Source organism: Megascapheus bottae, chromosome 1, assembly GCF_031878675.1.
Source record: "Megascapheus bottae isolate mThoBot1 chromosome 1, mThoBot2.hap1, whole genome shotgun sequence".
Taxonomy (NCBI): Eukaryota; Metazoa; Chordata; class Mammalia; order Rodentia; family Geomyidae; genus Megascapheus; species Megascapheus bottae.
Genome location: NC_143509.1, coordinates 42,592,505 through 42,807,866, shown reverse-complemented (window position 1 = coordinate 42,807,866; position 215,362 = coordinate 42,592,505). Strand labels below are relative to the sequence as shown.

The 215,362-nt window shown below is 40.9% G+C and overlaps 3 protein-coding genes, 1 non-coding gene and 2 pseudogenes across 11 annotated transcripts in view; 3 read left to right on the top strand and 3 right to left on the bottom strand.

Moving 5' to 3' along the window:
• Nucleotides 1-12,922: 12,922 nt before the first annotated feature.
• Klhl24 (kelch like family member 24) lies at nucleotides 12,923-57,697 on the bottom strand. Of its 4 annotated transcripts, none has more exons than XM_090342840.1 (8): nucleotides 57,608-57,697; nucleotides 47,615-47,674; nucleotides 41,587-42,567; nucleotides 30,599-30,783; nucleotides 28,475-28,593; nucleotides 22,690-22,878; nucleotides 18,254-18,442; nucleotides 12,923-15,540 (listed from the first exon to the last, which is right to left on the bottom strand). In XM_090342840.1, the coding sequence occupies exons 3-8, from the start codon at nucleotides 42,504-42,506 to the stop codon at nucleotides 15,340-15,342; spliced, it is 1,803 nt and encodes a 600-aa protein (XP_090198966.1). In that variant the 5' UTR covers nucleotides 42,507-42,567; nucleotides 47,615-47,674; nucleotides 57,608-57,697; the 3' UTR covers nucleotides 12,923-15,339. The 4 variants fall into 4 exon arrangements, with proteins under 4 accessions (XP_090198966.1, XP_090198945.1, XP_090198975.1 ...); XM_090342819.1 differs by having other exon boundaries at nucleotides 57,572-57,672; XM_090342849.1 differs by lacking the exon at nucleotides 57,608-57,697 and adding an exon at nucleotides 56,646-56,737.
• On the top strand, nucleotides 57,685-170,155 carry Klhl6 (kelch like family member 6). Of its 3 annotated transcripts, none has more exons than XM_090342798.1 (7): nucleotides 57,685-57,774; nucleotides 140,042-140,207; nucleotides 158,290-158,739; nucleotides 161,948-162,185; nucleotides 166,449-166,651; nucleotides 167,983-168,196; nucleotides 169,848-170,155. In XM_090342798.1, the coding sequence occupies exons 1-7, from the start codon at nucleotides 57,755-57,757 to the stop codon at nucleotides 170,147-170,149; spliced, it is 1,593 nt and encodes a 530-aa protein (XP_090198924.1). In that variant the 5' UTR covers nucleotides 57,685-57,754; the 3' UTR covers nucleotides 170,150-170,155. The 3 variants fall into 3 exon arrangements, with proteins under 3 accessions (XP_090198924.1, XP_090198933.1, XP_090198914.1); XM_090342807.1 differs by lacking the exon at nucleotides 57,685-57,774 and adding an exon at nucleotides 86,723-86,812; XM_090342788.1 differs by lacking the exon at nucleotides 57,685-57,774 and adding an exon at nucleotides 122,563-122,855.
• LOC150069006 (programmed cell death protein 6 pseudogene) lies at nucleotides 85,814-86,631 on the bottom strand (annotated as a pseudogene).
• On the top strand, nucleotides 131,139-131,555 carry LOC150069005 (single-stranded DNA-binding protein, mitochondrial pseudogene; annotated as a pseudogene).
• A 25,954-nt stretch (nucleotides 170,156-196,109) lies between the features above and the next one.
• On the bottom strand, nucleotides 196,110-196,282 carry LOC150069003 (small nucleolar RNA SNORA81). Its single transcript, XR_016538568.1, has one exon. It is a non-coding gene; the product is annotated as a small nucleolar RNA SNORA81 (small nucleolar RNA).
• A 10,690-nt stretch (nucleotides 196,283-206,972) lies between these two features.
• Mcf2l2 (MCF.2 cell line derived transforming sequence-like 2) overlaps nucleotides 206,973-215,362 on the top strand; it is a 213,837-nt gene continuing 205,447 nt past the window's right edge. For all 3 annotated transcript variants that reach the window (XM_090342731.1, XM_090342741.1, XM_090342725.1), the window contains exon 1: nucleotides 206,973-207,082. In XM_090342731.1, coding sequence (XP_090198857.1) covers nucleotides 207,007-207,082 — 76 coding nt within the window. In that variant the 5' untranslated portion in view covers nucleotides 206,973-207,006. The remainder of the gene's footprint in view (nucleotides 207,083-215,362) is intronic.

Here is a 215,362-nt window from a genome sequence, read left to right as displayed (position 1 = left end):
ACACAAGAAATATAGGCGATTTCATCAAGGCAATTTACTTTTGTGCAAAAGCGTACTATAACATTACTCTATCTAGAGCTAGGCAGGCAAGGAGTTAGGTTTTTTTTCTAGTCCTTGTCAAAGAGTTAAGCTTATGTTCTAAGTATAATTCATTGTCAAGATTAGAAGGGGAGCTATTCTTTCTTTTTTTTTTTTTTTTTTTTTGCCAGTCCTGGGCTTAAGCTCAGGGGCTGAGCACTGTCCTTGGACTTTTTCAAGGCGAGAGCCCTACCACTTGAGCCTCAGCACCACTTCTGGCTTTTTTCTATGTATGTGGTACCGAGGAATCGAACCCGGGTCTTCATGCATGCTAGGTAAGCACTTTAACCACTAGGCCAAACTCCCAGCCCCTATGATTTATTCTTTTAATTCCTTCAGCCCAAGATTCACATTCCTCACAGTACAGATAATAATAGGTACAACTGAAGTCAAAAAAGCAAATAATTGGCCAGGAGTTTGGCCCAGTGGTAGAATGCTTGCCTAGCATGCACAAAGACTTAGGTTCGATTCCTTGGTACCACATACAAAGGAAAAGCTGGAAGTGGTGCTGTGGCTCGAGTGGAGGCACTCTGGACTTGAGAGAGCCCAAGGACAGTGCTCAGGCCCTGAGTTCAAGCCCCAGGACCGGTAGAAAAAAAAATCTTAAATTCTTATGGTTGACTAAATGTATGCTCTGAGGACACCAGATTTGCCTTCATCAGGAGATGAAATTGCGGAAAAATAAAGAATGTTTGGTTAAAAAAAGCAAATAATTCCAGGAAATAGCAATACCAAAAAATATCCATATGTAAGGCAGAGACTTCAGTTTGACAGATAAAAAACTGCTTTTTCTCCTGAGTTCAAGTCCTAGGACTGGCACAGAAAAAAATAAATTTTAAGGCTGGAATGTAGCTTAATCGCAAAGCACTGGCCAAAGCAAGTGCAATGCCCTGGGTCCAATCCCAAAACAAAATAACTAACTAAATAAATACAAAAAGACTAGAATGGAATAGGAAATAGGAGCACATTATAAATAGTGAGGATTACTATCATTTGGTTAAAATAATTTTCTTTTGTTGTACTGGTGTTTGAACTTGGGACCTAGTATTTGCTTGGGCTGCCTATAGCCTGCTTTTTGCTGGATCTTTTGGAGATGGAATCTGGTGGAAATTTCTGTCTGGGCTGGCTTTGAACTGAGAGCTTCTTTTTTATTTTGCATTTATTTATTTTTTTAATTAAAGAATTTATTAACATTGATTTTTTACATCATATTTCAAATGTCATGTTTAACAAACAAGTATTCAAAAAGGGAATCTCTATATAATCACTGGCACTTAGATTTTAGAACATAATTAAAATTAAGCTGAGGGTTTGTATATCATAGGCACATATTAATGTATGTAATAAAACATTATGTCTATAGAGTATATAGCCCATCATAGATTTTTATGTCTATGTAGTTATATTTATATCTCCAAGACCATTGGGTACCCAAATACTGAGTCATCACTCTTATTATTTTTTTATTGTCCGGGTAATGTATAGAAGGGTTACTATTACATTCACTAGGTAGTATGTCCGTTACTTCTTACACATTGATACCCCTTCCCATGGTTTTTGTCCCCATTCCCCTCCCAACCCCTCCCAATCATCTTGTTTTCCCCCCTTCTCTTTCCTATTTCAAATAAACAAATGTATATACAAAAAAATCTGCTTTTTCTCATAAGGGGGCATTTTATATTCAAACGGTAGCATCATCTAAATGTCTTACTAGTGGGTAGTTTCAGAGGTGAAGATACCAGATCTTGGTGTCGCCAACAAATAATTGAACGAAGACATACACAATAAAGTGGCAAAGCAAAGTTTGACAGAGTCCAGCACTGGTGGCTCAGGGCTGTAATCCTAGCTACAGAGGAGGCTGAGATCTGATAATCCAGATTCAAAGCCAGTCCAGGCAGATAAATATGAGTCTTATCTTCAGTTAACCAACAAAAAAACCCTAGTGGAAGTATGGCTGTAGTGGTGGAAAGCCAGCCTTGAGTGAAAAAGCAAGTGAGAGCAGAAAGGCCTGGAGTTCAGTCCCTACGACAGGCAACAACCCTCCCACATTCCCCCCTACCTCCCAAAACCAGCTTGATAATTAAAGAGAGAAAGGAACAAGTACACTGTTAAGGGAAACGGAAGGCTTGAACTAGGGTGGTTCAAGAGCTAATACAGTTAAATTTTCAGTTTCCAGGGTTTGATGAGTGTTGGAGTTTGGTGAGTGTTGGAGAATATGGCAATGATAAGGTAAAGTCATGGTAATGTTAGCTAATGTTATGCAAATGAGGGATCGTGACTGGACAACTTTTTGAAAGAGATCTGCACGTGTGCAAGGCTGCCACTCCATGGTTTTAAGTATATAAATGAGTCCATATTCATGAAGCCTTAGGAATAAGTTTGTTGCACAAAGATTTGGCTAAGGACTCAAGTCCTTGCAGGTACCTTAGTTTGGAACTGGTTTGAACTGGCTGGGAGTTGGAACTAAACTTGCTAAAACTGGCTGGGAGTTTTTCTACCCCTAGGGAGAACTATTAATTACCCCCAGAGAAGAGTGACAATGGGAGATACTAGGGAAGAGATAGGTTTCTCCTAAGCCCTGACTAGGAGTGTCAGTTTCAGTACTCTTTCCTTATTGGGAGCCTGCCTGAACTAGGCTGTGATAGCCTACAAGATTTGGTGCCAGATGCTTTCATTTATGAAAAAGAAAATGGATACTTACCCCTAAATGATATTTTGTATAACCAAAAATGGTTATTTTCTCTGTGCCTATTTTATACATAAACAAAGCCTTCAGATGTAGAGAAATTGTAATAGTCGTTCATTCTTGGTGGAAAAGGAATGTAAAAGCTGTTTTGGCAGACAGCTTGGCAAGTTCTCAAAATGTTGACCATCAAACCCAGGATTTGATTCCTAGGTAAACATCCCAGAAAAATGAAAGCATATATCCACCCAAAATTTGTACAGAAATGTTCATAGCAAATATCTGTGCCTCTCTGAATAGGAAGTTATGGTAGGGAAACATACAAAAAAACGATTCTATGATTCTACTCTGTGTGTGTGTGTGTTTTCCTAGGATTGTACCTGGACCTTTTACACACTAAAGAAACACTCTCAGAACCTGGGCCAAGTTTGTAAAGATTTTTTTTTCCAGTCCTGAGTCTTTGAACTCAGGGCCTGGGCACTATCCTTGGACTTTCTCAAGGCTATCGCTCTACTACTTGAGCCACAGCACCAACCACTTCCTGCTTTTTCTGTGTATGTGGTGCCGAGGAATTGAACTGGGCTTCATGCATGCTAGGCAAATACTCTATCACTTGGGCCATACTCCTGGCCCAAGACTTTTTTTTTTGCTGGTCCTGGAGCTTGCACTCAGGGCCTGAACATTATTCTTGGGCTTTCTCAAGGCTAGAGCTCCATCACTTAAGCCACAGCACCATGCTAGGCATGCCAAACTCCTGGCCCCCTCTATTTTGATAACTTTTATTTCCTTATCCTAGCATCTCTAAAAATCTTGCTTTGTTTTGAACATTGTGTGTCCTTTGATTATGAAGTACTTTTTTCATAAGTCCAGAGTAACTCATTCAGACTCAATACTTCCAGTTGAGCATCATATGATGTCACAACAGTTATAAATGTGTTCAGAGAAAAATATTTTCATAGCAAAAAGAACAAAACTTGGGAAACTGCTAGGGGATGGTTCCTGCTCTGTGTGTGTGTGTGTGTGTGTGTGTGTGTGTGTGTGCGCGTGTTTGCCAGTCTTGGGCCTTGAGCTCAGGGCCTGGGCACTGTCCTTGGGCTTTCTTAAGGCTCAAACTCTACCACTTGAGCCACAGCACCACTGCTGGCTTTTTTCTATGTATGTGGTACCAAGGAATCAAACTCAGGTCTTCATGCATGCTAGGCAGGCACTCTACCACCAGGCCCAATTCCCAACCCCTGCTTTTTGCTTTTTTTTTCAATAGAGGACTTGAATGGTCGAAATTTATATAAAGATGTGTTTGGGCCCAGGCAGGTATCTTAGGCTTACATTTCTAGTACTAGCTATGAGAAGTCTGAGAGATGAGGATTAAGGCTGGGAACCAGTTGGGAAGGAAAGTCTGTGAGATTGTTTATCCCTAATTAACCACTAAGAAAAGAAAAGCCAGAAGTGGAGCTGTGGCTCATATAGTCCAGTGAGAGCATTGAGTCAAAAAGCTCGGGGACACTGAGCAGGAGTTCAAGCCCTGAGACTGGCAGAAAGAAAAGAAAGAAAAAGGAAAAAAAAATGTGTTTGGGTCTTTTTTTGTTTTTGTCTTAGGGCTTTAACTTGGCGCCTGGCACTGTCCCTGAGTCTTTTTTGCTCAAAGTTAGCATTCTACCACTTGAGCCACAGCACCACTCCTGGCTTTTTCTGTGAATGTGGTACTGAGGAATGAAACCCAGGGCTTCATGCATGCTAGGCAAGCACTCTACCACTAAACCACATGCCCAGCCTGGTCTTTTTCAAATTTTATTTTATTTACTTATTTATTTATTTGTCTAGTCAGTTGTGGGGCTTGAACTCTGGGCCTGGATGCTGCCCCCAAGCTCTTCAGCTCAGGGATAACATTTTACCACTTTGAGCCATATCACCACTTCTGGATTTCTGGTGGTTAATTGGTAAATAAGCGTCTCATGGGCTTTCTTGCCAGGGCTGGCTTTGAACCATGATCCTCAGATCTCAGCCTCCTGAGTAGCTAGGATTACATGTGTGATCCACTGGCACCCAGCTTTTTAGTTGTTTTTTGTTTTTTTTTGCCAGTCCTGGGGCTTGAACTCAGGGCATCTGCCCCTGAGCTTCCTTTGTTCAAGGCTAGCACTCTGTCTCTTGAGCCACAGCACCACTTCCAGTTTTTTTCCATGTATGTGGTACTGAGGAATGAAACTCTTCACTTCATGAATGCTAGGCAAACCCTCTACCACTGAGCCACATTTCCAGCCCCTTGTTTGGGTCTTGACAGCTACAAATAGAGGTAGTCTATTTTAAAGGAAAAGTCATAATATTGATTTTAAGTGTTGTGATTTGAATGTGGATCCATTACTCCACTACCCCTGAAAGCTTAGAACTTTATCTTCAAATTCATGTATTAATAATGATGAAGCAGGCAGCTAAAACAAGATTTTGTGGTTATCAACATCATTTCTAGAACCCCTGGAAACCTTTCCTATTCCTTGCCTAATGGACTATCAAAAATACTGCGAAGTCAGGTGCTGGTGGCTAATGCAATACAATACTGACACACACCGTGCACACGGGCACACACCCACACCCACACCCCCATGCACACTTCTAATTATCTCCCAGGTCAATCACCAGGACTCTTGCTTAACAAAGTAGAATTCTCCTTAAGGGCACATGTGCTGTGGTGTTCTGGACTGGCTTAAGTGAACTTTCTGAAGAAACTCCTAATTCAGGCTTCATGTTTATGTACTGCGTATTATTAAGGCCATTATAACAGAATGCCTTATAGGAATGGCCATGCACAGCTAAAGTGAAACACCAGCCTTGCACAGAAAAGCCAAGTAAGAATATGAGGCCCTAAGTCCAAGACCCAGCACAGCAACAAAAATAAATGAGTAAATATAAATAAAACTATTATATAGCCACCACTGGCCACTTAAAACTGTCCAACATGTAGGACCCTCCTTCTGACTCTCCCCTCAGCCCAAATCAGCTTTCCGCAGAGCCATGGAGCTCTCCTGCACCACATGCTCCCGTGCTGTGGAGCTATTCCCACGTTACTCTCCCTTCAGTTTCAGGTCAATAACTCTCATCGTTCATCCTTCTGCTCAATGCTTGGTTCAAGAGACCAAGAATCTGAGGCCTAACTGAAACCACATCTGGTAACAGAGGCATTTGAAGATGAGGCTTTTGGGACCTTGTGTAGATGAGCTTGCATGGATCTTCAGGATAACTTTTTAGGTTTTTTTTGGCCAGTCCTGGGGCTTGAACTCAGGGTCTGGGCACTGTCCTTGGGCTTTCTGAAAGCTAGCACTTTACTACTTGAGCCACAGCACCACTTCTGACTTTTTCTGTTTATGTGGCACTGAGGAATCAAACCCAGGGCTGCTTCATACATGCTTGGCAAGCACTCTACCACTAAAGCCACATTCCCAGCCCAACTTCTTAGTTTTATCAGAAGAGGAAGAAAGTCCCATGCCAGTGGCATATGCCTGTAATCCTAGCTACGAAAGAGGCCAAAAATCTGAGGATCCCAGTTTGAAGCCTGCCGAGGCAGTAAAGTCTGTGAGGCTCATTTCCAATTAAAACTTCCAAACTGGAACTGTGGCTCTAATTGGTAAAGTGCTGGCCTTGAGCACAAAAGCACAGGGACAGTGCCCAAACCTGAGTTGATGCCGAAGAAGAGGGAGGAGGAAGAGGAGGAGGAAGAACAGAGGAGGTGGTGGAGGAGGAAGAAGACAAGGAAGGAAGGAAGGAGAAGAAGAAGAAGAGGAGGAGGAGGGGGAATAGGAAGAGGAAGAGGAGGAAGAAGAAGAAGAAGAAGAAGAAGAAGAAGAAGAAGAAGAAGAAGAAGAAGAATCAAGATAACAGTTGTTTTGTCATGCTATGTGATGTGTTCTGCCATCTTATAAAGCAGCAAAAGACACTCATTTCATGTTCTGGGACTTCCCAGCTTCCAGAACTGTAAGAAATAAGCATTTTATAAATTACCATGTTCACGGTATTATATTGAAGCAGTTTATATTATAAACTCTAGGAGCTGGTGGCTCAAGCCTGTAATACTAGCTACTCAGAAGGCTGAAATCTGATGATTCAGGTTGAAAGCCAGCCCATGAGAAAGTCCATGAGATCCTTGCCTCCAATTAACCACCAAAAAAGTTGAAGGTAGAGCTGAAGATCAAGTGGTAGAGTGTTATCTTTGAGCAAAAAAGCTCAGGGACAGTGCCCAGGCCCTGAGTTCAGCCTGGCACACACAAACACTATCTTCCTCCTCCTTCTTCCCTCCCTCCCCCATGGATTTCTCTCTCTATAGAAAACACATGTATGTATACATATATGAATATGTATATATATATATAGAGAGAGAGTAGGAGAGAGAAATGTTTTATACAAAATAGTTATACACAACAGAGGGTTAAGAAGATTTGCTTCTTCCTTTTCCTACTTTTTAAAACTTTCTTTTTATTAAATTGTTTAATTTAAAATTTAAACACTTTTATTAATTTATTTGGGTAGTACTAGGTTTGAACTCAAGGCCTTGGGTCTGCTAGGCAGGAACATTACTCTTGAGCCACACCTCCAGTACCAGTTTTTTGCTGGTAAATTGGGAATGACTCTCACAGTCTTTTCTGCCCAGCTTGATTTTCAATCACAATCCTCAGATCTCAGGCTCTAGTAAATAGGATTATAGGTGTGAGCTACCAAGCCAGTTCAGTGCTAACTTTATGACAATTATCATTTCCAACTATGATTTTTTTTGTTTATAGGTTGCCACACGAAAATCCTATACTAACTAGCAAGAATTAAATCAGTAAGGATTTTAGTAAAAGACACGGAGATGCTTTATGCAGGGGGAAAGAAAGCCAGAGAAGGTTGGAAAAGCCATTATATCCTCAAAGTAAATGAAGAAAGAGAAACTTGAACAAAAATATTCTACATTGCCAGGTAGTCTAATGAAGTTTGGGGAAAAGCAGAAAGGGAGCTGTGGTACTAAAAGAGGCCCGCATCCCTTATGAACAGGTGTGCCTGCCTTATATCCCTGTCACAGCTCAGTGGATGGTGGGAGATATAGCTTTAGTGCAAACACAGGTAGATTCCGAAACCAGCAGCTGGAGACCTGGGGCCTCATGTGCTCAAGAGGCATTTTTTTGCTCAATGATGGTGCTTTTTTCTTGGGCAACCCCTTCATCTCTGACATTTTACTGTTAATTGAAGAGTGTTGAAGACTGAAGTCTCCAACTAACTACCAGAAAACTGGAAGTGGCACTGTGGTTCAAGTGGTAGAGCAGCAGTTATGAGCTGAAGAGCTCAGGGACAATGCCCAGGCCCAGAGTTCAAGTCCCACAACTGACCAAAAAAAAGAAAAAAAGCAACATAATTAGAAGGAAACAATTAATTCTGAGTACATCTTCATTACCACTTAATAAACAGCAGAGAAGCAGAAGATATGCCCTTCTTTCTTCCCTTCTTCATTCTATTAAGATTGCATGTGATACATTCTACTATTAGGCCACACTCCTGGCTTGTATGTGATTTTTTTTTTAAGAACAGGAAATCTAATGTACAAAAAACTGTATTTACCTATTGTTATGGGTTTCTAACCATAAGGTAATGATTATTTTGAATTTCTTCAATTCCCTCCCTACTCTGCATTTTTTACAGTATTTTTTTTAATTTTTATTTTTATTGTAATTAGTAAAAGGGTTACATGATATTTGCCAGATAGAAGGTGCATTAATTCACATACATTGATACCCTTTCACATGTCTTGGTACCCATTTCCCTCCCCCCCCCTGCATGTTTTTTTAACCAGCTGCATGGAGAAGGAACTAGCAATTGCTGGTTGCTTTACTGTGTCAGAGCTGTTTGTAAATGGACACATGATGCATTATCTCACATCTCTGGCAAGGAGCTGGCAAGAAAATCATTCTTGGTTTGCCATTTTATTTCGATGGTACAATTCTAAAGCATAAAAAGCTAACCAATATATATGCCTGTATATATTTTCTGTTTTCCACAATGTTTACTTTTTCTAATTCAAATTCAGACCTTCATCCTCCAGGAAATAAACCTACAACCTTCTCTTTGACATTTGATACTATCTTGCCATTAAATATTTGGCTTTTTCTTTCACATTAAAAGTCAACTCAAGTCCTCACCTCACTTGGTTTATCTGCTTACAGATAGTGCTTGACCACTTGAGCAATGTTCAAGTTAAGTAACTGGAAAGGCATTTCTCAGATTTGTCTACCATGGCTAGCTCTGAACCACAATCCTCAGATCTCAGCCTTGAGTAGTGGGGTTTATAGGCATGACCCACTTTCAACTAGCTCGTCTTTTTTTTTTTTTGCCAGTCCTGGGCTTGAGCTCAGGGCCTGAGCACTGTCCTTGAACTTTCTCAAGGTTAGAGCTCTACTACTTGAGCCTCAGCACCATTTCTGGCTTTTTCCTATATGTGGTACCAAGGAATCAAACCCGGGTCTTCATGCATGCTAGGCAAGCACTCTACCACTAGGCCTAACTCCCGGCCCCAACTAGCTCGTCTTTTAACTCTAGTTTACTAGAGGTACTTTCAAGAACCGAAGCAAGCTGGGCGTGGTAGTGCATCCCTATAATCCCAGCACTTGAGAATAGCTCTTGGAGGCCAGGCTGGGCTACATAATGAGACCTAGACTCCAAAAAACAAACCCAACTTTTGCTTTGTCTGTTTTATGACAATTTAACATCTTTAAGAGCTTTGCTGGGCTGGCCAAGAAGAGATCACTCTTCCCAGGGTTAGCTAGTTCTAAGAGATAACCACAATCAACTTGTTAGTAAGCTTGTGTTTACATATAGACGGCAGATTTCAAGTTCATACCTCTAACCACTTCATTTATTACACACCACAAGCCCCAGTCTTTGATCTACAACTAAAATGACAATGTACACTTAATTTTTCTTTGTGCAAGTATCTTTATATATTATGTAGGAGTGTGTCTGTTCAGCTTGGCCTGGGTGACATTGTGTAAGAGTGCATGTGAGGGGCTGGGAATGTGGCTTAGTGGTAGAGTGCTTGCCTAGCATTCATGAAGCTCTGGGTTCAATTCCTCAGTATCACATAAGCAGAAAAAACTAGAAGTGTTGCTGTGGCTCAAGTGGCAGAGTCCTAACCTTGATCAAAAGAAGCTCAGGAATAGTGCCCAGGCCCTGAGTTCAAGCTCCAGGACTGGGGAAAAAAAGTTGTGTATGTCCATGGGAGAGGAGCTGAAACCACTAAACAAGTCCAGTGAAAGCAGCCCTCATTGTGAGGCCGGTGTTAATCCCCTCCAAGGGCAGGGCTCATGACTTATCTGCCTTTCAGTAGGTTCCATCTCTTGAAAGTTCTACCCTCACACCTCCACTCTACTGAAGACCAAATTGGAAACCAAAATCACGGCATAGTACCGAGACAGGTACCTTTGCCGTACCTGTCCTTCAAATACCATTTCTTTCCTTATGACACTGATTTTAGTTTTGTACCTCCAGTTATTGGAAAATCATACTAGTGAACAGCCACAGTTATAAATATGTATTTCCCTTTGTTCCCTTTTTTTTTGCACAACTACTTGGAGAAAAGTATAAATTTACAACAGACTACCACATTATTTTTGATAAACAAAATTTAATACAACCAACCATACAGTCAAGTAGTAATGATGGTTAAAAGACATTTTATTTGATACAACTTTAAAAATTTTAACTATGCAAGAAATATATATAAACAAAACATATAAGTCTTAATGTGCTACAAGTAAATTGATTACAACATTGTGAAAATGCTTTGATTGAAAGCAAATGACATCTGGCTACCACAGGTCTGTACTAGTTTTACAGTATAGCAGGTTATACTTTGTTCAGCTTTAAAAAGTATGTTGTCTTAGCTCTGGAAACTCAACAGAAATTTACTACAGAAAGGGGAATTGAGGAAGGGAAGAGAAGGTGCTTTTTCAAGAAATTAAAGAGAAAGCATATAAGGATGGAACAAAAACAAGATGTAGATATTGCAAATGCTGTTTATGAGAGCTTAATCAATATGACAGATGTTTACCTGGATGTCTTAAAAAGCACCTATATATCAAAAAGTAAAATGAAAAATATAATTCTAAGCATCCAATCTCCCTTACCATTCTCATTTTTCTATTTATTTATTTATTTATTTTTGCCAGTCCTAGGGCTTGAACTCAGGTACTGGGCACTGTCCTTGAGCTTTCTCAAGGCTAACACTCTACCACTTGAGCCACAGCACCACTTCTGGCTTTTTCTGTATATGTGGTACCGAGGAATTGAATCCAGGACTTCCTGCATGCTACACAAGCATTCTACAACTAGGCCACACTCCTTGTTCCTTAACATTCTCATTCTGCTAAACCACACATTGGGTGCTCATTAAAACATTTGAGGAGAAATATATTCCATAGGAAACATGAAATTTGCCTAAGGCAAGATTTAGATTGAAAAAAAAAATTGAAGCTGTACTAAGAGCTAAGCTATATCAATTCAGATGCGGTTATTCTTAAAACATTAAAACAAACTCTTTGGAATAACAGTAAAATAAGTTATGACTTGTTTCTTAAAAATTATTTATGATGATCATGTTTAGCACTATATAAATTTAATGTCTAATGCAATCACATAAACGTAAAACTTCCATAACATTTAAAAATGTCAAAAGTATGTTGAAAATATCTCTGGAATTATTAGTTCACATCTTGGCTCAAGTGGTTTCTGGTGCCTAGCATTAGATACGACAGATACAGCTAGCTAATCAAACCAATTTTGCCTTATAGATCAACCAAACTGCCCCATTCTGGTTACTTGATATAATGACTGTTTACTTACAAATAGTAATGGGGTGAGGTGAGGTGATGGCGACCTGGGCTTTTAACATAATCCACAATCAATTCTAATAAGGCCAACATTCTTTTGAGGTTAACTAGTGTCTTGAGTTTACTGAACTGAAGGCAGTCCATAGGAAGCCTTGAGACATTATTTTATGCCTTGTATCACACAAACAGAAATCTCCTCTCCTTTTTGAATAAACAGTCTAGAGTAGATGCCTTTTTCACATATAAATCTCAAGACATAAAAGGCACACACAAACAATTCAGCCCTGATCTTTCATGTATGGGTTCTCACAGTAATTTAAAAAAAAAACTGTTGTCAGATCCAGATAACAGGAAAAAGAAGCACACACCTGGTTTGTACATTGACAAAAGTAGTATAACTGAACCTTTGTCTTTCCTGAGTTTCAAAAAGGGTATTTGACAGTAGAGATTCATATACAATTCATATTCACTAAGAGAAAATGTATCAGTTCACAGAGCACTTGCATCTTTCTAAGTATATCAGAATGAATGTCCAACCACGGTCATGTGTGAATTTCCTTTACAAAGTAAATTTACTCTAAATCATCAAATCAAAGTTGTTTATAGTTATGGCACTTTAAACACTCCAAATAATCAAAAGTGATAAGGTAATACCCTCCCCTGAGTATTTACACCATCTTTCAAAAAACCTGGTTTAAAATGAAGTAGAAATATCTATTTGGATTGTTTAGGGAAAAAAAATGTTATTGAAGATCTCATTTTTTTTTTTTTTTTGCCAGTCCTGGGGCTTGAACTCAGGGTACTGTCCTTGGACACATTTTGCTCAAGGCTAGTGCCCTGCCACTTGAGCCACAATACCACTTCCAGCTTTTTCTGTGTATGTAGTACTGAGGAATTGAACCCAGGACTCGGTGCATGCTAAGCAAGACCATGCCCCCAGTCCCAAGATCTTATTTTTTTTTTTTATCTGCGCAGTGAAGTCAGTGGGAATTTTTACAGCCCAAAAGGAGGAAGTTAGGTCACGTTTGCAATATATATAAAGAAAAACATGGGAAAGGATTACAGTCCATGAAAACACACACTCAAAAACATATTTTGCTTTTCTGTTCATCCATAAAACACACATTAAAATTCTCTTTCCAACTGAGGTATTACAGTTGGGTTATGCAAACTCATCTCTATGACTATTTTGTTTTCTGACATAAGCAAGTCATCATTACTATAGATTCTGGCATGTCATAAAGATTGACAGTATACAAGTCATCATTACTAATATTCATCTTGTACCTCACAAGGAAAAGAACTCTAGAAATGCCTAAATAAAATCTCTGGAAATTGAAAAATGATCAACTAATTTTTACTTTATGTGCATTGTTCTGATGATCACACATGGCAAAACTTCTCAGTGTTTGTATATATAAGTATACACAACCATACTGTCTTATCTACATATATACATGTACATACAAACTCAGAGGCTCCTACAAGTATCACCTATGGGATAACAGAATAAATATAATATGGCACAACTTGGCTGATATGTCCCTTTTGATATACCCTAAAATTATACCTTAAATTTTTACTTTATCAAGGGTAATGTAATTTTTAATAAAAAACTACATAGTAAAGAAAGATAAAGTTAAAATATCAATTGGGCAACTTGAAAAATAGTCACTTCAATTTTTCTAGGTTTCAAGTGAATTCTTGTTGATCTTCAACATAAATACTAACTACTCAATTTTATGTAGTTTAAATTATACAAAGGAAAAAAAACAGTATTGGTGTGAGGTCTGTGTTTAAACATTTTGAATTTTGGGGTTTCATTTCAAATTTGCTACATAAACACATGGGCATTAAAAATACACATGAAATACAAGAGTTAATGTTTTTAAAACAGACAGAATCCAAAGTTATCTTGACAAGGCTTTTTATGTGATGTTTCCATTTATAGACTGATATGATCATACAAACAGACATGAAAGCAACAATTGTCACTTATAGAATCCTAAGCATTCACAAAACGTTTCATACACTTCTATACAGAATCTACAGTATGCAACATTTGCTATAAAAGCGTCATGCAGATGTTTACTATTAAGGAACAGTCCAAGTTTCTCAATTGTACATATAACTGTCTTACAACCAAAAATGGTAACTTTTCTGAATTGCTTTGAGAATTATCAGAAAGTTATTTATCATATAAATTATGACTTGTAAAGTAGAAATTCTCTAAGAGAATTTTCCCTTAGAATTTAGGTTCAGACTAAGCATTAAAGTTTCTCTATCTGAAATGTCTGTAACATTCATGTTACATTTTTGATGAGTACCTTGTTTTTAACTGAAATCTGGTGACACTGTAATTATAGAGTATTGGTATCATCCTTACTATGACAAGTATACCATTATAATGTGAATAATGATGGTGACTGGGAAATCAAAATACAGCAGGCTACCTGGTACATGCCCCAAATGTTGTCAATTGTATCTGTCCACCCAGGAATTATAATCATTACTTCTGTTGCAGTTCCTGCCATTTCCATTCATTTGCCTAAGAAAAATGTTTACATTGCTGTCTGGAAACTGGCAAGTTTTTTCAAATGGAGTTGAAAAGTTCAGACAAAAGAAGTTTATTTTATAGAACTCTGAGCAATATTTTGCAAAATAGGCATACCAAATGAACTATTTTTCTTAGGAAACTAGAACTATTGCTGTTAGTTTTTCTCAGCTAAATTTACAAGAAATGTGGACCCACTGAGGTAAGTGGTCCCTGCTTTTTAGCCTGCTAAAGGCAGAGATTTCACATAAGGCAGCATAACCAGGGAAGAGATCCTAAGTCAAAGCATTAAACTAACAAGGTCAAATCCTACTACCTTGGGGAGCAAGCCTGTTCTTGTCTACCACAAAACAATATTGTAAAATTGATTTTAACCTCTTGGTCAGGTTTAAGAAGATGCTTTCTTACGAGGATTTAGAGATGACACATAAATATTTTAAGAGTTACAGCGGGTTACATTTTTTCCTCCAATAATTATTTAGTTTTTCTTAGGAATCAAGTCTGTAATTCTGATCCCTCTTTTATGCACACCTATTTTTGTATCTCTGCATAACCTCACAAAACATGTTTATTATAAAGATAGCTCTTCTAAGAATGAAGTTATAATAAATCAATATTTTGTGATACCTGAATTCTCAATTGATATTTTTATCAGTTACAGAATAAAAAAACTGTAATAAAAATTGCCAGTTCAGATATGCAATATGTGACAAAGATTTTTTAATTGATTTTCCTCTCAGAATGCTTTCTAAAGCATTTTTTAGCATTAGTTGATTAACCCAAATGAAGCCTCAGTCATGTAGTTTTCTCAGCATATGAAAGAACAATAACAAAAAAAGAATATGCATTTTTACAAAGATAAACATATATAACTGAAGAAACCATTGACAAATTTCTAAAAAAGATGCAGACATTAATTCTTAGTCCACACAGGCTTCTTAAAATATAAACGTACACTCCCAAGGCCAAGCAACAGCCACCATTATCCTTAATAACAACAATGTTCTTTCAGTTACTGGAAAGGCTTTATTATAGACTGAAGAGTTGATATTTTTGAGAGAAAGGCACAGGATTTTTTTTTTTTACACATGGTACAAAGGATATAAGTCAAATTCCCAACCGTGAGTTTTTAAATGCTCTTGTGTGGGATTACTGTGGCTTCTTGGTGAGGTATTCTGGCTTTAGAGCTTAAAGCACTTCTCGTTGTATCTATGAATGGTCACGCAGCCATGGTAGGACACTGGCCTGGGCATTGCGGCTACCCCTGTGATGATACTGGTTGCAGGATCATAACATAGGATAGTGTCTGTGGCTTCTCCATTTTCCCGTCTTCCACCCAGGATATATATTTTACCATTGCACACAGACATACCACAATTTTCCTGTTTAACCAAATACACAAAGAAAAAATTAGCTATTGTAGATAAAGAAGTTGGTAACAAATTTAACATAGACAGGATTTTTTAAAAGGGAGACATAATACATAAACATATATATAAAACAATAAGTTGGGCCCAAGCTCCTTCATGTCCAACTCTCGTTCAATGTGTGAGTGTTGGATAAGTTTGCACGGATGAGTATTTAGATAGATATGTTAGTAACTGTGGAAGTATGATGGGTACAGTGGGCTAGTAAGAATGATTTAACTTAATGGTAATACCCCTCTTATACCCCCCAGTACTGAGGATTGAATCCAGGGCTTCTAGTTCACCAGGCAAAGCACTACCACTTGAGCTACACTTCCAGCTCACTTAAAGGAAATTAAACGAAAACATCTTTGAAGAGTTTGACTAGCTTCTCCTACTCTAATAGTTATTACATGGCCAAGGAGCAGGAGCATTATTCACACTAGAAAATGAATCTCAAAGCCAGGAGTGAGGCCTAGTGGTAGAATACTTGCTCAGCATGCATGAAGCCTTGGGTTCGATTTCTCTGGAGGTAGTGTTATGGCTGAAGTGATAGAGAGCTAGCTTTGAGCACTAAGAGGTTCAGGAACAGCACCCAGGTCCTGAGTTCAAGCCCCAAGATCAAGCCCCAGGACTGGCAACAAAAAAAAAAAGAAGGAAAGAAAATGAATCTCAAGTTGAATGAATGAATGAATGAATGAGAGGAATATGCAATGAAATGAACAAAATACTATTGTTAGAGTCCTTGGGCGGGACACAGAAATTTTCCAAGTAACATTTAACAATTAATATCTTACACAATGGAGTTTGAAGCTAAATTTTAGTATTGGGGTCAATAACTATATATATAACTATATAACTATATAACTATATATATCTTTCACTCTGGTAGAAGAAATTAACCCTTAGTGGATTTATATAATAGATGGATACTATCTTATGATCTGAAAGAATGAGCGGGGCACTGGTGGCTCATGTATGTAATCTAATTACTTTGGAGGCTGAGATCTGAAGAAAAGGTTTGAAGTCAGTCTGGGCAGGAAAGTCTGAAACTTTTTTTTTCCAGTCCTGGGGCTTGAACTCAGGGTACTGTCCTTGGGCTAGCATCTACCACTTGAGCCACAGCTCCACTTCTGTTTTTTTTCTGAATATGTGGTACTGAGGAATGGAACCCAAGGCTTCGTGCATGCTAGGCAAACACTCTACCACTAGGCCATGTTGCTGGACAAGTCTAAGACTCTTATCTCCAATTAATCATCAAAAAGCCAGTAGTGGAGATATGGCTCAAATGGAGATATATGCTCAAGCTTAGTGCAAAATAAAATTAAGGAAATGAACAAGGCACTAAGTTCAAGCTCAGTACCAGCACAGAAAAAACAAAAATCTGAAAGAATTCATGGGTATGTAAAAATCCTACATTAAGTGTTTATATACTACCCAGAAGAACATGGTTCATTATTTTAAGTGAATGACATTTTTATGCAGACTATGACCCATAAACTGTATCAATTATGGGCTAAACTGTAAATTTTCATCTAATATTCAATGATCTACAATTCTCAAAAGTTCTAACTACAATGTAAAAATCAACATGACAACTTTAATATTTATGTATAAACTCCTTCCTATTACAGAATTAAAAGTGCAGGCAGCTTGGCATTGGTGGCTCACACCTGTAATCCTAGCTCCTCAGAAGACTGAAATATGATGATTGAGGTTTGAAGTCACTCTGAGCAGGAAAGCATGAGATTCTTACATCTAATTAACCATCAAAAAGGCACACGTGGAAATGTGGCTCAAGTGGTAGAGTGCTAGCCTTAAACAAGAAAAAAAAAAAATCTCAGTAACAGTTACCAGGCCCTGATTTCAAGTCCCAGGACTGCCCTGCCCATCGCCCACCCCCCAAAAACCCAAAACAAAACTATAGGCAATCTTTTATAAATGATTCCAATACTAGCTATCAATAATGATTACACAGAAAAGCTTGGTAGTATTGGTAGTGAGAAAGGAGAGAAGCTAATCCCCCAGATCCTAGCAAATCAGTATCTTAAGGGCCCAGCATTGTCCCTTAGCTTCTTTTGCTCAAGGCTAGCACTCTACCATTGAGCCACAGCGACACTTTTGGCCGTCTTCTTCTTCTTTTTTTTTTTTTTGTGGTACAGAGGAATCAAACCCAAGGTTTCATGCATGCTAAGCAAGCACTCTACCACTAAGCCACATTCCAAGCCTAAAATTAATTATTATTATTTTGTTGTTGTTGCTGGTTGTGGGGCTTGAACTCAGGGCCTAGTTGCTGTCCTTGATTTTCTTTTGCTCAACCATTTGAGTTACAGATCTACTTCTGGCTTTTTTGGTAGTTTAGTGGAGATTTTCACAGACTTCTCTGTCTGATGGTCTTCATAACCATGTTGTTCAGATATCATCCTCTTCACTAACAAGTATTACAGGAATGAAATGCCAGCAGAGGCTTTTAAGTCTAAAATCTTCAACACCCATATTAAACAGTGAGGAGTTTGGGGCATAGGAGAAAGGCTCTAATGGAGACACATTTCAAGGAGCTACACTGTAAGTCCTCAACAATATGTGACAGTTGAAAACATTCAGTAATAGATTGAGTGAAATTCCAGTGTCCTAATAATTACCATGTACTTGGCCACTCATAGATTAATTAGTCTTTTGGACTCTTTACCTGTCGGCTGAATGTATTCTGTACATGCATCCAGTAATCTTCAACTGGATCATAGCAGTATATTGCTTTGGTCAGTCCACCAGCAACGTAGATCAGGTTGTTTAAGGAGACAGCAGTTATACATCTCTTGGCAATTGGAATAGCTGCACGAAGTAGCCAAGAATTGGTTTCTGGGTCATAAGATTGAACCTAATAATAGAAATGCAAACTTACTTAGTAAAAAGTCTACCAAGACACAGAAACAGGATTAAAAACCAAATCTCATCCCACAAAAGAATAAAATATTTAGGAATTAACTTAACCAAAGATGTAAAGGAATTATTTAATGAAAACTATAAAAGCCTAACAAAAGAAATTAAAGGGGACACTAGGAAATGGAAAGACATTCCATGCTCATGGATAGGGAGAACCAACATAGTGAAAATGGCTATACTGCCAAAATTGATATACAAATCAAGGCAATCCCCATCAAAATCTCAAAGACACTCGTTACTGAAATAGAAGATACAATCCAAAGGTTCATATGGAACAAGAAAAGACCTAGAATAGCCAAAACAATTCTAGGCAAAAAGAGCAGTGCAGATGGTATTATAATACCAGACTTCAAACTCTACTATAGAGCCATAATAACAAAAACAGCAAGGTATTGGCACAAAAATAGACCAGAAGATCAATGGAACAGAACAGAAGATCCAGAAATAGAACCAAATACCTATAGTCAACTTGTATTTGACAAAGGAGCCAAAGATATACAGGGAACAAACACAGCCTATTCAATTATTGGTGCTGGCAAAACTGGGCAGCCACATGCAGAAAACTAAAAATTGACCCTAGCCTTTCGCCATGCACAAGCATGAACTCAAAGTGGATCAAAGACCTCAGTGTCAGACTGGAAACCGTGAAACTGCTACATGATAGAGTAGGAGAGACACTGGAACTCATAGGCATAGGCAAAAGATTCCTGAACAGAATCCCAGGGTCACAACAGATTGGAGAAAGACTCGATAAATGGGACTACCTAAAAATAAAAACTTTCTGCACAGATCAAAGCATAGCCACAAAAGTAGAGAGACAGCCAACCAACTGGGAAAAGATATTTATCAATAATACATCAGACAAATGCTTAATATCTAGTATCTACAGGGAACTCAAGGAACTAATTCCCCCCAAACCCAGCAAACCATTTACTAAATGGGCAAGGGAACTAAAGAGAAACTTATCAAAAGAAGAGGTTAAAATGGCAGAAAAGCATATGAGAAAATGCTCATCATCCATGGTCATAAAGGAAATGCAAATTAAAAAAACCTTAAGAAACCACCTTACCCCAACAAGAAATGGCCAAGATTTTGAACTCAGACAATGACAGATGCTGGCGGGGTTGTGGAGAAGAAGGAACCCTACCCACTGCTGGAGGACTGTAAACTAGTTCAGCCACTCTGGAAAGCAGTGTGGAGGTTTCTTAAAGAACTGAAAATTGAGCTTCCCTATGATCCCGCCATACCACTTCTGGGCATCTACCCTGAACATCATAACCCAGGATATGATAAGGACACCTGCTCAGTTATGTTTATCTCTGCAATATTCACAATAGCCAGGCGATGGAAACAATCCAGGTGCCCTACTGCAGATGAATTGGTACAGAAAATGTAGTATATATATGTACAATGGAATTCTACATAGCCAACAGAAAAGATGAAATAATAGCATTCACAGGAAGTGGATGAATCTAGAGCGAATCATGTTGAGTGAGACAAGTCAAGACCAAAGGAACAAATGGTGCATGGTATCCTTAATATGTGGCTATTAGATCCAAACAGAGCAAGAGCGAGGACTCAATATTTGCATACCCAATGCTATGGACATAGTACTGGAAATATAAACACAACTACATAGACATAAAAACTTATGACTCGGGGCCGGGAGTTTGGCCTAGTGGTTAAAGTGCTTGCCTAGCATGCATGAAGACCCGGGTTCGATTCCTCGGTACCACATACATAGAAAAAAAGCCAGAAGTGGTGCTGAGGCTCAAGTGGTAGAGCTCTAGCCTTGAGAAAGTCCAAGGACAGTGCTCAGGCCCTGAGCTCAAGCCCAGGACTGGCAAAAAAACAAAAACAAAAAAAACTTATGACTCTATAGATATAATGTTTATATATATATTACATAGATTAATATGTATTTATCATATATAAACCCTTAGCCTAATTTTGATTATGTTCTAAAAATTAAGTGCCTGTGATTATATATAGATTCCCTTCTTGAATAATTGTTAAACATGTCATTTGAAATATGATGTAAAAATCAATGTTAATAAATTCTTTAATAAAAAAACAAAATCTCATTAACTTTGAGAATTAAAGGAAGGTAAACCCCATAGTAAAATGAATAATTTATGAGAAATCTCAAAAAAATGCAAATTTATTGCTAGCAAGCAGGGGAGAGTAAAAAACAATGCATACAAATGATTTCCAAGATAAATGGCCATCAGGTTTGCTGTACGCATTTCCAATAAAAGTAACAGTCTAAATATTTTAGAAGTTGTTTTCTGTGGGATAACTTTCAATCTGAATATAATTTTTTTCACACTTTTAGGAGATCTTTTCTTCAGAAGATTAGTAAATCCTAATTGAGTCTAATTTGAATTATTACAAATTCTGTACTAAAGAATTGTAAATGAGTAACATTTGATGACACTGCATTAAAGTATAACTTAGAAAAGGAATTAATTAACAAAATTCAGTTGACACTAGTACATCATTCAGGCATTGGACACTTTTCTCCAGGAAAAACCTTTCCTGACATTTCAGGAAATTAACAGACTAATCTACTTTGAGCTATCCTCTATTTACACAAGAGTTTTCTTTGCTTCTTTGTTCTAAAACTACTTTGAAAGTATGCAGAGTAGTAGTGATTCCTCCTGGCCACATTCCCTCCAGCATCTGTTGTTACTAGTTTTCCTGATCCTGGCCATTCTAACTGGAGTGAGGTGGAATCTTAAGAGTTGTTTTGATTTGCATTTCTTTTATGACCAGAGATGCTGAGCATTTCTTCATGTGTCTATAGGCCATTTTTGTTTCTTCTTCAGAGAAGTCTCTCTTTAAGTCTTTGGCCCATTTTTTAATGGGATGGTTGTTACTTTGGAGATTAGTTTTGGAGTGATTCAATTTTTTGAGCTGTTGATATATTTTAGATATGAGGCCTTTGTCTGTTGTATGGTTGGTGAAGATCTTCTCCTACTCTGTAGGCTTCCTAATTAATTTACTAGCTATGTCCTTTGCCATACAAAAGCTCTGCAGTCTAATGCAGCCTTTCTCTGATTTGTTGTGATTCTTGGTCCTTATTAAGAAAGTTTCGACCTGTGCCCAGGAGGCCTAGTGTATCTCCTATTCCTTCTTGTAAAGTTTTCAGTGTGTCAGCTTTGTTGGTGGGAGCGCAAACTCATTCAACCACTATGGAAAGCAGTATGGCAGTGCCTCAAAAGGCTAAACATAGAGCTCCCCTATGACCCAGAAATTCCACTACTTGGCATTTACACAACCATCCAGAAACTAGGGCATACTAAATCCACTAGCACAACAATGTTCATTGCAGCATTATTCACCATAGCAAAGATATGGAATCAACTTAGATGTCCCTCAGTTGATGAGTGGATCAACAAGATGTGGTATTTGTACACAATGGAATTCTACGCTGCTGTCAGAAAAAACGACATTGACCCATTTGTTAGAAAATGGAAAGACTTATAATTGAAAGGACCTCCAGGATATTGAAACAAAAGCCATATAATGAATGACTGTTGTCCTTAATGTACTATGTTATCTCTCATCTCTTTTGCTGTCCCTTGGTTATATCATATTGTTACAGTATCTCATTTTGTTATCTGATATATTTGTATTTGGTTATTTGAAATTGGATAGGGAAGGGGGGAAAACCAAGATGGGAGGGTGGGGAGAGGGTAATGGGGACCAAGACATGTGAAAGGGTATCAATGTATGTGAATTAATGCACCTTCTACCTGGCAAATATCATGTAACCCTTTCATTAATTACAATAAAAAATATTAAAAAAAAGAAACCTTAAAAAAAAAGAAAGTATGCAGAATGTGGTCTAGTTGGAAGCAGCAAAATTGAATACTGTGCTTTTTTCTTTGTTAATTTACTTGCCAACAGTTTGGAGTGTGACTAACTTTTAGATTCTATAGATAACAGCAATAAAAATTTGAAACTGAAACTCATTTCAGAAAGGCTAAGTCACACTTATTACAGGAAAATTATTAAAAACTACATTAGGGTCTGAGTTTATCAACTGAAAATTCATTGGGATAGGGCACCAGATAATATTTAAATGATATCTCATACTGAGTGATTTAGCCACCTACTTGATAACTGTCTTTCCCTTTCTGCACATACCATAGGTAATTTCAAGAGAATGTGACTTACCTTATCAGAACAAGTATTATCATCAGGTCCTCCACCAATCACAAACAATTTGCCTATACAGCTTGTCACTGCAGGAGAGCTCACTGCTTCTTTAAGGGGAGCAACTTCAGTCCATCGATTAGAAAAGGAGTCGTAGCACTCTACACTGCTAAGTCTGTTTTGCCCATCATAGCCTCCAACAACATATACCTATATATAAGATATATGAAACAAAAACCCCTCAATGATCTAAAGTCTTAACTTTGACCTAACTGATTAAATAATTAAGATCTATTTTTAAAAGCCCTTGACAATTATAAGCTATATATAAAACAAATGAAAATCTTAATTACCAGAAGTCTAAATTTTGACCTAATTGAAAAATTAAGGGATCTTCCTCCCTTTAAAAGCCCATACAATATATTTAGCTCAGAATTTCTGGGCTTTATAGGTGTCAAATCCCTGCCAGGCACCAATGGCTCATGCCTGTAATCCAGTTCAAAGCCAGCCTGGGCATGAAAGAGACTCTTATCTTTCTCCAACTAATCACCAGAAAAATGGAAATGGTGCTGTGGCTCAAAATGGTAGAGCAGTAGCCTTCAGCTGAAGAGGTCAGGGAGAGCACGCAGGCCCAGAGTTCAAGCCCCACAATTGGAGGTGGGTGGGGAGTCCCCTATACTATTGTCATAGGCTTTTCAGTTATTTTACCAAATAGCCTCCTTTCAATAAAATTATAATACTACAAATGTATTGTATACTTGTTTACCTTATTATATATATCTGTGTTTTATACACGAAAGACTAATTTTTTTCATCCCTAAGAACAAATCTGTGTTGAGAACTGCATGGTTGAAGGATGATAAATTATTATTAAACTGTTATTGAATATATTATTATTATTTGTGTGTGGGGGTCATAGGGCTTGAACTTGACCTGGGCGCTGTCCCTGAGCTCTTCAGCTCATTGCTGCCCTACCCTTGAGCCAAGCCCCACTTCCCATTTTCTAGAGGTTAATTGGAGATGAGTCTCAGCCCTTTCGTGCCCAGTCTGGCTTTGAACCTCGATCCTCAGATCTCAACCTCCTGAGTAGCTAGGATTACAGGCATGAGTTACCGAGCCCATCTTAAATATTATTAAATTGTGAGATTTTTTTTTTTGCTTTTCAAATTTACTTATTTAAAAAAAAAATCCAGAATGGATTCAAAAGAACAGTCATCAAGGATGTAGGTGCTAGACACAGGCCAAGAGAATAGCTAGAAAAGTATGCCTCGGGAACTTTCACGACTTCATCACTATCTCCTAACATAAATTAGCTTAGTTTTTCATGGACCTAGCTTATGCACTTACAAACCTGGCAGAGCTAGGTGGCCTGCCTTTCAAGGCCTCAGTTGCAGGATCACACACACAGGCCATTCATTACAGTAGCACTTTTGGACAAGTAAAAGGACCTTAAACTCCATATGGTCTCATGCTAGACAGACTACCTTCATTCTGTGTGAAATGTTTTCACCCCTCGAAAATATGCCCACTTTAGTACAAACTGATCATTATAGTGATCAGTAAATTGTATCCCTACCCCTCACAATGCTTAAAAATGACAGGCTAGGGACAGAACAATGTGAACTTTCTACTGTTGGATTATCACTCATTAATGATCGGTTAGCTAATTAACACTAAATTTACATTAAGGAAATTATATATAGAATACTGCAAAACACAGTAAAAAGACTGAAGTTTGCCCATTTCTGCTCAGAAGTCTCTTTACTTCCAAGCTTCATAGTATGCTGTCTTCTCCACTCCAAATGTACTGTAACTATTACTGTTTCTCCTCCTTTTGATCTTCCTTTTGTTCCCCACTGCCAGAACTTCCAGAGCCTTCTCGTTCAGATACCATCTTTTTGTATGCCATTTCAAAGAGCTTCAGTGATGCTTGCTGAAGAGAAGATGCTGCTTGCCTAATGTTTTCTCCAGTTTCACTGTCTTTACGAGCCAAGAGCTCCCTCATTTTAGATATTTCTTCTTTTAGCTTGTTGCACTCATCAGCAGGAAGCTGATCTTTGAATTCCTCCATCTTACTTTCTGTGTCATGAATAATTCCTTCAGCCATATTAACTGCTTCATGAGATTTTTTTTTTTTTTGGTGGGTTGTGGGGCTTGAACTCTGGGCCTGGGCTCTGTCCCTGAGCTCCTCAGCTCAAGGCTACTGCCCTACCTCTGGAGCCACAGCCCCACTTCCGGTTTTTTAGTGGTTCATTGGAGATAAGATTTTCACAGACTTTAGTGCCTGAACTGGCTTTGAATGGTGATCCTCAGATTTCAGCCTCCTGGGTAGCTCGGATTACAGGTGTGAGCCACTGCACCTGGCTTAAATTGTGAGATCTTTAAAGACAGGATCTATCTTTTACAGTCTCCCATATAACTAGAAAAGTACCTAACAAATTTTATAATATATATCTCAAAGAGCTTTCACAAGATTTTTAACAAAAAAAATAGTATCAGCTGGGCACAGTGGCTCAAACCTGCAATCCTAGCTACTCAGGATGTTGAGATCTGAGGATCTGGGTTCAAAATCAGCAGGGGCACTAAAGTCTGTGAGACTCTTATTTCCAATTAACCACCAAAAAACCAGAAGTGGTGCTATAGCTCAAGAGGTAGGGCAGTAGCCTTGAGCTGAAGAGCTCAGGAACAATGTCCAGGCCCAGAGTTCACGTCTTAAGACTAACTAAAAATGAAAACAAGCCAAAGAGCCTTGGCTGGTTCTAAACCTTGATTCCCAGATTTCAGCCTCTTGAATAGCCAGGATTACAGGTGTGAGCCATCTGCATCGAGTTCTTTATTATTTTTATTAGCATACATTATTTGACAACAGGATTTCATTATATTTCCACGTATGCATACAATGTTTCTCTGTCAAATTCACCACCTTTCTCTTTCTCTCCCTTCTTCCTTTCTTAAGTTTTAATGCCTTTCACTACTCTATTTTCATATATGCATATATAAAGTACTTCAACCATATTACCCTTATTTACCCTGTCCATTTACTTTCCTCTATCTGCTGACACCTACTGTTCAGCAGAACCTATTTTACTCTGTCATTCTTTTTCTTAGTGTATATTAACTATATCAAAAGGTTTTGTCACACTATTTCACATATACATATATTATATTTTAATCAGATTAACTCACTCTACTTCTATTTTTCCTAAATTTATCCCCTATTACTCAACAGCTTTTAGTACGTTTCCTTATGCCACCTTCATGCTTTGTGTTACCATTCACTTTCCATCATTCTTTTCCTCTTCTGTCTTCCATCCAGATAGTACCAGTTCCAATCATGTTCTGTGTGTGCATGTGTGTATATATATATTATATATATATATGTATGACTATGTAGGTATAAGTCTATGAATACGTATACTGTTTTAGATCTGATCTTCTACAGCATCTCATTTTTGTTTCCTTTTGCCATGCCACCACCCTACCTCAGGGTGCACATCACTACATGTCTTCCTCTTGAATAACCTTCACTTGTGCTCTCTAAACCAGAAATGAATCTTTCTAACAATCAATGCCTAAGGGTCAAGTCAAGCTTCACCTTGTTCACATATGTGTACAATTTACCTTTCGATGCTCCTCTAAGTTTCCACAGTAGACAACGCCACTTCTATGAAACATTTCTCACACACTAATTACAAATTACCTAATTGGTGAATATGTGCCCCCAATGCCATGGAATTTAATTTACCAAAACAAAGCAGGGGGGAGGGCGCATAAAGCAGGTATTGCTGGGTCATGCCTATAATCCTAGCAACTTACAAGACTGAGATAGGATTAAGGTCTGAAGCCAGTCTGGGCAGGAAAGTCTGTGAGACTGTTTTCGCTAATTAACTGACAAAAAGCTAGAAGTGTAGTTGTGGCTCAAGTGGTAGAACATCAACAAAAACTAAGGGATACCATCCTTAGTTTAAGGCCCACTTCAGGCACAAACACACACTAGATTGCAAAACTTACAAAGAAAGTTTTTCCAAGTGTCACTAGTGGGTGTCCAGTTGAATCTGTCAATTTTGAATCTTAAATACCAAAACGATATAAAATAGGTAGAGATATACCATTAGTTTTAGAAAGTATTTTATTTTCAGTGTATTTATCTCAAGATCATTGTTTCTCTAGTCTTGTCAATAGCTACAGCAAACTACATCATGAACTCTAGGAATTCAATCACTTTTAAACTATTTGGAGGAGCTTGAATAATTCCTAATATAAAAGATTTAAGAAACCTGGCCGGGAGTTTGGCCTAGTGGTAGAGTGCTTGCCTAGCATGCTCGAAGACCCAGGTTCGATTCCTCGGTATCACAGACATAGAAAAAAGCTGGAAGTGGTGCTGAGGTAGAGCTCTAGCCTTGAGAAAGTCCAAGGACAGTGTTCAGGCCCTGAGCTCAAGCCCAGGACTGGCAAAAAAAAAAAAAAAAAAAAAGATTTAAGAAACGTTTGTGGGGAGATAGGTGGAGTTAAGACTGATCAGGGACTGAATAAGAAGGATTCCAGGCAACCATTTCGGATTCAACTAGAGAGGTTCTGGGATTATACTGGTGGTTCTGGGTCTCATAGTAGGGCTTAAGAGGCAGCAATATTCTTACAAAGGGGTGTGTGTGTGTGTGTGTGTGTGTATGGTAGTACACTGCTTTCACTTAAACCTGTCATTAATTTGAAGTAGCTTGGAGGATGTAACAGAGGCGATGGCAGGAAGAGGCCAACAAAACAGAGACACTGCTTGGTACAACTGAAGTATAATTATGTCTAATATATTGGGTTTAATATTAAATTTTTTTTGCCAGTCCTAGGCTTGAGCTCAGGGCTCAGGGCTTTCTCAAGGCTAGAACCGTACCATTTGAGCCCCAGCACCACTTTCAGCTTTTTCCATGTATGTAGTACCAAGGAATTGAACCTGGGTCTTCATGCATTCTAGGTAAGCACTCTACCACTAGGCCAAACTCCTGGCCCCCAGATTTAACTTTTAAAAAGAAGACACAGGGGCCGGGAGTTTGGCCTAGTGGTTAAAGTGCTTGCCTAGCATGCACGAAGACCCGGGTTCGATTCCTCGATACCACATACATAGAAAAAAGCCGGAAGTGGTGCTGAGGCTCAAGTGGTAGAGCTCTAGCCTTGAGAAAGTCCAAGGACAGTGCTCAGGCCCTGAGCTCAAGCCCAGGACTGGCAAAAAAAAAAAAAAAAAAAAAAAAAAAAAGACACAGTACTTTGGAAAACTTTGGGAACTACTAGTTCATAGATGATTCTTAGACTAATAAGGACAGCAGATGGGTTGAAAAGCCAAATTTTATGCATTTTAATAGGATTCATTACCTGAGGTCAATCATATATTTTCTTCAAAATATTTTGGCAGGTTTATCTGAATATTATTTTAAATTGGTTTTGTCCCTGCTTGCACAAATAAAAAAAGAAGATAATTAAAATATATATCTGCCTCACTGCCAGAATCAGTAAAAGGAAAAAGTTGGTTGCATTGGACAGTGGCCTTTTCTCACATTTGATATGGCTTGTTTTCCAATTCCATTTAGGCATCTGACTCTAACGATGCATGACTAGAAAAATGTGATACACTGCCATGAATTTCAAACTGTGAGAATAAAATATCCATTGAAAAATACAGTGTGATACTGTGGTTAGAAATGGAGGCAAATACAATATGAATCCAAAATACCCAAAAGGAAAGTGAAATACAGAACTTAACCGTGGTATTTATTTTGGAATTATACCAGCAATAGTAATAAAAAGTGGTTTCTCTTACTTTACCAAGGAGAACAGCCATTTTGTGACGCCATCTGCCTTTATTTAGTGAGGCAACTCTGATCCAAATATTTAACTGTGAGTTATAAATCCACACGTCACGGCTATTAATTCTTCCACCTTTAAATGGAGAACAAAGCATATGCAATAATATGTCACTATGTATTTACCACCAAGGAAATATATGCCACTTAGGCATAGATATAAAACATGGAATTTACTTAGTCAATTCAAGAATTTGAGAATTCAGTGCAATAAATTAAAGGAGAATACTTTTACAGCTTAATAGAATTATTTACACAGCGGATTTTAACTTACCTATCTTGAGAAGTAATTACTAAACTGGGGGATAAGACTGTCCAAAAAAAGAAATGTATCATTATCTGACTTATGAAATGGTATCTCCTCGGTATAATACCTTAATAATAACAAGTTATTTTAAAAAATGAAGTAATGACTATAAGGCTCCAAATAATAAAATAAGAGTTTATAAATGAATAAGCCTGTTAGTTTAGGAGCTGGTATCAGAAGATCATCAACAGGTGGTTCTATTCAAAAGATGCTCAACAAACCAAATAAAGTACAAAATGAGGTATGCCTTGGTATGTAATTCAATGGTTAGTATTATACTAATCTGCAAACTAGTAAACCAATTTCGTCAATTAACAGATTTCCAAGCATACCTAGATATGGTAGAATTTTATAGAAAATATGATTTATGATTAAATTAAGAATCTTACAGAAGATCTTATTTTATAAACTGGGGAATTTTTCAGAAAACATGGGCAAATTAGAGATGAATATTTCTTTTTTTTTTTTTGGTCAGTCGGGGGGCTTGAACTCTGGGCCTGCATATTGTCCCTGAACTCTTCAGAGCTCAAGGCTACTGCCCTACCTCTTGAGCTACAATACCACTTCGGGTTTTCAGTGGTTAATTGGAGTTAAGAGTCTCACAGACTTTAGTGCCCGGTCTGACTTTGAACTGAGATCCTCAGATCTCAGCTTCCTGAGTAGCTAGGATTATAGGCGTGGGCCCCTGTGCCCGGCTTCAAAATTTATCTAAGAGTTACTATAAAACATGCAGACTTGGAAATATTCATCTCTTGCCGGGTGTGGTGGTTCATGCTTGTAATCCTAGCTATTCAGGAGGCTGAGATCTGAGGATCAAGGCTCAAAGCCAGCCACATTACTAAAGACTATGAGAATCTTAACTCCAATTAATCACTAGAAAAGGGGAAGTGGGACTGAGAGTTTGGCTTAATGGTAGAGTGCCTGCCTTGCAAGCACGAAGACCCAGGTTCGACTGAGCTCTAGCCTTGAGAAAGCCTAAGGACAGTGCTTAGGCCTAGGACTGGCAAAAAAAAAAAAAAAAAAGGGCAGGAGTGGGGCTGTGGCTTAAGGGGTAGGGTGGTAGCCTTGAGCTGAAGAGCTCAGGGACAGTGCCCAGGCCCAGAGTTCAAGCCCATGGAACCCCACCCCCCCCAGCCAAAAAAAAAAGAGATAAATTCTAGGCTGGGAGTTTGGCCTACCGATAGAGTGCCTGCCTAGCATGGCCTACTGATAGAGTGCTTGCCTAGCATGCACAATGACCAGGGTTCAATTCCTCAGTACCATATACATAGAAAAAAAGCCAGAAGTGGTGCGGTGGCTCAATTGGTAGAGCTCTAGCCTTGAGAAAGTCCAAGGACAGTGCTCAGGCCCTGAGCACAAGCCCATGACTGGCAAAAAAAAAAAAGGATAAAATTTGAAAATCATGTCTATTAAAATGATATGATTAAAAATTTTTCAAACAGATCCCTTGTCAATCATTCTAAACCATGTTGTATCTATTTTGAAGGGCAAATACATTCTTAACATCTATCTGTTTTCAAGGGCAAACACATTCTCAACTTTACTTATATAAATTGTGTTGCCCAAAATGATCAAATATACCTTTTATTTATTCTTCTTTTCTCTCTTTCGGTGGTAGTGAGAATAGAGGCCAGGACCTTACACATGCTAAGAAAGTACTCTATCACTCGAGCTATGCACTCAGCCCTCATTTTCTTTTAAGACACTATTGTTTAAAACAACCAGGTTGCATCAAAATCAGAAATAGTAACTGGTATAATAATTCTTTCTTTACCTGAAACAAGAATGTCATTCCTTAGTGCACAAACAGCATACTCTGATTTGGTAAATTCTGGAAGCTTAGCCAAAGACTTCCATTCTCCTGTGACAGGATCATAGCACTCAGTATATGGGAGATTAAATCCTCCAACTCGTTCACAGCCACCAACAACAACTATCACCTCCGAATAGCCAGTGGACCTGAAATAATTATTGTGAGAATATACGAATAATAAATTACAATACACTCAAGACTGCTCAAAATCCTAAAAACAAACCACACAGTTAAATTCATTCTCTGAACATGTTTGTGCTCCAGTCAGAAAGTATAGGCTGGCAATTACGCTTTTTTTTTTTTTTTTGGCTAGTCCTGGGGCTTAAAGCAGGGCATGGGCACTATTCTTGGGCTTTCTCAAGGCTAGCACTCTACCACTTGAGCCACAATACCACTTCTGACATTTTCTATTATGTGGTGTTGAGGAACTGAACCCAGAGCTTCGTGCATTCTAAGGCAATCAATCTACCACTAGGCCACACTCAGGGACTGGCAATTACTTTTGAGAACATTTACAGGGGAGTTTTTTTTTTACAGGGAGTTTTTTGAGACACTGTCTCCATTATAGTCAGTCTGGCCTCAACTGTGAGTTGCCTCAGCTGGAATTATAGGCATGTACCTACATACACAATGAAGCTATGGATTTTGATTTTAAAGTTGTAAAAAAAAATGTCCAAATATACAGTCTAATGTAAGTGAAACCTTGGTACTATCAAGGATGCCCTTCAAATACAATTTTACAATGATTCCAATCTATCTATCTATCTATCTATCCATCTATCTAATCTGTTTGCCTGTTGATCTAAATATATTTGAATATAGTTAAATATGTACCTATCTAAAACCACATAAGTTTAAAGTATGATAATGTCTTTACCATCTCTACTCTTTTCTTTTTTTCTTTTTTGCTAGTTCTGAGATTGAGCTCAGGGCCTGAGCACTGTCCTTGGACTTTCTCAAGGCTAGAGCTCTACCACTTGAATCTCAGCACCACTTCTGGCTTTTTTCTATGTATGTGGCACTGAGGAATCGAATCTGGGTCTTCATGCATGCTAGGCAAGCACTCTACCACTAGGCCAAACTCCCGGCCTCCATTCTTTTCTTTCTTAGGCAGAGTCTTGTTAGATAGCCCAGGCTTAACCAGGATTCTGAATCTTTCTGCTATCGTTTCCTGAGTGTTGGGAGGTCTGTGCCTCCATGGTTGGCAAAGAATTAACATTGTCGTTTTTTCTTCAGTGTTGGGGATATAACCCAGGGCTTCAAACCTGTAGTAAAGGGCTTTATAACTTAGCTATATCCTCTGCAAACTGAGGCAGTCAAGGACAACTTTCTAAGAGGTGTTGAGACCAAACCCAGGCCCTGTGCATACTAAGCAAGAAGTCTGCCATTGGACACAGCTCCCAGTCTCCTTTCCTAACTATAGGAAAACACTGCTATTTTCATCAGATTGCCGGTTTTCAAAAAAGAATTCATGCAGTATAATCTAAGTACCCTTTAAAAGAATATATGAACTTTTTCACATGAAAAAAGTGGAGAGACTAAGAAGCCCAGCACCAGTAGCTTATGCCTGTAACTTTAGCTTCTTGGAAGGTTGAGATCTGAGGATTGTGATCAGAAGCCAAACTGAACAGGAAAATCCATCCAATTAACCATCAAAAAGCCAGCAGTGGAAGTGTGGCCCAAGTGGTAGAATACTAGCCTTGAACAAAAAAGCCCAGAACAGTGCCTCAGCTCCTGAGTTCAAGCCCTGGATGGTACTATCTTCTCAACCCCTGCAGAATTGTAAGAGACAAGAAAACCCAAATGTTTCTCCAAGGTATTTTGTTCATAAAGTCAAAGGACTTTCTTACTATTAAAAAAAATTTTTTTTTTGGGGGGGGGAGGGAATTTGGCCTAGTGGTAGAGTGGCAAACAGCCTAGCATGCACGAAGGCCGGGGTTTGATTCCTCGGTACCTCATACATAGAAAAAAATGCTGGAAGTGGTTCTGTGGCTCAAGTGGCAGAGCCCTGGCCTTGCAGAAAAAGTCCAACGACAGTACTCAGGCTCAGTCCAAACCCAGGACTGGAGGAAAAAAAAACATAAGAAAGTTAATAACATAACCTATTCATCAGCCTACTCTAAAGTAGCTAAAAGCCAAATAATTAAATAAAAGATGGATTGAAACAGTGGGATGAGACTTCAAGCTTTAAAGGGACAAAATGTATTAAAGGATATTTCCAAGTTCAATATATTAATTTATCTAAGGAAAACGATTAGATATCAGGAGAGAGGGCTAGTCTTAGATACAATAAGTGAACATGCAAATGAATCTAAGTATAAATACTAGGCACACAGGCAAGGATTTGCTATATCCATTCAACTTACTGTCTAAGGGAGAGATCATCGTAGCTAAGCAGATTTGAAAATTATTAGTTTTTGGACAAAAATAATTTTTGTTCCTCAGCTAAGGGGAGTTCAGTTCTAAAGATCCACAATTTCCCTTTGTTTGGATTCCAAGTCTGTCAAATAACTTTTGAATGCTTTTGTTTCCCATACAGTGCCTTGATTATAGTAAGAGAACATGCTGGCAGATTGCCACAAAATATTTAGTTGACAGTGACATTTCTTACTGCAAATAGAGTTATATAGACTAGGAGGTAAATGAGCTAATTATCGTCTCATAGTTCTTGTTAAATATGCCCCCAACAGTTTATTTTTAAAATATTGAGACACAAAGATGTTTGTCTTAATTCAAAAAAATCCAAAATAGCTTAAATGTGCATGAAAGTGGTGGTAATGACATGTAATCATGTACCAGGCTTCATGCTATACAAACCTGTTTATTGCATATTGATAGAAAGTGCTTATAATCATACAAGTGAAACAATAAATTCAAAGGAGGAAATAAAAGAGAACAAGGCTAGGGAACTCAGTAGTAGAACACCAACCTTAGCATGGACTGTGTTCTATGAAGTCCTGACAATATATGAAAAGAAAAAAGAAAAAAAAACTTGGGAGCAACAATACTTCTTCATGGCTGTTATCCCAGTTGTTCAAGAAGTTGAGATCAGGCAGATCAAAGTTCCAGGCCAGCATAGGCAAAGATATTCATGAGATTGCAATCTCAATAAAAATAGCTAGGCTTGGTAGCATACACTGTGCTATAGTGAGAATAATAAAATAGGAGAAGTGTAGTCCCGGTCAGCCTAGAAAAATCTAAGGTTCTATCTCAGAAATAGTCAAAGCAAACTGGACAGTGGTTGCTCATATCTATAATCCTACAAAGCTACTCAGGAGGCTAGAATCTGAGAATTGTTTGAATTCAGCTCTGGTAGACAAATCTGAAAGATTCTTCTAACAACTAAACAAAAAGCTAGAAGTGGAGGCAAGACTGAAACAGTAGAGCAGCAGCCGTGAGTAGAAAAAAACCCAGGGAGACCTTGTGGTCCTGGTTGAAGCTCCAGTATTGGTGTGCATGTGTGTGTGTGCACACACCCACCCACACACATACAAGACTGTTAAGTCTTGGAGATGTATTGGTAATATGGACAGTATACTTGGATAACCTTCTATCCAAATTTTATTCATTTTTAGGGGGGGATCCAAGACCAAGAATGCATAATTGAACTCAGCACCTGATGCTTTTGCTTACTGTGTAGCACTCTGGAAACTGAGCTACATTCATCCCCTAAGTATGGTTCAATTAATAAACTATTTTGTTCCTACTCTCCCCACTTGAAGAACAAAGAGGAAAAAAACACACTTTCAAGATACATTATACACATAAATGGCTATGTTAAAATGAACCCACTTGTACAAATACTATAAAACAATCACAATTTAATGGTCATTACTGGGTGTCTGCTCAATCTAGCCTGAAATAGGGTTTTTATTTTTTTATTTTACTTTTATTTTTTGTCAGTCCTGAGGCTTGAGCTTGCTCAAGGCTTGTGCTCTACTACTTGGGCTACAGCACCAGTTCTGGCTTTTTCTGTCTATGTGGTACCATAGAATTGAGCCCAGGGTTTCATGCATGCTAGGCAAGCACTATACCACTAGGCCATACTCCTGACCTCTGAGGTAGGGTTTTTAGATTCTCAATTTCTATTCTGTGATTCTGCTCCTATAGCTATAGGCAAATGTGCAAAGGTTGTTAGTTGAATGTGAGATTGTATCTTCCCAGAGATTCAGTCTGAATGACTGAACCTGAGAAATATAAATGCAAAGCTATGATTGGCCACAGTCAGCCAGACAAATGAGAGCAAATGATACAGACAAGCAGAAAAAGGTGAAGGAAAGATGTAGAGAGCAAGCACAGCTTGGTTTCAAGGCTTTTCAGCAGCCTGTTTTCTTTCAGGTCCTGTTGAATTCTTTGCCTTGAGGTTACAAACTACTGACTCCTATTATCCTTTTTTTTAAAAAAAGCAACTTTTTAATTAATTTTTGCCAATCCTGGGGCTTGAACCCAGGGCCTGGGCACTGTCCTTGGACACTTTTTGCTCAAGGCTAGCACTCTGCTACTTGAGCCATACCACCACCTCCAGCTTTTTCTGTTTATGGGGTACAAAGGAATCGAACCCATGGCTTTGTGCTTGCTAGGTGAGCATGCTACCACTAGGTCACACTCCCAGCCCTCCTATTATCCTTTGAACACATTTTTTCTTTTTTTATTGTTGGGATAATGTATAGAGGGGTTACAGTTACATTTGTCAGGTTGTAGGTGTATTACTTCTCACACATTGATACCCCTTCTCATGTTTTTGTCCCTATTTTCCTCCCCTACCCCTCCCAATCATCTTGTTTCCCCCTTCCCTTTCCTTTAAAAAAAAACAAATAAATGTATATACAATATACCAGGTAACAAAGTCAGATACAGTAACAATACGAGATTAACCAAAAGGCAAAAAAGAAGAGAAATAACACAGTACATTAAGAACAATCACACAAGATAAAGAAAGCTCTTGTTTCCATATCCTAGAGATCCTTTCATTTAGTCTCATCCTATATGACCTTATGTACCTAGGTTTCAAGTTATTGTAATCCTTTGCTATGAGAGTCCTAGATGTATGCTAATTATTACAAATGAGGGAAACTATTGCGCCTATGCTTTTATGCTTGAAGTGATAAGCTGGTTTGTGTTATTTGTAATCAGAATTTTGAATGGACTCAAAGGATTGCAGAAAAGGAAACCTACAATGGCTTCTGAATTCAGTGTAAAGATTCTCAATCTTCCATTTTAAGAAAGAAAACAATAATTGTAAGGTACCATTTGTCTTCTTCCAGAGCAACAAAAATTTATAAACTGAGTTGACAGAGAAATAGATACTTTCATATTCCGGGCTGAAGTATAAAACTGGAAAGCAACCTTAACAGAATTTACAAAACTAATATGTACATCTTATGACTGACCAATTCTACTTCTGATAATTTAGGCTATCAATGAGTACTGTATATACTCAGATACATGCTCACTGAGCATTATTTGTAATGGCAAAAAAAAAGATAACCTAGATACAATCTAAATATCCATCAACTAGAGATAGGTTAAGGCCGAGAAATCACTCTTCTTCAGGTGAAATGGTTATTTTGGAAGCCTAGCTGTTGACATGGCCCCCAGCAACCTAAATAATTATTAGACAAAACTTAAGCTCAGTTTAAGCTGGTTACTATACGATTCTCTATTGAGTTCAAAACTATGCCTGAGTCTAATATGTATATGCACATTAAAAATACCTTTAAGTAGGGCCGGGAGTTTGGCCTAGTGGTTAAAGTGCTTGGCTAGCATGCATGAAGACCCGGGTTCGATTCCTTGGTACCACATAGAAAAAAGCCGGTGCTGAGGCTCAAGTGGTAGAGCTCTAGCCTTGAGAAAATCCAAGGACAGTGCTCAGGCCCTGAACTCAAGCCCAGGACTGGCAAAAAAAAAAAAAAAAAAAAAAAAAAAAAAAAAAAAAAAAACACCAAAAAAAACCCAAACCTTTAAGTAGCTATACAAAGGAGTTGCCATCTAACAAACAAGTTTATGAATGCAATGCTTTTTCATCAATGTGAACCTTTTAAAATACAGAACCACCTTCCCCTCAAAATATAAAATCCTACCAGGCACTCATAGCTCATGTCTGTAATTCTAGCTACTCAGGACGTTGATATCTTAAGGTCAAAGTTCAAAGCCAGCCCAAGTTGGCTTTATGAGACTTTTTCGGTGGGTCATGGGGCTTGAGCGCTGTCCCTACGCTCTTCAGCTCAAGGCTACCACCCTACCCTTCAGCCAAGTCCCACTTCCCATTTTCTAGAGGTTATTTAGCGATAAAAGAGTCTCAGGTCCTTTTGTGCCCGGACTGGCTTGGAACTGTGATCCTCAGATCTCAGCCTCCTGAGTAGCTAGGGTTACAAATGTGGGCCACTGCGACTAGTTGTTGTGAGACTCTTATCTCCAATTAACAACCTCCAAAAAGAAAAGGCCAGAAATGGAGTCCTGGCTCAGTGGTAGAACATGAGTCCTGAGCACAAAAGCTCAACTCCTTGCCCCAACATTTTCCATGTTAAACTTTCAGTCTGGAAACAAATTTCTACTGTGTATTAGGGACTTAGGAATAAGGCAAAGGAAGAGAGCAAGAAAACAGGTAAGTAAGAATGCTAAGAGAATAGAATGAAAGTTTTTTTTTTTTTGTTTTTTTTTTTGCCAGTCCTGGGCTTGAGCTCAGGGCCTGAGCACTGTCCTTGGACTTTCTCAAGGCTAGAGCTCTACCACCTGAGCCTCAGCACCACTGCTGGCTTTTTTTTTTCTATGTATGTGGTACCGAGGAATCGAACCTGGGTCTTCATGAATGCTAGGCAAGCACTTTTTACCACTAGGCCAAACTCCCGGCCGAATGAAAGTATTTTAAAAGTCACAAAGTATACTACCATTTTTCCCAGAATTTATGATAGAATATTAATAAGATAAAAAAAGGCAGTATCAGTATGTGTACTAGTTAGGAGCATCAACTCTGGAGCAAGAATACACTTTGAATCCTCAGTCTGCTACTTATGATGTGATCTTGAACAAACTTTTTCTAAGCTTCAATTTGTGTATCTATAAAGTAGGTAAAACAAAAGTATTAACTCTCAGGTCTAATTTTGTGCATTAAATGAGTTAATACATGGAATAGTATGCAGAATATTTGTGGACACCTAAGTGTTTTCTACTATTGTGATTATTGTGTAGTACTGGAGACTGACCCAGGGTCCTGCATATTCTAAACAACCTCTCTATACCATGTGTTCACCTTTATACCTCTAAAGATGGGACAACTGGATATAGGGTGGATTCTAGTCACAAATATATAACTAATTTCAATGAAACTGAAGCTTGGAAATAATTTTTTTTGTTAGTACTGAAGTATAAAGTAACCTCATGCATGCTAAGTAAATATTCTATCACCTGAGTCATAGCCCTATCTCATTTTGCTATTTTTCAGAATCTTACATATTTTTTTCTTTTGGCTGATCCTCCTACCATAGCCTCTTGTGCAGCTGAGATTACAGAAATATACCCCCGTACCCAGGTTGTTCTTTGAGATAAGCTTTTGTTAACACTTTACCAGGCTGGACTTGAATTGTAATCCATTTATCTCTGTCTACCCAGTACCTAGGATTCGTGGAGTGAACTATATTTCTAGCCACAAGTTTCAATTTCTAGGAGGCATATAGTTAGAGGATACCAGAGGAAGCAGCAAGACTAACTCAGAATGTACAATATTTTTTAGACATTCTTTCCATCAAGTCCAAATCGTAAAAAAGAACCATTTTGGAATAAATGAAACTTGTTGGAAATAATCAGATGCAATGAGTGTTCATGAATTAGATATAAGTTTATTAAAAGACAGTTTGGAAGACTTTTTTTTTTTTTTGCCAGTCCTGGTGCTTGAACTCAGGGCCTCAACACTGTCCTTGGGTGTTCTCAAAGCTAGAGCTCTACCACTTGAGCCACAGCACCACTTCTAGCTTTTTCTATGTATGTGGTACCGAGGAATTGAACCCAGGTCTTCATGCATGCTAAGCAAGTACTTTACCACTAGGCCAAACTCCCAGCCTAGAAGATATTTTAATAAAGGATTAGGTATTAGGATATGAATTATTGATCTTAATGTAAAATCTTATTTTATCTATGCTATTTTTAAAAGACACATAATCAAGTAATATATATATATATATATGTAAAAACATGAATGGACAAATGAAAAAGTCTGGGCTGAAGACACAGGTTGGTAGTTAAGAGCATAGAGTCATTAAAAACATGAATCTAGATGAGACTGCCTTGAGCAAATCAAAGAGATGCAAATCAATCAGATAGCGCTCCAAAGATTAGAACTATCAAAATTGGAAAAGAGGATCTAGACAAATAGGATCGTGAGGAGAATGGTAATCCAGATGCCAATAGAAGAGAAAGTTACAAGATGGGTAAGTCAAATTCTGAAGAGAGATCAAGGTGGATCAGGACTGAAAAGAGACTAGCAAATAAAAACAGGTCAGTGATAACTTGCTTAAGAGGAATTTCAGTAGTGACTGGAGCAGAAGTCAGAGAAAGGAACTGTGGTTGAAGAAGTGAAGTCATCACAACCTGTTCAAAGAAGTTTGAAAGATGACAACCTGCACAAATAATACACGGAGTTCAGATAATGAAACGTCTAATGATTAAGGCTAATATGCAGTAACAGATATGTGTAAGGTAGAGTGTTACCAACAGAGGTGATGCTCTGAAAATGCAACTTAATAATATAAATATAATTTTTCTTACTTGTCTTCTAAATTAAAGCGATACTGCGATCTTAGATGTGTGTGTGTGTGTGTGTGTGTGCTTTTCTATGTGAAATGTATTCGTTCTCTTAAAATTGGGTGTTAAGGAGGGCATGGAGGATCATGATTAATATCTAGCCACTCAAGAGGCTGAGGTCTGAGGATCACATTGAAAGCCAGTTCAGACAGAAAGGACTATGAGATTCTATTTCTAAAGTAACCACTAAAAGCTAGACTGGAAGCATGGCTTAAGTGGCAGAGTTCCAGATGACAAGCTAAAGGCCCCGAGTTCAAACCTCAGTACTGTCAAAAAGGAGATATAAAATACTGAGGATCAAGATTCAAAGCCAGCCCGGGCACAAATTGACCTGAGACTCTTATCTCCAATTAATTTCTAGAAAATGGGAAGTGGGTCTTGGCTCAAGGGTAGGGTGGTAGCCTTGAGCTGAAGAGTTCACCGACAACGCCCAGGCCGAGTTCAAGCCCCATGACGAGAGAGAGGAGAGAGAGGAGAGAGAGGAGAGAGGAGAGAGGAGAAAGAGGAGAGAGGAGAGAGAGGGGAGAGAGAGGGGAGAGAGAGGGGAGAGAGAGGGGAGAGAGAGGGGAGAGAGAGGGGAGAGAGAGGGGAGAGAGAGGGGAGAGGGAGAGAGGGAGAGAGGGAGAGAGGGAGAGAGGGAGAGAGGGAGAGGGAGGGAGGGGGAGGGGGAGGGGGAGGGGGAGGGGGAGGGGGAGGGGGAGGGGGAGGGGGAGGGGGAGAGAGAGAGAGAGAGAGAGAGAGAGAGAGAGAGAGAGAGAGAGAGAGAGAGAGTCCTTAGATCTCAGCCTCCTGAGTAGCTAGGATTACAGGTGTGAGCCACTGGCGGCTGGCTCAATTACTTTATTTTTGGTGCTGGTCCTGGGGCGTTAAATAAGGGCTTAGGCACTGTCCCTGAGCATTCTGCTGAAGGCTAATGCTCTATCATTTGAGCCACAGCTCCACGTCCAGCCTTTTGGTGATTAATTGGAGATAAGAGTCTCACAGAGTTTCTTGCCTGGTCTGAGGTTTTGAACTATAATCCTCAGATCTCGGGATTTACAGTCATAAGCCACTGGCACTTGGTTTCAATTTCTTTTAACTAAAAGCATCTAATTTTGAAGAAAAAACATGTACTCTTGCCTTAACATAAAGGATCTGAGGACTGTGGTTTGAAGCCAGTCCAGGCTAGAAAAGTATGAGACTCTTATTTTCAATTAATCACAGAGAAAGCTGGAAAATGACACTGTGGCTCAAAATGGTAGAGTACTAGCCTTGAGCAAAGAGGAGATCAGGGATAGTGCCCAGGTCCAGAGTTCAAGCCCCAGGACCAGAAAAAAAAATGATATCTAATTTATTAAAAAATTCAAATCTTACAGTACTGAAGTTATTTTCTTAAAGTAGATCAGACTTATACTACACTATATGTAATAGTAAATAAAAATTAGGCATTTATGCTTTACCATTAAGATATCTCTTTGCCCTCTCCCATTTTCTTTACATTTTATTTGAGACAAGGTGTTGTTCCATGTTGCCAAGTCTAGCTTTCCACTTGTTATCTATCCACCTGCCTCAGCCTCCCAACTATCTGGAACTATAGACAAACCGCCATGACTAGCTAAGAACTTTTGAGATATACATACATACACACACACACACACACACACACACACACACACACACACACACACACACACACATATACATATCTTGAGGAATATTGTATTTAAGTTCCAATGGCAAATTCGATGACATACACTATTATGAGGAAATGAATTAAATTCCAGAACAATGACACCCCAAATCAAGAGCTAAAAATGTGGTTTTCTGAATTATGCTATAGTAAATTTATAGAAAAAAATGTGAGTGTTATGGGAAAATATTGGTTTCAAATTGAAATTATGCTGAACTGTACAAGTAAACATAAAAAGATGGTACATTTTTGTTAGGCGCTTTCTGCCACAATACAAAACCCCAACAGCACCGCTAGCTCTGTCAGAAAAACATTAAAATCATTCTCACAACAGAAATTTCTAGTTTACTTACAATAAAATTAAAAAAAACAGTATTTCTCCCCTTGTTACAGCCATGAAATTATCTTTTTTATAGTTTATGAATTAACATCTATAGGTGTGTTGTAACTATATGTTAATTATATGTGTTAAAGGTCTTCTCACCTGCGTGGCCTAGTCCTTGGGGACATCATTTCATTACCAAGTATGTGGTACCGCCTTGCTTCATGTAACAACTGGTAACACTCAGGAGAATTCTGGATCAATTGGTCCACCTCAACCGTTTGAACAAAGTAGTTGGGATGCAACAGAGGGAGTCTCACATGTGTCAGCAGCTCATGTAACAATGGCCTTCTCAGATCAACGGCACGGTAGACCCAACGCATAACAGCTTCAAAAACCATCTCTTCTTTACCAATCACAAGTTCATCGCTACAAATATAATCAATGAGTTCATCTTTGTCAAGCTCAAGAAATTCTTCATGTTGGGACACATCCTCAAACGTCTGTAACGCGAAGGTTTTGCATTTTGTGAAGAGTGTTTTGAGTGAATGGGTGTCAGCGAAGCGCTGGATTCCTAAGCAATTACAAGGATCAAGTTGTTCTTCTAAGAACTTGGCACAAGCATCTCGGAGCACACTAATCTGAAAGAGGCTTGACGTCTCAAAGAGATACTGGACATTCTCTGTAGTGATCTTCACCTTTCCAGTATAGACATACTGCAGAAAGCATTCCATAGCTTCAGCTAAAATGCCATTGATTTCAACCAACATTTCTCGGCTTTCCCTGTGGTCATTACAAAACATAGCTCTGAAGTAGCTACTACAGGCTGAGAGGACAGCTCTATGGCAAGGAAACTCCTTTCCTTCCACACAAATAATTACATCAGTGAATAAGCGGCTGTCTCGGAATTCATTAAATATCTGGAGTATGTTTTCAGCATGGGATGATCCTGAAGAGAAGTCAAAAAACTCATGACCTGTCAGAGATTTGGGGTCCATTTCAAAAACTTTACGCTTCGTTGCTGGGGAATCACGCACCCCAAGATCCTCTCTGTTTAGTCTGCGTCCCAATATTAGTACCATTGTTACATCAGTTGACTATATAGTTGTTGAGAAATGACTGGTAGAGATCTTCTTTAAATGGCTAAAAGGAAGATAAATGAAAACATTTCAATCTGTAAAAAAAACCTCAGAAGTCACATGACAATTATATTTCCCATGGGCATTTCAAGAAAAATTGATAAAAATCTTTCATTTTCACAATCAGAGCATTAGGAGTCATTTGAAATAGTTTTCTCAAAACTCTTAGCTAAAAGGACATTATGTACTTTTCAGATTACTAAAACTTTCCATCTCCCTCTTCACACAGCTGGGTTTTATTCTACTTAACTCAACTGACTGTTGAGATAAATCAGAATGGTGTAAGACACAAGTTCAGTATGGTCACAATCCTAACGAAGTTACTATCTTAATATAACATTGTTAGAGAGAAAGTTAGGTATATATCAATCAACAAACTTTAAGAACATATATGTTGTTTGGCCAGTGTCTCTTCTTTTTCTTTTTTGTTTCTTTTTTTGGTCAGTCCTGGGGCCTGAACTCAGGGTCTAGGCACTGTCTCTAAGCTTCTTTGCTCAAGGCTAGCACAATACCACTTGAGCTACTTCTACCCTTTTCTGTTTATGTGGTGTTGAGGAATTGAACCCTGGGCTTTATGCATGCTAGGCAAGCACTCTACCATTAAGCCACCTTCCCAGCTCTTTTTTTTTTTAAGCAATTTTCTTAAGGAAATCATCAAGTATATGTGAAAAGATTTATTTATGTAAGATGTTTAATGCTGCATTAACAGAAGGTAGTTAAAACCTAAAAGGCATCCATTAAAAAGTATGCAGAGCTGAGCATTAGTGGCTTATGTTTGTAATCCTATCTATTCAGGTGGCTGAAATCTAAGGATCATGGTTTAAAGCCAGCCCTTCCAATTAATCGCCAAAAAGGCAGAAGTGGAGTTGTAGCTTAAATGGCAGAATGCCAACCCAGCACAGCACCCAGGCTCTGCGTTCAAGCCCTGGTATCAACCCTCCTGCCAAAAGGTATACAGACTAATGACATAGAAAGTATTAGTCAGATAGCAAGTGGAAAAGAATATTTTAAGTACATTCTAACCAAAAAATTATACATTAATGTGTATGGGGATAAAAACCAGGAAAACACAACCAAAACTTAAGTGGTTGATTTATCTTCTGTTTGTTTTTATCCTATTTCCTAATATTTCCATTACTTGGTTTAAAAAAAAAAAAAGTTCAGGCCCTGCTTCCTTTCACTAAGTAAACCCATTCCCTCCCCTTCCATGGCTGTGACTAAGTAACCAGTGGACATAGGCACTTGGCTATGGAGATCATCTCTCTTTGGTACTAAGTTAAAGGGAGTTCTTGGGCCTGGAGTTTGGCTTAGTGGCAGAGTGCTTGCCTAGCATGCACAAAGACCTGGGTTCGATTCCTTGGTACCCCACATACATAGAAAAAAGCCGGAAGTGGTGGTGAGGCTCAAGTGGTAGAGCTCTAGCCTTGAGAAAGTCCAAGGACAGGGCTCAAGCCCTGAGCTCAAGCCCAGGACTGGCAAAAAAAAAAAAAAAAAAAAAAAAAAAAAAGAAGGTAGAAAAAGGACATCATGGATAATTCAAAATATGAGATGCATCCTACATAATAAGATTGAGCCTTGAGAGTTAACAATCTTAATTTTGTACTATAATTTCTCAACTCTGTCACATATTAAATAATTCTCCATTTAAAAAGATTTTAAGTGACACAAAGCAAAATATATAATAAAATCAAGAAACAACTCACTTTATTACAGATTCTCCTATCACTCTAATGCTTGGGATCTTCTAGTGTCAAGATTCACTAGATGTTTCCTACTTTAGCAATCCCTACTCAGTTTACTGATTTTTGTTGCTTCCATTAGCAGGAGCAGTGTACTATTGTTAAAGGACTCTTCTAGGCCTAGAGTTTAGAGAATAAGATAATGCTGCGGCAGTTCTTATTATACTTACAACAAAGCACAATACCACAACAATAACAATTTAAGGTAACAGAGCCAAGATAACTTATATGTAGCCTATGTCATAGACAACCCCATGTCCCATCTTCCATCCTTGCCAAATGCTCTGCCATTACAATCTTTTTTTGGTGCCAGGCCTGGGCACTGTTCCTAAGTTGTTTTTGCTCAAGGCTAGTAATAGTGCTCTACCACTGGAGCTATACCTCCACTTTTAGTCTTTTGGTTGACTGAAATAAGAGTTTCACGTAAAAGCTGGGAGCAGTGGCTCATGTCTGTAATCCAGCCTGGGCAAGAAAGTCTGTGAGACTCTTATCTCCAATTAACCAGTCAGAAAAGTGGAAGTGGCACTGTAGCTCAAGTAGCAGAGGAAGCCTTGAGCTGACAAGCTCAGGAATACCTCCCAGGCCCAGAGTTCAAGCCCCAAAACTGAAGAGGAAAAAAAAAATTTCATGCATTATCCTTCCTTGGGCTGGCTTTGAATCAAGATCCACAGATCTCAGCTTCCTGAATTGCTAGAATTACAGGTTAGAGCTGCTGGTACCTGGATTATATGATTAGTTTTAAATTTTACGATCACTAATTATATAGAGTACATATTTGTTTCATTGTAGGTCATCTAATTTCCTAGATTATGGCTGTCCATGCATGTGTGCCCATACATCCTCACATACATGAGTACATACAAATAAAAATTTAAAATTAATTTATATTTCACGAATTACTTTAAAACTCATGTTTCCATATGGAAGCAGTAGCACATATATTGAACATATCTTAAATTTGAAGCTATCTCAGTAACACTTCTATACAGAGAGATCTATTCCCCATAAGCAAGAAAACAGCATCTGAATGTTAATTTCTTGTTGTTTAAAATGTTAGTATAAGCTGGGCACTGTGGCTCACAGTAATCCTAGCTACTCAGATCTGAGGGTCATGGTTCAAAGCCAGCCCAGGCACTAAAAGTCCATGAGACTTAACTCCAATTAACCACTAGAAAACTAGATGTGGCACTGAGGCTCAAGGGGTAGGGCAGTAGCCTTGAGCTGAATTGCTCAAGAACAGCACCCAGGCCCAGTTCAAGTCCCAAAATGGACAAAAAAATCCGTATATAATATCATAAGTGATAAAAAAGAGAATACTATAATTATGGTAAACATAGACTGGTGACATGTAATATAATTCCAAATCAGGAATTTATTCCTTAGATCAGCTTCTCTTAATTCTTACTGTATTTCAGGTTCAAAGAATTCACAAGCTATTGTAGACTTTGGGTAATGATAGCAATGGTGTTAAATAATAAAAATCTTGGGCTGAGCCAGACACTGGTGGCTCATGCCTGTAATTCTAGCTACTCAGGAGGCTGAGATCTGAGGATCACAGTTCCAAGCCAGCATAGGCAGGGAAGTTAGTGAAGTGAGACTCTTATCGCTAATTAACCACCAGAAGACCGGGAGTGGTGCTGTGGCTCAAAGTGGTAGAGCGTTAACCTTGAGCTGAAGAGCCCCAGGCCCAGAGTTTGAGCCCCACAACTGACAAAAATAAGTAAATAAAAAATTCTGCCTCCATACACTGTCCTCATAATGTTAAAATGAAATACAAACAAAGTAGTATGTTAGAATAACTAAAAGTTTCCTTTAATTAAAATTAACCAGTAGGGAAACATACACAAAAGGATACTTTGCCTTTTATATCTAATGATAAAGTATTAGTAGGAGTTAATGGTTTTTTTTTCAGTTATTTTTGCCCCTTTCCTTAGTTTGTTAACAGACAAGAGAACATATTCTCCAATGATTTTACCCAATAGGAAACTGAAAAATTTGGATTAGAACATATAAAACCACATGGTATGATAGAAAATCCAAGAGCAACAAGAAACTTTCTAAGAACTCTCCATTAACTAGTCCCTACAACAGAGTCACAGAAGCATCTTAGAAATGTGATGTGAATTTGGAGTATGACTTTTGGACACCCAGATGTAGTAATTTATTGGACTTTGTCTTTCTGGCTTTTTTTTTTTTTGCCAGTCCCGGGGCCTGAGCATTGTCCTGGGGCTTTCACAAACCTAGCACTCTACCACTTGAGCCACTGCACCAATTCTGGCCTTTTCTATGTATGTGGCACTGAGGAATCAAACCCCAGTCTTTGTGCATGCTAGGCAAGCACTCTACTACTAGGCCAAACTCTTGGCCTAAAGCCTTTCTGTTTTATATAAATAAAATATTTTGATCAGCAACAGTTAAAAATGTAAGCAAAAGCTTACTCATATCTCGAAGTAACTTACAATGATAGAGCAAACAGGAAAGGCTACAGATTGAATTCTAGAATTTTTGCAAACTTAAAAGCATAACTATTACTCTTAGGTAAAACATTAAGCAAAGAAGTAATTCTCTGTACAAAACATTTAGGAATATGCTTATTCCAAAAACAAAAAAGAATTGAGAATGTGATCAGACTGTCATGTCACAACTAATTTTTTTTTTTTTTGCCAGTCCATGGGCTTGAACTCAGGGCATGGACACTCTCCCTAAGCTTCTTTTACTCAAGGCCAGCTCTCTATCAGTTGAGCCACAGCATCACTTCCAGTTTTTTCTGTGTATGTGGTACAGAGGAAAAGAACACAGGGCTTCATGCATCCTAGGCAAACCCTACAATTAAGGCACATTCTCCCAGCCCTAAGAACTGATTTATCTAGGAAAAGTAGCCTATGTGTTTTCTTTTTCTCTTTCATTTCTACAGTTACTTCATTTTTGGAGCTATTTCCTTACTTGAAGCGATGGTCCTACAAAAACTTCTTCTGGTTAATGATATTCTTGGGTTTATTTCCTACAACAGAATCAGAAGTGTTGTAGACTCACTTTCTCATTTTTAAATTACATATCTTTGGCTTAGGTTCCAGAATAATATGTGGAGATAATCTATTTTTATGTACTTAAGACTGGAGAACAATGCAGAAAAGGGATTGAGGCTCTCAGAAAGAAATAAAAAAATAGCGGGTAATTGTTTAGTAACAAATGATTGTGACACTTATTTGAAGGACACAAGGGTTCTTTGTTATTCTGACTGGTGACTAAGTGGTTAGAAAAGGAAAAATGGCTTAAATAACAATGCTTAGTTTATGAAAAATACAAATATACCTTGCCAGCATTTGCTTGGTCAAAACTTCATTCAAAATATTTGTGTTTTAATTTCCACACCTGAAATAGAAAACAGCAACATATAAATCAGATCCTCATCAGTTCATGTACAGTTGGCAGTATTAATTCCTCAAATTTTCTTAGTAAATTTCAATTTCTAACTGAAAGTTCATTTTTGCATATTAAATTTATTAAGGGTAACACTTTCTTGATGCAAAATATTAATTTTATGTTCTTCTACATATCAATCTTATGAATCAGTTTCTTCACTTGAAATCTGTCTGTAAGATTTAAGTGAAAGGGCCAGGAGTTTGGCCTAGTGGTAAAGTGCTTGCCTAACATGCACAGTGCTCTGGGTTCAATTCCTTGGTACCACATATACTGCAAAAAGCCAGAAGTGGTGCTGTGGTTCAAGTGGTAGAGCACTGGCCTTGAGGAAAGCCCAAGGACAGTGCTCAGGTCCTGAGGTCAAGCCTCCCCACCCAAAAAAAAAAGATTTAAGTGAAAGATGACAAAACATATTAATAACAACAAAATGTGGCACAGATCTGAAAAATAAATGAACTCTGATCATTCCACTTTGGCTATTTAATCATCTTTTTATTGGGGGGGGGGATCACTGTGGGGCTTGAACTCAAGGCCTAGGGCTCTGTCCTTGAGTTTTTTTTTTTTTTTTTGCCAGTCCTGGGCTTGAGCTCAGGGCCTGAGCACTGTCCTTGGACTTTCTCGAGGCTAGAGCTCTACCACTTGAGCCTCAGCACCACTTCCGGCTTTTTTCTATGTATGTGGTACTGAGGAATCGAACCCAGGTCTTCATGCATGTTAGGCAAGCACTTTAACCACTAGGCCAAACTCCCAGCCCCTCCTGAGTTGTTTTTTTTTTTTTTTTTAATAGTATTTTACCTCTTTGATCCACTTCTGTTTTTCTGGTGGTTAATTGAAGAATCTCATGGATGTTCCTGCCCATGCTAAAATTCTCAAATCTTAGCCTTCTGAGTAGCTAGGATACAGGAATGAGCTACCAGTGTCTGGTAGCTTGAAAATTGTGTTTCATGGGCCAGGAGTTTAGACTAGTGGTAGAGTGCGTGCCTAGCATGCACAAAGACCCGGGTTTGATTCCTCGGTACCACATACATAGAAAAAAAAAAGGCTCAAATGGTAGAGCTCTAGCCTTGAGAAAGTCCAAGGATAGTGCTCAGGACCTGAGCTCAAGCAAAAAAAAGAAAGAAAGAAAGAAAGAAAGAAAGAAAGAAAGAAAGAAAGAAAGAAAGAGAGAGAGAGAAAAGAAAAGAAAAGAAAGAAAAGAAAATTATGTTCCATTCAAATCTGTCGCCACTAAATAATTCTAATAATTCTATCTATAATAGTTCTATCAATTCTAATAATTCTATTAATCTCACCCAAAGTATAATGTGTAGTTACTATGAAGTACAGAGTAATGTTAAAACTCCAGAAAAACTCCCCGTTTTAAAATTCTAAGTTTATTATACATTTATATTTTCTTTTAATATATAAATGTGTATTTCTTCTGCTTTGTTGAACTTCATTGACTTAATTTCTATACAAATGAAACATTTCAGAATAATTCCTTCCTTCTTTTCTTTTTTTTCTTTAATTTGTAAGTAGAACTTGTAAATTCTTAGCAAGTTTAGGCAAATTCAAAAGTTGAGATTCTTATCTCCAATTAAACACTAGAAAACTGGAAGTGGTGCCATGGCTCTAGGGGTAGGGTGGTAGCCTTGAGTTGAAGAGCTCAGGGACAGCAATCAGGCCCAGAGTTCAAGCCCCATGATGGACAAACGACAAAAAAACAAACAACAACAACAAAAAAACATAGTCTGTGTTTGGCATCCGGATAGCAAATATTGGATTAAGATCCAATTTGAGGCTCTTTAGGTCTGAGACTAGAACCAACTCCAAGATTGATCCTAAAACATATTTCAATTCTTGCCTGGTGTGGGGCTCACACCTGTGATCCTAGCTACTTAGGAAGCTCAGATCTGACCCCGGCACTCAAGTCCATGAGACGCTTATCTCCAGTTAACCACTAGAAACCAGGAAGTGGTTGGTGCTGCTCAAGGAGTAGGGTGGTAGCCGTGAGCTGAAGAGCTCATGGACAGCACCCAGGCCCAGAGTCCAAGTCCCACGACGGATTGACTAACAAACAAAACAAAACATATTTCAATTCTTAGCATTCTTCTTGAGGAAAACACAATTACAAATCGAAAGAGAGCTTCTCATGATTCAGCAAGTCTAGAATCATACCTACAGAATAGAAAGGATAAGTCCATTCAATTGGGCATTTTCTTCAGGACTTTAGGTACATTTACCAAGCAAACAGAGCAACAGACAGGATGTTAAGGTACAAAGTCTGTAGAGGATGTATTATGTTAAAAGTGATCTATAAATAAGCTCTATAGAAGCAGGTTTCTTTGCCCTTTTTAGAATAAAGGAATCCTGGGGCTGGGAGTTTGGCCTAGTGGTAGAGTGCTGAGCATGCACGAAGACTGGGGTTCAATTCCTTGGTACCCATATATAGAAAAAGCCAGAAGTGGTGCTGTGGCTCAAGTGGTAGCCTTGAGAAAGCTCAAGGTCAGTGCCCTGAGTTCATACCCCAGGCCAAAAGAAAAAAAAAGTATAAAGGAATCCTATACAAAGCAACTAGGATCCGCCTCAAGGATGATGTGGGTTACTCAGGGCCTTTTGAAGACTGTTACAAAACACAGGTAACAAACAAGATATCCTGACTTACCATGGCCTTTACAACTTGTGATATAGTGCATTTCCACATGCTATCATGCTCTATATTACTCATTTTCCTCAAATTTAACCATGGATTAAGAACAACAAGAAGGGCTAAGGAAGAAGAGGTTTATCTTTAAAGATACATTGTAATTGGAGCTGAGTATCACAGGGTGGCTCAGCCTGTAAGCCTAGCTACAGAAGAGTTGAGATCTGAGGACTGTATCAAAGCCGGCTTGATCAGGAAACTCTATTAGATGATCTCCAATTAATGAGCAAAAATTGGGAAGTGGAGCTGAATTCAGTTGGTAGAGTACCAGGCTAGAGGAGAGAAAGCTAAGGGACAGTGACAACAGTTACACAGTAACTGAAAAGTAAAACTATGAAATAATTGCAACATGGTAGATCATTTATTTATTTTGCCTTCCTGGGTGCTGTCCCTGAGCCTCTTTGTGCTCTACCATTTGAGCCACAGCACCACTTCCAGTTTTCTGGTTGTTAACTAGAGATAAGTGTCTCATAGACTCTCCTGCCTGGGCCAGTTTCAAACGATGATCCTCAGACCTTAGCCTCCGGAGTATCTAGGCTTACAGGTGTGAGGCACCAGCAGCTGGCTACCCTTTATTTTTTAAATAACCAGAAATTTGTTTTGTGGCCATGGGGCTTAAACTCAGGGCCTGGAAACCGTCGCTGAGCACTTATGCTCAAGGCTAGCAGTCTACCACTTTGAGCCACAGATCCACTTTCATTTTCCAGTGGTTAATTGGAGCTAGGTGTCTCATGGACTTTCCTGCCTAGGCTTTGAATTGTGATCCTCAGATTGCAGCCTCCTGAGTAGCTAGGAATTATAGGCGTGAGCCACAAGTACCCAGCCCAACTGATTTCAGGTATTTTCACTTGATTCTATCAAAACTCATTAAAAAATCTTTGATGGTCACTTTTCCTTTTCTTTTGGTGTTAGGGATTGAACCCTGGATGTCCTACAGATTAATAAGCACTGAGCTATATCCTCAACCCTGGAAGACCACTTTCAAAAATGATAAATTTAACCAGGTGCCAGTGACTCCACCTGTAATCCTAGCTACTCAGGAGGCTGAGATATGAGGATGAAAGTTTGAAGACAGCTGGGCAGGAAAGTTTTTGAGATTCTTACTTCTAATGAACTTATTAGTAGGTAGTGGAACTGTGGCCCAAATGGTAGAGTGAACAAAAAAGCTCAGGGTCAGCACTCCTGCCCTGAGTTCAATCCTCAGGACTGGCACATACAGAAACTAATGATTACAAATTTAGCTGGGAGCCAGTGGCCCACACCTATATGCCTGCTCAGGAGGATGAGAGATGAGGATTGTGGTTTGAAGCCAATCCAGGCAGGAAAGTCTGTGAGACTCTTATCTCCCACTAACCACAAGAAAACCAGATGTGGTACAGTGGCTCAAAGTGGTAAAGTACTAGCTTTGAGTGAAACAGCTCAGGGATCCCACCCAGGTCCTGACCTCAAGCTTCATTACTGACAAAAATCACTACCTCCACACCAACAATAACAACAAAACAAGTTTATAAAGGTTGGTAATGTGGTTTAATTTGTAGATTACCTGCCTGCAAACTTCAGTAAAATTAACTACAAATATATTTAAACTCTGGTTTCCAAGCTATTTTTACATTTCAGTTTTCTTTTCTTTTTGTTCATACTGGTGGTACTTGAACTCAGAGCCTCATGCTTTCTGTGGCTTTTTTGTTGTTGTTGTTCAAGACTATCACTCAATAGCTACACCCCAATTTACATGGTTTTTTTTTGGGTTAATTGAAGGTAAAGAGTCTTCAGGCCTGGGCTTGAATTCAGGGCCTGGACACTATCCTTGAGCTTTCTTTTGCTCAAGGGTAGCACTAGCACTCTTATCACTGGAGCCACAGTGCCACTTTTGTTTATGTGCTACTGTGGAATCTGACCCTGATCTTCATGAATGCTAGGCAAGCACTCTACCACTAAGCCACATTCCCAGCCCAAAATAAGAGCCTTAGATTTATCTGCCCAGGACTGGTGTCAAACCACAGGTTTCTTTTAATGCACTGTAATTAAAAGATCTACAGAAACACAATAAAGTTCTGTTTGTTTGTTTTTTGGCAGGATTTTATTTTTGTTTTTGTCAGTTGCGGGGCTTGATCTCAGGGTCTGGGTGCTATCCCAGAGCTTTTTTGCTCAAGGCTAGCACTTTAAGCCACAACTCCACTTCAAGTTATTAGGTGTTTAACAGGAGACAAGTGTCTCATAGCCTTTCCTTCCCAGGCTGGTTTTAAACAGTGATCCTCAGATCTTGGCCTCCAGTGTGTAGCTAGGATTACAGGCGGGAAGCCATGAGTGTTCCATCTGTTTTTGGTTTCTTTTGTTTCAATGAATTAAACCTGTAAGTATGCTTCCAGGTACTATTGTCATTTGACCTAATTTGAGAAGTATTATTTTAAATGTATAAAAATACTTGAAGTCAGTGATTTTTACTTACCTTTGTAAATTCAGAATCTACAGAAATAACTTTTTAGGAATCTCAGGAAAGATAGGGTTAGAGGAATAGCTCAGGTGTTAAGAGTGCCAGCCAATGAGGGAAAGTATCAAATAGCGAGTCCCTGTCTCAGACAAAAAGCAAAAGAAAAAACAATCTTAGTAAACAGTAATGCTTAATCACTTTTTTGAAAAAAAATTCATTCTTGGTTTGTCTGTGACAAGGTCCTGACAAATAGACTAGCCAAGATCCTCTTTAGGACTGAAATTACAAGTGTATGACACCACGCTTAGTTTACCTAAGCATTGATTTTTAGTTTCCTTTAATAAGTGCCAAATACTGGCGAGGTGTGATGTTCCACCCATGATCCCACCTACTCTGGAGATAGAGATCAGGAGTTTTCTGTCAAGGTCAACCCAGACAAAAATTTAGCTAAAACTATCTGACTAAAAAGCTAAACAATCTCCGCTACCAGGGAGATACAAGTAGAAGGCTCACACTCTGAGGCCAGTCCAGGGGAAAACTTGAGCTCCTATTCCAAATAACTACAGTAAAATAAGAGCTGTGACTCAAGAGCTGAAGTCCTGAGGGCCCCTGAGTTTAAATACCACACCCCCCCCACACACACATCTGAAATGTTGTGGACAATGAATTTAGACAAAGACAAATCCTCAATTACAGTTAAGTTTATCTCCTTATCCAACCTCTTTATTGAAGACCTGAACTCAAATGGATGCTCTACTGCCTCAGGCACACCTCCAAATTCTCTTAAACATAGCCTGGCCACAAATGGTTTTCTGCCTGGTTTTGGGAGTAGTTGGGGCTACAGGTAGAAGCCATTGTGCTGAGCTTAGGTTACAAGCAGAAAACTGAGTGTTTACTAAAGTAACACGTGCTTTTCATACATGTATGAGATGTCCCAAAAGCAAACTATACAAGAATAAATGCAGCTGCTTACTTGATACTTTACCCTATTTATTTTAAAAAGCCATGACCTTTGGCTTTCAATAAAATGGCTGAAAAACAAGGAAGTAAAAAAAAAAAGTATCCTGCAAAAGCATTAAGGTTTTAAATTTGGACAAAAGCCAGGAAAGTTTAAGATAAAAGTTGATAGCCAACTCCCAGAATAGTATTTCTTCTTCCTGTTTGGAGATTAAGTCACATGCTTTGTTAGATTTTTATCAAATGGTGTGTGTGTGTGTGTGTGTGTGTGTGTGTGTGTGTGTACGCACGCACTCGCCCATGCACGCTCTTCCTAGGGCTTGAACTCAGGGCCTGGGTGCTGTCCCTGAACCTTTAGGATTTTTGCTCAAGGCTAGTGCTCTACCACTTGAACCACTTCCTGCTTTTTCCAAGTAGTTTATTGGAGTTAAGAGTCTCATGGATTTTCCTGCCCATGCCAGTTTCCAACTGCAATCCTCAGATCTCAGCTTCCTGAGTGGCTAGATTTATTTAAAAAAATATTAAAAAAAATATTGCACTGCTGGTGGGACTATAAACTAGTTCAGCCACTCTGAAAAGCAGTGTGGAGGTTTCTTAAAGAACTGAAAATTGACCTTCCCCATGATCCCGCCATACCACTTCTGGGCATCTACCCTGAACATCATAACCCAAGATATGATAAGGATACCTGCTCAGTTATGTTTATTTCTGCAATATTCACAATAGCCAGGCGATGTAAACAATCCACATGCCCTACTGCAGATGAATGGATACAAAAAATGTGGTATATATATATATATATATATATATATATATACAATGGAATTCTACATAGCCAACAGACAAAATAAAATAATGGCATTCACAGGGAAGTGGATGAATCTAGAGCGAATCATGTTGAGTGAGACAAGTCAAGACCAAAGGAACAAAAGGCGCATGGTATCCTTAATATGTGGCTATTAGATCCAAACAGTGCAAGAGCGAGGACTCAATATTTGCATACCCAATGCTATGGACATGGTACAGGAAATATAAACACAACTACATAGACATAAAAATTTATGACTCTATAGACATGTTTTATTACATTTATCTATGATAAACCCTCAGTCTAATTTTGATTATGTTCTAAAAATTAAGTGCCTGTGATTGTATATAGATTTCCTTCTTGAATACTTGTTTGTTAAACACGTGTTTTGAACTATGATATAAAATCAATGTTATGGGCCGGGAGTTTGGCCTAGTGGTAGAGTGCTTGCCTAGCATGCACAAAGACCCAGGTTCAATTCCTCGGTACCACATATGTAGCAAAAAGCCAGAAGTGGTGCTCTCGCTCAAATGGTAGAGCCCTAGCCTTGAGAAAAAAATCCAGGGACAGTGCTCAAGCGCTAAGCCCACGACTGGCCCCCCCCCAAAAAAAAATCCTCCACTTTAAAATCAATGTTAATAAATTACTTAATAAAAATATTAAACAATAGCATTTGTGTGTACTCTCAATGCATTAGTGATGAGGTCCTTCTGATTTTATCAGCTATTCATTTTAGTGTAGCTGTCTCTGAATTCCAAATATCTATTAAGCTGTACAACCAGGCTGAGTGCTGGTGGTGCACCCTGTTATCTTAACTACTCAGGAAGCTAAGATCTGAGGACAGGGGTTAGGAGCCAGTCCAGGCAGGAAAAGTCCTTGAGACTTTTATTTTGTGGGTCATGGGACTTGAACTTGGCCTGGGCATTGTCCCTGAGCTCTTCAGCTCAAGGCTACCACCCTACCCTGGAGCCAAGTCCCACTTTACATTTTCTAGAGGTTACTTGGAGGTAAGAGTCTAAGGTCCTTTAGTGCCATGGCTGGCTTTGAACCTTGATCCTCAGATCTCAGCCTCCTGAGTGGCTAGGATTATAGGTGGGAGCCACCTCACTGGGCCCTGGAGACTCTTATCTCCAGTTAACTACCACAAAACCAAAAGTGAAGCTATGGCTCAAAATGGTAGAGTGCTAACCTTGAGCGAAAGAGCTCAGGGACAGCAGGCAGGCCTTGAGTTCAAGTCCCACAACTAAAGGGGATGAGGGGGTGTGGAGGGGAAAGACTGCACAACCAATCATTCAGCTCCTGACTCTGCCAGGAGAGCGCCTAAGAATTGCATTATCTTGGGTGAATTTCTACAGATTTACAGGAAAAGAAATCAGAGAAAACCCCACGTGTTCCATTAGCGCAAAAGATTGGAAAAGCTACCGTCAATACACTAGCTAAAAATGACCTTCCAGATCTCACTATTGTTATTTGACCCTTTCAAAGAACCCATCAGCAATTCACTTCTTTAAACATTTTAATTACCTTGACGATTACTATATTAAAATGTGATCTAGGATTGCCCAAACAAGGAGAACAATTCATTGAAGCTAGGGCAGATAAGAACTTCAGCAACTGCTGTGTGTGTATGAGTGTGTGTGTGTGGGGGGGGGGGGTTGCCCGTGCGCGCCAGTCCAGAGGCTTTAACTCCAAATCAACAGTTAATAGACTTGAGGCCCTTCAAAAACGCAGTGTTTTTGGTTTACATTTCGCTATCGAAGCCTGTTTACAAATTCATAGGAATTCAACTTCCTTCGCACGCGGCAAATATCGCGACAGCAGTTACAGGGCGCTAAAGTTCCCGTTCTCCAGGGCGGGCCGCGGCTGTGGTCCTGGCATGCCCAGAACTCGCTGGGGCCCAGCCGCCGCAGCCTCGGAAGCCGGGGAGGGGGGGGGGGAACGGGACGCAAGGGAGGAGGGGAAGGAGGTACACTCTCTCCCCCCACCACTTGGCACCGCGGGCCAGTCGCGGCCCGAGCGCGCTCCCGCTCGTCCTCCAGATCACCTTCACGGGGGCGGGACCAACTCCGAAGGCGCCCAATCCTCACTGGTTAACCAGTCCTCGCCGCGGAGTCTGGACCCAAAGGGCGGGGACACTAGGAACTAAGTTAAGCCTCGAAGGCCCCGGAGTGGTGGGAAAGTGGAGAGGTTGGGCGGGGACAGCGCCTGCGGCACGCCCACCGCGCCGGCGGAACGCCCGCTCCCCCTCCCGCCGGCTCCCGGGGGACGGACGCGGAGGCTGGGCTGCCGAAGCAGGCCCGGTCGTCGTCGTCGCGGTAAACAAAGGCTGGAGGGCGGCGGGGGCGGGGGTAACGGTCAGGTGACAGTGCTAAGCACATTTCGCAATCGCTTTAACGGGGCTTCTCTAGTCCGCAGCACTAGAGACCCCCCATGTTGGACCAGGAGTCGCCCCCCAACAACAAGGCTGGACTTAAGGCCGTGGCATCTTCTCGGCACTTCTGGGGATTTAAAAAAAAAAAAAAAAGAAGAGAAGCAGTGCCATTCGAAGCCCATGTTAAAATGTAGACCCGTCCCCTCGCTCGCGCCGACCTCGACCCGCGTGTCCCCGCCTGACCCCGAGGCGGCCGGCGTCACAGCACCTGCTGGGGCGACCCGCGGCCTCCCCACTGCCCCCCTTAAGGGCCCCACGGCCTGCGCTGCAGTTCCGGGACCGTACTGCCGGTGGCGGGGATACCCCCTCCCCCCAACACACACCGACTGTCGCTACTGACACCGTTCGGAGGACCCCAGCAAGGCTGATAGCCCTGCGCCTCGGAAAAAGAGCCCTTTAGGCCGAAGCCCTTCCCGAGATCCCGCCGTTGGCTCCGGGAGGCTGGCGGCCGCCGCTGGCTCCCCTCCCACAGTCACCGGGCAGTTAGGACCTCGGCTTCCCCTCCGCCCCCGAGGTCCCAGGCTCAGCCAGTTCCTCGCCTTTGGGCCGGCTCTGCAGCTGTCATCCCCGGGTACCTCTCGGCGCGGCTGGAAGCAGGCAGCAGCGGCCAGGTCAGCAGCGCAGTGCACTCTCCAGCGCCGGCGTCTCCTCCAGCCGCCAGTCACCGCAGCAGCTCACAACAAAGGAAACATGTGACCGTCCCGGCCAAAACACTGAGCGTCATGGGCTCCTGGCCAATCAGGTGGGCGTCCTCTTCCCGGGAACCCTGGGAGATGTAGTTCCCCCACCAGGAGCCCCGAGCGGCCACCTGCATTACCCGCTAGAGGGTGAGGTGTGGAGGGTGACAGGACACAATTCCTAGGGTACTGCCTGGAAATTCTTTTATGTGGAGCTGGGTTAAGGAAATTGGTCTTGTGCAAGGATCCTAGCGAGAAGCAAGCATATAGTGTTTACTGCCCTCAAAAACCCTTCCATGTCCCAGGGCAAAAAGCACACAGCCAGGGATTCTTAGAACCATTGATCTTGGAATGAGATTTAAGAGATTTTTCCTTTCTTTCCCTCCTCCTCCTCCTCCTCCTCCTTTTTTTTTTTTTTGCCAGTCCCACGGCTTGAACTCAAGGCCTGGGCACTGTCCCTGAGCTTCTTTTGCTCAAGGATAGCACTCTACCACTTGAACCACAGCGCCACTTCCAGCCTTTTCTGTTATGTGGTATTGAGGAATGGAACCCAGGGCTTTGTGCATGCTAGGCAAGCACTCTACCAGTAAGCCACATGCACAGCCAGAAAGCTTTCAGTGTCATCATTGGAAATACAGCTGGTAGATTAAAACACACACACACACACAGACACACACACACACAACTGTTATTATAAAGGTGATATACACAGCCATTACAGTTTGTAAGTATTTTTTCTTTTCTCTTTTTTTTTTTGTGGGTCATGGGGCTTGAACTCTGCCTGGGCGCTGTCCCTGAGCTCTTCAGCTCAAGGCTACCACTCTACCCTTCCCACTTTCTAGAGGTTAACTGGAGATAAGACTCTCAGGTCCTTTTGTGCCAGGGCTGGCTTTGAGCCTTGATTCTCAGATCTAAGCCTCCTGAGTAGCTAGTGAGCCACCACACCTGGATGTAAGTCATTTCTTTTTGGACAACGTCACCTCTTCCATCTTGCTCTCCCAATTTGTCCTTCCCATCTCCACTCACACGTTGTATACTCCCTCCATTTCTGTGTCCCCCATCCTCCCAGAAAGATAAATGAACAAACAAGACTAAACAGAAGCAGGAACAAAGAAAAAAAAAACCTCTAGCTTCCATTTCCTGGAGCTTATTTCCATAGATATTTCATTGGGATACCTTGCAGGCAGGAGGGGTGAAATGAGCTAGAACCCTGGTCACCTGAAGGAGCAAAGGAAATTGCATTTCTCTGTTAATCTGTTAATGTCACTGGCACCAAAAATCCCAGATTATGCCTTTCCCCTAGAAAAACATGTCTTTTTTTTTAACCCAATGATGAATATACCACTTGCTTTTGTACCAGCTTTCTTATATCAAAATTATAACGCCTCTCATACACTTTATGGTCATGCCTCTGTGGAATAAGAGGATGTGTTTCAATGACCAGAAATAGGAATAATATAGAAGATGTGTATCTTGACTTGGTAATTTGCTTTTGGGGCCTGTTTTCAGCGTCATTAAACTTAATTAAAAGTGAAAATGCTTGCAATAACTCCATTCATATGGACATAAAACAATATATAGAATGAAAAATACCCCAAAGATAAGGCAACAAAGGACCTCTTCTTTATTTGTCCTATCATTTTTAGATGGTTCTGGATGTCTCTATCTCATACATGGTGCAGACGTGCACATCTGAAGGAAGGGGGGAAGAAGGCACAGAATCAGTGGAAAGTGGGTGAAAAAGTGCAACAATGGGCCCATCAGTTGCATTAGACATCAATGAAAGTGAACTAATAAGCAACTCTAGGACAGCGAGGGGAGGGAAGGAATGGGAGAGAAAGAGGGAACAGCAGAAACTAAGTAACTGGAAAGAAATGTACATGTCACCTGATCAGGAAGAAATAATTTTCTCATTGATGTTTGAAGAGTTAACTTTTTTCCTATGTAAAACTTGAGGTTTTCATATTTTTTGTTAATCATAAGATTTATAAATTAGAATGATGACGGGTATATGTGTGATTATAAACATGATTATGTATGTAATTATTCAATCTCAATAAATAAACAAAAAGGAAGAGTTTTGCTATTTATTCAGGTAGGGGAAAGGTTTCCTGTACTCCTCAAGGATACCTGACTGCTGCTTACCGCTCTGGCCTGGCTGGTTCCCTGAGCTGAGATATGAGAGGATCGAGCAGGGTGTTCCCAGCTAATGGAATTGCCAATCCACAAAGCCCCCACATTGGGTGCCAGGAGGTTTGGAAGCAGAGGATACTTTTTCTTATCGGACAGATAGTTCTATAACAAAAGATAGCTTAATAAAAGAGAAGCATAACAAGTTTGCACCATTAGTTCAGTGAAAATACTATTAGATGCTCTGGGGTCACTCCAGACACACTCTTTTTGTCAGACTCTTGCTGGGCACAATGGCTCACACCTGTAATCCTAGTTATTCAGGAGGCTGAGATCTGAGGATCAAGGTTCAAAGCCAGCCTGCGCACCAAAGGACTGGAGACTCTTACCTCCAATTAACCTTTAGCTCAAGGGTGGTAGCCTTGAGCTGAAGAGCTCAGGGACAGCTCCCAGGCCGAGTTCAAGCCCCATGACCCATCAAAAACAACAAATCAAAACAAAAAAACCAAGTTCAGTGAAAATGGTATTAGAGGCCCTGGAATCACTCCAGTCACCCTCTTCTTGCCAGACTCTTGTAGGAGATGGGTTCAGGATGATTAGCTACTGATAACTCAGAGAAAGAGAGGGAGAGGATTCCACAAGCAGGTATCCTGGCATACAGACAGAGGCCTCTGTGGGTAAGGGGTCTATCTGGTCATGTGAAGGAGGCGACGAACTGGAATGAGGGCAGCTGGAGGGTTTTTAGGCATACTATCCTTTCAGAGATACAGTATGTTGTGCCATACCCTCTCTTAGCCTCTCTTCTTGAAAATCCCATAGTAGGCTTTGCTTTTCTGTGGTACTGAGGAATCCAACCCGGGTCTTCATGCATGCTAGGCAAGCACTCTACCACTAGGCCAAACTCCCAGCTCCCCCCTTTTGTTTTAGTGTACTGTTTGCAGTTATTTCTTTTTTTCTTTGGTTTTCCCCCTCCTTTGGTTTATTCCGTGTTTTTGATTTTGGTATCCTGTCTTTTATATAAGTTTATCTGATTTGGGCAAGGGAGGGAGAATCACAGAAATGGTGGGCAAAGGATGAACCACTAGTGATACTCAATAGACACTGTTGGAAATGAACTTTACAACTTGGAGAAGGGAAGGTAGTGGGGAAGAAGCAGGAGAAAATGAGATTCCAAACTTTGAGCTATTTTTTCACAAGACATCCCAACAGTAAAGCATTGGTGAGATTTTACTGTTTAACTAAGAGAACGATAGGACTTACCACACTACAAAATTTTGTACCAATCTGCTCTCTCATGTCAGTACCTCCTCTTATCTTCTGGAACCTTTCCCTGGACAAGCCTTTGGATCTTTTCTTTTCTATGATCTCTACCACTTTGTCCTGTCATTCTTTCCACTCTCAGAAGAAAGAGAATATCATAAAGGTTTTACTCTGCCTATCCCACCCAATTTTGTTTTCTTTTAGAGTTTTATTTAATGTCCCAACAGATTTGTTACATAATACCCCCTGAGAGTGTTAACTGAAGAAAGAGTAAATACAACACATTATTTACTCATTCGTGGCTCTTGAGCCTCTCCAGTCTTGAGAGCTACCCTTTCTCCTTCTCTGGTGATTTTAAACATGAGTAGCATTTGCAGCTACCCAGAGGCAAAGGTCTGGCTATCCTTGTCTCTGGTTCTGGGGATGGAAGTGGGAGCTTTGGATATGCTAAGCAAGCTCTGACATTGACTTACACCCCCGATAGATTACATTGCTTCTTGGGCCTATACATACTTTAGGTTAGCCAGTCATAGACTATTACAGGCAATGTTTCAGATCTAGTAGCATTGAATTTTATCAGGGAAAGGTCTAGCTGGAAATATTTCCATTTTAAGATTTGGGGGAAGAGATTGACCCAGTCTGTCACTGATCTTTCTTTCTTTCCCCTCCCCCCTTCCCCACCTAAGTTATGCCACCTGTCAAAAGGTGTTCTTCCTTACAGCTGAAGCAAGACATACTCTCTGCATTCCCTGGGGTGGGTGGGTGGGTGGGTGAGATGGCCAACTTATTTTTTTTCCAGTCCTGGGGCTTGAACTCAGGACGTGGGCACTGTCCTTGGACACATTTTGCTCAAGGTTAGCGCTTGACACTTCCAGCTTTTTCTGTGCATTTGGTACTGAGGAATCGAACCCAGGGCTTGGTGCATGGTAGGCAAGCACTCCACCACTAGGTTATGCTCCCAGCCCCAGACTTATTCTTGAAATTGCCCTTCACAGGTTGACATAGATGAAGTACTGGGGCATTTGATGACCTCAGGATTTGGTTTGCAACCTAATTTGCCACACTAAATGTAAATAATGGTGATTGGTCACCAGCGTGTGCCCTGGGTTCTGAATTTAGGAGGGCTGAGGCACGCTTGTGTCCTTCCTCACTGTGGCACATGCTCCAGCTTCAAGGGCAGCTTGGTTCACTTTTATCATATTCCCACTAGTAAGCCTTCAGGCAGCTCCTCTGGAACTCCAGAAAAATCTAGAAGAAGCTGGATTTTGAGGGGGAAAAAAAATGACTCCTTCCTTGACTTTTCCAGGTAGGCCAGATTTCCCCTGGTGATAGCTCCCAGCACCTTTCACATGACTTGCTGAAGCACCCTTGGAAGTGTGAACACCTCCGCTTGTAGCCTTGGGGCACAAGCTTAGCCAGTCCTAGAAATAACCACAATCCCACTCTGGGCTCTGCTTAGCATATTCTGTGGATGCCGCAGTCTATATGGAGTCCTATTGCTGGTCCCAGCAGCTTTGCCTTCACCTTTAAGGCTGGCCTGCCCCATGACATTTAAGAGGCATGTACTGACTCCAGCGTTATCTGCTGTGCACAGCAGTGTTCCCCTTCCAAATAACTGCCTCTCCTGAGAGTCTGCCCTGTCCACCCATGATTCCCCTGGGGAGCTCACCAAATAGTCCTCCCAGATATCCTACAGGAACTGTCCCTAGGGACAGATCTGTCCGAGGGCTGTGTGTGACGGACCTCCTCTCCTGTTCTGGAAAGTGGCCATCTGATTTCCTAAGAAATGATGTCAGTTAAGGCCTTGAGATCATTGCTTCAATTCTCCATTTAGTTTCTTATCAGATACAGTGTTCTTTTCTGGTTTTCTATTACAAAACATGCCACCTTGTAAAGTTCATGAAAGCCCAAGGACCACTCCCATTTTTTTCTTACATCATTTTTATTTCTTTGTATCAGCTCAACACTGTATATTCTTTGGCTTCCTACAAAGACTTCAGATTGCAGTGCTTCCAGAGTTAAAGAGTCTAAGTAAAAATTTAGCTTCCAGTGACTCTGTAACTGGCCTAGAAAAGAACATCGCCTCCCCAGGTCACCAGTGCAAAGGGCCAGAGCCTCTTGACCCTAACTTGTGACAGCATCGCAAGCACATACCTGGCATATTTTGGAAAGCCTGTCTGGTTCTATTACTGGTATATGGAAGTTTTGCCCCAGCAGCAAATATCTAAATTTAGATGCTTTTCAGGATGAACTCTGAGTGATCTTTGTCCTGAAAACTAGTAAGGAATTAGAGGGCATCTTGCTTTAAAAATTTATTAGTATGAAAGACAATGTTAATACTTCATAATGGAAAACTTTCAGTGATTACTATGTTAATGGAAAGGAAAACAAAGTGTCTAAGATTTTTTTTTTCCTTCAGGGTTCTCAGTAAAAATTAACATGGAGTTTAACTCAAGTGAAAGGAAAACAAATCCAGTGTGATCTTTTTTTTGGTAATGAACTTCACAAGACCCTGAAAAGTTAAAGATGATATACACCTGTAATTACAGCATTTGAGAGGAAGAGGCTGGAGGATTATGAGCTCAAGGCCAACCTGGAGTACATGGAGAGAGTTTAAAGAAACAAAAACCTACTCCAACAAAAATCAAGAACATTGGGACAGGAGTTTGGCCTCGTGGTAGAATGCTCGCCTGGCGTGCATGAAGACCCAGGTTCAATTTCTCAGTACTAGATAGAAAAAGCTGAAAGTGGTAGAGCTCCAGCCTTGAGAAAGCCCAAGAGCAGTGCTCAGGCCCTGACTTCAAATCCCAGAAGAGGCAAAAAAAAAAAAAAAGGGCGAATCTTTAAGGAATTCAGATCAATGAAGAGCCAACTCCTTTCAAGGCTAGCCCGACCAACAAATTTTAGGGTGAGTCAGGAATGGACTCAGATTGATTTTTCAAATCCGTTTTGTGTTACCACTATCTGGGTGAACTTTTGATCTATGATCTTGTGACTCCAAAATAGTATCTGTTAACATATATTTCCATGTCTTTATTTTATATCTATATTATAGGATCTCTAGCTCTACTTGTACGTGGTTTTCCATATTTAAGTTAATATAGTACATACAAAACAAACTCACGAGTATTTAATAATATGTGTAAATGTCCTCTCCTATCTTTTTCTTTTCTTTTCTTTTTTTTGGTGGCACTGGAATTTGAACTCAGGGTCTTGTGCTTGCTTAGCTGTCACTCTACCACTCAAGTAGACTCCTAGTCCTATTTGATCTATTTGGATTTGCTCTCTCTAGCCAGACTTGATATGGATCTGGAAACTGGCTTCCTCTCAACATCATAATCTTGCCCATAACTTCCTTTTGTTTACTCAGGCTCCTAAGCCTGGGGCTTCCCCTTATGCCTTTGCATGGCAACATGTGCCATAACCTCTGGGGAGCTTTGAATAACAGGCTTTTCAGTGGAAGTCATCTTCTCATCTGTTGGTTTCATCATGTTTGAATAATACAAAACTCTACATTTAAAAAGTGTAATGAGGGGCTGGGAAGGTGGCTTAGTGGTAGAGTGCTTGCCTAGCATGCATGAAGCCCTGGGTTCTATTCCTCAGTAGCACATAAACAGAAAAAGTCAGAAGTGGTACTGCGGCTCAAGTGGTAGAGTATTATCCTTGAGCAAAAGAAGCTCAAGGACAGTGCTAGGCCCTGAGTTCAAGCTCCAAGACTGGTGGGGAAAAAAATGTAATATGTTCTCAATGCCACCTGCAATGTGTGGAGGTATTAACGTTGGCAAGGACTAAGATGGTGGTGGGTGAAACACTGTGACAATGTAAAGGAACAGTAGGGCTGTAAGCTCTAAGTGACAGTAATAGTGGCATTAACTAATAGTATAATGATTCTTAGCACAGTAGAGAAGATCGTAATTATAATTTATAGCAATACTGTTCTTAAAAGCATAGTTTTTTAAAAAAAATTCACCGAGCACTTTTACACATTTCCTAATTTGTTTCTTAAATACATAGCTTTCATTATTATTTTTGTCTGATTACAAAATGAGTTAGTCTTTCTGGTGAGCTCACAGACCCAGAAATAAAATTGGAACTCCTTAGCTCCAATGTCCTCATTATACAATTGAGGAAATGAGTCCCCAGCAGAGGAAGGGAGTCTGACTTTGATCCCACCACTCCTGATTGTATTCACAAATTGTTTTCTGCTCACTGTACCCAAGGCTGCAGCTGGTGGGCTTCAAATCAGCCACTCAGCCTTCCTTTCCCCAAGGTCTGGCTGTCAGCCTTCAGTTTCCCCTAGTCCTTGCCCTCCCTGCCTTGAGCAAGGGCTGAGCCAAGACCCAGGATTGCATTCTTTTACCTCCACTCACATAGCTTTACAACAATTTCTCACAGCCCCCATGTTAGTGACAGAGGAAGCAGTGGCAGGATAACTACCTTTATATTCTGCAGTGTCTGGCTGACCTGGCATTGGGAACCCAGGGTGGGACCAAGGTTACCTGGAGTTTCGAGTCAGAGGTTTGATTACAGATTAGTCCCTTTCTATTATATGATTTAGAGTAGTAATGGTCACAAAACTAGGGATGCAGAAACCCGAAGTATTGATCTAGCTACTTCAAATTGCTTAGGAATGAAATTTGCTGTAGAACATAAGGTTAGTCTCAACTTTTAGCTTAGAGGTTGGAGGTAAAGTTTAAAGCCTTGCAATGGGGTGGGAGGAGGTTGATGGTGCTACTGGAAACATTTCCCACTGGTTAGTCAAAACTCTGTTTAGAACAAAGCTAGGGCACTTAAGGTATACTTGATAGATGTGGCTCAGTGCTGAATCGGAGTTTTCATTTGAGACAAAATTTAATAGTAGCAGCAAAGCTTGGCATAAGAGGAGGAAACAAGCCTAGTCAGAAACAGCAAAAAATAGAAAGCACTGGAACTGTTTGAGCTAGTGTTGGACTATTAACAGCAGACAAGATCAATTCAAACTGCTGCTGATGCTACCACCAGAAATAAAAGCTGACTATCTCTGCTGTATTGCTACCTTCCAACAAAAGTTATGCTGTGTGTATGCTGAGAGCAGGACTGACAGCTGGGGCAAACTGCTGGCCAGCAAGACCTCAGTCTAAGGATGAGTGCTCAAGGCCAGTATCAGGCAGGGACTAAGGGTGGATGGTGGAAGCCAAGGGCTGTGCCATTAATGGGCACAGACAGAAGCTAGGTGAGTTGTGAGTGTAAAGATATATTAGCTCACTAAGCACAGATAGAAGTCTGATTGGTTTAACAAACAGATCCTCAACTGGAGAGGTGGATAAGGCAGGCATCTGAGATAATACTAGAAAAGCTCCAAATTTCCAGAGAAGAAATCAAGATCTCTGGGCCAGGACAACAGACCTAGTTTTGAATAATTCATTTTGAAGTAGTTGTACCTTTTAGGCTTCTCAGGGAATCTCATCTCTCTTCTCTTTTCTCTCATCCCAAGAGGCTTCTTGCCAGATAGCACTTCTGTCCTTGCAGGAGTGATTCATTTGAGCCTCAAGGGAACATTTGAATTTTTAAGATTTCCCTTCTTTCTTAAAAAATTTTATTTGAAAATGCTAAAAATAGAGGGCTTACAGTTACATAAATCAGGCAAAGAGTATATTTGCTTTAAGATAATTTCACCCCATCTCTTTCTCTCCCAGTTTTTCCCTCCCATTCCACCCACAAGTTGTATAGTGCATTTTTAAGTATCCAGTGAGTACTGTTGCTGCATTTCTTTAGCCTTTGTCTCTCTATTTCTGTGCCTCCCCTTTCAACTCCAAAGACGTATAGACAAGGCAAAAAGAAAAGAAAATAAAGCCAGCAACAAAGAAAAAAACCTCTTGTTTCCATTTCCTGGAGTTCATTTCCATAAGTATTAGTCTGTATAATTAGATGCACACAGGCATTGTGCCCTTTTGTTCCCCTCCTAAGAATGTCCTCCTTTGGTCTCATTGAATGTGAGTGCCTAGAGACTTGTATATTTCATTATGCCCCAGTGTATTTTAGATCTAGCTTCTGCTTATGAGAGAAAACATGCACTGTTTATCTCACTGAGCTTGGCTTACCTCACTTAGCATGATTTGTTCTAGGTCCATCCATTTCCCTGCAAATGACATAATATTATTCTAATGGCTGTGTAAAATTCCATTGTATGTAGATGACCCATTTTCTGGATCTGCTCATCTACTGTAGGGCATCTAGGCTGTTTCTACAACTTGGGTATTGTGACTAGTACAGCAATGAACATGTATGTGCAAGTAAATGTCTTCTTGGTATCCTGGCTCATGATATTCTGGGTAGATACCTAGGAGTGGTATGGCTGGGTTATAAGGAAGATTTGGGGCTAGTTTTTTGAGGAACCTCCAGATTGCTGTCCAGAATGTCTGTATGCATTTACATTCCCATCAACCTTACAATAGGTTTCCCCCGCCCCGCCCCCCCCCCATCCCTGACATTTGTTGTTTGAATTCAGGATGTTGGCCAATCTAACTGGGGTGAGATGGAATCTCAGAGTTGTTTTAATTTGCATATCCTTAGTGCCAGAGATAATGAGCATGTCCTCATGTGCTTCTTTTCTATTCTTACCTCTTTTACTGGGAAGTCCCTCCTTAGCTCTGTGCATTTGATGATTGGTGAATTTCTCTCTTAATTATAAGGGAATGTAGACATTCACACACAGTGAGACCAAAGGAGGATACCCTTAGGAGAGGAATACAAAGGTGCAATGGACAAAATAATATTTACTAAAATGAACTCCAGGAAATGGAAATGAGGTTTTTTCTTTGTTGTTTTTATTTTTGTCTTATTTATTTGTCTTTAGGAGGGTAAGAGGGAGCACAGAAATGGAGGAACAAAGGGTGAACAAATACAGCAGTGGATACTATGCTAAAAGCAAACTATATAAGCCAGAGGCGGGTGGCTCATGCCTGTAATCCTAGCTACTCAGAAAGCTGAGATCTGAGGATCGCAGTTCAAAGTCAGCTCAGGCACAAAAGTCCATGAGACTCTTACGTCCAATTAATCACCAGAAAACCAGAAGTGGTGCCATGGCTCAAAACAGTAGAATGTCAGCCTTAAGCTAAAGAATTCAGGGATAGTGCCCAAGCCCGGAATTCAAGCCCCATGACTGACAGAAAACAAAAAACAAACAACAAAAAACCCTACTCACAGATAGTGCCCAAAGAGAAAAAGAAGAAGGAGGAGGAGAAGGAGGAGAAGGAGGAGGAGGAGGAGGAGCAGGAGGAGGAGGAGGAGGAGGAGGAGGAGGAGGAGAAGAAGAAGAAGAAGAAGAAGAAGAAGAAGAAGAAGAAGAAGAAGAAGAAAGAAGAAGAAGAAAGAAGAAGAGAAGGAAGGAAGAAGAAGAGAAGGAAGGAAGGAAGGAGAAGGAGGAGAAGGAGGAGGAGGAGGAAAAGGAGAGGAGGAGGGAGAGGAAGAAGAGGAAGAGGAGGAGGAGGAGGAGGAGGAGGAGGAGTTGTTAAAAGCCATCACATTATTCATAAAGGAGAGAAAAAGAATTACTGTCTTCCAGTAATAAATGTATGAAGCATTCTTCCCCATGAACAGCTCCTTAGAGTATTGGCTTCTTCCTCCACTGGATAATCACTACCTTGCTAGAGTGAAACTCACCACTCACCAAAGGGAAAAGAATTCACCCAAATTCGAATTGTCATTATCATGTATATCAGGCATTATTTGTGGATTTTTTTGTTTTTACATTTGTACAATTCATATTGCATAAATGACACTTTTAAAAGCAATAGATTCAGTTCAAAGATTCCTTGGATAGCTCTACCATACAGATTTTTAGTACTGAAAGATAAAAATACTTAAAATTTTCATCACCATGTAACATGAATCTGACCATTTAGATATAACTAAAATACAAGCAGTCATTTAATTCATTACTGCTGTTTCTGGTTCTCCAGCATATCACATAGCAACATTACAATATAACAAGGTCCTTGTACTTTGGGAATATAAAAATATCAGCTTTAAAATCTAAACTATCTAGTATTTACATTATTTGTAGCATGAAATTAGGAATATACTAGCTATATAAAATACTGTAGTTAGGTCAGTGATTACCTGCATTTCTCATAGCAAGACAAACTTAATCTCTATCTATCTATCAATCATCTATCTGTCTTTAGTCAATAGACACCATTCTAAGAGAAATCATACCTTTTATATATTTACCTGACACTGTAAACGACAGTTGAATTCTCATTTCCAGAACAACTTTTTTTTTGGTTGGTTATGGGACTTGAACTCTAGGCCTGGGCATTATCCCTTGAGCTCTTCAGCTCAAGGCTATCACCCTAACCCTTGAGCCACAGTGCCACTTCCAACAATTTTTTTTTTTTTGTGAGTCATGGGGCTTGAACTCTGAGCCTAAGCGCTGTCCCTGAGCTCTTCAGCTCAAGGCTACCACCCTACCCCTTGAGCCGTAGCCCCACTTCCCAATTTTCTAGTGATTAATTGAAGATAAGAGTTTCAGGTCCTTTTGTTCCCAGGCTGGCTTTGAACATTGATCCTCAGATGGCTGCGTCCTGAGTAGCTACTGTGCCCAGCTCCAACAATTTTTTTTTGCCAGTCCTGGGCTTTAGGCTTAAGGCCTGAGCACTGTCTTGTTTTTTTTTTTTTTCTCAATGCTAGAGCTCTACCACTTAAGCCACAGCACCGTTTTTGGGTTTTTTCTGTATATGTGGTACCGAGGAATCAAACCCAGGTCTTCGTTGCATACTAAGTAAGCACTCTACCATTAGGCCAAACTCCCGGCCCTCCAACAATTTTTTTAAAGCAACTTTTCTATAGAAGAGGGAAAAACAAACAATCACAGGATATTTTCCTATGTTCCTAGAATGGTCTTGAGCTTCTGAACCCAAGTGATTCTTTTGCTTCAGCCTCCTAGACAAGCTGGGACTACATTGAAGGTGGTCCAATGTTTATGTTGTCATAGTTTCCATTGTCAATGATATCATCTGAAAACTTGACCTGCTGTGGTCTGGAATGAGACTTGGATCTTCTGACTGCTGGCAGATGTACTAGTTTCTCTTTAAGCATTTTTTTCTTCTTCAAAACACAGTTTGAACTTGTCTCTTCAGGGACTCTTCATTCTGGTATAGCATAGAAGAGTTCAAAGTTCCCAGGTTGCTTATTTTCTCACTGTCGTCTGCCTCTATTTCCTCAGGGTTTTCAGGGAGTATAATAATGCCATCAGCTTGCTTTAATCTTCTACCAAAGCTGCTGTGATATTAGACACAGCCAAGATTCCATGGAATCCTGAACACGTTGCTCTGGTTTCAAGTGTGACAAACACTCCAGGCAACTCTTGTACCCTGTGTTTGAACATGATTCTATTCAGAGGCTCTGGGATCTCCAGCTCTCAGTCCCTGGGTGATTGTCATAAACAGAATCATTGAGTTTGTGACTGCCCAATACATTTCAGATTGGCAATTTTATTTAATTATAAGTCTCATTAATTTTACATTGATATCATTTTTATCCTTGTTATCATATATTCAATGATGATTAGCTCAAATAGCCATCTCACTGAGCTGTTGTGAAAAGCTTTTCATTCCATAATCTCCAGGCTCAACCAATTCCTCAGGGTTTTCTAGAGTGTCATGCTTTACTCAGCCTTCCCCAAATTCTTTATTGGAAAAATTTGCTCCTTCCTTGGAAAGACTCAGATAATCCAATTTCTAAAAAAAAAAATGTCATCGACATTGAAAGTCTAGGAAATTTGTACTTAAAATATTTTATTGTTACTATAAAGGTGATGTACAGAGGGGTAACAGTTACATATGTCAGGTAAAGAATATATTTCTTTTTGGATAATGTCACCCTTTTTTTTCCCTTATGGTTAATCTCATCTGGTTACTGTATCTGACTTTGTTATCTGGTATATTGTATGTATGTTTATTTGAAATAAGGAAGGGAAGGGGGAAAATAAGCTAATTGGGAGGGGCGGGGGGAGAGCAATGGGGACAAAAACATGAGAAGGGCATCAATGTGCAAGAGTAATGCACCTAGTACCTGACAAATGTAACTGTAACCCCTCTATACATTATACTGACAATAAAATGAAAAAATACTTTATTGTTACTATAAAGATGATGTACAGAGGGGTTACAGTTACCTAAGTCAGGTAAAGAATATATTTCTTTTTGGGCAATGTCACCCCTTCTCTCCTCACTCTCTTCTAGTTTTTCCTTTTTGTCCCCACCCACAACTTGTATAGTTCCTTTTCCACATAGTGTCTAGTGAGTACCACTGCTGCATTTGTTGGAAATTTGTACTTTCAAGCAGGGAACAAGAGAGGAGGCGATCTACCCTGGTTCCTTGATCAATGGCTTCGGTTACTTTGGATTTTTCTGTTAGGGTCTTGATGAAGGTCAAAGGCAGAATTGGAAGAATTAGAGGCATTGATGTCTGTCAAGGATGCATGTTTTGGAGCAATAAATCTGACTTTGTTTAGGAAGAAAGGGCCACTGCAACAAAAATACTTTATACTAGGAACAAGCTAAAAAGAAAGAGAATGCCTCTAGAACATGCCAGGGCTGCCCATTGTTGGTAATCTGGAATGGCCCACATGGGCTGTGTCCCCACATATCCACAGTGCTTTGTGTAGAGACACGCAGAGCAGCCTCAATAGAACAGGTGTCCAACTTTTATCCATCACCTTGTCCTCTGACTAGTTCACACGAAGGCAGCAGGAGATTGTGTGTGTGTGTGTGTGTGTGTGTGTGTGTGTGTGTGTGTGTGTATGTGTGTGTGGTGCTGGTACTGGGGCTTGAACTCAGAACATTACATTTTTCAGCTGGCTTTTTTCACTGAAGCCTGGTGTTCTACTACTTGAACTACACTTCCAGATCCAATTACTGGGTAATTGGAGATAAGAGTTTTACAAAGTTCTCCACCCCCATACTTGCCCAAGTGCAGGCTTTGAACTGAAGTCAGATCTCTGCTCCTTCAGAGCTTGGATTACAGGCATGGCCCACCAGTGCCTGGCTAGCAAAAGGGTTTCATGTGCCATCAGTGACATTCAGCTTCTGTGCACTCACCAGTAAAATGATCACATGCTGAGCGCCGTGATTGGAGCCATTCCTCAGGGTCCCTGCCATAATGAATTTTTCCATCCTGATAAAAATAGATGAAGTAGACCACAGCTCTTTCCAAATGAGACAGGCAAAACAGAATAGGTGCCAGTGGGCTCCAGGTTCCATTAGAGACAAACACTTCATGTTTACCCCCATGCAAACAGGGTTTGCATTGGTGCTCTGGACAAAAATTTAGACATCTCTCTAGTATTTATTTCTTCTGCTAAGCTCTAAACACTTGGAATTCTTTTACTCTTCATTCTAAGACTAACAATATTACATATCATGATCTTGTGGAGGCAACTGGTACAAAAGCCTTTAAATCTGATGCCTTCTCTAGGGATGGTAACACAAGGACATTTCCTCAACTTTGCTTATGTACAGCTGACTCTGCTGCAGTTGAAGGCTCAGTTGATCCAAGGGTGCTGCTCTTCTGTATAGCAAGAATTGTCATCTCACAGTCAGACTGGCTCATTTCAGACTCTGACTCTCAAGGCATATAGTTAAAAACAAACAAGCAAACAAACCACTAAACAGTTGGTGCTGGTGGCTCACAACTGTAATCCTAGCTACTCAGCCTGAGATTCGAAGCCTGAGATCAAGGCTGGCCCTGAACAAAGAAGTGCAGGGACAGTGCCTAGGACCTGAGTTCAAGCCCCAGGATAGGCACAAACATTTAATAAAAGCCATTAAACAATGCTTACTCCATTCCCAGGAACCTTAATAAGTATAAATTCTAATCTCTTAATTCTCGATCTTCCTACCTCAATCTCCTGAGTGCTCGAATTATAGGCATGAATCACTAGTCTAGTCTTACCTTCTTAATCTTTGTCCTAGAAACAGTGGGTTTATGTAGAAAACTCACTGGGTTCTAGAGTCAGAGAAAAACTAAGTTCAAATCTCTGTTCTGATATTACTAGCTGAGTGAGTTTAAATTATTTTGTTGTTGGTCATGGGACTTGAACCCTGTCCCTGAGCTCTTCAGCTCAGGGCTATTGCCCTAGCCCTTGAGCCACAGCACCACTTCCAGTTTTCTGGTGGTTAATTGGAGATAAGGGTCTCACAGACTTTAGTGCCCAGGCTGGCTTTGAACCACTATCCTCATGTCTCAGCCTCCTGAGTAGCTAGGATTGAAGGTATGAGCCACTGTGCCTGGCGTGAAATTTTTTTTGTTGTTGTTGTCAGAGTGATACTTTTTATTGCCAGAGTGATATGTAGAGGGGTCACAGTTACATTCGTCAAGTAGTTGTATATTACTTCTTGAACATTGATACCCCTTCCCATGTTTTTTCTCCCACTTTCCCTCCCCCTCCCCTGGCTGAGTGAATTTTATAACCTCAATTTTCATATCTGTGAAATGGGTATGACAAGTTATGTATTGAGGATTAGAAAAGAGAATCAGTATGAATGTCAAATGGTCTCCTGTTCTATTTTCCTACTATACAAGAACTGAACTGGTGTGGTATTGCCATGTAAGATGAGGGACTAGAATTAGTGTTCTCAATATTGGCATATGATTTGAGGAGGAGGGGTGTCATATTCCTTCCAAGCCTTAGTTCATGCTGTTACTCAGCCTAGAGTACTAATTCTCAACTTTGCCACCTATATGAATCACCTGGGGGATTTGTTAAAACTGATGTTGTTCAGCACACACTTCGAGTTTCTGATTCTGTAGGTCTGGGGAAAGGTCGGAGAATTTGCATTTTCTATTTCTTTATTGATGTGTGTGTGTATGTGTGCATGCGTGCGTGCACGCGCGTGCGCATGTATGTATGTTCATGCAAGCTACTACTAGGGCTTGAACCCAGGGCCTCATACTCTTGCTTAGCTTCTTCACTCAAGGCTGGTGCTCTACCAATTGAGCCACATTTCCCCTTCTGGCATTTTGGTGGCTAATTGGAGATAAGGGTCTTTCAGTGATAGCTACCTGGACGGACTCAGATCTCAGCCTCTTGAGTAGCTAGGATTATAAGCATTAGCCATTGTTTCCTGGCTCTAGCATCCTATTTTGAAAACCACTGGTTTAGAATGTTTAAATTTAAAGTAATGAATCAACTAATTAATCTTTTTTTGTGTGTGCTACTAGGTTACAACACCAGATCCTTAAACTTGTTATGCAGGCCCTCTACCACTTACTTTACTCTTCTTCTTCTGTCTGATTTCTGCTTATCCCTTTAGGTCTAAATTCTGATTTCCTTTCCTGCAGAAAGTCTTTCTTAAGCATCTTCTATGCTCTGGCCTGCCTTCCTACCTTCTTTCCCTCTCTCCTTCCCTTCCTTTCTTCTCTTCCTCCCTCCCCTCCTCTCTTTCCTTCCTTATTTGAACCTATGGCTTTGAACTCTATCCCTAAGGTACACCCCCAGTCTTACCTCTGTTCTTTCAAAGCCCTCTGAATTTCCTCGGTCATAGGACTTAGTAATTATCTAGCCACATGTCTGTGTCCCCCATTAGACAGTATTACTTGGGCAAAGGGACCATGTATGTCCTCTGTACTGATGGCTTATTTCAAGTACCTTGCTCAGTGCCTGCTGATAATAGGTGTGAGCCACTTGAGGGAGTGAGCCAGACATTGGGTAGTGGGAACCTGGAGACACATGAGGACAAGGAAGGCAAAGGAAGTTAAGTTCCAGCAATGGTTAGCATCCGGTAAGTCTTGGGATTCATTGCTAAGGACATTAGCAGGAAATACTTTACAGGGACTGGACTTTGGAGCTTGAGTCTGGCTTATGGAAAAACTTGGTCATAGGGAGCAGGAACCAATGCCATAGAAACTGGGTAGGGACTGAAACACCATTTCTTTTTGTCTACTGGGATTTGAACTCAGGGCCTTACACTCACTTGGCCAGTCTGGCCATGACTCCAGTCTTCTGTTCATTTATTTGTTTTTAATCTCAAAGTAGTTGTACAAAGGGGTTTCAGTTCACTAGCTCTCCTTTTTGCTGTTTTTTGTTTTGTTTTGTTTTTGTTGATGTTGGTTATGAGGCTTGAACTCAGGGCCTTTGACCTTGAACTTTAGTCCTCCAGATCTCATTCTCCTGAGTAGCTAGGATTACAGGCATGAGCTACTAGTACCCTCCTTCAATTTCTGGTTAAAATGCTTGATCTTAAAACAAAATGTAAAACATCACCACTTAAATTTGAAACAGTGATTTAATTCTTACTTGATGGTCCAACATATATATATGTGTGTATGTATACCTATTTCATGTACACTTAAAAAGATGGCTTCTATTATTGAGTGATGTGTTCTATCACTGTCACTTAGGCAAACTGATCAATAGCATTGTTCAAATATTTGATATCTTACTGATTTTCTGTAACCTTGTTTTGTCAGTTTTTGAGTGAATGGTGTTTATATCTATCTCCAAATATAATTATGGAATTGTATATCAAGGATTGTAATGTTTGATCAACTAGTTACATTATGAATGCTTTCCTTTATCCTTTTCTAAGGTTTTGGAATCTTTAGTTTAGTATTATAGCCACTGCAGCTTTCCTTTTCATGCAACAGTTATTGAGATAAGAGTTTATATACCAAACAATTTACCAACTTAAAACTATAATTCAATGTTTTAAGGTATATTATATTTTGTAATCACCATTACAAGCTAATTTTAGAACATTGGATTGTTCAGTTTTTGGTGTTTGTATAATTTTTTTGTTATTTTACTAAAATTATTTTATTTTTAATTTGTATATTTTTATTATTTTATTATAAATTTTGTTACTTATAATCTTTCCATGCCTTTATATATAAAATGAGTTTATTGAGTCTTCTATATGACAGATGATAATCTCTATTCTTTAAGTGTAGTGCTAGAAATCATCTACACAAGATACTTTTTTGCATGTTTTAATCTACTAGTAGAGAGAGAGAGAGAGAAAGATACTGGGACTTAAACTCAGGGCTTGGATGTTGTCTCAGAGGTTTTCTTTCCCTCAAGGCTAGCACTATTATCACTTGTGCCACAGATCCTTCCAGCTTTTTGGAGGTTAACTAGAGACAAGTCTCACAGACTTTCTTTTCTTGGCTAGCTTTGAACCTTACTCTTCAGATCTTGACCTCCTGAGTAGCTAAGGTTGTAAGCCACTGGTACCAGCCTCCTTGACTTCTTGTGTGTGTGAGTGTGTGTGTGTGTGTGTGTGTGTGTGTGTGTGGTCCCAAAGCTTTTGTTCTCAAGGCTAATACTCTACTACTTGAGTTACAGCTCCATTTCTAGTTTCCTGTTGATTAATTGGAGATGAGAGTCTCATGGACTTTCTTGTCGCCCACTTTAGCCTCAAGTCTTGCTCCTCAGATCTCAGTCTCTCAAGAAGCTAGGAATGCAGGTGTGAGCCATGAGTGCACAGCTTGACTTCTTTTCAAATCAAGTATTTTATCTGTACAATTGACATATTATTTATGTCTTTTTTGTCTAATTTTTAGTGGTTGCTCAGATTTTAATATTAATTTATTTTAGTATATTTTTAAGTAATATACTTCTTTGTGTAAAATATAAGAAACTACAGTGTAGTTGTGTATTCCTTAACAACAGGAATACATTCTGAGAAATGATTAGGGGATTTTTGTCATTATGTAAACATCTCGGAATGTACTGTAATTGTATGGGTTGTATTTTTATATGACTACCAGTGAAGGTGGTGTACTATAAACATGTGAGTAATGCATTACATCACAACACTAAAGATGACTCTAGGCCTATAGACCAGACTTCAGGTATAAGTGCAGAACTGTACTTCCAAAGTTCCCTGGACTTGCTTAATCATAAGAAAAGAATTCCTAAATGAGCTGGGCGATGGTGGCACAGGTCTGTAATCCTAGCTACTCAGGAGGCTGACATCTGAGGATAGTGGTTTCAAGAGTTAGTAGAATAATTTGTGAGACTTATCTCCAATTAACCAACAAAACACCAGAGGTAGTGATATGGCACAAATGGTAGAACACCAGCTTCAAGGAGAAAAAGGCAAGTTTGAATGTTTTGGTCTTTAGTTCAATCCCCAGTACTAGTGTGTAAACACACAGTAAAGTTCCTAGGTGATAGAAAGTTTTCAGCTCTCTTAAAATCCTATGGGGTAAGGGCTGGGAATTTGGCCTAGTGGTAGAGTGCTTGCCTAGCATGCCCAAAGACTCGGGTTCAACTCCTCGGTACCACATGCATAGAAAAAAGCTGAAAGTGGTTCTGAGGCTCAAGTGGTAGAGTTCTAGCCTTGAGAAAGTCCAACGACAGTGTTCAGGCCCTGATCTCATGCCCAGGACTGGCAAAAAAAAAAAATCCTATGGGGTTATGATCATGCATGTGGCTTTTTTTTTCACTGAAATGTCATTTTATTTGCATATTCAAAAATTTCCCTGTCATTTGTGCTATTTATTATTGCTACATATTTTACTTCTATGTATATGTTATATACACTACTATACAAGTTGCTTTTTGCTTTGATTATATTTTATAGAAATGTCTTTTGTATTTTCTCACATATTTAACATTTTTTGGCAGTTTTCACTTGTTCTGCTAATTTAAGGATCAACTTATAACTTCTTCTTTGCCTGATAAAACTTTTTTGGGGGGTGGGTGGGTCATTAGGCTTGAACTTTGGGCCTGGGCATTATCCCTGAGCTCTTCAACTCAAGGCAACAGCCCTACCCCCTGAGCCAAAGTACCACTTCTGGTTTTCTGGTGGTTAATTGGAGATAAGAGTCTCACAGACTTTGGTGGTGCCCGGGCTGGCATTGAACCAGGATCCTCAGATCTCACCCTCCTGAGTAGCTAGGATTACGGGCATGAGCTATGGTGCCTGGCTTCCCCTGATCTTTTCTTCTGAAATGTTTATTTCAGACATTATATTTTTACATCCGGAGAATTTCCATGTGCTATTTGTTTGTTGCATGCCCATACTGGGGCTGGAACCCAGGACCTCATTCTCTTAGCTTTTCACTCAAAGTTGGCTCTTTACCAGTTGAACCACTCCTCTACCCTGGCTTTTTTTCCCCCTGGTTAGAGACAAGAACCTTAGATTTGTTTGCTTGAGCTGGCTTGGAAATACGATCCTCAAATCTCAGCTTTCTGAATAGTGTAGTACAGGTATGAGCCATAGGCACCTGGCTGTTTCTTAATGTTTATCTATTTTTCTCTACATTGTATTCCTTTTTCTTTACCATGCTTGCACATAGCTATAAAAGCTAGTTTAAATCCTCCAATTTCATTATCTCTGACACTTCAAATGTGTGTGTGTGTGTGTGTGTGTGTGTGTGTGTGTGTGTATGTATGTGTGTGTGTAGGTCTGGAGACTTGAACTCATGGCCTGCATGCAGTCCCTGAGCCTCTTGTGCTCAGGGCTAGTGCTCTATGTCTTGAGCCACAGCACTACTTCTAGCTTTTTCTGAATAGTTTATTGGAGATATGAGTCTCATGGACTTTCCTGCATGGTCTAGCTTTGGACCATGGTCCATCTTAGTCTCATGAGTAGCTAGGATCACAGATGTGAACAATCAGAGCCTGGCTTCTGAGCTTGTTTTAAAGGACTGATATTTCTCTTGGTCATGCTTTAACTTAAAAAAAATTCATTGGCTTGGGCAAGGAAGGTGGTGTCACTGGCCGAGAGGCAGGTGAAAGCTGGAGTCTCCCTGAGCTGCTTTAAGGCTCGGCCTGGGAGGCACAGTATCGACTGTTGAATTTTGGTCTGGCCAATGGCAAGGATGTCCTTGAAAGTGGGCTTTGTGGGCTTGTGGTTTAGTACCTGCAAGGATAGTGGGTAATAATGTCACGAAACTACAGAGGTCATTCTTCACGGGCAAGATGTAGATCTTCGAAACAATGACCAATGAGAGAAAACTGACACCATGAACAATGAGCACAACATTGTGAAACATCTTTCTGGACACAGTGGCCAGAAAAATGAGTTGCCATCTCATATCTCAGTAAGGCTGTTCAGGATGCAGTCTTGCTGGTGTTTGTCACCCTTCTCCACCACATGCACTTCATTTATCCACAGCATTTGCCATGAGATACAGGCAGGGTGCCCACAAAGGCCCTGAGTACCATCCTAGTCAAAGACATTGACCAGGGCCCAGAGGCACTGAAGCTGACCTCTGCCAGAAGATAGTATGAAAAGTACTGTGCTGAGGGATCAACAGAACCAGCAAAGTGACTGCAGACAAGGCCTGTGAGGCTATTGTAGCAAAATAATGGGGTATGGTCCTCTCTTCAAAGAACTTCTGTACACTCCAGGTTTCTGTTTTTGTGTGTGTTTGTGTGTGGGGCGGGGGTCATGGGGCTTGAACTCTGTCGGGGCACTGTCCCAGAGTTCTTCAGCTCAAGGCTACCACCCTACCCTTGAGCCAAGCTCCACTTCCCATTTTCTAGAGGTTAATTGGAGATGAAAGTCTTAGGTCCTTTTCTGCCCGGACTGGCTTTGAACTTTGATCCTCAGATCTCAGCCTCCTGTGTAGCTAGGATTACAGGCGTGAGCCACCGTGCCCAGCTCACTTCAGTTTTTTGAATTAAAATAAACTCAATGTAACCTGTAGTCCTCTTAGGAACATTGTCACTATGGGAGCCAGGTACTGAGACAGTCTTGGCTGCAAAGGTTACACCAAGACTGCCACCATCCACCAAGACCTCATAGAAAGAATAGTTTTTGCCAGGCTCTTCTGCCAGGGCTACACATCATCAACATCTTTCTGGAGAGCTGCTGGGTGGCTGACCTGACCCCCATCTGCTGCAAGGGGTGGGGCAAGATGGCCAAGGTCTTTGTGAGAATGGGAAGATCAGTGAAGAACTGGAGGAGATGCTGAACGAGCAGAAGCTCTAAGGACCTCAGATCTCTGCTAAAATGTATTACATTCTCAAAGAGAAGAGATTCATCTCCAAATTTCTGTTGTTCACTGTGGTCTATTAGGTCTGCTTTGGAAGTAGACAGGTCTCAGATGTGCTGTCCTGTCTCCAGAGCCCTCCAGAGCTCAGCTGAAGTGAATTGTGCAGCAGGCTGGGAAAATTCTGCCTTTGCCATTTTAGGTTCATAGGGAAAACAGGATTTAGCAAATGATCTTGGCTTGGCTATATTCCCATCATCAATATGTAAGAACTATAAGTTATTTGGAAATTGTAATAAGCAGATTTTTGGTCATGATGTACTAAGCAGCAACTAAACATACATGTGAACACGTGTCTGCTCATCGTCTTGGTCTGTGGGTGTTTTTCTGAACCAAAACTATTTGACTTTTTAAATGATCATATTGAACTTTCCCCTGTAAAACACAGCAACTATCTCAGTTAAGTCTTAGATATCAATTGTCTGCATTTGCGTGTGTAGGAATTATTTCTTCTTTTATTGATGATAAACCTATCTAGCATTAAAATGGTAGATAAAATAGAAACAGTTTTATATATCTTGCAATTCTTGGTCGGATGTTGGGTATGCTGCATTTCAACATTTGACAATTGTCAAACCTGTGATACTTATATGTGTCTGTGCACATGTGTGTGTGCATGTGCGTGCATGGGTGCTCGGCCTCAACCTTGAACTCAGAGACTGGGCTCTGTCCCTGAGCTTTTTTGTTCAAGGCTAGTGCTCTGCCACTTACTTGAACTATAGCTCCACTTTTGGTGTTTAGTGTTTAATTGGAGATAAGACTCTCAAGGACTTTCCTGCCTGGCTGGTTTCAAATGGTGATCCTCAGATCTCAGCCTCCCAAGTAGCTATGGTTATTGGCATGAGTCATTATACCTGGCTCTATACTATTTTTTTTTTTTTGCTACTCCTGGGCTTCAGCTCAGGGCCTGAGCACTGTCCTTGGACTTTCTCAAGGTTAGAGCTCTACCACTTGAGCCTCAGCACCACTTCTGGCTTTTTTCTATGTATGTGGTACCGAGGAATCGAACCCGGGTCTTTGTGCATGCTAGGCAAGCACTTTTAACCACTAGGCCAAATTCCCGGCCCATATATTGTTTTGGAGTTCTTTTTTTTTTTGCCAGTCCTGGGCTTGAACTCAGGGCCTGAGCACTGTCCTTGGACTTTCTCAAGGCTAGAGCTCTACCACTTGAGCCTCAGCACCACTTCCAGCTTTTTTCTATATGTGGAACCGAGGAATCGAACCCGGGTCTTCATGCATGCTAGGCAAGCACTTTAACCACTAGGCCAAACTCCCGGCCCCTATACTATTTTTTAATACCCAAATACAAGTATTTTTTTAAGGGATCCAAACCAAGTTCTAGTCCAGTCTGGGTTATATTGCAAGATCCTGTCTCAAAATAAAAGAAGAGCCAGGTGCTAGGTGGCTCATGCCTGTAATCCTAGCTACTTAGGGGGCTGAGATGTGAGGATCACAGTTCAAAGCTAGCCCAGGCATGAAAGTCCATGAGGCTCTTATCACCAATTAACCACCAGAAAACCAGAAGTGGCACTGTAGCTCAAGTGGGAGATCGCTAGCCTTGAGCTGAAGAGCTTAGGGACAGGGCCCAGGCCCAGAATATATTAGTATAGAAGAAATACCTCACTGAACTTCAGTCATAACAGTAGAAACTATTTAAAATGAGAAGAGAGAATAAACAAAAGAGTGAAACAGATGTAGGCACAATATAAGAAGAGTACTATAAGGAGAAAGAAAAAGAAGTAAAGAAATAGTTTTTGTGTGTGTGTCAGTCGTGGGGCTTGAACACCTGACCTGGGTGTTGTCCTTGAGCTCTTCAGCTCAAGGCTCCCACCCTACCTCTTGGCCTGGGCATTGTCCCTGAGCTCTTCAGCTCAAGGCTGCTGCTTTACCCCTGGAGCCTCAGTGCCACTTCACATTTTCTAGAGGTTAATTGGAGGTAAGAGTCTCTGGACTTTAGTGCCTGAGCTGGTTTTGAACCTCGATCCTCAGATCTCAGCCTCCTGAGTAGCTAGGATTATAGGTGTGAGCCACCTTGCCCATCTAGAAACAACCTTTTTAAAAATTAGTGGTAGAGAATAGTTTTCTTCTAAATTTGATGAAAACGTGTACAATAAGCCCTGGGCCAAATAAATGTAAAGAAAATTATACCATGGCTAGGCATAGTGGCACATGCCTATAATACCAGCTTCTTAGGAGGATGTCAGAGTGAGACCACTTAGGGCAAAAGTATGAGACCCTATCTAAAGAAAATGAACTAAGCCAGGCACCAGTGGCTTATGCCTATACTCGTGGCTATTCACAGGCTGAGATCTGAGGATTGCGGTGCAAAGCCAGCTTGGGTACTAAAGTCTGGTTCAAGCCCCACAGCTGACAAAAAAAAAAAAAGAAAGAAGGAAAGAAAGAAAGAAGAAGAAAGAGAGAAAAGAAAAAAGAAAATCAGCATTATTCACCATAGCAAAGATATGGAACCAACCTAGATGTCCCTCAGTTGATGAGTGGATCAACAAGATGTGGTATTTGTACACAATGGAATTCTATGCTGCTGTCAGAAAGAATGACATCGACCCATTTGTTAGGAAATGGAAAGACTTAGAAAAAATCATATTAAGTGAAGTAAGCCAGACTCAAAGGAACATAGGCTCAATGGTTTCCCTCATTTGTCATAATCAGTAGAAACCTTGGGCTCTACTAGCAGAGATCTGCAATAGAGCAAAACCTTGATACATAAGGCCATATAGTATGAAGCTAATTGAAAGGATCTCCAGGATATAGAAACAAAAGCCATATAACGAATGATTGTTGTCCTTAATGTACTATGTTATCCCTCATTTCCTTTGCTGTCCTTTGGGTATCTCATATTGTTACAGTATCTCACTTTGTTATCTGATATATTGAATTTATTTGTATTTGGTTATCTGAAACTTGGTTATCTGGAAGGGGGGAAAACCAATATGGGGAGTGGGTGGTGAGTGGGGGGAGGGTAATGGGTACCAAGACATGTGAAAGGGTATCAATGTATGTGAATTAATGCACCTTCTATCTGGCAAATATCATGTAACCCTTTTACTAATTACAATAAAAATATATATATTAAAAAAAAGAGTAAGGGATGTTGAGAGTGTGGTAGTACTTTGTAAAAGAACATCTGAATTAATTAGATAATTTTATAAATCCTTTATGCAAAGTTTGGTTTCTCTGTAAATGCATGAACTTCAAAAAATTACACAAAGCATTCATTTGTGACTTGCTAATCTAAATTATTCTAATTGAACTTAATATGTCCTATTGAATGCTGTGTAATTATTCACTACTAAATTAAATATGTAAATGTTCAACAGTGTAAATCAAGCTTATCCTAAGCTACAATAAAAATTAAAGTAATTATTTTATATTTGTTTTCTTTCTACATGTGAATACTCCTTAGTTGTACTTTAAAATATTGCATTTGAAAATTATAAACATCACAATTAAAAAAAAAAAGAAAAAAGAAAACCAACTAAAAGCAGGAAGGGTTAGGGCATGGATCAGGTGGTAAAATTCTTACACAAGATCCCAAGTTCAATTCCCACTATCACAAAAGGAAAGAAAGCCATTCCAATAAAATTTCTGAAACCTGTTGATAGAGAAAAAAGACGGGGGAAAAGTAAGTTCATACCCTGTACAGAGGAACAAAAATATGGTTGAGAATAAATTTCTACTCAGAAGTAGTATAAAATTATAGCTGTACCCATATATCAACTCCCTTTTGATCATTCAATTGGACAAAATATAGATAACAGTTTGCAGCTGAAAAATATTTCTTTTTCATAAATTTCAGTTAATGATTTATGAATTTGATAGTACTTCATAAGATTAAATATTGCTTCAGGAAAAAAAATACTGCTTCAGAACCTCATACTTGCTCAACTTGTTTTTTTGGTTGGTGCTCCACCATTTCCACACTTTGTTTTTTTAAAGATTTTTTTTATTAAAGAATTTATTAACAATGGTTTTCACATCATATTTCAAATGACATGTTTAACAAACAAGTATTCAAAAATGGAATCTCCATATGCAATCACTGGCACTTAGATTTTAGAACATAATTAAAATTAGGCTGAGGTTTGCCACACTTTTGACAGTACTGGGGTTTGAATTCAAGGCCTTGTGCTTGCCAGGATTACAGGTGTGAGCTATCAGTGCCTGGCCCTCAGTCTTCTTTATTTTTCCTTATAATTTTGAAGCTCTCATTTATTCATGTAATCATTTCAGAAAATATTTTTTGGACATCTACTTAAGGTCAGGTTTTGGACCTTCTAATAAAATCTAGTGTTTGATTTATGTATTTATATTTGTTCATATCAATATATGTATCAAATGACTTATGATACAAATCCTATTCCTTACTGGATATTGTGGTCAGAAACATTTTAAAACCATTTATTAGTCTGTGTAGGTGCTTCATACACACACACACACACACACACACACACACACACAGGACAGACTCGAGAACTCATCAGCACAAACTGTGTGAATCTATTATTGCCACTGGATGTCTCCATACCATAACAAACTCTGAGGGCCTCCTTGTTAGCTTCAAAAAAATTGATTACAAGTGCTAAAAACTCATAGACTTGATTACGAGAAGGAGACATAGATACAAGGTGTTTAACAACCCGAGGAATAGAGTCAGCCTCAAAAAAGCACTACAAGCAGGTGCTAGAAAACCACCAAAGGTTAGGAGTTCAGCCTAGTGGTAGAGTGTTTGCCTAGCATGCACAAAGACCCAGGTTTGATTCCTCAGTACTACATACATAGAAAAGCTGGAAGTGGTGTTCTTGCTCAAGTGGTAGAGCTCTAGCCTTGAGGAAAGCCCAAGAAAAGTTCTCAGGCCCTGAGTTCCCAGGACTGCAAAAAAAAAAAAAAAAAAAAAAAAAAAGGAAAAAACAAAAAGAAAAACCAAAAAACCCCCCACAAAAACAAAACAAAATGACCATCAGAAGCCAGAAGCCATGCCATTGCCATCTGTCCCTCCTTTATTTCTTTGTGTTCCTATTTCTCTTCTGCAACTGTAGTGTTCTCTTTTCTCTATTTGTTTTAACCTCCCACACATTCTCTTAAATTTCCCAAGGCCTGACTCCATTGACTGGTTCCAATTCCAAATTTTCACCAGAAGCAAGCTGATCGGCTTAGCTTGGCCAATCAAATGTGGTCAAGAGAGTGAAATCAGTAAGAACAAGTTTGTGACTCTGACACTGGTAGCTCATGCCTGTAATCCTAGCTACTGTGGAATCTGAGATCTGAGGATCTTGGTTAAAGCCAGCCTGGACAAAAAAAGCTTCGAGATTCTTATCTCTAATTAACCATCAGAAGGATGGATATGGAAGTTGGCTCTAGTGGTAGAGCACTAGCCTGAGTGAAAAGGCTAAAGGACAATGCCCCAGTACTGACAATAAAATGAAAAGCTTGTTGTCATAGTTACTCCCATGGGGAAGGACAAAAGGTCCTTTCTGCCAGTCCTAGGGCTTGAACTCATGATCTGGGCACTGTCCGTGGCCTTTCTCAAGGCTAGAGCTCCACCACTTGAGCCACAGCACTACTTCTGGCTTTTTTTTTCTGTAATATTCATTACTTTATTGCATATGTTGTATATTTCAATGAATATAATAAATACTCCCTTAAAAAAGTAAGGCACATGAAAAGTTTCTGTGCAAGTTCCTTTACTACTCATAATATTCCATATAATCCTAAAATTCTATTCTAATAAAATCATTTCAATTACAGAACTGAAGATGTCTAGAAAAGGGCATGATACTTTTTTTGCTTGCATGTACAATATCTGAAACATTATTACATTTTACCCCATGGCACAGTCAACAAACCCCAGATTTGTATCATATCTCTGAAGCTACTGTTATAGCGGCAATAGTGCTAACCAGCTTAGACATAAATATACAGTTAAGTCACAACATTAATTATATAAAATGTACAGAAGGAAGAGTAACTAATCTAACTGCATCCTGTGTCTTGATTCGTCCCAGGTAAAGAGTTTGGCATTTTCAGTCTTTCTTCCCATACTGTATTGCTATTCACAAGGTGTGGTTACACGATGCTGAAGACCACGGAGAGATACTGCTCATAGGACACCTGAACCCAGCCATCTTGATCTGTGTCCTAGCGCCTGAATATGTCTGTCAACCTCTGCAGGACGATGCACCCCTGGATGAAGTCGTCAAACGCAATCTGCCCTCGACCTTGTCTGTCAAACTTTCGGATGGAGATGTCATAGAACTGGTCTGAGAGCCGGTAGCCAAAACCTGAGAGTGCTTGCTTGGGCTCGTTCTTGTCGATCATCCCGGAGTTGTCTCTGTCGTAGGTGCGGAAGACATTCTGCCAGCCTGTGATGTACTTCCAGACGCCAGTAAACTCACTGACGTTCACGCCAGCTTTGTTCTCCCGGGCAAACATAGAAATGATTGACCTGACAGTCACTGGATTAAACGGGGTCCGTGTACCATTGGCGAGTGCTTGCTGATATCGCCCCCCCTCCTATCTTTATCAACCCGCTGCGGTCCACAGGAAGCTCTGGTCCGGCAGCGCTGCACCAGGGGCCCCGGGGCCGGGGCGATACTAGTAGCCGGCCATGGACTGAAGCCTCACGGGCGATGCGGCCAAGGACAACTTCTGGCTTTTTTGTGTGTATGTGGTACCAAGGAATCAAATCCAGGGCTTCATGCATGCTAGGTAAGCAACCTACCACTAGGCCATGTTTCTGGCCCCAAAAGGACATTTTTTTTTTTTTTTTGGTGCCAGTTCTGGGGCTTGAACTCAGGGCCTAGGCAATGTCCTTGAGCTTTCTCAAGAGTACAGCTCTACCGCTTGAACCACACAGCACCACCTCTGGCTTTTTCTGTGTATGTGGTGCCAAGGAATCGAACATAGGACTTTGTGCATGCAAGGCAAACACTCGACCACTAGGCCACACACCTAGTCACAAAAGGACATTTTTGAGAACTCTACCCTCCACCAAAGTCTACTATAACTACATATTGGTGTTTATTTTGAGGATTTTCACTAAGGGCAGATTATCACAAATAATTCATATCGTCTTATTCTAAGTAAACATTTGAGGTGGCTAAATCTTTTTTTTTTTTTGCCAGTCCTGGGCTTGAGCTCAGGGCCTGAGCACTGTCCTTGGACTTTCTCAAGGCTAGAGCTCTACCACTTGAGCCTCAGCACCACTTCTGGCTTTTTTCTATGTATGTGGTACCGAGGAATTGAACCCAGGTCTTCATGCATGCTAGGCAAGCACTTTAACTACTAGGCCAAACTCCCGGCCCAAGGTGGCTAAATCTTAAAGTATGAAGTATTAAAATATGAAATATGCTAGATGCAGTCTTCATATAACATGCCTGGAAGACAGAGTTTGTATTAAAATGTTTTAATAGATAATTATAATTAAAATGTTTTAATAGATAATTATAATGTTTTAATAGATAATTAAATTATATAATTTAATAGATAATTATAATTAAAATTGTGCACCCCAGCTCAGTAGTTTAGGTTATTATCTTAAGTGGAAAATCTCATTCTCAATGTTTTCAGAAGGAGATTTTAAAAAGGGAGAGTTTGAGTTGTTTCTTTCTCCCTTTATAAGCTAGATTTTGGCCAGACTTACACTAGTAAGAAAATGTGATGAAACAAGACTTAGTAAACCATTTTGAACTTAAACAACACAGGGAGCTGGTTTTAGATACTCAAGATATTTCAGTTATTATAATGTCTTGGTTAACGAATTGTTGAAATTTCATAAGGAAATGAAACTCAGTTGTCTGGCTTTTATCAGGTGTTTCTATATGATTGTAGATAATGGTTACTATATAGAATGGGTGTTAAGTGTTCTAGGCTAAATTTCTTCTTGTGTTTCTCCCAAGAGAAGAGGGGAAGTGAAATACGGAACAGATAACATTGCTCTGGGCAGGAAGCAATAGAAAGGCAAATCAACATGGTTCTTCACTTGATCTGTTGTGATTATATTTTTATTGGAAATGTTTTATAGCAATGGCCTTTTGGCTTACCATATGTTTTTCAGTAAATACATTGTCTCTTGTAGCTCAAGCCCAGCAGGGAACAAATATTTCTGCTGTTTTAGGGAAAGATTTTGTACCTTGAGCTACTTTTCAGGTGGCTGAGTAAAGAAAGAGCTGCCGACTTCAGGCTTTCCACTTTGGAGAGGGTCATCTGTTACAATTGGCATGAGTGTATGTTTTTTTGTGAAGTAGACTGGGAAGGGGAGATTAAGTTAACAACACATTTCCTTGATTTGAGCAAGCCTACAGCCCCGAGTGAAGTAAGACAGGAATAGATAACGCTTAGAGGGTAAGTCAATAGTTACAGTCTCCTTCTTGTGTAGTTTGTGTTCCCTTCAAAGAAGTTGCACTTTGTAAGATGAGCTCCTTTTGGCAAGAACAAAGAAGGGACTCTGCTTAACTGATCAAAAGTTGGCCTACAGATATCAAGCCATTGCCTCTTCTCCAGTTAAAGAAAGAGCTCTGGAAGGTCTCTATCAACAGGTCACTAGAGAACAAGTACCCAAGAAGATGGTCAGACAGTGGAAGCAACAGTGTGAGAACTGGTGCTGTCTCCTGTAGGGGGCGTCAGTAAGCTCAGTAGGGAAGATGACACTTTTCAGTGGGAGAGAATGACTCCTCCTGCAGCCATACCCTCTCTGCTTTCTATGGGTTACTCCTCTCTTCCTAGGAATGCCAACCAAACCTTACTCTCATCTTTTAAAAAGCCATCAAGAACCTGCTGCTAGTAGCTCACATCTGAAACACTAGCTACTCAGGAGGCTGAAATCTGAGGATTGTGGTTCAAAGCCAGCCCAAGCAGAAAAGTTTGTGAGAATTTTATCTTCAATTAAACATCAAAAATACCTGGAAGTGCACATTGATATGGAATAATAGAAATAAAAATAATATAAACTAATAATAAGAGAAAGGATCTCCTAAGATATAGAAACAAAAGAATCTTAAAGTTTTTTATTCTTTTTCTGATGATTCTGTATTCTTTACCTTATATATAGTGTTTGGGAGGGTGGAGTGGGGAGGGCACGGAACTTGAGGAAAAAGGTGAAAAAGTGCAGCAGTGGAGTGCACTGGATACTGATGAAAGTGAACTATGCAACCCATGGTGGAGATGGGAAGGAGGGACTGGGAGTGAATGAGGGAAAAGGAAATGTTCTAATCACCTGACTCATGTAAATGTAACCTCTATAACAACAATAAGGTAAACTTAAAAAAAATAGCTGGAAGAGGAGCTGGGGCTCAGGTGGCAGAGCACTAGCTTTGAACCAAGAATCTTGGGACAGTGCCCTACTTTCAAGTCCTGGATCAACACACACACACACACACACACACACACACACACACACACACACACACACACACACCCCAGAGCCATCAAGTTCTGGGTGCCAGTGGCTTATGCCTATAGTTCTGGCTACTAAGAGCCTGAGATCTGAGGACAGTTTGAAGCCATCCAAGGCAGGAAAGTCTGTAATAGTCTTACCTTCAACTACCCAGTCTGCTTCCAATTCTTCACCTCTCTTGGTCTACTCTTTATCTTTCTGGAGCTTTTCTTTCTTCCTTGCATTGACTAACAGAAAAATCGGCATCAACCTGTAACAAAAAATGTGGATTGATTTAATTCTAATAAGAACTCCACAGGCAGAGTGGACTCAGATATGGGCTTTCCTTTGTGGCCGTTCTATTGGTGACCCTTTGTTTTGGAGATGGCTTTGTCCTCAGGCTACTGCCAAGAATTTGTCGGGGGCAGGCAGGAAGGGTGTCACTCATTAGCTAATGGAATAAAAGGGGCTGGTTTCTCCTTGTGTCTGTTGAAGAAATATAGAGATCTCTGCCCAAATCCTTTAGCAGACTTCCCCTTTGCATCTCATTGGCCTGAAGTGTACCACATGACAATTCTTAAAATCATTGCCAAAGGAAAGTGGGTCAGAGTGACTGGACTGAATCCATTGAGATTTCTACTGGAGCTTGTGGTAGAGGTTCTGATTGCAAAGGAAAAGAAGAGCACAGATTCTGGGAAGTATCTGACATTTCAATATAACTTTTGTTTCCAACACTGCACTGCGATAGAATTGCATGAGGCACCCAATCCAGTGATATCTTTGTCTTCATCCTATTCCTCTTTAACCATAGTGTCCTAGTAGAGCAGCCTTTGGCTCTTGTCTTTTGGTTGGTCCCTTTTGGGTTTCTGGGGGTAGCCGCACAAGATTTTAAAATGAGATTCCTCCTGCTTTTCCTGAACTTTTTCTTCTCAACTCCACAGGCATAAATGATTTCCAAATGTTAAAGTGAGGAAATAAAGCAGTTAAGACTGCAATGTAGATGACCAAGAATGAAGTTTAGCTCCCTTATTGATTAAAGAGATCAAGGTACATAAGAGATCAGGGAGAAAATTGCTAGTGTCATCAAGAAAGTCTGTGAGACTCTATCTCCAATTCACTACCAAAAAGCCAAAAATGGAGCTGCAGTTCAAGTGGTGGAGTATAGTCTTGAGTTAAAAAACTAAGGGACAATGCCCAGAATTCAAACCCTAATTCCCCCCCCCTCCCATCCCTCTTTCTCTCACACAGATTCAGTCAGTATTGTGTTTACTGTGTTGAGGGCTCTTTCACTATTAATGGTGTCTGAGTACGTCCAATGGACCAAACATAAATAGAGGAAGCTTACGATATCTTGGATTATATCTAAGACTGCTTGGAGAAAAAATTCCTACATAAATTACAAATTCTGGGGATTCTGAATTGGTGAAGGAGAAAACACCTGTCCAGTTCTAGCACTTACTTACAGCAAGAGTGTTGCCATTGCAACATTTCCCAAGATGGTGGGGTGTGTAAAGAAATCAAGACAATGATTAAAATGATGGTTCTATATTCTTATGGCTCTCTATGTTGAAGTTAAGACATGGGCTCAAATGGGAAGGGCAGAGACCAAATAGCAAGAACACAGAAACATGCTTTCCTGTACCAAGGTAACCTCTGCTTCCTGGCTAAATCATTTAGGCAGGACTCCCAAGGGGAAGCTCCTCAGTTTTGTTACATTTAGTAGTCCTACCCTATTGGGAAAAATGCCAAGTCCCAACAACTTCTGTGGGTTTGACCTTATCCAGCTGTCCAACTCACTTCTTGAAGTATACTGTTCCTGTGTATGTGGTTGACTCTCATTCAACTACCTACCTCAGACCTTGAGTTATGATTTACTAATAAATCACTCTTTACTGTCTTCAAAAAATCATCATCTTATTGTCTCATGAGAGAAAATAATAGGCTACAACTTGTCAAGTTTAGATACCTCTGGTTAGTTTACTAGGACTTCCCTTCCCCATACCTTTTCTCATTCCCCACGCAGCTTCCATCTCAGAAGGATCAGAAGCAGTCTCTCTAGATGGGACAGATGCCTTCACATTTCAGGTAAAACAAAATTCCTACTAAAGCCAGCTAGACTGATGCACATTCACAGTGGAGGAGAGGAAGAACCTTACCTTTTTGTTACTCTAGATAATTCAAAGTACTTATCAAAATGATACTTATGTGTTCTCATCAGTAGTGACTTCCTAACTTTATATTACTTAAGAATGTCAAGAGAAGTCACAGAAATCCCTTCAGCTTTATTTAAGGAACCAAGGACAACTAGTTCTACTATAGCATGATTTACAAAAGCCTTGAAGGAAAAGAAGATACTTTGGGCCTAGAGTTGGTCTAGTGGTAGAGCGCTTACCTAGTATGCACAAGACCTGGGTTCGATTCTGCGGTACCACATACACAGAAAAAAGCCAGAAAGTAGTGCTGTGCTCAAGTAGTTGAGCTCTAGTCTTGAGAAAATCCAACACCAGTGCTCAGGACCTGAGCCCAAACCTAAGACTGGCAAGAAAAAAAAATAAAAGATAGTTTTCTTTTCTGATTATATTGTGGGCATCCCTTTGCCCAAAGTATTATTAAGGCTAGCATCTTCTAATCCAATTTCTAAGAGAAGTAATGTCTTAATGCTTGTCCTAAGTATTCTTCCTTCTTCGTCTTTGCTTCTGTGATTTGTTGTTTTCCTTTGTTATTTCATGCCTTAACTGATAACTTCAATATGTACCTTTAGCTCAAACATTTTATTTTCCCTTTCATTTATTTCTCCTTTTGCTTCCCCTTTGTCCTCCTCCTCCCCCTTCCCCTTCTCCTTCTTTGTATTCCCTTTCCTTCCTCCCTCTCCATCTTCTTCCTCATTTTTTTTTTTTTTGTTGGTTGTAGGGCTTGAACTCTGTTCCTGGGTGTTGTCCCTGAGCTACTCAGCTCAAGGCTAGTGAGATATCACTTTGAGTCACAGTGCCACTTCCAGTTTTCTGGATGTTAATTGGAGATGAGATCATCATATCTATAGTTGGGGCATTCCTAAAGTTCAACTGTCAGTGTGATTGTCTGAGATAGTTCTTAAACTAGGTCTTTTCTACTGATTCTATTCATAGACTACTCTGATTCCCTTTACTTACTCTTCATTCATTCAGTATCTCATAAACTAGGAAAAAGTGTTTTCTTGCTGGTTAAATCTTGCCATCACGAGAGGGATTCCTCAACCCTCAACCCTCTAGGCATTTGGGAGTAAGAGAGAAGATTTGCTGGTAGTGCTCTACAAAGAAGTCATGTTATATCCCTCTAGTCTCTTCGCCTTTGGATGGAGCTTAGACGAGCCATTCCTGTCTGGTGGCAGCTGCAGGTATTTTAAAGGCCTGTGTCTGTCTGTGTCCTGCCTGACCCTGACTGACTCACAGCAGTCTGCTGGCCCTTCTCTGCCTGACTTTAATTACTCTGCAACAGCTGCTGCTCCTTTACTGGTGTAGCCCCAGCCTAAGGCTGACTTCCAACTGACTTCATGAGCACAGACACCTAAAGGGCCATGAGGTAGTTTCTGCAGGTCTCTGTAGAAGGGTACTTTCCTGAGGGTATTGCCTCTTTGAATTGCAGAGTCACTTTCTGGAAACCTTGCCAAGAGCAGAAGAGTCTTCTGTTTGAACTCACCATGATCGGAGCAGCAGTAACTCTCACAAACGTCCTTCTATGCAGATCACTTTCATCAGGCACAAAACCAAGAATATCACTCATTCTGCCTCTCCTCAGAACCAGAGACAGGAACTCCCAGATTTCATGAAGGAGCTAAGCAGCTACATTAATATGCCAGGAAGGTGTATTCATATGCTAGGGCATGAAGGTAAGGTAAGGAGTGGCCTGAACAAGTGCTATGCTATTGGTCACTTCTTTGGCCACAGTCCTCTTTTCTCGCCTCTGTCCCCAGCTTTGGGCATATAGTAATGCCAGGAGTGTTTCTGTGCTTAGAAGGAGGCAGAACAAGGGAGCCACGGATAGTGAATGCTTTTGGGACTAGGGGTGTGGGCTCTTGGTGGCCTGATTCCATTCTGGGGACTGGAGATAGTTTACCACAGGAGGGAGTCAGGGTGAAAGGGTCATACTCAGGTCAGCTGGCTTGAAGCAATGGAGACCACATGGCCAGGGTGGAGGACCAAAATCATCCCCCAAACAAGCAATGTAAGTAGCAACGGTTCCAAGTGTGAAGAATGGGCCACAAGACTTATGCAAAGCAAAGGCTGCAAACAGTAAGTTTGAGATGGAAATTCCTTCTCTTGTGGGGTGGGTGTGAAGACGAAAATAGCTGTGCAGGGTGTACAGATAGAAGGCTGGGCCGGGGCCGGCCTGGAGCCAGGTAGACAGGACTTCTCAAGGTCTTCTAGTTGTGAAGTACGGGGTTGAACCAGTGTTGACATTGATACCCCTGCAATAAAACTTTGGCTCATATGAATCAATGGATTTTTTTTTGCCAGTCCTGGGGCTTGAACTTGGAGCCTTAAGCACTGTCCTCGGGCTTTCTCAAGGCTAGCGCTCTACCACTTGAGCCACAGCACCAGTTCTGGCTTTTCTGTGTATGTGGTCCTGAGGAATCGAACCCAAGGCTTCATGAATTCTAGGCAAGCATTCTAATACTAGGCCACACTCCAGGCACCTGGATTTTTTTTAAAGTTCCATTATTTATAATAATAAAACTGGCATCTCCTAATAGAAATGTACCCACAAGCCAGGGATCCTGACTTGGCTCATGACTAATCTTAGCTGTTCAGGAGGCTGAGAGCAGAAGACTGTGGTTTGACATCAGCTCTGGCAGGAAAGCCCTCGAGACCCTTGTTGACAATTAAACAACAGCAACAAACACTTCTCAACTTGTAATGTCACATGCTTCCTTTGGGAACTTGTTAAGATGCAGATTTTGAGTTGGTGGTCTGAGATTCTGCATCCCCTTTGATGCTCCTGCTTCTGGCCAGACTTGAGTACTTAGAGTACCTTGAAACAGTTCCTAGTAGACCTTTTAGTTCAGAATCTCCTTAGGAGTTTACAAAGTACCCATACAGAATGCAAATGACAAGGCCCTACCTCCATGTAAGAATGCTCAGCATCAGTCTTGCTAAGAAAGCGCTTCTGAGCCATGAGCTGGTGGAGGCTGAGGATCACAGTTTGAAGCAAACCTAGTCATCCTAGTCATGAAACTCCACGAGACTCTTATCTCCAACTGACACCAAAAAAGCCAGAGTGCAGCTGTAGTTCAAGAGATAGAGTGCTAGGTTTCAGCATAAAAGCTCAGGGACGATAACTAGGTTCTGAATTGAAGCCCCAGGACTGACACTAAAAAAAAAAAAAGAAAGAAGGAAAGAAGGCAGAAAAGAGCAGAAAAGGAGAGAGCGAAAGCGGGAGAAAAACCAGGGAGGGGATAACAATGTTCCAACACAGATGTACTCACTGCCTTACATATGTAACTGTAACCTTCAGTATAATAAAATTAAATGGAAAAAAAAAGAAAAGGGAAGTTCTTTTTTTTTTGGTTGTTGTTGCTGTTTTTTGTTTCTGTCAGTTGTGGGGTTTGAACTCAGGGCCTAGGTGTTATCCCTGAGCTTGATTGCTCAGGGCTAGCACTCTACCATTTTGAGCCACAATGCCACTTCCAGTTTTCTAGTGGTTAATTGGAGATAAGAGTTTTATGGACTTTCCTGCCTGGGATGGCATCAAACTGATATCCTCAGATCTCAGCCTCCTGAGTAGCTAGGATTACAGGTGTGAGCAACTAGTACCTGACCCAAGAACAGATTTTCTACATGACAGTTTTAGTTGGTTTAGGGTGGCCTTGTAATTCCTCCCTTTGGTGGCTAGTGACTTCTAGGGTCACAAATGAAAGAGCTGCTGCCATATAAATAACCCTAGGACCAAATAAAGCAATGACCTCAAGCCAGAACCAGTAACTTACCTCTGTAATGCTAGCTACTTAGGATTGTGAGTGGGAAGTTTGTAGTTCAAGGTCATCCCAGTAGGAGAAGTTCTTGAGACTACTTCTCAATCTATAGCTGGGTGCAAAGGTGTGTACTTGTCATCTCAAGTTATGTATGTGTGGGAGAAGGAGGTTGGGAAGATCCTGGTTCTAGGCCAGTCAAGCTACAAAAGGCTGCAAGACTCCATCTCAATGGATGCAATAGCATGAACTTGTTATCCTAGCAAATATGGAAAGCCTAAAATAGGTGAAACACAATCCACATCTGCACACAGGCAGGAAGTGAGACACTATCTTAAAAGTAACTAGCAAAAAGTAGGGCTGGAGGTATGGCTAGGGCCCTGGAGTTCAAATCCCAATATTTAAAAAAAAAAAAAAAGAAAAGAAAGCATGACACCCTCCCCCTTACTCCTCAAACAGGTTGAATGGAAAGTCTGAATTCAAGGGAGTCTGAGAGTCAGTGCTGAAGCAGTTGCAAGCACATTCCTTCCCGCCCTGCCCTACTTTCAGAAACCTCAGAGGAGCCCTGGACTTTCCACAAGATGTGAGCTTGGGACTAGCAAACTCTCTTAACTATTTACAGGGGCAAGCTCCTCACATCAGGACAATACTTCAAATTGGGCTGATTAAGTGCTATGATGGAGAAAATGTTAAAGTTAAAATTACAGTTATTATCCTTATGCTCATGCTCTAAGCAAATACTGGTTCATTAGCATTAGAAAGTAGTTGAACCTAAAGGATACAGAAAAGGCTTAGTTTGCTATAGAAAGTGGTCAGGCTTATGGGATGTGCTCTGTGAGATGTTCCTAAGGCTACTTAGGAGCTAACCTTGCTATTTATCCAGAGTGGGGTTGGACCTTTCTCCCGAACCACACAGACTGAACTAACTTTCCACTTGTTAATTGCTAAGCTTGATGAAATCATAAGTTTTGACAAGCTACAGAGGTATTTTGAGAGCATAAGTTGCAGTCTTGGAAGAAGTTTGATGGGTTTGAATCATGATTTAAGTTCCCTGTGGTGGCTATTAGAATTTTAGGAAAGTATTTCCATACACTTCACTATTTTTCCCAAGAAACATGACTTCTGGATTTGTAAACACTAATTTTAACCATCTGTAATGTAGTAACACAGATGTATTTGTACCCAGAGTGGAAACTAGTGAGTTGGCAGTGGGGACATTATGGACTATGCTGAGGGGACACATTGGACTTGAAATCCTGCCTAAACTCTCTTCACTAAACTGGGCATCCCCAAGTGGGAGAGACAGGGGTGCCTTTGTCTAGGTAGCTACTCCGAGGCTTCGCCATTCCAAAAATCACACATGGTGCCAAGGATGCAGGACATTGAAAGACATCCACAAATGATGTCACAGGAGGATGGGCTGGCCTATCCAGAGATGGCTATTAGGGCAGGACACCCCACATTGGCACCCAAATAGAAATAGACCAAGAAAATGTTGTCAATACCTTGTTACGAATTCCTTTGGACTAACCATTTCTCAAGTGACTCAGGAAAAAATGACAACATGTTAGGAGACATGTTGTTTAACTTTGGACTGCTTCTAAATCTCTTCCAGATGTTTCTGAATTGGTATGGACTTGCCTACTAAATGCACTACAACTTCAAAGATGAAAGTGTATTATGCCCATAGGGATATCTCAGGGATTCTGAAGTTTTAGAGATGAGATGGAGTCTATGGATATTAGGTTATAAGATTAATTAAGGCTTGAGTCTGAGTCTGTGTAGGTTAATGCTCATACTTCTTTAGTAAAGTGACTTCTAAGACTATGCATATACATAATTTATACATAATTATATACATAATTTTAATTTAAAGGTATATATCAGTGGAGCCCTATGGAAGTAGACAAGAGAAGAGAAAAAACTTCTTTCCCTGGCTGAGCAGGGAAAAGGCACATTTATTTGTAGTACATATAAAAATACTCCCTAGAAAGGGCTTCTCTGGCTTGGGTCTTGTGTTAGTATTGGAGTTAAGAATCAGTAAGAATTTTTTTTGCCAGTCCTGAGACTTGAAGACTTGGGCTTTCCTCAAGGCCAGCGCTCTACCACTTGAGCCACAGCACCACTTCCGGCTTTTTTCAGTGTATGTGGTATGGAGGAATTGAACCCAGAGCATTGTAAATGCTAGGCAAGCACTCTATCACTAAGCCAAAGTCCTGGCCCCATCAATAAGATTTTTTTTTTCCAGTCCTGGGGCTTGAACTCAGGGCCTGACCACTGTCCTTGGGCTTTCTTTAAGGCTAACACTCTACCACTAGGCCAAACTCACGCCCACAGAAACACAAATTTCTAAGATATAGTTTCTGCCCTAAAGTACACACAATAGTGCGAGAGGGGATTGGAAGGGTTACTGGAACAGATAATTCCTGTCATAGAGTGCCAGGAGCTGGAACAGAAAAACCCAGAGTTTTATGGGGGCAGGCAGGCAGGAGATAACCCTAATGCAATTTGAATAGGGTTAAGGAGGCAAGCTTCCTAGAGAACATAGTATCTCAACCAATATGCTTCCTCTAGGAAGGGTGGGAAGTAGCTCTTCTATTCTCTCAGACTTCCCGGGGTGGTTTCATCTAGGGTTCTATCAAGGATCAAGACTCCCTGGAAAGCATCATTCATCCTGGAAAAGCTTCCATCTGAGAAACCTTTGCCACCTCCTCCCTCAAAGATGTTACTTGATTTACTGTAGAAGAGAACTTATTTCCATTGAAGCCTTTGCCTTCACTGTAGGCCAAAATTCAGGACATTTCTGTGGCGATGTCTGAATAAAAAAGAATGTCTTATTGAGATTTTTTTCTAGCTATAATGTTTTCTGATTCTAAACTTTTCAGATTCTTAGGAAATTTGATTTCATACTGTGGATCTTAGAATTTTTCTTTGAAGTATAAAATAATCAAGTAATTTGGACCTGCAGTGTTCAATTTTGTGAAGAATAATAAGACAAGCTGATATTACAAAGAACTGAAGCTTCTTGACCGTGGTTAGTAGATTTATAATAAAGAACAAAAAATTGAACTGAGGGGGTAAAGATAGAGAGTATCTCCCTAGCAACTGTAAAGCCCTGTGTTTAAACCCCATTCCCACACAAAAAATCAGTTTAGCTGTAGAAATTATTCATCAGTTGAATAATAATTGTCTTGCCTAGATTAGAGTGTATATATATATATACACCCCATATATTATATATATATAAATAAAATTATCTTTTGGTATACCCATATCCTGTTCTTGCTTAGGATGAATTCTGAAGGAAAAATTTAAAAGTCATTTATTAAAATAAGAGGCTATGAATAGTCTAGATAGCAGGTGCCATTCAGGACTTTTATTGGTTGGCTCATAGAACTCAGCAGCTTTGAGTTGAAGTAAGATGTGACAGGATCTTATTCTGTTTTCTGTTGCACTAATACAGTGTCTGAAATTGAGAAAAAAATCATTAAAAATAAAGAAAATAAATTGATTACCTATAATTCTGGAGGTTGAGAAGTCTCAGACTAAAAGACTGCACATTGTAAGACCCTTCTTACTGATAAGACTCTGAAGAGTCCCAAATTGGTAGTCAAAGCTATTACAAAGAAGCTGGGTGAGATGGCTCACGCCTGTAATCCTAGCTCCTCAGGAGGCTGAGAGCTGAGGATCGTGGTTCAAAGCCAGCCATTAAAGAACGTGAGACTCATCTCCAATTAACCTCTAGAAAATGGGAAATGGTGCTGAGGCTCAAGGGTAGGGTGGTAGCCTTGAGCTGAAGCGCTCAGGGACAGCACCCAGGCCCAGAGTTCAAGCCCCATGACCCACTGGGGGAAAAAAAAATTTATCACAAAGTGCAACAGAACAAGAGTGTCAAACACAGCTTATTTTATAACAACAAAGCCAGACATTTTCTATAATCTAGGAATCTTGCTCTGTTTCATGTGCTTCACGTTAGTAAAGGATAGCAACATCTGTCCAGTCGTTGAAAGTAGAAACCTGGGCATGTTTGTTTCTACCTTGCCCCTCTAATTATTGCCCATATCTAATTATTTATCCAAATGTATATAAACTTTTGGTTGGTTATGGAGTGTCCCTGAGTTCAGTGTTGTAACCACCCATCTCATTAGGAAGAGATACTACTGTTCTCTCCAGTGCTTCCTTCAGTTCTTTGAATGATTCTTAACATTCTCTTTTTCTTTTTTTAGATTTTTAAAAATGTGAATCTAGATCGGGTTTTCCCGTAAGGGACTTCCATAGCCTCATTCTGTATTGTCATTGCTTGTTCAACTCCTCAGAGAGGTATGGCATCCCTTAAGGTAGGACAGCATCAGTATAGTGTTATATCTCCAGAGAGTACTGAGTGGCTGGTGTTTAATATGTATTTTCTATAGTTCATGAGAGTCCAAAGTGAGTACTTGCCTTTGGAAAGATTCAATAGCAATAATCATGGTTAAAAAAATAAGGATTTTCTCCAACCTCATCTTCTCCTCCTACTTCTCTTTCTTTTGCACTCTGCCCAGCTAATGCTGTAGTGTTTCCTAGTATATTTGATGGGACAGCGTGGTGTGACAGAAAAAGCTCCAGTCTTAGAATTCTAGCAATCACTATTTGTTGAGTTCATACTATGTGCTAGGATGCTTCCTGAGCATTTCAAATCATTAACTTATTCAGTCCTCACATTAGAGAGGCTCAGAAATACTACTGTCATTTGACAGATGATGACTTCTAGGTCAGAGATTCATATCTCCACTCAAATCTCTGTACTGACATGTAGCAGTAATTTCAAATCTCTGACTTCCAAAGTTTTAGTTTTTTTGTTTTTCCTTTATACATGTCACATTCTGTACATACACACTGGCCTTTTGTAGGTCCATTTTGAAGGTCATTCTTTCACTGTGGCATTTTTACCCGGACCTTTTCAGTACTGAGATAATGTTGGGGGTGGAGGGGTGGGTACTGGGATTTGAACTTAGGGTTTAGGACTTTTTATTTTGCCACAGAACTGGCTTTTTGCTAATTAACAGGAGATAAGAATTTCAAGGATTTGTCTACCCACGCTGCTTTTGAACTGTGAAATTCACATTTCAGCTTCCTGAGTAGGTAAGATGACATCAGCGCCCAGCTAACAATTCTTCATGACCTAAACATTCTGTATCTTAATTCTTTTTTGTTAAACTAACTGATCTTGTTTCTGTCTCCTAATTAAACCCTGACTATTCAGCTAAGTTCAACAATAGTCTAATAAGTACCTCACGTCTATTTATATCTACTTGTATACTTATTTATGTCTACTTGTCTACTTTAAAATTATTTATTATTATATTTTAAAGGCATGAAATGGAGAGATAAAAAGGTTAATCAAATTTTTAGGCTTATACAGCTAGTAGGTGGAAGAGATGAGAGTAGAACCTATATAAGTTATTTCCAAGGTGTCTGATTTAAACATTAGGCCAGTGGTTCTCAAATTTTGGTGAACATCAGGATCATTAAGATGGTAAAAACTTAAGAATCTGAACTCACTGCTAGAGTTTCTGACTGTGGTTTTGGGGTGAAGTCCAAGAATTTGAATCTCTAATCAATTTTTAGGTGATGCTCATTGTTGTGTTATACTACTTGTCCTCTATTATTGGCGGGCTGCTTCAGTGGGCTACAGGTGTCAGAGCTTGGAAGTGGAGTTATAGCTCAAGTGGTAGAGAACCAGTTGAGCAAAAAGGCTAAGGAAGAGCAATGAGGCCTTGAGTTCAAGCCCTTGTACTGGCACACAAAGAGCAAAGAGGTTTTGTTGTTTTTTTTTCCCTGGATGTCACAGTTTAATGCAATTAGGGAAAAGATAGAAACAACTAAGGAGGCTTGACATTGTGACATGGTTATCCTCCATGGACTAGCCATTGAACTTGGATGTGCCAGATGTATATTACAAAGGGAAAAAGCAAAAGTAACATTTATTGGGATAATTTCACTAAAGGGTCTATCAATCCGAGGACATAGATAGAGTTACCATTTGTCTTATCCTACAAAGGGTGAGCTGAGGCACAGAGGTTAAATAACTTCTCCAAAGTCACACAACTGATAAGTGATAAAGACAGGATTCTAGTTCTGCAAGTCTGACCAGAAGTGCTTCTCTTAGTCACTAGACTACCCAACATAGGAGCCATACATAAGAGAGTGTTTCTGGGGAAAATGTAAAACTCAATTAGGATTGTGCTGGGAAAGGTTTCTGCCTTCCTCTGCAAACCACCTGCAGAATCTATCAATGTGTTCTCCACTGCAATCTCCCTGGCATCCAGGAAGAGTAGCCCTCTCTAGAGAGTATCTGCACCTGTAAGGGCTCACTTATTGAGTGCTTGGTTTTCAAGGAAAGAATTTAAAGATCCTTTTAAAGAACAGTACATCTGGGGGCCAGAGGCTTATGCCTGTAATCATACAGAAAAGCTTATAAAACTCATATCCAGTTAACCAGCAAAAAACCGGCAGTGAGGTGTGGCAATCAAGTAGATTGCCAGCCTTGAATGAAAAAGCTCAGAAACAGTGCCCACACCTTGAGTTCAGGCTCTAATACTGGCCCAAATCCAAACAGACAGAACAAATGGCCTAAAAACCTTGAAATCTGATTGATGATTTTGTTGAAAAGGCTCCACCTAATTTAGGTCTTTCTTTTTCCTCTTATAGCACTTGGCACATTTCATATTCTACTTAGCCTTTGCTGTCTACATGTTGGTCTTACAAGGCTAGAAGCTCCTTGGAGCAAGACTAGTTTGGCAATATTTATTCACTCGTGTCCTTCCCTACTAACTTGAACTGTAGTTGGCATAAAGTTGACATTTGATAGATACTGACTAAACTTAAATTCATGATAAAGACAAGTTTTCACATTTTCTTTCCGTCGGTATCTTCTTGGAAATGGCAATGATTCAGAACAGAACTCACAGAGGCGACCTGATAAACAGTGCACTTTGTCCAAGTTAAGCATAAAAAAGACTTCTTTGTTAACAAGGGTTATTTTGAGCAACTTAGAAATGATTTACATGTCAATCAGACAGTAGCTAAAATGGCTCGCATTATGTCCAGAGGGAATTTATATCTTTGCTCTTCTTCTGCGTAGGATTTGAAACTTGCATTATTAAATAGTAGTTGCTATTCTTTTTCCCCCCTTTTTTTTGTGGGTCATGGGGCTTGAACACTGGGCCTGGGCACAGTTGCTATTCTTTAGTACAACTGTATGGCAGGTGCAAGAACTTTCCATAACGGTCTGTTATTTAGTAATCACTCAGACACTCTACGTACTTTTCTGAGCCATTGTGCTATAATACTTGTCCCAAGAGCCTATAATTAAGACATCTATTTTTGAGGAAGAGGCGTACCTATACAGGGGCTTGACCTCAGGGCCTATATTCTCACTTAGCTTTCACATTCAAGGATGATACTTTACTACTTGACACACATCTCTATCTCTGGCATAATTCTGGTTAATTGGAGATTAGAGCCTCTCAGATTTGTCTGCTAGGCCTGACTTTGAGCCATGATCTTCAGATCTTAGCCTTCTGACCTGAGTAGCTAGGATCATAGATGTGAACCACTGGTACCTAGCCTAAGGTACATTTTATAGATCAAGAAAGTAAATGTCCAAAAAAGTGAACTAATTCTCCAAGGCACATTGTCATAAATGCAGCAACTGGGATTTAAACTTAGATCTAACTCCATTTTTGTTTTTCTGCTTTCTCAGGCTGGGCCTCTAGACTCCCTACAATGGTATGATAGATCTTCTGACTCTTTCTCCATGATAGAATTTTCTCCCTAGGTGTAAACACCAAAAATTCTAATTTTTTGAGAACATGATGGCTAAATTTTAGTACCAGATTGACTGGATAATACGCCTTCATCTTCCCACACACCATAATGAAGGAGCAATTTGTACATAGGTGCGGTATTCACTCAGAAGTAAGCTTCAAGTTTTACTCATCTTGCTCAACTTTTTCTCTTTCTTTCTTCTTGCTTGCTTGCTTTTTTTTTTTTTTTGGTCAGTCTTGGAGCTTGAACTCAGGGTTTGGGCACTGTCCTTGAGTACTTTTGCTCAAGGCTAGCACTTTGCCACTTGAGCCTCAGCACCACTTCTGTTTTTTACTGTGTGTGTGGCACTGAGGAATCAAACCCAGGGCTTCATGCATGCTAAACAAGCACTCTACTGCTAGGCCATACTCTTGGCCCTCTGGTTACGCATTTGTAACTGGAAATATGAATGTGAAGATTTTTTTGTGGATATACTATGTTGCTTATTTAGGGTATTGTGTGTGTGTGTGTGTGTGTGTGTGTGTGTGTGTGTGTGTGTGTGTGTGCTGGTACTGGGACTTGAACTCAGGGCCTCATATACTTGCTTTGTGTTTTTGCTCATGATTAGTGCACTTCCATATGAGTTGTGCTTTCACTTACCAGGGTATCCTTCAATAATATTTTTTTCTTTTTATTTATTCACATAGACAATGGCAAGGAACAGTGCAATTAATTCAAATTGGAGCTTGTTTAAAAGTCCTTAGGCTACTAAAATTGAATTCAAAATTTCAAAACGATTTGAATGTGTAAATAAAGAACTGAGCTAATTCATACTATTTTCTGTATCATGTTTTAAGGTATTAAGACTAAACACTCAGGGATCTCTGGATCAAGTGATTGATATTACTTGAAACAGGAAAATATTTTCTTTTTCTTTTTGCCAGTCCTGTAGCTTGAACTCAGAGGCAGGGCATTGACCTTGAGCTTTCTCAAGGCTAACATTCCTTTTTTAAAAATGCTTATCCTGGGGCTTGAACTTAGGGCCTGGGCACTATCCCTGAGTGTCTTTGTACTCAAGGCTGGACCTCTACCTCGAGCCACAGTACCACTTACAGTTTTTAAGTGGTTAATTGGAGAAAAGAATCTCATGGGGCTTTTCTGCCCAGGCGGGCTTTGAACCATGATCCTTAAATCTCAGCCTCTGAAGCAGCTAGGATTTATAGGCTTTCAATGACCTTCTTTTTGCTCAAGGCTAGCACTCTACCATTTGAGCCACAGTATAATTTTTGGCTGTTTCTGTTTATGTGGTGCTGAAGAATCAAACCCAGGGCTTCATGCTTGCTAGGCAAGCACTCCAGCACTAAGCCCCATTTCCAGTCCCCAGTTTTTCCAGATTTTACAAATAGTAAAATATTACTTTCTCTGAGGGATGAATAAAATTCGATTGTGCATATATACCTCGTTTTCTTGACCCATTCATTCACTGAGAGGCATGTAGATGGATTCTATATCTCAGCTATGGTGAATAGTTCTTTACTGAATCCTGGGAAGCCTTGTTCTTGACTTCATCTTTCAAGTCTACACCTTCATCCATCTCAGGTACTTGTTGTTGTTGTTCTAGTACTGGGGCCCTACTTAACTAAATTCATATCAGAAGGAGAAAGACTGAAGTGTGCCAACATTCCTGGACAGACTTGTGTCACACACTGCTGCTCTTTATTTCAGTTCTGAAGAAAGTCCATTGTTCATTCTGCCAGCCAAAGAGACTTTGTTGTTGTTGTTGGTCATGGGACTTGAACTCTGGGCCAGAGTGCTGTCCCTGAGCTCTTTAGCTCAAGGCTACCACTGTACCCCCTTGAGCCTCCACACCACTTCCGTTTTTCCAGTGGTTGATTGGAGATAGAGTCTCATGTTCTTTAGTGCCCAGATCTCAGCCTCCTGAGTAGCTAGGATTACAGGCGTGAACCACCACGTCCAGCCAAAGAGACTTTATCTGAAGCCACTATATATTCTTCATGCCCACTGAACTCTCCTATAAAAGTCACGATTCTTCTCATATTGAGTATTCTACAATTCCCCGTAGAAAAGGAGGCAGATAAGGTTTCTGAATAATTTTGGGCTAACAAGTAACCACACTCCTGTGATTTTCTACACATGGTGACTTTCCCCCTTTACGTGTCAATAAACCCAGAGCCTTTTCTCCTTCATTTGCCTTTGTCAGGCTACTTTACTGAACTTGTAGGGTGAATGGAAATTTCCTACACTTCACCCCTACAACTCCATTTAGGAAGAAAAATCTTTGTTGAAAATCTAGGAAACCCAGAAAAGTACAAATAATAAACCAGAAGGCATGTAAAACTTACCAATCAGAAATAATCTCTTTTAAAGTTTTAATACACTTACACCAGCAGTCCAACTACTTCATACACTTGACCTATGTACTAAATGTCCTACCTGGTCTGCTATTATATCTGGGATGCCTCATGCTTCTCAGTCAGCACAACTGAGTAGAAGTCATGTTCCTTCTCTCAAGCTTCTTTCTTTCTAGTGCCCTCCAGGGACCCATTTTTTTTTTGCCAGTCCTGGGGCTTGAACTCATCCTGGCACTCTTCTTGTACACTTTTTGCTCAAGGCTAGCGCTCTACTACTTGATGCACAGCGCCACTTCTGGCTTTTTCTGTGTATGTGGTACTGAGGAATCGAACCCAGGGCTTTGTGCATGCTAGGCAAGTATTCTACCTCTAGCTACTCTCCTGGCCCACAGGGGCCATTATTATTATTGCTTTTTTGATGGTGGAGTATGGAGGCTTGGTCTATGCTTTCTCTAGACAATTGGCTCTTGATTTCCCCTGATTGCTTCCCTAGATGGTTTGCTTTTCTATTAGGTTTAGTGTCCTCATCTGGTTTACTTTGCTTATGTGTAACGCTTTTCTTAGGTTTCATTCCACATACCTTACATGTTTTTTGCCTATATAAGCTTTGTGCTAGCTGTATTTGGGGCTACTGGTCTTTGAAACAAGAGACCACCATCAGCCCTCTGGCTCTTTTTTTTTTTTAAATGGTATAGGAAAGTTTATTAAAGGAGAAACATGATAGTATTGCTTTCCACAAATTAGGACAGCATGACCGGATACTGGAGCTGAAGAAATGAGAACAAACACAAAGAGGGTAGAGCAAGGAGGAACCAAAGGGTTCAAGTCTCACTGGCTCTTGAACACCGAGTTTGCATAAGCAATCTTATTTATTTAGCTTTCCATAGGTATGTGTAGAAAACAAGACATTAATCTATTTTGTTAATTGCAGTCATTAACATGAAACAGAGTTTGTGTACATATTCAATAACTGGTTCCCTTATTGTTTTGGGAAGTAAAGACTACAACTCAGACATAACTTGCATATCTATCCTACTTTATCGGTTTCGACCTTTCCATGGTCCAGTTTTCAGCCTTAGTACTGACAATGTGACCTTCCAACCTCTTAACCCTTTCCTGGTTTTGCAGCTCATCTTTAGAGCTCTCTACAACAGAGAAAGATGAGAATTTATCCTATGTCTGCCTCTTGGCCACCTCCTATACCCTTTCTACCCTTCCTTTGTTATAGTTGGCCTTGTAAGGGAAGCAGATGGCCTTCTGATTGATAGGTTTCCTTTCTGTGTCCTATAAGATTTAGCCTGTCCTGGGGCTTGAACTCAGGGCCTGGGCACTGTCCTTGGGCTTTTCAAGGCTAGTGCACTACCATTTGAGCCACAGCACCACTTCTGGCTTTTTCTATGTATGTGGTACCAAGGAATCGAATTTTGTGCATGCTTCTTTGGTCATGCTAGGTGAGCACTCTATCACTAGGCCACACTCACAGGCTTTCTCATTTTTTTCCTTCTTATTTTCCTGTTCTTTCATTCTTTATCTTCTTCTTACAGACTATCTGCTTATTATTCTTTCTTTTGTAGTCACCTGCCCCCACTTTGTTGTCATTAGGATGGTTTGTTTCATCTGTCATAGGCCACAAATTCCCTAACCACCTGTTCACTTTTCCATTCTTTTTTTTTAACAATTAATTTTTTGTATGTCATAGAAACATATTAATTTAAGAAATAAAACATTATGTCTATAGAGTCATAGGTTTTTATGTCTATATAGTTATGTTTATATTTCCATTACCATGTCCATAGCTTTGGGTATGCAGTTATTGAGTCCTTGCTCTTGTACTCTTTGGATTTAATAGCCACATATTAAGGATACCATGAGCCTTTTGTTCCTTAGGTCTTGACTTAGCCCTCTGGCTCTTTAATGATTCTGTTTTTTTTTTTTTTTTTGTTTTGTTTTTGGTGCCAGTCCTGGGCTTGAGCTCAGGGTCTGAGCATTGTCCTTGGACTTTCTCAAGACTAATGCTCTATCACTTGAGCCTCAGCACCGCTTACGGCTTTTTTCTATGTATGTGGTACTGAGGAATTGAACCCGGGTCTTCATGCATGCTAGGCAAGCACTCTACCACTAGGCCAAACTCCCGGCCTCTTTAATGATTCTTAATTTGGCCTTTTAAGTGGTAGCTTCTCTGTTTCTCATGACTGAGTTTCCATGCAACAATGGTAATGACTAAAGGAAAACCTAGCAGAAATGGACAAATTTTTAGAAACATACAAACTGCCTAAACTGAACCAAGAAGATATACGACATCTAAACAAGCCAAAAACATATGAAATAGAGGAAGTATCAGAAGTCTTCCAACAAGGAAAAGCCCAGGCCCAGATGGCTTCACCACTGAATTCTATAAGATTTTTAAAGATGAATTAATACCAATACTCCTCAAGCTCTTTGATGAATAGAAACAGAGAGTAATTCCAAACTCATTCTATGAAGTCAATATCATACTCATCCCCAAACCAGGTAATGACCCAACAAAAAAAGAGAACTACAAACAAATTTCTCTGAGGAAAACAGATGTAAAGTTTCTTAATAAAGTATTAGCCAACAGAATCCAGAAACAAAGTTTAAAAACTCATACATTAAGGGGATGGGAGTTTGGCCTACTGGTAGAGTGCTTGCCTAGCATGCATGAAGATCTGGGTTTGATTCCTTGGTACCACATACATAGAAAAAAGCTGAAAGTGGTGCTGATGTTCAAGTGGTAGAGCTCTAGCCTTGTGAAAGTTCAAGAACAGTACTCAGGCCCTGAGTTCAAGCCCAGGACTAGCAAAAAAAAAATCATACATTATGACCACGTAGCCTTCATTCTGCAGACGCAAGTCTGGTTTAACATATGCAAATCAATAAATGTGATACACCTTGTCAACAGGTTAAGAACCACATGATCATCTTAATAGGTGCAGAAAGAAGCCTTGGACAAAATGCAACACCCATTCATGTTAAAAAGCACTGGGAAAATTAGGAATAGAAGGAACATTCCTCAAAACCATGAAAGCTGTATATATCAGACTCGTGGTGCTGTGGAAGTTCTTCTGGTCTGGATGTTGAAGTGCCATGCCACTGGTCTGTGGAAGTGTTCTGTGTCTGGATGCTATAATTTCCCTGGATGGTATTGGAGTCCCAGGCAGCTATGGTGCTGCTTTCACAGCTTAGCCATGCTGCCAGGTTGGGGGATTGGGTTAGGGGCGGGCTTTTATGATATTCAATCCTTATGTGTACAAGTTATGAGTTATTTCCCATTGCTATGATTCTCTATTTGTTTATATACTTGTGCATCTTTTGGAGAGAAGTGCGTAATAGGATCCTAAAGCTCTGTCTGGTTATCGAGAGGTATGGTGATTCCCTATTGTTTTGCCACCATCTTCTTCTATCTCCTTAACTTTTATTTTATTATTTTGAATGTTCTTTAAGTAGTTTGTGCAAAGGAGTTGACATTAAACAAGGTAGTTTATGAAGATATCTTGATCAATATCTCCCCTTTTGACTCTTCTCTTCTTTTATATTTTTGTGCCCATACTAGGTACTTGGGCCTCACATTTGGCTTTTTTGCTCAAAGCTAGCACGACCTGTTAAGTCACATCTCCACTTCTGGATTTTTGCTGTTTAAATGTAAGAGTCTTAAATACTTTTATGACCCAACTGGCTTTGAACTTTGATTTCCATCTCAGCCTCTTAAGTAGCTAGGATTACAGTCATAAGCCAGTAGTGTCTGGCTCAAATGGCTGGCTCTTTTGGCGCTTCTTATTTGAAAGTTTTGAGGGAGGAAAAAGGGAGAAAGAGATAGACAGGTAGACCTATCCTGTCTTTTTGAGCCAGCTGTCTTTGACTTAATCTCTATACTTGAATATTTTGGCTTGGAGACAGCACTGTAAGTCTAATTTACAAGGAGAAACATTAGAACCATGTGGGGCACCAAGAGTGTCTCCTTAGGCAAAGAAGCTATGGGATGGCAGCTTTCCATTAGAATAAAGCATGGATAGGTCAAATGCCACAATCAACTTACATAGTAGAGACTATGTGACTTAGAACAAAGCATACAACTTAAATGTGGGACTTTGGTTTATTGGTTGTAAAAAGGGAAAGTAGACAGTCATACCAAATTACTAGGATACAGTGATCTCCATCACTTATCCCTATCCCTATCACCTATGGCAGGAGTTAAGTTCCAGAGAAAATCCATTATGTAGCCATAGTAGATAGTTGTCCCTCACTACATCATGGTTCACTTATTGCTACTTTGTGGATTTTCACGTATCATGGGGGTCTCTGGAGCATAACTCCTATGGTAGGTGAGGGATCACCAGTTACATATTTTTTTAAATCCTCAATATAGTGAAGCTGCAATAAGTGAACCCAGATATAGGCAGGGAATGACTAAAGAGAGTTAAGATGCCTCGGAGCTCTTAGTCCAGCAACAATGTGCTTAGCCCAGAAATAATGTGCTTTATGATATCATTATTTTCAAATTGTCTTTTTAATGTGGAAGAGTTCTCAGATGGATAAGTTCTATGAATTTCTATGAGTAAAATAATATTTCATTGCAAAGGGTGGAGTGATAGGAATGTTTATTCCCTAAGGGATGTGGCATATGGACCCCTCTACTCTGCTTATGTGAAAACGATCCAAAATGATATGGGGACAATAGAAGGCTGGTAAAGCTTTTCCCAGACTGACAAAGGGTATTGTAACGAAAGAGTTTTTGATTGCAAGCCAGCAGCAGAATGTAGAAGGAAATACACCCACACTTTTTCTTCTCCAGAAAAGTTTGTTTATATAGTGCTTAAGATATGCCAACTGTTGTTCACATATGGTCATTCATTTCCTCATCTCCACAGTAAATTGAATAGATATTGTTACTACCTTTAACTTCAGATGGAGAAACTAAGGCACTGACTTGTTTTGAAAAACCCATTTTAATAAAAGCAGTAGCATCAACTGACCTTGCTTTGACCTTATGCTTATCTTCACTACTTGGTTCTTTGAATATTCTTTTCATGTGTGAGTGTGTGTGTGTAGGGGCCCTTGTACTGGGGCTTGAACTTGGCTTCACACTCTTTTTAGCTTTTGTACTCAAGGCAAGTGTTCTACCTCTTGAGCCACACTTCCTTCTTTTTGCTAGTTAATTGGAGATTAAAATGATCAGATCTTAGCTTCCTGATATCCACCAACACCTACATCTCTAAACAGTCTTATTCTTTCTTTTCTGTAATCTTTCCTGCCTTTTCCAAGGGCTTAAATTATGTCTGCCCAGCCAGACATAATGACACATGGGAAGAATAGGAGGTTACATTATATCAAATGGTTCAAAATTGAGTGCCTACTAGGAAATTTTCTTTCAGAAAAAATATTTTTTCTTTAGGAAGATGTAGAAGCTAAAACATACCAAGATTGAGCTGCAAATGCAGCATTCTTGTGAGTATTTGAAGGTAAACATAGCCTGTGGTGGGAAGATGATGGCTTCATGTCACCTCACTGTACTACATGCTAGGCGTGATGAACAACGTAGGCCAGACAGAGGAATATCCTAATGCGCTCTGCTGCTCTGTTGCATGTAAGGAGGAGAGACTCAATTTACATTGAAAACGAAGGGGTTAGGTAGAGATTTTTTTTGAAATTCAATCCTTAATTGGAGCTAGAGAGTGGTCCAAACTCAAAGATGTCTTAGAACATCCACAGTCTAAAAGGAAATGTATAGTGTGATAGGGATGAGGTGGGAAACTATTGAACAAATATTGTTTTATTTGCGTGTCCTGGGGCTTGAACTCAGGGCATGGGTGCTGTCCCTGAGCCTCTTTGTGCTCAAGGCTAGTGCTCTACCATTTGAGTCACAGTGCCAGTTCTGGCATTTTTCTGAGTAGTTTATTGGAGTCTCATGGACTTTCCTGCCAAGGCTAGCGTTGAACCATGATCCTCAGATCTGTCTCCTGAGTAGCTAGGATTATAGGTGCGAGCCATGGAAACTCCAAAACAACTATGTCTTGGAAAAACTCAAATCTCTGAATTGTAATATTTCCCAATTTCTTCCCTTCCCTTCCCTTCCCTTCCTTTCCCTTCCCTTCCCTTCCCTTCCCTTTCCTTTCTTCCTTTTTTTTTTTTTTGCCAGTCCTAGGGCTTGAACTCAGTGCCTGAGCACTGTCCTTGGACTTTCCTCAAGGCTAGCACTCTACCACTTGTGCTACAGCACCACTTTTGGCCTTTCTATGTATGTGGTACTGAGAAACATCTTCATGCATGCTAGGCAAATACTCTACCACTAGGCCAAACTCCCTCCCTCCCTCCCTCCCTCCCTCCCTCCCTCCCTCCCTCCCTCCCTCCTTCCCTCCCTCCCTGCTTCCCTCCCTCTTTTTTTCTTTCTTTCCTTCCTTCTTTTTTTCTTTTGCCTGTCCTGGGGCTTGAACTCAGGGCATAGGTACTGTCCCTGACCCTCTTCATGCTCAAAGTTAGCATTCTACCACTTGAGCCACTTTTGGCTTTTCCTGAGTAGTTTATTGGAGATAAGAGTCTCGTAGACCTTCAAACCACCATCCTCAGATCTCAGCCTTCTACGTAGTGATAATTACAGGCATGAGCTACCACTGCCCAGCTAGTAATTCCCAGTAGCTATGAGGAGGGTCTTCCCGGCAGGGCCAGTTTCAACCAATAAATGTCACTAAATTTGATGTTAGAAAGAATGCATACAATTCACTCTCATAAAATGGAATGGGCTTACCTAGCATATCAAATGGTACTTCTGAGTCTTTTCAGAAGGTGCATTTATTATTGAGTATTAGACAAGATATATAGCAAAAGTTAAAAGAAGATGACGAAGAAGAAAAAGACAGTGAAGAAGAGGAAAGAGGAGGAGGAAGAAGAGGGGGAGGAAGAGAAGAAGGAGAAGGGAAAAAAGGAGAAGGAGAAGGAAAGAAGAAGCTGGGTGCGGGAGTCAAATACCTGTAATCATAGCTACTCAGGAGGCTGAGATCTGAGGATTACCATTAAAAGCCAGACTGGACAGGAAAGTCTGTGAGACTCTTACCTCCAATTAAGTACCACCCCCCCAAAAAAAAAGCCGAAAGTGGAGACGTGGCTCAAGTGGTAGAGCACTAGCCTTGAGCAAAAAGTCTCATTGTCAGCACCCAGGACGTGAGTTCAAGCCCCAGGATCCATACCCTCACTCCCTAGTCCCCCCCCCCCACAAAAGAAGGATTTATTGGATGTGATGAAATATGGGGTGTAGGGTAGTGTATTTTGAACCAACTTCTGCTGGATGCAGTGGCTTATACCTGTAATCCTAGCTGTTCAGAAGGCAGAGATTGGAAGAATAGTGGTTTGAGGCCAACCTGGGCCAAAAGTTAGTGAGATTCCCATTTTAACAAGCTAGGGCTGGGCACTGGTGCCCCAAACCTGTAACCCTAGCCGCTCAGGAGTCTGAGATTATGGTTTGAAGCCAGGAAACTGGAAGTGATTGTGTAGCTGAAATTAGTAGAGTGCTGGCCTTGAGCAGAAAAGCTCAGGGACGGTGCCCAGGCTCTGAGTTCAAGTCCCATGCCTGACAAAAACAAAAAGAACAAAACCCCCCCAAACAAACCCCAAAACCAAATAAGACAGGCATGACGGTATACACCTACGATCTTAGCTATGTGGGAGGAAGAGGTAGAAGGGTTTGGTCTCAGGCAGGCTGGGCAGGAAAATGACTCTATCTGAAAAATAACCTAAAAGTAAAATGGCCTACATTTGTGGCTCAAGTGTTAGAGCATCTGCCTAGCAAGTGCAAGACCCTTAGTTCAAATTCCAATACTGTCAAGAAACAAAACAAAAATCCAGCAACTTTCTTGATTCTATTATCAGTTGTGGGTCAGTATTAGTCTCTACTGACCCCTCAGAGAAGCCAAGAATGAATCTCAGGTGTATATGTCCTTAGCTCCCTTAAAGAGCTTTTTACATTTTGACTCCTTACATTTTGGGAGATGTTTTAGGGTGAGGTTGTTTAAAACCACCTAGTAGGGGTCTTGAAAATATTTGACTTTCTTTTCTTTCTTTTTCTTTTTGCCAGGCCTGGGGCTTAAACTCAGGCCCTATCCTTGGGCTTTTTCAAGGCTAGCACTCTACCACTTTAGCCACAGCACCCTTTCTGGCTTTTTTTTCTGTGTATGTGATATGAAGGAATCCAACCCAGGGCTTTGTGCAACCTCAACAGACACTCTACCTCTAGGCCACACTCCCAGTCCTACATTTGATTTTCTTAAACTCAGGACCCCGGAGACATTCCAGAGTTATACTCAGGGACCAGGCTAGGTGGACATGAATATCATGTTTAAAAAGCCTTTTAGTATGTTGACCAAAGTAGCTCATACTCTCTATGGAAACATATATGAGGAAATAGAGCACTGAACAAGATCTTTTTAAAACAACCTGTTAGGGAAATGGAGGAGAAATGAAGGAAATAGGCCAGACTCAATCTTCCACAGTTGAGGACTGTTTATTGAGATAAAGAAGTGAGGGGCACAGCCTTCCTGTGGACTTAGAGACTTTGCAAAGAGGTGAGAGAATAGTTGGGTTTTTATGAGGTCTGAGCAAAGAGGCAGAGGTTAGTGAAAAAGCCATTAGGTCTAGGGAGGTGGAAGGAAGCCTTTTCTGTTAGGCCCACAATGGAATGTTTATAGCCAGGCTTAGGTAGATTGCCCTGCCTACTCCAGGCACTCTGTGCATATCTTTGGTGGCTGACCTGACATCTCTATGCACCTGGGAAAACAGGGTGTGGGTCAATTCTTCATGACACATCTGGATAAAATTATAGAACAACTGGCTTTGAATTTGGCCCCATCTTTAGAGTTTGGTTGTGGGCTTCAGCCTTCTACTCCTCTTCAAAAAACTTCCAGTTCCTGATTCAGGCAGGTCCTAGCTCATTGCTATATTTATTTGTTGGCCTAGCAGGCTTAGCTGAACATTTGACAGACAGGAGCCAAAAGGAGCATTGGGTGGCCTTGAGTTGAGTTGGGAAGGAAGCACCAGGCCAGCAGTGTCTTCAGAATGCAGTGGAAGAGATTGGGATTCTCTTATGATTTGGCAGGTAACACAAGGGACCATTCGCCTGCGGTAGGAGTACAGCTTCTTAGTTCTCTGGGGCCTTGGGTATTAACTGGAACAATAGTGTGCTATAATTAATGAGATTTCATTTGTTTTTATGTCTTTAAGATGGAGATTTCAGTAGTGAATTGTATCAGATTAGTAGGAAGATTAAATGGATTAAATTTCATAAAGTGCTTATTTATTTTTGAGACAAGATCTTGCTACATAACCTACAGTAGCCTCCAAATCAGAATCCTTCTGTTTCTGTCTCCCAAGTGCTGGGATCATAGGTGTTTATAAATTGTGGTAGAGGAGACAGGTGGCTAGGGTTGGAGGGTGAAATCGGTGGCCTGGGATAGAGATTTTTCTTGAGTAAGGTTACTCACTGCTGTGGGAACAGAATGTATTGATAATGGGCATTATAAAGCCTAATAGACTAGTAAGATATAGATTATTTTCTCAATAGTAAAATTGAGATGGCATCATTGTACACCTTTGGTACAAATCTATACTTCCTTTCCTAGTTGGAAGGTTACAGAGAGCTGCTCATGTTGGGTGCTGGGGTAAGTCAGCAGACTTGGGAGATATATAAAAATTAGTAAGGGGATCTGGTGTCCAGAATCTGTCATGAATGAGGAGTTGAATTTTATTCTTGGTTTTGTGAGAAGAGATGGATTGAGTATGGTCAGTGCTGTTTCTAATTTGAGAGGTTGCAAAAGACAAGTGGTAGGAAGTCTCAAAGTCAAGACTACAGGGAGTGGGAGGACTGCATATCATTTCTCTGTCCCCCTTACCCTCCCTGAGGGATGGACTCCTGCCTTATTCCCCCAGGTACGGCAAAGCACCAGATGCTTGGTGATGTGCTTGTCTTCAGGCAGGTCATCCTGACCTGGGCCCCCAGGAGACAATAGCCTCTTACCATTCCACTCTGGAGTCCAGTTCTCCTCCATTTTCCTAAGAGACTCCCAAACTTACATACAAGACAAAACATACAGAAACAAAAAACAGTGACAAAGGGGGCTAGGGTGGGGGAAACAGAAAGTAAAGTAATGAAAAAACCCTTTTTGTTTCCATTTCTTGGAGCTCATTTTGATAAACATGATTTTATATGATCATAATCACATAACTATTGGACTTTGTGATCTTTTTTCTTTGGTCTCACTGTGTGAATATTTAGAATCCTGTTTTTGTTTTCTTCAATTTTTGCCAGTCCTGGGACTTGAACTCAGGCTCTGGGCACTGTCCCTCAGCTTATTTTGCTCAAGGCTAGTACTCTACCACTTGAGCCACAGCACCACTCCTGGCTTTTTCTGTTTATGTGGTACTAAGGAATTGAATCCAGGGCTTCATGCATGCTAGGCAAGCACTCTACTGCTAAGATATGTTCCCAGCCCCAGTCTGGTTTAATTTATCATGTCCAAGTACATTTTTTTGTCTTTTAACAGCCATTGTGTTTACTTGTGGATTTCTAGGCATATTCTAATTACTATAAATTAGGGAAACCTATGTTTCTTTGGGTATTATTTACTTCCCTTAATATAATTTTTTCCAAGGCTTTCCATTTCCTTAATAATGGGGCAATAGCATTCTTTGTGGTGGAAGCATAAAATTCTATTGTGTATACATAACACATTTCTTGATTCATTCATCCTCTGAGGGGCATCACCTGGGTTGGTTCCATATCTCAAGTCTGGTATATTATAATGCAGTGAACTGGTTGTGCTGGTAGCTTTAGTGTGGTATTGTGTGTGATCATTAGGGTAAACACTATGAGTAGGACTTCTGGGTCACAGGAGAACTCTGTTTAGTCTTTTGAAGTACCTTCATACCACTTTCCAGTGTGGTTGAACAAGTTTCCATTCCCACCAACATTGTACCAGTTTTTCTTTTGTCCACATCCCCACCAGCATCTGTTATTGTTAGTTTCTTGTTAATGGCCATTCTAACTGGAGTGAAGTAGAATCTTAACATTGTTTTCATTTGCATTTCTTGTGTCTATTAGACATTCTTACTTCTTCTGAGAAATCTCTATTTAAGTTTTTAGCCCATTTATTAATTGGATTGTTGTTTCCTTGAGGATTTGTTTTTTGGGGTTTAATTTTATGAGATGTAAGTATATTTTAAATATGATGCCCTTGTCTGATGCATAGCTAATAAAGATCTTCCATTCTGTGGACTCTCTACTTATCTTGCTAGCTATATCCTTTGCTATGCAGAAACCATTCAGTTCGACACAATCACAGTCTTTCTTTGATTTGTTATATTTCAGAATCTTTAATTAGGAAATTTTGGCCTGTATCCAGGACCCCTACTATTTCCCCTATCCCTTCTTGTAATAGTCTTCATGGTATCTGGCTTTGCATTGAGGTTTTTCATCCATTTGGAATTGATTCTGGTGCAGGGTGATGCATAAGGATCTAGCTTCTGTGTTCAGCCTATAGATAGCTCATTCTGCCACCAACACTATTTGTTCCATCATGTATTTTTGGCTCTCTTATCAAATATTAGGTAGTTCATTAGTCGGTTCATTTCTGAGTCTTCTATTCTGTTTCATCAGTCCTCAGATCTATTTTTATGCCAGTATCAAGATGTTTTATTACTATGGCTTTGTAATAGGAACTTTAATATCTTGAGCTATTCAATAAAGAAATACCTAGCTATCTTTATTGGCTTTCTATGTGGACTAAGATACATTAAGTCCTAGAAGTGTTCCTTAGTTCAAACTTACTTTATATTGTATAAAACATTAGCTTTCAGGCTGTCATTTTCCCTGAGTAACTCCATTTTATAAAACAGCAGCTGCAAATATTTTCAGTGCAAATGCTAAAGCAGAATGATTTCCTATCTTATTTGTGCCACTACACAACCATCCAAATTATGAGGCACACTGACACAAAATGAAAAATTACCACTAAGAGTTTATGAAAAATTACCACTAAGAACTAATCTAATTAAATCAGGAACAAATAGATACATGTCAGATAATATCAAACAAGTCATATCACAAAAGCAGACCAGGGACTATGAAGCACACTATATCAAGGAATAATGCAACCTCCTCACCTGGAGCACATAAAGGAATGGTGCTTAGCACTGGAGTAGATGGGTTCCTGCTGACCCATCATCTGAACAGCTGGTGCATGCATCACAGTCACACAGGCAAAGAACTTGTGACTCAGTCCCAGGAGCTTTAGCTTAGCTCCAGTCCTGCCTGATATAATTCATCCATCCTCAGTCTTGATCCAGTTAATTTGGGAGCAGCTTAGCTTTGAACCAGCTTTGCAACTTGAACAGTAGTGCAGTAGTGTTTTGACACTACTGTTCCTTAACAGATTGTGGCTCGGTTCGGTGTTTTTGTTTCTGTTTTGTTTTTGTCAGTCTTGGGGCTTGAACTCTGGGCCTGGGCACAATTCTTGAGCCACATCACCACTTCTGGCTTTTCCTGTGAATGTGGTACCACAGGAATGGAACCCAGAGCTTCCTGAATGCTAGGCAAGCACTCTACTATTAAGTCAAACTCCTGGCCCCTGTTGGCTGGGTTCTTTTTTTTTTTTTTTTGCCAGTCCTGGGCTTGAGCTCAGGGCCTGAGCACTGTCCTTGGATTTTTCTCAAGGCTAGAGCTCTACCACTTGAGTCTCAGCACCACTTCCGGCTTTTTCTAAGTATGTGGTACCAAGGAACTGAATCTGGGTCTTCGTGCATGCTAGGCAAGCACTCTACCACTAGGCCAAACTCCTGGCCCCTTGGCTGGGTTCTTAAGTTGACTTCTTGACTAACCACCCTCAGTAGCTCTTGCCTTAGGCTAGGCCTCTTTGAACCCCTTTAACTGTTCTTATACAGCACTGTGATGTGTAAAGTGTGTCCAGAGAGTTAATATTAAAAATTAAGATTGAAATAAAATAATCTCATGGATAATTGGTTCATGACTATCAAGCAAAACTGTTTTTGCTTGATCTCAACAAAGCAATACCAGCAAAATTGATATAGCTTGTGAATGTATTACAATTCAATAAATTCAGACATTGTGGAAAGATGCCTGCCTATCTATTTTAGCATTCCTTGCTCACAAATCATAGGATTTCAATTGAATTGTTGCTAATTATCAGATAACTAAAGAGATAATGAAAGTACTTTTTATTTTTTTGCCAGTCTTGGGCCTTGAACTCAGGGCCTGGGTGTCGGGAGCAAGAGTGGAATCAAACTGTACTTTGATTTGCATCAGATAATTGCTTGATTGTCTTATTGTTTTTTGGCCTTCTCCTGTTCAATTGATCTGAGATTTACCATATGAATGTAACCCCCAACAGTTCCCTGATTAACCATCTGGATGTAACACCTGGCCGTGCCCTGGTCTCAAGAAGGGATATAAACTTTGAGTTGAGAATAAATGGGGTGCTGCAGTTTTTGCCTGGGCTGCAGACCTCCCGGACCCGATGTGTTTGTCTCTCTTCTAATTTTTCCAGTCCCTGCCCCCTATTTCAGGAACCCCAATTTGCTGCCGGTAGGCCCCGGCATCTGGCGCCTGAACAGGGACCCTGAAAATCTGGGACGATGGTGGAGGACCCCGCTGTGGTGAGTAACACATCGTAGGACTATTAAGAGAGGATCTTAAGAGAGTGTATAGTCAGGAGTAAAAATTATGGGTCAAGTTAATAGCCATAGGTCATTTGTACCGATCTTAACAGACCTACTTGAAGCCCACGGAACGTGGGTGGAAAAAGGGGTGCTTCAGAGCTTCCTACAGTTTGTCGAGGAGGCATGCCCGAGGTTTTTAGAGGAGAAATTCCAAAAAACCTGGCAGCAGATAGGAAAAAGAATTCAAGAATATTATAATGTATATGGCCCCGAAAAGACCCCAGTAGAGGCTATTGATGTATGGAATCTAGTAAATGAATGCATAGATCCTCAACATGAGAATGCTGAACTTAATCTTGAATTAAGGGAAATTTATGAGTTAAAGGACCCTTCTGAAAAACCTGAGGCTGAGCCATATGCCGCAGCCTAAGAGAGTCTAAGTGAGATCTTGAAAAGGGAACAACAACCAGTAGATATTGAGTATCAGAATTCAGGTTTGAATATCAAGGAGGAAAGTTATGATGAGTCAATGGAGGGCCGGGTGGCTACGATAGAGAAGAAGTTAGAAGAAATGCTACATTTTCTATCGAAAATGGGGATGGAGCAGAGAGCCCCCCCAGAAGTAGGAAAGAAAGATGACCCTCAGGCCACTATGATGTCTGATTCTAAACCTTACCCCTCACACCCACCGCCTCCGGCTGCAGCCTTACGGCCTCAACCCCTTTTTCAACCTTTAGGCAAGCCTAAAGGCCCTAGCAACAAGTCCCTTTTAACAGGCACCACAACCAGGCACAGTGCATCGCAATTAAACCTGACTCAGGCCGCTAGAGAGAGGGAAGATATTTCAGGGCCTCGATGCTTCCCTAGTTTAGTTGATCATGATGAACAAGTATACCATCAACCTGTTCCTGTTAAACTATTACAGTATTTAAAAAGTACCTGCTCCCAATATGGGCCAACTGCCCCTTTTACTCAAGTAATATTGGAGGCCGCGTGTGCTGGTATTGCATGCCCAAATGACTGGAAGCGGCTTGCCAGAGCATGCCTTAGTGCAGGAGAGTACTTATTATGGGAGACAGAGTTCACTGCACAGTGTCGGGCTAAAATTGAAACAAATGGGTCTAAGAACCTGCCTTACACTGTTGATCAGTTGTTAGGAGAGGGAACCTATAAAAACACCGAAGATCAATTGGGTTATGCAAAGGAGGCCTATTTACAAATAAATGCTGCGGCTAGAGAGGCTTGGAAAAGGTTACGCAATTCCAATCGTACAAAAAAATCTAGTAGAAGTTAAACAGGGACCGAATGAACCTTATCTAGAATTTTTGTCTCGATTAATGGAAACTGCAGACCGCCTAGTACAAGATGAGAACGCAAGGAGGATTATAGTTAGACACATAGCCTATGAAAATGCCAACGCCGCCTGTCAGGCGGCTATCAGACCCCATAGGAATAAGGGAGGAATCACGGACTTTATTTCACTGTGTGCTGATATTGGACCCTCCCATGTACAAGGCCTTACTTTAGCCGCCGCTCCTCAAGGAAAGACTGTTACTGAATTTCTAAAATACAGAGGTCAGCGGCATTCTCAGGATGCTAGACCCCCAGGGCGTTGCTTTTCTTGTGGACAAATAGGACATTGGATAACGCAATGCCCACGCCAGGCCAGGTTAAAGAGAGAAAAATCACCTGGCACATGTCCACGCTGTGGTAAAGGGAAGCACTGGGCTAAAGATTGCAAGTCAGCAACAAATCGCAATGGCCGCCCGTTTTCGGGAAACTGGAGAAGGGGCCAGCCCCTGGCACTCTACCACTAGGCCAAACTCCTGGCCCCTTGGCTGGGTTCTTAAGTTGACTTCTTGACTAACCACCCTCAGTAGCTTTTGCCTTAGGCTAGGCCTCTTTGAACCCCTTTAACTGTTCTTATACAGCACTGTGATGTGTAAAGTGTGTCCAGAGAGTTAATATTAAAAATTAAGATTGAAATAAAATAATCTCATGGATAATTGGTTCATGACTATCAAGCAAAACTGTTTTTGCTTGATCTCAACAAAGTAATACCAGCAAAATTGATATAGCTTGTGAATGTATTACAATTCAATAAATTCAGACATTGTGGAAAGATGCCTGCCTATCTATTTTAGCATTCCTTGCTCACAAATCATAGGATTTCAATTGAATTGTTGCTAATTATCAGAGAACTAAAGAGATAATGAAAGTACTTTTTATTTTTTTGCCAGTCTTGGGCCTTGAACTCAGGGCCTGGGCACTGTCTTTGGACACTTTTTGCTCAAGTCTAGTGTTCTGCCCCTTGAGCCACAGTACCACTTCTGGTGTGGTACTGAGGAATCAAACTCAGAGCTTTGTGCATGATAGGCAAGCACTTTACTACTAGGATACACTCCCAGCCAAGGTAATGAAAGTACTTTACGATCTGCCATTTAATGTAAGGCCTTGTCAGTAGACAGTGAGTATGATCTGGCCCATTTGAGAGTTAGTTGTATGACTAAGATCAGATGTTCTACTCTGATTTGTCTTCTGAAAGATAAGACCCTAGAGATGGAGTTTTTGGAGACTATTTCTTCTTTTAGATTTTTTTTTTTGTCAGTCCTGGGCCTTGAACTCAGGGCCTGGGCACTGTCCTTGGGCTTTCTCAAGGCTAGAACTCTATCACTTAAGCCACAGCACCACTTCTGGCTTTTTTCTATGTATGTGGTACTGAGGAATGGAAGCTTGGTCTTCGTGCATGCTGGGCAAGCACTCTACCACTAGGCCAAACTCCCGGCCTTAGATATTATTTTGGTGAGACATGGTTTGCCTTGATGAAATGAGGATGTTAGGGCTAAGCGAGGTCGTCAAGATCCCCAAGGAACAGGGTGAGAGCTTATAGTGTGGTCTCAGAGCCCTGGGAATAATCAGAAGAAGGGCTGTGGAATGCCCTCTGGCCATCCCATCATTGACACCTTGTCCCACTTGGACTACAACCATTATAACCAGACCCAGAGGCTTCCTGCTCACGGATATGAGGTGGGAGGTGGACCAAAATAACCACACAGAGCTCCCAATGGACTCTGAGAAGCCACCCCTTCTTCCTACACAAACACTCTTAACTAATGTCTAGCCCTGTGGTAAGTCACAGAAAGGAGAATAGGAGCTTCTGGCATTTGTAGTAACAGGATGAGAAAGTGCGCGACTTCCTGTTATGTGTGTGTGACAGCTGGTGATAAGTGGAGAGCTTTTTGCACAGGAAATCCGCCCTGCTTCTGCAATGTGACCTGCCTGAAACTTGGGTGCTCCTGCAGTCTGAATGTTGATGGCGGGACAAAGGGGCACCTGGGCCATGGGCGAGGTGGTAGAGAAGAATTTGGAAGGGCCCTTGGCACCCACCACAGAAGAAAACTCCCAGAACAAGGGAAACTTGGTGCAAATCTTAAATGGGGAGAAGGTGAAATTTGATGACACGGGATTGTCCCTAATTCTTCAGAATGGCCTGGAGACCCTTCGAGTGGAAAATGCCCTGACCGATGTCATCTTGTGTGTGGACATTGAGGAATTCTCCTGCCACCGCGTGGTTCTCGCCGCAGCCAGCAACTATTTCAGGTCAGCATGGCTTGGACCAGAGTCAAATGTGTGCAAGCTGTGAGGAAAATCTGTGTCGATATGAGAACTTATCATTTGCAGATATATTTATGGTTTATGTGTAGTTCATTAATATTTGTGTGTCTACTTGAACTAGAAGAAAGAGAGCCAGCAAAAGATTTTAGGATTTAGGCCACATCACAAGAAAGATTAGCATTGTTTAAAAGCAGTGTTAGAATCTTATGATCAGACTTCCATGTATGAGACTTGTTCCTGTGTCCTTGTTCCTAAGGTTGGGAAATTACTTAAGTCACAGAAATAGTTTCTCTCTTTCCTCCCTCTGACTAAAGTACTGGGGCAATGATATTGTCATTTTCAATAGCATGGAAAGGATATGGCCTCTCTTCTGCAGTTATCAAACGACATGGTGAAAATTAGGAGTTTCTGTGTGTGTGTGTGTGTGTGTGTGTGCACACGCGCACGCGTGTGCACGTATGTGCGCATGCACAAAGGAGGAATACGAGATGAAAAGGTTCTTAGTAGGAAGGGTGTCAGCGATTCATGCCTGTAATCCTAGCTTTTCAGGAGGCTGAGATCTAAGAATTGCAGTTTGAAGCCAGACAGGGCAAGAAAGTCTGTGAATTTTTTTTTTGCCAGTCCTGGGCCTTGAACTCAGGGCCCGAGCACTGTCCTTGGACTTTCTCAACCACTTGAGCCAGAGCACCACTTCTGGCTTTTTTCTATGTATATGGTACCGAGGAATCAAACCCAGTTCTTTGTGCGTGCGCAAACATTCTACCACTAGGCCAAACTCCCGGCTTCCCCACCCTTTTTTTTTTTTTTTTCTGCCGGTCCTGGGACTTGAACTCAGCCAAAGCATCATTTCTGGCTTTCTCTGTGTATATGATACTGAGGATTAAAACCAGGGCTCTGTGCTTGCTAGGCAAGCACTCTACCACTCGGTCATGCTCCCAGCCCCTCTGTGAAACGGTTATCTCTAATTAACCACCAAAGAGGTGTGGCTCAAGTGGTAGAGCATCAGCCTTCATTGATAAAGCTAAAGAACAGCACCCTGGCCCTGAGTTTAAGCCCTAGTACTGACTGGCATGTGTGCATGCTTACATTCATCTCTTACTTAAACAAACATTCTCACAGTGGAAAGACCAGGAGACCAGGAGACATGGTCTGTTCTTCTTGGCTCTGAAACTTTGGAAAAGTCTCTTAGTTGCTCTGAATTTCTGTTGTGTCATCTGTGAGATGGGGACAGTGGTGATTACCTCTAAGCATTGCTGTGATAATGGAACGTGTGACTGCGTACACAGCACACACAGTGGTTAGCATACAGTAGACGATCACTATATCGTTGTTGAAATCCCTCACCTGTTTCTGCTTGATTCAGCTAAGAACACTTCTTAGGTGTTCACGACAAGTGGATCCAGGGTAGGAATGTGGTAGAATCAGGAATCCTGTGAATATGTCTGGAGTAGTAAGGCCCTCAGTTGTGGGGGGAGGAGAGTGGGAGGGACGACAGGGAGGATGGATAGGGGAGGGGCAGTTTGAAAAGGCAATGTGGATGAAGAAGGTATCCAGAGAACTTGAAAAGGAATACCTATATAAATCATCTTAGTGTTATTCTTTCTAATTCTCAGTTCTGGCTGAGGAAATTAAGTTTCATGGAAGGGTTTTGGGTTTTTTTTGTGGTACTCAGCAGGGTCAGCTGATTGTTGAAGAGGGCTGAGTAGCTACTTAGGTCAAGGGACCTCTGGTTATGGGGAAAGTCGTGTCTGTTGCATCCAAAGCAGATATTTTGTTTTGTTTTAGTTTGTTTTGATGCTAGTACTGGGACTTGAACTCAAGGCCTTTCTTTACTTACCTTTTTTTTTTTTGCCAGTCCTGGGCTTGAGCTCAGAGCCTGAGCACTGTCCTTGAGTTTCTCAGGGCTAGAGCTCTACCACTTGGGCCTCAGCACCACTTCCAGTTTTTTTCTATGTATGTGGTACCAAGGACTTGAACCTGGATATGCTAGGCAAGCACTCTACCACTAGGCCAAACTCCTGGCCCCTTTACTTACCTTTTTTACTCAAGGCTGGCACTCTTCTATTTGAGCTATGCCTCCACTTCTGGCATTTTTTTTGCTGGTTAATTGGAAGTAAGAGTCTCTTGGACTCCTGTCCCTCCTGTCCTGGTTGGCTTTTCTTTTCCTTTTCCTTTTTTTTGGTCTGTCGAGGGGCTTGAACTCTGGGCCTGGGCACTGTCCCTGAGCTCTTCAGCGCAAGGCTATCACTCTACCATCTGAGCCATAGCACCACTTCCCCAGTTGGCTTTTAATCAAGTTCCTCAGATTTCAGAGTCCTGAGCAGCTAGGATTACAGGCGTGAGCAACAACTGGATGAAGGCAGCAGACATCTTCCTTTTCCAGGTGAAGAAGTGGAAGGTCAATATTACATATCATGACTGGTGTAGGAATTCAGTGCAGTCTAGACGTGCGCACGCCTGTGTGTGTGTGGAGGGGGGGATGTTGTCGGTCGTGGGGCTTGAGCTCTGGGCCTCGGCACTGTCCCTGAGCTTTTCAGTTCAAGGCTATTGCTCTACCACTTGAAGCATAGTGCCACTTCTGGTTTTCTGGTGGTTAATTGGAACTAAGAGTCTTGTGGACTTTCATGCCAGCCTGGCTTTGAACTGCGATCCTCAGAGCTCAGCCTCCTGAGTAGCTAGGATTACAGGCTTGAGCCACCAGTGCCTGACTAAAATGCTTTTTTTTTTTTTTTTCCCCTGCAGCACCAGCAGACAGTAAGTTTGGGGCTTTGTGCCATAGAAAGTATAGGCATAGCCATACAGGTGGGTTGACTTAGTTAAACACCTCGTCTACTCAAGCAGTACTGAATAAGCACTTGCTTCCACAATCAGTCATAACCCATCTTAAGAATGAATGTAAGCAATATTAGCTCAGTACCCTGGGTACTTGTTTTAGATTTCTTGTTTTTGTTTTGAAAGACTGGAAAACTGTTGTCATAACTTGATTAGTAGAGATGTTAGTAGGTCTACTTGTTTAGAGGACAGGACTGCTGTCTGTGTACCCTTGACATGTCACTATTTTTTCTGGTTTCTTCTGGGTTCAGATCATCCAGCCTTGCTGATGTGGGACGTGTAGAGAAAATTTCTGCCAGACTTTGGAGGAGCTACAGGCATAAAATGTTGAAGGTGTCTGCCTGTGGGTAGAGACTTTTTCCCACATTGCCTAATCATGAGGGAAATTCCTATTTCATTCAGAACAATGACTTTAGATTCATATCTAAATACAGTTTTCCAATTATAAACAATACAGGAGATAGGATTCTAATTTCTGGGGCTTTTCATAATAATGCCATTTCTCTGTTGAGCACTTCTGAGAGCTCAGGCCTAGGTCAGGCATATGGCCCATAAAGTGCACTGCCCATGAAATCCCTGTGAGGTGGTTTTCACAGTTTTAGAGTCGAGAAAGGAAAGTACAGGATGTCAAAGGCAAGCTGGTTAATTAGAGATGAGATTTCTTGGATTTTTCTGCCTGGGCGGGTCTGGAACCACAATGCTTTCAGATCCTAGCCTCCTAAGCAACTAGGATTACAAGTGTTAATCACCAGTGTCTGACTTGGTTTCTAAGGTTTTGAAATTATCTGGGAGCCAATTTCCTCTTATTTTCAGACTTTAAGGAGGTTAAAGAGCTGACATGGTAGTTTAAGACTCTAGTCCTAGAATTTGAGAGGCTGACGTAGGAGAATTGTGAATTCAAAGCCAGCCTGGACTAAATAATGGGATTTGGCTACAAAGACATAAATTAACAAATAACCACCAAAGCAACAAAAAGAAAAAGCAAAACAAACTGCTTTGGGGAATTTCCAAATAGCTCTCTGTGTTTTGGATGCAAAATCATGTAGTTTTTTAATTGATTAAGAAAATACTTTGCAGTACGTGACTAACAGGTTTCTTCACCCAGTTCTGTATGGACAAGCATTTGGATAGAGCACTTGCCTAGCATACTCAAGGACCTACTTTCCATACCCAGTACCAAAATCAAACAAATGAACAAATAGAAATAAAAAGTACCTTCCCTTTTCTATTTGCTTAATGTTTGGAGTGTCTTTTGCTTATGGCTCCTCACAAAACTCTCTTGTGTTGGCTAGAATGTCAAGAATCTACCAGGTGCACTTTCCCACAGAATTTGGCTCCACACTACCCCCCCTTCTTTTTCCTCTTCCTACTTTTCAAGGTAGTCATTGATTCCTGAGTCTTTCTGTGATCTCTAGAGAGAATCAGTTCAATATCTGTCTTCACTAGTTCTTGGATTAGAGCAGTTCCATATGGTTCGTCTCAGTATTTGAACTTTCTCAGTTTGAGGAGTAATTTTGTGGAGAAGTAGAGGTCATTCCAGGTTCGGATCAGTTTGGTCTTCTGTGACGATCTCAGAACTTATGGACCAATAGTAGTGGAGGTACTATTACTCTAGAACTACCAACTGTTTTCTTTTTTTCTTAAGGCTGTGTATTTATGAAAGGCATGGCACCCAAACTCTTATCTCACATTATGTTATTTAACCTTTATAATACATTGTCACTATTAGCTCCACTTCACAGAAGGAGAAGACAAGATACTCAGAAGATATGTGAGGTGACTTTCTCAAGACCTCAAAATTGAGGAAAGTATTTCTCTGAATTTTACAAAGATGTGCTTTCCCAAGACCAGAAAAAAAGTGCCAGTGATTGTATATAGAGATTCCCTTCTTGAATACTTGTTTGTTAAACACGTCATTTAAAATATGATGCAATGTTAATAAATTCTTTAATTAAAAAAATTTAAAAAAAGATCAGGAAAAATGCTGAGGAATTTAATGGCAATGTTTATTTATTATCCTATTCAGGTTTCTGTTAGAGAAATAACAAAACCAAGGGCATATATCACTTTTCATATGAGGGAGAGGAGTTTTTAGCCATTTACTATCCTAGTATCTTTGCCACAAATGATCCCTAAACCCCAACCGCATGCATAAAAAAGCATTTTCTTGAATTTATTTGTGGTGCCCGAGGTCTAATGGGGTGAGTATGTGTCAGCCAAACAAATACTATATTAAGAACTTCAGACAATGTATTTCCCTTTATGGGTCTATTTATAAGTCTTGAGAGGAATGAGGAAGTTGGAGAAAAAACATTTAGTTGAAATTGAGGAGAATAAAGTTTAGAACTCAGACAATAATATACAATTAGCCAGGAATGGTGTGTGAAGTTTAATCCTAGCTTTACTAGAACTAGAGATAGGTGATTCAAAGTCTGAAGCCAGGACTGGATAAAAATTGAAAAATCTATCTAAATAGTAACTAAAGCCAAAAAGATTGGAATATATCGTAACTGGTAGAGAGACTGCCAACACTGTAAGTTCAAATCTCTATACTACCAAAAAGAAATAAAAAGAGAATACACACACATGCATATACATATATATATAAACATATATATGAACATTTAAATATCAAACAGCAAAATGTCAAGGTACCCAATATTCTCAAGGCAGAAAAATAAAAGGAAACAAATTTAATATTCAAAATATCTTTTTAAAACTTAATTCAACATATCAGTTTATAAGTACAATACAGCAGGTGCAGTGGCTCACACCTGTAATTCTAGCTACTCAGGAGGCTGAGATCTGAGGATCAAGGTTCAAAACCAGCCTGGGCATTGAAGTCCAAGAGACTTACCTCCAATTAACCACTAGAAAATGGGAAGTGGCGTTGTGGCTCCAGGGGTAGGGAGGTAGCCTTGAGCTGAAGAGCTCAGGGACAATGCCCAGGCCCACTACCGATAAAAAAAAAAAAAAAGTTCAATGCATCTTGATCAATATTTGATTACCTCTTCCATCATTCTCTTCCATTTTCCCACCATTATATATATTACATATACATATTTGCTTCTAATATGTTGGTTTTCTGGTTTTATTTATTTATTACTATTAAGATGTTGTACAGAGGGGTTACAGTTTTATAAGTTAGATAATGAATGCATTTGGGGGGGGGATCATGGGGCTTGAACTCTGGGCCTGGGCACTGTCTCTGAGCTCTTCAGCTCAAGGCTACCACCCTACCTCTCAGCCACAGCACCACTTCCAGTTTTCTAGTGGTTAGCTGGAGATAAGAGTCTCACGATCTTTTGTGTCTGGGCTGGCTTTGAACCATCTCAGCCTCCAGATTAGCTAGGATTACAGGCATGAGCCACCACCCTGGGCTATGACTGCATTTCTTTTGGGGCAATATCATCCCTTGCTTTGTTCTCTCCCAGTTGTTTTCTTTTTTCTCTATCCACAAATTTTATATTTCATTTTCAACATAATGTCTACTGAGTACCACTACTGCATTTGTTCAGTTTTTGTCCCTCAATTTCTGTGCTCTTTTTATACTCCCCCATATGTTATAAATGATCTAGAAATCTCTATAGCAAATATTTTTTGTAGTTTAGAATATGGAAAAGCTGACATTATTTGAATACTTAGTGTATATCATTCACTTTGTTGGATTCTCCTTTGTTTGTTTACTTGGAGCACTACTGGGGCTTAAACTCAGGGCCTCCTGCTCCTGCTTGTTTTTTTGCTAAAGAATAGCATTCTACCACTTGAGCCACAACTCTGGTTCTGGCTTTTTCTGGCTAATTTGAGCTAAGAGTCTTTCAAATTTTTCTGCCAGGGCTGGGCTTTGAACCAGGATCCACAGACCTCAGCCTCCTGAATAGCTAGGATTTCTGACTTCTTTTGTTTTATTTAATTCTCACAACAATCTCAACAGTTAGATACCAATGTAAAGCATTTTCTCACTTCACCTTTGCTTCCATAAGAAGAACAAACACAGACCTCTCCAGTGAGCTCAGACAAGGGATTGTTAGGACCCTTCCTTCCTTCCTCCCTCCTTCTCTTTCTTCCTTCCTTCCTTCTTTCCTTCCTTCCACCAGTCCTGGGTTATGAACTCGGGGCCTGAGCACTGTCCTTGGGTTTTTCTCAAAGCTAGCACTCTACCACTTGAGCCACAGCACCACTTGCAGCTTTTCCTGTGTATCTGGTACCAAGGAATTGAACGCGGGTCTTCATGCATGGTAGGCAAGCACTCTGCCACTAGGCCAAACTTCCGGCCCTGTTAGGACACTTTCTATGTTATACCATTAACTTCTTCCCATGCTCTACTGGGGGTTACATGTGTTGACCATGCAAAGGAAATGTAAATATTATTGCCTCCATACGCATGTACACACATGTACATCAATCCTAATTGGTGTGTGAGGGATGAAAGAACAGATTCTGTAACAGTAATGATCCAATATGCTTTTAGGACACCTTGGCGCCTGGGTCAAAAAATTTGAATAATTATTAAGGAAGTAGGTGAGTGTGGGAGGTGAAGAGACAATTATAGGATATTACTGCCTGGGACCAGAAGCTACTCAGTATGATGAACAAATTTACAGTCCTGGGATTTGTGTTCAGTTGCTGCCCCCACTTTTTTCTGTGTAAATGTGGGAGAAACTGCTTATCCTCACTCTGAAGTTCTGACTCATATTAATAACACAGGGAGGCTGAGGATTTGGGTCTACTTATCCTAGTGAGTTAACATGAGATGAAAATAACAAAATGGGTTCACTTATGAGTCTATTTACTTAAAAACAATGAATGCTTGGTAATAGGTCAGATTTCTTAGTTGCAGTGTTCAGAAATGGACTCTGGTTTATTTGAACGGAATTTATGCAAATAATAATAAGGAGTTGGAAAATTCCCTTCCTCCCCCACCCCCAGAAATGTGTTGAATCAAACTCAGAAAACAGGCATGAGAAACAAGCAGGACTTCAGTGGAACATTACTTACACAGTAAAAAGCCACTCAATACCCTTATAGAGACTCCTCAGGTGCTGCAGAAACTTGGAAGCCAATTAGCACATTTGTGGTCACCTTCATGTTCTCATGGATGTTTCTGGAAGTGGAATTTGTTGCTACTTCTGCTGCTTCCACCAAAACAGTTCTTCCTCTATGCCTGCTTCTCTCTCTCTCACCAGCTCAAAGCCTGGAGTTGGACCAGCTTTTTGGTCTAGGCTAAATTAATGCCTCCCTTGCCTGAGGCAAAGATAGGAAAGTAAGCATTAGGCCTTGAGTGGAAAGCATTGTGTCTCATTCAGAGGGAGAATTTGCTACATTTAGAGACTCAGAAACTGGGCAACTAGAGTGGTTTGTCCGCCATACAGACCCCTATGCTGGGCTCAGAGGAAAGTTCTAAATATTAGATTGTAAGAAAGGAAAACAGAAACCATGTTTTGAAGACCTGTGCTACAGGTGCTCTGTGAGTTTGTAAGCCAGCAGTGTGGTTCTGGAAAGATCTCTGAATCGTGTGCAATTACTTGGGTGAGTGAGTCAGGACCCTGTCCTAAGACAGGTGGAAGGAAAAAATCCTGTTACAGTATTTTCTCTAGCAACAAATGAAATGTGGAGATCAGGGGAAAGTGAAGCCTACCAAATGGGTGATATCAGCCAAAGCCTACATGGCACAGAATATCAGTGTTTCGACCAGGTCTTAGAGACATGGCATATCAGGGGTCTTGAATTTATGTGGAAGGGAAAGTAGACTATGGTGAATACATGGATAAAAATAATGTGAGGTGACAAGCAACAACAATTATAGCTGATAACATTATATTTCTGAGTGACCAGATAAAAGAAAAGTCATAGAATGGATGATTCTTCATTGGCAAATGTTTGGTACAGTCTCATTTCCAAATCATGTATAGTTGTTATAGTTTATAAGGACAATGATTAAAATTCACTTTCATATAAAAAAAGAAACTGGGAAACACAAAAATAGCAATTATTACCTGTACCTATTATGGTCCAGGCTTGCATTAGGTACAGTATAGATGTTAAGGTACCATGAAAACTCTGCAGGTATTAGGAGTTGCTATGACTCCTTTCACACAGGTACCAGAGATAAGGACCCTAAGATCCTAGCAAGAAAAAGGACAATTATTAGCATCTTTGATCTTCTCCCCCAAACTTGAACAGCCTGCGAGGACTCTGTGACTTGAAAGGGTCATCTATATTGGTGCACTCCAGATAGGGAGAAGCTATGAGTCATGTGAAGGCACTCACTGTCTTGCTTGTCCCCATGTGATTGGCACCATTGCAATGACTGGCATTCAGTATATATCCTGCAAATGGCTGAAATGACTAAAACCATGACACTCCTCCTGCAGGTTCCATCACTGGTTTATTAGCACCTTGATTTGGGGAGGAAGTTCTTACAGAGTTGGGAGGCTATTATGTACTTTAGAAAATGGAAGGATGATGAAGTATGATTATCACAGGACAGACTGTAATGAACAATGATAAATACAAAATGCTTTAGAATTTGTACTGAACAAGTCACTCTAGCAATCCCTGAAACCACTTGGCCTGTGCCTATACAGTGATTCTTCTAGTCTTGTCTCTTTTTTTGCACTGGGAGGTAGAGGATTATGCTCTAGGTCTTTGGCTGAGGGACACTAGATCATATTATCTCTGATATTTAAATCAAATATCTTCTTTGCCATCTCTACTCCTCATCTCTAGATTATATGGGTCTTCTTTCAGTCAAGATAAAAGAAAGTTGAGCTGAGCATTGATGGCTTATACCTGTAATGCTAACTACTCAGGAGGCTGAGATGTGAGGTCACAGTTTAAAGCAGAAAAGTCCATTAGAGTCTAACCTTCAAGTAACTAGCAAAATGTCAGAAGCGGAGTAGTGGTTCAAGTGGTTAGAGCACCAACATTGAATGAAAAAACTAAGGGCCAGCACTAAGCACTGAGTTCAAACTCCAGTACCAGTGCACACCCACACTTATAGAACCAGAAAGTCTATTTCTGTGTCACTTTGAATAACGTTCCATGCAATCTCCCAACTAAAACACCATAGAGAAATTCTTGTGTCACTTACATCTTGAGTTGTGGGCTCATTCCCACATCAAGCCCATGGATTTGTAACTATTACTCCATGAAAATACTTCACAGGACTGGGTTTGAGGATGGTAAACACCAAATAGTTCATGAGAAGTGAAGATCCCATGCCTACCATCTGTGCCTTTCGTTAAACAGTCATGAAGCTCAACATCCCTTATGTTGCTCAATGTTACTATATTAGTCAGTATTTTATTTTTTGATTGCAAGAGATAGAAACTCAAATCAAATAAGCTGATGCAAACAGGAAGAAGGTATTGGTTATATTGGGAAATCCTAAGAAGAATGCAACCCGGCCCACAGAGAAGAGGAACCAAGGCTTTGACTGCAATCAGGATGTATTCTCCCCATCTCTCACCTGGCTCTCTCTCACACTAGAATTCTTAGATGACTTTTGTCATGTTGTTGGAAGCTGACCTGTTTATAGCTCTGAGGCTTACTTCTCCTTACTTTAGTTCCAGATGGGATTGGAGGGACTTTCTCTACTTTAACTATGAAAAGCCCCTGGGAAAGATGCTGACTGGCCCAGGTTCATTAAATTACCCAGCCTTAAACCAATTGCTGTGTCAGGAAAGTAGAAGTGGACACAATGAGAGTCCAGAGCTGTGTGTGTGTGTGTGTGTGTGTGTGTGTGTGTGTGTGTGTGTGTGTCCTCGCTCTCAATGATATGCTCCCTTCCTATTTTTTTTTCCCCTCTGTGCTGGTACCAGGGCTTGAACTCAAGGTTTCATGCTTTCACTTGTCTTGCTTGCTCATGGCTGGTACTTTACCACTTGAGCCATGATTCCAGCCTGGAGTTTTGTTGATCAGTTAAAGATGGAGTCTCCGGGCCTGTGACCTATTGGACTAATTCTGTTCATAGTTGTGGCCGAATGTGATGCGTGTACAATAAGCCATCACTTTCGCAGTTGCAGCTGAAGTTTCAAAAAAATATGGAGTCTCATAGACATTTTTTTTGCCCAGGCTGGATTTAGATCTTTAGAGATCTTTAGATCTCAGTCTCCTGAGTAGCTAGGATAACAGGTGTGAGCACTGGTGTTGGCTTCCTCCAACTTCAGTCACTCACTTCTTATTTTCTTCTTTTGGTTCTTGTTGATGGTATTTTATAATATCTCTTTTCCTTTTACCAACTACTTTGTATTGTAATTAAGAGAGCTTATCTGGACGATTCCTACAGCTCAAATCATATTAAATTCAATGAGTTGAAAAGCTACCTGTGTGCGGATAAAATCACAAATGCTTTCATATGGCCTATTTGTGACAAGGATAATGTTACCAGATAAATTATTCAGTGAGTGCACTAATCGCAAAGAAGCCAAGACCTCATGTAGACAGAGTTTGTGAGAGTGCTGGTGGCTGCTGTGGAAGTTGTAGCACCAAGTAAAATCATTTCAGTGTCATTTTGTCCCAGAGAACAATATTCAGATATGAGACAGATTATTATTACTTAGCATAAAATATTGAAAATCACTCCAAAGACTCTGCAGATTTCCGATTTTTCACTCAGACTTGGGAAAATGGGCATAACAAACACACCTAGCTGGACATTTTCATTCATGGTCTACCTGTAGAATTTTTTTTTTCCAGTCCTGGGCTTGAGCTCAGGGCCTGAGCACTGTCCTTGGACTTTCTCAAAGCTAGAGCTCTACCACTTGAGCCTCAGCACCACTTCCGGCTTTTTTCTATGTATGTGGTACCGAGGAATCGAACCCGGGTCTTCATGCATGCTAGGCAAGCACTTTAACCACTAGGCCAAACTCCCGGCCCCTACCTGTAGAATTTGACATGCAAGAGGAACTGCTGACATGAGATACCATGCATGATACACAGGAGGTGGAGACTTGTTTGAAAAGACTGGTTTTATCAATGAAAAAAACTTGAGCTAATGTTTGAAAAGTTAAGTGTCATTATAGATGGCACTCCAGCTACTGTTGGCTCACAGAAAAAGTTAACTGCATTTGTCAAGAAAGAATCAAATCATCAAATTCTTGATCCAAATGATCTGATTATATGCCACTGCATCCTACACCAAGAAAGTCTCTGTGGACATGTTAAAGCTCACTGTGACATCACTGTCGTGGTATACAGAAACTTTGTCAAAAGGCTCTTGAGACTTATATTTCGACTCAGAGTACCAGGCCTAGTAAGTATCATCAGGGCTGGCTTGGAGCCCATCTCAGGAGCTGCCCTGGCCCATTTGCGTTCACTCTACCTTTGGAAGTTCCTCCTTCCCCTGTGTCTCTGTTATTTGTTCTCTAGCAGTGGGCCAGTGAAAGGCCCAGGAATTGGCTGGAAGCCGAGCATGGCTGGTGGTGGCTGGCAGAGGAAGCTGTCTGGAACTTACACATGATCGTGGTTATCTTGTCACAGTGGAGAGCCATGTGTGTGACTAGAGGAAACTTCACATTTAAATACTTTGGAGTAAAGATCAGAATTAGAGCCAGGGAGCAAGTTTCTTAGTGATTGGAATCAGGAAACGAGAAAAGTCTCTAAGCACAGGTCAGTCCTTGTAATGGGCGGTCATAAGAAGCCAGCATGGACGGGGCCAGGATAGAAATTGTTCAGAAAACAAAGGGGGATGTACAAACATCAGGCCAAAAGCCTGCTCAGGATATGGCAGGGGACAGTAAGCACAAATGCTGATCTGCTCCCGGCCCAGTGGGGAAGTGAGAATCTAAGCAGATCTCATGTAAGAAGGCGAGGAGGGAAGTGGTGGTTGGCTAGAGGAGGGCAGCTTCATCTACAGCAGGGAAGTGGGAAAAGTACACAATAAAAAAACCCAACACATCAAAATCAGGCACTGTGGTTCAGGTCTGTAATACCTGCCACTCGGGAGGCTAAGACCTAACAATGGCTGTTCAAAGAAAGCCTGGATAAAAAGTCTATGAGATTCTTATTTCCAGTTCATCAGGAAAGCATAGAAGTGGAAGGATGGCTCAACTAGGGCAGCAAAAGCGATGCATGAAAAAGCTAAGGGACAGAGCCCAAGACCGAAATTCAAGTCTCAGTGCCAGCACACACACATCAAAACAAAACAAAAGCAGCAAATGAAAGCAAAGAATAACCACCATGTCTTGTAATATAAAATCTCAGATAGCAGGCCTTACATGCTCAGTCACTGAGTTCAAGCCCCATCAATGGCAAAAAAAAAGAAAGAAAAAGAAAAGAAAAAGAAAATCTACTTGGCTTACTTGAAGTATGGGATGACACAATGTGTAGATCCCTTCCCATCCATCCATCCATCCATCCATCCATCCATCCATCCATCCAGTTAAAAATGTCCACTGCAGTCTAGTGAAAAGAATTAAGAAATAAAATCTCAGATGTTTACAAGTCTAATAGAAAGGACTCCTTAAACAAGACCCAATAAAGCATATCCAGAGAGGCCTGTCTGGAGCCTAGCTATGTTGATTACACAAAGTCAAAAACAACACACTGGGCATGGCTACATGGTGCAATGAGGAAGGAGGCACACAGACCAAATTGCAAAGGGACCTGTTTGGCAATACTGGTAGCACTTCTGATTTTCCCTCTCTATTTTATTTTTCATTTTGAGAAATAGTATTTTGTGTAATCAGATACACATAAGCATTGCCTTTGTATTCCTCTCCTAAGAGTATGTATCCTCCTTTGGTCTCACTGTATGTGAATGCCCCAAATCCTGTACAATTTATCATGTCTCAGTATATTTTAGATCTAGCTTCCACATATGAGAAAGAACATGCATCATGTATGTCTCTGAGCTTGGCTTACTTCACTCAATATGATTTGTTCTAGCCCCATCCATTTCCCTACAAATAACACAATATTCTTTCTAATGACTGCATAAAATCCAATTGTGTGTAGGTACTACATTTTTGATCTACTCACCTATTTCTTTCTCTATTTTTTGTGCCAGTCCTGGGCTTGAGCTCAGGGCCTGAGCACTGTCCTTGGACTCTCTCAAGGCTAGAGCTCTACCACTTGAGTTTCAGCACCATTTTTGGCTTTTTTTCTATGTATGTGGTACCAAGGAATAAAACCCGGGTCTTTGTGCATGCTAGGCAAGCACTCTACCACTAGGCCAAACTCACGGCCTCTCTTTCTCTACTTTTGAGATATAATGTTATTGTTATTATTAATGTGTTATATACAAAAGTTATCATTTCACAGTTTAAGTAGTGTGTATATTTCTCTTTTGGACAGTGTTACTTCTTCCTTCACTTTCCACAGTTCCCCCCTTCCATCCCTGCCCACAAGTCATATAGGCTATTTTCCACATAGCATATACTGAATAGTATGATTGTGTTTGTTCACCCTTCCTCCCTTTCTTTCTGTGTCCCTGTTTGACTCCCCCCATAAAAAGCAGAGAAAGGGGAAAACACACACACATGACTACCACCAACATAAACCCATGTTTTGGTTTCCTGAAACTCATTTCAATAAATAATTGTCCTACATGTTCAGGAGAGTTACACCTTTGGCTTTCTCCCCTACTGGTATCTTCCTTTGGTCTGACTGTGTGTGAATGCCTAGAGTCATGTATATTTCTCATGTCCAGTTATATTTTAATTCTAGCTTCCACATACGAGAGAGTACAGGTGCCATTTTTCCCTTTGAGCTTGGCTTACCTCATTTAACATGAGGTACATTCATTTCCCTATACTTTCTCTACTTTTTTACTTTTTGTGTGCTAGTCCTGGGACTTAGTGCTTCTTCTCTCAAGGCGTGTACTCCACCACTTGGGTTACACTTCCACTTCTGGCTTCTTCCTTGTTAACTGAAGGTGTCTCATGGACTTTCCTGTTGGGGCTGGCTTGAGCTGTGATCTCCAGATCTCAGCCTCCTAAGTAGCTAGGATTACAGATATGAGCCCCCAGCACCTGGCAGAGACTCTAATCTCCAATTAATCAGCAAAAAGCTGGAAGTGGAGCTGTGGCTCAAGTGGTAGAGTGCCAGCCTTGAGCAAAAAAGCTAAGGGGCAACATCCAGGACCTGAGCTCAAGCCCAAGCACACTGGCACACACACACACACACACACACACACACACACACACACACACACACTCACACACACAGAAAGATTCAAAAGAAAAACTATGGTAACTAGAAAGATAGAACTACGTATATGGCTGTCACTATATACTAACTGGGAGCCTGGTCCCAGAGACTCTGTCAAAGGGAGATACACAGCACCATAGCCTTGACAGCTCCTCCAGCAAGAGACACTGGGCAAAGAAGTTGCATAGGTGCATGAAGTAGGAACTGGAGGCAGCCAGGAGAGCCTTCCGTCACATCACTTGTGAAGGCACACAATGGTGGTTCTGCAGACAGGTGCATGCTGCTGCCCAAGAGGATTTGTAGTGGAGGACCAAAGCTTGTAAATCGGTCACCCTAACATAACTGCTTGTCTGGTTCCAGGCTGGGTTTTATTAACTTTGAAGCCAAGGACTTCATCATTTTTTTCCTCCTTTTCATGCTGTCTTGGTCTTAAGAGAAGTATGCTAGTCAAAGGAAAAGAGGGAGAATGGAGCTTGGGGGATGGATTATCACTGATTAAAGCAAGAAAGACAAAAGGAGACCTGAGGCTAAAGATCTCAATGACTAATTTTCAAGAAATTAGCAAATCAAGAGGTTCTCTCCTCTTCTCTTACCCATCTTCCCTCTCTCCTTTTTTCCCTCCCTCTTTTCCTCCCTCTCTCCCTTCCCTAGCCACAGGCAGCTATCAGATTTGACTGCCGCAACTGGCTTTGCATCACAATTTGCAGATCTCAGTCTCCTGAATATTTTCACTTATAGGCATGATCCATCAGCAGCAAGAAGATTTCATTTTGGTAGGTCCATTTATGCATACAAGGCTTGTTGATCATAATCACCCATCTATCTTTCACCTTCTTCCACCCATTTAGTTTTCATGTATTTGATAAATGAACTTGCTCACACATTCCCTAAGAAGGGAGTAAAAGTTCAAATGTCATAGAAGCATGATTAATTCATATGAGTCTTGCATGGAGTGGAAGACATCAGTATGAGTTACCTATAGGTTAATGAATTCATCCTCAACAATAAACTTAAAATATCTAGCAAAAATGTGTTACAAATGAGAAATAATTGGAACTGGAGTGTATCTCAGTGGTAGAGCACCAACCAACCACAAGCAAAGCCCTGAATTCAAGCCTGGGTATTGGGTGAGAAGAGAGAGGAGAGAGAAGAAAAAGAGGAGAGCACCTGCAATCCTACCTACTCAGTACGTTGAGGATCATGGTTCAAAGCCAACGCAGGCATGAAAGTCCATGAGACTCTTATCTTCAGTTAACCACCAGTAAATCAGAAGTAGCACTGTGGCTCAAGGGGTAGGATGGTAGCCTTGAGCTGAAGAGCTCAGGGATAGTGCCCAGATCCAGAGTTCAAGCCCCACTACCAAGAGGAGAGAGAGAGAAAGAGAGAGAGAGAGAGAGAGAGAGAGAGAGAGAGAGAGAGAGAGAGAGAGAGAGAGAGAGAGAGAGAGAGAGAGAGAGAGACTTGGAGCTCATGGTGATTATGTAACATGTCTAGTTTTGATTTGGGGACAAGGTTAGTATTCAAATCTTGATCCTTCTGATGCTAAAACCAAATACCCTTCCCATCCTGTTCCTTTGCTCCCAAAGGAAGCTAAATATCTAAAGTCTAGTCTTGGGGAAGCACCATGGAACGTATAGGGCAGAGGTGAGACGGAGCAATGACATTAGGAGTTCAGTCTTGCGATGGGGCAATTCAAGACTCCTAACTACAACAGAAATCTGTGTCAAGCCTCTAGGGTGGAAGGCAGCTGCATGAGCCACTTAGTCTGCTGGAAAGAAACTGAGTCCTGGATGGCCAGACTGGGGTGGGGTAGGGCCAGGCTCCGGGCCAGAGGAGAGCTGGGATGAGGCCTGAGAACCGAGTCAGAACCCTGTGAGGTTTTGGGTATTGAGAAAGAAAGAGTAACTGAGGCTTAGAAATCCAATCTGTCCCCAGAAGGATCCCTGGAACTTTGAGCCTGGAAGTGGCCTCGGGGACCACAATAGATGTTGGTGGAGGAGAAAAGTTGATAAACGTCTGGATAAACGTCTGCTATGTGATATGTGCTGCAGAAACAGATATCTATCATCCCTGGTCCTGACTCGGGGCCCTCACTATTCCAGGAAGGCAGGCTTGTCTAAAAGGGGGTCTTTTTAAGCCTCAGATGCAACATTCTAACAGGAGTCAAATTCTCATGTCTCTTCTAGGGCCATGTTCTGCAATGATTTAAAGGAGAAGTATGAGAAGAGGATCATTATTAAAGGGGTTGATGCTGAGACCATGCACATTCTCCTGGATTACACGTACACCAGCAAGGCACTGATCACCAAGCAGAATGTTCAGCGGGTTCTGGAAGCTGCCAACCTCTTTCAGGTGTGTGAATAAACTCAGGACAATAACTTCAACTTGTAGGAGCCCAGCTGGAGCCAGTGGCCACAGCTAGCCCTTCCCATCCATAGCTCTAACGTGTAGCACAGCCTGAGGTGATTGCTTTCTCCTGTTTTGGGCAGGGAACCTAACTTCACATAGAGGATAACTCACAGGCTGTGATGGGAACCCTGGGTTCACACGATTGTGGTGGCTGTGAAAGAACATAGAATGTACGTGTATTTTCAAAGATGAGGTAGGAGGCACTCAGAATTAACCTTCCTTGAGGAAAGCAAATTTCTGCTCTTTATAAGCCATCGAGTCTGCGATGTGTTATTGTAGTAGCCAAGGTTAGGACACTGTGTCTTCTTTCTCGTATTCTCGCTTTTCTTGGTGAATGACCACTTTTAATAAATTACAAGAGGGTTTAGAAGATGAATTTTTGGAGACTTAAATGCCGAGATATGCTTTTGTTCGACCTTCTATACTTTGACTATAAAATCAAAGGTTGTGAATAATTATAATATTGCCTATAATATATTTTATAAGGATAGGCATATAGTTTTTAATCTATTATTTCCTCTATATTGTATTATGATCATTTTTGCACAGAAATACATAAATTTCTGCAACAGCAATAAGTTGCAAGGGTTTTTGTTGTTGTTTGTTATACTGAATACGGTAAATTCTTTCCATTTGAAGACTCGTGCCTTTGAAGTCTGGAAGTTCTCTTGTATTATCTCTGATGTCTTCTTTCCTGCCTACTCTGTTGAGCTCACTTAGCTGTGCCCTATTTTCTTTAGCTAATCTTTTTCATTAGCCAGGTTTAATTGTATAAAATAATAGGCTTCATTATGACATTTGCTGTTTATCCCTTCCCTTCCATGTCTCAACTGGTCCTTCTTTTAGTGTCATGTCCTTTCTACCTCTACATGACACATACAGAAGAAAACAAATTGTATTACTTTTTCTGGTATGCTTCATTTTGCATAACATGAAGCTCATTAGCCTACTCATTTTCCTGCAAACAGCTCATCTATACTTATATATAGATAGATATAGATATAGATAGATATACATATATATCAAATTGTAAAAATCCATTCATCCACTGATAGGCAATCCAGGCTATATCCATAACTTGGCTATTGGGACTACACACAGTGTACAAGAATGTCATCATATGCTGACTTTGATTTTTTTTTATTAGTATATACCCAAGAATGATACAGTACAGCAGGATTACATGGAAGTTCTGTTTGTTTGTTTGGTTTTTTTTTTGTCAGTTGTGGGACTTCAACCCTAGGCCTGGGCGTTGTCCCTGAGCTCTTCAGCTCAAGGCTACCACCCTACCCCCTTGAGCCACAGCCCCACTTTTCTGGTGGTTAATTGAAGATAAGAGTCTCACGGTCTTTATTGCCTGGGCTGGCATTGAACCACCATCCCCTATCTCAGCCTCCTGAGTAGCTGGAATGACAGGCGTGAGGCACTGCGCCTGGCCGGAAGCTCTTTTTTAATTCAAGTTTTAATTCTTGTATAACTAGGGGTTGATCTCTGGGCCTTGTGCTTACTAGGCTGACACTGTATCACTTGAGCCACACTCTGTTTTTGTTTGCTTGTTGTTGTTTTCTACAGTCTTCTGTTTATTCCTTGGCTGGCCTGGACTAAGCTCTTTCTATTTACACTTCCCAGGTGGCTAGGATTACACCACCACACCACTCTCATTGATTGAGATAGGGATCTCATGAATGTTTTTTCAAACTTCAAATCTCCTGATCTCTGCCTTCCGAGTAGCTGGGGTAACAAGTATAAATCACCATTTCCAATTTTTTGAGGAGCTTCTACTGATTTCCACAGTACCATCATGAATTTGTATTAGATCTATGCATTAACTGTACAATATCCTCTCAATCTTCACTAAAATTTTTTTAATTAAAATATTTTATTAACACTGATTTTTATTTATTTTTAAAATTTTTATTGTTGGGATAATGTATAGAGGGGTTACAGTTACATTTGTCAGGTAGTAGGTGCATTACTTCTCACACAATGATACCCATTCTCATGTTTTTGTCCCCATTTCCCTCATCCCACCCCCTCCCAATCATCTTGTTTTCCCTTTCCCTTTCTTATTTCAAATAAATGTATATATAATATACTAGGTAACAAAGTTAGATACAGTAATAATATGAGATTAACCATAAGGGCAAAAAAAGAGAAGAGAAACAACATAGTACATTAAGAACAACAATCACACAAGATAAAGCTCTTGTTTCCATAGCCTAGAGATCCTTTCATTTAGTCTCATCCTATATGACCTTAGGTACCTAGGTTTTGAGCTATTGTAATCCTCTGCTAGGAGAATTCTAGATGTGTACTAATTATTACAAATGAGGGAAATTATTGAACCTATGTTTTTTGGGTATGGCTTACTGCATTTAATATGTTTTTTTCCAAGTCTTTCCATTTCCTTACAAATGGGGCGATGCCATTCTTTCTGGTGGCAGCATAGAATTCCGTTGTGTATAGGTACCACATCTTCTTGATCCAATCATCTACTGAGGGGCTTCTAGGTTGGGTCCATATCTTTGCTATGGTAAATAATGTTGCACTGAACATCGTTGTGCTAGTGGTTTTAGTATGTCCTTGTTTCTGGACATTTGGGTAAATGGCCAAGGAGTGAGATTGCTGGATCATAGAGGAGCTCTTTTGAGGAATCACCAAACTGCTTTCCATCATGGTTGGAGTTTATACTCCCATCCGCAGTGTAGTAGCGATCCCTCCTGACCACATCCCTGCCAGCATTTACTGTTATTAGATTTCTTGATAATGGCCATTCTAACTGGAGTGAGGTGGAATCTCAAAGTTGCTTTCATTTGCATTTCTTGTATGGCCAGAGATGTTGAGCATTTCTTCATGTGTCTATAGGCCATTCTTATTTCCTTTTCAGAGAAGTCTCTCTTTAAGTCTTTAGCCCACCTTTTATTGGGAAGGTTGTTTCTTTGAAGATTTATTTTGTAGAGATTCAATTTTTTAGCTGTAGATATATTTTAGATATGAGATCCTTGTCTGTTGTATGGTTAGTGAAGATCTTCTCTCACTCTGTAGGCTTTCCATTTAACTTGCTAGCTATGTCCTTTGTCATACAGAAGTTGTGCAGTTTAATGCAGTCCCATTTGTCCAAACTTTCTTTAATCTGTTAACACTGATTTTTTGAACATCATATTTCAAATGTCAAGTTTAACGAAGTATTCAAGAATGAAATCTCTATATGTAATAACTGGCATATAAATTTAAGAACAAAATTAGAATTAAGCTGAGAGCTTATATGTCATAGATACATATTGATCTATATAAGGTATCAATATGTCTATAGAATATATATTCTATTATAGATTTATATGTCTATTCTTTTTATATCTCCACATTCATGTCAATGACCTTGAATACCCAGATATTGAGTCATTGCTCTTGGACTGTTTGGATCTAATATCCACATATCAAGGAGACCATGCGCCTTTGGTTCCTTTAGTTTTCTTATGATAGCCATTCTGACTGTGTGGATGCCGGTCAGTCCTGGGGCTTGAGCTCAGAACCTGAGCTTCCTTTGAGCAAGGTTAGTGCTCTATCTCGTCAAGCACAGCTCTACATCTGGCTTTTGGTGTATCACTGGAGATAAATCTCACGGATTTTCATTTGAGCAGGCTTCAAAACTCAATCTCAGCCTCCTGATGAGCAAGAATTGTAGTGAGCCACTAACACCCAGCTGTTGTTCTCCTTTGTAGGTGATTTCCTTAACTCTCTGTTTCTGTGATTAAAGCAGAAAGTATATCTGTTTCTATATTCTTCCTTTCTAAGAACCTTTGTTATTCATTTTAAGAGATGCTTATTCATCTTTCTTATACATTTGGGGCTATCACAATATATTTGGAGTTCCTGTCACACTTCTTTTGTTTGGATTTCTTTACTTGATTCATCTTAGTGGCTATAACACTTTTCTGGGACCCCCATACCTGTCACCACACACTGGATGACTAAAACAACTTGTTATCCATCACACTTACCCTGGCTTTCCTTGTACAATTCTCAAGTCCTTAGTATTCCTGCTCTTTTGTTAATCATTTACTCTTGTTCCTCTTTAGGTACTTGGTCTGACTGTTCTCCCCTTAGCAAAGCCACTTGTCAGCCTTGGTGTGGTTGGGGTAATGGTAGCTCTTGGCTTCATTGAGGGCAATGTTTCTGTTTCTGTTTTTCATTATCTTTTTAATTTGGGATACTTTTTAAATAACTTGTAAAAAAAAACTATATATATTCGCCAGTCGTAGGGCTTGAACTCAGGGCCTGGACACTGTCCTTGAGCTTTCTCAAGGCTAGTGCTCTATCACTGGAGCCACAGCACTACTTCTGGCTTTGTCTGTGTTTGTGGTACCAAGGAATTGAACCCAGGGCTAGGCGAGCACTCTACTACTAGGCCACATTCATTCTACAGCTTGAAAGATCCTATGCAGTGTTCCTGAGTTTTTTTTTTTTTAGGTCAAGGCTAGCACTCTACCATTTGGGCTACTGCTCCACTTCTGTTTTTTGTTTTTGTTTTGTTTTGCTTTTAGAGGGAGGGAAGATAGCTAATTGGACATAAGAATGCCATAGGCATTCCTGTCCCAACTGGCTTCAAATTTGATTGTTGTACCCAAAGTTCCCAATCCCCCCGAAAGACCACCAGAGTCCATGACCAACGCAAGCAACAAAGAGCCATTTATTAGCAAACTCGAGCTTGGTCCTCTGTGCCTTAGAAACCAGTAATGCTTGGAGGCCCCGAGTACAGAATTAGCACAGCTTTTATAGTACAGAACAAACAAGTTTTAGTTTTCATTCTCACAGCCTCATGTTTTAGTTAACTTTTACATAGAGACATTTCACAATTTCTTATGGTATGGTTTCCCACAGAAGTTTAATCTTAGGTGTCCTTGCGAGCTGTGGAACACAGCTGCAGTCCTCGAGATTACCTTTGAATGTCCTTGCTAGCTATCTGAGTAAACAACTGATGAAGCATCTTACAGTTCTTCTGAGAAGAAACAGTTAGGGGATTTCTCAGACTTAACTTCTGCAGAATGGAGGCTGCTTAGAAATAACTTTTTACTGAAGTTCATCAAACTTCAAAATTAATTTAGGCCTCACATTATCTTCCAATCTCAGCTTCCTGAGTAGCTGGGTTAACAGGCATGAGCTACCAGAGCCCAGCTTGACTCCTATTTTTTCATTACACCTTTTCACAGGTACAAAAATATTTAGTCAGATCTAAATATTTGTGTTTCGAAAATTTTGTATTGTTATTGTAAAAAGTGATATATAGTTTTAGAACTGTTTCTATGGTGCATTTTTGGCATGTAGTTTTGGAAAGGCCTTCCAATATTTATCTATAAACACAGTCCCTTATAACTTCATAGGTTTACAGCTTTGATACTTAAATCTTTACTATATCTAGAATTACTTTGGCATAAAGTATTTTCTCCTCTTCTTCTCCAATCCCTGAACTTCAACAGAGAAGCTGGTTTCAGTGAGAGAATTGGAGAGAGCAGACATAGGCTGGACACAGGGAAAGCTCTGCTCATTGTTGATTTCCTATTCTGGTAATTCCTTACCCCCAATTTCTCTAAGGTTTCTTTCACTTTCTAGGCCAACAAAACAGTATGTTTCAACTTGAGTTTACTTTAGCTTTCCTTTGATGGTTAATGCTTATGAAAAGAAAAATATTGTGTGTTCTAGATACTAAATAAACCTGTTTATTTAGATTGTTTCTGGACTACCTGCTGAGAAGTCACATAGCAAACTGGGAATATTTCCATACTTGAGGTACAGAAGTTTATAGATTATTGAAATCTCTGTGTGGTTAAATTATTATTTTGAATAGGTAAAAGAAACCTAAGTTCCAAATTCACATATACAGAGGGGAAGGCAATAGCTGTTTATTTGTTTTATTTTGTTTTTTGGTGTCAGTGCAAGGAGTTGAACTCAGGGGCATTACGTTCTTGCTTAGTTCTTTCATTTAAGGTAAGTACTCTACCACTTGAACCACAGTTCTTCCGGTTTTTTGTTTTTGTGGTTTTTTTTTTGTGGGGGGGATAGGAGTTCCTAAGATTCCTACCTGGCTCCTCAGACTTTGATTCTCAGATCTCAGCCTTCTGAGTAGCTGGTATTAAAGGTGAGCCACCTGCCTCCAGCTGATAATCACATTTGTCATTGCCCTTGGTCTTAAAAGCACAATTGGCATGCTATACATTGTATTCTGCAACCTGCTTTTTTTGCTTCATAATATTTTTTGATGACTTTTACAGGTTATATGTAAGCCTGTGTTTTTTTCCTATGGTCACATAATATTGCTGGAGTTTCCCGAGATAGGACATTATATAGTTAAATCAATGGTCTTATAAAGGCAAAAGAGGTAGAGTAGAAAGAACACAATATATAGATCTGGATTTCAACCTGGGATCAGTTGTTTGTTTTGTGAGTGAAGACAAGTTATGTATGCTTTCTGAGCCTCAGTCTTCTCATTTTTAAAATTAGAATAATAATATATCTTACTATTTAAAAAGTTATTATTATTTAATTTTTTATTATCTTTAAGTAGGTGTATAAAAGTGTTTCATGGCATCATGTCAATTTATAATTACAATATATCTTGATCAACATCACACTTTTTTGTTTTTTGGTCAGTGGTGGGGCTTGAACTCTAGGCCTGGGTCTGATCCCTTCAGCTCAAGGCTAACACTCTGCTGCTTGAGTCACAGTGCCACTTTTGGTTTCCTGGTGGTTAGTTGGACATAAGAGTCTCACAGTCTTTTGTGCCCAGGCTGGCTTTGAACCATGATTCTCAGATCTCAGCCTCCCAAGTAGCTAGGATTACAGGCCTCAGCCACTGGTGCCGGCTCAATGTCACACCTTCTCTCCTCTCATCATTCTCTCTCATCTCTTCTAATACTACTCTTCCCCTCAAGTTACATGGTTCTATTTTACATACAGCAAATATGATAACTGTAGTCACCCATTCTTCTTCTCAAGGTAAATTATTATGAAGATTAAATGAGATGAAGATGTCATGAAAAATTTTCATCACTTGTCTTATTTTACATTGATAATTCTTACTTTGGATAAATTGAGCTATCACAATCTATGAGAACATTCCCTAAATCTGTAATCTTCTCAGATTAGGATTATAAGGATGGGTGCTAGTGGTTTACACTTGTAATCCTTGCTACTCAGGAGGCTGAGATCTGTGGACTGAGGTTCAAAGTCAGTCCTTACAGACAAATCTGTGAAACTCTTCTGTTCATTTAACTAAAAAAGTCAGAAGTGGAGGTATGTCCAAGTGCCAATTTTGAGTGAAAACAAAACAAGCAAGAACATGAAATCCTGAGTTCAATTCCCAAGACTGGCTGGACAGTGTGGGGGAGGGATGGAGGCGGAGGATTACAGAGACTTTTTGTAAAAGAAAAGATTGGTGTTTAAAAGATGTCCAAATAACATATAATTAGAACCAAGAGTAAACAGGTGCCTATTTTAATTCACTTAGAGTTATATATAGACAAAAGTATGTTCGAACTGGCATTTCCTTTGTCATTTTAGGACAGCCACAGAAGCTGATACCACTTTTGTGAAATCGAAACCAGTAGCATCAGATTAGTTTATCTCTAGCTTCCCACCTCTCGTAGTAAAGGCTTCTAAGTCTTGACTCAGCTCCTCAAATAATTTTTGATGTTGCTTTTTAGTTCTTCCCTCAGTTTCTTCCTACTACCCACTGATATTTTCCACAGTTCAAAAAGTAAGAAGAGATGCATCTGAAAGGAAATGCCTAAGGGACTCTTTCTCAGGTGAGATGGTGTCATTGAGATGAATGTCACCCAGCCGGGACTCAAGAAAGGAAATGGTTCTCCCTTGCCTTACCTGCACTTCTAGGCTTTTGAATTCTAGATAAGACAGTCAGAAAGTACAGATCTTGGGCAATGACCATAAGAACTTGAAAGTGTTCTCAACTTTAGAGAACTTTACCATGTTTGTTATTTTCCTTTTTACATATTTATTTTTATTTTTCATTTTATTATAAAAATTCATGAAGCCGGTACCAGTGGCTCATGCCTTTAATTCTAATTACTCCTGAGGCTGAGATCTGAGGATCATGGTTCAAAACCAGCTCAGGCAGGAAATTCAACGAGACTCTTACCTCCAGTTAATCATCACAAAGCCAGAAGTGGAGCTGTGGCTCAAGTGGTAGACCACTAGCCTTGAACTGACACGCTCAGAGATAATGCCCAGACCCAGAGTTCAAGTCCCATGACTGACACCTCAAAAAATTACATGAAGAATAAGGGCTCGAGAGCTTCCACAGAGCAGGAAGATGATGAGAGGTCAGTAGCCAGGCTATTGTGCATTTAGTCTTGGAGAACGAGGCATAGAGTAGTTGACTAGAAGGAAAATCCCTGCCAACCTGTTTGCTGTGATGTCCAGGAGAGATAAGGTCCAGTCATCCAGTCTGCCTGGGAAGAGCCTGGGAAGCATTTGCACAGCAGGCCCTGGGCAGTGATGTAACTTTTGTCATAGCATTGCTTATTTTTCTAATAAGCAAGGAGTCATGATGGGAAGGGGTTGCTTGTTTCTAAGTTTTGCATTCTTGTGTGTGTGTGTGTGTGTGTGTGTGTGTGTGTGTGTGTGTGTGTGTGTGTGTGTGCGTGTGCACATATCCTGGTCCTGTCCTGTCCTTGAACTCAAGACCTGGGTACTGTCCTCGAGTTTTTTTTGTTTGTTTTTGCTCAAGGCTGGTATTCCACCACTTGAGCTTCTCCACCAGTTTACTTCTGTCTTTTGGTAAGCTAATTGGAGATAAGTGCCTCACACATTTTGCTTCCTGAGCTTCTGTGATCCTCAGATCTCAGCCTCCTGAGTAGCTAGGATTCCAGGCCTGAATCACTGGTTCCTGGCCAAAATTTTGTATTATTCGTGTCTGAATTCTAGCCAATATACAAAGCCTAAATCTTGTGGCACAAATTCAAAGGTGAAAAAAAATGAGATTTAACCTGTTATTTTTCTACCAATAAACTTAATCCTTATCCCAAGTTTCCCATTCTGCCAGAGGCAGAAATCATTGCCAATGTGATATCTTCCTTTAGGATGGTTTAATCAATTCCTGATTAGTGTTGCTTATAGAGGTGCCGTGAAAAGAGGCTGCCTGGTCCAGCCTCACTATAATCAGTTTGCATTGTTCATCCATGCCAGTACCTGCTACAGCATCTGTCTTACTGTCAGTTTCTTTTTGGCTTTAACCCCTTCCCCAGTGGCATTAACTGAAGTCTCCAGTCTACCTGCATCTGTTATCCATTGGTTGGTGAGAGTCACTTTGCATTCTCTGTCTTTTTTGTAAGTCCCCTTCAACTCCAGCAGTCATTTCAGATACTTCCATGCCCTCTCCCGCCACACAGGACATTTTTACTTGCTCTCCTGTGCTAGTTTCAAACCACAGAGCACATGGAAAACCTACCAGAGGTCCTTTTGGTCTAAAAGCAGTCCCTTCTAGCATCTCATAGATCATTATTTTGCTCATTGTTTTTCCTCTGCTTTCAGCCCAGACATCTGGGCATACATTCTCCTGTTCTCAATTCCACCACCTGAAAGGGGCTGGTGGCATGTCCTACTCCAGAATTTTGGTCTGGGTTGAAAGGCAGGATATCATCTCTGGGACCTAGGCTGGTTTCTTACTTGATTGTTAGACCCTCTCACCTCTCTCTTCTGACCTAGACATTGTTGTGTCCACCAATGTGAGAAAGACTGACTCTCACATTAGCAAGTATTAATTTTGGCACAAATCTCATGCTTAGACTCTTTGGGATTCTAACTTTGGGCAAAAACCCAAACCAAGAATTATTTTCTTTGTCTTCCCTGTCATCCCTTTCCTAAACAAACTTATTGTCAGGAGCCACCTATATAGTCTATGGAATACAAGAAATTGTGAGCTGGATTTTTCATTGTCATGAGAACACCTGTTTTTACCAAATGATCATTTTTACTGCTCCTTTTCTATCACAAATTACTATGCAATTGCCAAAACCAAGATAGTTTGTGTGAAGCTATGGGGGGAGGGTTAAATTAATATTTACATAATTGGTCACATTTATGCAGCAATCTTATTCTTCTCTCTATATGATCTCACTTGATATTGTCAGTATCTGAGTGAGCGCGCAGGTAATATGTTCACAATGAGTTTGTAAGGAAGGAGTGACAGTCTCATTACTTTCTAGATAAGGAAAGAAAAGTTCTGCTCAGGGGCTGGGTGCATAGCCTAGTGGTAGAGTGCTCACCAAGCATGCATGAAACCCTGAATTCGATTCCTCCGTACCACATACACAGGAAGTGGTGCTGTGGCTCAAGTGGCAGAGCGCTAGCCTTGAGCAAAATGTGTCCAAAGACAGTGTAAAGGCTCTGAGTTCAAGCCCCAAGACTAGCAAAAAAACAAACAACAACAACAACCCAAAAGAAAACAAACAAACAAAAAACAAAGAGTTTTGTTCATCAGGTACTAGAGTTACAGTCTAAGGCCTGAAACCCAGAACTCCTGACTCCATATGCTTACTTTTAGCTACTACTGACAAACCCTCAAAAGCAAGACTCCACAGTAAGCTTTCAAACTAGTGGACCAGAATCAAAAGCATGAAGGAAATGGCACTAAACTAGATCTCATCAAATGGGTAACATTTCAACAAGTGCTAGTAAAGATATGGCAAAAACAGGCAGAGAGCTGGGAGTAATGGTTCATGCCTATAATCCTGCTTAGAGGTTGAGATCTGAGGATCCCAGTTTGAAGCAAGCCTAGGAAGGAAAATCTGAAGGATTTTTTATTTTTTACTTTTGCTGGTCCTGAGGCATGAACTCAGAGACTGTGTGCTGCCCCTAAGCCTCTTCTACCACTTGAACCACAGTGTCACTTCCAGCCTTTTCTGAGTAGTTTATTGGAGTCTCATGGACTTTCTGCCTCAGCTGGCTTTGAACTGTGTGTGATCTTCAGCTCTCAGCCTCCTGAGTAGCTAGGATTGAAGGTATGAGTCCCTAGTGCTCAGCTGCTTTATTCTAAGTGTTTTGTGCTCAAGTCTAACATTTCTACCACTTGAGCCACAGCTCTACTTGTGGCTCTTCTGTGTGCACTTAATTGGAGATAAAAGTCATACAGACTTTTCTGCCTGGGCTGGCTTTGAACCAAGGTCCTCAGATCTTAGCCTCCTGAGTAGCTAGGATAACAGATGTGAACCACTGGCACCCAGTTCATACTCTATTTTTAACTCATGATTTTGTTGTACATACGTATGTATGTATGTATGTATGTATGTATGTATGTATGTATGTATGTTGTATGTATTACCAGTTTGCATTTTAATTGCATATATTAATTGATTCCAGTGTGGTATTTCCATGTAGGTATATAATGTGCTAAGATCCAGCCTCCCTTTTCATACTTTTCCTCTTTTTAATCTCTAATAATCACTATTCTAGTTTCAGGTCTCTCTTTTTGTTTGTTTGTTTGTTTGCCAGTATCCCTGAGCTACTTCACTCAAGGCTGGTGTTCTACTTCTTTGAGCCACAGCACCACTTCTGGTTTTCTGGTGGTTAATTGGAGATAAGAGTTTACAGAATTTCTGCCTGGGCCAGCTTTGAACTGTGATCCTTAGATCTCAGCCTCCTGAGTAGCTAGGATTATAGGCATGTGCCACTTAGCTCAATTTTTTCCATATATTTTTATTGTAATTAATAGAAGGGTTACATTACATTCATCAGATAGAAGGTACATGACTTCACAAACATTGATACCCTTTCTCATGTCTTGGTCTCCATTTCCCTCCCCCAATCCCTGCCCCTCATCTTGTTTCCCCCCCTTCCCTATTCTATTTCAAATAACCAAAGAAGCATATATACAATATATCAGATAACAAGGTGAAATATTGTAACAATATGAGATAACCAAGGGACAGCAAAAGAGATGTGGTTCAATTTTTTTAAATCTTTTGTATATGAGAGAATGCAGTTGATACTTATCTGTGACTGACTTATTTTACTGAACATAATATCCTCCAGTTCTTCTATTTTGCTTCTGATATCAGGATTTTATTTTTCTTTATGTCTGAGTGATGCTCCATTGTGTATCTATATTTTCTTTATCCATCTAAGGATATACACCTAGGTTGATTCTTTATCAAATATGCTACAATGAATACAGGTATGCCTTTGATATGTTGGTTTCATTTCCTTTGAATATGAATCCAGAGTGGGATAGCTGAGTTGCATTATAGATGCATTTTCAGTTTTTTAAAGAAAGACAAAATGAGACAAATTCTATCAAATATGAACGATATATCAAATACAAAACTTTTATATTCTGGATATCTCTGTAATCCTATTCAGAAGGCTGAGATTTGGAGGATCACAGTTTGAAGCCAGCCCAATCAGAAAAATCTTTGAGATCACATCTCCAAAATAAACAGCATAAAAGCAAGAAGGGAAATGTGGCTCAAGTAGTAGAATGCCAACTGAACAATCAAAGCTGAGTGAGCATAAAACCCTCAGTATACAAGCAAATATTTGGTAACTATTCATCTGTCAGAGGCTTAATATCCAGACTATAAAAAGAACCCATAAAGTGTAAGAAAAAAATAAGTAAACTAATTAAAATACTGGGTAAATGGTCTGAACCGACGTGCCTCAAAAGAAGAAATTCAAAGAACCTCGTTAGGGCAGACACTTTGCATGGGAAATGGAGTTGTGTCTCAGTGATTTGGTTGATCATATTTTTGGTCTCATCAGACAATCAGGTGATGGCTGAAACCTTTAGTTCACATTTCCCCACACGCAGGAAGCTACTGTCCTTTGTCATTATCTACCATCTCTCAGTTCATTAAATAAGCTCATAGGACAGACTGAGAAAGAAAATTTGAATAATCTTAAATGTGGGAAACATAAAAAGAGTATTAAAAAAGCGTTTAGTTCTTTTTTTCAGAACCAGTCACAGCCACAGGGTTTTAGGGCCCAGAAGAGTGTACGTACTTAGATATATCTATTTAATTTTCATATCCCTTCTAGTCACTTGAAAGCAGCATGGCGGACACGATGTTGTGGATGGGAGTGAGTTTCATGTGGAGTGGTTTCATAGACATTTCCAGAAGCAGAGCCAATAGGACTCTGGTGACAAGTTCTGAGAACTCAACAAATGCTTGAGCTCCAATGTGTATTTTTACTTTATGAACCAAAAACCTACAAACAACTAAACAGGTGTTAGAACTCTCAACCGTTTCCACAGTTGCTCAAGCAAGGAGCCAGGCCACAGGCAGCTGGGGCCTGCAGTCAGGGAGAACTGAAGTTAAAGTTGGGTTTTCTCCAATTTTGCATTGACTCTCAGGGTAAGGTTTCCTATATGGACAGTTGCAAGGTGACATCTGACTGGAGAAGGTCTATTGGTGATGAAGCTTACTCCAGAAAGTCTGTGATATGTGCTATTAGGTTGCTCTGGGGTGTAGCTGGACATCAGTCAACGGGGTACAGTCTAAAGCCAGTTCTGCCCCACCCTCAGCTGCAGGTCTCATGGGCCTGCGTTCTCTACTTCCGGTCACCTGAGCCAGACTTCTGCAGGCTGTCCCCCACTGTGCTCGGATGCTCTCCATCCATCCTTTCCCAGGACCTGCCTGCTGATGGGCATTTCTCATCATGTATTTCCCCTTTTCTGAAAACTTGACTCAGAGATCTATTATATCAAGAGGGTAGCTAGGAGATTAAACTTATTTAGAATGAAGCTCCAGACAACAACAAATACTAATGAAATCTCATCTAAAAAGGAGGTATTAGATAATATGATGGATATGATGTCAAGCCTATAATCTGTAAAATGCTTCAATGCATAAAGGGTTCATTTTTATGCAGGAAGCTGGGTACCCATCAATATTTTTATGGATTATTCTATTGTTGTTGTTATGTCAGTAGTGGGACTTGAACTCAAGGCTTCACATTCCCCCTTGGCTCTTTTGCTCAAGGTTGGTGTTCTATTACTTGAGCCATACCTTCACTTTCCATTTTTTGCTGGTTAATTGGAGATAAAGAATCTCTTGCATGTGTCTGCCCAGGCTGGTGTTGAACTTTAATCCTCAGATCTCAGCTTCCTGAGTAACTAAGATTAGAGGCATGAACCACCAGTGCCTTGCTCACAAATTAGTCTTTAAATTATGAGAAGGATACCAATTCATTTCAGGGAGGGGATATATAAATCAATTAAATATGTAAATCAGCAAAAATTTTAATTCCTACGACCTTCTTAGAGACTATGACATGTTGCATTATCATGTGTATGTAGTATATTCTCTAGCCACCTCTGTGGGACTTGTTTCTGTGAGAGGATTGTTGTCCCTCTGGTGACAAAATTTTGCCAGATGACTTACTCTGACCAGTCAAGTGTGAATGGAAATGGCATAGTGCCCCTGGAAAGTTTAAGAGGCTTTGTGTGACTCTGCCATCTTTCCTTTCTGTTAGGAAGCCAGCGTATCTCAGGTAAGAGCTCTTCCATTATCCTGGGTTCTGGAATGGAGAGACTTGTTGTGAAGGATATGTGGAGGATAAACACTTATTCTTCTCAGCCCCTAAAATTTGATGCTTAGATTTAACATGCTACAGATTAATTTTCCCTGAGTGGCTCGATACACAGAGAAGTGAAACACTGTTAATATCTATGCTTATCTTGTTTTTTTTGTTTTGTTTTGAATTACAGTTTGACCTTAGAGTCGATAGCTTGCTCAGTTTGTGTTCTACCACTTAAGCCACTTTGTCTTTTGCTGGTTATTTTGACAATAGAGTCTTATGGACTTATCTGTCCAGACTGGCCTTGCACCAAGACCCTCCAGATCTCAGTCTCCTATGTAGCTAGGATTGTAAATGTAAGACACGGGTGTCTGTCCCTATATGTGTTTTCTTTATAAAATGGGCTCATAATGTACACATGATTTGCAGAGTGCTATTCTTTTTTCATTTTATGACTCTTCATCTTTAACAGAAAGGAGTCTTTTTTTGTTGTTTTTTTTAAATAATCCAAAACATGCCTGGGGGCAGTGGGAGGTCCCCAAGTCTGAGTTATTTCCCCATCCTCTGAGATCACATCCACTTCCGCTGTGGCCACACCCCTCCCCCTTATATAATCTTTCACTTTCCCTATCCTGGCACAGGGGCAGCCTGCCCCTGCCAAATCACCTAAGAGCCTGGAGCTTCTTCCTAAACCTAAAGTGCCTGATCCCCTTCTCAACATTGAAGACTTCGCTCCTCCTCCCCATGCTGAACCTTCTGTGCCTTCTCCTCCCCCTTCATCTCCTTTTTCCTCACCTCCCAAAGCTCACATCCAAACCTGCACTGGTGGCTCACATCCTCCAGCAGCCGTTATTTCCTCTGCGAGAGGTGGCAGGGGCAGAGGGAGTTTTTCATAAGCAGGATCCCTTTTCAATGACCCACCTCTCCCAGATGGAGAAGCGACTGGGATCTTACTCCCAAGACTCTAATAGTTATACCAAAGAATTTAAATACCTTGTTCAGACCTATGACCTCACTTGGCATGACTTATATACAGTCCTGTCCTCTACCCTTCCTCTGAAGAAAAGGAAAGGGTTTGGGTTGCAGCCCAGGCACATGCTAATGAAACCCACCACCTAGACAATACTTTTCCAGTAGGGGCAACGGCTATGCCCAGGGAAGAGCCCAAATGGGATTACCAAAATAATGCTCTTGGAAGGGTTAGCAGATATAGGATGGTAGCCTACCCCCAGAAGGCAACTCACCATGCAGTCAACTATGTTAAACTAAAGGAGGTTACCCAGAGACCCACTGAAAACTGGCCGAATTTCTCATTCACCTCACAGTGGCACTCCAGCGTTATACTAAGCTGGACTGGAGTCAAAGGAAGGTATAGTGGTCCTTAATACCAATTTTATGTCCCAGTTAGCTCTGATATTAAAAAAAAGGCTGAAAAGGCTGAGGATGGCCCTCAAATCCCCAAGGAGATCTGGTGAGCATGGCCTTTAAGGTTTTTAATAACCAGGAGGAACAGAAAAAAGCTGATAAGGCTGCCTGTAGTAGAAAAAATTGCCAGCTCCTGGCTGCTGCCCTTCGGGCTCTTCAGAGAAGAAGTGCCCAACACACACCACCCAGACCAGGCTTTAAGTGTGGCAAGGAAGGCCACTGGGCAAGAGCTGGCCCTACTCTACAACCACCATCTGGACCCTGCCAAAATGTGGATGGCCAGGACACAGATGAGTCGACTATCCCTCCTCGTCTCTACAAGGTGGGCCAGTCCCTCCCATACCCCCCACACATGGGGAGGAGCCCAACTTATCCAAGATACTCAGCTTGGCAACAGAAGTGTAATGGTGCCCAGGGCCGCTGGATCCCACAAGCCTCACGATGGAGGAGCCCAGGGTGTGTCTCCAGATTGCAGGCAAGCTACTTGTATCCTATCTTTTGGATATGGGAGCCAGTTACTCATTGTTACCTGAGTGTTCCAGCCTGTCTTTTCCCTCCCAGATCTCAGTGGTGGGTGTAGATGGCCTTCTTACTTGTTCTGCAACTACCCATGTAGAATAGATAACTTTCCTTTTTTACATTCCTTTCTAATCCCATATCCAAGGCTCCCTCAGCCCCTTAAAGTCCTTTTCCTTCTCCCCCAATTTTGCCTGTGGATTGAGTCTTTCTCAAGCCCCTTAATCTGTCTGGTTTACACTCTTAAGTGGACTGGCCTTCATCAGCTCCTGCTGACCACTCCCACTGCAGTTTAGCTCAATGGACAGCCACAGTAGTTTCTTCTGTCAAGAGTGAAAAAGCTGCTCTTGCTTCTTCTACACTGATGATGACTACAAGGTATGCCTGCTCTTCTCTTGGACCTACCAAGATAAAGCTGTCTCGCATCCCTGAAGAAGATGAGACCCCTGCCTCCTAAGACGTCTTTTGGATCTCATCCAAGGATGCATATGCACATTCACTACCATGGAACTGTTAATGCTGCCTTCTACCCCGCCTTCTACTCCCAATGTCCGACGACCCTTGTCAGCAGGAAGTAGCCAGAAAGAGTCGGCACCCCTTTACAACTATCAGAAGGAGGAAATGTTAGGTCTGCCTGGAAGAAATGGCTTCTTCCCTTGGCTCGCTCCCCCTGCACCCTGGAAATCCTAGCCCAGCACCTGTAACCCAGCAACTGGCATGCCTGGGGGTACTGGGAAGCCCCCAGTCTGAGGTATTTCCCTATCCTCTGAGATCACATCCACTTCTGCTGTGGTCACACCCCTCCCCCTATATAACCTCTCCCTTTCCTCCATAAGCTCTCTTGCTCCGCCTGACTCCATCTTGGGCGGCAGGAGTCTGCTCTCTCCTCACAATAACCCTTCTCCTGAACTGTGTTGAGTTTCCTTTTGGCAGATCTTACAATTTGAAGTCAGCATGTGCAGGAGAAAGTTCATGAGACTTTTATCTCTAATTAATCACAAAAAATAAAAATATAAAATAACTGGAAGTGGGGCAGTGGCTAAAGTAGTAGAGCTGTAACCTTGAACAAAAAAGTTAAGGGACAGAACCTAGACCCTGAGTTCAAGTCTCAGTATATTAGTATGTCGCCCCACGCCCTACAACATATCCATGTACAATATGCTTTAAAAATGAGTTTAAGCTGAGCACTGGTGGCTCATGCCTGTAATCCTAGCTACTCAGGAGGCTGATATCTGAGGATCGTGGTTCAAAGCGTGGGCATGAAAGTCTATGAGACTGCTCACCAGAAAACCAGAAGTGGTCCTATAGCTCAAAGTGGTAGAGCACAAGCCTTGAGCTGAAGAGCTTAGGGACAGAGGTTCAAGCCCCATGACTGACAAAATAAATAAATAAAACGATTTTAAAGCTATAGACTATAAGACTGTGTCTTGTACTTAGCTAGTCCACTATGTTGGACATTTTTTTTTGTTTTTTACTACCAGATTCCATGCATCAATTACTGTCTTTGTGGATTAATCACTTTCTATCCTGCTTTGCCCCCTTTGTTTTCTTTTAGTTCCTGCGGATGGTGGATGCCTGTGCTAGCTTCCTTACAGAAGTCTTGAACCCAGAAAACTGTGTTGGAATCCTGAGGCTGGCAGACACACACTCCTTGAACAGTCTAAAGAAGCAGGTACAAAGTTACATCATTCAAAACTTTGGGCAGATTTTGAACTCCGAGGAGTTCCTAGAACTTCCTGTGGACACTCTGTACCACATCTTGAAGAGTGATGACCTTTATGTGACCGAGGAGGCTCAGGTGTTTGAGACTGTAATGAACTGGGTGCGCCACAAGCAGTCAGAACGACTCTGCCTGCTCCCCTGTGTCCTTGAGAACGTGCGCCTACCACTTCTGGACCCGTGGTACTTTGTGGAGACAGTCGAAGCAGATCCTCTCATCAGGCAGTGCCCAGAGGTTTTCCCACTGCTCCAGGAAGCCAGGATGTACCACCTTTCTGGCAATGAGGTGAGTTGGGGATGAGACCGGCAAGATAAAGAGTTAGCCAGAAGTGGGGGACTAATGGCTCATGCCTGTAATCCCAGTTACTCAGGAGTCTGAGATCTGAGAATCTTGATTTGAAGCCAGCCTAGGCAGCAAAATCTGTGAGACTTAAATCACCAAATAGCCATCAAAATATCAGTAGAACCAAGACATGAGAAAGGGTATCAATGTATGTGAAGTAATGCGCCTTCCATCTGGAGAATGTAATGTAACCCTTCTATTAATTACAATAAAATATATGAAAAAAATATTAGTAGAGCCAGGAACTGGTGGCTCATGCTTGTAATACTGGCTACTCACAGGAGGTTTAGATCTTAAGATTGTGGCTGGAAGCCAGCCCAGACAGGAAAGGCCAGGAGACTCTTGTCTCTCCATTTGAGTAAAGTGATAGAGTGCTAGCCCTGAATGAAAAAGCTCAGGAATTGCACCCAGGCCTAGAGTTCAAGCCTCAGGACTGGCAGAGATAACAACAACAACAACAAAAAATCCACCAACCCAATATTCAGAAAATGAACTAAGGACTGTCAGAGATACAAGAGAAGCTAAGTTAAGTTATAAATGGCTTAGTTGGCCCATGGCTCTTCTGTTTGAAGGCTCCAATTAGTATTTCACCAGCATCCTAGCAAAATTCCTTAACTGTAACAACAGGGCAAGAAGCAGAAAAGGAAACAAACACAAGGGGCCAAACATGTAGGTGTCCTGGGTTCATAACAACCCACTGTCCTAACTAATTAGTTGTCTTGTGAATGAATCCACTGTGAGTAGCCAACATGAAGCCCTTTTGAGGGTGGTCTCCCATTATCTAGTGATTTCTCATTCACCTCTTCAAGGTTCCAGCTTCTTAGGGCCACCAAACTCAAACCTTTTTAACTAAGATCCTGTCTTTTAAACACAGAACTGAGAGCATGAGCAGACTGTGTCCTGTATCACACTGTATGCAGACTCTAATTCCCAGTGCTAAGCTGTCTGGCAAAGATCCACATTTCCAGTATGGGGGAAAGCCTGGTTGATTCATTACCCTTCATTTGCTAAATATCCATGGGCACTGATATAGACCAACATTTTTGTAAGGCAAAAAGACTGTTTTTGAAATACAATATAGTTTGAGTTTGGTGGATGGGAGAAGCAGCACGGGGAAAGGAGAGGTGAATTAGGAAAATCCAGGCAGTCAGCAGGAACCCAAGAATTTTGGTAGAAGCAGGGTATTAAATAGATAGAATCAAAGAACAAGATGCCAGCTCATGAGTCAGGAAGAAAGCTCATGGCTCACTCAGGCTTTCCAGTAACACCAATGACTGCCAGACTCTTGACAAAGGGGAGCAGAGATGAAAAAAATGGAGGCTGTAGAGAGGAGAGAAGGCGAGATCTGGTTCTCAGATAAGGAAACCAGTCATTGAAGGCTTGAGCTATGCTCTTAAGTATTTCTCTGCAGCACCAACATCCCCTCTGAAAGAGTAGCAGACTGGAGGTTGTTACTCAGCAGTGGGGAAGAGAAGCTTAGAGACAGACACTTGACTCACAGCTGGAGAGAAAGGTGGGGAGTGGCAGAGTATGTCTTGATAAGAACTGATTTTATCTGTCCTACTGACAGGGTGTCTTTGAGTGTTTCTAAATTTCTGGAGCAGTCACCCTATTGCCTCCATCCTCTTCGACAGCTTTTCTACTGTTGATACCCCCAAGTGAAGCCCACTGGTGAGCGTTTTGCCTGCCACAGATGTCCCTTTCTGATGATTCTGTCTGTTGATTCACAAGGGAGAGGTACAGCCATGGCTCATCCTTAAGAACTGAGGATGCATGAGCTGGGAAAGTGGCTTAGTGGTAGAGTTCTTGCCTAGCATACATGAAGCCCTAGGTTTGTTTCCTTGGTACCACATACACAGAAAAAGTCAGAAGTGGTGCTGTGGCTCAAGTGGTAGAGTGCAAGTCTTGAGCAAAAGAAGCTCAGGGACAGTGCTCAGCCCCTGAGTTCCAGCCCAGTACTGGCAAAAAAAAAAAATAAGTGAGGATGCAAAATTGACTAACTCTGGCTATTTGAAACAGAAAATTAAAACAAAACAAAACAGATACCAAACAAAGATTCATGGAAAAGTAGAGGTTGGGTATTGATTGGGTTTTGGCTTTTACCTGGATTTTTCCTCTTGAGGGTTCAATATTTATGGGTAAAAACAAAAACAAAACAAACAACCCTCCCCCCAAAACCTGTTAGATCCAACTAACTTTGGAGGAAAAAGTGGCTGCTTTGATTATCTCAGAAGTGGATACAGCCTTTCTGTCTCCCACTATCATAGCCACAAGACCTTCCTGAATGAGTCTGGGGATGGATGGTCCAGGAGGAGGCCACCCTTCCTTTTCTAGTAATATCCATTGACACCTACTACAGTTTGTATAGACAAGGCAATATGTTAAGTGTTGTGTTATGTGACAAGTACCCTGCTCATCCCTTTACTTCAAGGCTCTCAAATATTCACAACAACCTAATGGCATAGATCCAATAACAGGCCAATTCCCATAGCCGGAGGTAGTAGAGATGATGGTGTATGTGACCCCAGACCTCTTGTGTTCAAATACATATGGTATGAGACTTTCTGCTCAAGGCATTCAAGAGTCATTCACTTGATGCTAGGATTGAACCCCAGCCTCCCTGGCTACATTCTGATTGCTTCTTTGTTCTTATTTCTTTGAATGTCCTATATGGCCACTGTCAAAGACTTCTCTTTCCAGAAAAAGTTGGCAATGAACAAAGTATGAGAGATCATGAAAAAATGGAAATGAAGGAGAGATAGCCCCAAATGAAATTCAATTTCAGGATTTAAGGTTTCAGACTAGGTAGGAAGGAAGAGGCAGGAAGTGCATTTAATGACCAAAGAGTCCTTGGTTTCTTCAATAGTGTATAGCTGGAGCCTATTACACCCAGCCCCAGGCCAAACACAGATGAGGTAGTAAGTAGTAATACTAAGTATTACTAAATTAGTTAATAATCATGAGAGATGAGGTAGTTAATATTAAATTAGTATTGATCAAATTAAATTCGCACTATATAAATGATGAAACTGATACTCAAGGAGACAACATCACATTGGCAATGAGCTACTCTGTACAGCTCCATAGCCTCAGCTCTGCACCATCGTGTTTTGTGTCCCCTGGCCTGAATATCCTTACCATTGGTTTCCAGATTATTTCAGAGCGCACCAAGCCCAGGATGCACGAGTTCCAGTCTGAGGTGTTCATGATCATTGGTGGCTGCACGAAGGATGAACGATTTGTGGCAGAGGTAACCTGCCTGGACCCCCTGAGGCGCAGCCGCCTGGAGGTGGCCAAACTCCCACTGACAGAGCATGAGCTGGAGAGTGAGAATAAGAAGTGGGTGGAATTTGCATGCGTGACATTAAAAAATGAGGTCTACATCTCAGGTAAGCAGGAGCCATGTGAAGCCAAAGCCCTCCACATTTTCCCAAGAGCCAGCCATGTGACCATCCTGCAAGATGACTGTGAGTTGGCGATGGCCTAGTTCTAACTGAGTCAAGACATGGAACCAGGAGCCCAAGTGGTTATTTTTCTTAGAGAGTGAATTATTATTATGTAAGAAACACTAGAGAATGTGCAGCATGCCGGGCGTGGTGGTTCACGCCTATAATCCTAGCTACTCAGGAGGCTGAGATCTGAAGATCGAAGTTCAGAGTCAGCCCAGGCACAAAAGGACCTGAGACTCTTACCTCCAATTAACCTCTAGAAAATGGGAAGTGGGTCTTGGCTCAAGGGTAGGGTGGTAGCCTTGAGCTGAAGAGCTCAGGGACAACGCCTAGGCCGAGTTCAAGCCCCATGACCCACAAAAAAAAAAAAAAAAAAAAAAAAAAAGAATGAGCAGCATGCTTTAGGTCTGGAAATAGAATACTGAATGAAACATTTGGTCTTTCTCCAAGCCTGACTCCCTCTCAGTCTCACTGGTCACACATTTATATACTTCACAAGCCCACTGAAGTAGTGTTTTTTAAAAGAACACTTTTTACTTCTGAATTGTTGCTTAGCATTTATAATCACTTTATTCCCCAAATGCCAAGAGAATTAATACTATTTCCCTAGCACCTAACAGTGTGCTTGATCTCAGAGGGTAAATGCTTAATAAAGATTTGCCTAATTAGAACCACCTTTCCTGTATAGAAGGTGAATAGCTTTGATAACATTCAAATTCTTGCCTTTCCCATTAAGGTAAGGTAGATGTTCACATCAGAAGCCATCAGCTTCTTCTTGGGACCCTATATTAGGAGGGAGAGTTCTCTCCTTACCCTTAGAGGATCTTCTCCTATTTGAACATGTCTAAGAAGAATGGCTTTCCACACAGCATTCCGAAAAATCAAGGGTGGGCCAGCTCTTATTCTGATGGGTTCATCCTGTTGATTAGGCTATAGTTTTATATAGTAGACATAGCTTTAATTGTTACAGAAGATTCAAATGATATAGAGAATGGAAAGTAAATAATATCAGTTTATCTGTGCCACTTTAAATTTACTAATTTATTAATATTTTTGAGCCTTATTACATCTCCTTTGTTCTTTTGAGTCACACATACTCTCTCCTAGAATGTGGAAGATAGACTGGTTGATAATTACACAGTAATTTCTTTCTTTCTTTTTTTCTTCTTTCCCTCCTTCCCTCCTTCCCTCCCTCTCTCCCTCCTTCCCTCCCTCCCTCCTCCCTTCCTTCCTTCCTTCCTTCCTTCCTTCCTTCCATCCTCCCTCCCTCCCTCTCTCCCTCCCTCTTCTCTCTCCCTTCCCTTCCCTTCCTTCCTTCCTTCCTTCCTTCCTTTCCAGTCCTTGAGCTCAGGGCCTGGGCACTGTCTTTGGATACATTTTGCTCAAGGCTAGTGGCTCTGCCACTTGAGCCACAATGCCACTTCTGGCTTTTCCTGTGTATGTGGTACTGAGGAATCAAACTCAGGGCTTTATGCATGCTAGGCAAGCACTCTACCACTAAGCTATGCTCCAGGCCCTATAGTAATTTTTTCCCTTATGCTTTGAGTTACATGTCATGCTTAGAAAACGTTTCTATTCCTAAAATTGAGATACTCTCCTATATGCTCCAGTTACTTTAGTAGCAGTTACATCTGGAATTTTAATGTATATGTAATTTACATTTTAAATGTAGTGTGAGACGTGTCTGTTTTCCAAATAATACTACTTGCAGTAACATTTATTTAATGATTTCTATATATTTTCACCTGCTCCGTGTTTTTTTTTTTTTTTTGCCAGTCCTGGCTTGAACTCAGGCATTAGCACTATCCTTCAGCTTTCTCAAGGCTAGAGCTCTACTAGTTGAGCCACAGTACCAGTTCTGGCTTTTTTTTATATATTTAGTAAATGAGGAATCGAGCCTGAGTCTTGTGCATGCTAGGCAAGCACTCTACCACTAGGCCAAACTCCTGGCCCCTGCTCTGCCACTTGAGTCACCGCTTTTTCTGTGCATGTTGCTCTGGGGAGTGGAAACCAGATCTTCATGCATGCTAGGTGAGCACATTACCAACTCCCGGCCCATAAGAAAGGTTTATTTTTAATTTTGGGGTCGGTTCTGGGGCTTAAATTCTGGGCCTGAGCATTGTACCTGAGCTCTTCAGCTCAAGGCAAGCGCTCTACCACTTGAGCCTCAGCGTCTGTTCTGTATTTCTAATTAATCAGTTTGCTTAATTGTATGTCGATACCATGCTTTTTCATTGTAATAACTTTGGAGCATATTTTAATTTTTGATAAGAGAAGCCTCTTTCTTCATTATTCCATATTTTTCACAATTAAAACATTGTTTTATTCTGAAAGAAAAACTAATACATAGAAATCCAAGTTTAGAAATCAAGGTACTGGTTAAGTCTGATACATAAAATTAAGTGTTTTATTTATCAAAATTTTTTGGAAGTTTATCACTGTTAGAACAATTGCCTGGAGCTAGACACCAGTGGCTCAGACATATAATCCTAGCTACTCAGGAAACTGAGATCTGAGGATCGCAGTTCAAAGTCAGCCCAGGCACAAAAATCTCTGAGACTCTAGTCTCCAATTAACCACTAAAAAACTGGAAGTTGCACTGTGGATCAAAATTGTAGTGGGCTCACCTTGAGCTGAAGAGCTCAGGACAGCACCCAGGCTCAGAGTTCAAGTCCTATGACTGACAATGAATAAATAAGTAATAAATAAATAGAAAGTTCATGAGTCTTTTACCTCTAATTAACCAGCAAAAAGTCAGAAGTAGAGCTGTGGCTCAAGTGGTAGACTGCAGTGTTGAGTGAAAAAGCTAAGAGACAGCTCCTAGTCTTGAGTTCAAGCCCCAATATTGGCATACGGATACACACACACACACACACACACACACACACACACACACACACACACAATCATGTACATGTACTTTTGACCTAGATAGTCCACTCCAGAGTTCCAACCTTAGGAAGCTTTTCAACTTTAGTGCACATTTAGAAGTCTGAAAAGGCTAGTATTTTGCTGTAAGTAGTTAGTGGTGCTTTTAGGCTTATGTAGAACAATAAGAATGCAAAGCTGTTAAAGTATTTTTTTTTAAGTAATCCCAAGAAGCAGCTCTTCTTTGTTTTGGTCTCTAATTGCTGAATTACGCATTTTCTTATTAAGATAATTTCCATGAGGAACACCACTTCCAGTTTTCTAGTGGTTAATTGGAGATAAGAATCTGTCTCATGGACTTTCTTTGAACCATGATCCTTAGATCTCAGCCTCCTGATTAGCTAGGATTACAGGCGTGAGCCACCATGTCCAGCTCACATATAGTTTTATATATATCAGAGATATGAGCCAATTTTGTAAAATCTGTCTTCTCTGTCTGTCCTCTCTCTCTCTCTCCCACACTCTCTCTCTTTCTCTCGTGTGTGTGTGTGTCTGTGTGTCTGTGTGTGTGTGTCTGTGTCTGTGTGTGTGTGTCTGTGTGTGTGTACTGGAACTTGAAGTCAGGTTCCAACCTTTGGCTTTTTCACTCAAGTCTGAGCACTCTACCACTTGAGTCACATCTCCGCTTTCAGCCCCACCCTCCTCCTCCTCCTCCTCCTCCTCCTCCTTCTCCTCCTCCTCCTCCTCCTCCTCCTAGTCTTCATCTTCCTTTTTTGACTGGAAATAAGAATCTTACAGACTTCACTGCCTAGGCTGGCTTCAAATCATGACCCTCAGATCTCAGTTTTCTGAGTTGCTAGTATTACAGATGTGCTCCACCAGTGCTTGAACCTAACATATTTCTCTAATCTCTTTTTAAGTTTAGGTAAATACAGAACTTAAGCTGTCTTTCAATTTCCCAACTGGTCAAGGCCCTACCATCCCCACCCAGCTTCACTTCCTGTTCTTTGTGGGCACAAAGACAGTCCTGCTTCCTTCTGGCCCTTGCCTACCCAGGCCAACATGGACCATCCTCTGAAGTTTTCTCTGAAGCTGGCTTACTTAGCCACTTCTCTGAATTACCATGGCTGAAGTGGCACAGCACAAAGTTTCCCATCAGTTTCTTCCCCCGCCCCCATCAGCCTTCCTGTCTCCTCTTGGTCTCCTGTGTTTGTTTTGTTTTTCCTTAGGATGAGACCAGGCTGAGGGACTAGCACTTTAGCGTTTTAGAAAAGGATAGGAGAAGCTACAGTTCTGACATCTTTATTGCTTCTTTCATGTTTATATCTCTTCTAGGTGGCAAAGAAACACAGCATGATGTTTGGAAATATAATTCTTCAATCAACAAGTGGATTCAGATTGAGTATTTAAACATAGGCCGCTGGAGGCATAAGATGGTGGTATTGGGTGGCAAGGTCTATGTAATTGGTGGTTTCGATGGTTTACAGAGAATCAACAATGTGGAGACTTATGATCCCTTCCACAACTGCTGGTCAGAGGTATGGGAGCTTATTTTGTATAAGCAACTTTATCTATGTTAGACTTCAACGTTTAAAATTTAAGCAAAGGCACCTGCTACCTTTCTGATTGCTCTGCTTCCATGGAGACATTTCGGTGGCTCTGGTCTTCCTTCCTCCCAGGAGCCATGGTCAAGTTACAGTATCAATATCCTTCCAGAGGCTATGTGTGGGCACTGTCCTGGCCTGGAGAGAGCCCCAGACATGGAGGGGAGGCTGCTCTGACATGGTAGATCTCTTGGTTATGTTTTCTGGCTTATTCTGTTTCCTCAGGTATCTTCTGTCCTATTCCTCTCCATACCAGATACCAGGATCCATTTATATACACAGTTTATGAGCCCAAAGTCATTTGGTCACAATTAGAAGCTAGCCCTTGTTTCTTTTCTCCTTCCTTCCTTCCTTCCTTCCTGAGGCTTGAACTCGGGGCCTGGGTGCTTTCCCTGAGCTCTTCAGCTCAAGGCTAGCACTCTACCACTTTGAGTCACAGCCCCACTTCCATTTTTCTAGTGGTTAATTGGAGATAAGAGTCTCACAGACTTTAGTGCCTGGGCTGGCTCTGAACCACGATCCTCAGATCTCAGCTTCCTGAGTAGCTAGGATTACAGTCGTGAGCCACCAGAGCACAATTGTTTATTTTCATATTAATGAAGAACATTTTCGTGCCTGCATACTAATTGCTAGCAATGCAACCTGAGGTATAAATCATAGTGGAGAAAGGGGAAATGGCTTTACCTCTGCCTTTCTAGGTTGTTTGCAAATTCAAATCTCTTTCAAATCCTGTGAAGAAGGGGCCCAAGATCATCACAGAGTCATGTCATGTCTCAAAAGGGCCAGCTAACCAGGCAGTGGTGGTCACACCTATAATCCTAGCTTTTCTTTCTGGAAAGTAACCAGGACATTTGGACTAATCAACATTCGTTCAATATTTTTAAATGAATGAACACATGAATACATAAGAATATTCATGTTTGGAAGATCTTTTGTTTCCAAGATTGACTAGCTTCATATGTCTGAGCGCTTATTCTTGTCATATTAATGAGGACCCATTTACATATAGCCCTATATATTCTCCATGAAAATCCTATATAGGTTTCCCTGAGAGTTGGCTTCTGGAAGAATCAGATGGGGATAGGTTTCTTGGAGCTTGTAGAGGAGTTTGGAAATAAAGGCTTTGATTATCTCCACATCTTTAGGGAGATCAGTCCCAGAGTCTCATCACTTCAGGCAAAGGTTGCCCAAGTGTGTGTCCTATGAGCTGCTCCAGCCAAGAAAGCATGACTGACAGCTTCTTCCTGTGCCCTGTGCTCCTTCAGGCTGCACCGCTCCTGGTCCATGTCAGTTCCTTCGCAGCTACCAGTCACAAGAAGAAACTGTATGTGATTGGGGGCGGGCCCAATGGAAAACTGGCCACAGACAAGACTCAGTGTTATGACCCTTCCACCAATAAATGGAGTTTGAAGTCAGCCATGCCAGTAGAAGCTAAATGTATCAATGCAGTGAGTTTCCAGGACCGAATCTATGTAGTTGGTGAGTGATAGCTTCTTCTTCATTTGAGTACCTTCCCCATACAGTCATGGGGGAATTCAGTTGAGTGTTGTTCACACCCTCCTCTTCCTCCCCCTCCCCCTCTTCCTCCTCCCCCTCCTCCTCCTCCCCCTCCCCCTCCCCCTCCTCCCCCTCCTCCTCCTCCTCCTCCTCCTCCGCCTCCTCCTCCTCCTTCTTCTTCTTCTTCTTCTTCTTCTTCTTCTTCTTCTTCTTCTTCTTCTTCTTCTTCGTGTGTGTGTGTGTGTGTGTGTGTGTGTGTGTGTGTGTGTGTGTGTGTGTGTGTGTTATGTTGGTCATGGGGCTTAAATTCAGGTTCAGAGCCTAGATGCCAACCCTGAACTTTATGTTCTGAAGGCTAGTGCTCTACTGCTTGAGTCACAGCTCCACTTATGGCTTTGATGGTTAATTAAAGAGTCTCACAGACTTTCCTGCTTAGGTTGGCTTAGAATTACATTCTTCAGGTCTCAGCCTCCTGAGTATCTGGGTTAACAGGCGTGAACTACCAGCACCTGGCTAGAAAAGGTGGTCTTGAGAACTCTTTAGTGTTGTGGATTTGACTGAAAAGGAAAAAAAGACAGGGTTGGTTTGGGCCCTGTTGGAATTTCCCCTGAAGTTCTGGAGGCAGAATGGCCACCCAAAGCAGATGGATGCTGTGGTTCAGGGTAGGAGCAAGAGCAAAACTATATCCCAGACATTAGCAAATATAGAGAAATTGCAATGTGCGCTGTGTAATGAGTGCTGGAGAAATAGAAGCCATCAACATTTTTTAGTTTGGGACCATGGGAACTTCCTTCCCCTTGCTGGCTTTAGAGGGTCTGAAGTCAGGAGGAAAGTCTGTTCAGCCTCACCACAGTTGGAGCATAATTGTTAAGGATGGGAGCTCTCGGTCCTGACTATTCCTTACAGTCACCAAAGAGCTTTTTACAAAAATGTGGTAGCTGAGTCTTACCCCCGGCCAGTAAAATCAGAATGAGAAGGAGCATGCTACAGAACGATGTAACTATGTTTTTAAAGACGCCAGATGATTTTAATGTGCAGCCACGGTCAAGAACTACTGATTAAGGAGATGCCAGAAGATAAATAAGGTCCGTGAATAATCAGAGTCAATCAGAAAAGGCATTTGGAGGCAAAATACTGGAACAGATCAAAAAGAAAATATGTCTCAAGCATTAAAAGTCTACTCTCAAGATGGGCAACGTGGGCCCGTTAGCCTAAATCACGCTAAGTCTACAAAGAGATACTACGCCCATCCAAGAGGGGTAGACGAACAGCCCCTGCCAGGTGCTTCATGTGCCTGGACCTTCTGAAGCCTTCTTTTGCTCCATGGTCTTGGCATTCATCACACATTCTACACCAAGGCTATTTGAGGCATGGGCTGGTGTTTCCTCCAGCTTCATTTTATCAGTCATGTGAAGCCAGGTGTCCTTTAGAACCCAATTCACATCTGGCTGTGGAACTAAAAGGACTTTGTGAAGTGTCTCCACAGTGGCAACTTACTGTTTCCTAACCCTGATTTTCTAGGTCAATCTATGCTTCTTCTTATGACCTCACTAGATGTAGAATTCTCTGGATTAAAGGGGAGGAGAACCAGAAAGATGTTAGGATGCCCACTGTGTGTGCTCTTCCTCTCCAGGTGGGGCCATGCGAGCGCTGTACGCCTACAGCCCCCTGGAAGACAGCTGGTGCCTGGTGACCCAGCTCAGCCATGAGAGGGCCAGCTGTGGCATCGCGCCCTGCAACAGCCGGCTCTACATCACCGGTGGGAGGGACGAGAAGAACGAGGTCATTGCTACTGTGCTATGTTGGGACCCCAAGGCCCAGAAACTGACAGAGGAGTGTGTGTTGCCCCGGGGAGTATCGCACCATGGCAGTGTCACCATCAGAAAGTCATACACTCACATCCGGAGGATTGTGCCAGGAGCAGTGTCTGTGTGACAGGCAGACACAGGAAACCAGACAGGAATGTTTGCATGAGCTACCTCAGAAGGAAAGGCACCTATCTACCCTGATTCTAGTGCAATGCACATTTCCATAGCAACCTATTCAGCTTAACTAAGGTTAAAGTACCTGGTTCCTGGGTATTATCAGTCACGCCTTACAGATGAGGAAACTGAGTTTCAGAGAGGCTAAGAAACCCTGGTCACTCAGGAGATACCTAAGCAAGTCTGAATAGATGTCTTCCCATTTTAAAGCCAGTGTCCTTCCCACCATTCTTAGGTCAGAAAACACGAAAGCAAACCCATAAATCTGCTCTGAAGATTGACTCAGGCACTGTCCCTGAGCCTCTTTGTGCTCAAGGCTAGCATTCTACCACTTGAGCCACAGTACCACTTCTGGACTTTTCTGACTAGTTGATTGGAGGAGCTAAGAGTCTCATGGACTTTCATGCCCAGGTTGGCTTTCAACTATAGTCCTCAGATCTCAGCCTCCTCCGAAGCTAGGATTACAGGCATGAGCCTGAGGTGCCTAGCTTACTGTTTTGTTGTTAAGTGTGAACATGGCTGGCTAAGCAGAGACAGAATCTTTTGGATGGTGTACATTCTGGGATTTAGACAATGATCTGGATCTGTGTTTTAGGACCCCACCCTCCTAGAACCTTAGATACCAGGATCCTCTAAGCCCTTCACTTCGGATTTTCGATCAGCTTGGCTCAATTTGACTCAAAGAACAGAAACTTCACTTTGTTCTAAATGAAGAGCTTTCAATGTGCTCCCTGGAAATGCATTCTAATTCTTGAGGTAAAGAAATAGGTTAAGAGATCCTGTTTCATGGACTGTATTTAAAAATATAGTGACTACATAACCCAAGGTACTTTATTTTTGTTGTATGATTCTAATTATCTTCATAGAGTTTTATTCACGTTGGGGGGACATACTGGAAAATTTAGTTCAGTTTATGCTTAGATTGTTGAAATAAACAGAAATGCATGTTGATATGTGAAATGCTTTGAGCTATGAAAAGAAGCCAGATACAAACATTTAGAACTATATGATCATTCTGGCACTAATAACCTTCAGCTAAAGCAATTTGATCTCATTTAGCAAGACTCAGGAAGACACCAGTGAATGACAAATCTCAGCTGTAGAGACACTCAAAGGGGTAAGGAGGCCACTAGTGAATATTTTTCTTTCTTCAAGCTAAAAATAAGGTGCACATGACGTTATGAGTGCAAGTCTTGGCTATTTTGCAAGGAGGTCCCTTCTGGAAGCACTTAGGTCAACTAACTTGACTACTTACATGTTTATCTCTTCAAGATCTTGATTAAAACAACCTATGAATCACAGGAAACCTCTGTTTTAGTGCAAATATTACTTTAGGGATGAGTTTTTTCTTCTCTTTTCCATTCTTCTTTTCCTTCTCCTTTACTTTCTCCTTTTTCCTCTTCCTCTTCTACTTCTCCTTCTTCAGCTTCTGATGTGCGTGCGTGTGTGTGTGTGTGTGTGTGTGTGTGTGTGTGTGTCTGTGTCTGTGTCTGTGTCTGTGTGTGTATTAGGGCTTGCTTGGAATCAGGATTCTCAGATTTCAACCTCCTGAGTAGCTAGAATTATGGGCCTGAGCTACTGGCACCCAGCTTAAGAGACTCTTAAAGAGAAGTCCTGTGGTAACATGATGGCACACACAGAGAACCTTTACTTCATGAGAGATGGCTCCTCTTCAATAGCAACCAGCAAACTCTGAAGTCCTCGGCATCTTTAGCCAACACAGGAAAAGACAGAATTTAAGATCTGAGTTATAAACATGGTACTTAATGTAAGATTTGAATGACAAATTTGTTCAGAATCCCTAAATGCATAAATGAAATGTTGTGTCTGCATTTTATAACATGATGTAAGCAAGTGAATTTCAGCAAAATCATAGCTTATACTCAAGATATAAGGATTCTTAATAATGTTAATGAAAACCCCGGTTTGATTCCTTGCTAGCACATACATAGAAAAAAGCCAGAAATGGTGCTGAGGCTCAAGTGGTAGAAGAGCTTTAGCCTTAAGAAAGTCCAAGGACAGTGATCAGGCCCTGAGCTCAAGCCCAGGACTGGCCCAAAAAAAAAAAAAAAAGGAAGAAAATCTTTTAAAGCCCAGTGCTGGTGGCTCACGCCTATAACCCCAACTGCTCAGAAAGCTGAGATCTAAGGATCCCAGTTCAAAGCCAGCTGGGGAAAAGAATCCAAGAGACTCATCACAAAAAAAAAAAAAAGCTGGAAGTTGAGCTGTGGCTCCAGTGGCAGAGCTCTAGCCTTGAATCAGAAAGCTAAAACTTAAACCCAGGCTATGAGTTGAAGCCCCAGTACTGTCACACACACACACACACACACACACACACACACACACACACACACACACACACACAGAATGAGGCTCAAGACTGTGATGGAGTGGAGACTGCAGAGGAAATGAATTGGACCACATTTGCCAACATTGGTTTGAAAAAGGCAGGGGGCTACACTCACCCAAAACGCCAACAGAAAAACCTTTTCTTTTTAGCTTCACCTTCTTTTGTCTCCATGTTTCAGAAAACACACACACACACACACACACACACACACACACAGAGTGCCCTTGAATTCAAATCACTCTGTGCTCTCAGGGAAATACAATTATCATTCTTTTGCCACTGGGAAACTTAGCTTTGTAAGTCCCTGAAGTACAACTGTTGGTTATTTGCTTATGAAAGTGCACAGTAGATTTTTTTTTCAGTGAGTATAGACAATAATGGACTTTATTATATAAATTGTAATTTGGAATTGATGAATTGTGTTTTCCTCTTTGATTTCATAATTTAAAGAGTCAACTTTTCTGGAAATCTACATCCATCTCAAATATACTTTCTACAAGACCATTCCTGATAGGTATAGGTCTTACATAGTCAACGCTTGGTGAAACCAACCCTTTAACTATTTCAGATATACAAGGTTGTGGTTTTTTTAAGTTATCTTTAAATAATTGTACAAAAGGATTTCAACTGAACATGTCAATTTATGACTGCAATGCATCTGAGGTTGTATTTTTATGGGATCAAAGTAAAATTGTTGTATATATGTTAAAAGATGAAGTTTTTATTTATTCAATAAAGCATTTATGGAATGGATAAAATGTATAGTCATGGCATAACTGAAGAAGCTGGTATCCTGTCTCCTTCAAAAAAAAAAAGAAAAAGTGTTCTATGTGAATGTAATTAATTATAAAGTATTAAAGGTACCATGAGATTATCACTGAAATCTTATTTTTGAGGCCCATGAATTTGAGCTGTTTCATAAATTAACCACATAATGAAATGTCTTCAGAAAAAATTTAAACATTTGGCAAGAAAGACTGTGAGAGCTTTTTATTTATTATTTTATTTTAATGTATAGAGGGGTTACAGTTATATTCGCCAGGTAGAGGGTGCATTACTTCTCATACATTGATACCTCATCTTATGGGGGTATCATGGGGATTTCCCTCCCCCCATCCCCTCCCCTCATCTTTTTCCTCCTCCTATTTCAAATAAACAAACATTATATATATATATAATATACCAGGTAACAAAGTCAGATACTGTAACAATATGAGATTAACCAAAGGGCAACACAAGAGAAGAGAAAAAAACATAGTATATTAAGAACAACAGTCACTGTGAGAATTTTTTATATACCAGATTTTTTTAATTGTGATATGAAATTTCAATGTTTTCTTTGAAATTTGCTATAATGGCTAGGGGAAACATTCAAACACAGACTGGATTTTTTGTAGAAGAAATATCTCCAATATCACTATGTAGTGACTTTCTTACATACTAAAAACAAAATGTTAGAAATTTCATCATGGCTGGTTTAGGAAAATCAAGATACTTTTCTAGAAGAAAATCCAAACTCCATATATATAATTATTATGATTATATATGTATATATATATGTATGTAATTCCACCTCTCCTCATTTCTTTCTCTAAGTTTTAAGCAAATGCTACTCATAACTGCAAGAGAGTCTAGAAGACATGGTCTTTAATTTCCATGACTCTGTTAGATGATTAGAATAAGTACCAAATAAGTCCTATCTATATTATATGCTACAGGATTCTTTTGGATCCTTCTTGGAAAAGAAAACTGACAAAATGACAAAAAAAATGTGTAGTCATGGGATCATCATTTTTGCTTCTTTTTTGTTTGATATAAATAAATAGTATTTGAACACAAATTAAGAGGTAAATGTAAAATATTTCAGTTGTTTAGAAGGGGTTACATGAAATCCAAGAATAAGATTAACCAAGTTTGGGTTATGAAGCAACAACAAAAGAAGTCAGATTGTCCCTGCTACAGCACACTGTCTCTCAGAACAAACTTCACCAGCCCATGTACACATTGCGTGGCCTTCGTCCACCTGGCTTGCCTGCCCAATTCTCACAGGTGTCTCTTTAAGTGTGGCTATTTGTTTACTGTTATCCTTAGGCCTGATGAACTCAGGGCCTGGGCACTGTCCTTGAGCTTCTCCCCCCAACCCCTGGGCATGGAGCAAAGGAGCATTGTTTCTGTGTATAAAACATCTTAGCTCCTCTGAGTTTGATGGTGCAGTTTGATAGTTTCCCCCTCCCCCACGATGGCACAGAGAGCTGGGCAGTAAGCCATAACTCCTGTCCCTAGGAGGAAAGTGTCCTGTACTCAGCTCCTCACTTAATTTCTCAAAGGATACCAAAAACTAGACAATTAGGTTAGACCTCACTGCTGACCTAGAGGTGCCACAGGGAAAAGAGCAAAGGAAAGTAGCAACACAGGACAGTGAAGATGACAAGAGGTGGGCAGCAGTGTTTGTCTTTAGGAGTGTGTGATAGGCGTTCACGGGCATCCATCCACATTTGTACACATGTGCACTGATGTGCTGTTAAGGAAGAACAAAGCCAGACATTAGCCAGACAGTACACACAGGTTCTGCTTGGTAACTACTGTTAGCAGGGGAAAGAGTTGTGCTTAGTGGGCCCCCAAAGGGAACAGGTAGGAGGAGGGAAGCGTGGGGTTGTGAAGACTTATAGTGAGTCTGGGTAAATAAATGAGGTACAGCCTGTCTCTCTAGTAGCCGGTAGTTATCCAAGAAGGGTGTGTGTGTGTCTGTGTATGTGCGCACATGCACGTGCAGTACTGGATCTTGAACTCAGGACCTTGTGCTCTGCTTGGCTTCTTCATTGGCTTTTTGCTGGTTAATTGGAGATAAGAGTCTCTAATATTTCTGCTGGACTGGCTCCCAACCCCGATCCTCAGATCTCAACCAGCTGAGAGTCAGTGACTCAAAAGGGGTCGGAATCATCAAAGGGTATGGCGGAGGCCGCTAGGGTTCCTGCTACAGTGCATTGGGCCTCTGAGCACAGGGGTCTTGTGGAGTATGGACGCAGAACACTGTGGGGCCCACCTGTACTTGGTTTGTGAGTCAAATAAAGAACACTACAGCACTGCTGGTGGATAACAGTATAAAGATGTTTAAAACCTATGCAGTCCAAGCAGTGCTTTCAAACGTTTAAAACCATGTATTACAACAAAAGACATATTTTCATCTGGGTATAGGGCTGCACACCTGTAATCTCAGCACTTTGGAAGCAGAAGCTGGGAGATGATGAGGCCAATCCAGACTATCTACTGAGACCCTGTCTCAAAAACAACCAACCAACCAGGTGCCAGTGGCTTCTATCTATAATCCTAGCTATTCAGGAGGCTGAGATCTCGAAGATCACAGTTAAAGCCAGCCCAGGCAGAAACAAATATCCAAGAAATTCGATCTCCAATTAACCAGAAATAGATTGAGCTAGGGAATATGGCTCAAGTGATAGAATGCCAACTGAGCATGTAAGCCCAGCAAAAGCAAGCCCCTGAGTTCATATCCCAAACAAATAAACAAAAAAAATACATGTTTGGTAGTTCTGATGCTGCTTTTTATTTCTTTTGGCCATGGTGCTTGAACTCTTGGCCTGGGTGTTGTCCCTGAGCTTTTCAGCTCAAGGCTAATGCTCTACCAGTTGAACCACAGTGCCAATTCTGGTTTTCTGGTGGTCAGTTTCATGGACTTTCATGCTCAGGCTGGCTTTGAACCACAATTCTCAGATTTCAGCCTCCTGAGTAGTTAGGATTAAAATACCATTCAAAATCTGACAAGTTTTCTGCAGTGGATGGGAAATGACAACCCACATGGCAAACATGAGGCTAGAGGGTGCTGACTGGGGAGAAGACAGAGAGTGTGTGGGGATGGGGGCAGAGGGAGTCACCTTCTGTTTTCCATAGCAGCAGTAGCACCCCATAAAAACCAGAGGAATGACTGACTGCACTGAGAAATATAACTTGGGCTTTAATAGATGGGACTGTTGTGGAAGAAATTTCATAATGAAAATGTAATGATAGAACATCTATTGGGTAATTTCCCAGAAACATGAGATTGAGGGATTAGACCAGTGACGTAATTAGTTAAAGTGGGAATGCTGAGATTTTCAGTTGTGGAAGTTCATTCTAGTAGAAAATTACATTACAGAAGTTTACTGAAGAAACCCAGTGGGAAAGCAGCATATAATGCAATGGGTGTTTATTGGGTACCTATTATGTACCAAACACGATTATGGCTACTAAGACTCCATTTACAAATAAAGTTCCTGGTGCCATGAGCCAATGTTCTGGTATAGGTTGACAGATGACAGTGAAACAAGAGCATATTACAATGTCAAAGCCTGTCATAGGTGGCTCACACCTGTAATCCTAACTACTTACGAGGCTGAGATTGAAATTCCAACCAGCAGAAAAATCCAAGAAATTTTTTCTTTGCCAGTCCTTGGGCTTGAATTCAGGGCATGGGGATTCACTGTCCCTGAGCATCTTTGGCTCAAGTCTAGCGCTCTACTACTTGAGCCAAAGTGCCACTTCTGGCTTTTTCTGCATTTGTGGTACCCAGGAATCGAACCTAGGGCTTCATGCATGCTAGGCAAGCATTCTACCACTAAGACATATTCCCAGGCCCCAAGAAACTCTTATCTGTAATTAACTACCCAAAATGCCATAAGTGGGTTTGTGACTCTAGTGATAGAGAAGTTCCTTGAACAAAACAGCTCAGGGACAGCACCCAGCCCCTGAGTTCAAAACAAAAGTCCATTGTCAGAGAAACCCTAAAGAGAACTGAAGCAGACTAACGTGTTCATGCTGCTTTATATAGGATGAGAGAAGACCAGGGTTTTTTGTTGTTGTTGTTGTTCTTTGTTTGTTTTGGCTTTGGTTTTCTTTTCTCCCTGCTTTGGGTGCCAGTACTGGGGCTTAAGCTTCAGATCTGGGCTCTGTTCCTTAGCTTTGCTCAAGATAGCTTTACTCTACTATTGAGCTACAGCTCCATTTCCTGGTTTTTGTTGATTAATTAGAGATAAGAGCCTGAGGGACTTTTCTGGACGGTTGGCTTTGAACTGTCATCACTAGCTCTCAGCCTCCTGAGTAGCAGGTATTATATAAGGCCGTCACCAACACTTGGCTTGGAATAGAGGTTGGTGAGAAAGTGTGGGGAAGCTTGTTCTAGCTAGAGGCTCAGTGAGTTAGAAGAGGCCTGTGTGGCTGGAGTGAATGGAAAGCTACCGCTGGGAATCTTGAAGTCCACTGAAACCACTTTGGGTGGAATCAGAGTATGACAATAGCAAATGAAAGAATTTCAGCAATGCCAAAGATTTTCACACATGCTGCACACTCAGATCTGTGGCTTGCCAATACAAGTCAGTGACATTAGCAGGAGGTAGTTAACTATGGAGCTGTCATCATATGACTCTATTTCCTTGGTATCTCAGAAGGTGTTCTGAGTAGAACATCATGGCAGGGTTGTTGTCGCTGCCCACAGCCTGCTCCACCATCAGAGTATGGCGGGGGGCAGGAGGTGGTCCTTGGGGAGGGGCTACCTCCCGCGTGGCTGAGACTTGTGCTCATTCCTCACTACTTAAAACAGGCAGACTTGGACCACGAGAGCTTGCCAACCCACTCCTGCAAGCTGGCACTACCAGAACACCAGCAAAGGTAGCTACAGCAAACGAAACCCCAATCTTAATCCATGAGCTCTGGGAAGCCTCTTTAAAATTTCTTTGTAGTGGCCAACAGTAACGTGACTGCAAATTAAATCACAAATGACAGCCAGTCCTTCTTCATGGAAACACAGCCATAGACTGACCCAATCATCAGTCACCAATGATTTAAAAATGAGATCAGAGACTGGAAGCTCATATCTGTGATCCTAGCTACTACAAACACTGAGAGACATGAGGATTGTGGTTTGAAGCCAGCCTGGGCAGAAAAATCCATGAGAATTTTTATCTCCAATTAAAAGTGGTTTAAGAGATAGAACACCAACCTTGAGTGGGAAAAGCCAAAGGAGAGTGCAGGGCTCTGAGTTTAAACCCTAATATGTACATACACACACACACACACACTACTACTAATAATAATAATGATAGAAAAAATTACATATCTCTACTAAATAATAGTTCTCCCATTATTATCTTCTAAACAATACAATATAGCAACTATATAGTTGCTATATATTTATATAACAGTATTAGATATTGTTAAACTGGAGGTAAGTATGTGAGAAGATAAAGATTAAAGTTAAGTCATTTTGTGTAACAGACATTGTATCCTCAGAGGATAGTATCTGTGGTCCCTTCCTCATGACACTAGGGGACATCTGTAATCAAAATCCTCTGGGACCAAGTGCACCCCAACAAATCATTTCAAAAACTTGTCTAGCCAGGTGCAGTGGCTCATGCCTGTAATCCTAGCTACTCAGAAGGCTGAGATCTCAGGATCGAGGTTCAAAGCCAGCCCGGGCACTAAAGACAGTGAGACTCTCATCTTCAATTAATCGCTAGAAAATGGGAAGTGGTGCTGTGGCTCAAGGGTAGGGTGTGTAGCCTTGAGCTGACGAGCTCAGGGACAGCACTCAGGCCCAGAGTTCCAGTCCCATGACTGACAAAACAAAACAAAAACAAAAACAAACTTGTCTAAACTGTGTATCAGTGCCAATATAGACTAGAAGTTACGTGCTTTCTCTAAATGCCTTTGGATCCCTGGAGGTCAGTGTACCGGTCAGTGGGATCCGAGGTCTTTGTGATTAAAAAAAAAAGTCAACACATCACACATTAACTTACAAAAGAAAATACAATGTATAAGTAAATGTAGTTCTGAAGCCAGTATTTACTTATGGATTAGGTGACCTTAAACCAGTTCAACAGCTTGCTTGTTGTTTCAGCCTTCTTTATCATGTATAAGGATATCATGAGGATAAAACATTTAGAACATAGGAGACATTCTATAAAACATAGAGGCTTGTTTCCTCTCTAGATGCTGTTCTTTCTCATACTTCTTCTGTCTTTTGCTACTATTTTGTCTCTGGTCCAAATGGACTCTTCCTGAAAGTAGGGTAACAGTAGATGACACTTATAGGATTTGGGTAAGGATGAGATATCTCTATTCCAGTGAATTTAGCTCTTTGCCTGACATTGTAATTGATCCAGTCATATTAGATTCCATAATCATTCTTACTTGATGGAAAGCCTATGGGGCTGGAACTCTTTTTGCACTAGTCTTTCTATCTGGTAACACCTAACATAACTGGATACAGAGTGTACAAAAAAACCCTGCTGCAAAGGTACCACCTGTCCAGAATGGTGCCAGGCAGTTGGGTAATCTCTAGAAGCTGCTGCCCCAATAATTACTCCCCCATGCTTGATTACCTTTTGGACTTTTTTTTTCACATCAGAAGCTGGTCAATGAAAACCACAGGACATCACCCCTAAACTCACCTTCAGCCCTAAACATGAGATAGGATACACTTTTGAAAATGTCCACCAGGGGGCAGAGGATGTCCACAAGCTCCTTAGCTATGTCCTTAGTGATGGGCAGAGCCAAGGCTGGCAGTATTGTCCCAGGAGAACCTCTTGCTTGAATTGCCACCCTAGCTTGGGTTCTATTCCCCTTCTTCCCTGCATTTCTCTTCTCCGATAGATCATAAGGTACATCTTTATTTTGGATTATTCTAAGAAAGGAAAAGAATAGAGTGCTTGCATTAATGATGGAATTGCCCAGTGGTGAATCAATAAGACCATCTTTTTACTTAAAAATGTCTTATGCAGGGCTGGGAGCGTGGCCTAGAAGTAGAGTGCTTGCCTAGTATGCACCAAAGACCCGGGTTTGTTGGTACCACATACAGAGAAAAAAGCCGGGAGTGGTGCTGTGGCTCAAGTAATAGAGCTCTAGCCTAGAGAAAGCCCAAGGACAGTGCCCAGGCCCAGGCCCTGAGTTCAAGCCCCAGGAATGGCAATAAAAATAAAAAATAAAATAAAGTTTCAGGAGTTGTGGAAGGACTTGCAAGAAAATGATGGCCGAATAGAAAACAAATTACGAAAAGGACTAAAATGTCTTATGCCTACCCTGTACTTGCAGAACTTACATAATACAAGGGATCTTTCCAACACATTTTCAGCAACGAGGTGTAACACAGCATCATTTAGTTAGGTGACCACGACTCTTAAAACTTTTCTATGCAAGAAAAATTGAGTTGTTAAATCAGAGAAAGGCTGGATAAGTGGGACTGCATTAAACTGCAGAGCTTTTGTATGGCAAAGGACATAGCTAGTAAATTAATTAGGAAGCCTACAGAGTGGGAGAAGATCTTCACCAACCAAACAATGGACAAAGGCCTCATATCTAAAATATATCAACAACTCAAAAAATTGAATCACTCCAAAACTAATCTCCAAAGTAACAACCATCCCATTAAAAAATGGGCCAAAGACTTAAAGAGAGTCTTCTCTGCAGAAGAAACAAAAATGGCCTATAGACACATGAAGAAATGCTCAACATCTCTGGTCATGAAAGAAATGCAAATCAAAACAACGCTAAGATTCCACCTCACTCCAGTTAGAATGGCCAGGATTAGGAAAACGAATAATAATGGATGCTGGAGGGGATGTGGCCAGGAGGGATCACTACTACACTGTTGGTGGGAGTGCAGACTCATTCAACCACTATGGAAAGCAGTATGGCAGTTCCTCAAAGGGCTAAACATAGAGCTCCCCTATGACCCAGCAACTCCACTACTTGGCATTTACCCAACCATCCAGAATCTAGGGCATACTAAATCCACTAGCACAACAATGTTCATTGCAGCATTATTCACCATAGCAAAGATATGGAACCAACCTAGATGTCCCTCAGTTGATGAGTGGATCAACAAGTTGTGGTATTTATACACAATGGAATTCTATGCTGCTGTCAGAAAAAACGACATCGACCCATTTGTTAGGAAATGGAAAGACTTAGAAAAAATCATATTAAGTGAAGTAAGCCAGACTCAAAGGAACTTAGGCTCAATGGTTTCCCTCATTTGTTATAATCAGTAGAAACCTTGGGCTCTACTAGTAGAGATCTGCAATAGAGCAAAACCTTGCCATATAGTATGAAGCTAATTGAAAGGACCTCCATGATATTGAAACAAAAGCCATATAACGAATGACTGTTGTCCTTAATGTACTATATTATCTCTCATCTCCTTTGCTGTCCCTTGGGTATCTCATATTGTTATAGTATCTCACTTTGTTATCTGATATATTGAATTTATTTGTATTTGGTTATTTGAAATTTGATAGGGAAGGGGGGAAACCCAAGACGGGGTGGGGGGTGGGGGGGTGGGTAATGGGTACCAAGACATGTGAAAGGGTATCAATGCATGTGAATTAATGCACCTTCTATCTGGCAAATATCATGTAACCCTTTTATTAATTACAATAAAAAATATTTAAAAAATTGAGTTGTTGATCATTCCTTCTACCATAAATATTTGTTTTTCTAATACAAAATTTATGTCCACTGCTCTATTTCCATGCTTTTCTGTGCACAACTTTTTAGTTAAAAAAAGTATGTATTGATACTGGGGCTTGAACTCCTTGTTTGAAAAGCCTTGTGCTCTCCCTTGGCTTTTCCACTCAAAGCTGGCACTCTACCAGTTGGGCCACAGCTCTACTTTCATCTTTTTGCTGGTTAGCTAGAGATAAGCATCTCACAGACTTTTCTGTCTGGTCTGGCTTCAAACTGTGATCCTGAGATCTCAGCCTCTTGAGTAGCTAGCATTACAGGCATGAACCTGCATAACTATTCTTCCTTTTTTTTAGTCAGTTGTGGGACTTGTACTCTGGGCCTGAGCATTGTCCATGAGCTCTTCAGCTCAAACTATTCCTTTAGCCACAGTGCCACTTCCAGTTTTCTGGTAGTCTCACAGACTTTAGTGCCCAGGATCCTCAGATCTCAGCCTCCTGAGTAGTTAGGATTAGAGGCATGAGCCACCATGACTCTCATAACTTCTATTTCGATGCCCAAGCATCATTATTACCATGAGATAATTTCTTAAGATAACCTCTCTGAGATGTAGGACTCACTGAGATGTAACTGTTGTTACTTGACAAAGTATTTTCATGTGTGTGAATTGTGACAAATAAGATAGTGAAACCCCTGCCCCTCAATTTCCCCTGCTTCCTTATAACCCCCTCACTCGTTTCCATACCCTGCTACTCATGGCAACTAGTGATCTGCTTTCAGTTTCATGTGTAAATCTGACTTAATTCAGAATAATTTAAATTTCAGATTGATTTTTTAGTTAAAACACTGAATAAGACTTTATTTCCTGGTTCATATGAGACTATTCAGAAGGAAATAAGACAACTACTGTTTGAGTGCATTTCCATAAAGGAGAAAGAGAAGGAAACATTCTGAGAAGCAGATTTCATTCTAATACTTCCCCTACAAGGACGATACTGACTCACGGTAAATAACTTTTTTTTTTGATCCTGATATATCTCCCAATTCATATCCACATATCTTCCTATACTAGATATCAAGTTATGATGAGTAAGCTAGAACCTTGATGCCCTCTACTGGTACCTTCCTAAACTTGTAGATCTTCACTGATTGATGAATCAGGCATCCATCTAGGCAGTTGCCACTAGAGTTGGGGGAGTAGGGGAGATTATGTAGGGCATAAAGGTCAGAGTTGTTTGGTGAAGCTTTCAGTTATACACTTGTGCAAAACCAGGAGCATCTTCTAGTTAGAAAAATCTCACTCCAGAGAGCTGCTGTCACTGATATTGGCTGTATGCCCAAGGCTTGGGCCTGCCTCCTTTAAAATGTCATTTTGTTCAGCATGTTGACATTTTGTTAGGTAGTACTTGTATCAATTTTAATTTTTAAAATAGTACATTGGGTTGGATGTTCTCTCTCTCTCTCCATAGATATGTATATATGGCACTGTATATATATACATATGTATACACACATATATACATATATGTGTTATATGTGTATATACACATACATTATATATGTATGTGTGCATGCACGCACACACACACACACACACACACACACTTTTTTTGGTGTTCCCTTCAATCCTATATCCAAAATACCTGCTTTTCTTGCCACCTTTAGTCTGGCCCCAATCATTGTATTTACAGCTCTGTAAATCAGAGTGTGACTGTTCCTGGGGACACTGAGATGGTGATGGCTATCTGTAGCCCTTTTCTCTCTAGGAAGCAGGAGGTGTGCTCACTTGGTCACAGTGCGGGGACAGACCTGGGAGGAGAGATTTAGTATGTCTTGATTAAAAAAAGAAAGAAAGAAAATATCAAAAACAAAACAAAACTAAAACCAAAGTTGCAGAAAGCATAGAAGCTTGTTGATGTTTTATCTAAATGCAAACAACTCTGCTCATCATGTGTTTGGCAATCAGTATATGTAGTTGTGGCAAATTCCAATTTGTCTATAAGCTTCTTAGTAAACAGAATATATTAGTAAAGGAAGTATATTAGGTATTTTCTGTTGCTGTGACAAACTATCTGACCTAAACAACTTAGAACAGGATTTGTTTTGATTCATGACTTCAGAGGGTTCAGTCCATCATGAGGGGGAAGGTGGGGGGGGTAGAACAGCTCACCTCTTGGCAATAAGGAAGCAGAGAGAGGAGGGTGAGAGGGATGCAGGAGAAAGAAAAGAAGAGAGGGAGAGAATGAGGATGCCTGTAGTGATAGACTTTTTCTTGTTTGATTCATTCTGGGAATAGCATATCTCCCAGCCTATAGCCTGGCCCCTCATTTAAAGTGGGACTGTTCCCCCCCAGTTAATCATCTCCTGCACTCAGACACACCCTGAGGTATGCTTGCTAATCTCCTAGGTGCTTCTCAATCCAATTAAGTTGAGAATCAATGTAACCCATCACAGACAGGGAAAAGATTTTGCGTCCTAAATATGCTGAGCCCTACGTACAGAATAGTGCTGGAGAGGAGCATTAATTTTTTTTTAACTCTGATCATAAAGCTTTTTATAACAATGGTTTTAGTCATTGATTTTTGGTTTTCCTGTAATATGTAAAAGCATTTGATGAGCTTAACTTTTTAGACAGAGGCTTTAGATCTGATGCTGGAATATAGATGTTGAGGTAGGTTTCCTAGTATTTTGGGAGGCTGAGAATGATGGGGTTATAGGGCAGCTTAGGTGAAGCTCATAAGACTTGATCTCCTTAAAGAGATGCTGGACTTGGTGGCATATGTCTGTGACCACAGGAAAGATGGAAAGTCTATAGTAGAGGGATCATAGTAGGTTTACACCCAGGTGAATGAGAATCAAGACCTTATCCTAAAAATAACTAGTGATAAACAGAGCTAGAGGCTGAGCACAGTGGCTCACGCCTGTAATCCTAGCTAATGAGGAGGCTGAGATCTGAGGATCAAGGTTCAAAGCCAGCCTGGGCACAAAAGGACCTGACTCTTATCTCCAATTAACCTCTAGAAAACAGGAAGTATGGCTTGGCTCAAGGGTAAGGATGGTAGCCTTGAGCTGAAGAGCTCAGGGACAGTGCCCAGCCTGAGTTCAAGCCCCATGACCCACAAAAAAAAAAAGTTGGAGGTGTGACTTATGGTCAGCATAGCAAGCTTGAGACCCTGAGTTCAATTCCCCAGTGCCTTAAGTAAAATAAAAGATTTGGGGGGTTTGTGGAACCTAATGAATTTTGCATATGAGAAGAAGGCAAACTTGCCATTGTTGGTATGGGGCAGGGGATACTACAGGTTGCATGTTTGTGATCTTTCTTATGTTGAAAACCTAATCCCCATGGGGAGGATATTAAGAGGTAGCATCTTCAGTACTTGATTGTGCAATGAGGCTTCCACAGTTTTGAAAGGGATTCATGTTCTCATAAAAGAACATTGGAGAGCTCCCTTGATCTTTTCAGTGTGAGGACACAGGAAAAAAGATAGCCACCTCTGCAGGAGGAAGTGGTCTTCACTGCATATCAAATCTTTCAGCATTTTCACCTTGAACTTCCCCGTACCCAGAATGGTGGGAAATACATTGCTCTTGTTTATAACCCATCCAGTCTACATGGCCCTGTTATAGCAGCCCAAATAGGCTAAGACTCAGAGCCATCAAGTGAATTTGGTACTGTAAGAAAAGGTGTGGTTTGTTGGTTGCTGTTGTTTATCTCATCTTTTCAGGTCCATCCATTGGTAATCAAACCTTCATAGGAAATGGACAGCCTGTGTTTTATGTTTTATTTTTTTCTCTCTTTCTCTTATTCACTCTCTTGTTCTTTCTCCTCTTATCACTGAAGACAGTGACAACTTTTAAGTAACATTTTACTTTTAAGGATTCTGTCATTTATTTTGTCCAAGTAGCAATTTCATGATGAAGAATGTAGCAGACATCAATACTCAGATTATGAAAAAATCAGAAATTTATTAATACTTTTCCTAGCTGATACCAATAATAATGGCAACAACTGGCAGGATTTCATTGCATTTCACAGAGGTTTCTTTTAATTTTTTTTGCATACATTATAGGTTGTTGGTAGAACGCAGCATGTTAAGGACTATGTAGGGAGGAAAATACAAGGATTATTAGAGCACTGACCAAGCCTGGAGAGGCTGTGAAATAAGTGGGATGCTATGGGAAATACAATGGTACAGATATATTGAAAGACATTTTCTTAAAAAGAAAACAAAATGAAGAAAGCGTATTTTGACATATGATCCAGCAATTACTCTTCTTGTTATGTCCTCAAAGTTGCAATTACTCTTCTTGTTATGTCCTCAAAGTTGAAAACTTATGTGTAGACACTTACATATGGATGTTTACAGCAACTGCCAAAACTTGAAAGAAGCCAAGATGCCCTCCAGTACATCAACTGATAGCAGGTATACAGACCATGGAACGTCATTCAAAAGTGAGCTATCGAGCCATGAAAAGACATGAAGGAAGCATATATGTATGTTGTTAAGTAGGACACCAGTCTGAAAGTACATACTTTTGTCCCAACTATATTATATTAAAGAAAAGGTAATACCACAAAAAAAGAAAAAATTGTAAGGTCAGTAGCAGGTTTCAGAGATTAAGAGGAAAGATTGATGATGACCAGATGGAGCTCAGAGAAGACTTTTTTTTAGGGTAATGAAAAATACCTGTATGAAATTATAATGAGAGATAAACATCATAAATCTGTCTATAGCCTGTCTGATACCAAGTATAACTTCTTATAAAAACTATTAATTTAGTTGACAGACCACTAGACCAACAAAGAAGTGATTCAGATCAACAAAATTAGAGATGCCAGAGGAAATACTTTTTAAAAGTCCAAGAAATTCAAATGATTATGAACTACTATACTCAAGTAAGATGGAAAACCTCATAGAAATAGATCAATTCCTAAGGACATACAAATTACTTAAGCTGAACCAAGAAGATATAAGTCAATTAAATAGGTCCATAACATGCAATGAGACTGAGGAAGGAAAACCCAGGTCCTGATGGACTTATGGCTGAATTTTATCTTTAAGACTTTTAAAGTTAAACTAATACCAATACTCCTCAACTTTTCCATGAAATAGAAACAGAAGGATCAATTCCGAACTCATGCTATGAAGCCAACATCACTCTCATTCCCAAACCAGTGAAGAAGATCCAGTGAAAAAGGAATACTATAGAACAATTTTTCTGATGAATAAAGATGTAGAACTCATTAATCAAATACTAGTCAATAGAATCCAGTAACTAATCAAAAAGTCATATATTATGATCAAGTAGGCTTCATCCCAGAGATGCAAGGCTGGTTTAATATATGTAAACCAATAAATGTAATGCACCACATCAATAGTTGAAGACGAGAACCACACGATCATCTCAAGACATGCAGAAAAATCCTGTGATAGGATACAGCATCCACTCATGTTAAAAGCTCTGGAGAAGGCCAGGAGTTTGGCCTAGTGGTAGAGTGCTTGTCTAGCATGCACGAAGACCCGGGTTCCATTCCTTGGTACCACATACATAGAAAAAAGCCAGAAGTGGTGCCGTGGCTCAACTGGTAGAAAGCCCAAGGACAGTGCTCAGGCCTTGAGTTCAAGGCTCAGGACTGGAAAAAAAAAGCTCTGGAGAAGCTAGGAATAGAAGGAACATTCCTTAAAATAATAAAGGTTATATATGACATACCAACAGGCAACATCAAATTGAATTGTGAAAAACTGAAACCATTTTCCCGAAAATCAGGAGCAAATCTGCAATATCTTCTCTCTCTATTCCTCTTCAGTAGAGTTCTGGAATTCCTGGCCAGAGCAAGAAAAGTCATGGGAAGAAAAGGACACAAAAGGGATTCACATAGGGAAAGAAGTCAAACTATTCTTATTTGCATGTCGCATGATATTATACTTAAAAGACCCAAAAACTCCACCCCCAAGTTCCTAGAACTGATCCACCACTTCAGCAAAGTGGCAAGATACAAAAATACAAAATTAACCCACAAAAATCAGTTCCCTTTCTGTATGCTATCAATGGACTAGCAGAGAGGAAAATCAGGAAAACAACTCCATCTGTAATAGCCTCAAAAAAAAAAATCTAGCAATAAACCTAATCAAAGATGTAAAATATCTTTATAGTGAAAAGTATAAAAATTTGAAGAACGAAATCAAAGAGGACACCAGTAAATGGAAAGACCTTCCAAGCTACAGGACACGTGTTATTAATATTGTAAAGTGGCTCTAACTGCCAAAAATGATATACAAATTCAATGTAATCCAAATCAAGATCTCAGAAATTTTTATTTTACTGAGATAAACAATCCAATTCACAGATAACAACAGAAGACCTAAAATAGCCAAAGTAATTCTAGGTTAAAAAAATATATAATGCTAGTCGTATCACAATTCCAGACCTCAAGTTGTACTATAGAGCTATAATAACAAAACAGGCTGATATTGACCCCAAAACAGACCAGAAGATGAATGGAAGACCCAGAAATAAAACCATATATTTATAGTTATCTGATATTTGATAAAGGGGCCAAAGACATTCAGTGGAAGAAAGATAGCCTGTTTGATAATTGGTATTGGGAAAACGGGTCAGCAACATGCAGAATACTGAAAGTAGATATGTTTGTTGCAATAATATCAATTTAAAATGGATCAAAGCCCTCACTGTCAGATCTGAAACCTTGAAATTACTCTGAGAGAAGAATAAGAGAAACACTAGAACTTATAGGTATAGATAGAAACTTTTTGAAGAGTCCCCGGACACAACAGATAGGAGATACTTGACAAGTGGGACTACAACAAAATGTTTCTGCACAGCTAAGGACATCGTTTCTAAACTAGAAAAACATCCAATAGACTGGGAGAGAATCTTTACCAGCAATATATCGGACAAAGGCCTTAATAAAAAACATACAAGGAGCTCAAGAAAGTAACCCCTCCAAAACTAATAAATGAATCACCAAATGAGCAAAGGACCTAAGAAGAGACTTCTAGAAAAAAAGGGGAGAATGGCCAAGAAATACATGAGGAAATGCTCATTATCTCTGTCTATTAAGGAAATACAAATCAAAAGCACCCTGAGATACATCTCACCACAGTAAGATTGGCCAATATTATGAATTTGAGTGACAAACATTGGCAGGGTTGTGGGGAAAAGGAACCCTACTGCACTGGAGATTCCTCAAAACTCTAAGCACAGATCTTTCCTACAACCCAGCCATACCACTCTTAGGCATTTACCAGAATCTCATAATTCACAATAGCCCAGTTATGGAAACATCCTAGATGCCCTACCATAAATGAGTAGATTCCCTCAAATGTGGTACTTACCCACAATGGAATTTCACCCAGCCATTAGAAAGAATAATATTACGTCATTTGCAAGGAAATGGATGGACTTAAAACAAATCATATTAGTGAGGTAAGCCAAGCTCAGAGAGACAAATGGCATATGTTTTCTCTGATGCCCAGAAGTTAGGTCTAAAATATGGTGGAATACGATAAACTATACAGGATTCTAGATGCTCACATACAGTGAGACTAAGAGAGGAGAAACACGAAGGTACAATGCCTATGTGTCTCTTTGCAATTATATAAAATTATATATGTATATATGCATATATATTAACAAACTCCAAGGTATGAAAAAAAGAGATCGTTCTTTTTTTTTTTTAATTGCTGATGATTCTGTTTTCTTTATGTATGATGTATTTGTGTCTATCCTTGGGAGGGGAGGAAAGCACATAACTTGAGGGGGAAAAAGTGAAGCAGGGGAGTTTACTGCACACTGATGAAAGTGAATTACACAACTTGTAGGGGAAGATGGGAGAAAGTGACTGGGAGAGAGCCAGGGAGCAGAAGATACTGTATAAAAGGAAATGCACTCAATACCTGACTCAGTCATTGTAATCCCTCTCTACATAACCTTTATAATAATAAGAAGTAGATTTTTAATAATAATGTGCCAATGTGGATATTTGTAACAAATGTAGCACGGTGGTATGAGGCTATGCATGTGTAAGAACAGAGAGCATAGGAGAATTCTTTATTCTTCCTGCTTAGAAAAATAAACTCTACTAAAAAATAAAAAGTTACCCTGTGGCCTAGTGGTAGAGTGCTTGCCTAGCATGTACAAAGTCCTGGGTTCAATTCTTTGGTATCACATACACAGAAAAAGGCAGAAGTGATGCTGTGGCTCAAGTGGTAGAGTGCTAGCCTTGAGAAAGCCCAAGGGCAGTGCCTGGGCCCCAGGACTGGCCAAAAAAAGAAGATAGCCATACATGGTAGTATACTGTGTATTCTTGTCATTCCAGAATTAGGGAGATTGAGGCAGGATGATCATAACTTTGAAGCTAGCTTGAACTACAAAATAATAAGACCCTGTCAATAAACAAACTAATAAGTAAATAGCAACATAAATTAAAGCTGGGTGCTTGTGATTTATATATACAATCCTAGCTACTCAGGGCAGCTGAGATTTGAGCATCATGGTTCAAGGTAGACTAGGCAGGAAAGTCTGTGAGACTCTTATCTCCAAAAAACCACCAAAAAGCTGGAATTAGGGGCCTGGAGTTTGGCCTAGTGGTACAGTGCTTGTCTAGCATACATGAAGTCCCTGGGTTCAATCCCTTGTTACCACATACACAGAAAAGGCCAGAAGTGGTGCTGTGGCTCAAATGGTAGAGCTCTAGCTTTGAGAAAGCCCAAGGACAGTGCTCAGGCTCTGCGTTCAAGCCCTGAGACTAGAAAAATAAAAGGATGGAATTAGAGCTGTAAATAAAGTGGTAAAGCATTAGCTTTGAGTGAAAATGCTCAGAACATCACCCAGATCCTAAGTTCAAGACCCTGGACTAGCACACACACAAGAAAAAGAAATTAAATCATATTCACAATCACCCTGTTATTGGAAAGTTGTTCTGGAAAATAACCTTATTGATCAGTATCAGTTTAACAGAGAAAACTTCATTGTTAATAGCTATGTCAAGTATATCAGAAAGCGCCACAGCAAAAGAGGGCGACATATACAGCAAATGCTTTTTTCTCTCTTTCTTTTTCCTTTTTAAAGCCAGGGATTGGTAGATGGTGCTTCTAACATCTGCACTGATGAATGTCTGTAGTGTTACTAAGCAACAGCTATCTGGAAACTAAGGAAACCTTAGAAATAGCACATTTGCATGGAATTTTGCAACTGGAATAGAATCTATACTTAGGGAGTGCTGCTTCGCCTTACTCCTTTGAAAATACAAGTTATAGCAAAAAGTAACAACCTTTTAAGAAAAAGGAAACTATCTTAAAGAAAAATATATTTTATTATAATTTATTGAACATTTATTTACATATAATATGGTATCCTTTGTAGGAGTCAACCTTCGCACATGACCATTGCTTGTGATTAGCAAAAGACTCCAGTTTATACCGTGTGCTAATAAAATCATTTTTTAGATCAAAGAGTAATACAAAACAATCAATTTTAATATTTTCCTTAAAATTCATTTTAAAGTTTGCTCTATGTTGCCTATTAACTAACACAATAAAGGCAGGGATATGATTGTAACATGATGGCACGATTGTATATAGCTTATATCTTTAGCCAATAAGAATAGAATAGAGAATGCCCAAAATAACCATTTTTATAAAACTAGGAAGTAAACTTCTAAGCAAGAATTTTGTAGACACCATTTCATTTATTATTGTTGCTAATATTTCATCTATTTGTTTTGGCAGTACAAGAGATTGAATTTATGGCCTCAGGCTTGCTAGGCAGGTACTTTACCACTTGATCTGTATCTCCAACCCCTTTTTACACAGGCCATATTCACACAGGGTCTACTTGATATCCAGACTGGCCTGAGTTGTCATTTTCTGTGATTTTTACATATCACAGTCATTGTGCTTCCCTGTGTAGCTGGGACAACAGGCACATAACATACTCTACCATTGATTGAGATTGAGTTTTAGGAATATTTTTGCCCAGGCTGGCCTCAAACCGTGATCCCCCTATTTCCATTTTCCAAGTAGCTAGGATTACAGACTTGAGCCACTTTGCATGGATAGACTCCACTTTTTTATGTAACAATTAAAACAGAATGTAATTGACATATGCTCTGTTAATTTAACTGAGGATAGGCCAGTGACTTTGTACACATAAGCTTAGGACAAAAACTAATTTACTACCACAGACTGTATTTTTTCCTATTCTCCTAGCTACTAAGGAGTTTGAGATTTGAGGGTCATGTTTCAAAGGAAGCACGGGCAGGAAAGTCCATAAGACTCTTTTCCCTAGTTAATTACCCCAAAAGCCAAGACTGGAGCAGTGGCTCAAGTGGTAGAGTGCTAGCCTTGGCCAAAAGAAACTCAAGGACAGTCAGTGTCCTGGCCCTGAATTTAAGTCTCTGGATCAGCACAAAAAACACAAACACAAACACAGAACAAAACAAAACAAAACAGTTGATTAGCTCTTAGCCTTAAAACAAGATTAAACGTTCCTGGAAAGTAACACAACGGCCACTGAGATCACACATTCAGCACTGCAAACCCTACCTCCTGGAAATGAGCCACCTTCGTCATCTGGCGTTTCCTCCACTGGAATATTTCAGGGTATCTCGATGTCATAAGCCATAGACATTAAAGATAAATCAATGTTCCACTGCCAAATCTGAACAAAATAAAAAATTGAAAATCAGACTTTGACTCATTAACATGAATTGTTAAATAATGTGAGATACTTGTCAATCTCCTTATTCCTAAAATTATATAGAAAACTGGCTCCCCCATGGAGCACTAGATACTGCTAAATATACCGAGAGAAAAAAATGATTTTGCAGTTACTACAGAAGGATTTGAGGCTCATCCTTATTGCAAAATGAAATTTTTAAAATTCAGACATCTTGAGCGTTATAAAGCAGTAAAGAGAATTAGATTTGGAGTAGTAAAATTAAAGACCACACCAAAGAAAGAGTGGGTGCCAGCCTGGAGGTGATGGTAACACTAGAGACTGAGCAAAGCAATGAATCTATTTTTGCAACTGTTCACTATACTTGTAGACTTTTGAATGCTAATTATTGCTTGGGACTGTGCTGTCTGATCCATCAGTCACGATCCTTTGCATTATTTACATTTTAACATCCACTTGCAATCTGTTAGAACTTGTGAACAGTACAGATACAGATGACTTCAATCATCACAGAAGTTCACTGCACAGCTGTGGTCCGGGTCTAAGGAAGCCATACTGGTTACAGTTTCCTGATTCGTCTATCTCCTGTTCAATAACACAAGTGATGGAAATATGCATACCATCTCTCCTCTACCAAAACAGATTAGAAATGTCATCACTAAGGCCACTGAAAATGTCAAACCATCAGAGCAAACAAATAAGAAGACCGTGGCCATTTTTATGGGAACAATATGTTACTTCACTTATGAATCTTCCTATATCAGGCCCATAATATCTCTGACCACAACTTGTCATGTATTCCTATCAATTACTGTAATAAAACACAAAGGCATCCTGACATCAATAACAAGGGACCATTCAGCTTACTTAGTGTACACACAAATGACTGTTTATTTATTAAATAAATTATAAATACTTTGTCATTTAGTTCTCACTAGACTAAGCCAGGGCCAATGTAAGCAGACAGAAAATACGGACAAAGTTCTAATTGGAGGGAAATTGTAAAGGATATACAAGACATAAGCAACAAAACTTTAAAGATTCATGTAAGCAAAAGAATCAGACCTAATACAATGAATATCATATTCCTTTGAATATCAATACAAATCCAGACTACATTTCACATTTGCTTTCACACTGTGTACTGACTAATCACAATTTTTTTCAGTAAAATTGACATAAATCTTATCATTTTACAAGGCCATACAATTCTTTTTCTGCTTTCTTTGCCTCACTTTCAAGGCTGCCAGGCTAACAAGAAAACTGCTTTCAAAAACGAGTGCATGATTTACTTCTCTAGAATAAGCACTGTAAATTCAAAGCAGATGACAGATAGGCAACTGAAAATTCAGTTTCCACAGGTAGTAGCAGGGTGTAATTTATAATGACAGATGTGAAAACCAAGAACCTGCTGGACGTGGTGGCTCATGCCTGTAATCCTAGCTATTCAGGAGGCTGGGATCTGAGGATAAAGGTTCAAAGACAGCCCAGGCACAAAAGGACCTGAGACTTTTATCTCCAGTTACCTAGTAGAAAACCGGAAGTGGGGCTTGGCTCAAGGGTAAGGCAGTAGCCTTGAGTTGAAGAGCTCAGGGATAGCACCCAGGCCCAGAGTTCAAGCCCCATGAGCTACAAAAAAAAAAAAAGAAGAAGAAGAAGAAAGAAAAAAGAAAATCAATAACCTGTTATATGAGTACATATTCATATTTAGATTCTAAAAGTAGCTCCAGTACACTCTTGTATGGCATAAAATATGATCTTCACAAATCAACTTTTGGTGTAAAAACTTTTTTTGTTGTTGTTTTTTTTGTTGTTTTTTTGCCAGTCCTGGGCTTGAGCTCAGGGCCTGAGCACTGTCCTTGGACTTTCTCAAGGCTAGAGCTCTACCACTTGAGCCTCAGCACCACTTCCGGCTTTTTTCTATGTATGTGGTACCGAGGAATCGAACCCGGGTCTTCATGCATGCTAGGCAAGCACTTTAACCACTAGGCCAAACTCCCATCCCTGTAAAAACTTTTTAACTAAATAATGAATTCAAATACTTATCGGTAAGTCATGAAAAATAAAAGTATAGTTTGTCCTTTATTTTCTTCCTGTACATTTTTATTCAAACTATAAAATATTAACAAGTGCTAATTTCCTTTGTGTGTGTTTGGGATCTCACACTCTCTTTTTTCCATCATATTTCAAATGGCATGTTTAACAAACAAGTATTCAAGAAGGGAATCTGTATATACAATCACTGGCACATACATTTTAGAACATAATTAAAATTAAGCTGAGACTTTGTATGTTACAGAGACATATCAGTCTATGTGATATAACGTTATGTCTATAGAGTATATATTCCATCATAGATTTTTATGTCTATGTAGTTATATTTGTATCTCCAAGACCATGTCAATAACCTTGGGTACCCAATCGCTCTTGTACTGTTTGGATCTAATAGCCACATATCAAGGATACCATACGCCTTTTGTTCCTTTGGTCTTGACTTGTCTCACTCAACATGATTCGCTCTAGATTCATCCACTTCCCAGTGAATGCCATTATTATTTCTTGTCTGTTGGCTATGTAGAATTCCATTGTATATATATATATATATATATATATATATATATATATATATATATACCACATTTTTGTATCGATTCATCCGTAGTAGGGCATTTGGATTGTTTCCATTGCATGGCATTGTCAGTAGTGCAGAGATGAACATGGCTGAGCAGGTGTCCTTATCATATCCTGAGTCATGATGCCCGGGGTAGATGCCCAGGGATCTCATATTCTTACTCATTGGTTTTACTCTACCACTTGAGCCACAGCTCCACTTCTGCTTATTCCTCCCATCTCAGCCTCCTTTGTATCTAGAACTACAGATGTGAGCTGCCAGCCCCTAGCTAACAAGCCCTAATTTTCAGGAGTCACTAGTCAGGTGCATGCTTCAGTTGATGTATGTCTGAGACCAAGCATCCCTTCCCTCTGCCAGGCACATGGCAGGCAGGGCCTGGAAGGTAACAGGTTTATTTTGAGCAGGATAAAGACAACAGAGCACTTCACAGTTCCGTTGTTACGAGATCCTGCCTCAGTTTACTCAGGAACTACCTACATAGGAACAGCATCTTACTTAGCAATACTAGGGAAGAGGAGCTCTTCCCAGATCAGATATTGCAATAAATCTCTGGCATACATTTCCTAGAAGCTAGTGTGGTATAACTTTTTCCAAACTGTTCAGTTTCTCACTGGTCACAAGGAGAGCAGACAAAACGCTTTCTTATAGTACTTCAGAGAGGAAAATGTGAACTGCTATCAGAGTTGTGATATCAGTTGTGTATCAGCCATGTGATTTCTAACTCTCATTCCCTACAATTACAGAGACCCTTCACTCTATTAATCATGCCTACATTACAGATATTATTGTACCAGATCTTAGAACAAAGAATCAGGGACTTAAATTCCTATTATTCTTCTGTCTGGTACCATGCTTTAATTATTTCCTACTTGTGTTTTCTCTGCAATGTCTTTCCTACAAAAACAAAGAGAAGTAGCTTCTGTCATTTTGGCTGAGAGCTTAAAGAAGAAAATAAACAAAAATCTATGACTATAATTTTTCTGTGTGCTAATGAAAAACTATCCATTTTTTGGTCACAATTACTGTAAAACATTAATTGTTTCTTTGGCAGAATTTGAACCGTCTCTCTCTTGTTCTTGTTGATAACGTCCAACATACTGGTCCACATGGAAGCAGGAAGCAATAGTCTTTTTGTTTTTTTAAGGGCTAATGACTAATTATGCTGACAAATCAAGCAAGCAGATGTAACAGTTTTCCTAACACCACTAGAGAAATGATGTTTGAGATCAAGTGTCTCTGTCTTACTGCAGAACACAGCTAGACAGAGATTGTGGTCTGGGCAGGGGGAAAAGACAAAACAGCAATTCCCAGCTACATTGTAACAGTGAACTCAACCTGCCAGCTAGAGAAAAGTCCTGTGGACACCTAACCACCTATTTCATTTCTAGTGAAGTTCAGAGTTAACATTTTTGTTTCCCCCAAAACAAATAATTGGGTTTATTTTGTAAAAATATTTTAATTAAATGTGAGTCACACTCAGTGACTTCCTTCCAGCTTAGAAGGAGGGCAGAGCCACTTTCCAGTGGAGAAGCCTGACTTACACTGCTTCCCTCAAATCATGAGTCTTGACATGCTGTGTCAGGAGTGACTTCTCCACCTGTGGTCTTCCGCCCTGAAGCCCCAAAGCTCAGTTTAATGTGAAAATTCTACTAAAAGGCTATCATACAAAAATGTGAACAATGTTCTAAATTGCCAGGTCATCCAAAACAAAGAAATAATATGAAATGGTCAGCAATGTCGAAGGAGAAATGACATGCTTGTATTGTGGCATCGTGGATGGGCTCTATAGTAGAAAAAGTATATTAGGTAAACTAAGAAAGTCAAAATGAATTCTGTAGCTTATAACAATGTGTTGGTGTGGATTTGTTAATTTTAATTATATTAGCTACCTTACAATTGTATCATGAATTTACTATACCGATATAAAATGTTAATAATAGGGAAACTGGCTGCAAGACATATAGCAACTCTTGTTATTGTCTTCTGTAAACTTAAAACTGTTCTGCAAAAATAGTTTTGGTAGCACTACTAGATATTCATGAATAGCCACTGACATAATTAATTTCTTTTGCATGTCCAAAATATCACAAGTCTTAAAATGCCCTAGGAAAAATACAGTCATATTTACAATGACATCTTCTATTTAACACAGTGGAATTTTCCTACATCTCAAGAGTAGGTGTGTTTCAGTCTGGAAAATTTTTTTCATTTCACTAAGAACACCAACTCTACAATGAGAGCATAATAAAGGATTCCTGTATGTTGTCGAACGCTGGAATTAGCTTTGGATTTAGATGTCAAAAAGCTACAAGGTTGTATTGGAGAATTACATAATCTCCAACAAATAGCTGACTTCAAAGCACATGGCTAGCACTGTTCATATTCGGTTTGATATCTTGGTCTGCAGTTTTTATATACTAGCACACAGAATCACTTCAAAGCTTGCAATGTAGACTCCTCAAACCGCAAGATAGAAATCCCTCTAAGTTACCAAGACATGTGAAAGGGTATCAATGTATGTGAATTAATACACCTTCTATCTGGCAAATATCATGTAACCCTCTTACTAATTACAATAAAAAAAAAGAAAAAAAAAGAAATCCCTCTAAATATTTCACTTTGTTAAATGCTGAACCTTCTGGAGTTTGCAATAGCTTCCTTGAAACACTACCTGGGTAATTTTTTAAAATCAAAAGACATGTCTGACATGGTTATTTTATGTAGAAGCTGTGCAGAGGATGAGATAAGCAAACCGTTCAGACATGTATATGATCATGATTCATCCCCCCCAAAAAAGAAATACCATCCAATGGGAAACTACGGCGTGTAGAGCCTTGACGAGGACGAATGGTTTTGCTAGAACAAGCTTTATTTCATAGTGCGCCTGAAAAGGAGGAAAAGCAACGGACGTATACCAGCATCCTCAGGTAACAACGGCCGTCATGGCTGGCTGCGCGCCGTGCCGCCGCGTGGAAGCCGGACCGTGAATGGCGGCCCCGAAGTCCGGACGGACCGAGAACGCCACCTCCGCAGCGAGGTCCGGTCCCAGCCAGGACAAACTCCACCGCGCGCGGGCCGCGACGCCCAGGAGGGCTGGGAGGGGACCGCCCCGCGGGCCCGGCGCGGGGACACGCCCGGCGCACACCGGGACGCGGGGGCTGCGCGCCCCGGGCAGGCGCGGGAACCCTTCCTCCCGGGGCCCTGTGGGCGGGGACGGGGCGAGGCGAGGGGGGGGAGGAACGGGGAGGGGGCCGGGCCGGGGCCTCACCGTGAGGCGGCTCTCAGCCCGGGGTCGCCTCCCCGGCACGGCGAGCTCAGGCGAGGGAGCTCAAGCGCGGGTGCTGCCGTGGGTTCCGCTCGCGTCGTGGATCGGGAGCCCGGCTGCGGGGTGGGGAGGGAAGGTCCGGACCGTCACCCTCACCACTCGCTATGGAAGCCTTTTGCCCTCCTCTGGCCACCGTCCAGGTCAGAACCAGGAGGAGACGGACCAATCCGTGGGCGCCCAGGAGCCGCCTGCCTGCAAACCATTGGCCGGGGATTCCCGGAGGGAGGGGCGAGGGTGGCGGAGGAGAAGAGAAGAGGGGAGGGGAGGAGGGGGGAGGGGGGAGAGGGGATCCCTCTGATTTGCCTGTTGATGCATTAAGGCATTGCTCAATGGGGGGAAGGGAGGGGAAGCAAGTTAAATAAGCCAAAAATTTAGAAAAAATAAATAAATAAAAGTCGACCTAAGAAAGGCAGAGGAATTATTCGTAAAATGAGGAATTCGCGCCAGGAGCTGGTGGCTCACACCTGCAACTCTGTAGCTACTCGGGAGGCTGAGATCTGAGGGTCACAGCCTGAAGCCAGCCTGGGCCAGGAAGTCCAGGAGAGGCTAACCTACAAAGAACACGGAAAAGGTGGAAGTGGAGCTGTGGCTCACAGTGGCAGAGCATTGGCCTTGGGCCCCAAAGCTCAGGCCCCCGGACTGGCACAACATAAAAACTAGAAACTTCATAGGAAGTGAAATGGGAATACCACCTAATAAAAAGTGCCACAATAGAATGGCTGCCCAAGCTGAACCAATCAGAACCCAAACACATCACAATTAAAAAAATAATAAAGTGGAAGTAACCAGGTATTTATGAAAAAGATTAAGTGGTGGTACTACATTACTTAACTGTGCAATAGATTTGAAAACCTCAGTGAAAAGGGGAAAATTACAAGGAAATACAACCTTTTAACTTAATCCACAAGTCACCAGGCCCAAGTTATTTTACAGGAGGGGTATTACGCCCAACAGCTTTAAGGAACGGAGGTGTGGGGAAAGCCCTTAACAAAATCCAACATCGGTTTGTGGCAAAAATACTCGCAAACTAGGAAGAGGAGGGAACTTTCTCAACACCTTACAAAAACTCTATGGCACACTTAAATCAGATGCTCTTCTCTCAAAACTGAGAATAAGACAAGGATGTCTTATCTCATCACTCTTCTTCAGGTGTGGCAGAGGAAGTTGTAGCTAATGCAATAAGACGAGAAAACACTGAAAAGAAAGAAGTAAAACTGCCTTTGTTGACACATAACACAATTGCTTAAGAAGAGACTCTACATAATCAAGAACACCATCAAAAAGAATCGAGCAAGTGGTTATAGCAAAATTTCAGGATTTTTAAAGTAGTATACAAAGCTTTTCGCAGTGACTCACATCTGTAATCCTAGCTACTCATGAGGTTGAGATCTGAGGATCCAGGTTCAAATTCAGCCTGGGGTAACTAAAGTTCGTGGGAATCTTATCTCCAATTAATCACCAGAAAACTGGAAATGGTATTGTGTCCCAAGGGGTAGTGTGGCAGTCTTGAGCTGAAGAGCTCAGGGACAACACCCAGGCCCAGAGTTCAAGCCCCATAACTGACTATATTCGTGTGTGTGTGTGTGTGTGTGTGTGTGTGTGTTTATACAAGAGTCATTCTCCTGTATGTAATTTCCTATGTGTAAGAATATGGCATTACTAACAGTATGAATTATTAATATTATACTATTATTAGTAATAAAATTATTAGTAGTAATATAGTATTAATTCTGTATGATAAAAACCAATGAAAACTATAATACAGTAATTCAGAAATAAAGGTTCAGGCCACTTCACCAGACAAAGAATCATAACTAGCTCTGATGTTTTCTGAAGACAAAGGAAAAAAAGATGGGCAGTGCAAGAAGGCTGTTGTAAATAAGTTTCATAGAAGATAAAACAAGTATGAGCAGACACATGTAATTTCTTTTTACTTTATTATGACTGGGTATGTATGTGTGATTGTGTACATCCAATTGTTTTGTTTCATATATTTTTATTATAATTAATAGAAGGATTACATTATAGTCACCAGATAGAGGGTGCATTACTTCACATACATTGATACCCTTTCTCATGGTCCTCATTTCCCTCTCCCCACCCCCGCCACTCATCTTGTTTTCCCCCCTTCTCTATCTGATTTCAAATAACCAAATATACATCTATCCAATATATCAGATAGCAAGGTGAAATATTGTAACAATATATCAAATTGTTTTGTTTACATCCCTTATTACTTTAGCTTATCTTGATCTAGGATAAATTGACTTCATATTGTTCAAGTATTTAACTTTATATTCATAGTAGTTAAGTTAGAAGATATCTAAAAGAAGAGTAAACAAATGGGGAAAATGTTAGCGGTTTTACAGTTGTATAGAGGGTATCTGTATCACATCATACAGAAATATGGTTTATTATTGTATTTATGTAGAGATCAAAAGTATGATTTGGGAAGAGGCACCTAGGTGCCAAGTTGACAGATGGGTTTTTTCCACAGTTAATTTTATGTGTCAATATAACTGAGTCACAAGATGCCTGGAAGTTAGGAATTAAATTAATAGAATAAAGTAGTATCTATTGTGGTATTACTAAGAAATCTCACATCTTTCCAGCCATACTCGTCTGTTATTTTGGTTTGGGGTTGGTTTTTTTTGTTTTGTTTTGTTTTTGCTAGTCTTCGGGGTTGAACTCAGGGCCTGGTATTGTCCATGCAGTTTTGTTTTGTTTTGTTTTGTTTCCCCAGTCCTGGAGCCCGAACTCGTGGCCTGAGCACTGACTGTCCTTGGGCTTTCCTCAAAGCTAGAGCTCTACCACTTGAGCTACAGCACCACCTCTGGCTTTTCTATGTATGTGGTACTAAGGAATCAAACCCAGGTCTTCGTGCATGCTAGGCAAGCACTCTACCACTAGGCCAAACTGCTGGCCCCCATCCAGCTATTTTTTAAAAAGTCATTAACCATTTTTGAAATTATTTATTTGCTATTATCCTTAAGTACTTGTACAAAGGAGTTTTAATTCAACATGTCTCTTCAACCATTTATAAAGCCAGCTGTTTTACGATGGCAGGAACCATGGTTCCATGGCAGGAACCATGGGTTCATGATTATAGGCTATTGCTGCCCCTTTGCTGCGCAGTGAGTTTCATGGTCAGAGTGAGGTCTTAGGGATTACCTTGACAACACGTAGGTATTTTGTAAGTCATGCGTTGTAGTTTCAGCATAAGCATGGTGCTCAGGAAAGGCAAATCTATACTGAGAACGTTTATTTCAGGAAAACACAAGAGGCAAGCAGTTCAGTGCAGTCAGTCTGCCATGAAGCAGATGATCCCAGGAAATGGCGTCAAGTCAGTGATGACCTCTGCAGTGGACAGATTGGACACATAGGACTCCATGTTACTGAGCCCATGCATAGCCTTACCCTTTTCTCCAGGGCTACTCTGCACATGAACCACTGGGTGATGGCGGGGTACCTGAGGAAGGAGCCTGATTGATAGCCATAAGGTGTTCCTTCATTCTTTGCGTATCAACAGTTCTTCTATTGAGGTCACCCTTGGCTGAGCCATCACATGAATATAAATAGCCTCACTTATTTGGTGGGTGGGGTGGGGTGCCTGGTGCGATCTCTAAACTTTTCTACTCAAGGCTAGTGCTCCACCATTTGAGCTACAGCTCCATTTTTTTGTGTGTGTGCCAGTCCTGGGTCTTCATGCATGCTAGGTAAGCACTCTACCACTAGGCCAAATTCCTGGCCCAATATTGCTGTAGTTATAAGATGACAAAACCCTAGAGAAAACATACACAAGTACGTCTGTCTGTTGTCCTGCCTCGTGATATCCTGTCTTGTCTGGGGACTGCCACAAAGAAGGCCATCAGCTGATGAGCCTGGTGGCTCATACCAGTAGTCTTTACTACTTGCCTCCTGGCATAGAATGAGAGGATCATGGTATGAGATCACCCTGAACAAAAATAAAACATCTGGGTATGGTAGTATGTACTGGGCAGCCTAGCTATGTGCGAATTTGAAATAGGAGGATCATAGTGTATCCAGACTGGCCCGGACATACATGTGAAATGTTACTAAAAGAATAACTAAACAAGGGCTAGGAGTTTGGCCTAGTGGTAGAGTGTTTGTCTAGCATGCACAAAGATCCGTGTTTGACTCCTCAGTACCACATACATAGAAAAATGTCGGAAGTGATGCTGGGGTGGGGCTCAAATGGTAGAGCTCTGGCCTTGAGAAAAAAAAAGTCCATGGACAGTGCTCAGGCCCTGAGTTCAAGTCCCAGGACTGGAAAAAAAAAACAGAAAGGAGTCTTGAGAGAAATTGCTTAAGCAGTGGAGTTCCCTGAGTTGAGCTCTCATTACCATCAGAAAAGAAGGCCACAGACGCTTTAGGGTGATTGTCACTTCTTACTTATCAAGTCCAATCAGCTTGTCATCAATGTAATAAGCTAGTACTATATCAGAAAAGGGCAATCAAGATCCCTGGGAACCAACTTTGGCACAGATAGGAGGGCTGCTACACTTCCGAGGTAGGTCAGTGAAGGTGTGTTGCTTGTCTTGCCAGCTGAAAGCAAACTTGCTTCAGTTGATGTCTCCTAATGAGCATAGAGGGAAAGACATTTGCCAGATGAGGACAGGAAGTGACAGCAGCTATAATTAGAGTTAGTTAAGCTTATGATAGCCTGTAATCATTTATTTTTTTTAAAGATGTTTTTAGTTTATTTATTCAAAGCCATCCTTCTGTATTCTTTTTTTTTTTTTTTCCAGTCCTGGGCTTGAGCTCAGGGTCTGAGCACTGTCCTTGGATTTTCTCAAGGCTAGAGCTCTACCACTTGAGCCTCAGCACCACTTCTGGCTTTTTTTTTCTATGTATGTGGTACTGAGGAATCGAACCTGGGTCTTCATGCATGCTAGGCAAGCACTTTAACCACTAGGCCAAACTCCGGCCCCCTGTAATCATTTATTATCCAGAACCCATTTCTTGTCCACGAAGGACAGGTAGATGAGGTGAATGGGATATGAAGGAAATGATTATGCTTGTCAGTCCTTAATGGTAGACTAAGCTTTGCAATTCCTCTAGGAGTGTGGTATTGCTGTGGTGTGTGTGTGTGCGTGTGTGTGTGTGTGTGTGTGTGTGTGTGTGTGTGTGTACACATGCATGTGCGCCAGTACTGACGCTTGCCAGTACTGGGACTTGAACTCAGGACCTCATGCCCTCCCTTAACTTGTTAAATTCCACCAAGAGTCTCTGATTTGAACAAGATACTCCCACCTACTACCCAGTCAGGAAATTCCAAAGATTTTAGAAGTTATACTCCAGGAAATGGCAAAGATAAAATATCCTTCTAGGAAACCACAATCACAATGTGATTTGCAATCTCAGAGTCTGAAGACTGCCTCCAGGACTAGCAGTGCCAATATTCCTCAGTGTGTGTTAGAAGTGCACAGACTCAAGTCCTAGACTACTAAGTCAGAATCTGTGAAGGAGATGAAAAGAAGGAACACACACACCCCACTTCTTTCCCCTGGTGATTCTGCTAAAGTTTGAGAACTGCTCATTTAGACTAAACTTGGAGTCCTGTGGAACCCCAGGAATGTTTAGCCTCACTTGTGACACCAGGAGTTGAGAAAAGTCACACTGGTCCAAGGTGGGGCCTTGTCTTACTCTATTTTGTCAGAGGCCAGGCTGACAGGCCATCCTCAGGGATGTGGAACTTACCTTGGCAGTGCTTTTCTAAACACATGCAAATCACTTCCCAAAGGCCAAAAACCACCTAGATTTTTATGATATAGTTTGATTCTTTGTAGTGGCATCTATAATAGGAGGCTAATGCCCTTACAAGGTTGTTATGAGGCCTAAATGCTGCTTGTACAATGTCTTGTAGATGAGCAGGCACAGGCAGCCACTTGTTATCTGAGGCCAGTGGCTGCTTTGTCTGGCCCTGTCTCTCATAGCATGATTGATGTTCAGTAGGTGGGACTGACTGATGGATAACTGATTGGCTGGAGAGGGAAGAGAGGTATTCCAGCATAGTCATCTGTTTTTGCTAGCCAACAAGACAGGAATGAGATGATTAAAGAGGAGAAACTGAGTCAAAGAAGGAGGAAAGATGAAAAGGAATGATGTCAGCATTCTTAAGAGCTCTGGAAACAGGAACCATTTTCTTAAAAGAGCAAGGTAGAATAGACTATTGAACACTATATGGCCATTTCTCCTTAGCTTAGGATTTTGTAGTTGGAGAAGGAAAATGGAGATTGTATGTGCATCTCCTTATCACCCCAGGGAAGAAGTCAGCACCCGGAGATGGGGGCAGAGGTAGTTTCTGAGAATAAATGCTGCCTGCTACCATCTTACTACAAATGGAATCCATTTATCTCCATGGAAACCTTTGAAGATGGAGAAAGCACAGAAGATGAAGGAACAGAGAGCAGTGCTCTGCGTGTGATTTATTTCTTTTCTGCCTGTTCTCTTTCTCACTCGCATTCGCAAACTTTTCTCTCCATTCCCTCTCTCCCTTCTTTTCATGATCTTCCTTGACTCGGGAAGTTGAGGCCCCTAGAGTGTCAAAGTTGCTGACCCAGCTCAGCTACCTCTTCTCCGGATCATCTGTGCACTTGGCAATGTATGGAGTTCTGGTCGCAAAACTCACACTGGAAGCCGGGCAGCAATGGCTCACACCTGTGATCCTAGCCATTCAGGAGGCTGAGCACCTCTGCTCAAAGCCAGCCTGGGCAGGAAAGTCTGTGAGACTCTCAGTTCCAATTAACCAACCCAAAACTGGTGGAGGTGTGGCTCAAGGGGAAGAGGGTGCTGGCCCTGCGCAAAACCAGGAAAACAGCTAGAGGGCAATGCTCAGGATCTGAGTTCAAGCTCCAATACTGAAGCGTACGCGCGCACACACACACACACACACACACACACACACACACACACACACATACACACACACACTCATAATTGGCCTTGACCAGGCACTGAGGTACTGACCGCTTATCAACAGGAAACACCTCAATTGGTTCTTGGAAAACTTATGTGACCCTTGAATAGCCAGAAAACACAATGAACCCAGCCCAAAGCTGTCTGGCTTCCTTTGGGTCTTTAACTCTTGTCTAAAACGGATGCTCTGAATGGGTGAACTGGAGTGGGGGAGGTAGGAGCCTCTCCACAGTCTCAGGTCACAGGAGGCCCAGCGTCTCTGGTCCACAGCCCGCATTGTGGCAGGAAGGATTGGGAAACACTCTCAACTCTGGCATGATGAGTGGTGGCTGTCAGCTATTCGCACGCGGGTTGTTTGAGGCTTGACAGGTGGCAGAGGACATGGAGGTGAACCTTAGCGTGGATTGGCGCACACTTTCGTGTAGGAGGCTCCACTGGGGCCACCCTGGCTTTTGCTTCGTTTTTCCTCCCTGGCTCTGCACATCAGCCAGGCAGTATCTTATGCAAATCAGAAACCCCTGACATAGCGTCTACTGAAGACCTTTCTGGAACAGAGGAGGACCCGCATGGAGACTGGACCCAAGCCTTTCCAGAAGGGGTGCAAGCACATCTGGCAGGTGACAGAGCTGGTGCACGCGCGCGTGACAGAGCTGGTGCACGCGCGCAGCCGCTCCCGGAGAAAGGCCTGCACCGTGGAGACGCCAGCGCGCGCACGCGGCCAGCCCGGTGCGTGGACCTCACTCGCGCTGCGCCCCCGGGGTCCTCGGTGCGCAAGCTAATGGAGAGCGCGCGCTCGGTCCGCCCATCCCTGGGCCGCACCTGCCGCATCCCGGGCGGAAAGCCAGGCCGCAGCCGCCCTTCTCCCAGTCAGCCCCGACCCCGCCTCGCCTACTCCTAGGACTCTGGGTGGGGAAGAAAGAGGGGCGGAGACGTGGGAGGCGCGCGCGTGGTGCTCGCACCCCCTGTGCCTGCCAGAACGACGGGGTAGCCCCTCCTCTCCACCAGTCCCAGGCCGGTAGAGGGGTGCAGCCTTCCACACCCCAAAACAGGCGGAGCAGGGGCGCGCGGCGCCTACGGGGACGCTCAGGGACCAGGGCCGCAGGACTGCTTTGCCGGAGCAGCCCGCACCCCAGGCTGGGCTGGGACGCGGGGGACGCCACGCCCGGAGCGGGAGACCCGGCTCCCTCCCTCCCACGCCGGGGCGGGCGGGCGGGCGGGCTGGAGCCCCCGCCTGGAGCGCTGGCCGCGGCGGGACCGGGAGGAGAGCCGAGCCCGCGGAGACGCCCGAAGCGCGTCACCCGAGGCCGCGGGAGACTCAGTGGTGCCTGGCTTTGTTCCGTTTCTACCCAGCGGGGTTATTATTATTATTATTATTATTATTATTATTATTATTAATTTATTTGTGCGTGTGAAATGTTACTTTGGCGACAAGAAGAAATGGCCGTCCAGGAGCTCACTCGGAGGCTGGCCACGGCCATCACTCACGTCGGTAAGTGGAGGTGTCTCTTCTACTCGCGGGTTACTAACGGAGGCCGGCGCGGATGGAGGGGCGGGGGTTGGGGGGCCGTAGTCTCGGGCTCCCCGCGCCCCGCCAGCCGGGATCGCCCTCCGAGGCCGGCCGGGGAGGTTCTGGGCCGGGAGCCGGGCCGCCCGAGGCCCCCGCGGAAGGGCCGAGGGCCAGGCGGGTGCCAGCGCCCCCCGGGCGCCAAGTCCAGCTGCCCGGTTTTGAAGGGAGCTGCGGGGCTGTGGATGGCAGCCCGGCTGTGACCACGCGGGTGGCAGGGGCGTCGTGCGGTGGGTGAGGGGATCGGGAGACAGGAGGGGCACACCGGGAACAAGCGCCTGCTCTCTGGAAGAAGCCCCTGCCCAGCCCCTGCCCAGCCCGGGGCTGGTTCCTAGGAAGGTGCTGCGCCCTAGCTGTGCTTGTGGCTGGGGTGCTGGCGGGGCCTGGAGAAACCGCCCACAGCCCGCGGAGGCCTGGCCCCACCAGTCCTCACCCAAGTGGAAAGGGGAAGCAGCCAGGCTACCAGGGCTCCCCTCCTGTCCTAGCTGCCAGGAGGCAGAGATGTGAGGGATGGGGCTTGAAAGCCAGCAGGGGCAGGAAGCCCACCAGCCAAAGCTGCAAGTGAAGGTGTGGCTTGAGCAAAAACAGCTAAGGGAGAGTGCTCAGGTGCTGAGTTCAAGCCCCAGACTGGCACACACACACAGGCACAGACACGTTCTTTGCTCCTGAAATACAGGTTGTAATGCAGATAGGTCCTGTGCAGTAAAGAAAAGAAGACATGAGACAGTTGCCAGTTAATTCTTTTTTTTTTCTTTTTTTTTTTTTGGTGGATCATGGGACTTGAACTCTGCCTAGGCACTGTTCCTTAGCTCTTCAGCTCAAGGCTACCGCCCTACCCTTGAGCCAATCCTCACTTCCTGTTTTCTAGAGGTTTAACTGGAGATGAGAGTCTCAGGTCTTTTTGTTCCTGGGCTGGCTCTAAACCTTGATCCTCAGATCTCAGCCTCCAGAGTAGCTAGGCATAAGCCACTGTGCCCGGCTGCCAATTAATTCTTTCTTAGCCTTCTCTTCTGGCCCTTTCTTGAGTCGTCTACACACACAGGTTCAGAACTTGCCTGTAGGTGACTGTAATTATCTGCAGAATTTTTCCGTTGATGACTTCTATTTGAGAATCCTCCATGAATGCTTATTAGTTTTTATTGATAAAACAAGTTAATGTTTTACCTCAGTTTTCTAGATACTTTTTCATTTCTCAAGTGTCAAATATTTTCTTCAACTAGTGAAGCCATGATTTCTCTTTGTATAGCCTTGTTGAGCGTGTTCAGTGAAACACTTAGAGTGATGTACTTGGGAAAGGTGATTTATTTGGGAAGGCCTAGTTTGATAATTCATGCGTCTTTGTGGAGGGGATATGCCAATGTTGGAGATGAACACAGGGCCTGGGAGCTGTCCCTTAGTTTTTTTTCACTCAAGGCTAGCAATCTACCATTTGAGCCACAGCTGCACTTCTGGCTTTTGGGGGGTTAATTGGAGGTAAGAGGCTCACAGACTTTCCTGACCTATTATCTAACTTTAAACCTTGATCCTTAGATCTCAGCCTCCTTAGTAGCTAGAATTACACGGGTGAGACACCAGTTGAGAATTCACTTTTAGAAATGTTTCTGGTATCAAATATGTGCGCGGAACTTCTTTTTTTCATTAAAGAATTTATTAACATTGATTTTTTTTTTTTGCCAGTCCTGGGCTTGAGCTCAGGGCCTGAGCACTGTCCTTGGACTTTCTCAAGGCTAGAGCTCTACCACTTGAGCCTCAGCACCACTTCTGGCTTTTTATCTATGTATGTGGTACCGGGTCTTCATGCATGCTAGGCAAGCACTTTAACCACTAGGCCAAACTCCCGGCCCCTTAACATTGATTTTAACATCATATTTGAAATGACATATTTAACAAATAAGTATTCAAGAAGGGAATCTCTATATATAATCACTGGCACTTAGATTTTAGAACACAATTGAAATTAGGCTGAGGGTTTGTGTGTCATAGATACATATTAACCTATGTAATAAAACATTGTGTCTATAGAGTCATAGACTTTTATGTCTATGTAGTTGTGTTTATATTTCCAATATCATGTCCATAGCATTGGGTACACAAATATTGAGTCCTCGCTCTTGTACTGTTTGGGTCTAATAGCCACATATTAAGGATACCGTGTCTTTTGTTCCTTTGGTCTTGACTTGTCTCACTAAACATGATTCGCTCTAGATTCATCCACTTCCCTGTGAATGCCATTATTCTATCTTGTCTGTTGGCTATGTAGAATTCCATTGTCTATATATACCACATTTTCTGTATCCATTCATCTGCAGTAGTGCATCTGGATTGCTTCCATCGCCTGGCTATTGTGAATAGTGCAGAGATGAACATAACTGAGCAGGTGTCCTCATCATATCCTGGGTTATGATGTTCAGGATAGATGCCCAGAGTGGTATGGCGGGATAGTAGGGAAGGTCAATTTTCAGTTCTTTAAGAAACCTCTACACTGCTTTCCAGAGTGGCTGAACTAGTTTACAATCCCACCAGCAGTGCAGTAGGGTCGCTTTTTCTCCACAGCTCCGCCAGCATCTGTCATTGTCTGAGTTCAAAATCTTGGCCATTCTTGTTGGGGTAAGGTGGTATCTTAGGGTTGTTTTTATTTGCATTTCCTTTATGACCATGGATGATGAGCATTTTTTCATATACTTTTGTGCCATTTTAACCTCTTCTTTTGATAAGTCTCTCTTTAGTTCCCTTGCCAATTTAGTGAATGGTTTGTTGGGTTTGGGGGGGGATTAGTTTCTTGAGTTCCTTGTAGATACTGGATATTAAGCAGTTGTCAGATATATTATTGGTAAATATCTTTTCCCAGTTGGTTGGTTGTCTCTCTATTTTTTGGCTACGCTTTTATCTGTGCAGAAACTTTTTATTTTTAGGTAGTCCCATTTATCGAGTCTCTCTCCAATCTGTTGTGACCCTGGGATTTTGTTCAGGAAGTTTTGCCTGTGCCTATGAGTTCCAGTGTCTCTCTAACTCTATCATGTAGCAGTTTCACGGTTTCTGGTCTGACATTGAGGTCTTTGATCCACTTTGAGTTAATGCTTGTGCATGGTGAAAGACTAGGGCCAATTTTTAGTTTTCTGCATGTGGCTTCCCAGTTTTTCCAGCACCAATAATTGAATAGACTGTGTTTGTTTCACTGTTCTTCTATTTCAGTAAAGAATGTCTTTGGGACTTTGATGGGGATTGCATTGAATTTGTATATCAATTTTGGCAATGTGGCCATTTTCACTACATTGATTCTCCCTGCCCATAACATGGGATGTCTTTCCATTTCCTGGTGTCCTCTTTAATTTCTTTTGTTAGGCTTTCAGAGTTTTCATTAAATAATTCCTTTACATCTTCAGTTAAGTTAATTCCTAAGTATTTTATTCTTTTGGGGGCTATTGCAAATGGGATCATTTTCTTGATTTCTCCTTCTGTTTGTGTATTGTTGGCATATAAGAATGCTACTGAGTTTTGCCAGTTAAATTTGTATCCTGCCACTTTGCTAAAATGGTTTATTAATTCTAGGAGTTTGGGAGTGGGGCTTATTGGATCACTCAGGTAGAGGATCATGTCATCTGCTGAATAGGGATAGTTTAATTTCTTCTTTCACTATGTGGATCCCTTTGAGGTCTTTCTCTTGCCTTAACGCTCTGGCTAAGGGTTCCAGTACTAAATTGAAGAGAAGTGGAGAGAGTGGGCATCCCTGTCTAGTTCCTGATTTTAAGGTAAATGGTTGCAGTCTTTCTCCATTTAGTATAATACTGGTTGTAGATTTGTCATATATAGCTTTAATTATTTTAAGGAATGTACCTCTTATTCCTATTTTTTTCTAGTGCTTTCAACATGAATGGATGTTGTATTTTGTTAAATGCCTTCTCAGAGTCCAGAGAAATTATCATGTGATTATCCTTAGCTCTATTGATATGATATATTACATTAATTGATTTGCGAATGTTAAAGCAGCCTTGCATCTGTGGGATGAAGCTTACTTGATCATAGTGTATAATTTTAAAAATTTGTTTTTGGATTCTGTTGTAGTATTTTATTGAGGAGTTCTGCATCTGTGTTCATTAGAGAGATAGGTCTGTAGTTCTCTTTTTTTGTTGGGTCTTTCCCTGGTTTGGGGATGAGTGTGACATTAGCTTCATAAAATGAGTTTGGTACTGCTCCTTCTGCTTCTATTTCTCGGAAGAGTTTCAAGAGTATAGGTGTTACTTCATCTTTAAAAGTCTTGTAGAATTCCGCAGTGAAACCATCTGGACCTGGGCTCTTTTTGGTTGGCATTTCCCTGATTGCTTCCACTATTTCATTGTATGAAATTGGTTTGTTTAATTTGTTTACCTCTTCGTGCGTATTTATTTAAGAAATCATCCATTTCTACTAGATTTTCCTGTTTCTTTGAATATAGGCCCCTGGTAGTACTTATTCATAATGGACTGAATTTCTTGGATATTGGTCGTGATTGTTCCTGTAGGGTCTCCAGTCTTGTTTATTTGAATCTCCCCTCTCCTTTTTTTGATTAATCTTGCCAGGGGTCTGTCAATTTTGTTGACTCTTTCAAAGAACCAACCTTTTGATTTATTAATTTTATATATAGTAGATCTTATTTCAATCTCTGATATTTCCGATTTTATTTTTGTTATTTCTGTCCTAGTTATTTAGAATAAACTTTTTCTTGTTCCTCTAGGTGCTTCAATTTCTTCTTTAGGTTATTTACATGCTCTTCTTCTGTCTTTTTAATATGGGCTCCTAGTGTGATAAATTTGCCCCTTAAAACTGCCTTTGCTGTGTTCCATAAGTTCCTTTGTGATGTGTCTTGATTGTCATTACATTCAACAATGCTTTGAGTTTCTTCTTTGATTTGTTCTGTAACCTAGGAGTTATTCAGAAGTGTGTTGTTCAGCTTCCAAGTGTTTGAATGTTTTTTACCTTTTACTGTATTGTTCAGAACTAGTCTGATTCCACTGTGATCAGATAGAATGCATGGTATTATATCAGTCCTCTTGTATCTACTTAAGTTTTCTGTATAAATATGATCTATTTTGGAGTGTGTTCCATGTGCTGCTGAGAAAAATGTATAAAGTTTCGTCGTTGGATGGAAGTCTCTGTGTATATCTGTTAAGCCCAGCTGGGCAATGGTGTCATTTAAGTCGGTGGTGTCTTTGCTTAATTTTTGTTGAGTTGACCTGTCATTTGGTGAGAGTGGCATATTGAAGTCTCCCACTAAGACTGTGTTTGGGTCTATCTTGTTCTGTAATTCTAAGAGAGTTTGCTTGATGAATTTGGGTGCTTCCATATTGGGGAGTAAATGTTTATAACTGTAATATTGTGGGTACAAATTGTACCCTTTACTAATATGTAGTGGCCGTCTTTATCTTTATGTACTGATTTTACTGAGAAGTTAATTTTGTCAGAGATTAAGATGGCTACTCCTGTTTTTTGCACAGTGCATTAGAGTGGAAAATTCTTTTCCATTCTTTCATTTGGAGTTTGTTTCTGTCTTTGGCTGTGAGGTGAGTCTCTTGGAGGCAACATATTGATGGGTCTAATTTCTTAATCCAGTCTGCTGCTCTGTGTCTTTTGATTGGATTGTTCAGCCTGTTCACATTTAGGGAAATTATGGGGAAGTGGTTAGTGTCCTTTGTCATTATTTATTTTTACTTCTGAGTTTCTTTTTCTCTCTCTTTTCCCCCCTTTGTCTTTACTGACTTATAGGTGATTGCTTCTTGATGGGGGTTCTTGCTGTTCTGCAATTTGTTCTTTTTTTTTTTTTTTTTTTTTTTGCCAGTCCTGGGCTTGAGCTCAGGGCCTGAGCACTGTCCTTGGACTTTCTCAAGGCTAGAGCTCTACCACTTGAGCCTCAGCACCACTTCCGGCTTTTTTCTATGTATGTGGTACCGAGGAATCGAACCCGGGTCTTCATGCATGCTAGGCAAGCACTTTAACCACTAGGCCAAACTCCCGGCCCCATGCAATTTGTTCTTGATTATTTAATTTTTTTTGTAATGCTGGTTTATTGTGCATGTATTCATATACCTTCTCTTTGGAATGAAATATTCTTGCTTCTCCCTCAAATGTAAATGCTAGTTTCGCTGGATATATCAGTCTGGGTTGGCAGTTGTTGGTCTTCAGGGCATGAATGATATTTTTTCCAAGCTTTTCTTGCATTTAGGGTTTGTGTGTCTAGACACATCATAGTAAAAACATTAGACCCAAATACTAAGGAGCTGATCTTAAATGCCACAAAAATGAAGAAAGAGCTATACTACAATGGAAAAAATTAGAATAACTGTAGACCTCTCCACACAAACATTCCAAAGACTTGCCTGCTTGGAGTTCTGAAGCCTTCAATAATGTATTTTCCCTTTTGCAGTTGGGGAAGTTCTCTGCTGTGATCTTGGTGATTAAGGGTTGCATTCCCTTATTTTGAAACTCTTCCCCTTCTTGGATTCCTATTATATGAATATTAGATTTTTTGGTTGTGTCTGCTAGGTCCTGGAGTTCTCTGGTGCATTCTGACTGATTTCTCCAGACTGATGATTCTCTGTTCCAGCTCTTGTGTTTTATCTTCTGTTTCTGATATCCTATTCTCCATCTCAGTCAATCTGTTGCTTAATGCTTCCATTTTTGCTTGCATTGTGGACACTGAGCTGATCATGTCTGCTGTGAGGGTATTTCTTGTAGGGAAGTATAATCTTTTTCTATTTTTCTTTTGAGATCGAGGGAGCTCCTTGGTGATTTCCTGCTTATGTTCCTGGAATTGTTTTTGGAATTCTGCTTTGATCTCTTTAGTCATGTCTGCAATCATCTCCTTGAACAGCGTCATGTTTCCTGTCTCTTCAGGTGTCATTACTTTGGATGGAGACGTCTCTCTCATCCCTTCACTCTTGTTTCCTTTTGGGCTTTGTGTGGGACTTTGATTATTTATATATTTTGTGATTTGTCGTTGCAATTTCCGACACATTTGGAATTGAGACTGTTGTAAGTTCGCTCTGTGGTCGGTAGGTGGCTGTCTTTACTTGGCTTGGGACTGGTGATTCTGGGAATCTGTGTATACGTGTGGTTCTCAGCCAGATTAGTTCCACTGCTGACTGGGTTTGAGCTTGCAGCTTTTACATGTGTGTCAGCCCGTTCCCAAAGGCTGGGTGCCACTGCACAGCTAGCTCTCAGCTAGCCCAATCAGTGGCCCCGCTGTGGGCCTGCAGTTTGGGGGCTTTGCTGTGGGACCTTGAGGCTAGTTTGCCCGCCCTATTCCCAGAGGTGGGGCCCAGCCAAGGGCCTGGGATTTGATTTGGGAGCTTCCGGGAGCCAGCTAGCTTGTGGCCCTGTTCCCAGGGGCGGGGCCCAGCCAAGGATGAGGGCTCCGAGGGCAGCCACATGCCTTTCTGGCTCTCCAGTGCATGCTCAGCCCCATGCTGGTCTTCCCTGCAGTTCCCTGCTGTGTTTCTGGGAGTACTGGGCTGCTTTGGCTGAGTCTTTCTGTGACTCCATGGGGGGTCCCCTGGTGCTGGCTGGCCAGAGGCTCCCAGCAGGAGGGCGCCCCACTTAGTTTTGGTTCAGTCAGCTGCTGGCTTGCAGACTCACCCCCACCCACTGTTGGAAGACAGGGCCTCAGCGCCCCTCAGTCTCCAGTTTCAGTGGCCTAGGAGAGGAGGCTGTTGGGCAGGTGGGAGCAGGAACACCTCCACACCCGTTGTTGGGGTGCAGAGTCTTAGCGCCCACCCACCTGTCAGTCTCCAGTCAATGGCCTGGTGGAGGGGGCTGTTGGGGAAGGGACAGGATTCTGAATTCCTTTCCCCCCTGCAGTTGCCAGTCTTTCTTGGGCAGGGTGGGAGGAGTCTGGGTTAAGCCCTGTAGCTCGCCACCAGCTTTGCTTTCCCAATGGGTTTGGGGGAACCTGCTGGACTACTTACTCGTCGGGGTTTGGTGGTGAGCTGCTCCACGATGTAGGAGGTTCATGTGCCTCTCCTCTGGTCTCCACCGCTGTCTGTGCTGCCTGCACCCCATCTATGTGGGATTCCTGCATCTGGATTCGCTGAAGTTTTTAAGACAAGAGACTAGAAGAATTTTATCAGGGAAGATTGAACATAACGTGCTGCTGAGGGAAGAGTGAAATAATAAGAAAAAACTTAACATGAATGTGGAGTTTAAAAATAGATTAAATGCTGAAATGATTGGTCT

Coding starts and splice junctions, on each gene's coding strand:
- Klhl6 (XM_090342788.1), top strand. CDS start 122,563: ATGTTGATGGCGGGACAAAGGGGCACCTGGGCCATGGGCGAGGTGGTA. Junction 122,856..140,041: donor GCAGCCAGCAACTATTTCAG/GTCAGCATGGCT, acceptor TGTCTCTTCTAG/GGCCATGTTCTGCAATGATT. Junction 158,740..161,947: donor ACCACCTTTCTGGCAATGAG/GTGAGTTGGGGA, acceptor ATTGGTTTCCAG/ATTATTTCAGAGCGCACCAA.
- Klhl24 (XM_090342840.1), bottom strand. CDS start 42,506: ATGGTACTAATATTGGGACGCAGACTAAACAGAGAGGATCTTGGGGTG. Junction 30,784..41,586: donor CCAAGGACTAGGCCACGCAG/GTGAGAAGACCT, acceptor TAATTATTTCAG/GTCCACTGGCTATTCGGAGG. Junction 15,541..18,253: donor AGAATACATTCAGCCGACAG/GTAAAGAGTCCA, acceptor TTGGTTAAACAG/GAAAATTGTGGTATGTCTGT.